General features: G+C 37.9%; 12 protein-coding genes and 1 long non-coding RNA gene across 40 annotated transcripts; 8 read left to right on the top strand and 5 right to left on the bottom strand.

The window, feature by feature from the left end:
- Window positions 1–8,376: 8,376 nt before the first annotated feature.
- prkd1 (protein kinase D1) lies at window positions 8,377–49,552 on the bottom strand. Its single transcript, XM_079854401.1, has 19 exons — window positions 49,143–49,552; window positions 31,289–31,427; window positions 26,101–26,232; window positions 25,842–26,002; window positions 25,522–25,545; window positions 22,867–23,074; window positions 20,828–20,905; window positions 20,091–20,289; window positions 19,199–19,322; window positions 19,004–19,081; window positions 18,508–18,778; window positions 17,216–17,268; window positions 16,739–16,811; window positions 16,344–16,450; window positions 13,869–14,030; window positions 13,612–13,710; window positions 12,657–12,924; window positions 10,498–10,583; window positions 8,377–9,407 (listed from the first exon to the last, which is right to left on the bottom strand). The coding sequence occupies exons 1-19, from the start codon at window positions 49,305–49,307 to the stop codon at window positions 9,189–9,191; spliced, it is 2,646 nt and encodes an 881-aa protein (XP_079710527.1). The 5' UTR covers window positions 49,308–49,552; the 3' UTR covers window positions 8,377–9,188.
- Window positions 49,553–66,183: 16,631 nt separating this feature from the next.
- LOC307148180 (uncharacterized protein) lies at window positions 66,184–79,422 on the top strand. Its single transcript, XM_079853534.1, has 7 exons — window positions 66,184–66,769; window positions 69,536–69,739; window positions 71,721–72,715; window positions 73,246–73,315; window positions 73,471–73,648; window positions 77,325–77,490; window positions 78,808–79,422. The coding sequence occupies exons 2-6, from the start codon at window positions 69,547–69,549 to the stop codon at window positions 77,482–77,484; spliced, it is 1,596 nt and encodes a 531-aa protein (XP_079709660.1). The 5' UTR covers window positions 66,184–66,769; window positions 69,536–69,546; the 3' UTR covers window positions 77,485–77,490; window positions 78,808–79,422.
- A 3,031-nt stretch (window positions 79,423–82,453) lies between these two features.
- LOC307148362 lies at window positions 82,454–87,868 on the top strand. The gene is made up of 3 exons (XR_013819442.1): window positions 82,454–82,511; window positions 86,799–87,113; window positions 87,780–87,868. It is a non-coding gene; the product is annotated as an uncharacterized lncRNA (long non-coding RNA).
- Window positions 87,869–105,723: 17,855 nt separating this feature from the next.
- g2e3 (G2/M-phase specific E3 ubiquitin protein ligase) lies at window positions 105,724–113,094 on the top strand. Its single transcript, XM_079852670.1, has 14 exons — window positions 105,724–106,104; window positions 106,250–106,347; window positions 106,894–106,995; window positions 107,599–107,723; window positions 108,785–108,947; window positions 109,034–109,140; window positions 109,372–109,488; window positions 109,598–109,722; window positions 109,838–109,946; window positions 110,538–110,842; window positions 110,969–111,150; window positions 111,264–111,436; window positions 112,141–112,352; window positions 112,838–113,094. Exons 1-14 carry the CDS (start codon window positions 106,044–106,046, stop codon window positions 113,083–113,085), a joined length of 2,127 nt encoding a protein of 708 aa, XP_079708796.1. The 5' UTR covers window positions 105,724–106,043; the 3' UTR covers window positions 113,086–113,094.
- Window positions 113,095–114,084: 990 nt separating this feature from the next.
- scfd1 (sec1 family domain containing 1) lies at window positions 114,085–132,119 on the top strand. Its single transcript, XM_079852671.1, has 25 exons — window positions 114,085–114,182; window positions 115,114–115,184; window positions 115,290–115,378; window positions 115,459–115,549; window positions 115,664–115,786; window positions 115,955–116,042; window positions 116,148–116,237; window positions 117,815–117,870; window positions 118,364–118,449; window positions 118,728–118,827; window positions 120,469–120,608; window positions 121,404–121,494; window positions 121,580–121,653; window positions 122,807–122,888; window positions 123,009–123,105; window positions 125,077–125,147; window positions 126,666–126,745; window positions 126,870–126,932; window positions 127,017–127,092; window positions 128,446–128,499; window positions 130,368–130,420; window positions 130,749–130,782; window positions 131,090–131,155; window positions 131,240–131,308; window positions 131,912–132,119. The coding sequence occupies exons 1-25, from the start codon at window positions 114,152–114,154 to the stop codon at window positions 131,933–131,935; spliced, it is 1,899 nt and encodes a 632-aa protein (XP_079708797.1). The 5' UTR covers window positions 114,085–114,151; the 3' UTR covers window positions 131,936–132,119.
- Window positions 132,120–132,320: 201 nt separating this feature from the next.
- On the top strand, window positions 132,321–135,550 carry opn6b (opsin 6, group member b). The gene is made up of 6 exons (XM_079852672.1): window positions 132,321–132,599; window positions 132,725–132,930; window positions 133,486–133,585; window positions 134,361–134,465; window positions 134,543–134,766; window positions 134,867–135,550. The coding sequence occupies exons 1-6, from the start codon at window positions 132,506–132,508 to the stop codon at window positions 135,314–135,316; spliced, it is 1,179 nt and encodes a 392-aa protein (XP_079708798.1). The 5' UTR covers window positions 132,321–132,505; the 3' UTR covers window positions 135,317–135,550.
- Window positions 135,551–141,615: 6,065 nt separating this feature from the next.
- On the top strand, window positions 141,616–147,852 carry coch (coagulation factor C homolog, cochlin (Limulus polyphemus)). Its single transcript, XM_079853316.1, has 12 exons — window positions 141,616–141,710; window positions 142,092–142,140; window positions 142,231–142,275; window positions 142,611–142,767; window positions 142,860–142,993; window positions 143,463–143,531; window positions 143,601–143,657; window positions 143,743–143,890; window positions 143,982–144,085; window positions 145,076–145,302; window positions 145,419–145,932; window positions 146,250–147,852. The coding sequence occupies exons 2-12, from the start codon at window positions 142,107–142,109 to the stop codon at window positions 146,420–146,422; spliced, it is 1,662 nt and encodes a 553-aa protein (XP_079709442.1). The 5' UTR covers window positions 141,616–141,710; window positions 142,092–142,106; the 3' UTR covers window positions 146,423–147,852.
- strn3 (striatin, calmodulin binding protein 3) lies at window positions 147,653–171,097 on the bottom strand. Of its 2 annotated transcripts, none has more exons than XM_079853314.1 (16): window positions 170,547–171,097; window positions 159,694–159,797; window positions 159,142–159,215; window positions 158,903–158,984; window positions 158,574–158,750; window positions 158,331–158,469; window positions 158,077–158,218; window positions 154,321–154,457; window positions 153,783–153,958; window positions 152,556–152,603; window positions 151,169–151,290; window positions 150,887–151,054; window positions 150,663–150,803; window positions 150,414–150,521; window positions 149,711–149,797; window positions 147,653–149,360 (listed from the first exon to the last, which is right to left on the bottom strand). In XM_079853314.1, the coding sequence occupies exons 1-16, from the start codon at window positions 171,087–171,089 to the stop codon at window positions 149,191–149,193; spliced, it is 2,418 nt and encodes an 805-aa protein (XP_079709440.1). In that variant the 5' UTR covers window positions 171,090–171,097; the 3' UTR covers window positions 147,653–149,190. The 2 variants fall into 2 exon arrangements, with proteins under 2 accessions (XP_079709440.1, XP_079709441.1); XM_079853315.1 differs by having other exon boundaries at window positions 158,903–158,981; window positions 170,547–171,094.
- ap4s1 (adaptor related protein complex 4 subunit sigma 1) lies at window positions 170,038–174,082 on the top strand. Of its 3 annotated transcripts, none has more exons than XM_079853318.1 (6): window positions 170,038–170,176; window positions 172,628–172,789; window positions 173,119–173,205; window positions 173,293–173,361; window positions 173,449–173,460; window positions 173,866–174,082. In XM_079853318.1, exons 2-6 carry the CDS (start codon window positions 172,652–172,654, stop codon window positions 173,992–173,994), a joined length of 435 nt encoding a protein of 144 aa, XP_079709444.1. In that variant the 5' UTR covers window positions 170,038–170,176; window positions 172,628–172,651; the 3' UTR covers window positions 173,995–174,082. The 3 variants fall into 3 exon arrangements, with proteins under 3 accessions (XP_079709444.1, XP_079709446.1, XP_079709445.1); XM_079853320.1 differs by lacking the exon at window positions 170,038–170,176 and adding an exon at window positions 172,397–172,522; XM_079853319.1 differs by lacking the exon at window positions 170,038–170,176 and adding an exon at window positions 172,405–172,479.
- A 32-nt stretch (window positions 174,083–174,114) lies between these two features.
- On the bottom strand, window positions 174,115–207,416 carry hectd1 (HECT domain containing 1). Of its 20 annotated transcripts, none has more exons than XM_079853285.1 (42): window positions 207,167–207,416; window positions 203,828–204,074; window positions 199,544–199,778; window positions 199,148–199,375; window positions 198,300–198,581; window positions 197,840–198,110; window positions 197,636–197,712; window positions 197,114–197,212; window positions 196,904–197,018; window positions 196,186–196,360; window positions 195,945–196,083; window positions 195,679–195,849; window positions 195,351–195,573; window positions 194,935–195,198; window positions 194,771–194,847; window positions 194,213–194,347; window positions 193,962–194,108; window positions 193,765–193,859; window positions 193,483–193,588; window positions 193,242–193,376; window positions 192,998–193,137; window positions 192,524–192,847; window positions 192,260–192,426; window positions 191,468–191,668; window positions 189,398–190,222; window positions 186,629–186,850; window positions 186,220–186,398; window positions 185,741–185,897; window positions 185,147–185,369; window positions 184,992–185,046; window positions 184,498–184,680; window positions 183,909–184,122; window positions 183,738–183,820; window positions 183,410–183,537; window positions 183,123–183,324; window positions 182,352–182,489; window positions 181,646–182,253; window positions 181,432–181,510; window positions 177,985–178,078; window positions 177,627–177,777; window positions 175,247–175,391; window positions 174,115–175,112 (listed from the first exon to the last, which is right to left on the bottom strand). In XM_079853285.1, the coding sequence occupies exons 2-42, from the start codon at window positions 203,965–203,967 to the stop codon at window positions 174,975–174,977; spliced, it is 7,770 nt and encodes a 2,589-aa protein (XP_079709411.1). In that variant the 5' UTR covers window positions 203,968–204,074; window positions 207,167–207,416; the 3' UTR covers window positions 174,115–174,974. The 20 variants fall into 20 exon arrangements, with proteins under 20 accessions (XP_079709411.1, XP_079709424.1, XP_079709426.1 ...); XM_079853298.1 differs by having other exon boundaries at window positions 186,265–186,398; XM_079853300.1 differs by having other exon boundaries at window positions 189,398–190,081.
- Window positions 207,417–207,734: 318 nt separating this feature from the next.
- heatr5a (HEAT repeat containing 5a) lies at window positions 207,735–242,734 on the bottom strand. Of its 3 annotated transcripts, none has more exons than XM_079853309.1 (37): window positions 242,572–242,734; window positions 240,330–240,529; window positions 239,847–240,058; window positions 239,621–239,729; window positions 237,997–238,146; window positions 236,999–237,170; window positions 236,606–236,763; window positions 236,077–236,326; window positions 235,837–235,992; window positions 234,466–234,716; window positions 231,944–232,055; window positions 231,664–231,816; window positions 231,340–231,439; window positions 231,084–231,193; window positions 230,505–230,668; window positions 230,231–230,394; window positions 228,617–228,722; window positions 228,337–228,527; window positions 228,091–228,250; window positions 227,773–227,962; window positions 227,502–227,671; window positions 227,024–227,050; window positions 225,882–226,026; window positions 224,474–224,653; window positions 224,082–224,318; window positions 223,739–223,917; window positions 217,027–217,095; window positions 216,502–216,681; window positions 216,082–216,304; window positions 214,989–215,228; window positions 214,624–214,751; window positions 213,102–213,249; window positions 212,747–213,019; window positions 212,381–212,605; window positions 212,126–212,277; window positions 209,539–209,749; window positions 207,735–209,337 (listed from the first exon to the last, which is right to left on the bottom strand). In XM_079853309.1, exons 2-37 carry the CDS (start codon window positions 240,453–240,455, stop codon window positions 209,036–209,038), a joined length of 6,123 nt encoding a protein of 2,040 aa, XP_079709435.1. In that variant the 5' UTR covers window positions 240,456–240,529; window positions 242,572–242,734; the 3' UTR covers window positions 207,735–209,035. The 3 variants fall into 3 exon arrangements, with proteins under 3 accessions (XP_079709435.1, XP_079709436.1, XP_079709437.1); XM_079853310.1 differs by having other exon boundaries at window positions 235,837–235,986; XM_079853311.1 differs by lacking the exon at window positions 227,024–227,050.
- A 4,044-nt stretch (window positions 242,735–246,778) lies between these two features.
- Window positions 246,779–254,195, bottom strand: mis18bp1 (MIS18 binding protein 1). 4 transcript variants are annotated; one of them, XM_079853635.1, is made up of 18 exons: window positions 254,116–254,195; window positions 253,063–253,726; window positions 252,877–252,972; window positions 252,537–252,626; window positions 251,904–252,181; window positions 251,735–251,808; window positions 251,362–251,483; window positions 251,193–251,283; window positions 250,983–251,095; window positions 250,512–250,678; window positions 250,310–250,385; window positions 249,184–250,225; window positions 248,880–249,049; window positions 248,617–248,756; window positions 248,320–248,462; window positions 248,070–248,148; window positions 247,920–247,971; window positions 246,779–247,333 (listed from the first exon to the last, which is right to left on the bottom strand). In XM_079853635.1, the coding sequence occupies exons 2-18, from the start codon at window positions 253,655–253,657 to the stop codon at window positions 247,227–247,229; spliced, it is 3,435 nt and encodes a 1,144-aa protein (XP_079709761.1). In that variant the 5' UTR covers window positions 253,658–253,726; window positions 254,116–254,195; the 3' UTR covers window positions 246,779–247,226. The 4 variants fall into 4 exon arrangements, with proteins under 4 accessions (XP_079709761.1, XP_079709760.1, XP_079709763.1 ...); XM_079853634.1 differs by having other exon boundaries at window positions 246,779–247,336; window positions 254,116–254,184; XM_079853637.1 differs by having other exon boundaries at window positions 248,070–248,114; window positions 254,116–254,184.
- Window positions 254,196–254,679: 484 nt separating this feature from the next.
- On the top strand, window positions 254,680–259,178 carry LOC307148616 (uncharacterized protein). The gene is made up of 4 exons (XM_079854278.1): window positions 254,680–255,467; window positions 255,536–255,742; window positions 258,320–258,536; window positions 258,653–259,178. The coding sequence occupies exons 1-4, from the start codon at window positions 254,810–254,812 to the stop codon at window positions 258,855–258,857; spliced, it is 1,287 nt and encodes a 428-aa protein (XP_079710404.1). The 5' UTR covers window positions 254,680–254,809; the 3' UTR covers window positions 258,858–259,178.
- The last annotated feature ends 29,180 nt before the right edge of the window (window positions 259,179–288,358 follow it).

The raw sequence follows: 288,358 nt of genomic DNA, 5'->3' as shown, positions 1-288,358 counted from the left end.
AATATTGTATAGTCCAAACGATTAATTTTTACGAATCTGTTCATTTACATGAACCTTCCAAACAAACCGATTCACTGGAATAAATCGAACTTTCCAAAACTAGAAATGTGAGAGAGGACCATTGAATGAATATGAATATGAGTTTTCGAGATTATTTAGGCCGAACTGATTTACTAGAATGAATCGGATTTTACAACGTTCTGTGTTTGCATTTGATCTTTACTTCAATGTTAAAAATAGGGTTTTAGAACCGTGTGGTCACGCTACACTACTACTCGTTGGATAAAGAAGGTAATTACTGGTAAGTATAAAAACTAACAAAATGTAGTTAATTTAGTGGCATTCTACTTTTAGCACGTCCTACGTACGTTGGATGGATGGATAGATTTTTACATTCCTTTAGCGGTTAAATGTATTTATTACAAATAAAATTGTCCCATTAAATCAAGCGTAGAACTGTATGCAGGCCTATGAAGAAGTCTATTCGTAGCAGAATCAGAGTTCAGTTTGTCCCACAAAGCAAATAGCACCTTTCATCTTCAGCCCTTTATAGAGCTACTGAAGTGGAAGGTAAACTTTGCTCTCTCCTCCCTCCTTTCGCTCCTCGCTCTCCTTTCTTGGCGAGCACTTGGCTTGTTCTTAATGCCACAGAGAGGATAAAGTTAGTGAATACATCACATGGGTGACAGTGGTGGTTGATTTTCAGAGGAGCTCCTCACACATTGACCTGCACAACCAAATGACAGTCTCATCAGCTGGAGAACAGTTGGAAAGACAATTAAAGAAAGAATGTATGGGCGCTGACAGCAATGGTATTTAGTAACCAAAAATAATTTCTTCATTTCAATTAACCTTTGCTGTCGTTGCACGGCTCCGTATCTGTATGCTGATGACCTTTGAAAAATATCAAAACAAGACACTCTTTCAGCATTACAGAGGTTACTTGTGGAGGGTGGGGGGGGGGACTCCTTAAAACACCTTTAAAGACATAATAGAGACAATGCCATTTTCTGCTGAAATAATGGCGTATAGAACTTCACCAGCCAACGTTAGCTTAAAATGTCTAATTTTCACATCTTTTTGAATATGGTGGTGAACACGGATATTCCCCCATCACGGTTCTGCCAGATTACTCTCCTCTGCTCGTCAGGTGTATTAATGAATGAAATCATCTTCTTTTGAATTAAAATTCAGCATACAATTGTTTACAGGAGGAACAGGCTACAACCAGAGAGAGGGAGGAAAACAATCAACAGACTCCTTATTTTCTTTTCCTATCAAATCTGAGCTATCCTTGGATCGCACTAATGGACAGTTATTGAATTTCTCGCACTACCATTGAAATGACGTTCATATCTGCAGAGAGATAGAGATAGAGAGAGAGAGAGAGAGGGGAAAAAATGTCCTCATTTTATACCTTAGAACATTGGTTTATCATAAGACCCCTTATTAAATCTTGGACTCTAATTTTCTCCTTCGCACTTAGGGGGGCTTTTATGATTATGGTTACCAAGGTGATGTAAGGCACAGCCTCAGCTAAACAAAGCCAGTGTCACTAGAGCGAATAACCAAGAGCAAGGTGAGCACCACCACGGGAAATTGCATGCCATTACTGTTAATATTTACTCATTAAAACAGCCAGTGGCTGGAGAGATGCTTGCACAATTACTAATTTTTCCAATCAACCACTGCACATACCCTTCATTATGACCTCCAAGTTCTTTGTCCTTTTGAGAAGATACGCTAAATGAAACTGAGTGCAGTCATGTTGTTTGTCGCAGGAAAGAAATGAGGCTTATGTGTTGTATATATTTGTACTTAAAGTATTAGGAGGCGGATTTGATAGCTGTTTACTGTTTGCATGCCGCCGCTACGTTCAGATTCTTGTGGGAAGTACTACATAATGGAACTTTGTTTGTTTACAGTGATAATGCAGAAAGACTTAGAAAACAGTTTTATATATACAATGTCAGACTATTTCTATGTGAGAGCAGCCTTCAAGCAAAGACTTTTGTGCTTTTTAGGCGGGGAAACACACCGACCAAATCGTCGAAAACTAAAAAATGAGGAGGACATTTTGAGCCTAGAAAGGCTTTTTTGTCTCTGTGAGAAATGTTGTCTAATTTGGTCCGAGTGGTTGGATTGCTTGTCAGGTGCGTTATTTTAACAGTGGACAGTGAATGACAAAACAGTAGGGCACTGAGAGGAAATTGTACATAGGGTGGAAAGGAAAACGAAATACTGCCTCAGACCCAACTCCTTTATGTGCCAAATTGATCAAATAAAGGTTTTAGAACTTTTAGACCACAGACAAAACTGGCAAAATAAAAAGGAAAAACAAGACGAGCTCTCAGTCGTCACAAAAAAAAGAGAAAAAAAATTCTGCACATATGCTAGTAGCATGATGTAAAATGGCAAATGGAATTGTCACATGATACCTGCAAAAATGATACCGTTAAGTTTTGCATAATACACCAGGTATTTAATCAATGCAAAGAACAAAAATTCTGTGATACAATTACATCACTAAAGACTTTCTGGACATAGTTGCTGGTTTTGCTGAAGATGCTTTGATTGTTCCGGAAGTCATTTGTTTTTTATTAACTTGTTTGCGCCTTCTGTTTTATTTACAAATTTAGTTACAAATGTTTAAAATAAAAATTGCACAACTGCTGAGTGTTATGAAGTGTATTAATTAGTGTCAAAATACAAGTTTTAGGAACGTAGTCGATTTTTTTAAAAATTATTATTTTATAAAGCCTAGCTTCACCGCAACCTACATTAACAGTAATTAGCTTACAAACTGAGCATATTAAGAGGCACAAGCTATTTAACAAGGTTTTTAAATCAGAATTGTTTCACTCAGTTTAAAAAGAATAATTTCATCTTCAAATAGTTGGTGATAATTTGTACTTTGTTTTTTGCAACCATTGAAAGCCTGTTGTTTTTGGGGGGTATAATAGGCCTATCTCAAAACTTTGTAGGGAATGTGTTATTATAACTCGGTTACACTTTATTTGAAAGTGTCCTTAGTGTAATTATACAAGAAAGTAATAGTAATTAACTACATGTACTGGTTCATGTTTGGTTTAGGGTTAGCTGCATGTAACCATGATTGACTGTATTACTATAGTAACAACATGTAAAATGTGTAACAGGGACACTGTGTTACCCATAACTCATGTCTACTTGTTTTCTTTTTTTTTCTTTTTCAAAATGTGCCTATATCAAGTATGAAATTTTGCTGATAAGTGTTGTCCTTTGCATTATTATCTTAAAACTGTTTACTTGTCAAGTTAGATTCTTTAGAATTTGCTGATAAAGTAGTGCTACTGACTAGTCTAGTGTCATACTTCCGCCTTATGTTAAGGAGTCTAAGTCTAGTCTAAGAAGCTTGTCGCTAATAAGAAAAGGGGTCAGGTGCAAATTTTTAAGTGAAGGGACGCATTCAAAGGTCTCTTAAAAAGTGCTCAGCTGTTAGAATCGGTTTAGAGTGAATGAACTTACGGCTGCATGTGCGAAAAAGAACACATCGAAATGATGTTATAATCATCAATGAATGACCTACACTGACTTACATGTTGTGATATAACTTTTAATGGTTTGTTGTTTAATGTCAAACGCAAGCTTTGCGTGAGATTTCTGTACAGTCAGGAGCAGAGCAATCATCTACACACCACAGATATTTCATGTTGCGGTTAAGACTGTCCAGTCTCGCCTGCTGAAGCCGTACTAAAATTGCCCTGCTGTGCAGAGGAAGGCCTTTAATCTCCCACCACCACCCTCTGCCAAGCCTGTAATCCCACTAATCCCCACCACATAGCACGCAAACACGTAGAGAATCCCTGTGCATCCATTCTGCCCAGTCCCTGCAGTGCCCTATCCTACAGCTTTGGTCTCTGTTAGTATGAAGGGGTGGTCATTTGTTTGGGGGGATGGGTTTCATTGGGCGGAAACGAACCTGACCATCGCTCCACTTCCGCTATGAGCCCTTTGCGTGCAAGGCAAGAGTATGCGAGCCAGTGCCAACTATTGAATTCCCATCACAGAGGGACTTCTCAGTGGCCCAGGCAGTGGGTTCTGTCAACCCATAATAACCTCATTTAGCAACACGTTGGGTGTGGTGGAATAACAGGGCTATTTTTGTTTCTTCGCTTCGCTAGAGAAAACGCTTTAGCCGATCTGCACGGAAATTTGCATGAGCCTCTGTTGCCCAAACAACTCTGAACTGATAAACAAACACATAAAAGCAGGGTTTAAATGAAATCTTAACTCGGTTCAGGATTTTTGAGTAGGTTGTCCGTGCAGACGTTGGTCGTGCAGCATTTCGGGCACTGTGAATGGTAAAATTCGGAGTTAACATTAAGGGTGTGCGGAAATGAATACTGACCCCTCGACTCCCGCCCCGAAAACCCCACGTTCCCCTTCACTGACTTCCTGACATTTCTCTGAACCGTGCACTTGAAATGTTGTACTGTAATTGATGTTGATCCTAGCATGTGTGCAGGCTGCACTACAAATTAGGATGGAAAAGGTTATCATAATATTTAGCTAGTCTAATTTGTCAGCTGAACAACTTCCCAATGGAGAAATCTTGAACAGGAGGATATATTTTAAGTGAAAAGGAAAGTTTTGAGGAGTACACTAATGTGGTTTCAACAAGCAGTCCATGGGAGCTATAGTTCTCTGACAAAAGTTTTATGAACTTATGTTTAGTCTTACCTTGTTTCTCAAATACCCAGTTCATATTGCTCCGTTCTGTAATGTACAGTAGATTAATAATTATGGAATATGGTCATACACTATAAAAAAAAATTCAACCCACTAAAATTGATAGCTTTCATTTAGTTGCCTTACATTTGAAGTCAAATTAAAGTGGTGTCAAAGTGGTAGTAGTGATGAGTTCATTGCACCTTTTAACCACTTTGAATTGAATTAATGAAAAAAAAATCAAGTTGAAACTCTGAAAACATGACACATGAAAATTAAATTATTGTGACAAGTTATGGATGGACACAAAAGTGTTTCTAAATAACAAAGAACGAAAACATTTTTGCAATATTCCAAAATATATGAATAATTGACTACAAGAAATGTATTATTATTATTGAACAGTTTTCTTTTCTTTTTTATTTGTTTACATATTTACATGAATGCCCTTTCTATATTTTCTCTTGGTTTGTCAAATCTGATCTTTATCAGTGTCTGTTTTGGCGTCCCCTAGCGCAGCATCTAAACACTGTAATCATTGTTATAAGACAAAAACCTGCATTAAAAATGTATTGAACTTAAAAGTTAATTGGCAACGTTACTTAACATTTTTTTTTTAAATATATTTTACATGATCAAAATGTGTTTTTTTTTTTGTTTTTTTTTTTTTTAAATTAGGCTAAAACCAAGCATTAGTTGTTTTGGTGTACAAGGCAGTTTAGCCTATCTCAGCATTTTATTTCATTTTACGTGTATTTTATTCTTATTTTTTAACTATGTACATTTTATTTTAGTATAAAATTTGGAGTGAGTTTTATAGCTATTCTTCGATCATTCTATGTTGAGACCAACATCTCAGTGCAACATCATTATGGTTTTCTAACTGGCAGAATTTGACATCACATTGACTATAAAAGCAAAAACATGTTTAATCTTTCTTTGAATATTCTCCGTTGCAGGAGCAGAGGATAACTGGGGGTTGATGAAGCTGTCGCGCGCGTAGCAGCACACAACTAAATGCACGTGCACATTTTGCAGATATAGCTGCCTGCCACGCGCAACTTGTTTTCACATTATCTAGATTTCAATTGATTACTCGTTTATGGCAGTCCAGTAGCGAGACATGTCTGATTCAAGGTACAAGCGATAAATGCCTACATTATGTCATGGATAACTAAAACATTGCTGAATAAATAGCCTAAGTCAATTATAAACAAATAAATAGGCCTAATATTAAATTGCCTACTTTTCACCAACGAATAACAACACATTGGCCGCTATTTATATTTAGACTTTAACATTTATTATTTAAAAACTATCGTTTGAAATGAATAGGCCTATCACACAAAGAGAAATCAACTTAACTGTTTGACTCGTGAACTGAAAAGTCATTATTTCTTTTTTTCTTCACCGTCTGGTTTCATGTTTGCTGCTCAACACGGAATCGGGGAAAATATTTGCGTGTTTTGTCTGACAGGATCAAATAATTCAGACGTGCGAAACTATTTGTTTTCCTTTTGGTGAAATTGTCTGTGCCAACGCAGCCAGGATGAAGAAAAACGGAGTTACTACGGCAACAATCCTTTCAGGATATATCTCTGTCTCTCCTTTTTTTCCTTCTTTTTTTTTTTTTTTTTTTTTTAATATGCAATTCCAGAACATATGGTTACTCACTGTCAAAGCTGTGATTCTTCATTTGCATACTAACTATTTTCCGAGTACACATTCCCTAGAAAACATGTGCAACTCCAGCAGATACATCGTATATGGGAGAAAAAAAGACAAATGTGTTAATAAGAAATCTTTTAAGGCATAATTTAATATATTTATTGCCGTTATATTACTTGATTACTGTCGCTTCTTGTTCTAGAAAACGCAGAGATATTAAATAGCTGTTTTAGCGCACTGTTAAGCCTTTCTTACTTTTTTTATTCTTGAGAAATTAATGCAATTAGGCTAATGGCGCGTGGTTAAAAGTTCTTGTAGGCTAGTTGTTTATTTTAAAGACAGCAATTCAATCTCTTCCGATTGTGGACATTCTGTTGAAAGATTTAAAGACTTAATATTCGTTTAATGTAATAGGCTACTCGCGTAAATTAATTTTCATTATCATTTTTTTTTTTAGCTTAATGACAGGCTTGAACTGCACTGTTAGATCAAAAGAATTTTTTAAATTATGCTATTTATAAATAATCTTGCCCATATAATTTTCTTACATTGTTTGATTTTACTTTTTTATATATTGTTGATGTAATTTATGCTTCACAATTAGTCGAATTTCTTGTTTTTTAATTATTATTTTTAATACAATTTAACAGTATTCAGTAGCATACATTTTGCTTTGGTTGTGTAACACCTGCACTATTGGCTCTATTCTCCATCTATTGTGGGGAGGAGTTTGGATGAGAAAGAGAAAAAACAGACTCAAATGATGCGTAACTCGATAGACAGCCCATCTGTAAGATTCTTCCCTTTCTTTCAGTCGCTACACGAGCTCGTCATCTCTTGTCCAGGAATAGGCTTCTGCTGGTGGGGTTGTGTAAATGATTCATAAACGCCGACTGCTGTTTCAGAATGGGATATTTTCTAATTAAACAGGAAAAAGTTAGAAAAAACACATTTTGCGTTTTCTTGACAAAATACATTTTGAGACGAGTTGATACCCTATAGGCCTATGTAGACTAGCTATATCCCACGCAGGATGGGGGAAACTAGAAATTAGTGGGAGAGCCTGTAGGCTATAGGATAACAGACAAATGTCGCTCAAAATAAGACTATTTAATGTTTACATTAGCCTACATGTATAACCAAACGTTTCTGTTCATAAATCTTAACAGAAAAAAACACACAAATGAATTAAAAAAAAAAAAAAATCCGTGTAGACCTCATTTAATTCATAATGGACTTTTAAAAACTGCCATATTTAATTTTTCGCGACCAGTTTTTTCAAGAGATAGCTAATAATTTTAACTTTGCTGACGATGATTAATGACAACAACAACAAAAACTCACCGTGTTGTTGAAAATCATGACATTTAAAATAGTCTACGGCTCGTCCCCTCACGGCCTCTTTTTCAAACGCGAATAAATAAATAAATAGGCTATATATGGCGTCTATCACGACTAAAGTCTTTTTAAAATCACCCTCAAACTTTCCGTACTTAGGCAATAAAACATTTGTTGAATAGCCTATGCCATGACAAATCCAGTTCATTCCTTGATTTGAGTTGTTTTTACTATTCTTACTATTGTTTTCAACGGTCTGTCCATCTAGTAAAATGTTGTATTGAGAGAGGTGTGTACTGTCCCACCGAGCCAACTTTTTTAGGCTTTCATGCTGCATAAGCATACAGCGCCATCTGTCGATTAGGAAGCACCTTTCCTGTGGGCAAATAACTCCTACTTGATTTGAAGATGATGCAGCAGCCTGCCAAAAACACTAGAACACAGTATATGATCTTTTTTAAGCACTATGGCTTTATCACTCACCTTTGGCCAGTTATCGTCCAAACTACCATTCTGTGACTTGCTCTCATTCCAACCCCATAATTATTAATTATTCTAGTTAACATTTAATCAGCCTTTTGGACAGAACAGCTGATGAGTACATTAGTGTTGCACTTCACTTAAACGGGGAACACTGAAAGAAACACACTGAAAATCTGTCATGAGCACATAATGCTTTATGCATACACAACCAGCTGCACTTTATTATCCCAACATATCCGAAGAAAGCAAAAGGAAAAACATCTCCAGTCCACAGGCAGTGTTGCTTTGCTCTTACACTTGCACAGAACACTAACATAACCAACCTCCAAAGTACCCCCCCCCCCACCACCGCACACACACACACACACACACACACACACACACACACACACACACACACACACACACACACACACACACACACACACACACACACACACACACACACACACACACACACACACACACACACACACACACACACACACACACACAAGCACATAAACACAAAACCACATAGCAGAATAATTTAATATTAATAAGTTAATAAAGGCTTTATAGGTTCATTTTATACTTCATTATTTTGTGAATTATACAAACAAATACTGTTGATAGTTTTTTTTTTCAACTGTGTCGTGCCAGTTAAAGGCAAAATAATAATAATAAATAATTTTATTCTCAGGTTAAGAACAAGATTTTTGATCGTAGTACTTTATGTGCAGTTGTTTTGTTGTTGTAGTGATGTGTTATTATATATTTGGGTATGATTTTTTTTGTCTATGTAATGTATGGCTAGGTTGGCTTTTGTGGTTTAGGCACTGTGTGTTTAATGAAATTTGTGCTTGATCTGTAGTGTACTGTTAAATGAAATTGTGCAGTACTTCTGTTAGGAATTGTCAAGTCATTTACTGTTGACTTGAAGTGTTGATTTCGCAGTATAGAATTGGCTTGAGTTCCGTTGTTGTGCCCTTAAAGGGGTAGGCAGCAATTTACAGAACACTGACTCTGTCGCTGAGCAGGCCCATCACAAGCTCGTCAGACTCCGCCTCTTCACGGACATCGGCGTGAGGGTTGATTAAGTGGGCTGGGTACTGAAGACCATTTTGTTCTGCAAAATGCTCCCAGCGCAAATCATCGCTTTCGTGGGTGATATATCGCTCCTGCATTTTACACTCCAGAGTCCGCAGGTCCAGCCACATTTGGTAGTCCTGACATAAAGATATATATTTTTAGGGATCAAAAACGTTCCACACTGCTAAAAAATAGGGAAAATAAAGAAATGATAATCCTTGTGAAAAAACGACTGCAGCTAATAAAACATTAATGAAATAAAAGGTCACTTTTTAGAGTACAATTTCATTACTGTTTAACTCACTTAAATACATTTTTTTAAAACGTGCACTTTATAATAATGTCAAATTAAATTTTTTTTTTTTTTTTGTACTAAAGCACAGGTACTTGATTATAATTTTAACTGTAGTGTGTTATTCATTATTACATTTAAAGTCAACATATCTGAAATGTACTAAATTGCAACTTCTCCATTATAATTATATTTCTATGCATTACATTCAAGTTTTAATAGAAATGTTATTAGTATATTTAATTTGACCATAAATGCTTGACAGCACATTCGCTAGTGCACTTTAATCAAATTTAGAAGACAATTCAAGTAATTAAGAAATTACATATATACTACTGAAGTAGGTCAAAAAGCACTCTAAAGTTCAGCTAATTGCATTTAATATTAATTGAAACTATCATGCACATTAAATTTAAATTTACATTATTAACATTAACAAATTATCATTTTGGACATTAACTGCAATTGCAATTAATGTCTGAAAACATTACATTCAGTTTGCTATTGTATATTTCTTTATATATTTAATGTCTTAGGTTCATTTTAACATGTAAAAATTACTAATTAAATGGAGTGGAAATGAGATATATATTAACATGATGAAAAAAAATGCATGCACTTGAACAATAACAGTATATATCTTTCTGATTATAAATAGATGTTGTAAACTTCTTTTGCAAGTTCCCTACTATGTGCGAATATCTATCACATGCTCATCTATGCATGTAAGAACTGATTACGACTCAATTAATCATTGGCACTGGAAGGGTTATTATCGCCTTGTTAAGATGTTAATATTCTCTATATGGGGTAACTCCACTCCTATTTCAGTTGCCTAATGTGTCTGAGAGGGGAAAAACAGAAAGTTTTTTTGTGTGTATATCATTTTTTTTTTTTTTTTTACACAGGGCATATCAAAGTCATTATCTACTAACCTGTAACCAGGGATGGCTGAGAGACTTGTCCACGCTGTAGCGCTTCCTCATTTTGACTTGCAGCAGGTTATTAATGAGGTCAATTGCTGTAACAACAAAACAGGTTGTCAGTGACCAGGCTTTGGTGGAAAACCTGAAGGATTTTGTGTCCAGAGGGATAATGAGCAAAACCAACATCACGTTAACATTATTTCAGGGGTCACAAATTTCCGAGACACTCCAAAGTTTCTTAACCTTGAGGCCTCTGCGCTTTAGTCTGAGGGATCGTTTGGCATTATACACATGAATGGGTCGTAACAAAAATTGAGCACGCTCACACCAGTCTCTTTCTTTAACCCTTGCCCTCTCTTCTCTTCATCTTTTCTTTCCCCCTTCTTTCTGTTCCAACTCTCTCTCTTACACATTTAGACAGTTTACCATCAGCTTGGAAGCAGGGTAGTCACGCAAAGTTACTACACATTAATTTAAAAAACAACAATTGATAGATTTAATACATTATGAAAATGATCTATATTTAAATGATTTATTATATTATAATTAGGGCTGTCAAACGATTAATCGCGATTAATCGCATCCAAAATAAAAGTTTGTTTTTACATAATATATGTGTGTGTACGGTGTATAATTATTTTCTATATATAAATACACACACATGCATGTATATATTTAAGAAATATTTGCATGTATATACTGTGTATATATATATTTATATTATATATAATTTATATTATATATAAATATTTTATATATAAATAACACATTTTTCTTAAATATATATGCATGTGTGTGTATTTATATATAGAAAATAATTATACTCCATACACACACATATATTATGTAAACACAAACTTTTATTTTGGATGCGATTAATCGCGATTAATCGTTTGACAGCCCTAATTATAATTTAAAAAAAAAAAATATATATATATATATATATATATATATTGAAAATTACAGAGAAAATGTACATGCTGTAAATCCATTGCAGTAAAACCAAATCTAACTTCTAATTTGTTCTGTAATTTCTCCCTTTGTTTTGCAACTTGTTTTATAAAGCGTTTTTGAGATGCTCTTTGTTATGCCACTTAATTATTTTCACTTCACAGTAAACAGGAACAAATTCAATTAAAACAGTTAAAAAACAGAACGTGATTGTTAAAATGGCCATACTTGATACCAGCCAAACTATATAAATAAATAAAAGTCTTTGTGAATAATTTGTTCCAATTGCCAGAGTTCTTAAGTAAGTAAAGTGTGGTCTCTGGTTCTCTTGCTATTTTAATGAGGAAGAAAGAGGGCATTAGTAAATAAACAGGGTCAAAGGTGAGGGCATCAAAAATCTAGTTAAGGTAATGAGATGAAGGTCAATTCTATTCATACAGATTTTGCACAGATTGCATATGACTTAAACGTAAATATTACCTATTCAAGACCTCAACTCTCTGTTTTTTTTCTCTGGTCTTTACTCTGAATTAATCCTGACCATATCTACCTAGATCATAAACCATGAGCCATGTAGGTGAGTTGAGGTCATCTATGCGTACAGTCAATTAGAACAACAGGAGCTTCAACAGGAACATAGTTTAACATCTGGGCGAATATCAGTAGCAGGCTGACTAGAAATAGCAGTTCATATTTGTACATTAGCAGGGATATTAGCTAATGGAAGTTAATTCACAATAACTATCCAAATAAGGTTCTTCGCATGTGAGATGGGATTCGAGAAAATAGCTCTGTGACTGGATTACCGCTTACATTTTTAAGGATTAACACACACATAACGGACTCTAAATCGCTTCCAGCTTAGAGAGGTTAATACAGCTAGCTTCTGACTTGTTTTAAATGGTTATCTCAGTATTTCAAAACCTTTCTAAATCTCTGTACTGCTTAATCTAATTTGGCGACTTTCTTCTGTGGAACACAAACTAAGATTTTTGGATTTTTTAAAACAGTTTTTGTCTATACAATGAAAGTCAACAGGGTCCAGAACAGCATCTCACCCTTTCATTGTTTTGACCAAAAAATGTTTTATTTTCGAATATATTCTTTTGTTTTCCTCACGGAGTAAATGATGACCGAATTGAAATTTTCGGGTGAACTATCCCTTTAAACTTTACTTTCATTGATGGTTTTGTTCCAAAGTTCACCCCAAAACTTACCCTCTGGGGTCACTGTTTTCCAGGGGTTGGGTGGGTACATGAAAGCAGCATTCTGGATTTGATCGTGAATGTCTTCATCCTCATTAAAGGGGAACGTTCCACTGAGACTGACGTAGACGATAACACCCACGGACCACATGTCCAGCGAGCGGTTGTAGCCCTTGTTCCGAAGCACCTCCGGGGCGAGGTACGCCGGGGTGCCTACCACCGAACGCCTAAAAGACTTCTCACCAATAATACGTGCAAAGCCGAAATCACACAGCTTCACCTGCAAGACAAACCAAGGAATAATGAGCTTTACAATAAGCAGACACCAGGAGGAACTGGCTATTTTACTCGACTAGGACTGAGATGCACAAAAGACCAAAAAAATAACATCCTTTTGTTCTGGAGCTAGCTTTTAACACCACAGACGTCGTAATGATCAGTTGTCACGGTTTGAACGAAAGTCAAGTGAAATTATCACCCAGTTGGATGTGGTTACAATGCATCTCCTGCTGATCTACACTTTCTACCTTTAAAACATTTGCTTAAGCACAGCAACAAGCGCCCCGAGGAAACAGGAACCGAGCTCAGATGTTGACAGCTCCAGTTCTGCTTCCACCTTTGCAAAATATTTGTAAATGACACGCAGTGATTTGTTTAGTATTCTTCCAAAATGTTTGCCTGCTCTCAAACAGTGAGTCATGTTTCTGCTTGAGAGCTTCCAGAGACAAGCTTGTGCAGTAGACAGAAGAAACAATGGGAGGATAATTTAGAAATCTTTCATTAGAATGTAGAGACACACACAACCCTGTGCCTCGAACACACCACGAGAACGCTATAATTACCATCTTTTATTCTTGCACATTTACAAAAACAGATCCATTTATGTTCATTTCGGTGTGGCCTCACTTCATTCAGATATTTCCTTTCTTTTTGTTGTCGCTTCTCGTTCTGTTCGGATTTTACTCACTTGTGGAAAAGAGTCAGCGGAGGCTAACAAAACATTCTCAGGTTTGAGATCACAGTGAACGATGTTTTTGAAGTGAAGGTGGCGGAGAGCGACGAGAATCTGGGAATAGAGCGGAACAGCATTGTAACTACAATACGGTGTGAAACAAAAGAAATTGTAAATGAAAAATGCAAACCTTTACAATTTTTTACTTCAAATATTTATATGGGATTGAGTGTATACAGACTGTTACATTGTGCGGTGCCTGTGAGATGTACCTGCGTAACGAGAAACTTGGTGATGCGTTCTGGCAGCCTTCCCTTCTCACTTGACAGTATCATCTCCAACATGTCGCCATGGAGCTTTTCCATGACAACAAAGACACGCTCTGGTGTCTCGAACATGCACTCGAGGTTGACAATGCCAGGATGGTGGAGGTTCTGCAGAAGACACATATGACATCTATATTTAATTATAAAATTACAAAATTGCCAATATTGTAATATAGATGTTTAATCTAAATAAATTTGTACAAATTTGGATTTAATATGATTTTAATAATAATTTTATGAATATGTTATATTCATTTGTTATTAGTAGTAGTAGTATTAAATGCACATTGCACATATTAAATACACACATTATATAAATAAATGTATACAGTATTTATATTGACTATTAACTAGTTGTTTATTAGCATGCATATTATTAGGATATTGGCTGTTTATTAGTACTTATAAAGAATATATTAATGCCTTATTCTGCATGACCATATTCTACATCCCTTAATCCTACCCAACACTAAAACCTAGCAACTACTTTACGAACTATTAATGAGCAGTAATTAGGAGCAGTAACGAGGCAAAAGTCGTAGTTAATACTATAGTTAGAATTAGACCCTAATCTAAAGTGTGGCCATACACACACACACACATACATACATACATACATACATACATACATACATACATACATACATACATATATATATATATATATATATATATATATATATATATATATATATATATATATATATATATATATATATATTTATACAGTGAGGAAAATAAGTATTTGAACACCCTGCTATTTTGCAAGTTCTCCCACTTGGAAATCATGGAGGGGTCTGAAATTGTCATCGTAGGTGCATGTCCACTGTGAGAGACATAATCTAAAAAAAAAAATCCAGAAATCACAATATATGATTTTTTAACTATTTATTTGTATGATACAGCTGCAAATAAGTATTTGAACACCTGTCTATCAGCTAGAATTCTGACCCTCAAAGACCTGTTAGTCTGCCTTTAAAATGTCCGCCTCCACTCCATTTATTATCCTAAATTAGATGCACCTGTTTGAGGTCGTTAGCTGCATAAAGACACCTGTCCACCCCATACAATCAGTAAGAATCCAACTACTAACATGGCCAAGACCAAAGAGCTGTCCAAAGACACTAGAGACAAAATTGTACACCTCCACAAGGCTGGAAAGGGCTACGGGGAAATTGCCAAGCAGCTTGGTGAAAAAAGGTCCACTGTTGGAGCAATCATTAGAAAATGGAAGAAGCTAAACATGACTGTCAATCTCCCTCGGACTGGGGCTCCATGCAAGATCTCACCTCGTGGGGTCTCAATGATCCTAAGAAAGGTGAGAAATCAGCCCAGAACTACACGGGAGGAGCTGGTCAATGACCTGAAAAGAGCTGGGACCACCGTTTCCAAAGTTACTGTTCGTAATACACTAAGACGTCATGGTTTGAAATCATGCATGGCACGGAAGGTTCCCCTGCTTAAACCAGCACATGTCAAGGCCCGTCTTAAGTTTGCCAATGACCATTTGGATGATCCAGAGGAGTCATGGGAGAAAGTCATGTGGTCAGATGAGACCAAAATAGAACTTTTTGGTCATAATTCCACTTAACGTGTTTGGAGGAAGAAGAATGATGAGTACCATCCCAAGAACACCATCCCTACTGTGAAGCATGGGGGTGGTAGCATCATGCTTTGGGGGTGTTTTTCTGCACATGGGACAGGGCGACTGCACTGTATTAAGGAGAGGATGACCAGGGCCATTTATTGCGAGATTTTGGGGAACAACCTCCTTCCCTCAGTTAGAGCATTGAAGATGGGTCGAGGCTGGGTCTTCCAACATGACAATGACCCGAAGCACACAGCCAGGATAACCAAGGAGTGGCTCTGTAAGAAGCATATCAAGGTTCTGGCGTGGCCTAGCCAGTCTCCAGACCTAAACCCAATAGAGAATCTTTGGAGGGAGCTCAAACTCCGTGTTTCTCAGCGACAGCCCAGAAACCTGACTGATCTAGAGAAGATCTGTGTGGAGGAGTGGGCCAAAATCCCTCCTGCAGTGTGTGCAAACCTGGTGAAAAACTACAGGAAACGTCTGACCTCTGTAATTGCAAACAAAGGCTACTGTACCAAATATTAACATTGATTTTCTCAGGTGTTCAAATACTTATTTGCAGCTGTATCATACAAATAAATAGTTAAAAAATCATACATTGTGATTTCTGGATTTTTTTTTTTTAGATTATGTCTCTCACAGTGGACATGCACCTACGATGACAATTTCAGACCCCTCCATGATTTCTAAGTGGGAGAACTTGCAAAATAGCAGGGTGTTCAAATACTTATTTTCCTCACTGTATATATATATATATATATAATATGCAAGCACGCATGCACACACACACACAGCAGTCTTTGTATTGTGTATTTTATTTCTGTGTTTACCTGAAGAATGGCAACTTCATTCCGCAGTTGACTTTCCTGTTTGGTGGGAAATCGCAGCTTATCTATGATCTTGATGGCAACATCTCTGCCCGTTTTCCTGTGTTTCCCTGCATTATATCAGAAAGGATGATGTGCATTTCTATCATTTATTTATAGGATGTGAAGTATGGCTTTATGTAAATGGCTATTTACTGTAAATATTCAAATAAAGTTTATCCACATTATACATTCATTGATCATTGAACTAGATTGTACCACATTTGTTCTGAAAATCTGTTTTGTATTTAAATACAGTAAAATATGCATTAAATATTCTCCTAGTATACAGATTCCAAAACATTTCCTCACTGGGTGCCCATGTCAAAGAACTCCCTGTAAATAGTCTGATACATTACCTCCATAGACAATGCCAAATTGCCCAGAGCCAAGTACTTCATCAGGGAAAATCTGATACACTGTGCTAATATCCTGTAAGAAAAACAGAAACAAAATGTAAACGTATGTGCCAAAATGGGCTGTTCCCAAAGCTCGGAAGCAATGCTTGATACATCAGATTTCTTTGGATCTACTATTTTTTTTGTACTGTAACAATGGCTGAATTCAAACCAGTAGCCTAAAGAGCTACAGTATTTCCACATCTCACTTGGACTCTGTTGGAAAGACTTGCGTAACCATGGCAACCCCATGGCCAAGCAGGTAATCAAAATAATCTCCAAGAGGCATTGTGTGTTTATATCACACTGGAACTCAAGGTTGCACTTATAGGCAAACCGACAAGAACGGTGAGCTCTTGCACACAGAAACAAAGCTTGAGAGAGAAAGAATATGAGATATTATATGTCTCCAAATATAAAAAAAGCATAAATGTTTACCACATTCTCCTGGATCTGGCAGTTGGATACAGAGATGCTAATGGAGACCTCTTCTGTTTGTGTGAGAAAAAAACAACAACAACATTATGTATCTCATGTATTGAATGCCATAGCCTCAGATTTACACCTTTACTAATTTATTCTACCTGAAAAAGAAACACTTGACAATAAATAATTCATTAAAATCATGACATTTAAAATACGGCTTGTCGCCTCACAGCCTTGTTTTTAAAATCATCTCAAAGAAAACTCGAAACAAATTAGAAATTAAACCTGCACGATACTGATGTGAGGGGGGGCCGTGTTTTTGTTAATTGAAATAAATAAAATATAAATATTCAATGAAAAAGTCAAACTTAAACGAAAATTAGAAATGATGATTTAGCAAATAACTGAAATCAAATAAGAACCAACATTACTACAACTGAATTAAAAATGAAATGAATTATATATATATATATATATATATATATATATATATATATATATATATATATATATATATATATATATATATATAACAAATAAATGACATAAAAAATTAACATAAAAATACTAAAAAATTTTACTAAAAATTAAAAGTGAAAATATACAAATAAAATCAAATTCAAAATATTAATGAATACTATAATACTATATAAATAATACTAAAATAACACTGGGAGAGGCAAGCACACTTTTCATTGTTAGAATACAATATATCGCTGCAAGTATTTAATTTTTGTGTAAAAAAAAAAACTACATTCAAGGTGCTCATTTTGCTGTATAATGCCATAAATGCCATAAAATAGTCAATTATCCTGAATGTCTGGATGTGATTTTATAGAAATCTTTTCCACAAAAAAAAAAAAAAGCCAGTGTCCAGATAGTATGTATTATGTTCATGAAAATACTGCCAGTGGACATTTTACTATCCCATGAGGCCATGAGAGAGGAGTTGTCATATTTTCAAATAGCTGAAAATTGCAGCGCAATTAATATTGCATGTCTCATGGCAATGCCAATATGCCATATGTAGTATGCATGGATTGTATTCATACTACACTCCTGCATTCTTATAGAATGTATTTTAATAATGAGCAAGAAGGTATTTTTCAAATGCACTACGACCTCGTACACAAATTTGGACACAGCTATAGTTGCCCTGCAGTTTTCTGGCAGAGGCAAAGTGTAAAATTTTACAAAGCCTAGAAAACTAGAAAGGGAATATTACAACTGCACTGCATTTCTGTATTCGTAGCGTTTTCCCCCTTGAGGACAAGCCCTTAAATGTTTCACCATGAAGTTCATACTGTGGTAGCTGTGATGGCCGACGTGAGATATGCCCTTGGCGATGACAGGCATAAGTGCATGCTGGATGGCCATCTCCCACATGCGGGCCACGTCCTGTCCCACGCCGCTAACAAGCACACTGCTTCCGTAGCCCGACGTAGCCAGGTTCTCTCCTACATAGTACACTAGAGTTGTTGTGGCAATCTCAAAGCAATGTGGGTTGGCACCCTCAGGGAGAAGGTTGAATGTTTTCGCTGGTTCCAGAGACAGCACCTCAGATAGAGGAATTTCCTGTTGAAGAGAGTCAAGACGTCTATCTGAAAGCTGAAACCTCAATGATATTGCAGAGACATGCCTGTGGATCTGATGTGTGCAGTGATCCATGAAACCTATCAAGACAAACTATCAATGTTCTCTAAAGAAATTATGAAAGCCCTCAAGATACTTCCTAGATTATTTTGTTAATGTGAGTTTCAAGTGTCAAACTTTATTTTTTGACCTAATAGTTGAAGTCACCTTATAGTATTTGCTCCCAGTGTCATTCTGGAACAGGGTAATGCACTTGCTGTCTAGTCGCCAGTAATGTCTCTTACGCTAGTGTGAAAAAACAAAACAACAGATACTAGAAATGATCAGGTACAGAATGGAAAGTTCACTTGGTAATTCACACATGAATTCATAAGGTGTATAATGGAAACCCAGAGCACTTACCAATGTGTCTTTGCTGGTGAAATGTACAAGCCAGCCTTCTTTCATAACACTGCTGCTTTTCCTCTTGGTGTGTTTGACAGACTGAACTACCCGCATAAGTGGGATGTTGTTGCTGGTGGAAGGGCTTACAAACACAGTGACATGTCAAAACCTTCTAGAAAATGTCAATTGCAGGTCATGATGCATAGCATTCAAATACCTTTGCTGTTTAGTTACTATTTTTATTTTCTACTTGACCTCAAAGAAACAACGACAACAACAATATGTTTTAACTCAAATTGTTACCCAGAACACAACAAGACTACTCGTAAGTTCAGTTTTTCCTGTTTTCCTGTTTGAGAATGTATTTTATGCATTTGTCCTTAATATTAGGTACTTTTATTTTATAAAACCTTTGTTATACTGTAATAGTTACCCTACCGTTTAAAAAAAAATAAGAAATTAATACTTTTATTCAGCAAGGATGCATTACATTAGTTTTTTTTTTTACTTTCAATTCATCAAACAATGCTGAATGTATCACAGTTTCCACATAAATATTAAGCAATGCAACTGTTTTCAATATTAATGATAAGAAATGATATTAGATGCATTAGAATGGTTTCTGAAAGATCATGTGACACTGAAGACTGAAAGAATGGCGGCTGAAAATTCAGTTTTACGATCACAGGAATATATTTCATTTTAAAATATATTAAATAGAAAACAATTTTACAGTATTTTTTATCAAATAAATGCAGCCTTGGTGAGCATAAGAGCATCTTACCAACCCTAGACTTTTGAACGGTATTTGCAGTCATTTGTTAATTTATTTTTACAAGTTTTGGACAAAAGTCAACTATTTGTGGCGTTTGTTTTGTTTATAGGGCTTCTAGAGGTGTCGAGGAGCTACCTGATGATTCTGTTGGATTCATCTGGGTCTTGGTCTTGGAAATCTCCAAGCTCACAATGTCCAGCTTCCAAAAGAGCAGCGGAGTCTGCCACCAGAGACTCTTCCATGTCATCGTTAAGTGGACTATGTCTGTCCCCGTCATGGTCATCACAACCCTCCTCCATGACCACATCTGATTCAGCACCAGGACTTAACAGATCTATGAGCAATAAGAAGAAGGAGTGAACAGGAAAGTAAAGCATGGCAAGACAACGTAAGTCACTTGATGTATGTGTGTAAAAAAGCTGTCAGTTTAATACCACCAACGCTAGAAAGTGAACTTGAAAATGAGCAGTTTTGAATTTCCATTCAGAAAAGTACAGAGTAATAATATTATATTATAATATAAATAAGGGATATTACAATAGAGTCCCTTTTGCAGTTATATCATTTTTCTTTCGCATTTACATAAAATGTTGTGCTTACTATAAATTTGCAGAAAGAAATTCCTTCTTTTGTTTTTGCTCTGGTATTATAACTATAATATAAATTAAATGTAAGGTTTATCGGTTTCAGTGATGTAAACAAACAGGTTCAGTCTTACAACATTGCCCTGTTTTTTTCATCTGAGCACACTGTTATGTATTGAGTATGATGTTCACATAGCATTTAATGTTTAGTGAGATAAATATTGTTGTTTTTGTCATGAAAATGCAGTGTTGATCATTGATTGGCATGAAGACTAAAGTTAGACTTGCCTCCGTTTCTTGACACCTCTCCGAGGCAGTTGTTTGGCACTTTGGGTGCACATCTTTTATGGCAGTTAAATTTGCAATCTGTGACGGTGTGAGGGGAAAAAAGAGTAGAGAAGAATGACAGAGCGACAGAGAGAGGGAGAAAGAGTTAAAGGGGGGGAGTGAGGGAGAGAGTTTACTACCAATCTGGCACATAAACATATGAGTTCCTGTTGTGCCGGTGGCTGACAGGCTGAGACCTCGCACATTGAACACATGAACATTAAAGCTGTTTGTAACAGCCCAGCCAACTGCACTCTTTACCGCTTGGCACATGGCATATATTCCCTTTACACAAACACATCGTATATAAAAGCAGCTGTTGTGTCACTGTATATTTATGTTCTGTTCTAGATGACACAAAAGGATCAACAAATTCTATGATCTGTTAAACTGTACGGTGTTATCAGAATGTAGGATCTGTAAAGCAAGCATAAATACATTAAATATTGGCGCCTAATAGACTAAGGATAGGCTATGTTTGGAATACTACACCTACTATTTTTGCAACATGTATTATGTACTACTGTGCCATATGCAAATTTTAATTATGCATGGAATGCTAAATTTTATTGACTACGTTTGCCAGAATGGCAAACACAACCATAGCGCACCCTTTTAACATCTCTATTGCTATTGACTATTTAATAGTATTGCCAAAGTTTAGAATTTATTTTTACGCTAAACTGGATTCAAATAAACTGAATTTATTTCCAGCATGCACTAAATTAAACATTCAACATGAAGTATTTTTGTATGCCGGAAATAGTAAGTTGTATGCTAATATGCTATTTTTAATTAGGCCAATATTTGCATAATAATACTGTTTCATATTTTATGTTGAAAAAATACTATGCACTAAATGAAACATTCAACATGAAGTATTTTATATGGCAGAAATAGTAAGTTTTATGCTATTTCAAATTAAGCTAGAGCTTCACAATTAATTGTTAAAAGAACGCGATCTCGATTCAAACACCCATGCGATCTTATTCCTAAATGACAACGATTCGGCTATGTCTATTAAACCTTTGACGAGTATGATCATAGCGATTCAAATCTGTGTGCCAGAGAACAGCTGACATGTTGCAGTATGAAGCAGTATTCAACCTCAAAAGTATTATTATTTCTGTGTTACAATAATTCAAATTATCACAGAAATACTGGGATTAAAGTTTTGAGTTGGGATATAAACACTGATGTCTACGGTAGTGATCCAAAGTAACTTGACGCTTCAAATAAGGATTATATGATAGGATAGAATATGGGATCATCATTAAACCAGTAGGTGGCGACAAGTGACTGTTAAAAACTGTATTTGTCATTGAATAATTCAAGAGATTCGTTCAGTTTTGTTCAACATTTTGTCAGAACCTCTAGTAAATTACATGTTTTGTTGTTGTTGTTTGTTTAGTGGTTTATTTAGTGGGAGAATCATGATCTCTATTTTAAACAAACAAAAAAAATTGATTCTCAATTTATCCAGAATCGTCCAGGTCTAAATTCAACCAGCATTTGCATAGTCAAATTGTTTCATATTATAGTTTAAAAAAAAAGAAAAATAGTAGTTAGTATACAGTATATTTTGTGCTGTATACAGTTAGCTAGTATTCCATTTTGAACACAGCCCTATACTGAGCTTCATTATCTGTCTAATGCAATGCAAAACGTCATATCTGCTGGAGATATTAAAGTGAATATTATATTAAACACATTTGTGTTCTTGTTGTAATTTGTGTAATTAGTTTTATGGATTTTGTGAATAAACTGCAATGTTAATTTGAGAAAGTAATGAGTCACAGCAATTAGTGACCATTATCCAATGTAAGCTCAGATGAGTTAATAAAATTTTGATTACAAAGAATTCAAATTACATGGAAACATCTGGATCAGAGGGGATTTAGTCGAGGCACATTAATATGCAAAGCAATAAGACACTAAAACAATTACTGTATGACAATAAAGACAATAATTTCACAGCCGTAGCTTAAAAATGCTCCTACCTTTGCACTGTAGACCCTGACGGAAGAGGCCCTTGAGGAGCTTCTTGCAGTGCTGGCAAACGGTGGGGCGTGTGTATGAATGGATGACTAATGTGTGTGGCACCTTCACTTTAGACAGCAGGATCTTGTCTAACTCTATTGGCCGACCTATATAGGACTGAGAGTTGGAGCGGCCTCTTCCAGGAAAGATGTCTGATGGTGTTTTTTGCTGTGGACAAATAATATAGATTGTAATGAAGAAATGCTATGTAAGAAATATAGGACATCCGCACAACACAAGGGCTATATGTCACCGGTTCGACTGTGATCTCGGTACATCAGTATTTTTCATAAATGTCAGGTCAGGGTAAGTGTCACACTTATATTGGGGCAAGTTGTCACATTGTGAATTTGTATGTTATGAAGGTAACACTTTAGTTTAGGGTCCAATTCTCACTATTAACTAGTTGCTTATTTGCATGCATATTACTAGAATACTGGCTGTTTATTATTACTTATAAAGCACATATTAATGCCTTATTCTGCATGACCATATCCTACATCCCTTAATTCTACCCAACACCTAAACTTAACAACTAAAAGTCATAGTTATTAGTGAGAATTGGACCCTAAACTAAAGTGTGACCGCAATGAATTATATAATTATTTACATTTTTGTTCATCAAACAAATTGTTTGATATTTTTGTGCAGTACCTTTTACATTTTTGCAAACAGTTTTAGGCTTTAGAATTGTTTTACTGTGTGCATTTTGCTGAAAAGCGTATAATACAGTATAACAGTAGCAGCTTCCACTGTGACAACTTACCCCCATATAACATGTCAATTGGGGCATGTTGTCACAAAAAACAACGGTATCTTTTTTTCTTGGGCAATATTTAAATGTTTAACAGATTTTAGCCAATATTTTAAGTTATGTATTCATACAGAAATTAACTTCCAAAAATAAACCATGTAGAAAATTGTCAAAAAAATTTTTTTTTAGATCAAACCTATGACTGCTTTTTAGTGATATATCATGCAAAGGTTAAATAACAAAGGTAAATAAAAAGCATTACTTTGTCACACAGGTTCTCTGGTATTATTAACACGAGCCAAGTCAGCACCACCCCGCTCTCGATTAGGTGAACAAAAACACGAAGGCCCTACGAGGTTCATGCTGAGGGAGATTGTTGTATATGCTGAGCTTTGATGAATTTGCATCAACTCAGAACAACAACTTTCTCATCAAGCTGATCTTTAATGTGCTGCTGATTGGCAAAGAGGCAGATGTCTTACCACCTGTTGTGAATAGATCTGACATCACGCAGGTGTGCATAATCAACTATTCAATGTGCTCTAAAGAAAGAAAATGATCAATAGCTTCCTGTTGCCATGTTGTACACTTCAACAAAGGCCTTAAGAAGATGCATGTGAAAGGTAAGGTAATCGTACAGATGCAGATCATTTGCTGTAACCTGTCTTAGGTGTAGGGAACAGATTAGAGAGCAGCTAACAGATGTTTGATTCTGCCGTCAACAGCCGATTAACAGTTTTCTTCAAACAAACTACATGTGTACCACAACATTTATGTTGTCAGGTTAAAATGTCTTAACCTCTTAGAGAAAAGAATGACATGTCTTGCTCACTAAATTTTAAAGGAGTAAACACTCAGAACTCAGGTTCACTGTAAATGGGGCAGCAAAAGATAATTAGACAGATAAATATAAAAACTGAATATATTTTTTAATATATATGTATATAAAACACTTTTTTTCAGCAAGGATGCATTTAATAGAGCAACAGTGACGGTACAAACATTTATATTGTCAAAAGATTTCTTTTTCAAATAAATGCTGTTCTTTTTAACTTTCTGCTCATCAGAGAGTCCTAAAAAATGTATCATGGTTTCCACAAAAATATTAAGCAGCACAACCGTCTTCAACATTGATAGTAGTTAAGAAATGTTTCTTGAGTATCAAATCAGCTTAATATAATGATTTCTGAAGAATCATGTCACCCTGAAGACTGGAGTAAAGGTTGCTGAAAATTCAGCTTTGCTATCACAGAAATAAATTACATTTTAAAACAGATTCAAATAGAAATTAAATTTTTTAATAACATTTAATAATTATTTCACAATATTACTGTTTTTACTGTGTTTTTGATTAAATGAATGCAGCCTTGGTGAGCATAAAAGATTTTCTTTAGATTTTGTGGTAGTGTGTATGGTGTGTGTTTTATATATATATATATATATATATATATATATATATATATATATATATATATATATAATGCATGTGTGTGTATTTATATATAGAAAATAATTATACACCGTACACACACATGTATTATGTAAAAACAAACTTTTATTTTGGATGCGATTAATCGTGATTAATCGTTTGACAGCCCTAAAAAAAAAAAAAAAAAAATTATATATATATATATATATATATATATATATAAAAAAAATATATATATATATATATATATATATATATATATAATAGTATAGTCAAAAATATTCAAACAGTAAATATTAATAGTAGATGCTTTTCTCTATCACCCCTTTATCAAACAGATTTAATTTTTTTCATGTTGCATTAAAACAGGGGGTGTATGACAGACACAATATCACAAGGAGGTTAGTCAAAGCTGAATTAGTTAGTGCCTACCTCCATGCTAGGACTGACAGGAGACTGGGCAGGAATGAAAGGATGTGTGGGGAGAGGTAGAGAGAGACAGACAGAGATTGAGTAGTGTTAATAAACAGGACACACATGCAGTGGTAGCATAGGGTCAACAAACGGGCCAAATCTATGATCTATATCAATAACATCGGAGATTATTAGGGAAAAACCTGTTGTATTTATAAGATTCATATGGTCTGTATTTTATATTTGGACACTTATATTTGAGTATTCTATATTTTGTGACTAAGGGAGGGAACATCTGATATAATGTGCTGTGGATCTGATTTTGACATCAAACTCACCAGTAAAGCTTCATCAGAGGTGCTGGGAGACCGTTCAGCAGACACAGAGCGAGTGTTGGTCAGGCCGGTGAGGGACACGTTAGATAGTCGACGTTTACGGATGCCACTGCAGTTGTTTGGGATTTTAAAGGCACACCGTTTGTGGTAGTTCAGCCCACAGCCTAACACAAAGATAGTGACAAAAGATGATCACACTGTGGTCTGTTTCTCCCTCTAATGTAATGCTGACACAAGTTTAGTGGAATGTTTAGACATTTACCTTCACACTTAAGCCCTTGCCTCACTAAACCCCACAGCATCTCTCCACAGTGATCACAGAACGCTGGAGCTCGATATGAGTGAACGAACAGAGCGTGAGGTCTGATCTGAAAATCCTCCACAGTAGCTGAAGCTGAAAGTTTAAAATAAAAAAATTAACAGCAAAATGCAAATTTCATACATAATTGGTTTTACATTTTCATTAGATTTTTTTGTGTCCCCAAAAATAATTTTGTGTCCACCCGTTAGTATTTTGTAATATCCCTTTAAAAAAGCCAGGTTCCGTAATGACATCATCCTCCAGGAAGTGACATCACTTCATCACATTAATAGTGGATTTGATTAATTCTGTGACGTTTTGTTCAGCTGGTTTGTCTCACTTTATTATCGTTAACTAAAACTAAAAGCATAAAAAGCACTACTTGAAATAAAAAAAAATTTCAAAATGTAAAAGTTGCCAAGGCAATATTTCTATAAACATAAAAATAATCATCATCAAAATGACTAAAACTTTAAAAGTAAAACGAATTCAAATTATATTAATGGATTCTAATTTAAAATATTAACAAAAACTATACTAAAATATTACAAAAATGATACTAAAATAACAACCTGTATATAAAATTACACAAAAGCAAAAGATGGTTAAATATACTGTATTAAAAGTGACTTAAGATTAAAATAGGTTGACATTCTCATAAATTCTAACTTTAGCTCTTTATTTTCACCCTGTAAGGCACACAGCTAATAAGCAAATAACCAAGCTGTAATTAATAAAGTGCCTGAGCTTGACCACAGCATATTTCTGTGCTGTAGACTTTCATTAAAATATGTCCTTAAATTACAACACAGGCTTTTAAAGGGTACTGAATAGCATGAATGGCCCCTGTGCCTTGCTCAAGAGCACAGTAATATTATTTAAAACTTTACCCCCAAAAATTATTTATGTCACTTTACCCCCAACAGCAAGCTTTTACCCCAAATACTATCCTTTCAGTTATTTCAACATTTACTATATACATGATTGACATTCAACCAAAGTGAAAATCATGAGTCTTTTGTCTGTAAATATGGGATAGTTTCAGGTATTCTCATTAGCTGCGTAAATCGGCAACATTTGAAGATCAATGATTCTCTTCACTTCAACAACCGCAATTGCACATCACAATTACGAAATTAAAATTGATTTGATCTTTTTCATTATGCTCCGCTAACATTCCTAATACTTGCAATTAAGATGATTTGTGCATTTTATTTGAAGTGGCTTTGATAAAACTGTATCTGCTAAAAACATCTATGTAAATCCTTGGTAATTCATTAAAGAATATGCAATACCTGATGAGAGACTTCAAGTTTTGACAACCTTAAACTCCGAGACATCTGTTATTTGTGTGTAATTGTGGTTGTTCAAGTGAAGTGAGTCATAGATCATCCCAAGTACTTACATTTCAATTTACATCTTAAAATCATAATTAAAGTTGTTTTCCCATAACAACTGACATAAATAACCACATTTTTTGTTTGCATTATTTGGACTTTCGACTTCATGAGGGAATTTGCTTCGCTCTTAATCCCAGCAGCACTGAGTAAACATGTCATGATTAAAAAGGCAAACAAATGTTGCAGAGGGAGTTATATCTTTATTTTATGAACCATCCTCTTTCGAGCTCCCACAAGGCATGTGTATCTTTGGGGTGCAGATGGAAGAGAGGGTGGGCCAAATCCAATCTATCAATGGCCAGTCTGGCATGCTCTGGCCGTCTCCACAAAACTGCCACAAGGCCTGGGCAGCAGGCTCTCTGGCCTTGCCGAATTCTAATCAGATGGGCAGACTGTGTGTCTGTCAGGGTTAATGGGCTAGAGATGGTGGTCCCTTTAGAGGGGGTCGTGGTCAAGCACTAATTAATTGAGGATCCAGTTTGGTTGAGCTTTAAAATACGACAAAGAAGCTGATTCAGAGCCACATGACATCTTTGTAACAGATATTTTCACTTTAAAGCATGAACTCGAAAAATAATTACTCACTCGAAAAACCTATGCACCACAGCATAATCTTACAGAACAGAGCAAAATCCAGAGATATGACAATTTTTAATTGCCATCCAAACTCTTCCAAACAAATCCAGCTTTATTTATATTTGCAAATTGTACTATGAAAGGGAAGCTTTTGGGGTGGTTGGAGTGTTTTGATTGGCTCTTGTTGGCTGCATGTTGACAGGACCAATAGCGGCTGAGTGGCGAGCGCAGCGGGAGAACTGCCTGACTCGACGCATGCATGTTGCCTCCTCTCCAACATGGCTTCCCCTAGTACGCTCAAGTAGAATACAATCTGATTAGCCATTCTGCAGCTAAATTACCTCAATTCATTCAAATTATTGTTTTGCCTTTTGTTTAAAGGCCAAGATATGTTTGCAAGTTGAACTACCTGTAAACTGTCATTAAATGCTTCAGGGAAATGAGTATGATGCTGAAAAGGCATCCTGAGTTGACTTAATGCAAATACTTGTTTTTCCTGTCGTTTTTTCCCCCTTGCTTCTGGTGGAAATTGGACGTTTTCTGGCCCTACATACTCTGGGCTCTGATTCCTCTTTGAGACATTAAAGGCAACAAGAAATGTACAATGATTAGGAATCACTATCACTTTGGCACACTTAAGTTTATGCATACTTCTTAATCAATATACACGTACGGTTATTAATCCCACACATTCTGTCTAGCGCCTGTATTTTCATGCACTTTCTATGTTGCAATTATGTTGATCTAGGCACAGCCAAACATCCTGTCAGCGCGCTTCACTGGAGCCAACCCGTGGTTACTCTAAATTTATCCAGCAGAAAATAGACTTCAAGCAGACTTTTAAGAACCGCAACAGACTGGGTAGAGACCCAGCAGAGAAAGCATAGGTCATATTTTCATGAAATGCTGCTCTTTTTAATTACCGTAGTAGATATTGTCAAAGTGATAATCCGAGAGATCAGCATTTATTGGCCCGCTCGTTGCACCTTTTTTCAGATTCAGGCCAATTACAAAGCATACAATTTGTGCTTTGAAAACCATATGGTGAGCAAAATCAGGTTTTACTCTAATACAATTGAAGAATTAATTTGGGCTTTAGAGTGCTGTTTAATTAGTTAAGGAAAACTATGAGCTTGACCATTACATCCACCTAATTTTATGCACATTTTGGTATATTGCAGAAAAACGCTGGATGGAAATGCCAAGATGCGCATAAATTCAAAAAATGTGCATAAAAAAACTAGGGCTGTCAAAAGATTAATCGCGATTAATCGCATCCAAAATAAAAGTTTGTGTTTACATAATATATGTGTGTGTACTGTGTATAATTATTTTGTATATATAAATAAATACACACACATGCATGTATATATTTAAGAAATATTTGCATACATATACTGTATATATATTTATATAGTTTATATTATATATAAATATATATTTTTTTATATATAAATAACACATTTTTCTTAAATATATACATGCATGTGTGTGTATTTATATATACAAATTTAATTATACACAGTACACACACATATATTATTAAAAACAAACTTTTATTTTGGATGCGGTTAATCGCGATTAATCTTTTGACAGCCCTAAAAAAAACGTATGCGTTCAATTGAGTCGGATCCATTTTTTTTTATTCGACAAGAAAACATGTACATAAACTACGATGGCAACCCATTTACCGAATAAATTCCTCGATTCGCATCAAAAAAAAAAGTCATGTGACTTTGCCATGACTGGACTAACCAGCAGATCGATCTTGTTGCAGAGCATCTGAAATGCTGTTTTTGTCATTCTGAAATGCCTGAAGTCTGTCAAAGTGGTTTGGTATCATTAGCTGCCAGAACTGTCTTACAGCAGGCATGCAGAAACAAGATAACATATTGTATTTCGTCTACACGCTCTGAGGTGCAAGTAATTTATTATATGCGAAAATTATATACAGTGGCTTCTCCTCCTGCAGCAACTTCCATTTTTCTTATTGATACTTAGCGCCAGTTTATCAGTATAAGTGACAATTTTGCTCTCTTCGGCTTACTGGATGGAAACGGTGCTTTACTCACAAATGTTTTATGCGATATTCCCATTTTGCGCACAAGTTAAATTCGCAACTTTGGATGGAAACATAGCTGTTGATTCACTAAGACGCAGTTTAATTTTGCGTCACACTGTAAAAAATTTGTAACCCTCCCAAATCAAAAATTTCAAGTGACCGATAACATCTAAATTTTTCAATTGGCCCAAGTGAAATTCTGTAAATTTCAATTGGCCCAAGTGAAAATCTGTAAATTTAATTTTATAATTTACAGAATTTCACTTGGGCCAATTGAAAAATTTAGATGTTATCGGTCACTTGAAATTTTTGATTTGGGAGGGTTACAAATTTTTTACAGTGCAGTAACTGGTGAAATTATAATAATCCTCTGAGAATAGTGACGAGACAATCGCACAGGGTCCCTCTAGGGGTGTCATAATTAATAAACGTTGACCTTACTTTTGTGACAGTTATAAAACTCTTCTATGTTACTTTACAGTGAAAGCAGCTTTCAAGTGTGTCATTGAGAAGTGTTACTCCAGGCTCCCAAAGGCTCGTCTATGAGAATTTGTGCATCTGGGTGTGTTAATCACCTGATTCATCTTGTCACAGACACGCACTTGTACAGAGAAACACACCAGACCTGGTAGAGAGGCTGGGGGGGTGGAGGAGGTGTCAGTCCCTGCTTTATCTCGTCAGAATAGACTTCACTCAATTACCTGACATAGCACAGGGAGGAGAGGGGGAGGAAGGAAGGGAGGGGAAGGCCTGCCAAGTGTTTGGAGAAACACTTTAGCAGTGTCAAATGCGATACCTCCATCGCTTCCTCAGCAAAGCAACTCCGGTTTTCACACCGGGTAAGGCATCAAAACTTGGATGCGCATCAACTTTTCCAGAGTGGGAAATGGAAGGACTAAGAGACAAAAACAGTCAGAAATGGCACAGGAATCGCACTACAGTGTGTGGCAGACTGCAAAAACTTTGCCGGCGTTGCAACAAAGTCACAGTGTCTTGTCTAACTGATCTATAAATCAATGCGTTACACCACAAATAAGAAGACGATGGATGTACATATGTGTCTAGGGGCATGACTACATGCTGAGCAAAAACTATTGAACACGACACTTACCTGACAGGACGACTTCCACCAGGTCTCCCTCCATAATTTCAGCCGCGCACCTCACCAACTGCAGAATGTTCTCAGAGTTTGGATCATGACGGAAAAGAAGAATCTTTTCATACATCCCATAGAAGCCACATTCTGGGAACTGTGATGGAAGAAAAATGATGTCTGTCAGGTTTTTTTACTGAGTAAGGACTCCATTGAGTGGGTGGTGTGTAGTTTATGATGGTTAGCTTACATGAAATGCTTGTCTACTGATGCCAGACATATAATGCATCTAAAAGCCCTCCCCACACATTCAAATTGCAGACACCATTTCTCATACCTGAAGCTTTTCATTCAGTTATAAAAAAAAGTACCAGTACTCAGAAAACACATTATGATCGCTCATGGGACAAACCTTAATGACAAAAACCGATTTATAGCATTAAATGCTTTTGGTTTTTTTCTCTTTTTTGACTGCTCCTAAACAGTTTTACAAACAGCAGCCTCGCAATCAATCCAATGTCAAAAGAAGAGAGCAACATATTGACTGACCCATGTAGACCGCTGGGGAAATGGCTCACTAGCCTCATTCCCTATTGATCCCTGCTGGGTTGAGTTGCAGCAACACTGCAGAGAAGGCCTGCAGGTAATGGCAATTCAAACCTACACAATTCACAAAGGGTACTCGCATCTAAGCTACTTGGGTTTTATTATACCACAAACAAAGAGATCACAAATCAAAACTTCTCTAGCTGTCACTATGAACTTGTTTGAACTTTACATCTGCATTGATATTATTCTGTAAGTTCATTCATCCAGAATATGCTGGTATTGAACTCTGTGTTGAGTATCGGTTACTGAAATACCACACATAAAGACACGGGACGTAATGTAGTGTAACGACGCCCAGTTCCAGGAATGCACTAATATTTTGTTGGTAGTACCAGTCTGCAACAATTATAGTTAACACTAAGCTGTCAACACTTCGGAAAAAATAATAATTCGTCGTTACACTACATCCTTATGCATCGCTTTCTGCCAGGACTTTTTCGTGCTTTTCCCAAATCAATGAAGTGACGTCGACGTCCGGGTTAGCAGTAGCATGAGCCGTCAGGCAAGTGTTATTTAAATAAACTCCTGATGTACTTACAAACTATCCAATGCCTTGTTTTATGAGTACAGAACCTATTTGTACTACTGTAGAAGTTTGGTACCATTCTGGGCATTATTAGTGGGGTAATTTACGAGATACATCCTAGGTTCCATTAGCCAAGCCATCCGGCTGATATTTCAAAATAAGCTCTAACTTTAATAATGTTCGACCAAGGGAAAAAAAGGCTTCTGGGGGGGGTGTTTGGCTGGAGGTCATGGTGCAAAGGACCCTAGGTTGATTTTACTCCGAACCATCCCTTTAAGTTTATGCAACTGGTCCCAGCTCTTAAATTGCTCAATTTTGCTTTAGTCTTTATAGCAGCTGAGAGTATGTATGTGCCTGATATTCCTGTATGCATTTAAATGTACAAAAATTCAGGAAGCTGCTTCAAATGAGATTTCTAAAGAGGCATCTACAGAAAGCAAAGTATGGCAGCTGAATAGGAAGTGAACGAATGTGGAAAAAATCCAATTTCTAAATAGAGACACCGAGCAGCAATGACTAACATTGAGAAAGCAACTGTGGGATTATAAAGCGTCTCCATCCAAGATATCTGGATGCTAACAGACTGTGAAAGCATATGATGATTATCAGACTACAGGTTAACAGATTGAACACTAATCGTTCGCCTTGTTCCCAATCCAGTTGAATAGCCGTGTCACAATTCCAAATGTGCCATTTTATAGTAAGATCCTCTAAAGAACATTTGATCAGAGCTAATGCTTCTAGTGCACTGGTTTGGAGAAAATAGAGATGACTCTATCATTTTTTAGCAACCCGGCAGAGGAGCTCACCTCCGAACGCCCACACAAGATGTACACACTGCACCAAAACGCGCTGTTAGCATATCATACGGTTACAGAGTAAGGCGGTAGACTCGCCTTTTAAAAGCATACCACCGCAAGCACACATTCCAAACCAAAGCATGGAAATTAGATTCGAGCACCACACACAGACTCACACAACATTACAGCGTTTATTAGATTCAATTCGACACCACTTGCGGGACGGACTATCTGTTGTCCTTTTCCTTCTTTTCGTGGTTTAATTGTGCAGATTCCTACCCTTCTTGTCTTGCTCTAATGAGTGCTACACAATGAAGATACACAGAGGCAAGTGTGCTTTTGAGGTCACCATGACAGCAGCCTCACTGTAACAGTGTGGGTTGTCATGGCAGCGGACACCCAAGGCTCTTTCCTGATTGAGCACTATTCATTTGTTTGGCACAAATGGATGCACATATATCTGCTGCATGTCTGAGCCATCAAAGCCAAAGACACACCGATCCTTGTCATTAACCCCTTGGGAGATGTCTGGCTCCGATCGGTGGAATCCTCTGACAATAACTCTGTTATTGCCTCTAAGAGAGCTGCCCAGACCCCCTCGCTTGATGGTCTTTCATGACTGTCATTTTCTGCCATCTCTCTGTATGTGTTTTATAGATGACAGGCTAGCGCAGCGAGAAGAGCATCAATTTGGATGTTGTCTTCCCTTTAAACAACTGGTTGCTGAAGCTGGTTGTCAGGGTGGAGCGAGCACTTGTGTGTGTCGAAAAAGGCAGGTATGTTGGGGAAAAAAAGGGTAGGAGAAAGATGGACGAGCAGAGAGAAAGAGCAAGCGAGCACTCTGAAAGCTCGTAAGGAGTGAATCATCTGTTCTAACTGTCAACCCCCTCTCGCCTACGCCATACCAGGCTCAATGCCCTGCTCTTAACGCTAAAGCGCAGTTCCTTCCTCTCAGCGAAGCTTTGACATCCTAAAGAACCTTAGCCCTTTAATTACTCAAACTAATGATATCAACCTGTTGTCATATTGTGATACGTGCATTATATTACATATAAAATACATAATGGATTACAGCTATTACAATTAAGCTTTAGCATGTATAAATACATTTTCATATCTTGGTGGATGTGCATATGGATATGTTAGATGATTTGCAATCAATTAAACTTTGCATTGATATATTAACCTACTGTTAGCTTAGCATGCACACAAAATGCCCGAAATCACATAAAGGCTTTTCACACTGCGCTTAACCCCGGGTTATCGTCGTTCTAAACACCGCTTTTAACCCTGGGTAGGAGAATTTCACACTTGTAATTTAGAATAGGGGTTAGCACCGCCTTTTATCCAGGGTTTTGAAACCCTGTTCTGGAGCTTTTGTGGTGTTAATTCTGCATTGCGGTGCCAAACGTGTACAGTGTGAAATTATATGGTGTTAGAACTAGATGCTTAGCAAACAACAACCAATCGCGTGCCTTATATTCACGTGCTTTGGGCAGTCATGGAAACAGTGGTTTCTGCGTATGATAGGAAAAATGTGATGGAAAACGTGACAATTGGAGTGAAGAAAATACCGTTTCATTCTTACCTTCTTACCTCAACAATGTGTAATATGAGGATGCGCGTTGCTAGAACCTTTATGTAAACAGGTCATGTGCTGTGTTCGTCCAGTCAGTAACAGTGACACATCAAATATGCAAATAAGGACGTTGGGAATGTGCAGTTGGGAATTTCACACTGCTCATATTATACCCGGGGTTAACAGTTAATCCTGTGTATTCATAAGCCGTTGTTTCATAACAGCTTATGAATACCCAGGATTAACTGTTAACCCCGGGTATAATATGAGCAGTGTGAAACATGAATAAAGATAACCCAGGATTCCTTTTACCCAGGGTTTAGAATGACCCAGGGTTAATTTTTTTTTATGATTTTAGTTTTAGTTAACTATAATAACCCTGATAAGAACTTGCTTGCCCACTGTTTAAATGTATGTTCTATATAGTATGAATGTAATGAAAATCCAGATGTACAGTGAAGTGTCCATTGGATGCGCACTTCAAAATCTCTGCAAAAGCAGTAGGTCATCCAAGTACGTTTTGCTTACTGGTTTATAAATACTATGAATTCGGAAATAATATGTTTTCCGCATATCCACCATATTTTGCAAAAAGTATTATTATAGGGTTATTATATTATAAACAGTTAAAGTGGTAGTAAGCTGTTTTTTGAGAATCTGTGAAGCGTTCGATTCACTGGCAAATAACTAGAAGTACAACAATGTGCACTAAACGTTAAAACTATTTGCACTACAAGCCAGTGTGTTTATAATTACAACAATACATTAAAGTAAAAGAAATAAACACTAATATAACAAGCTGTTTTGTATAGAAAAAAATAACTAGGAGTGGATGACAATGGAAGCCCATTTAGGTAAAAAATGGCCGTGCTCTCTCTTACGTTAAAAATAAAGTGGATGTTGGGAAGTAGACATGTTTGACACAGGGTATATATGGAGCTAAAGCAAACACTGGGATGTACGAGGGCGGCCCTTTGACATCAGAGCCATGCCTCACACATGTTCCATCATGGAAGACGTATGGGAAGTGAAGGGAAAACAACACAAAATATTAACTTGATGCAAAATCAGGGTGGTTTATGTGACACTTCACTTCAAAACAAGCACAAATTGCAGGGAGAATTGCAGGCTAAAGATGTGGGTTATCAACAACAAAGATGACAACAACCACAGTAGCGCATATGCGGTGATGATGTCTAACTATATTAGGCTACGAAATCCATGCCAGTAGAAGAACAGACACCCGTGACGCACAGACCTTCGTCTTGTAATCAGTTTTGAGGATAATAAATAACCAAGAGGCTATGAGCACAAGAGATTAAGCTGTGCACACTGTGCCAAAGTCAGTAGAACAGGGTGGTTTGTTTCCATGAAATATTGCAAGCCATTTTGTGCATTCAAAGCATGAGTGAGTCAAGCGTTGCACCTCAAGGAAAAGGGTGACATGCTCTCATATTTGGTACACATACGTATATAAATGGTAAGCAGATGCAATACCATGTAACATGTATATATATATATATAGGCTATTTATTTATTTATTTTCTTTACACAGTAAAACTGATTTCATCATTGGTGTTTTCATCCATTTGACTCGTCACAATAATTCCTGGCACTTCTAGAGGAGTTCTCAGAGTTTCATCTTGATTTATTCCATTAGTTTCACCATAAGTAAATTCAGAGTGGTTGGGTGAAGTGTAATGAACTTAACACTGTTGTAACTTTGGCAGTGCAGTTTGCTGTGAGAAACTGTATGAACGTGCCAGAAGGGAGAACGCTTTGTACTGAGAAATATCATTTGCAATATTATGCTTTCCAAAACATGTCTTAAAGATGTGGCTGAAGACTTGAAGCTATTTTATTTAAGAAGGCTGTAACTGAAGCACCAATAAAGGACTGTGCACACAGTTGTGTTGTTTAAGGGATAGTTGTATTTTCTTTTCTTTTTAAAATAATCTATAGATGCTTTATGTTATGACACAGTTAGCTCTTATAGTTCCTGTCATACTTCCACACATCACGCATGCTACCTTAAATGTAAAGCTTACATTAACTTAAATGTATTATTAAAAAAATATTTAAAATAATATTACACATATTTAGAGCAAAGAAACAAAAGTGTGCATTGAGTTAAAATCATGTATAGCAGCAATGTGAAAAAAGACTATATACATTAACATTACCATTCAGACTACTACACTGTTACAAAATAAATGCTGTTCTTTTGAAGAATCCTGAAAAAAAGATATCAGTGTTTCCACAAATAGATTAAGCAGCACACGTGTTTTCAACATTGATAATAAAAAGAAATGTTTCTTGAGCACAAAATCAACAGATTTCTGAAGGATTGTGTGTCACTGTATTTTATCAAATAAAATACATGGCTTTGTACATCTACCAGAACACCAAACATACTAGATTTCACAGAGAGCCAGTCAATGAGCCTAGACAGCATGAACCATAACCACCATCAGTCAATTGGTCTGCCCGAGCCATGTGTAGTCTGCAGGTTAGTAGCTGCTGGCTGTGCTGTAACAACCACTGATCAATACTATTGGAGCACTGCTCCTCTATTTATACACCCTATACACACACACACACGCGCGCGCACACACACACACAAGGAAACAACCAGGTGTTCTGCCAAAGACATGGCTGCTGGATCAAGATGTTATAACAAGGTTCATCATATGATGTATCATATAGTATTAAGATCTCAAGCAAGTTACACCCACAAAAGCTGTCACCGGGACGGTCATGGTACCCTTGAAAACATTCTATGTACCGTTTAGGTAATGTACACTTTTAGTACCACTATGTACCTTCGTGGTACCAATATCCGCTCTTTAGGTACAAAGGTGTACCTTCTGAAAGGGTACCACCCCAGTGAGCTTTTGTACCTTTTTTTCTGAGTGCAAAAATGAAATTCTGTCATTTATGTCATTCCAAACCTGTATTACTTTCTTTCTTCTGTGGAACATAAAAGGAACACATATGTATGTGTGTGTGTGTGTGTGTATATATGTGTATTAGTCAGTGTTCTTTTGGCTATACAATGAAAGTCAATATTTTGTTTTGGATTCAAGTGATTTCACTGTATATATCAGAAATATCTTCTTTTATGTTTCACAGAAGAAAGAAGAAATAGGTTTGTAACAACATTAGGGGGAGTAAGTAATTACAGTTTTCTTTTTGGGGGTCAACTATGCCTTTAATTGAATCTATAGTGATGATTTAAAATGACTAATTTTACTAGAATTTGCACGAGATGGGCCAAAAAGGAGTAGAGCATTGATTTTTTTAAAATCAAGCCCTAAACATTGAGATGGTAAAGATGTTTAGGTCTCAATTACTGTACATACACTCACATACTGTACATTTCCATGTGCATAATCCTGTGGAGAATCATCTGGATGAGCGACACTATAAGATGAGACTGCACACTGTATCTAATTACAGCTCTCTTTTAGGGCTGCTAAGATTCTCATTGTCACCCTAATAGCTGTATGTTCACACTTTATTAGTGAGTATTTTACAGCTCTCTTCCTCAGTGCAGACATGCCCACTAACTAACCCTTGGCAAAGTGCACTCGGCTGGAGACAGCACAAGTTCTGTTGGGCTTTGAGGTGCTACAGCAGATCATTAAAATAGCATGACAGGCTTAGCGGGTGGTACACCTCTAAATTGACTTTATAATTTCGATATTTTGCCTATGACAAGGTGAACTGGACTCCCTCACACAGCATGAGGTGCAACAATCATGAAACAATACGTAAGCCAAGCTTTCTTCTGCAATCACTGTACCACTTTCAGTAGTTTTATGAGATTAAAGAACAATTAAATTCTTAAGCAGTTAAAGTGACATTTTTATTGAAGTTGGCACTCATTTCAGTTTGTTTAAACATGTAGAGACCCCTAAGGGAGATTATCAAAGCTGTTTATATTTATAAATTGTTGCATGTGCCGCTCTCGTACATGTTTTATTAATCAATTACATATAAGGAAAAATATAAGAAAAAAATATTTTAAAAATGATCCTTCAGAAATCATTATGATACTGTATGCTGATTTGGTGCTCAAGAAACATTTCTTATTATCCATGTTAAAAACAGTAGAGCTGCTTAATATTTTTGTCAAAACTGTGATACTTTTTTTTTTTTTTTTGTCATTGATGAATAGAAAGTTTAAAAGAACAGCATTTATTTGAAATCTATCACTTTTGATCCTTGCTGAATAAAAGTATTAGTTTTAATGGGGTTGGTCATGTAACAATTACAGTAAAATGGACATTAAATAAAATAAAAATAAAATAAATTCCCAAATAGGAAATTTTTTATTTAAATTCAAAAAGATTACACTTTATTTTGATGTTCTTTTGACAATACGTTGCACCTACATGTCAACTAACTCGGAGTATTTGTTGAGTATAAGTAGACTAAGTGTGTTAGTAGATTAAGCTGACATATATTTGCAAATTTAGTTATAGTCAGTAGAATGTCTGTTGGGAGAGCATCAAAATAAAGTGTTAGCAGATATTAAGCAGACAGTCTACTAATATTCTACTAAAACTCTAATGAGAGTTAGTTAACATGTCGTGATTTTGTTCTTCATTTTATTTCAGTAAAAACATGCTCATCATTGAAGAGGTGTATTAAATGCATTATGAATTGCATTTTTTATATATACAGTGCAATGCATAAGTGAATACACCCATGCTAAAGTTGACTAAAAAGAGGAATAAAAAATCATATTTTGGAAATTGAACTTAATGCCTTAATTTAAAAAATTAGGAAAAATCCAACCTTTAAGGACACCAATTTTCTTTGTGAATGAATAATGTATCCTAAATAAATAAATGTTCTTCCTTAAAATACATGGTGCATAAGCGAGTACACCCCTATGTTAAATTCCCATAGAGGCAGGCAGATTTTCATTTTTAAGTATTTTTTTAAAAAAAATTTTAGGATACTATGCATCCTGATAAAGTTCCCTTGGCCTTTGGAATTAAAATAGCCCCACATCATCACATAGCCTTCACCATAGAGATTGGCATGGGGTACTTTCCATAAGATCATCACTCAATGCAAATCAAACTAGCTTTTAGGCTAACTGAAATAAAACCATGCCAATCTCTAGGTATGGTGAAGGCTATGTGATGATGTGGGGCTATTTTAATTCCAAAGGCCAAGGGAACTTTATCAGGATGCATAGTATCCTGAAAAAAAAATGAAAAAAAAATACTTAAAAATAAAAATCTGCCTGCCTCTATGGGAATTTAACATAGGGGTGTACTCACTTATGCACCATGTATTTTAAGGAAGAACATTTATTTATTTACGATACATTATTCATTCACAAAGAAAATTGGTGTCCTTAAAGGTTGGATTTTTCCTAATTTTTTAAATTAAGGCATTAAGTTCAATTTCCAAAATATGATTTTTTATTCCTCTTTTTAGTCAACTTTAGCATGGGTGTATTCACTTATGCATTGCACTGTATACTATCTATACTGATAGATTGGACAAAAACAAGCATCACATCACTGACCCAAAAATTTCAAAGATGCTAAATGCTTTAATAAATCAGACACTTGGTCTGTAAAGTACATGCTGATGCTTAAGGTTCAACATGAATGACTCGTGTATACCTTTTTGTAAGAGATTTTTTACAGTGACTGGATGTAAAAAATAAAACACTATACATGACCATGTTTGTGCTTGGTTATCCTGAAGAGATAATTGTGTTTTCCAATCCTGCCTGAACACCCATGAAAACAACGTAACCTCCCATTAAACTGCATTGACACTGAGACAAACACTACATATTTTTAGTCATTTCAATTACTGCAATATGTGATTACGTTATTACTGAAAGCAATTAACAAGTTTCTTTGTTAACTTTCCTTCTTATGTCCATGTTGGACAGCATGAGAATCCATTTCTCAATAATGCTATTAAATGAAAGAGCAAAACTGAAACTCCATCGGTCCACCTTACCCAGGAAACATTTCATGACTATTTCGCCAGAGCCACATCATTATATACGACAGCAAGAATCCATTCAGCCACCTGACTGGTTTAAAGACCAAAGAGTGTTTTGCAGCACCGCTACACATTGTTGAAACAAAAAAAACAAGATGAATGAGACGCTATGAAGCCACGGTCCTCAAAAACAGGCGTACACACATGCACACCGTCATGTATCTCATGATAATGAAAGCTCTTTGAATACTCTCCAAAACAGCTGCTTAACAATGGGCTATGTGCAGCTCTCATCTCTTACCCCAGTGTGGGAGTGTGTGTGTGAGTGTGTGTGTGTGTGTGTGTGTGTGTGTGTGTGTGTGTGTGTGTGTGTGTGTGTGTGAGTGCGTGACCCCACCACACATGGCTCTCGTCATCATAATGGCACTCAGATAAGTACTTCACAGGCAATCATAATCAGTTGCCAAGCAACTAGAAAGACTCACATAGAAAGAACAGTGCTGGTGAGATGACCATATAAGCTAATATCGATAATTCAAATATAATGTCTTAGGCAATGTAAATGTATAATTGCGTTAAAATCTACATTTTGGAGGCTATTTCATTGTTACAATGTGCAAAATACACTTCAGGTCTTTTATGCGCGTTTACAGAAAGACTCCATTAAACTTAGCTCCACGAATACAAGGATCTTTTTTTCACTTGTATTAGACCCGTGATGGATGCATTAGGATGACATGAAATCACTCGTCAAACACAAGTAGCTGTTCCACACAGCCGTCATCAGCTATGCTCATCTGCCAGCCGCGTCTATGCTATGGACTGAGCAATGGATCGGTTAGCGCTTAGCATGAAGAGTGCGGCAGCCCCGCTGATTAATAAGAACACTTTGAGGAGCGGTAATGCAAAAAGGTGCAAACTTCAAACAAAGGCGCTATCACTTTAATTAAGCCTGATAATCCAGAGCACTAATCGACTAATGGATTCACAGTCTATTAAGCAGGCCCTTGATAGCACTAAGGACTTTTGTCAATGTGAGAAAGAAGAGGAGATGGTAAAGAGAGTTTTTATTTCTGCCTAAGATCAGGTCATATTGCTGCCCTTTGTTGCTTTTTGTTGTATATTTCTTGGTAAAGGTATGGAGTGATTTTTTTTTTTTTTTCAAATATTGTTTTTTTATAAGTGTTTGTCTTTCCCATTCCAAGTTTGAACGACTGTCATTTCATCAAAGACAATTCTGAGTAATCATAGAAAATCATTTTCACTCAATCCTAAATAATTTCCCCCCATCCATCTGACTCTGCTGTGAAGAGTTTCATTGCAGCTAATATTCTCATGCTCTGCTCATAAAATGACAATATAAGCTATTACACTCTTTCAGTTGCTTCATGGTCAAGCAGTCTTGGTCCACCTTTCTTGACTTCTTGTGATCTGACCAAGGATGGTCCTTGATCCTTACAGCTCAAAAGACATTTGTTGTCCTCTGCTGTATTAAAGCACTGGCTCAGATAATAAATGAACATTATTTGTTTGTGGCCTTGATTTCCAAGGCCAACTTAAGTGTGGAACATCTTGTCCATTAAGGAAAAGTTATGCTAAATGATATAATTACTCTCCCTCATGTCGTTCAAAAGACGTTTGACTTTTTTATGGAACACAAAAGGTGATTTAAAAATATATTCAATGTAATGACAGTAAGTGAGAACTGAAAATTACCAAAAACAATATAAAAGTTAAAAATTAGCCATACTACTCATGCATTATATTCAAAGTCTTCTCAAGTTATATGAATAGTTTAGCATGAGGAACAGACCAGACCAGTCAATATGAACTGAAAACCCCAAAAAGGTGGTTTTCACAGCAGTGCCATAGAATAACCATTTTAGGTTCTCCAAATAACTTTTCAGTGAATAGTTCTTAAAGGGGTCCTATTATGCCATTTTAAGTCTTGGTTTTGTTATTGGGGAGTACTTGCTTGATTGTTCAAAAAACACATTATTTTTTACATATTTGATATTATTACAGCACATCTCTCCCCAGTCTGGCTCTAATACGTCTTTAGTTCCTGTTTCGATGAAGCCACTCCTTCCGAAATATGAAATGTGCTGTGATTGGTTAGCTGGCCCAGTGTGTTGTGATTTGCACGGCGTGTTCGGGAAATCTCACGCTCATTATAATAACCGCGAGTTTCATCTGCTCGGGTGTAAATATTAAGGATGGGGTAAATTTCAAACCAATTCAAGCCAGATTCAAACTTAAGAATGTTAACAAACAAGAGGATCGTGCAGAACAGATTTCAAGCACGGACTCTGCAAGCACGGATTTCACAGGACGTTTCAGAGTGGTATTTTTTTGTTGTTGTAATTTCTTATCAATTTTAGATACGTTATACACCATTTAATCATGATATTTGTAGGAAAACGGTAATATAAACAGTAATCAAACAGTAATCATGATTTAAGCCATGATTAATTCTCATCTGAGGTTCTGGAAGCTGTTCTCAGTAAAATGTGCATCACACAGATAAACGTTGGGGTTATAATGTTCAGGAACTGTTTAAAATCAGCCATAGGAAGGTCAAAATAATGAATTTTGGAAACGGGGTGGAAAAACAGTGTCTCTTTGCATAGAAACAACACTGTCTTCTCTAGTGCAGCTCAACCATGGCTCGTCCCCCTTTTTGCGTATTCTGTGGGCAGGGATTATTTAAATGAGTAACATTATGACTTCACAAACCACGGAAAAAACGCACTGTAGTCCAAATAAGTTGTTTGTTGTAGTTCTTGGAAAGTGTATTCTGTTAAATAAAATATCTCCCTTTGGAGTGGACTTTGAGCTTTGTAACCTTACAGATCTTTTTTTTTATGCTCAAACAGCAACATTACAGACTAACTAAAGTTGAAAAAATGAAAAAGCATAATAGGACCCCTTTAAAATATATATATTTTTTCATATAGTTTATCTACAATCTACAGAACCTTTTCCACTATAAAGAACATTATGTGCAATGGAAAGGTGTCAGGAATGTTAAAGGTACTTGATGGAACCAATAGCCACTTTTCCACTGTCGGGCCTAGCGGTTCTAAGAACAGTTAGGAAGGGTTCCCGTTATATTTCCACTAGAGCTTGATTCAGCACGTCATGATTATTCGTGCTGGAATTCTCAGTATGGTTTGCCAACCGTGCTGGTAGAATGCGTGTAGTGACGTCGCCACTCAGGATAGGTCACTTGTCTGTTGCCTAGCTACCAGTTTCTTGGTACCTGGCCAAGCGTGCTATTTAGCTAAATAAACACAAGACAATAATAAAATTAAAGGTGCCCTAGAATTTGAAATTGAATTTATCTTGGCATAGTTAAATAACAAGAGTTCAGTACATGGACATGACATACAGTGAGTCTCAAACACCATTGTTTTCTCCTTCTTATTTAAATCTCGTTTTTGAAAAACACCCCTGAAAAATAGGCGAATCTCCACATAACACCGACTGTGACGCAACAGTCGGGATCATTAATATGTACGCCTCCAAAAATTTGCATATGCCAGCCCATGTTCAAGGCCAGGCGGATCTGCGCAGCCGAATCATCGTCCGAATCATTTTTCTTCGAGAGACATCATGGCTTGTAAACGAGCGAAGCATGGCAGTTGCTCAGTGTTTGGATGTACAAATTAACACAAAGGTATTTTTTTTTTGTTCCTTCATCCGAGCCTCTGAAGAACCAGTGGGTTATGTGAATTTCTGATGTGTAATTGTTCAAGTTCAGACCCTATGGTTCAGACAGATAATCTTTCTCTCAAAGTCATTCAATACTGTTTATGCATCAGTAAATCAAGCCAGTGACTAAACGATCAACTTCACGTCGTTTCTCTTAGTAGCATGAAAATAATCTTACTTAAACTGTGATTAATATACAGATAGCGATCAAAGAACAATCCCTTTCCAGTCGCCCAAGCTGTCTACACAGTGCAAGTTTATCTGGACACTTGCCAAAACTCGTTATGAAATCAATGACGCTGTTACACTGCACAACGAAGCTCTTACTGTACGTACATCATGTTTGCATTGGTGAAATCATTAGTGAGAGTGCAGAAACTGCGTTGCAATCAGGTTGCAATGATAAGATCTTCATTCACGTGATCAACAGACTTACACTGAAGTCTCACAGCAGCCAATCACAGCAGTGGGCGTTTACACTGAAGTCTCACAGCAGACACGCCCCTTCAAACAGAGTGTTCAAATCAGAGGCTAAAATCAGGCTAGGAAAAATGCCTTTTATTTCTAAATTATAACACATTTTGATCTAAAATATCTGAATATCTGATCATCCTCCATAAAGCAGTCGCTATATACATCTCATACTGTCTGTAAACTCTTGCGTCGCCAACTGACACATTTGTATTACATTCTAAAGCGTTCTGTAATCAGCTTTAGAGTGGAAAAGGTAACCATATCTGTACCGGATCGCCACGGAATGGAACGGTTCAGCAACGAGAATGGTTTGGCCCGATGATGGAAAAGCAGCTAATGATGCCAATAAAGAAACTTTAATTCTAAGGGTGTAGCTTTTCTTGCTGCATAACAGTAAAGAGAGAAGCGGTGATGTAAGATTCATGAATGAATCTTTCCTTTGAGTCAGATCTCTTATCTCAATCATTTGATCCATTTCACAAAAACAATTTGACCAAGTACACTGAAAAAAATGATTCATTGACTAGTTGAATTTACTAAAAAAAATTATGTTAGTTGGATCCACATAATTGATTTTAGCTACATTTAAACAAATGCATTACGTTGAACTAAGTTCAGCTTAATGCATTTGTTTAAATGTAGCTAAAATCAATTGTGTGGAACCACTTACGATATTTTTTTTTAGTAAATTCAATGATTTCAGTAAATTCATTGAATTTACTAAATGTTTTTATCGTAAGTGGTTCCACACAATTGATTTTAGCTACATTTAAACAAATGCATTAAGCTGAACTTAGTTCAACGTAATGCATTTGTTTAAATGTAGCTAAAATGAATTATGTGGAACCAATTAACATAATTTTTTTTAGTAAATTCAACTAGTCAATGAATCATTTTTTTCAGTGTACTCATTGACTTCAAGTCATCTTAAGCTATCAAATGGAATATAGCACGCAAGTTGCATGGACCACATTTAGAATATTTTATGAAATTTTATGGTGCTTTTGTGTCCTTCTTGAAGCTTGAAAGCTTCATTCCCCATTTATTGTTATTACATGGAAAAGACATTTGAGTACATTATTAAAATGTCTCCTATCGTGTTCCACGGAAGAGAGAAAATCATGCCGGTATGGAAGAACATGAGGATGAGTAAATGGCGATGTCACTATTCCTTTAAAGACAAAATCTGCCTATAATATGACAGGGAATTGAACATATGAACAAACTTAACAGTTCTAGTGTTATAGGATTATATTGTCACACATGTGTTGTCACACATCAGACTTGCCCTAAATGTAACAATAAAAGATAAAAGAAAGAAGGGAAGTGTGACATCTCTGGGTTGTCTGAATTATTTTTAAGTGTTCTTTGCCATGTGAACACCTGTACAACAGCACAGTGCTGCAGGTGGATAAAAACGAAATAAACTCCCCACATCCCACTAACACATTCCAACACATACAACCAAACAATACAAGCACAGCATTGTTTGAGACTGTCTGCACAACAATGTCACCTTCACCTCATACACACTTATTCAACATCTCACATCGACTATTTAAAGTGTTAAATGCTTTGAGTGCTTATGCTCAAGAGAGCAAGAGAACGTGTACAAGGCGTTGAAGGCACCCAGGTTGCAGATCTGTTGTTCTCATTCATGTTTTTTTCTACTAAATATATTTAAACAAGTAATTCTATTTTCCTAAACTCATCCTGACAACGTCAGACCTAAAAAAAAAAAAAAAAGGTGTTTCTTGTTGAGCATCACATGATGCTTGTTGTTGTTGTGCTTATCAAAATACTACTCTGTATTTTAACACCTGTATGTCTTAAAACACAGACTGCAACCTCCACACTTTGTGTCACAGAATAAACTAGGAAGCCGTGAGGGAGAGAAAGAGATTTAGGAAGAAACCAATGTTTGATAGTGGTGGTAAATTATGTTGTTGTCAACACCTAGTGTCTCATCACAAACTTTGTAAGATGCACACAATGCGTAATATTTATGGAGCTAGTGTCATTCTGGTGATGTGTCACAGCACAGGTGCTTACAAAACAGAAAACACTTTTCGCCAAAAGATATTAATAACTGTGCAGATGTCATCGTATGTGCATTTTAAGGGGTGGTGACAATCTGACTGTTGTGTTATGCGATTTCTGAGAATGTGAATCAACACAGAAGACTTGAACTTTATTACTACTGTAAGCACTTCACATGCTCTTGTACTGCATAGAAAGGTAGTCAGGTGTGGCTTTCTCCTTCATGCCATTCCATGTCATTACACAAGAAACAATAACCACAAATCCTATTTATCAGAATGAAAAGCATTTAAGGTATTTATCAGAATGCTCATTTCCTTACAAGAGTGGATGGTAACAAATCAAAGTCCACATGACTTGTTCGCTATATTCTAAGTCTTCTAAAGCCACACAGTTAGTTCTGTGAGGAAAAAATGAAATCGTTATTCACTGAAAACCGTAGTTCAAACCCGATGCCTTCATGATACACAAGAGAACTACAGTCAGATGCAAAATACACTTGACACCATATAAGGCGGGTAATTAAACTGCACAGAAACTTCACTTCAGTTCTTCTTGTGTCAAAAATTAATTGTGTTTGACTGGGAGAAGGAAAGGATGGAAAAGAGCAACTTAGACATGGGTGTTGCTAAATAACTTTTTTCTCTTCCAGAAAAAAAAAAAAAAAAGGATTTGGAGAAAATTGAGGTAGGTAAACGATATTATTTTCACTCCTGTTACCTTAAGGCCCGGTTTCACAGAGAAGGCTTAGACTAAGCCAGGATTAGGCCTTAGTTCAATTAGGACATTTAAGTAGCTTTTATAAACTTTCCTTATAAAACAAAATATTGGTATGCATTTTAAGACAAGTTAAGTCAAGTCACCTTTAAATAAAGCGCTTTTTACAATACAGATTGCATCAAAGCAGCTTCACAGTGATAACATGAATATAATACAACAAAGTTTGTTTCTAGAAGAAAATTGCGTCATCGTCCACCTTAAGTAAGGCAGATCAATACTATTGTTGAATATTAAATGTCCCCAACTAAGCAAGCCAAAAGCCAAGGCAACAAAACAATGGAAAGTTGCTTTCAGTTAAAACAGCTCAAATATGCATTTTAGTCTGGGACTAGCTTAAGCCTGCCCTCTGTGAAACCGGGGATAAGAGCTCAAATTCATGTTAAAATTCACAGTTTACTGGAAGACCAATCGGCCAAAATTGACACACAACTATAAATATTTTTCTTACATGTATTCTTAAAGTCTCTGAATATGTTTTAATCTATTGTTAAATTTAATGCCATTTACACTTATAAAGTTATAGTGCCATTTTGTCAAAGCAGTATATCTATCTCATGGCAGAAAAGCATAGTACAACTCCATACCAACAATGCAGGTAGTGTGTTTTGTTTAGCAATTTCTATTCATTTAATCTGATAATTTCTGTTTAATTATGAAGTTCAAGGCCAATTTATACAACCATCTTGTCAGGTGAACCAAAATAATTCCTTACTTGCCCTGATGTTCACTCAAAATAACATTGAACGTTTGTACTGTGACAGGATATCCCAAATATCAACAAACAAAGGAAAAATCTCCTAGACATCTCCATAGTTTTGAAATAATGTATTTCAGTAGGAGAGACAGGCCTGCAGTACTCTGATGTGTGCTAGTACAAGCCCTTCACTGGTTCAATAAGTACCCAACGTCACCATGTCGTCATCACTGTCAATGGAAAATACAATGCAGAACAACCAGTGTGATTCTGCTGCTTCAGGTTATGAAGTAAACTCATAGTCTGACAAGAATTTTACTGCATCATTTTTTTCCTCATTGACTATTTTGAAAGTTATTTGTAAGCCTGTATGTTCTGCCTAACAGACTTTTAAATGACTAGATTCAGACTAAACCAAATGCAGATCATATTAATATCAACACAAAAGCCAATATTTAAATAAAGCTTTCAAGTTCGTCGTAACTTAAAATTCTGTGAGTTTGGAAAGAAAATAAGCGACAAACTCCCATTTCCAACAAACGTGCAAGTAACAAGTAAAAGTTATTTCTAAACTCCAGACAGTCATTTCTTCAAATAGTATTTAGGATGACATCTATGATGTTTGTACGGAAAGGGCAATGAATGAGACATGAGGGGAAAATGGAAAGTGTTACCTTCTGGTCTACGATGGAGCATGCCATCTCTCGGACCTGCGCCAGGCTGAACTCGCCGGAATCCAGCAGGACGGGTTCCCGGCTCAACCCGATCTGGATTTGGAAGGAAATGCCTTGCGACCCCGGGAGGGGGCTCGGCGGTCGGATCACCGGAGGCACGCTCATATGAATCCCCTGGTGTCTCCCCTGGACAGCGATCAAATAGGGCTGTTTGATCGAGTTCACACACCGGTTGCGCAAACTGAGGCAAACTTCAGATCCCCAAAGACGTTCAGAGGGTTAACAGACGGAAAACGCGAATTTGAAGGAAAATCTATAGCACAGAAATGCAAAGAGTTATTTTGACATTGAGAGGCGACGATGATGATGGAGATATAGACGTCAGATATGTTTAATGTTGGGCTCTGATCAGACACCGCCTCCTGGCTGGTTCCTTCATCACGGAGACTCAGATGATGCTGCAATGGCGAACGGGGATGTGAATGTCAAAGTTTCTGTGCTATGGATTAATTCTTTCCGCTCTAAAACATAGATGCGATTATTCTCGTTTACAGGTCATATGGAATAGAGTCGGTTCCCTGATAATAAAAAATTGCCATGGTAACCATATTTTCCTCCAAAATACTTCCGCAAAACCATATGGGGCATATCCAACAGTGTAAGAAGAATATTTCGCTTATTGTTTTATTTAACAGCTGTTGCTAATGCCACGTTACGAGTTGTAATATAAACAACCAGATACATTTTCTATAGAAAATCTCTTGTTATTCGGTTGCCAAAGTTTTTGATGTGTGTGTGTGGCCTGATAAATCCTACATTATGGGGACAAAATGGCACTATCTGAAATCCTTGTCCTTGGGACATATTTTGATCCCCATGAGGAAAACAGCTTATAAATCATACTAGTGGTGTTTTTTGCAAATCTAAAAATGCAGAAAGTTTTCTGTGATTTAGAGTTAGGGTTACAGGGGATAGAATTTACAGTTTGTCAGTATAAAAATTGTCTATAAAAAGTCCCCATAAAACATGAAAACACAACACGTGTGTGTGCGTGTTGCTAGTGTATATTACTGGCCCAGGTTAAACTCTCTCAAAGTTTTGTTTCAGCATCTTCTCAATAAGCCATACACATAGGAGCAGAATCTCGTGCTCTTCACGTGGCGATCAAAAAATGACTTTTTTTTTTTTCAATTAAATGAATGTACTATTTTATTATTAGTGGATTTTATGGTACTAAATTATATTTACGCTGTAGTTATAATCCATTTATTCACTTTTTGAGCAGACATGAAAATGAAATCGTAAATTTTGAATGCTTTAGAGCACAGACTTAAGTTTGATCTCTTTTGAGACTAAACTTGCCAAAGACTACACTTGGCAAATTATTGCTGAAGTCAAAAAAGTTTTACAGAATTTTATGTTTATTGTTTATTAAAATGCACAAAATACTATTTAACATTTTTACATGAAATTTATTTTTTTCTTCAAAAACACGTTTTACTCTAAAACTGCAAGAAAATCAAAGGCATAAATCTAAACAAGTTGTGTTCCAAATTTGAGCTTGATATCTCAAAAAAAAGAGCTTTCAGTAAGATTTTGTTTGGCTGCAATACCAAAAAATGTCACTAGATGAAATTCATCTCCCATTCATTTCCAATGCGGTCATTTTTGACTGCGAGGAGCACAAGTGTGACTACATTTTTCAGGACCATTTAACCTTTTTGAATCATGTCCATGATTTTTTTTTGTGTGTGTGTGTGTGTGTGTGTGTGTACTCGTACAACTATCTTTGTGAGGACCAGTTTGAGTTTTAGACCACTGGAGTGAGGACAAAGAGAGTAAAGTGAGGACATTTTGGCCGGTCTTCACTTTCTGAGACCCCTTTAAAGGCCTGTTTGAGGGTCAAGACTTTGTTTTAGGGTCAAGGTTATAGTTAGGTTAAGGGTAGGTTTAGGGTAAGGGTTCGGGATAGGCACTTAGTTGTGATGGGTATAGGCTAAGCGGCTAGAGATTGCATTGTGTCAATGAATGTCCTCATAAAGATAGATGTACAAGAATGGATGTGTGTGTGTATGTCTGTGTGTGTGTGTGTGTGTTCACATAGCAAGTGCCAAAACCCAAGAAAACACATTAGAAACCACAAAGCAACGTGCTAAACTGCTCGGAACACCTTAGCAATGCCATTGTAACCACAAACCAACCACGAAACTCTAGCTTTGCAGTGTACGTTTAAAACTTAAAGAATATAACAATATGTAAAAATCTAGAACAGAATAAAACAAAATTTAAAATACCCTCAAGCACCACTAAAAAATTATAAATGACAAAAAATAAATAAATAAATACTTTAAAGAATGTCATGTCGACTTTAAACCTGCCTTGATAATATTGTCCTATAAAGCAGTGGTTTTCAACCTTTTTGCCTCCAAGGCAAAGTGTCTGAGATAATATTCAAAGGCCCTCCTAGCTTAGCTGATGTATACCTCTGGTTCTTCTGTTGTAATAAAACAAATAAACTAAAGCATGTGATGTCAGTTTAATGTTGTACATCTTTATTGTTAGTGTGATTTAGCATTTTTAATTAAGATTTAGAGGATTTTAAGACTTACTTACGGAGCCCCTAAAGCAGGGGGCTGTGGGCCTCCAGGAACTGAGTTTTCCACTCCTGCACTAAAGGGACATGGGGATGGAAAAAATATGAGATGGGAGGAAAAAAAATACTTCAATGCTTTTGTGTTCTCTCGCAAAAGTTTTGCGTTCCCCCGAGAAACTTTATGTTTGCTCGCAAAACCTTTGCATTCCCTCACAAAAACTTTTGCGTTCCCCCAACCTGGGTTCACTCGCAAATAACTAAAAAATGGCTCTGCAAGCTAACGCAAAGTTTCTTTGGGAACGCAAACATTTTTGAGATATTTTTCCTTCCATCTCAAATGTTTTTTCCCACCACCATGTCCTTTAAGGGGCTCTGTTCATACTGGGGCCGCCCTGGATGTTTGCTGAGGCACCCAAGTGGGCTCCGGTTCCCTGGTGGAGAACCACTGCTATAAAGTGCATTAGAAAACTCCATTTTCAGCGGCACTGGTTCCGTAAGTATTTTTTTCCATTCATTTTTCCCATATGGGATTTAAAAAAGACTTTGTTAAAGAGTTATAAACCAGGAACCAATCATCTGTGAGGTGAATCACAACACTACAAACTTTGATTTGAAGCAAAACATTTTTTTGAAAATCAGACAAAAATATAAAGGTACAAGTTAATGAGAAATACAATCCCATGAAGCATTGCAAACAGCATCATGGGTAATGTAGTTTTTCACCAGGAATTTCGGTGTTAAACGGTTATTTTAAAAATAAGCTTAAATAATGCGGGCTGACGTCTTCAACAGAAGCAGATATCATCATTTATCAACCTCATAGTTCACAGTAGGTCTGTTTTTAAAGGTTTATAAGTTATCGTTCAAAATGAATTTCCCTATGGAGAAGTTGTATTTCAAGCTTCCATTGACATAGTATTATTTTTTTTCCCATACTATGGAAGTCATCGGGGCCCATCAACTGTTTGGTTTTCATATTCTTCAAAATATTTTTTTGTGTTCAGCATACAGGTTTGGAACAATAAAAATGTTTTGGGTGAACTATCCTTTTAAGTGTTTTTGAGTCTGTGCGTGTCTCTCAACAGTGTTTGGGAGCAACATCACTACTAATACCAAAACTGTAAGTTTAACTGCATCAAGAACAGCGCCGTTAGTAAGAAATGTCATGTAGGTTTTAAGTTGCTAAAATATTTTACTGATAAAATCGTCAAAGCAGTGCTGACAACACGTTTCTGTGAGAGTGCGTGTCTGTACGTGTGTGAGTTTGAGTGGTAGAGAGAGCTGAAGAAAGAGAGTATGCTTTCCGTACATAATAAAACGTAATTTTGTGGCAAAAAACATGGAAATAATTTGTCGTTTGTATCCTATTGTTTACTATATTTATTTGCCTGGTCAGTGTCATTGTGGGTTGGCAAAGTGATATGGACATGAAATGCAGTCAAGACCTGCCTGGAACTACTTTAGCCATGAGTTTTCCTGAAAATAATTGCACACCGTTCGTCAACCAATAAGATTCAAGCATTTACCTGCCAGGAAGTATAAATATAATATAATATTATTAAGTATATAGTATACAGTGTTCAAATTAGTAAGGGCACACAATTGTAGCTTTTTCCCAGACAGAGTTGAGTGGCTTATTAAATGCCTTTTATTTAGATAGAAACTTGTTAGGATCCAAATAACTCAGACCAGGCTTGAGTGGGCCAACTGTGTTCATGCACCTCCGTGTGTGCCGGCATTTTGTAAACAGAAGGGCTCAAGGACTTGTAGTTGCTAGGAGAGAGGCCAGCTGATGCTCGCCTCCCACGCATAGAGCAACTGTGTTCATCACTGATGTAGTACGATACAGAAGGCCACCAATATCACTCGATTCAATTAGAGAGATCACTAACAGGACTGCTTGTTTTAGGTCAAATTAGACCCACACAGATCTACCGCTTTTGTCAGAGAGCAGACAAATTTCCCCAAACAAATGATGTGTTGATTGTGGCAACATTTGTTTCACAACAGGAAGTGTTATTTGAAGCTATATTGTTGGCTGTTTGTCATAAGTAGTTTTTTATAGAAAAAAATGAATGACTACAGTGGAGTCCGGAGCATTTTTTGCCTAAGATATAATGTTTTGAATGGGTAACGCACTGTGAATCTAATTTCTAAGACAACTGTACTGTTCCACATTGACGGATTCATCATGATCACTTTGCAATAAAAAAAAATCCATGTCCTTTTTTAAATAGCTGTCTGAACGCCAACACTTGTGTAATTTAATGTAATTAAACAGATATGCCACATGCCATTCTAAACCTTTATGACTCTGTTTTGTCCATAAATTTAAAGTCAGTCAGGTCCAAAACAACATTGAACCCCATTAATGTTTAACGTATGGAAAAAAAAAAAAAATTTTGTCTTTTGTGTTCCACAGAAGAACGAATGTCATGCAGGTTTGGAATGATGACAGAATAATTTTTTTTTGTGTAAACCAAGTCATTTTTCTTCATTACCTCATGCATGTTTCTTTGTGGTTTTGTGGTTGGTTCTGTACTTGCGGCAAAGCATTTTGTTAAGGTGACGCAAACATCTCGTATGCTGCTTCTATTCCAGGTGGCTAACCTTTCCATGTGCATCGATTCTTGTTTGACTTCGTAAACTCTTCATGACACCGAATTTCTTATTTGACAAAAAGAACTCAAATTATTCCACTCATAAGCCTGTGAAATAATCTTCCTTAAATAAATCTAAATTACAGAAGACAGGAAGTCAAAAGATTATCGGAGCATGTCGCACAGAAAGAGCGAGAAAACGCTGGCATATGCCAAAGCACCTCTTGACAGATAATAAGGTTTCTCTGTGTTAGGAGCCATTACAGGTCAGGACCCCCAGCAGCATGTCATGATGACTTCTAATTGCAATTTATGTAATAAGTGGGAAAGAGATTTAGTAACATGGTCGAAAAGGAGAATAAATGATTAGGGGCTTGGCAGAAATGACAGTTTTCAGTTTAGTACCCCGCTCACTCTCTCTCTCTTTCTCTAGCTGTGGCTCACTCAGCAATTAACTCAACGCCCATTACATCCTCAGTGCTGATCTGACTGACAGGGAAAATGTCTATATTTATAATTATGGAGAGTGGAGTGACTGCTCCATCAAGCCTTTTTGTGACATGAAGGTATTGACTGATGCGGATGATGTCAGGTGTGGTACATTGGGGCAGTGCAGGTTGTGCTTTGGTTTGGTTAAAGATGCATTTCACGCAATCCAACTCTAAATAAGAGTCCATTTCCAGCTAATATATTTTCCATATAGTAGGGGGAAAAATATGGTCAATTAGTGGCAAAGAGGAAATCCAAGTTTCAAAGAACTACAATATTTTGATATTGATATTTTTTGTTATTTATTTCACATGAATATTGGGGGAAAGGAAATTTACCACTATTCAGAGCAGTTTGTGTGAATGTGATAAACAGGGTTATTATTGTTAACTAAAACTGAAATAAAAATAAATAATAGTCATATAAAAAAAACTAACAAAAATGCCAAAAATTTAACTAAAATTAAACTGAAAATATCAAATAAAATCTAATAAAAAAAAACCTATAATAGTTTGTAAATAATGCTAAAATATGCTGTAAAATTACTGTGCCTTAAAGGAATAGTTCACCCAAAAATGAAAATTCTGTCATCATTTACTCTCCCTCAAGTTGTTCCAAACCTGTATGACTTTCTTTCTTCTGCTGAAAACAAAAGAAGATATTTTGAAGAAAGTCGGTAACCAAACGACTGATGGACCCCATTGACTTCCATAGTAGAAAAAAAAAATACTATGGATGTCAATGGGGACCAGCAACTGTTTAATTACCAACCTTCTTTAAAATATCTTCTTTTGTGTTTAGCAGAAGAAAGGAAATCATACAGGTTTGGAACAACTTGAGGGAGAGTAAATGATGACAGAATTTTCATTTTTGGGTGAACTATCCCTTTAACACAATTCAAACAAAGATTGAGCCATCACATTATCATCTGGATATATGCTTTTATCATTCGGGAATACTTAGGTAATTTGATTTTAAAAACAAAGTTTTTTTTATTCTTTCTCAAATCTCAGAATGAAGTGTTTATCTATTACATACAATGTAAAATCACCAGTCATCAAATATAGGGTGCACACAGAACTGAAATAAACTAGTTATGGAAATCAAAGGGTTAAAGTGGATGCATGCATCAAAGTAAAATAAGCATGCCTGATGTGAAACCATTGTTTGACAAGAGCCACTCATCAATCTTTTGTGGGCCTCTTCAGCCACTGTGCCCTCTCTGCATGCTCAATCTCATTCAGTCCTTCATTCACTGACCTTTTGTTACCATTCATTATCTTTTCTGCAGACATCTTCAAAGCTAACAAAACTTACAATTCAAATGATTTGCAATTGGGCGCCTGCTTTCCCATGGAACCATGTGCACTATTTGCTAATGCTCAGGTTCATGATGTAGTGGGTAATGCAAAAGGTTCATTTCATATGATAAACTATATATATATATATGGTGAGTAAGACTGGCTCTGACAGCTCATCTTTCCAGCACAAACTTCATTGCGCAAGGCTTGTTTATTTAGTATGTGGTCAGCAGGGATGCATATTAAATATCTGGAGAGAAAAAGTCTTCGTTTTGTTGGCTAATTCTGTTTGTTTTATATTCATTGTGATTGTGACTTTGGCAGCGATTTAAATCCCCACAGCGAAGACGCCTTTTCTGTAATGACACTTCTGAGGACTCTGCAAAAAGGTCCTGTTTAGAATGTTGTAGTTTTGCTGGGTGAAATTCAAATAACAATAGGAAGCATATATAACAGGGTATGTAAATGCCAATACCCCGATAGAAGTGTGAAGTAAAGTGTTTTGGGTTGGGCCTGCACATCTATTCTGTTTGTGCAGCATTTAACTGCATCATATTGATTGGTGGAAAGGATATCGAGTGTGAAAGAAAATGGGCCTTAAATGCTGTTATTTTCTGTTTGATCAACCAAAATGCATTAGTTAAAGGCACTTATCATCTTATTTAGTAAAATAACAGTTAAAGTATTAGTTCACAGGTCCTTCTAAGCCTGTGTGATTTTCTTTAATGCGAAAGAAAAATGGTATTTTGAAAAATGCTTCAACTGTTTGTGTTCATACAATGAAAGTCATCGGGGTCCAAAACAACTTTGGATCTTATTGACTTTAATTTTTGGACAAAAAAGTACAATGACACCTTTCCCCCACAGAAGAAAGAAATGCAAATCAGATTTAGAATGACATGAGGGTGAGTAAATGATGACAGCATATCCATAACTATCCCTTTAAGGCCTTGTAAACGTGTTTGTGGGCTGGTGATAGATGCATAACTTCAATGATTCTTGATCATATTTGTTTTAGGCTGTTGAGGCCCATTTGAGGCCTTGGGAATCCTCTAGTGACAATGTGTTCACAAAACATGTAGAGTCACAGAGCCCTCTGCAGAGCATTTATAAATCTATAAGAATTGTAATTCATGCCTAGAACTTGCATTTGAAATAGAAGGATAGAAGGTAAATTCTGTGCCTTCAAACAAACAACATATGTTCTATTGACTTTCTATTACTATCTTCTCGTATTTATTACAAAATCATATATATATAAAGCTCTTTTTCTGTAAACATGTATGTGCAGATTAATCCACGGAGAGTAAAAATTTGTTTTAACAGTTGTATTTCACACCTTCTTGTATAAAACACTATACATATAGTACACACACACACACACACATATATATATATATATATATATATATATATATATATATAAAATACGCACACACACAATTAATGTATAATATATATACTGTATTTATATACGAATGTGTGAAATACAACTGTTAAAACAATTTTTTACTCTCCGTGGATTAATCTGCACATACATGTTTACAGAAAAAGTGCTTTAGACAGAAAACATTGCTACACCTCATTTTTGCATAGATGTTTATCAACAAGTGGCATGTTTAGTCTTTATAACAACATCATGACGAAGCACGATCATGGCAGTATGTAAATAACTGACATGATTACAACACCCTCGCATGAGAAATTGCTTCTTCGTTATGCCGGCCAGGGCTTATTTTTGATACTTAACTGGGAAATTGAAAAGCAAACATCAGAAAACATATTGCAACACTGCCAGGGGCGGTCCCTCAGCACCCCAAATAAAAAACAACAAAGTGCACCTTTAATTATTTTGTGTCTCCCAATAACAACTTTAATTGGCTTGTGGAGGCAGGCAGGGACTGTGGAAGCATAGCCTGCGTTCAGTTGGGACTTGATGAGGACGGATACTGTCCCCTAATGGCTCACATCACTAGTTCTACAGTCACAGGCCGCTAATGACTCGCTTGTCACCCGTCTCGTTAGCAAGGGGCAGACCTCGGCAAGCCCTCCCCTTGCCCAGTCGCCAGGGACAGGCCTAATTGGGTACTGGGTGTGGCTGGATTTAGGGCGGATGGTGGTCACTGTTGCGTACACTTGATAATAGATTCCCGGGAGACTACATTAATCTACAGTTTCAAACCTGTAAATTGAACACCCGTGGTCTGGCCTTTCTCTCGCCACCCCTAACAATTTGTACTCTTTTGTTCAAATGTATGGAGTTATTTGTTTTGGACACAAGTTGGTTAGTTCTTTCAGCTGGCATCACGCAACAACTCTGCTGACTGATGTTTAGGCGATAGATTTTATAAATCTTTTTATAAAATGTATTCAGTCCTCTACCCAATAACTTCCAGGCGTCCCTCATAAAAATGCATGAATATGAATTAAGCATATATTAAATGTGTTTCATTTGTACCTGCTCTCCAGAGGACTTTCCGTCACAATATTATGTCAAGGAATGTCTATAGGCCACCAAAGTATGCTAAGTACAATTCAAATCCTAGATTGAATTTTCTGACCCCTGAAATTTTTCTTTCAAAAATCACTATTGAAAAATCTGTTATTTTAATGTGACATTGACATTCTTGACAACGGAATGGAAATATGGTATAGGACCAACAATAGCTTTATTTTAATATTTTGTAAAACAAAATGTTCATGTAAAAATTCTTTTGGGAATATGTACCTGTCTCTTTACTTTTTTTTCTTTCTTTTTTTTTTTTGTGTGTGGCTCACTTACAGATTTGCCGCATATTAAAATCTGGACCATTTAGCTCTTGATCCATTTGATGTTAATTTGGCTCAGGTTTGTGACATCGTTCATTTGAAGGTATCGATTGTGTTGTGGCTACAAGATCTATCTTGGTCTCATCTTAAAAAAAAAATTCTTACAACATATATACACTCACCTAAAGGATTATTAGGAACACCATACTAATACTGTGTTTGACCCCCTTTCGCCTTCAGAACTGCCTTAATTCTACGTGGCATTGATTCAACAAGGTGCTGAAAGCATTCTTTAGAAATGTTGGCCCATATTGATAGGATAGCATCTTGCAGTTGATGGAGATTTGTGGGATGCACATCCAGGGCACGAAGCTCCCGTTCCACCACATCCCAAAGATGCTCTATTGGGTTGAGATCTGGTGACTGTGGGGGCCATTTTAGTACAGTGAACTCATTGTCATGTTCAAGAAACCAATTTGAAATGATTCGAGCTTTGTGACATGGTGCATTATCCTGCTGGAAGTAGCCATCAGAGGATGGGTACATGGTGGTCATAAAGGGATGGACATGGTCAGAAACAATGCTCAGGTAGGCCGTGGCATTTAAACGATGCCCAATTGGCACTAAGGGGCCTAAAGTGTGCCAAGAAAACATCCCCCACACCATTACACCACCACCACCAGCCTGCACAGTGGTAACAAGGCATGATGGATCCATGTTCTCATTCGGTTTACGCCAAATTCTGACTCTACCATCTGAATGTCTCAACAGAAATCGAGACTCATCAGACCAGGCAACATTTTTCCAGTCTTCAACTGTCCAATTTTGGTGAGCTCGTGCAAATTGTAGCCTCTTTTTCCTATTTGTAGTGGAGATGAGTGGTACCCGGTGGGGTCTTCTGCTGTTTTAGCCCATCCGCCTCAAGGTTGTGCGTGTTGTGGCTTCACAAATGCTTTGCTGCATACCTCGGTTGTAACGAGTGGTTATTTCAGTCAAAGTTGCTCTTCTATCAGCTTGAATCAGTCGGCCCATTCTCCTCTGACCTCTAGCATCAACAAGGCATTTTCGCCCACAGGACTGCCGCATACTGGATGTTTTTTCCTTTTCACACCATTCTTTGTAAACCCTAGAAATGGTTGTGCGTGAAAATCCCAGTAACTGAGCAGATTGTGAAATACTCAGACCGGCCCATCTGGCACCAACAACCATGCCACGCTCAAAATTGCTTAAATTTTCCCATTCTGACATTCAGTTTGGAGTTCAGGAGATTGTCTTGACCAGGACCACACCCCTAAATGCATTGAAGCAACTGCCATGTGATTGGTTGATTAGATAATTGCATTAATGAGAAATTGAACAGGTGTTCCTAATAATCCTTTAGGTGAGTGTAGGTCAACAACATGCATTTCTGTTTTCACATTTGTAGTAATGGTTACTACACTGCACTGCTTTACTCCATTCTTTGCTACTGAACATTTCCTCTTTGAAATGTGCAAAGCATTTTTATAGGTACAAAACCTTTTCTATTTAGTGTCTCTAGCTTCCTGATAATTAACCCAAATGTGTCTGGGACATCCAAAACACTTGTATACTTGCAAAGTATATTTATCTAATTTATGCATGTTTTCATGCAACTCTAACTTCTTTGGAATGACCATTGGTCTCTAAGGATCCCTTAATGATGGTATTTTTACCAAATAAAAATAATTTTCAGTTAGAATTGCTAAAAAATCGGAATACTTTAACAGGCCACTGTATGTGTGTGAGAGAAAATCCTCTGATGAACTGGGTCAAATGATACAGTTATACTATGAAGAAAATATTTCTTCCCTCTGTACTCATCGATGTCTCACAATTAGTGAAATGTTTGAATTTAAATTAAATACATTTTCTTTTGTTACGTACTGAACTGCTAGAATGAAACAGCTGATGTCACAGTCACACACTACAGACTATGTGTATGAGGGTTTCCATGACCTGTTTTTGGGCTGTGGCAGTGGTATTTTGGTGTGTGTTTTTGTGATATAAATGAGCTGTTTACGTGTGAGTTCTGTGAAACCTCTTAAAGGCCCAATTCATTATTTATTGCATTTCATGTTCTTATTGTGACAACATGCCCCTATTGAATGAACTGCTGTTAAATGAACAATTTCTTTTAGCACAATAATGCTGGAAGCGTTCAACATTTGTTTTTGTTGTTTTGTTTTTTTAGCCCAGAGTTAGTGGGGAAAAAAAATATACGCTTTATTCTCCATAGAAATTAACTGGAGAAAAAATGTGACTCGTCACAGTCTCCTCTACATTACAGCTCTTTAAAATCACATTTTGAAATATTTATTTGGCTCTTCATCATGGCTCTGCAGTACACATCTTTCAGTGTCATATTTGGTGGTCTAATTAATCTCCACAAGGGAGAAATTTGCCAAAGAGTCTGTCACCCGGTGGCCATTTTGACAGGTCCTGTCAGGGAGATACGAAGCCGTATCATAATCCACGAGTTTCAGTTTCTGCTTTCCTCTGCCCCAGCAGGCAAATAAACAGAGACATGTTTTCTATCAGAAACCAGAATAAAACCTGAAGCTTAGCCTTGAGAGACACACAATATACATACAAACATTGTCAGCATACATTTACTTAATAAACATAGGTATCTAAGTGAAAAGAAAAGTTATTTATGACCTTAATCACCTGACCTTCTCAGTGTCTCAGTTCGTTCCTGAGCTATATAGAAGACACCATGAAGTAAGTAAGAAAATAAATGCAGTGTTCAGAACAGATAACATTCAAGCTTATAAATGAAATTCATGAGGTCAGATCACAGCAGAACGTGGTCTAAACATGGAAACGACAATTCACTCCATGCCTCAATGATAGCTAGTGAAACTGAAACTGAAAATGTATGTTGTTACACACTTGCAGCAATTCCCATCCGGACAACCAAACCGGCTTCAGAGATGTCTGCTGGTATAGATAAATGCAAATGATTTTTAGTTGCTGTATTTTTCCTAATGCATTCATGTTTTAAGGTTTGAACTTTAGCAGCTAAAAGGTGTCAACGTTGCTGCTATCCTGGAGTGTAACAACAATGAAATAATCCACACACACACACACACACACACACACACACACACACACACACACACACACACACACAGCCATCTGGCGTGTCTGTCAGAGGACCTGACAGTCTTACCAGATATCACAGAGGGTGCTGTATGATGTCATGCAAGAAACAGCCTCCAAAGTGATTTCCCACCCCCTCCTATGCATGGCACTATTATAAACCATGAACACACTGGCTCTTTTGACATATACACTCCTTCTATAGGAGACTGAATACATCTCCATTTTTTATCACAGTACAAGTACGCAGGCTATGGATATAGATATTACTTTGTGCCTCTGAGGGCATTTTTCTTCTTTCCGAATGATTGCGATTATAATGGCCGAACTATAAGAGCAGCATTATTAGCATCTGATAACACATTTCCAGCATATGTGTGACACTATTATATCTCCCCTCGCTTCATAGGCCTCACATAGCAGCACAACTACAAACAATTTTTGTGTCTGGAACAGACCATTAAGCCAATTAACATAATGTAAAGCGGAATAAAGGGGGAGGGGCCTAATCCCTTCAAGCACAGGTCTCCCATGAGTAATAGGTGTGAATATTCGCTAGCATCTCCTCCTGTACCCCCTTCATCCCTGTATACAGCTTTCTCCCCTGCCAATCGATCCCCCCCTCCCCACCCCACACACACACACACACACACACACACACACACACACCTTCCAACAAACACACTCTAAAGCGCCTAGCGCACTCCTGGCATAGTGTATATAATATGTAGCTAGCTAATTGCAAATCATCTGTGATGTACACGACTGCTTCACTAATTGCCGCTGGAAGCTGTGCTCATTAACTGTTCTCATCTGGCTCGGTACACAAGCTAAACAACCTGCAAACGATCCAGCAATTACTGTTATTTTACATCCACGACGACGCCAGGCGCGCATGAAAATAGCTGCTGTAAATAACAAAAGACATTTGGCTGCAAATGTCTGAAAACGCGTCGCCGCCAAAAAAGAGGCTCATTAAAGACTAGTTATTTATTGAAGAATATTTTAACAATAGACGCAAAAGCAGCAGGGCGCTCCGGAGGGACTCGCCGAAGGCTTTCCTGAGTTCGGTGGCACGCCCACGGATCATTTATTGACCAAACTGAGTTTTGTTGTTTACAAATAAAATGGTGGTATGCTGACAATGTTTGTGTAACATATGCCTCACGCATACTGTATGTCACCAGAAAGCAGCCGTACAACTGAGTGAGATAGTGTTTGCGTGTGTGTGTGTGTGTGTGATGGAACCAGAGGGCTAAGGTGAGGGAGAGAGAATGTTTTTAGACGGTCTGTCTGGCCTCTTACATTCATGCATATATTCACAGCTCCTCCAGATGCCTTTACATAAATTCATGTATATAAATGCACAGGCACTCTGTCAGGGAGGAGTCTAATGGGTGTTCATTATTGGGAGAGATACATCGCAAGAAACGCAGATTGGACCGCTAGGTTGTACCAGGCTTCAAGCTACTAACGTCTCGGTTTTAGTTTTTTTTACAGAAAAAGACTAATACAGTAAAAACCTGTTAACTGTAAGTTACCTATCATATACGATGAAAACTGGTCAATGGTTTAACATCAAATAATTGTAATTTGACTGTAAAATACTGTCAAATTTATGCTTTTGCAAGTAGCAACTATGAATTAAATACCAAAAATAATTTTGTTCTTATTTTAGCAATCAGCAAAGTAGGGTGTTCTGGGTTACTTTTTGTTATTTATTGCTTCACTCTAAATAATAAAGGTTCCAAAAATAGTTTTTCACAGTGATGCCATAGAAGAACCATTTTTGGTTCCCAAAAGGACCTTTCAGGTAACAGAACCTTTTTTGTTGGTGTTGTCAAAGGTTCTTTATAGAACTATCAATGCAAATGAAGAACCTTTATTTTTAAGAGTGTTACACCCTGATGGTGTGTATGACCCTGCACCGTATACACAAGTATTGGCCATGATTTATGGACAAACCACTTACTCTGATTCATCTTGTGACTTTATTTTTGTACCACCTGTATTATTATGGAGGATATAAGTACGTTTTAAGGCAGAAAGCCTTAAAGATTTTGGTAGTTCAAGTTTTATATCACTTAATGAAATACGATTATAAGTTGTAAAATATATAGGCACCAATATGTAATCCTATAAAACCGTAAACATATTTACATAATTTTTTACTACACTACAGCTGATGGAGTTTTAGCAGAATATCTCTTAAAAATGCATTTATAGTCTAACAATACAGCCTCTAACTTAAAGAAAAGTAGAGCTATTGAGAGAAATTCTGGTGAAAAACTTTTATTTTGTGTTTCCCAGAATGAAATCATTCTCTAATATTGTCATTCATCAGTTCTTATTATGATGACATACAAAATTCTGAAGAATAATTGCTGTGCAGTGTATGTGATTGTGACATTACTCTTTCTGTTCTATTGCTTTATTTTTTCCCACATCATGACATATTATGAGTCCATTATGTGAATTGATTTTCAAGTTGTGAATATGAAAGCAAATACAAATATTGTCTCAGATGTGATTACCTGCATTGCCTCCATCCGCACTTCTAGAATTAGATTGTATTCAGAAACATTCAACAGCCACTCTCCATCTGGACATTAGCTCCGTTACTAAAAAGTTTCTAAGGTTTGATGTGGGTCAATTAAAGCAAAACCTATTAGTGGGAACTGATTCATTGTGGCCGTCACAGTCAATTATCTCATTAGCATGAGTTCCTGAGTTTAGCCCATTATTCTCTTGTTATTTTCCACTATTTAAGCTATAGATTATGCAATAATGATGTTTGAAAAGTCAACAAATTAAATGTGAGTTAATGAACTTGAATTTGAGTTTTACTACAAATCTTTGTATGAGAATTACTGAAAGTGCTGATATATATATATATATATATATATATATATATATATATATATATATATATATATATATATATATATATATATATATATATAAATGAAATTGCAGAATGACTTTCTAATTTTTCTTGACATAATAATAATTATGATCAGAAGCAGCAGTTTTATTTTGCCATGACATAAAATAAAGATTTATTTTCACTGTAAAAAATGGCTGTGAAATCTACAGTTATTTACTGTAGATTTCACAGTAACATTACTGTATAAGATTTTTACAGTAGAATATTGTAAAGTTTACAGTAAGACCGTAAAAATCACAGTAGTCCAAGCATTACAGTTGAAATCACAGTAGTCAAATCATTACTGTAAAAAAATCACAATTTAGCCACTATAGTACTGTAAATAGTAAAGTAAACTACTGTATTTTCCTTTTTTTTATCATATCTTTCTTTGTACCCCTTTCACATGGACCCAGATTATTGTTGTTCAGAATTCATTACCGGAATATGATATAAATACTCGATGGTGAGCTTTAAGTAAAAGTGTAATATTATTAAATTAAAATGTGTCATGTAACTTGTACTGATGCACCTGCTGCAGGAGCTTTCTATTCCATACAATATATTATTTTTTAAGAATTCACATAAGATTCTAAGAATATTTTTTGTTTGTTTGTTTTGTGACTGTAAATGGGTGTTTGGGTGTAAATGGGTGTTAACAGGGCAATAAAATATTTGATAAGCCTTATCTTAAACTTTTCCAAAGTCTCCCCTGACATGGTCTAACAATATAGGCTTCATAAACGCATATTTTTTTTTAGATATCATCCTTAGATTTGAAATTAAGCATGACCATTGGTTATAAGTTGCAATAGTATATTCACATAATTATGTATATTAATATTAAAATATTAATATAAATATTTTTATACATTGAATAAATATATTCTTAATATTTGTTGTTTTTATTTTTGAGCTTATTTATCTCAATATTAATAACATCTGATTAATTTTTAGTTTTGAACTTGAAACTAAAAATTAAATTGAAAACTCTCAAACTTTCTCTCATTATGTGTCTATTCAGAATGACTTTTATTTATGTGTCTATTCAGAATGACTTTTATTTTGGGTAGGCTATGTCATGTGCATTACTTGCCAAAATTGGGGCTGTCTGGTTAACTCATAAATACGTACCATGGGATTTTTATTTTACAAAAAAATCAGTGTTGTATATTTTTTTCTTTGGAAGCAGGAGAGATAAACGTGCAAGTTTCCAGAGCTGTTTCTGAGCTGCAGGGCGAATAAAGCGCCGGCAGAGTGGGCGGGGTTTACCCAGTCAGTCTAGAAAGTTCTAGAATCTGTGGGAAAAAAAGCGCGAAAGCAGCACTTGCATTTCTGACTCGTCGGACTCGTCAGTGACAGAAAAGCTCCGTTAATTCAAAAATTTACGTTTATTTACACACGCTTTGTCTTGTGGTTGTATTTATCTATTTTTGTTTTCGTCTTTTGTGTTGATTTCTTTCACTTTTTGCTTGAGAGGAATTCAGCGAAAACGTTTAATTCCGTGAGAGCTCCGACGGAGCTCCGACGGAGACGTTTTCACAGCCGTTAATAACAGACTATTATTACACAAATTTACGTTTCATTATACACGGCTTTGTCTTGTGGTTGTATTTATTTTGTTTTCGTCTTTGTGTTGATATCTTTCACTTTTGGCCTGAGAGGAATTCAGCGAAAACGTTTCCGTGAGAGCTCCGACGGAGACGTTTTCACAGCCTTTAACGTTAACGTTAATGTATTTTTCCCCACCCGTGGCCTCTGCCGGAATTTCCATCTTGGAATCGCGGATCCTTCACCAACTGCTTATCGGGACTTCCAGAAAATCAGTAAGTAAATGTACCATCACTAACGTAACTTACTAGGAGCAAAACAAAAATTTCTGTGTCTGTGCCACACCCTTGTAAGGCTGTGGAAAGCCACTTGTCATAAAAATGAATTACTCGTGCAAGCACTGTAATTTCACCACAGCTTCAATTACTGCATTTGTTCGTCATTTGAGCATACACAGAAATCTAGCTAACTTTAGATTTCCATGTGGCGTAGCAAAATGCTTTGCCACTTTTCTGACGCGTGGTGCCGCTCAAAGCCACATGTACCGCTTTCACAAGAAGACAGCTAAACCAGGACTTAAAAGGAAAATTGATGGAGTTGATTTGGCTTGCTCTGTTGAAGGTTGTAACTATGTGGCAGCAAATTTTCCAAGCTTACATGAACATCTTCATTGGCATATTAAAGATGGCACAAAAGTGTCATGCCCTTACATTAATTGTATAAAACATTTCCGTGTCCGTTCAACCTTTGCCTCGCACTTGAATCGGAAACACAAGAATATATCTAGTTCTCCACGTATTAGCCAAAGTTCTACCAGTGCTTGTACTAACATCACCTGTGCCTCCATGTCATCAGACAGTGAACTAGATCACACTTTTGAGACAACCTTTGACGATGATGATGACAACACAAATGATGAAGTGGACACAGATGATTTTATGAACAATCTGGCCATGTTTTATCTCCGAATGCAGGCTAAAATGCTGTTACCAGCCAGTACAATTCAGACCTTAATAGAGGAAATGCAAGAGGTTCACAACACTGGTTTGACTCATCTATTGTCTAGGATGCATGAAGAGTTAACAAATCTGAATGTGCCTGAAAGTGATATTAAGAGGCTCCTTGATAATCTCTCAAAAGATAACCTTCTGAAAATGTGCAACGAAGGAGTGTTTAGAACAGATCAAACCCGTAAAACCTTCTTTAAGAGCAGATTTAGCTATGTTGAGCCAGTCAAGACTTATTTGGGCATTGATGCTAAAGGCAAAGAGAGGTTCTACCAGTATGTGCCCATCAAAGATACAATAAAATCACTCCTCTCTCAGAACTCTGTTAAAGAGCAGTATGCCCAAGCTAAAGTTGACACAGAAACAAATCCTGATGTTCTGGAAGATGTGAGAGATGGTAGAAACTTTAAAGAGAATATACTTTTACGAGATTCACCATCTTCATTGTCTCTCATCTTGTATCAGGATTCTTTTGAAGTTGCGAACCCACTCGGCTCAGGCAGAAAAAAACACAAAATACTGGCCATGTACATGACACTTGCAGAGATTGCACCACACAACAGGTCTTCCATTGATCCAATGCAACTAGTTATGTTGTGCAGAGAGGAGGATTTCCAATTTTTTGGACAAGAAAAAGTGTTCTCCACTTTAGTCAGTGACTTAAAAGAAATGGAGGAAAATGGAATTGAAAATGGTGCTGGGGAGAAAATAAAAGGCTCTGTGATTGCCATTACTGGAGATAATCTGGGGTCACACAGTATTGGCGGGTTTACTGAAAACTTCAGTAAAAGCACACATTTTTGCCGGTACTGTGTCATCGACAGAGTGTCTTTTCAAACAGATCCCTGCAAATCTGGTCCTAAAAGAACCATAGAGAGTTACAGAAACAGTGTGGCAGACCTGGTAGACCAGAAAATGAACAGTGGAGTAAAGTTTGACTCAATTTTCAATCAGTTGAAATATTTTCATGTTTGCCAGCCAGGGCTCCCTCCATGCCTGGGTCATGACCTGTTTGAAGGGGTTGTTTCATTTGATCTTGCTATGTACATTAAGCACTTAGTGACAGTGGGCAAACACTTCACCTATGGTCAACTGAATCGGACTATATCACAGTTCACATACCTAGGCAGTGATGCAAATAACAAGCCATGTGAGGTTAAAACTAATGCGGAGAAGCTGGGTGGACATGCTGCTCAAAACTGGTGCCTCTTACGTCTCTTTCCTATTCTGGTTGGAGACAGAATCAAAAATCCACTTGATGATGAGGTGTGGCAGTTGTGTTTAAAGCTCAGAGAAATTGTGGATTTGATATGTGCACCCAAGATCCATACCAACCAAGTAGCATACCTTAAGATTCTCATTGAGGAATACATCCAACTAAGAACTGCCACATTCCCAGAAAAGACACTTAAACCCAAACACCACTATCTTGTCCATTACCCAGAACTCATTCTTCAGTTTGGTCCCCTCATTAGGTTGTGGACATTGCGCTTTGAAAGCAAGCACTCATATTTTAAGCAGTGTGCAAGGAAACTGCATAACTTTAAAAACCTCTGCAGTACCTTAGCAGAAAGACACCAGTTGCTACAAGCATATTTACATGCTGGTAACTTATTTCCTCCAACTCTGCAAATGGGCCAGCCAAGTAAATTTGATGACCAACTGTACCAGATTGGCATTCAGAGAGCTGTCAGTCTCAAGGGTCTCCACCCAGAACACACTATTGAAACACCCTCTGTCACTTTCAAAGGCACTCTGTACAAAAGAGGCATGACTGTTGTAGTGGACCAAAATGACACAGGGTATCTACTTGGGAAAATACTGTTGATACTGGTAAATGAGGCAAACGTGCATTTTGTTGTCCAGCAGTATCAGTCTGTGCCTGTTGTGGATCTTGGTGTTTATTGCTTACAAAGCAACTCAGAAGCACAGTATCAGTGTTTGACTGTAGAGAAGCTCGCAGATTATTACCCTCTTTCTGTATATAATCAATTTGGTCTTAATCTTGTTGCTCTGCATCATTCTGTGTTTCAGACAAATGAGTGATGGACTCCATTGAGAAGGCAATACAGGCCGTGCTACCACAGCTAGATGAAGCAAAGCTTGAAACTTTAGTCAATGAGTTGGTGAAAGTAGGTGTTGAAGGACCAGATGATCTGCAGTTTATTCAAGAAGATGACATCAAACATCTGCTCACAGCCATTCAGTGCAGAAAAATTATTCATTTCTTGAAAGGAGGTGAGATTATTTGTTTTAATTAACATATATTAGTTGATCCGCTACAATTAATAACTAAATAAATCAGCAATCATTCAATCATAATTTTGTAAATAAAAAAAAAAATAGTAAAAATTCTCTGATTTCAGCTTATTATATGTGGATGTTAGTGTATACCGGCTTGTCCAAGATTCTGTCCCCTTTGGTCAGGCAGGTGACATATTGATAAAACTTGAGGAGTACAGATTGAGGTTTCAGATTGAAATCCCCCGCAGCAATAAATGCCTTCCTGGGTGTGCAGTTTGCTGTTTGCTAATGGCAGCATATAAAGACAAAAAAAAGACAAAAAAAAGGGGAAAAAAGATGGTATATCCGGGAAAAATAAAAACTATTCATGCCTCTGCTATGCTGTATCTGTACTAGTAGAGTTATTCCACGCAAAACTACAGACCCACAGCTTTCCAAAGAGCCCAATCACTTGTTTATAGGCCCAAGTATGTAAGAACAGTGCAATACAGTATAGAAGGACAGTGGTCGCATAGCAATTGAAAATAGCATTTAAGATATTTCCCATATTCCCCCATGCAGATCACATAGTCATGCATTGCATTTGCTCTTTTTTTTTTAAACGCATTGATTTTAATATAGGCCTACACCTGCAATGCGGCTGAAAAAAGCACATCATCAAAAATATTTCAATGTTCACAAGTAAAATAATTTTCTTGTTTGTTCTGACCATCAGTTGACCTCAAATCATCCATCTAGGCCAATTAGTAATTGAGATAAAGCCATGGCAACCATTTTGGAAATTAGCTTTTCCCAAGGTCAGATTTAAATAGATTTTTAGTCTGGTATTTAGTATTTTTTTTATAGTTAGTATATTTGAACTGCACTAGAATCCATAAAAAAAACAAAAACATTTTGTATAAATTTTGTTGGTTTAACCCTATATTGACCCACCTATAAGGACCTGACGGCCACCATTTTTAGGGCCCTATGAAATCCGTTTTATTTTTTCGCAAATTCCGTTTTTTATTTTTTCTAATTCCGTTTTTTTTTTTTTTTTTTTTTTTAGCCCTTTTGGATTTTTAGGATTTGCTTGTTTTCTTTTCACTTCTAAGCAGTATTGACCTTTAGAAATTCACAAACTCACAATTCAGCTATTTTATTTAAACTGTTAATATATTCAGCAAAGCACATTCAAAATTCTCCAAAATTCAGCCAAACCTTCAACAAATCTCTGGCCAAAAATTAAAGATTAAATTAGCCTTTAAATCATTTTTCACTAAGAATGTTTTATAAAAAGATAAACCACATATTTAAGCCTTTTAAATCATTTTTATAAAAAGAATTAGTCAAAAAAGATAAATTACTGACATTTACAAATACAGTGCATATTAGCTTATCTTTTAATATTAAAGGTCCCGTATTATGCCCCTTTTCACAAGATGTAAAATAAGTCTCTGATGTCCCCAGAGTGTGCATGTGAAGTTTCAGCTCAAAATACCCAACAGATCATTTTTTACAGAATGTTTAAATTGTCATTTTTTGGGGCTCAGAAAAACGCTCTGTTTTAGTGTGTGCCCTTTAAATGCAAATGAGCTGCTGCTGGACGACCCAGGGGGCGGAGCTTCATGAGCTCACGCACAGTCTCTCAGGACAATTTCATCTCCCGGAATGATGATAATATCAGAAACTCAGAAGGAAGTAAAAAAAAAAAATCGTTTATTTAATGTCAACAAAATATATGCAAATTCCGTGAGATTCCGCGCGTATAAGAGAATTCCGTTTTCATGTGTAAATTCCGTGATTCCGTCCGCGTTTTCCGCATCACGGAAATCATAGGGCCCTACATTTAGAATTTTTTAAAAAGTTTTAGTTTAAGTACATCTGATACTATTGTAAACCACTAAGAAACCTTTTGTTAGAATTTTTTTTTTTAGGGTCAACCTTTATTTTCACCTGACTATTCTGTGCTTTCACTCATATGTGTGTAATGCAGGTCCTTCCAATCCCCAGCTGAGCCCTTCAACGTCTGAGCCACTGGCAGTTGCCCCTTCCAGCACATGCCCCATATCATCTATCAGTCCCATCTCTGCATGGGTGAACAGTTTTGAGGTGCCATGGAACAAAGTCAGGCCGACTCTTAGAAGAGCAGTAGATGCTGGTGAGAGGCCAGCTCCGGATGACCGCAGACACTTGATAAAAGTCACTGTTGATGCGATGAGAGAGCGTTCCTTGAACCCTACTCGCAGAGAGTGCGTGGTAGTGGCTAAAGCTATAACTCAAAAACATCCAAATAGCTTTTTAGACAAAAATGAAGAGGGGGAGCTAATTGGATGTGGGTATTTCAGCATTATAAATCAGCTCAAAACCAGAGTAGAGTATTTGAATCGAGGCAACACTCTTTCCCGTCTGAGGAAGCACAAACGCACCCAGAGAGATGATGAGGATGGTGATGATGACCAGCCAGCAGTAGCTACATGTGCAAGAATCGACAGTTATGGATGTGTTCGTTGGCAGCCAGAGGACTATCCAGATGGGGAAACATCAGCATCATTGGAGGAAAAGAAGCTTGAAATGATGGATATATTCAGCCGAGAGGGACTCAAGGGCGCTGAGAGAGGAAGGGTAGAAGACCTAATGGCAATCACTTATGCCAAACAGCGGGAATACATCAACACAAAGCCTTCCCCAAGCATTCTGGATGTGGGTAAAGAGTGGCCATTTCTCTTTTCACAGAAGTTTTTATTGACACATTTTACCACTCTCACCAATGTTGAACTATACACAAGACTAAATGAAGATATGGACAAAAAGGGTAAAAGACTCCTGGATTTCTTCAGTAGTCAGATTACAAAGTGGAGGAAAGAAGTAAGAGCTGTTCTGAAGGAAGCCATAAAGAAGGACCGAGAAGGATCTGATGGCCTAGCAGCGATGCTTGTGATGTTGGCACACTTCAAAGAGCAAGAGGAGTCACTTTTTCTCATTGCTGATGTAAGTTCCTTAATTATTTAAATCTTTTATTTGGAGTTTTCAGCAATTAATTGTCACATTTATTGCGGAAGAATCATTTTCCCTGATTAGAGTGAAATATCCCCCCCCCCCCCCTCCCCCAAATTGTTAATGCAGGTTGACAAACCTCCAATTGTTCAAGTAAATACAGGTTTGTGTCAGGTTTATGTTATTGGTGGTTGAGCACTTTTTCCTTGATAGACCTCACCTCACAATATAGCCCACGTGGTGCAAGCTTCTATCTCAATTCTTGGGTAAATACTGGGTAAAGTCACTGTTGTCCACTGTGTGCACAATATTTGAATTAAGAGAAAATTGATGTAGTGTTGTAATTGATAAAGTTATTGTGGTACTTAGTTAATTTTTTATGTGTAAACATGCACAAACCTTCGGAGAAAAACAAAAAAAAGGCTCATTGCTTCCTTATCAACAAATTTCAAAAAGCTTTTTCTATCCTAGAGGTAATATACCGTCTACCTTGTTTCAAGTAACTCTTATCTTTGCTGGCATAGGAGACTACCACTCCCGCAGACGCAGAGGCCCAGCTGTCTCTCCCAATCACTCCAAGGATCATCATGCTCGGTAAGTTTCACATTCAGTGTTAACGAATCCTTTGAATGCATACGTGATATGTATGCTCCCTGCCCTGTTTTTACAATAATTTATGTGGAGAAAATCTTTTATAGAATGTATTGCTATGAAATATAATTTTTGTGATGACTATTGTCTTTACTAAGGAGAGACAATCCTGACTGCCAAAAAATGGATGCTGTCGATCGAGGGGAGGGTCGTAATCCCACCTGGTGCTCACATGGCGGACTTCACCACTGCCTTGGCCGCTCTCTTCGCCTGTTACTATGTATTTAACCTAGAGTATCAGGTGGAAGCCAGCACAACACTGGAGTTTGTTCAGAGGTATTTTTTTATCTTAAATAGTTTGATTGCAGTGTAAAAGCAAATTGACAATTGAAAAGCTGTTCAAAATCATCTTCTCCCTTTAAAATTAGGGTTGTGAACCGACACTGGTCTCACGGTTCGGTTCGATTACGATTATCATGTCATCGATTCAGTTCAATTCGATATCACAATGCATCGCGATGCACTGCATTCTCAATTTAAAAATTTTCTTCAAAAGTGATGTGTGTGCTCGCCTGTTCAAACAGTGACATTCCAGTTGGGAGTAATGCTTGTTTATGCCATTGGATCCCATTGCGCCTGTTGTCAGTGGCTTGCCGCATGATCTAGTCGGCCGCATGATCTAGTCGCCCTTTGAAGAGGAATGGTAATCGAGAAAGTAGACAACCTTGACTAACCAGGGTTCCCGCGGGGTCTTAAAAAGTCTAAATGTCTTAAATTCTGAACTTTAAATTTAAGGCCTTAAAACGTCTTAAAAACAGCCAGATTTTCATCAGCGGTCTTAAATTTCATTTAGTCAGGTCTTAAAAAAGGTTTTACCGTCGTTCATTTCCAGAAACGCTGGCTGCATAAAGTTATTACAAAGTAGCAAAAAAGTATCGAAGTCGCTCGCCAAGAGGCACAGTTCACATATCGCGTCTTTTTCACGCTCAAGTTCATTCAAATGTAGGCGCGCGGTAAGCGCGCTTATAATAGAAGCGACGCACTCGTTTATTTCCAGGCGCAGCGACATGAAAAAAGACATGAAGGATGCGGGTGCACCCAAACACTACGGGTGTTTTTCTCTTATCCGTAAATAAATCTTGTAACAGAGCTACAGCAAGCGTTTTTCGGCGGTGGAAATCCATTAGCCACTAAAACTTTTTTGTCATTGTGGAGTTGCATAGCAACGACAGACGCCACGGGAAAATCGGACCGAATTTTACTATTAATAATAAAAGATAAGCTAAAGTGTATTGTAAATGTCACTAAATAATTTTTTTATAAAAAGAATGAGTCAAAAAAGATAAATTAAAGTCTGAAATATGTGAGGTTTATCTTTTTATAAAAACCTTTTTTGTCAACTTAATTTGAACTTGTACATGTTAGTATATAACATGTTGCAAGACACTTTTAAAATTTGGCTATCATTTTTAATCGTATTATTTTAATGTTTATGTTAGTGCGTATTGATGCTAATTTTATTTGTTATTTGCTGTTTTTCAACATAAAACTTGGTGAATTGATTTCATTGTGTACAGGGTACCCGCGGGGTCTTAAAAGCATTGAAAAAGTCTTAAATTTGATAATCTCAAATTAAGGCCTTAAAAGCCTTGAATTTTGTATACAAAGTCTTGGATTTCGTTACAAAGGTCTTACATTTTTTTTGCCTTTTCTATGATTAAGTTCATACTGTAACAAAATTAACTGTTACTAATGTAGCGTAACGTTGAGTAAACCTCGCGCTCCACATCATAGAAGAACGCGCGAAAGCGTGCGCACCCGTTACGATGGTTACTAATCAGAGCTTTTCTTTTAAAAGAACATGTTTTCTACCCGGTCTTTTCAGTAGTATCTGGCCACAACCATCCACGCGCGCGCTCTACATTGTTGAAGAAGCGCGGATGATCTGAAAACTCAGACATGCTGGAGTTCAGCGATCTTCATTTGAGAAGATCTGTCACGCGCCGCTTGTGTTCTGTCATGAGCCGCTTGCGCTGTTTGTGCGACTAAATCTGCGATCAAAATGCAGGCTGATATACAGCAGTGTTTTTAATGTTGATCATTATGCGAGCAAGAATGCAATGTTTCCCGACTATCCACACGATTTCAAATGTGACATTGATTTTATACAACCGTAAAAAAAAGAAAAAGAAAAAAAAAAAGGGTAACATTAAGTGATGTACTACATTTTAAACAGTATTGTCAGGCTTATTGCTCCATTTTGCAACAAAATCTGTGGCTTTGACAAAGACAGTGAGTTACCGCCACCTACTGGCGATTTTAATATCATATTTATTAATATTAAACGTTTTTTAACATTGCATATTTATTGAACATTGTTTTATTTAAAGCGTTATTTATTTTTTAAAGGTATTATAAAGGTGAAAAATGAAATGGAAAAATCGATTAAATGGGGCAAATATTGAGAGAAAAATTGGAGAACTAAGGAAAAGGGATATGTAGAATTGCACAAGTGCTACTGCTAAAGAGTGCAATGTCAATACAGCCTGTTAGCTTAATTTTAATTTCTCATAAGCTTAATTGAATTGGCCTAGAGAGAATAATTATGACATTTTCTGACTAAAGACTAGTAGTCAGATAAAATAGCTACCAAAATTAAAAACTGCAAGTAAAAGTAATGACTAAAAGTTTGACAGAATGACTCAAATGTGACTAAGACCAATAAGCATTTTCGTCTGAAGATGAAGACTAAAACTAAATCAAAAATGGCTGCCAAAATTAACATTGGCCTACACAGGTGCGCGCTACAATACTGCTGCGTATGTATTAAATATGACTGATAATTTAAATAAAATGTTTTATTTAATTCAAGTAGTCTACTTGTACATAATTATTTTTTAGGGTTTAAAATGTATACAGGTCAAGGTCAAGGTCAAGTTTATTTCTATAGCACCTTAAAACAACATGAATGTTGACCAAAGTGCTTCACAATCTCAACACAGATGCACATACAGTTAAAACATAGCATATCAAATAATTCAAACCAAAAACACATAAAAGATAAAAATAAGGGTAAGGACAAAAGCCTAGTAACGGCACAAAAAAGTGCAATTACATGACCATTTCAAAAATGCATACAGCTTTTCGACGCATTTTAATAAGCTTGTGCAAAGAGGTACGTTTTAATCGATGTTTTAAAAACTTTTAATGTAGGGGAAGCTCTAATTGATAGTGGAAGTGTATTCCATAGTTTTGGAGCGTAAACTGAGAAAGACCTATCACCCTTTGTTTTCAGACGGGTTTTTGGAACGTTTAATACAGATTTGACATTTTCCCCTCATACTTCTTTCGGAATTGGTACGAAGTTGGCATTGGATTTCATTTGAAATGGTATTAAAAAGGTCTTAAAAAGCCTTGAATTTAAGCTGGAGGATCCTGGGGGTACCCTGTGTGTAGTATTAGTACTTTTGAACAGGATTCTGTGATAACAGTGATAATTTTTGGCACTATAATAATTAAGTGAAATGTTCATGCCATTTCATCTCAAGTTATGATCAACTATGATCAACTAAAATCATCTAATTATGTGTTTTTTTACATTAGGCCTAGCCTATAATATGTAAAGTACAATTTTCTATAAAAAAAAATTATATCTGATTCTGTTCTTTTCTCTGACACGCGTTGTTGGGTCTGGAAGGTTACTAATGTGATAGCTTTATCTGTAAATTAAGTTAATGCTTTTTCAATTACTGAATTCATTGAAATAAAATGAATTCTTTGATTTTAATATTTTTTGGCAATGCGTCGTGTAGGTCTTAAATTTCAATCTTTATGGTCTTAAAATGTCTTAAAAAACTGAAACCTGCAGGAACCCTGCTAACTCCTGTTGAGATGTGAAATGCCTCTGTCTGCTAGTCTTTATGTATGATTCTACATTGCTCACTGCACTTACAGTTATTCATTAATGTGTACATATTGTCCTTTCCCCTAACTCCTATACTCATGTTCATAGGTTTTTAGTCAGGATTAATCCTGACTCCAACAAGTGCACTGCCAAGGAGCAGATGAGCAAGACAACTGGGAGAGTGGTGAAGCGGAAGACTTCATACATGAACCCCCATGTAATCTCCTTCATCAGGGACTTCACAGAGTTCTATTTGCTAACTGACTAGATACAGGTGAGGTTCTGATAATAGCTTTAATAATAATTATAATGTAATTAATAATATAGGTATATGTGGGTATGATATAATTAATCATAATTTGATAATAATAATAATTATTAGGGATGCACCGATACCGGTATCGATATCGGGCCGATACTGAGCTCAATGTACTTGTACTCGTAAAAATGATTTGTGTACTCCGATACCAACAACCGATACCAACAACTGATACCAGGCGTCATTTTTTGTCATAATCGTTCAGTCCTACTTATTAAAATAAAATGTGAATGCATTTGACATTAATTGTTGTTTACTTGTTTGTTTATATCCATAATTAATTGATACATGATTCCCTTACAATAATTTTTGGCTAAAAAGTCACTGAATCGATTTCAAGTCACTGAATCGTTTCGGATCGTATCGTTCTAAATGAACCAATATCGTCCTTGAATCGTATCGACAACCACGAATCGCAAATTGAATCGTTGTTAAAACGAATCGTTGCACCCCTAGTTAACATTAACTATTAATAAACTGCACTTCTGCAGCATTTATTAATCTTAACCCTCTGGGGTCTGAGGTGTTTTCTGGGCCTTGGAGGTGTTCTGACATGCTCTGACATTTGTGCTTATTTCTGTTACTTGTGACATTTTCATGGCTAAAGTCTAATTACACTGTATTCAGCACAAACTCTGCTACAATAATATATCTATAAACATAGATAGCATCGGTGGTGTTAGTACTTGCCATTGGTCTATCGGTCTGCCCTGTACTACAGCCTGAAAAGTTTAACATTGACGGAATGGCCTCAGGTTTAGCCTAACCCTCACCAGTGAACCGGTTGTATTGAAAGTACAACTCTCTAAATAGTCTGTCGCTAAAAAAATGCTCACTACGGACTCGAAATCCAGGGGCTGCATGCAATGGCTGCTCTGCTAGTGTTGGTTAGCAACGGAGTAGCTTACCATTCCAGTGACGTTGCCGAATGTTGAAATCCAACATGGCGGCGCCCGTGTAACAACAACAACATTTTCAACATACCATTTTATCCTTTTTAACAAATTCTGCCACTTTAAAAATTGTACCAATGAGAATAAATAAAATACATCTGTTATATCACCTTTACTCAAAATTCCAGTTCAGTTCAATTTAATGTTAATTTTACCATTTACTAGTAGTAGTTTTTAAATAAAAAGTTGTATTTGTTAAAAGAACACACCACTTTTTTTTGGAAATAGGCTCATTTTACAACTCCCCCAGAGTTAAACAGTTGAGTTTTACCGTTTTCGAAACCATTCAGCCGATCTAATGTGTTTTCTTTAATTTCAGGGCTCCAACTGGGATTCTAGGTCTCCAAGGTCAGGGCATGCAAGAGGTCATAGACCTTTGTCAAGTGGCAGGGGAAGTTTAATTTCCTTTCTGTTTCAAATGTTCATGCAAATGTTAAATATTTAATTTTTTAATGTTCAATGTTTTATTTTATTTCAATATTGCCATAGTGTTATTTATTGCTCTTTAGAATGTGGTAATAATCAGTTATTTGCACGGCTTCAAAGTAGTTACATGTTTTGACCGTATTGTATCAATTTGCATTATTGTTCTGTCATAGCAACCTGTCATGCGGAACTAATGAATAAACTAGTAACAGTTTGATCTGTAACTTTACAAAACTTGTAATGAAATACCTCGTTTTGTAAAAATTTTCTTCTGTCGTAACTTAAATTTAGCAACAGTAGAATAAGCGGGATAATAGACTTCACGCCATTAGACTATCCAAAGTTAACACACTCCGCTGGGCGTTGTGGCTGCATTACAAACATGGAATGTGTGTTAATTTTGGATGGTATAATGGCATGTTGTCCAATGTCCATTATCCCTTTATGTTGTACCTGTTTTGTCATTCCTGTTCACCAAATGTTTTTAAATAAATAACTATTAACAATTTTCTTATTGTCTGCAGTTGATTGCAATATAGAATATGGGTGATTCTTTTAATGATGGCTAATATTAAATCAGTGATACAGTATTTAAATTCTACAGTGAGAAACTGAATTTACAGTGATTAACTGTTATCTCCTGACCGCATACAGACGCATTTATTTTTTTCTTCTACAGTAAAACAATCAATACTGTAAATACAACTAAAATCACAGTGTTTAATTGTTTTTTATTTTACAGTGAATACACAAAATACTGTAAATGGAAGTACAGTACCCTTACTGTAAAACGTATTCACAGTAACTTACTGGCAACAATTAGCCAGTAAGTTACTGTAAAAACAACTAAAATCACAGTATTTAATTGTTTTTGATTTCACAGTGTATACATAAAATACTGTAAATGGAAGTACAGTACCCTTACTGTAAAAAGTATTCACAGTAACTTACTGGCTAATTGTTGCCAGTAAGTTACTGTAAATTTTACGGTAAATTTTTTACAGTGTTGAACAACACAAAAAAAAAAGAGGAAGATGTGATTGAAATTAGAGATATGACATGTATAAGGATGAAAGCCTGTCAGTTACATTCCGTTATATTTTGGGCTGAGAAAAATCACATTGGCAATATGTTGGAAATGTCTGAGTTCTCTTTTGAAAACACAAAGCTTAATAATACACTCAGACACAAAGTAGTGCTTCTTTCTTTCCCTCCCTCTTACCCTCTCTATTTTCTGTTTCACATACCCTTTTCGTCACATTTCCCCATACAGACGCGCGCATGCACATAATGAGAACTCGTTTTAATGTGTTTATGGAATGTAAAGCCTTTCATTTTCTAAATCCTGTCTCTTAACCATTATCTCTCATTGTAACACATAAGGGCGGAGACAGGAGATATTGTGTGTGGGCGTACAACAGGCTTCTATGCGCAATCCTCACACAGAAAAACGAGAAAGAATGGTGAAGTGAAATTAATCCAAAAAAGGTAGAGTCTCCAGCGGAAGGAAAGAGAGGACATTAATGCAGACATTGCTTGTAGACAGAAGGACACTCTCTACCACAGATCGTGATAATTATGAGAGAGAGGGAGTGCAGGAGGGAGGATGAAATTGCTTGATTAAGAAAGAGAGTGAGAAAAAGAGAGGGAATGGGGGGGAGGGGGGGTAAATATTCAACTAACCGTTTCATTTTCCTTCCTAGAAAATCGAACAGTATAAGATTTGTGCAGATGTGGTCAGACGCATGACTCCCTGTAATAACAAAAGAACAAATTCATCACTTTCTTTGTTCATCTTCATCCATATAATCTTTAGATTTGAAACTGAAATAAATCTGATCATATTTTTGCCCACCTGCTGACAGCAATCTCCAAAGGGAGGCACATTATATATGTAGATTAAGATTAGCATGCATTTTGGCTTTAACGGCAAAGGACAAAATAGAATTTGCTTTCATGAGGCCTGATTTAATACGCCGCTCTGCATGAAATTCATTATAGAATCTCATTGGATGGACACATATTGAATAGACGCATTATATCACTAGTGTAAACCTCTTAGGTTACACTTTGTGGGTATATATTTGTCCTGGAAAGCAAAAGCAATGGCCCCTAATCCAAATCACTTGACATCTCTTTTACCAAGACTTTACTATGCCACTTAATCCGTTCGGGAAAGCGCAGCTTGCTTTATGCTATCCAGCTCAAACATATATGTAAGCTACAGAGCTAAATGGGAGCAATGGCAGGCCGAGTGGGTTGTGAGCTGAATTAATGAAGCTCAGGTTGGAGCTTCATCGTCCTATGCTTTCCCACCTTTCACAGACGCTACCAGGGGAATCAATTTGAACAAATACAGAACATATTGTGGCTGGGTTCATTGCAGCGTTAATTAATGTAGCAGACGCTAAAGAAACTCTTGAGTACAGCGAGTCCCAATTATCCAGGGAGCAGCCAGGAGCTGATTTGCCATTTGTTATATTAAGTATTTGGAATTAGTGGAGTCCAGGTATAATTAAAAATTGTGGCACTTTCACCTGCAACATGAGGAAACTTGTTAATTCCCAACTTTTCTCCCCTTTCCCCCATGATTTAACAGATGGTGAGAAAGGAAAAAGGGTAAGCTACTGAGTGAGGGGGAAAAAACATGTTGCTGTCTAATGTAAAGCTTAAAAAAGCACATTTTGGCACCACTATTCGGATTGAAGTGAATGAAATGACAACGATTTTTTTTATGTTGTGTATTTTATCAAGGTTTATCGTGTCAGTTAGAATTAACCAATCACATATCTTGTTTCTCGCTCGAAGGTTTGTTGGCGCAATGAGCTTTTCCTCCCCACTTTCGCTGTTTGTTTGTTTGTTTGGAGTCCGCCTTCACTTTATGTACCAATACAACAAAACACGGAGGTGAAAAACAAAATAGTAATCATTTCGATCAACACGTCGCAGGACTTCTTCCTTAAACGTCTAGGGCGGAAACTGAATTGTATGCATTGAGGGAAATGCATGCAAGGCAAGCTACAACATCGAATCACAATATTTCTGATGTCTGCTCAGCCTGCGCTCGCGCGTAGGTGTGTGTGTGTGTGCACGCGCGCTTCCATTGGCCCGGGAATGGCGTCAGTAGGAAGCCGAATTCATTTGAGCAAGTGTGTGCACGGTGACGTGGGGGCTCACTGTGAATCATAGGGTTGACATGGAAGACTTCAGTCACAGGTCATTTAGCACAGTGGGATTTCTGTTCCAGCACAGCACACACACAAATGCTGCTGTAAATACACCGTGCTTCGCATCAAAATTTCTGTACATTTTTGCCTTCTCAAAAAGTGTGATTTTAAAGCATCTTACCAGAAGTAGAATCTTAATCTTACATTTAAACTACACGCAGGCAGCTGTTCAAAAAAAAAAAAAAAAAAAAAAATTTGTGGGATATCATGGAAAACAAGCAGTGTTGTTTTCTAATGTGGACAAACAAGTGTCCATCAAATCACACTTTGTTTCGGAGCGCTCAGACAACAGTTTAAAATCCGCAAATAGGGCGCGCGCACGGCAGCGACTGTTAGCGCGATGAAGACAACAAGCGAGACAAACAATGAGGTAAGATGTGCCACTGCCAAACAACACAGGATAGGATCAACAGCACATCTCGACAGAGACCAACCGTATGGTTGGTGTATGTGTGCGATCATCTTCACAGCTGTTACCTTGCAGTCCAGGATGTTTTATGATGTTGCTATGGTGATTGTTCCTTTGACATTCCCTGAAAGGTCTTTTCTATAACATAATTATGCTGGCTTGAGAATTGTGTTATTATTCTGAGACACTATACAATATCTCCTCCTAGATTTTTAAAGTTACACTAACATCGAGTCGCACCTTCAGACGATTCTCACGGGGTGTGCTATATCTTTTCTAACTGATTGAATTTACGGTTTTCATAAAAACAGCCGATAAAAACTCACAAAAAAAATCTCAGACTTATATTGATTAAATGTAAGTTACAAATGAGCCAAGACTGTTCAAGCTAACTAACGTTAGTGTCAAGATCTAAACAGACACACTAGGCCTTTTATCTGCTTAAGTTGCTCTCGCTGTCTTTTTCTATCCATCCATCTAACTTATAGTAACGTACTTTTTAAACTTTAATCAAAGTCTGTTTACAAACTTTACTCATCTAGTTACCTATAAATGTCAGTAAATCAACAAAATACACACTTGACAGCCGAGGACAGAGCTGTGATGCTTCAGGTAAGTTAACTTATCATGCGCTAACGTTAGGCCTGTTGTGATTGTTTTTTTAGGCCTGTTATGAAGTAACGTCACCTAGTAACGTTAAGCCTAGTACAAAATAATTGTCAATTTCTAATGAGTAATTTATCCTTAAATTAACCGGAGTGCGAAATCTAAGTTGCATGTCACGCTGTTTATACAAGACAAAAGTCAAGGTTATATTTTATATCTTTTAACAGCACGTTCACAAACCTTTTCCCATAGCGATCAAACTTAAATTAGCAATTCCCGTCCTTCTCTGCTCTTTTAAACTTATCTTTCATTTTCCACGTCTGTATTCGTTGCCCTCCGGCCACTGAGTTGCCATTTTGGTGATATAATAAGGGCTAAGAAAATAACAAAACCCCCGATAAGATGTTATGCTGAGTTGCTTTGAGGGCAGCACTAAAATTCCCCTCAGACGAAGTTTGTTCTGAATTAGCCTCGCACGCCACATCGGTGTGTTTAAGTTGTTTATTTGTCGAAAACTAGGCTACCTATGCAGTCACAGCCTAATTGACTAGTGAGTTTTGCCTTATGTAAAATCAGATTTAATCCAAATGCCTTTTCTAATAGGCATGTTAACAACACAAGATATTAGTAAGCAGTAGCACAAACAAGTCATATTAATGAGCGAAAAATATTTTGATGATACATTAATGTGTCAAGAGCTGTGGTTTCAAAAGGAATGTGTATAATTAGGTTTTTCCTGCAGAACAGACTGAAGTCAAGACTGAGCTCTTGTTAAAGGCTTTAACATGAAACTTTATGGAGCACTGCCATCTACAGGCCAGATGAGGCAAAGCATGATTTACTTAATACTGCCTCAAGGTTGTCTTAATAAATAAAAGGGCATTGAATAAAACTACATTATTCATTCAATTATTATTATTATATTGCGCCGATTTGACTCTGTTGATATTTGTGAAATTTTATGATGCTATATATATTTTTAATGAAACTTGTAGGTGTCGCATGGAGTAACTACATCACATTACATTTAGAATTATTATTTTTTAATGTATTTTGTTATTAAATTATACTTTAATTTAGTCAAAGTGCGCACATTTTGAACTGCATTTAAAAAAAAAAAATTGTGACATTTTGCGATACATTTTTTTATCGCAAAATAAAAATAAACTTAATTTGAATGGAGTAAAAAGAGCTCAAATTTGTTATCCACCTATTCAAAATGTGCTTATGAGTGGTATAATGTAAAGCTGTTGTGCATGCAGATCAGATATGAGGAAGGTAGCCACACTTACGACCACACTGTTTGCTAGGGGGCGCTGTGTACCTAATCTTGCTTTTTATATATATCTATTCTTTATTTCAGAGATGGATGCTTTGATTTGACATCTGATCTTGACTCTTTTGGACACTGAAAATGTATAATTATGATAGATTTAAAGTATTATGAATATGGTGCATTAGTGTTCAAACCCTCACATTTATAAGCATGCAATTTCTTTCTAAATTTCTAGACCTCTTTTATCCAGAGGTCTGATCCCCTGTTCACACTCATAGTTCACAGATGAAGAACAATCAATATCTGCAAATTCAAATGAGAACAGTAATTCGCACAAGGGCATGTATACATTGAAAAAAATCACAAGTGAAAATCATTACATCACAACAATTTACGGGTGGATATTCAAAAGTGCTGGATGAGAGGCGGGCGCTTCGATATGTATGCCTATAAGAGGAAAAACTATTTGTACGTGTGAACCGCCCTTGGGATCCCTTCCAGACACCAAATGAAATTGCGTGACTGAGGTGTGCAGGATGAATGGATGGGGATAAAGTGGTCATCAAAGAAGCAAATGCCCAGTAGTTATAGGATTTGCCCTCTTGGCTCAAGCTTTTGTGAGAAAGTAAATTAGCTTAATGGTCAGATATTACCTACTGGAAAGTGGACTGTGGTTTGCCACAGTTCACTGTGGTGGATCCAATTAGATGCTGATGACCTTTGACCTATATTTAGTCTTTAATTCGTGTTTGGATTGGTTGAACCTGTTTGTTTCTGTCTGACTCAAACAAATGATCAGGGATTACGGTAATGAGCGATGACCTGCTAACTCCATGCGATCAGCTTACATATAAATCTGTTCCAAGATAATCCATAAATCTTTCAAGTACACTAATTTATGACAAATGCTTAATTGAGTGCATTGGTATAAGCTAAGGAGTTCATGTTTGCAGCAATCATGAAGTAATCCACACTCTATTTGTAAATATTGTGGCCTTTGTATGTGATAGCCTGTTGACTTCAAAGTATTGGTGCAAACACAGCTACTGTAAGGATGTGTATTGTGGCATGTCACTACAGCACCTAATACAGCACTTGTGAGTGATAGAATGTGTCAAAGGCCGGTCCACCTTGGGACAGTGGTTTCCAGCCATTCCTGGGTATAGTAGCCAGACAGTGTCATTACATAAGAAATGGAAAAACGTGGTGTCAAAACCCCTCTAAAAGATTTTACATCCATGCCCATCTATAAAATCAAATGTATATGTTTAAATAAAGCAATGCGTATAATAAAATGTGCCCTTGCCCACACTGCAAAAACATTTTTTGTCATGTTTTCCAGTTAAAAATTATAATAAAATAAAATTGAATAAAAAACTAATAATATATATATTTTATTAAAACATCCTCTAAACAAACTAGGTACATGTTACATTTTCTGAGAAAAGGTAAGTAAATGCAAAATATATATATACTCTGAAAAAAGTCTTATGCAGTGTTGCTTCTCAACTTTTTTATTTATTTAGAAGAGGATTTTCACTGGAAAACAAACAAAAAAGATTTTTTAAGAAGATAAGTTACTTTTACTGGAATTTTTTACACTATAACAAAGTCCAATTTGTAGATTTTAAAACTGATATTTTGACTTAAAAAAATAAAATAATATATATAAATATATATTTAATCTCTGAAACAAGATGCATTTACTTGAGACGCAAAACTGCATAAGTTACTACTTATATTTGTTTTACTGTTTGTATTATAAGTGCATTTTGTCACTGGCATCATTTTTCATGTTTTGGGTATAAACAGTTTGCAGTAAGACAAGATACATCTTACATTTATAATACAATCTATGCAAACAAATCTTATACCTTGTGTAATTTTGCTTCTGTTTTTTTGTAGATTTTTTCTGAAAAAAATCTGGTAACTCTTTAGGGTCCAACTCTCACTATTAACTAGTTGCTTATTAGCATGCATATTACTAGAATATTGGCTTTTTATTAGTACTTATAAAGCACATATTAATGCCTTATTCTGCATGACCATATTCTACATCCCTTAATCCTACCCAATACCTAAATTTAACAACTATTAATAAATAGTAATGAGGAGTTTGAGGCAAAAGTCGTAGTTAATAGTGAGAATTGGAATTGATATATTATAATTATTTTTTTATTTATGCAGTTCATTTAATCTAATACTCTTTAGTCTGTAAATGTGGATTAAAGATTTGAAATGTATACACAAGTGACTATTATTGTTATCAAAGAAAGAAAAAAATCATATTATTGCTCATCAACTGCATAAAGTACATGTCTTCCAGCAGCACACTGTAATCATCTCTCTTCTCTAACTGCTTACAGGATTCACATATGACAAGGTACTGTGATTCAAGCCGACGATCTGAATGAAACATCGGGGTCTGGAGAATGGATGTCTCCTATCATAGGATATAATACATTATGAATCAGGAAACAGATAGTGTCTAATGTCCAATCACACAGACAGTGCCAACACGAGAAGGAAACTTGACTTAGCCAATTGATGTAATAGTGTTTGGATGGCTTATGGCATTGAGCTCTGCCACATGAACTTGAGGCCTAACACGTTGATTCCTCACAACCTGCCGTATGAATATCGTCTGAACGGCAACATAAAAAAACGGAGAGGCAGAGAGGGTGAGTGAAGTGGCAAACAAAAGTCCAGCTGTGAGCCTGTAGAACCAGCGTCTAAATGAAGACGGAAAAGATAGAAAACCAAATGTGTTAGAATACCATAATTTACATTTGAAATGCATCCACAGCATATTACATTCACAAAGCGTTTCATTGAGCCTTCAAATGAGTATTTCTATGGTTTTATTTGTCTGGGTTATTTATTTATTGATGTTTTCCGTCGTCACACTGAATGTCAAATTGTATGGGGCAGGAGCTTAAGCAGTCATGCAACAGCAGGTGGTGATGCTTCTAGGATAGACAAGCTGCGCATATAGACACAAACTGCCAATCAACTGGGGTTTGTATGGTACAGTGAGTGTTGAAACTCGGAGACAGAATCACTCGTTAGACGAGCTCCAAATGTCAAACAGGCCAGACCTAATCTTTTTAACTTTAGGGATGTTGCCCTGTAAGGTTGGATAGGCCTATAATCACAGTTAGAGCTAAATCTGATATTGCTAATCTGAATTTGATTCTTAATTTTCTCCTAATTTGTCTTTACAAAGAAAGGGGGAAAGTCTAGTTATGTTCTTTAAGTTATTTGAGAAATACAGAAATAGGTAGAATCACATGATGCACTGCAGTGTTCCATTCCTATGCTAAAACACATGGCGTTTTTCTTCACAGCACATGACTGGAGTGGGAGTAAAGGGATTACAGGAGTGATTGCTGGTTCCTCATCGCTATGAGGGTGATGTAAGGGGCATTTAACAACCAGATATGTGCAAGTACATACCATTATTACCTGACTGAGTGCACAAATGAAAGGTAAACTGGCTGTTTAGTTGCCTATTCTAGTGTTTTTTTTTCTGACTGATTTTTGTATTTCAGGCATGGTTGTGCAAAATTCAAAAGTCAAGAAATGACTCCCTTTCAGTTCACAAGTTGGAATTTCAATTATATTGGCCGCATCCACAGGAAGTCAAACTGGAATATGAAATGGAGTGTCAGGAAGAGGAATTTACTGAACTGTAGGCTAATTGACAGAAATTCAACACAGACAATGCATTCTGGTACAACATTTTTTTAGGTAAGTCTTTGTCAAGTCTTGGCAAACCTCACTTTTATATTTAAAAATTCATATGACTTTTACTTTATATATTACTTTTACTATGCTATTTAACTTTATGTAAAAGACATTTTTTATTCTACTTCCAAATTGAAATTTGCAGCCTGTTTGCTTCATCAAGTGAAATTCTATTCAAATTCAGGAATGGAATAAGAACTTAAAAGACAATTCCGAATGGCACACAACTTCACATGGCAATAATCTAGAATTTTGCGCTGAATATTTAGCATGCTCATTCGTCAGCATCTTTATTAACCAAGTATGAATGGAAGTGTCAATTAGTTGGTAAAACCTCAGCAAAATCCGCTCAACCCCTGAGGCCATCTATGAACACAGTGTACAAAAGACAATAGCGAAAGTGTGACAGCTTGGTTCTCCGACCAGGTGCACCTATGCTGATCAGCGTGGTTGAGACAACTCTATGTGAAAAATGTGGCCTGGGGGTGTTAAAAACTAAATGGAGACAGAACTGCTCTGTCAAATGAAATCACTAATTATGACTTCCACCAAATCCCTCAGTGCAGGGAACTGACGGCTCCTTTAATGGGACCATTGGCATAATGAGAAAGAGAGAGAGAGTGAGAGAAACTGTCTAAAAGGGGAGTCTAGCGTTGACTGACATCTTTGATGTCGAAACCAATTAGATTGGGCAGAACGGAGTGGACTCGCCGCTCCCCCTTTCCCGAGTTTATTATATTCTGTCACAGACGCAAGGCTCGATTTGTCAATTCGGTATCAGGTTGTGTGTGTGGCTGACGGGAAGGAGGATGTGGAGATTGACAGGGTTTGGAGGGCCTGGAGAACAAATGAGTGTGCCTGATAATGGGCATTCCACGCACCGTGTGACATTTTCTACCCAGCTGTCCGTGGGCCTGTCTAGCGTTTAAAGAATCGGGCCCTTTGTGCGGCCACTCTGAATGGAGGCCCTGAGCAGTTTCCCAGAGAGGAAACTGAGAGGCTAATAGAGCGGGTGAGATGTGTTGCCAGGTTCTTTCATTATGTCCATATTCCAAGGGTTGTGTTAACGAGGCGCCGCCTCAGGTTGAGGGTAACAAGCTGTCTATCACTCTACAATCACATACATGCACAGGCGCTCACACACACACAGAGAGAAACACAGAAAGGGGTGTAGACAGAAAGAGTCCCGGTGCTAACAAGGGCCACAAAAACCACTGATGTTAGGTCTAGAGTTCGGTGCCAGCTCAGTTAGTGCTTTTCGATGGGCTTCAGAACTATAATGTACATGTCAAGAGGAAGACACGGCCCACATGAAGCAGAAAGATTCACAGTAGCAGTGGCTTTGAGTAGCTGTGGTAAATTCAATGGAAAATTCTATTCAAGTTGTCAAGAGCTGACCTATTTTTGTATGAAAAAAAAGCTAACAAAATACTGTTAATAATGTAAAATGGTAGAAAGCTGAGAATGATACATTTAAAGCTGTTAGAATCCAATGGACACGAGGAAGCAGTGATTCACTTAAGTAGTAAAGACATTTAGCCTTAAAGGGATAGTTCACCCAAAAGTGAAAATTCTGTCATCATTTACTCATCTTCATGTCAATCTAAAGCTGTCTGACTTTATTTCCTCTGTGGAACATTAAGCTTTAAATCATACAGAAGGAGTTTTTTTGAAAATGTAAAAATGCTGAAAGTTTTCTGTGATGCGTATAGGTTTAGGGTGAGTGTAATAGGATAGAATATACAGTTTTTATAGCATAAAAAACATTTGGTCTATGGAGAAGTCCCCACAAAGATAGTGAACCAGACATAAGTGTGTGTGAGGTACACATTATGTGTGCGTGCATGCGTTCACAGATTTTCTTTTTTTAATATATATCTTTGTGAGAGGTATATCTCTCTGTTACTTCACATTATAATATTAAGTGCTGTGTTTTAAGCCTGGCCTATAATAATATGCATGTAGTTCCATATTAATGTATTAGCATACTTTAATCATTATTGTTATACAGAGTATATACTTGCACCTTACTTTACATTTTTTACCGCATTCACATGGGAATTCATAAATGTCTTTTGGCAAATTGTTTATTCATATGAATTTGTACAATGTAATTCCTTAGGTTTTTCTTACAATCTGCTTACGCCCCCGCTGACAAATTAGCACTGGGGTAGACCTTCATGCTTACATTATTTCTTTTCCCCCTAAAAATCATGATTCCGTCCTCACACTGTATGAATTCAATTAATCAAATAGCTGAATTTTACATTGAAACCGTAACTGGCGAATCTCCCGCAGCACCAGTTTATGCTGACCCCTGTTTGATTACCATCTGATGTAATCACTGTACCCCATGGTACCATCAATTTTTACCTTTGGAAATTTACCTTAATGTACTACGTCACTATATGCCAAAATTAGAGTTTGTTTTGGGAATATTCAGCTCAGCTCCATTACTTAACTCAATTTCTCCGTTAGTGTTGTCAGACAGTAGGCTACAACAGTGAGTGTACACACGTACATTGATTTTCAGGTCAGTTCATTCATGCATTCAGAAAAATATGCTTCCTGTGTTGTGAAGAAAAGCAACAGGAAAAGATGGTTTGGGAAATCCATTAACAAATATTTATTTAAATAAAATTGAACATTTACTTATGAAAATCATCAAAAGTCACTTTGTCAATTGAGTAAAAAAAATTCCGGTTTATCATTATAGAAATGCAATGAATAAATCACTATAATATCTTGTAGTTACAAGAAAACATTGCTACTTCAATGAGAGTCAATATTTTTGTTTTCTTTGCCGCCTTCACCTCTGAGTGCATTTGGGGGGCAACAGACATCCTCTTTTAGGGTGCATTAGGACCTATGAAACATGTACTTTGCCTTGTTTTCTGAGTGCTAAATGCAGAGCTATGCTTATCGCATGAAAGGGCAATAATCAAAATAAAGCTAAACAACTGTGTGTGTGCAAGCAGCCAAGCACCAGATATAGACCTTCAAGTTCTACAGTGTTACCGTGTCTAAACAGATACTCCACCTCTCTCATTTGCTGCCTGTACATTTTTCAAGTCATCTGTGGAATAACAAGGGGAGGGGGGATATATAGTGTTATTTAATTGAATATTGCCTTGTTAACCATAGGCAATTTTCTGATTCTTAGAACTTTCTTTAAAACGCTGTTTGTGCTTTTGAGAATTAGGTCACTCATCCTCAAGTCACACAACCAGCTGACACGTCTTGTTTTCTTCTAGTCGGGTGTGAAATTAAGATCCATTTTCAAGCTCAAATTAGAATGTGAACTAATACTCAAATATCCCGTTTTCTCATAACCAGTCTTCTGAGGCGGACCAATTATCCATCCATACCATCCAATAAAGAAACATCACAATTTTTGCCGAAAACGTACGTTTTGAACAAAGACTCTATTAGATCAAATAATGAGGTGAAGGGTTAATAAAGCTGTATCTGTTGATTTGGCAGTTTTTGGAGCTTGTTGAGTCGGGGGGAGCAGCGGGTGGGGTGCGCTCCCTTTCCTCTGACCTTTTACAACTTGCGTCCTTGTCACAACATATCTTCTCTCACCGATGACCTATTAAACTCCCCTAGCCTCAGTCATTCAGCTGCACTACTGTCAGTGTGCGTGCCTGCCTCTGCGGACACTAAATTACTCCATCCAAAGTAGGACACGAATAATCCTCCAATGATGTATCTCAACATGCCGGCCAGGATAAATAAATAAACGGAATCTCTGAAAATATTACCCAAACACTTAAATCTGAAGCTTTAGAGCATTTGCAGTGGGGAATCATGAAAAGACCTGTCAATCATAACTGAATAGCAGTAATACTTTTGATTAATTTAATCTGAAAGGGAAATTTACACCATGGGTTGCTGCTTTAAACAACAAATAATGAATATAGGCTACATACTATATAATATATTTATATTCATTAATAATACATATTTAACAGTTTTAAATATATTCATAAAACAGACTATATCATGTAATATTATTAATATAATACTACTAATAATAGTCTTTTATAAAAATGAATCAATAGTATTTCTATCCATAAAATAATATAACACATTATTAATGTATCAGTTTAAACATTCATATTTATAATAGACTATCATGTAATATTAATATAATAATAAAGATATTTTATAAATGCACATATAATTACTATATAATATTGTGAAATAGGCTAATATAATAGAATTAAATGTTGAGTAGACAGCCTCAACTTTTTTTTAATACATTTTCTTTTCCATTGAATGCACAATCCAAATATGGCCTACTAAAACTCTAATGCTAATACCTTATTCTTGGGGAAAAAACCCAAAAAAAAACCCAGTTTGTTTGCAATCAATGTGTGCACCATTTTAATTGTCTAACAAATATAAACAGACACAGATCGATTTCATAAGGATAAACACTCTGGGCAGTAACATTTATATCCTTTAGTATCCATTTCTTTACCTCATCTCCACCCTTTCTTTTTTTCCCCATCCCTTCTGAATGTGCGGTGACTCGCCCTTCACTGCACTTCTCTTTTTTTTTCCCCCGTCAGAGTTTGCGTGCCGTTTCATAATGTTTTCATTGATGTCAAGACCTTGGTATAAAACATGACTAGCACTGCACTAATTCTCCCTGCGGTCCCCCGTGTCTTCCCCGGGCTTCCTCCTTCAGCGAGTGACACAGCTGCAGGACTATTTACCCTACGCCTTATTTCCCCTTTATCTTAGATGTCCCAGGATGTCAAAGGCTGTGAATATAATATTGATTTTATAAAGTACTTTTACTGTAACATGTCAGCTTGGATTAGGCTCAAGCGCTCCACGGCTCATGCAGTGAGCCGGGTTTGCACGCAATGTGGCTTTGCTGGGCCTCTCACTGAGCAGCTAACTGGAGCGAGTGCTTTATTTATTAAAGCGACAGTGTGCTGTGAAAGCAAGGACAGCACACAGCTCCCAGCGATCAGGCCATCTTGTGTACACAGCATTGGTGCTTTGTGTATACACTGTGCTTGGCGACAGAAGCGAATCAGAGACATTTCCTTTGCTGATACGTAAACAGACTGATGAGTTAATAGATTGTATTAAGCCCCAGTGGCACGGTCCTGAAGCAGAGAGAGCAGAGCCCTTTACACCTTGTCCTTCCCCCAGCCTCGTACCCTGCTCGCTCCCCCCTCAAGGGTTGACGTGAGTGAGAGATAGCGAGGTTTTTCCACACCACTGATACTCAAAATGTCAGCTTGGTGATGTCTGCTTGTTACCACACTAACTGTATCAACACATTCCCATGATCCAACACAAACAGCAGATCCCGAGGGTGCGTGTACAAAAATATACTGGGGAGACTCTTACTTGCTCCTTATTACTCTTGAAGAAGTAGGCTACCCAAGAGCTTGCGGGCCAATTTAATTGATGCATCACTATAAACACACCTTTTATAAAATTTGGAAACTACATATTTTTTGAGGCCTCAATCTCTCTCATATGTAATGAATCACATGTATTTTTCAGAATCATTTAAGGCGATTTGGACAAGTGTGAAAAACTTAATACAGCGTGACTGGGTTTATTTTTTATGATTAAAGTGAGTTTTTCTGTAATGTTTTGTAATTGCCGTCCCATGTTTCTGACTGACTGTGTTAGCCCACCCATTATGTGAACTTCAGAGGTATTTTATATAGGCTATGTTGAGAAGTTGTAGTATGCATCAATGGGTAAATTGTGATCTGAAATCTACTCTATGTCTGTAAATCACTGTCTTTGTTGTATGACTCTGACTGCTGGTCGCTTCAGGAGAACTGTATCTACTTCAAAATTCATTTTTATACAAAAAATGTATTTAAATTTATACTAAAATTCAAATATTATTTGGGAAATATTTTTTGTGTCTATTAAGTTATTTATTATATTACATAAATATTATTTATGTTTATATTATTTATTTATATTATTTAAATATTATATTTAAATATATATATTTTTTAAATTTTAATCTTATTTTTATTATATAGCTCTAAGCACTCCATTGCAGCCCCCTAATTTAAATAAAAGAAAATGAAAACTTTGGCCTTGCAGATGAAAATAAGAGGTCTATTACAAATAAGATCAATGACATAAGGTTGTCTATGATTAAAAAAAAAGAATGTTGGTTTCATATGGTTTTGAATTTTTTTTATATAATTTTCAAGAAAGATTTAACTGATCCTTAAAATGAAATGTCATAACCATCAAGTAAACATTTATAACATTTTTCTTATACCTTGAACAGATGTACACATTATTTTCTAAAAACTTTAAAAATATATTTTATTGCAAAAAATATATATTTTACAAATATCATGAATTATTACATTTTACAATTTCGTAAAAAGTCAAATCACATGACAACCTAAATTAAACTTGCATTGCCATAAATGGTCAAATTGCCTTCTCAACATACAGCAAATTTCATTAATATAGGCCTGTATACATCTCTAAATGTGCAACATCTGAGTAGAATATAAAAACTATTTAATGTCATATTGTGTTTTGTTTCAAGCAAAAGTTTGGCGACAAATAAAAGGCACAATTTAACAGTAGATTTCGTAGATGATACCTAGTTTCACACTTGGCCAGATGTAAGCCATACACCTCCTTACGACGCCGCTGATGGAAACAGTGTTTGACAGACACCCTCGCATCAACAATGGAGCAGAGGAAAAAAGGAGAGAGGAGAGATGTCCCCATGCCCTCCACATTCTGTGTTTGTTCTCTGGAGCATGTTGTATTATAAACACGTCCAATTTGGGAAAGCAGAGGAGGAAAGGAGGGGTGCTGTTGGGAGCTAGGCCGCTCTTCGCTTACCCATGCTTCATTACTCCGCAGCCCAAACTGTTCACCGACCCGCTCACCCTGGATTGCTCCCATGGCATGGGGCGACCAACACTGCCTAATAAGGGCTTAAAGTAGGGAAGTCATTGGTTAATCCAGGCAGGAATTCCAGCAGGGCATCATAGGAGTTGGACAGCTCTCCATGGCATGAGCTCTGATCCGTATTCTTCCCTTCATTAGCATGGGGCCTGAGGAACCTGGCAGAACAAATTAATCCACCTGCAGGCCCCCCTACCATGTTAAGACTCTCCATCTTCACAGAGGCTGTCATGGAAGGCACATTAATGAGGAGATCTCGAAGAGTCCCGCATACCTTCAAAAATGAATCATGGAGAGAAAAAGAAGAAGAAGAAAAAAAAATCACCTAGTGAAACTTCTAAGATGGCAAACATATGAAGTCAATCTCCACCATTCACTCTACCAGAATGGGGGAAAAGACGTATCTAGTATCCAACAGAAGTAACCAGTGACCCCAGGGCCTCATCTAGCCCCCTCACAAGCCCTACCACCTGACAGGCCAGCTAAAACTCTCAATATTTCATTAAAGCAATTAAGCCTCCCTGGACATATGCTCCCGTTGACAGAATCACTCACTGTTGAAAATGTCTGCACTGTAATCTGTTGCATGATTGAAACCATTAAAAGAGCATGAAAACAATTGCCCTGTTTGCACCGAGTCTTCACCCAGCCCATAGCTCAAAGCCACCCATGTCATGTCGCATTAACAGAGCGGCTCACTTTTGACTGTTTTTGTAGGTGAATTTAACCACATCACACATCATGAAAAACATGTCTCTGTAATCCCCCGAAAGCTCTTTAATAATGTAGTGGAATTCAATTGAACGGCACGGAAGACAAGCCCTAAAATACAGCACAATGAGGGGAATGACCTATGGTTGCGAGGAGCAAAGGAAAAATATAATCCCATTAGAAGCCCGTTGATCCTGCTTTAACAGAGAATGGCATTTCTAACACTTGCTGATCTGGAGGTCTGGAGATTATGCACATCACTTTGTTTTCACAAATGTGCTGCGATGGAAGGGCTAAACAAAAGTTCAAAACCTGTACAACAATATATTGTGGTTGATTACCACAAAAATTTATTTCAACTCATCCCCCCAAAATTCTGGGTTAGAGTGAAGCACTCACAATGAAAGTGAATGCAAACTTTCTTAGCAGAACGCAAAAGTTTTCGTGACTGAATGCAAAGTTTATCAAGGGAAACAAAACATTTGCGAGAGAACGCAAAAGCATTGACAAATATATTTTCTTCCATCTCATGTTTTTCCTGCTGTTTATTACAAATCATTTTATGTTTAAAATGTGAACGGAACACTTCATGTTTTCAAGACAATATTTTTTTCTAGACACTTTTTATCTCATTGAAGTTTGGCTGTGTCAATCAACACCCAACACATTTTTTTTTTTTACTAATATAAACCAAATATTCATATTTCTGATAACAGAATTATTTTTTTTTAAATCAGTCCTTCTTATGCTAATATTCAACTCCTTAAATGTACACTTTTATGTACTGCATTTAAAAGATAGGCTCATAGTAACCTCGATTTTTGTAAAGAAATCAAGAGTAACTTTTTGTAATTTTTTTATAATCAACGTTATGCAACAAATGCTGTCAATTGGAACTGGTCTTGAACCTGTAATATTCCTTTAAGGGTGCATACTAGTATCTTTTGACCAGCTGTTAACACATACTGATTTTTCTGAGGCCATTATGTCAATAAAGTTCAGAAATTTCTTATTATACTATGCTACTTGACTGATAGTATTTAAAGACAATGTAAAACAATAATATTTTTTTCTAGGATTTATGTTGTGTCCAAGATGATGGTGGGCTCACAAATTCAAATGCGAATACTGTAAGCACGGCACCTAATTTTAAAAGCCAGATTATCCTGAGAAGTGCTTGCAGACTAGTGGAGCGAACTTAACATGACCTCGACCTCCCCCAGCAGCATGCGCCCCCATCACTCCCCAGCCATGCATGTGCAAAGGGAATGGTCTTAAGACCAGTCCCCATATATAATGCATAACTGTGTTGGGCCATATTTATGGAGCATTTACGAGTATGCAAGCACAGAGCAGAAATGTAGGTCCCCTCAGACAAGCTGCAGCTACATTTGACAGAGTTGTACAAACATGATTTGCAAAGAATCAAATGAAGCTGGGAGGGGAAAAATTTATGTGCACACATTCATTTGTGTCATGAATATACGTTTTAAGGAACAGCAAGAAGAAGTCTGTCTTTGCAGACAGCTATGGGTTTCAGAAAGAAATTGTTCAGTGCAAGAAAAACAGTTCTGGTATAAAAATGAATCATGCCTTCCACGTTCCAAAAACATTTGAGATACATTTCATGCATCAAATGTCTAGTTCCATGTCAGTGAAATTCTCATACTTAGTTTAAAAAAAGAAGAAAAGAAATATGGGTAGGTTAACATAAAAGACAAGAGATTTTGCTGTTGCCAATGGTTACCTATACTAGGACAAACACATTGGGATTGGGTTATTCACTCTATTAGTTTCTAGGCAACATGTTTCTGGACTGAATTTCAACCTGTCACACTAATGTTCTTGAAGCAGACAACAAACATATACATGTAGCGCTTCTCTGTCAGGGGTTAATAAAAACAGCATTAGCTGCATTGGATTTTTTAAAACAGTATATTATGAACATGAAGCAGAACAAATTATATATATATATATATATATATATATATATATATACACACACACTGTAGCCTATATTATAAAAGGTTCTTTGTTTTTCCAAAAACACATTATTTTTCACATATTTTACATTGCTGCAGCACCTCTCTTCCCAGTCTGTCAGTAATGCTCTGGACTGCATTTCTCAATGTACTGTTTGGTCGGCTGGACCAGTGTGTTGATTGGTCAAACACTTCGATTGCATTTCGAAAATGTCACGCCCCTTAATCGCGAGGTTTCAACACACTAACTCAACTCAACCAAGCACCGTCCTTTTCCATGTTCAAATAGCAACATTACAAGTGAAAGAAAATAAAAAAATTAGGGCTGTCAAACGATTAATCGCGATTAATCGCATCCAAAATAAAAGTTTGTTTTTACATAATACATGTGTGTGTACGGTGTATAATTAGTTTCTATATATAAATACACACACATGCATGTATATATTTAAGAAATATTTGCATATATATACTGTGTATATATATTTATATTATATATAATTTATATTATATATAAATATTTTATATATAAATAACACATTTTCTTAAATATATATATATGCATGTGTGTGTATTTATATATAGAAAATAATTATACTCCGTACACAGACATAAATTATGTAAACACAAACTTTTATTTTGGATGCGATTAATCGCGATTAATCATTTGACAGCCCTAAAAAAAAATATATATAAAAAAGCATAATAGGATCCCTTTAATATGCACATTCTTTGGCTTACTAATGTCTATCAAGTTAAAACAGGGTTTAAGGGGCCGTTCACACAGAATGCATTTTTCCATTCCACTGCGCTACTTTTCCATTATTTTTCAATGTAAACACGCAAGCCAGCCTGAAGGGATCAAGCAACATATAGTGCATCAAGACAAATCCTCCACTGTAAAGGACAAGGTTTCTGAACAGATCCTGAGCCATCTGGTGAGAGACGGATTGTTTAGAATGCAAGAATGTTTCTGACTAATCACAATGGTTGAAATAAAGAGTTGAGTCTGCCATGTTGAATCTTGGTTAAACACATAGAAAAACATATCTCCCTCATTCCTATTCACTTGCTCTGTCTGTGCCTTTCACTCATCTACAACTCCTATATGATCATTAAATATGACCAATTTTCCCTTTGCTTTTTGTGAGATGTACAGTGGCCCATATCCCAGATTCTCCGAAGAAATAGACGATTGAGGAGAGGGATGGATGGTTCACTGTTCTTCACGTGACTCCCTCATGGTACGGTTAATCCAGGTCTTGACATCCTTGAAATCCCACCTTGCCTGCTGGAGAGAGACACTACAGAGTCAACCACTTAATCTGAGGAAATCCACAGGAATTCTCAAATATGTTTTTACTAACATTATCTAATCTCTTTAATGATGAGTTAACCCTTGTCCTGCAGCTGCTGGGCCGTGCGGCTTTGTGATCTTTGCTGGGCCTGAACTGTTCTTTATACATGAATATTCACAGAGGCTCAATGCAGACAGACAGGGAATAGTTAGTCATATTAAAGCAAATATATGCATTTTATTCGGGAAAGCACTGGGATTGATCAGATTTTATCATTCATAATGATAAATAACATGGCTCAACATTATTTTGGGCAATGTGCTTTAGAATTTCTTTTTAAAAAGAAATGTCATTTTCGTTTATATTATTATATTTTAAATATGTATAACAAATAGATAAATAAAGAAATAATTAGTTTACAGTTTATTAGTATATTTACTGCTGAACATGTGATATTGATATGGATAACTGTTGTCATATTTTTGCAATTATTATAGTAATTTTATTGGACAAACAAGACTCTGAATACACTTTACTGTGTGTTAAGGATTTCTGAATCAGGATTTTTGATTTATTATATATTTTACATTTAAGAATCATCATTCCCTGTATATTTCATAAAGAACCCAGCACGGCCCTGACACTTCATGCTATTCCAATTAGTCTGGTCTTTTAATTTAGACATTTTGACAAAATATTAAAGCTCAAATTGTAACAAATTAAAGCTAAAATGAGTAAGCTAACATTGCCGTTGGAAAAAAAATCTCTCCTTTGTCTTCAGGGAATGTGCAGGTGCTAACATGCATGCCTAATTGACTAGATAAAGCAATTAATTATGGAGGAGATGAATGATCTCATTTTCTTTGGTCTGCTGCTTAAACCTCAATGGCGATGCAGTTGCATATTGAAAACCTTGAGTAAATGAGTTTTTCTTTAATTTTCTCAAATGCTTTGCAGTGAAATGTTACATATCTGGTCATTTAAACTGGTCATTGGTCTGACGTCTCTCTGATAGCGCACCGTAACCTTCATAGAACCACTCTACAGCAACAAAATACACCAACCCGACCTTCCTTCCGGAGACGGTTGCTATGAAACACATTTTTTCCCGTAGAATTCATTTACACGGCACACAAATATGTGGACAATTAACCCCTTTTGTTTTCATAATAAATTTGTAGATTTAATGGGAGCTCATCCACATGTGCTCCACATGCTCGAAGAACACAAAGCGGCCACATTGTGCAAAGCGCAACGCCCCATCCACTGCAATCATGCCCTGCTACCTGATTTCAGCACAGAGCCAGAGAAGGAGGATAAATTACCCCTAGCACAGCACAGAGCCTTAATTATAGCCTTGCAGACAAGAGAAAGGCTCATTGATGTGTAGATGAGGATGGACTATGCATGTTGCACTGAAAGAACCCATGTTTTGGTGATTCTCTATCAAAAGAACAGCTGGGTTGCCATTTTCTCTCAAATTAGATTTCACCAAAGCAATGCAATGTGAAACTAAGAGACGTGGTTTCAAAAGTTATTTTTCTTGTTTTGTTGAGTCATAAGAGCAACAGGAAAAGTCGATCTCGAATTATGTTAGTTGGCAGAAACGGGAAAGGAAGCAAACATCCTAATCATCTTCGCTAGGTTCAAAGGTTGAATTGAAATGCTCTTAAATGAGACCATTTTTCAGCTCAACCTTTTCAGACCCGGCAGCAGAATAATGTTCACAGAAAGATCCAGCTCTTGCATGCAACAACGTGAATTAATCATTTTGTACATTCAAACGACACAAGCGGTATTTAAAAAAAGAAACAAAGAAGTAAATCACGCCGACCCAGCAGTGGAGGAGTTTTTAGGTTAGTTGTTGCAGCTATAAAGTGAGGGAATGCTGGGTGAAAGGTGTTACCTGTGTCCAGAGACGTGGTGTAGTGTAGGTCCTGGTGATGGCGGTCCAGCCTCTGTTTGTTTTCAGAGCGATTGTGTGGTGAAACATTGAGGTTATTGATACCCCAGCATGCCTCTGAGAGAAAAAGGCTCCACCCAATAGTGAACCCTGTGACCTGAGGGTGATGAAAAAAAGAGACCCCCCCCCCCCCCCCATCCCATCTCCCTCACACACACACACATATGCATTGACTTATTTGTTTTTCCTCTATTCCCAAATGAAAGACTGTGCCTTACTGGTAAGACAGCATTTTACCTTTGCAGAGTGTCAAATTATATCACAAATAATGATTCATAACTTGTTTGGATGAACAATAATGCTCAAATAGACATTATTCAGCATGGTAAATAAATACAAGACTGGATAAATGGCATTAAAGTTAGTAAAATCATTAAATAACTCCTACAGAAAACAAAGCCATGCTAACAAGACTAATGAGCGTCTATGATATGAAATGGCGCATATTTCCAAAAGAATGTTTTCAAATGATTATATATGTTAGCAAAACTTTAGACAATCTGACAGACGGGAGGAAAGAAATATGCAATTCTCTCATGCCCTTAGTGCCACTCTCGCCCTGGATCTTTTCACATTTCTGATTAGCAGACACATTTTATCACTCTGCAGACAACTCAATTTTCATTTTGGGAGGGGAGACAGAAAGGGTGACAGCCCAGGGCCTTTAAGACGGCTCGGGGACCCCGGCGAGCCCAGCGCTGAAGCTGATAATTAGACTTTCCTGAACCACAGGTCAAAGAGACAGAATTATTTGGCCTGTGTAGACAGCAATTTCCTCAAGCCACACGAGATGAGATATCACAAGCTGTTATACATGTGCACCAGGAAGCCTCGAGAGTGGGGTCATAGTCAATCCTATTCCCTACAGAAATGTGTATATTGAAAGGGCAGCTAACTAGGGACCATGATCATTTAATTTGACTTCTTTCAAGGGACCGTGTTCCTCAGCCATCAATTTCAAGGACTAGTTTGCAGCTCTTATACCCTGATAATAATAGCGAGGGGTTTTTTTTGTCTGGAGGAGAGAGCTCTTCATCTGGGTTGGTGGTCATGTCGATTAAATGTATCAAAAGTGACAGAATATAATGAAAAGGTTGCTGTCCCCGGTGTAAGCTCTATCACTATCAAAAAAAGAGAGCCTGGGACTTTTCAGAGGTGTGTAGGAGTGTGGGATCAGGAATGCATTACACCTCTTTGGAAAGTCTTAGGATGCACATTTGCGACGAACATTTGAACGCTTGGGTTAAAACTCCCATCAAACATTGTTTTATAAATGGCCCTCCTCTCTAACTGTGAATTTAGAAGACACATTGAACTACTATTTACATATTCCTGTGCCTACGCTCTTAAAAATAAAGGTTCCAAAAGGGGTTTTTCACATTGATGCCATAGAAGAACCATTTTGGGTTCCATAAAAGGACCTTTCAGTGAATGTCTTAGGAACCATTTTTTTTTTCTTAGTGTGAAGAACATTTTAAGGTAACACTTTATTTTGATAGTCCACTTTAGACCAGTCAGTATTAGACTGTCTGCTTAATATCTACTAACACTTTATTTTGATGGTGCCCCAACAGACATTCTACTGACTATTGCTGCATCCCAATTCATTGGCTGCATCCTTCGAAGGGTGCATTCAAATGCCGATTGCATCATTGCTGAGTGACGAAGGCTCCTTCAAATTCGGCCTCTAAATGTGTCCTTCGTTTACCGTGAAATGAAGGATGCAATAGAGTAATCCTTCACAGCCTTGCCTACCCCGGAATTCATTGCGCTCCAGTGATTCCACTCCAGCCGAATTACACTTTTAAACGCAAGAATTGGGTTTCACCATACTCAAATATTTAATGACACAAATGTAAAAAAAAAATTCAAGTAATTCAAATGTTGACATACCTTGCTACGATTATGTATAGTTTATACTCTTTATTATAAACATAAATGGACCATGGTGGACATATTTAGACAGTTTGTGAACTCAGACAGTCTTTGTTTTCATACAGCTTAATATAACTTTCAAAAAAGTCAAGTACAAATGTTACTGTCACTCATCAACAGCAGCTGTCACAGTTGCTAGGCGACAAGAACAAATCCTCTGTAGGCCAGACCGTCCCATTAAACAACGCTCGTTCCAACCTTCGTGGTCTTCGAAGTCTGCGTCCTTTAAAGGATGCAGCCTCTGAATTGAAACGCAGCTATTAAGTAACTTTGCAAGTATGTTACCTTATTCTACTAACTCTAACCCAACAGTCTACTAATACTCTAATAAAATTTAGTTGACATGTTACAAATTAATGAGATAGTTGACATGTAGTTGCAAAGTTACTTATAGTTAGAATGTCTAAAGGAGACTATCGAGGTAAAGTGTAAGCCATTTTAATAATCTAAAGAAACTTTTCCAATGCCAATAAAAAAAACAATGTTACATTTCATATGGAGCGTGACAGAGTCTCACACCTGTTTCACAAAGATTAACGGTTGAGTTGAAAGGGGAGAAAGTCGTGGCCGATTCTTCAAGATAGCCTTTACTGAAACGCTGTATTTTGTGAGACAGAGGCTGTTGCAGTGGCTGGGAAGGAAAACACAGGGACAGCTGTATAATTATACTATTTTTACTGTTGGGAGCTCGGTATGTGAGAGGAGAATTAGCATCACACCTGTGCATAATTGGCTAAATTAGCTTGCATAATGCAAACTCTGAGAAGCATTGGACAGTGGGGGAGGAAGCACTGTGTCGAAAATTGAGGGAGTTGTTTGGTCTCCCTCTGGAATTTAGTGAAGGGAGGAAAAGCATTGCCTGTAATCTTATATCTCAAGTCAAAAGAGCATTCAAGAACCCCCTTGTAAGTGTTGTCAAACAATAAGCAAGTCAAGATCTTGATCTGGGTCTCCTGGCAGGACTGAAGCACTGCTCAGGCAGGAAAAACTGACATGCAGTCCAGCACTTATTTGTTTTAATCCACTCCAGTGAATCTATAAAGAAGTTGTGACTGCCAGCCAGGGCAACACAGGTTAGTTTACAGGTGCATCCAGTGACTGAATGGCGATTTAATGGGGGGAAATATGTGTACGCACTTGCTGGAGTAGGAGAAATCTCAGATGTATTAATCAGTTCTTATTACAGAAGCCAATGAGTTAGTAGACTCACCATACAAAACGAATGCAGTTTTCCATATTATACACAAGATGACATACTGATATAACACAGCAGCAGTTAGTGGTCAGATTTGCTCAAAATCTACCATATATATGACTGTAAACTGTAATATTTCACAAGTCCATACAAAATTAGTTCAGAAAAGTCTAAAAAATAATTGTAAAAAATTATTAATTTTTTTTTCCAGAAAGAGGTAGGTACTAGTAAATGATTGTAAAAGTACATATATTGACAGACATTGTTAATTAAAATGAATTATTAATGGCTACAAATCAATATTCTAAATATCCTATACATATAGTCTATGAAAAACGGGTACGCTATTAGAAAATGTGCTCAATTAATATTGAACCGTTTGACATTTAACTGAAAAGATGGTTCTCAAAACTATGCCTTGTTCTGGTGTAGATGTGTCAAAATATTGGACAAACATCATAAGACATGGATCTTCAGGAGATCAGATCCATGACAGATTCAGAAAAGGGAGCTAGTTCTCATGCGGACAGCACTTTGAACTGTTTTGATCTACTACCACCTACTGGTTAGTGATACTGATGAAGTATCAACTTCAAAATCAGGTGGTTTTCCACAGCAACCATTAGGTGAAAAACAGTGGTTACATACAACATATACTGGAAATTTCAAATGGCATGGCAAAAATGGTCATAAGAAACTAACACTAGTGACTTGATAAGCCCAATGGTCTTCTCACATACTTATTTGTAATGATATATGGAGCGCACTTGTTTTTTAAACCATTCTGTATGCCTCAAATTATGTAAGTAGTCTCTTGGAACTGAATATTAAAATATTTAAGCCAATCAGTGCACAAAAATATGCTTTGCACCAAATTAACAAAAAAAAAATTAAAGCCACTTTATGGAGTTGTCTAACCTTGCAAAGGTGGCACAAAAGCTGCATCTTAAGTTGCATATGACACACAAAAAGGTGCATTTACATAGGTGCATTTAATGCTGCACAGAGACAGAATAACTGCATTTACAGGGGGATTACAATAGCAGAAATAATGCTGAAGAACTAATGGAATAAATAGTGAAATTATTAATATATAAACAAAATTAATAAAATATTAAAATTTAAATAAAAATGGCAAAATTGCATGGCGACTGCAAAGTTTAAGGCAGCGCTAACGTTGCGTCTCATGTTAACAGAACATCATGTTGTTATAAATATTACCAAAGTTTGTGGTTACTGTGATCTATGACTATTAAAAAATATTACACAATACAGAAAGTTTTAAATAATTGATCTGAAATAGCCAACATAACGACACAATGTAGAACTATCACTTACTGTCAATGTGTGACTTGTACCTCATAAACCATATTTCCACAAAATCAAACTTCAAAAACTTCTCCTAAAAAAAAAAAAAAAAAAAATTCCTGTGCTCACTTTTATTTTGTAGAATAAACGGAAGTTGCGTAGTGCGTGTCTTCCGCACAGTTTCCGCAGCACAGAGACCCTCCCACAGGAAATCCCAGTTTTGATTTGAATTCAACCAACCAAACTCAAGCAGAGGCGGATTTTCACGGCCAGAGGGAATTTTGAATTTGTATAATGCTACTTACACTCTTACACACAAACAAATGACAAATATAATTATATTAAAACCCCGACTACATAGGAGCATGTGTTTTTATCTTAAGGAGTGAAAAAACTAGATGAAGGTCGTGAAAAGCGGGTCTAATGGCGGTTACTGAACTAGCCAAGCCAGTAGCAACAGAACGCTAATTAAAAAGCTCTTTAAATCGCCATTTTAAAATTTGCGTAGTTTTTACTTCATGGACGCTGCCTAATATACAATAATGAAAGCGATGAAAGAGGAGACTACTGAAATAAAACAGATTAAGGACGACAAAGACCTCAGTAAGTTGCTTTTCTTCCAAGTTTAACTGGCAACGAATTTCTTCATCATGATAATAACAATAATCAGATAACTTAAGTACCTAACGTTATATACCAGAATATTTCTTTACAATCTCGTCAACTGAATTTAGTGTCTGTCATTTAGTTTGTAGTCTTTGCAAGAGGTGCGACAACATTCCAGAGAAGTATGGGGAGAAGATCACCCTCCAACAGCACAACCTGACTGTCCACTATTTCTGTCTGGTGAGAATGAGAAATCACCAAATTACATTTAACGTTAGTCTTTGGATTTTACAGTGAAGTGTAAGTTATACTGACGGCTCTTATTGCAACCATGGCCATCGACGTCTGTTACCTTTTTCAGACGTTGAATATATATTTCATTTTGGAGTAGTTAAATAGTATCTATTTATTTTCCACAAAACTGTCTTTATCTTTAAAAAATAATATATATATGTTAAAAAATATATATATTTTTTTATCTAATAAATTTTACGCCTGCCACTATCCCAGTTTAATGATAAAAAAAAAAATCTACCCTAAATGATCACAGATTTACTTGGTTATTTTCTACTTCAGCCACGAATATATCTTATGCTAATGCAGAATATCACACCCTGCTTATTGTATTTAATTCACATTTGTTTTCAAACATGAAAGTTGTTAACTTCTAAATGTAGTTAACAGCTTTATTTTTGTATTATTATGTAGAGGAATTGTAGAAGGCATCACTAAAATCTTAATTCATGCATAAAAGTGAGTCAATTATTCTTCTATATAATTTTACAGCTGATGTCCAGTGGAATATGTCAGAGAGGGGAGGAGGATGAAGATGTCCATGGCTTTCTCGTGGATGACATAAAAAAGGAGATCCGCAGATCTTCGAGGCTGGTAAACACACATTTGACTGTTGACGTGTTCCGTTTAAAGGTGGTATCAGTGATTTCAGGCCCAAAAATATTTTATCACGTTCCTCTAATCTTTCCTAACGATCCGCTAGCTGCCCGCCCCATAAGCATGCCGTCAAAAAAACGCGTCTCTGTAGGCAGCCTAGGCTCTGAGATCTGCACACAAAAACAAATGGTTTAGCCAAACACTCAAAACCAAAACAAACAGTGTTCCAACCAATCACCGACAGGGGGTGGGTGTTGTGAGGTTTTGAGCCAGCTTTTTCTTCAGCTCTGACTTCGCGTGCAGCCGTGCACGAGCACAAAACCTCACAACACCTTCCCCCTGTTGGTGATTGGTTGGAACACTATTTGTTTTGGTTTTGAGTGTTTGGCTAAACCATTTGTTTTTGTGTGCAGATCTCAGAGCCTAGGCTGCCTACAGAGACGCGTTTTTTTTGACGGCATGCTTATGGGGCGGGCAGCTAGCGGATCGTTAGGAAAGATTAGATGAATGTGATAAAAATATTTTTGGGCCTGAAATCACTGATACCACCTTTAACACTGCAGAAATGTAACTGATTCTGTATCACTGTTTGACTTGCAGAGGTGCATGCACTGCAAAAAGGTTGGTGCCTCAGTGGGGTGTTCCATCAAAAGCTGTCGGCAAATGATCCACATGCCTTGTGGAGTAGAGCAGGAGTTTATTTTCCAGTTTACTGGCTTGTTTCCGTAAGTGTTTCTTGTGATATGCAAAATTTGAGTTAAAAAAAAAGTTCAAAAGTTTGGTAAAAAAAAAAAAAAAAAGATTTTTCAGCGTTTTGTTTTTTTAAAGACGTCTCTTTTGCTCAGCACAGCAGCCATAGAGTGGTGCAGGAATGGCGTATTTTTGTTGGCCAACTCGGAAGTTAGCGTCACACTGGTTCCCTTGACAAAAACCCAATACAATTTTTCCAATGACTTTTGAATTATATTGCAGAAAATAAGGTCTGTAACTAACAAAAGCTTATGATTCGTATGTTTTGTTCATTGTGAAAATCTTCACAAATTAACATAACTTTTATCATTTTTGAAACGTAAATACCATCGCTAGAAGTCAAAAGCTAAACATAGGCTGCACCTCGGTTGCATGACTTCAGCGTCACCATCACTAAGCTCTTTAAGAGCATTTTCCCTTAAAGTTCCAGTTATAATAGTTTTTAACTACTATAAACACAACAAGGCTGTGAAATCGGGCTAGTGAGTGTATGTTTATCTGTTTAATGTCCCTGACAACCTCTGTAGTCCCATGTAGCCATTTGTTAGCAACCACTTTTTTCAAGACAAGTAAAAGCTTGAAAAAAATCACAAGGTGGTATTACTGATGTATTTTATGTCGTCGAATTAAACATGAAAATATCTTAAGCTTGTTCATCACAGACCTTATTCTGTGCATGTAACCAAAAATGGACTTTGTGACGATGGAACCAGAAGTGGTAAAATGCTAACTCATTTTCTGCTTTTGGCCTAAAAAAATGTCACCCCTGCACCACTCTATTGATCCTTCAGAAATCATTCAAATATACTGATTTAGTGATCAAGTAACATTTCTTTTTTGTAGGACCTGTGATCTTTTATAACATTATAAATGTCTTTACTGTCACTTTTCTTGACTAAAACAAAATCAGTTTCTTTCAATATTTCACCTTTATGACCCCAAACTTTTGAATGGTAGTGTAATTTCCTTTAAATTTCCAATAATTTAATTTTTCAGGCTTCTCATCTTTGATATTGATGATGGCAATTATTTGCAGGTCTTTCTGTAAAAAACATGCACCTAGTCAGTCCTGCGTCTCCAGCCCCAGTCTGCCCCTCTCCTGCTCCGTCTGTCTTGAGCCCATTGAGTCTGTCCTCTCCTACAATGTCCTCAAGTGTCCTGCATGTCATGGAAGCTGGTTTCACAGGGATTGTGTACAGGTAATTGTGCCACAAATTCAAACATATTAAAAGATGAAGATCTGGAATTAGAAATTTAAGTCTGGTTCTTAACTATTTTGTTCCAGCATTATGCACACAGTGCTGCCATGTTTTTCTTCAAATGCACACTATGCAATAACAAGGACCAGTTTCAGCAGGAAATGCTCAGAATGGGAATATATATACCAGAGCGGTAAATACAATTTATTACCTTCTAATATTGATTTGAGTGATTTAATTTTGAGTGAAAAATATATTGTCATTGGCTTGGACTGCCAGCAGTGAAGTATGCATGTATATGTATATTAATTTGTGTGTGTGTGTGTGTGTTTTCCCACATAATTTTGGCATCACAAGACAATAAGTTATAAATATTTATTCATTTTCCATTACTATATATGTTAATATATTGTATATTTTTCAGGGATGCATCATGGGAACTAGAGGAAAATGCATTTGGAGAGTTGCTGCAAGTGTACCAGCACTGCGATGCTGTAAAGTGTCTAAGTCACAAAGGTCGTAAACACAGCTCACAGTCAGGGTAATTTCAGCATTTTATTCAGTCATTCTAAAATAATGAAATTGATTGTTGGGTTGTTTTTGAAAAGGATTCTAACTATCATTAAAATTACAAATACTTTACTTCACAGGTTGTTTGAAATTGTTCGTTGTAAGTTGTGTGGATCCAGGGGAACTCATCGAAAGTGCTCCAACCTTAGGCTTTACGACACCGACTGGGTTTGTGCTGACTGTAAAGCTGCTGTTGAGGAAAACAGTAAGCTCTCTAAACTATTGTTTAATATCTGCTTATTTTGTAGAATTATTCCATAGTTGCATACTTCACCTTTTGTAAACTGCCTTTTATTATATGTTTGTTTGTTTTTTGCCAGAGTCAGTGCAATTGCCAAACCATGTTGAATCACCACTGGCTATAAGGCAAGAGAGGAAGAGGCTGTTTAAAAACATCTCTGACTTTCACTCTTCACTCATCACTAAAAGGTACTTGCCTAATCAAAAGAATCTGGGTTGAGTCGGAAATATTCTGGGTTGTTTTATAAGTTCATGTCTCTGGAGTGTCTGGACTATTATACCTTATTACATGGCTTGGCTGAATTCCAATGTAGAATGCGGTCTGTTATTTCTTGATAACAGACCGCTGCGAAGTATAACAGACCGTTGCCATGAAAAACAGCGCTTGCATAGAGGTTGTGTGCTGTTGATTATCACAGAAATAATTTCAGGCTCATTCCATCCTCAGTTTGTCATTGTATAGTGATTGTAAAATGTAATGAAGAACTCTATATAAATAAAAGTATTATTAATTACTCTTTTTTTCTTTTTCTTTTTTTTTTTTTAGCAATAATAAATTATAATTATAGTTTTTATTGTTCCTTTAGATTATTGAATTCATTTTCTTCACCACCGTCAACATAACACCTAAACCCAACATCCATTAATTCCATGGGGTTGCAGAATCTGTTTCAACACACACACACACACACACACACACACTTAAGCTGATCCATTGAATCATAATTTTTGCTTTATTTTGAGCACCTTTCCTGAAAATGTGAAAAATTCCTTTTCTAGGCAGCGTGTGCCAGCCACTTCTCCAGAGGTCTTAATGGATCTGGCCTGTCAGATATCACTGCAGCAGTCCACAGAAGTGCTAGTGGGAGATGATGATGATGGGGTGATGGAAGCAGCTCTGCAGGTTCTGCGGCAAAGTGACTTTAATCCCTGCTGCACACTTTCTGTGAAATTCTCCAAAGACAAACTGAATAACAACATTAGGAATCAGCGTCGCTTTCTCAAGCGACTTGTTTCGAAGCTGCAGATGTCAGAAATCTTTGAGGGACCTGATGGAGTTAAAAACCTGGCTCTGAACTCAAAAGGTAGAACAGATTATTTAATTCAAGCTCGTTTTAATTTATTTTTCTTGAAAATGTACCATTCTTGATTAATACAGTGCCTGACAACTTAGGTGACCTTCAAAACTAACAATTGTTGTGTGTGAACAGCTCTGAGGGATGATCTCTACTTTGAAGTCGGCTGTCTGTTAGCCCTCTCTTTGATTCACGGAGGTCCTCCCTTGGGCTTCTTCTCTCCAGCCCTCTACCATAGCCTGTTCAAATACCCCACAAACTACAGGCCTACTTTACAAGACCTCGGAGACACTGCTTTTGCACACAAAATCAGACAGGTGAGTTATATTGTTCTTACATTGTGCTTTAAAACTGCTGTTGCATTGAGACACATGATTACAATGAACCGAACAGTTGTTGTACACCTGCTAAACTCTGAATGCACTTTTAGATTGCAGAAGCAAACTCAAAGAAGGAGCTTAGACATGCAATGCAGTCAGCGTCACAATACTTGGAAGCAGCAGGCTGCTGGCGAAAGATCAGCAAACTCTCTGAAAAGGACATGTTGGTGGAGGATGTACTAAATTTCTACCTGATCATCAGACTACAGCTGCCTCTGCAGAGGTTGGTACATTTTAACATTTATAAAACAATTATACATATACATATTTGATTTAATGTGGATGCATTAAATGTATTGAACAAGTGGCAGCAAAAACATTCAAAATGTTACAAAAGATTTCTATTTGTAATAAATGCTGTTCTTTTGTAACTTTAAATTCATCTTAGGATTCTAAAAAATGTTTTTACATCTATGAATTTAGCAGACGCTTTTATCCAAAGTGACTTAAAATAGAGTATAAAAAATGTGTCATAGAGCCAGCAATATTTGGCAGTATACAATACCACATTTATTAGAAAGCTAGATTTGGAAACAAGCTAGAGCAGAGGAGAGCAAAGCATTTTTTTCTTGTTCTTTTTTGCAAGTGCATTGCTTTAGTATCACTGTTTTTACGGAAATAAGCAGCAAAACTGTATTCATCATTGATAATAAGAAATGTTTCTTGAGCAGCGAATCAACATTAGAATGATTTCTGAAGGATCATTTTAAATCTAGTAAAACAGAAAACACTTATTTGAAAAGAATATTTCACAATATTACTGTTTTACTGTATTTTTGATCAAATAAATGCACCCTCGGTGAGCATAAATGACTTCTAGCATACAAACACCAAGCTTTTGTATGGTAGTGTATACACATTTACAATACCTGATTTTTTTCCACACTGTAAGTAAATGCTCACTTATTTGCTTGTTTATATTGCCAGATTTCGTGAAGGTTTGAGGACCCTAGGACTCTTTGAGCAGGTTCAGATGTGTGCAGAGTCTTTCTATTCAGTCTTCTGTGGGCCTGTGGAGAGGCTAACGGCTGAATCTGTCATGGAGCTCTTTACTGCCCGCTTTTCAGAGGAAAAAGAGCGACAAGCAAAAGAAAACACAACAATGAACTATTGGAAACAGTTTCTGCATGAGTGTGACGGTATGTTCCCTACAAAATATGTTATTGTATTGTATGTTGATAGAATTTAGATTCTTAGGTATATCATAAAATCTATGATAATAGAATATGACAAGTCCTCATGAAATCAAAATTGACCCTATTTACTTTAGCACACATTACTGGTCTTAAGGTGAACAATTAATCCGTGCAAGATAATACACAGAATTTTTTTTTTTTTTTTTTTTCATGGTTATCTTTAATCAAAATCTGAAAAGTTACTTCCGGTCTGGAATGGCATTCCATCAGTTTGGAACGCTTAAGCAATCCCCTCCAACCATTAGTCTGCTGTGAGCAAGAGAGATGGATAAAATAAAACCCTGCCCTCTATTCAATATCCGTTTCACTTGGAAATACGTCATAGCACTGAAGTAAAATTTGTTGCTTCTTCCAGTTCACGGGACTTTAAGATGTGTTATAAAACAAGCTGTTATTTGCATGATCTTAACCCTTTTCTTGTTTTCCAGAGGGTCGGTGTGCAGCATCACTTGAGGACATCCTAACATTCGCCACTGCTGCAGATTTGGTTCCGTCCATTGGATTCAAACCCACCCCGTCTATTTCATTCTTCAGCTCACCAGACCCTTCATGTGCCTTTCCCCAGAGCCACTGTGATGCCAATCATCTCATTCTGCCCATACTACCCTCTTATGAGCTCTTCAAGAAACATTTGGATTACACAGTGTGTCAATTCTCAGTTATGCAGGACATTTAAAAAAAACAACTAACTGGATATTTCAGTAGATTCATGGTGTTCATGATGATCTACAATGATGCTTAGTCTATTTATTGGGGTTAATGAGTATTATACATATACATATGGTATTTTTCAACCTAACTCACATTAGCATTAATTGATCATAGTTGCTCCTCATTTTATTTATCAGTAGTCCCAGGTGTTGCCAACTCTTCAGTTATGTAGCAGTACATTAGAATCACTCAACAGAGACGACAGACAATTTGACAGCTTTGCTTTGAGCCGTTCTATTGGGGCATCAACTACAAATCAATACATGTTCTACTACACAGTCTTAGAAGTCATAAGATTGTCTGTTCTTTGTATTTTCAAAACAATCGTGTAGGCTTATAAGCGCATGCATTAACTTGAATGTGTAGCTCATAAATGGAGTAGGGCCTGAATTTATCAGCCACAGTAGCTAGTAGCTAGTAGCATTTCCAAAGATTAAACTCTTAAGTAGATAATGTTTTGTGTTCTTCTGAAAAGCATTGTGATTTAGCAGTGATTTTGTTTTTTTCATACAAAAACAGTTCACAATAACAAGGTTGCAATTTCCCGGTAGCCACAAGATGGTGCAATTGCAAGTTCTTTTTGCCACACAATAGCTGGCTGCTCCCACCACAAATGAATTAGTTGTTAATGAGTTAAATGATCTTACTGTTTGTGCCAGAGAGCCATGTTAGAATCATAGAAAAGCAGGTTTGCATTTGTTCTTTAGTTTTTATTTCTCCTGATGTAGTTTGAGAGTACATGATAACTTGTCAGCTCTGTATATCATAACTTATTACACTTTTTACTTTTGTTACCCTCAGTGTTTCCTCCATTGTCTTTATTAAATGATTCTGGACCTTTAATTTATGGCATTTTTTTAATGAATCGTGTATTTTTTCAACCAGTCTTGAAACATTAGACTTAAAAAAAAAAAGCATTTCCCAATAACTCATGCCATTGATCATGTGTCACGGTGCGCGTTTCTGCATACGGACCGCGGTTCGCCGGTCGCCACGTCACCCTCGCAGTCGTCACTGCATAAACAGTAAAGATGGCGGCCTCCATCCGGGAAAAACAGACAGGTCTGTCCATAAGTTTGAATTTATATTGAAACACTCGGTACTGCTGATGTTGATGATTTTCAGGCGTTTTTTAAAAAAAATAGTATTTATTTCTAATACATACATTAGCACCGAATACATAACAGCTGCAATTGTACAGTCCTGTCAGTGTAGCTGTGGATGCTAACCGTGTTGTTCATCTAGCAGCTGGTTAACATCAGATGAAAGGATTTATACAGCATGAATAGTTAAATAAGCATTTGTGCTTTTATGACTACGTGCAGTCAACCAGCTCGTTTATGAAATCTACAGCTATTAATATCCCTTTTACCTCTCAGAAGGAACCCATCATTTGATTTGACAAGCTAGCTAAACTCACTCAGCGAAAACTATTAAGCTTAATATTTTGTGGTAGAGTATAATCATGGTTGAACTTAATGTTTCATGGGTACAGTTTGTATGCTGAGGTTATTATTTTTACGGTTGTCATTGTCATTTATGGATATTGACAGTCGCTGTGCAGGTGCTACTATGTAAAATGTTATTCGTCTTAATGAATATGCTGTAGATTATTTTTTTTTAATGGGCAGCGTGTGAACATTGCACAAGTGTTCGCTACAAAGATTGTATTGTGTGTCGGTAGAATTTAGATTCGTATGCATATCGAATCGTATGCATATCATAAAAAATATGATAATAGAATATGACTATGTAAAATGTTATTCGTCATAATGAATATGCAGTAGATCATTTGTTGTTTAAAATACATAGGCTAATTCTGAAAATGATGTGTTTCTGATATAATACTGCCAAAGTATGTTGGTATCAGAAATGTATCTTGTATTAAAATGATTTGTTTATGAACTGAGTCCTTTAAATCACAAACAAGTATATTTGTCTGTTCGTGATATTTTAAATAGTGATAGAAGTGATTTAAAAAATTTATTTTCAGCTGCTCTGAAGCGAATGCTTAACTTCAATGCGCCACCCCTGAAAAACACAGCAGCGGAGCCGGTATGGAAGGTAAGTCTACACAACAAACACCTTGCAGTGCTTTTTAAACATGACTCAATGATGCTTTTATAGTTATAATTTGCATGCACACTCACCCTTTGCAATTCTTGTTAGGTACTTATTTACGATCGCTTTGGCCAAGACATCATATCTCCTCTGCTGTCTGTGAAAGAGTTACGAGACATGGGCATCACTCTGCACCTGTGAGGACCCCTAAGACCTTTTCTTTTTAAATCAGTGATTTAATGAGATTGATTGTTTACATTTTGTTTGTTTCCTGTAGCTTGTTGCACTCAGATCGCGACCCCATTCCAGATGTTCCTGCCGTTTACTTTGTAATGCCCACAGAGGAGAACGTTGACAGGATATGTCAAGTAAATATGTTAACTTAACAGCTGAATTAGTGTTTTTGTCAGTCCCGTTCCAGGACAATTTGTGAAGATCACACTATTGCAAAACTAATGGTTTGGTTATTTTCACCATCACAGGACTTACGAAACCAATTATATGAGTCCTACTATTTGAACTTCATCTCCGCAATCTCCAGAAGCAAGTTGGAGGACATAGCAAGTGCTGCTCTAACAGCTAATGCTGTAAACCAGGTGACCAAAGTAAGTCAAACACATTTATTCATTGTGAATGTTAGTTGTATGTCCGATTCAGATTGCTAGAACTTTTAATTCCTGCTAGAGCTCTATAAATTCCTGAGGAAAGGCAAATAACATACTGTTCATTTTTATTATGCAGTTCAAGTATCAGACTGTTCTGTCCCTCCTCAGGTATTTGATCAATATTTGAACTTCATCACACTTGAAGATGATATGTTCATTCTCTGCAATCAAAACAAAGAACACATCTCCTATCATGGTAAGCTGCTAGACTGTTTTCAAATATTGACTTATTGACTTGTTTATTCATTTAATTTGTAATCTAAACAAAGTTATTAATAATGCTACTGTTCTGTCCCCTCAGCAATTAATAAGCCAGATATCATGGACACAGACATGGAGGGCATAATGGACACAATAGTGGATAGCCTCTTCTGCTTCTTTGTCACTCTTGGTAAATAATGACTTTTTTTTATCCTTTCATGCACATATACTGCCATGCCATGTTTGGGGTCAGTAATATGTTTTTAAATGTTTTTGAAAGAAGTCTCTTCTGCTCACAAATGCTGCATTTATTTGATCAAAATATAAAAGTTAAATCTTATTACAATTTAAAATAACTGTTTTTTATTTTAATGTATTTTAAAGTGTAACTTAATACTGTGATGACAAAGCGGATTTTTTTCAGTGTCACATGATCCTTCATAGATCATTATAATATGCTGATTTGCTGCTCTAGAAACATTTCTATTAATATCAATGTTGAAAGCAGTTATTTGATGAATAGGAAATTTAAAGAACAGCATTCATTTGAAACAGAAATCTTTTGTAACATTATAAATGTCTTAACCATCACTTTTGATCAATTTAATGCTTCTTTGCTGAATAAAAGTATTTTTTTAATTAAAAAAAATTCTTACTGACCCTAAACTTTTGAACAGTAGTGTATTGTAAATAATGACTTATGAGTTAGAAGCATTTATTTTTTTTAAAGATTTCTGTGCCACTATCAGCACCAAATGAAATAGCATAAAATAATGGTTAATGATTCCCAATCACTCCCTCTGTCTGCCATTGTTTGAACAAACATGAAATTCCCACTACTAACTCAGTGTCAGTGAGTGTTTGTTTACACTCTTGAGGTGAATCAGACAACAAATTACTTCTAGAAGTCTGCATATTAAGCTGGCCTAGGACAAAATATTTTAACATCCGAAAAAAAATAACACCCTTCACCTTTAAAGATGCTTTAGCACAGCAATGGAAAATACTCAATTTTTTCTTGCTCCCTAAATCTTATGTGCTAAGACACAATCCTTTCCTCATATGGGGATATTCGTTTCTTTATAATCCATCTGAACTCTAATAAGGCAGAGTTCTTTCGTGGTACATGAAGTATTCATGATTAAAGACCTAATATTTAATCATAATTAAAGAGCCGTTTTTATACTAATTCTCACATTACAGCCATTAGTTTAACTCTCAACTGTCATAAAGAGCCACTGGGTGGCAGAACCTTCCTAATGTTGTTCTGTATATTTCTCCAAAGACAAAAACATTTAGATACGTATTGAATATTTCATTCTCACATTACAGCCATTAGTTTAACTCTCAACTGTCTTAAAGAGCCACTGGGTGGCAGAACCTTCCTAATGTTGTTCTGTATATTTCTCCAAAGACAAAAACATTTAGATACGTATTGAATATTTCATTCTCACATTACAGCCATTAGTTTAACTCTCAACTGTCTTAAAGAGCCACTGGGTGGCAGAACCTTCCTAATGTTGTTCTGTATATTTCTCCAAAGACAAAAACATTTAGATACGTATTGAATATTTCATTTAGGTCTATTTACATACTACACGACTACTAGAAATGTATGTGGCAGAAACTTCACAATTCAAATTAAGTACATTGATCAAGCCTGTATTGTTGTTTTTGAAATGTGATTATGTGTGTCTTGGGAGCCTGTGAGCAGATATTTAATGCACCCTCCTATTGGCAGAACAGTGAGCTTTCCTGTTATCATAGGTGCTGTCCCAATAATCCGATGTCCAAGAGGGAATGCTGCCGAAATGGTAGCCGTGGTAAGAAACCCACTGCTCTGTTTTTTAATGTTCCTCAATTTCTTTTTAAACAGACCGAGACACCTTTGTTTACTCCTGCTCAGTAAAGAGGGGTTTACGAATTCAGAAATAGAGTATTATAGAATGGCTGTGGTCAAATGACCACCTCAACCCCTACATAATCTCTTTGTTGCAGTGCATTTGTACATTTTATACTCTAGTTTATGTGCACAGCGTGCAAACTGATACAGTCGCTTAATTCAGTTTCACTGATGGTACAGAATTCTTCTTTGTTCCGTATGTGGGACTCAGTCCAACCTTGGCTCGCTTTCACTAGAGTGCTGAACTTTTAGATGATTAGTTTCAGCGAAAGAATGTCGCACTGTAATATGAGACAAAATTAACACCTGTCGCTCAGGTTATTGGATTAATTTATTTTATACATATTGTACAACTCGTTTCTACTGGAAATATTAGTCATGTTGATTTAACACTTTTTTTTTTTTTATCACAGAAACTTGACAAGAAACTGAGAGAAAATCTGCGAGATGCTCGTAACAGCCTGTTCACCGGAGACACCATGGGCACTGGCCAGTTCAGGTGGAGCAAAAACACACTCGCAAACCCCCATGCAACTGATATGAACAGAATATGTATATTAGTTTTAGCCATAAATCTCTGTAAAGTATTTAGTCTATTTATTATTGTTATAAAAGCATAATCCAAGACACAAATCTTGATGGATGGATGGATGGATGGATGGACAGACAGATGGATAAATAGACTAACAGACTCTACTATACTAGGACATCTTAAGAAAGATGTAGAAGTTTTGGGCCATAAAAAATCTCCCATCTTTCCCTCCACCTCTCCCACAGCTTCCAGAGGCCGCTGTTTGTTCTTGCAGATCGTAACTTGGATCTAGCAACACCTCTCCACCACACATGGACGTATCAGGCTCTCATTCATGATGTGCTGGTGAGCAGAACCTAAAATATCCTTACACGACCCACAATTAATACTCCTTTTTTTTCTACTAGTGTTAATGTATTTTTTTTTCCCTAAATGGAAACTTCAGATAGTTTCAAGTTGTGGCATATGGAAAAATGAAGTTATTGCAGTTATCATATGTATGATAAAAGGGTTTCATGAAATGTGGAATGTACGTGCTGGGTTGCTTTTTGTGCCAGTGATCATTAATCAAGTTGGTATTTTGTTCCACCATCTCAAAAATGCTTTTCTCAACTCCCTGTATGGCAGCAGTGCTCTGCCATGCTAAAGGGAATTTTATTCTATGTACAGTGCTGCTCAAAAGTTTACACACCCCTTGCAGAATCTAAATAAGTTTAACAAAATAAGAGGGATCATACAAAATGCATGTTATTTTTACTGTCCTGAATATGATATTTTACATAATAGATGTTTACATATAGTCTACAACTACAAGACAGAAAAATAGCTGAATTATAAAAATGACCCGGTCAAAAGTTTTTTTTTTTTGTTTTTTTTTTTTTTTTTACAAATTTACAAAAGTTTACCATATTACTTGATTCTTAATATGGTGTGTCGTTACCGGGATGATCCATGACTGTTTTTTTTTTTGTGATGGTTGTTCATGAGTCCCTTGTTTGTCCTGAGCAGTTAAACTGCCAAATGTTCTTCAGAAAAATCATCCAGGTCCTAAAAACAGTTTTCCAGCATCTTTTGTATATTTAAACCCTTTCCAGCAATGGCTGTATGATTTTGAGATCCATTTTTTCACACTGATGACAGTTGAGGGACTCTCAAACACAACTATTAAAAAGGGTTCAATCATTCACTGATGTTCCAGAAGGAAACACAATGCATTAATAGCCGAGGGGTTAGAACTTTTGAACAGGTTGAAGATGTCCAATTCCTTTTCATTTAGTACTGCACTTTGGAAGCAACAGAAAATACTTGCATGTTTCCCGGAAGACAAAATAAGTACAATTTACCTTGATCTTCAAATTCAAAAAGTTTTCACCCCCTGGCTCTTAATGCAACGTGCTTCCTCCTGGAACATCAGTGAATGTTTGAATCTTTTTTAATAGTTGTCCCTCAATTGACCTCAGTGTGAAAAGATGGATCTCAAAATCATACAGTCCCCACTAGAAAGGGTTCAAATATGCTGGAAAACTGAAGAATTTTTCTGAAGAACATCAGGCAGTTAAATTGCTCAGGACAAACAAGGGACTCATGAACAACTAACACAAAACAAAAAAAACAGTCATGGATCATCCATAATGACACACAGTAATAAGAATCAAGGGTACGTAAACTTTTGAACAGGGTCATTTTTATAAATTCAGCCATTTATTTTTGGTCTTGTGGACTATATGTAAACATCTTTCATGTAAAATATTTTATTCAGGACAGTACTTAATAAAAAATAACATACATTTTGTATGATCCCTCTTATTTTGTTAAAATTATCCACATTTTCACAGATTCTGCAAGGGGTGTGTAAACTTTTGAGCAGCACTGTATATTTTTTATTCAGAGTAAAATGTTATTGGCGTGTATTGTGTTTTATGTCCTGTATTGTGTTTTTGATTCAGTTCTGTTGCCTTGCTTAACCAACATTATGCCCTATATCAGGACTTCCACCTGAACCGGGTCAGTGTGGAGGAGTCTCAAGGGTCAGAGGCCAGCCCAGCAGGAGCTCGACCCAAAAAGAAAAACAAGAAGAGCTATGATCTCACTGCTGCTGACAGATTTTGGCAAAAACACAAAGGAAGGTAAATATCTACTGCTGATAAAAAACATGTATCCAAATTAAGGTAATTATTGTTCATTTAATAAATGTTTTAATTGTTTTTTTTTAGTTTCATTTAGTATCTATTATAAATATAATTCATTCTGATTTGAAATCTATTAAACTGATGACTGTGTAAGAATGTGTCTGATGGAAGTGCGTTTGACTGTTACTTCTCTACATTTTGCTAATAAGTTTCCAGAGATCTTATTCTGTCCTAGTTTTTAAATAAGTGATAGTTCACCCAAAAAGGAAATTTGTCATAATTTACTCACCCTCATGTCATTCCAAACTTGTATTCTTTTTTCTTTTTTTTTGTCCATACAATGGAAGTCAGTTGGCAACAAAACAGTTTGCTTACCAACATTTTTCAAAATATCTTTTTTTTGTGTGTGTTTAACAGAGAAAGAAAGTCATACAGGTTTGTAATGACATGACAGAATTTTCTTGGGTGAACTATCCCTTTAAGGACATTTAATAAACCAACTGAACTGCAAACACGTAAATGCTTGATAGGAAAGCATTCCTAGTTGTCTTAATTCACTCATCTGGTTTGTCAGATGTCACAGTGTTCATTAATATTTAAGAATGTTTGCTAATGTTTAAAATTTTTGCAAAATTGCATCAGTTCGGTGTTTTGGAAACTGTTTTAGTGTCATTCCTGTTTTCAGGACTCTATCCAGCAGATTATACAGATTTATTTACAACAGCTTAATGACACTTATTTTTAGCCTCCTCTGCAGAAAAGCATTTAATTGATTTCTGTGCACCATTTCAGTCCGTTCCCTGAGGTTGCAGAAGCCGTGCAGGAGGAACTGGATACATATCGAGCCCAAGAGGATGAGGTTAAACGCCTCAAGAGCATCATGGTAGGTTGATAAGGCTGATGCTAAATTATATATGAAGGAATTGTTGCATGCTGGTTAACACGGATAAATGTGGTTTTCTTCAAAGGGCTTAGAAGGGGAGGATGATGGAGCCATTAGTATGTTGTCAGATAACACTGCCAAACTTACCTCAGCCGTCAGGTAAGTTCCTTGTACTATGAAGTAATCGTGTATTTTTGCGTAAAGTACCAATGATGTATTGAACGTTAATTATTAACATGTGCATATTAATTTGGATGGATTTTTTAAATGCCGGAAATATAATTGAAAATATTTATATAAATAATATTAATATAAATGTAAATTACAAGCATACTATTCAAATAATATTTATATAAATTATAATATATTTTGCTTATGATTTAAAATCTTTTAAGGGGTCATTAAATTTAACAAATCATGTAAAATTAAGCAACATTTTATTAAACTTTTATAATTACCTGAATCTTTTAAATAACTGAAGAGATAGTGGTCAAACTACATTTAATAAAAAATCACCTGTCAAGTTTATAATATATATTACACAGCATTTGAGGGTCAAAATGGATGTCTATAGGGACTCATCTCAAGATTGCTTATTTAAAGTTCATCTATTGCCAAAATAAGGGGAAATAAATTCAGTCACAAATAGAAAATTATTGAAAATATTAAAATCAGGAATGTCAGAATGAAAATCAGAATGCATAGTTCGTGGATAAAAAAATGTCTGTCAAATCCAACGCACTGAACAATGTCAAGTTTTTCACTCAGTTCCCTGATCATTCTGATTAAATTTTAACAAGTGATGAATACATTTATACTCATGTGCTTTATGTATTATGCACGTTATCGTCTCTAACAGACAGCATGTTGAAGCGTGTTCTCCCTCTTCTCGGAAAGCAATGATGCATTCAATTCTTCTGGTAGTGTGAGTTTTCCAAGAAACGCGTGTACTCGCTGGACCTTTGCTTCTCATAAATAATACTGTGTATTGTGCATGTTATTTTATGACATACATCGATGTCGTGATATTCAAATGATGTGGGTTTGAAAACAGATGAATAACATTTTAACATTTTAGTTTTTTTGAGTTTTGAGTTTTTTTGAGTTTTAAATTGAACATATTTTTATTCAATTATGCAAATGAAATATATCATTATATAATCTAATTACATCCCGTACTTGTCTCATATTGCATGAGAGATATTATACATATGTATTAGTCATTGCACTCACAAAGGGCCTACCGTTGAACCCCTGCCTGACCCTACGCGTATAGAGTAGGATAACAGCGTGCTCTTCTCTCTCTAAACAGTTCTCTTCCTGAGCTCCTGGAAAAGAAGAGACTGATTGACCTCCACACCAATGTTGCCACAGCAGTTTTGGACCACATCAAGGTCAGTGCTCAATGAGAAAAATGTTTTTCATCTCTTAGGTTACATTTTCTCAGCACATTATATTATTTCTGCGAGGTAGAGTTGCATATTTTTCTTCTAAATTTGCCTGTCTGTCTTTAGAGCCGTAAGCTTGATGTGTACTTCGAGTACGAAGAGAAGCTTATGAGCAAATCCACGCTTGATAAATCCCTGCTGGACATTATCAGTGATCCTGATGGTGAGTCTTCCTTGTGTTAAACATTCAAGGCTAATAGTCTCATCAGTTCCATCTCAGATCTGTGATAATGAACCTTAAGCCCTATTTGGACAGGATTAGTTTCATACAGGGAGGTGGGGTGATGAAAGATTTACTAAAGCTTGTCTGTGATTTTAATCTTGTCCGAATTGTCCATTTCAGTAATATTTCAGACCTTTTCTGCTCTGTGTATTCTCATGCTAGTAAAGATTACATTAGGGCTGCACAATTAAACAAAATAAAAACTGAAATAGCAATATGACTTATCCAATCGCAAAGGCTGTGATGTATTTATGAATATTTGAATAAATATATGCGTTGGGTGTTTCAGAGTGAAGTGCAGCACTGTGCTCCTTCACAATTGAGCAGCTCATGATCTTGTGTTTTTAGTTTCTCAGAGCGACTTGGTTGGCAGTAAATGCTGCTCCACATGAACTTCTCTCTGAGTTTGGGTCACTTATTAACATGCATTTGGGAAGGCAACATGCATCTTCCCAAACTTGTAAGTAGCGGTTCTTAAGCCGCTGTTGTCAACAAGAGAAGCTTTAAAGGTTCCCATCTTAAATATAATATTATTATTATTGTAATTTTTTGTTGATAATAGTCATTTTGGTCCCACTTTATATTAGGCGGTGTAGTAACATTTAAATTAATAATTTGTTACAATACACTTATTGTGTACATGCATGTTTTTACATTGTATTTGTTTAAAAATCCCTGCATATAATTACGTCCGAAATTAATTTCTGTAATGATATCTATAATTACACTGTTGACTCTTACCCTTACCCTTAAACCTACCCATACCACCAAACCTGTCCCATTTTACCCGTATCCCACCTCAATAGGAGCACAAGTGTTTTGCAAAACAACATGGACACAATAAGTACATTGTACTTATGTTTTTTATAATATAAGTAAATTGTAGTTAAAGACATTTAATATAAAGTGTGGCCATCATTTTTATCAGATTTTTTCCCCATATCATGCAGTCCTACATTAAAGTGTCTTTTAGTTATATACAATTCCCCGTAGAAATGCCCACAGGTAAAAACAATCCCATGTGAACTGTCACTCAAATAAATAACCTGACAGTACTCTAATATCTGATTGGAAGAGCCCTGCCCAAAGCCATTGTAAAATATGCGTATCGGTGACTGCACATTAATTGAATTGTATGCTACCAGCACAAGTTGCTACAAACCAATAATAATACTGCTAGGTAATAGTAATAATATTGATGATGACAATAATAAGATCTTTGATTAATATGTGGCTTGGCAACCATGGCAAACTACACATTCTGCCTGACTAAACCCCATAATTGTGGTAAAATCTCTGTAACGCTTGGCCTCAAGTGGCTTATTGCTTTAATAAGCCTTGATTTGTCAGATGCTCTTTGAGCTTGACCGTAATCCAAACACCACTATATCCCTCAAAGCATGGCATACTGCCTTACTGTCATAAAATTTTGTTTTACCAAGAGCAGCCCCATCCTGAGAGATCAAACAAAACTAATTGAATGAGTAACTCATACCCCCTTCCCCTAATGAGAGCCTATCCCACCCCCTCATCCTTATCCAGTCATTTTTCCAGCTTAGCGGACTGAAATGCATCACATCCCTAGGGGGATGCGGCCCACTTTAAAGGCTCTCTGTGATGCTACCACAGGACGGGATTTGTTTTCTCTCCTGCCAGCATTGTGAGGTTTCAAGAGGACACTGTTTCTTAATCTCCACAGGGTCCTCTGTTGGTTCATGGGTTTTCTTATGAGTACACAGGAATGGCCATCTACTATAATGATAGTGATCAGTTGTTTTTTTCAAGTGATACACAATGCTTTATTGTTCCGATGAGCGCAATGATTGTTTCAACAAACTCTACTAGTTCTTGAATTTAAAGTAACTGTATGCATTTGCATGATGACTGTATAAATGTTGTTCTTATTGGTAGCTGGAACAGCAGAGGATAAGATGAGGCTGTTTCTGATCTACTACATCACTTCCCAGCAGCCCCCATCTGAGGTAAGGCCCCACACCACCACGGTCATGATCAAGTAGTTATCATAATAAACTATATCCCATAAGAAACATCACAGATCATAGCAACCTTAAAGGAATAATCTGGGTTCAGTACAAGTTAAGTTTATTGACAGCATTTCCAGCATAATATTGATTACCACTCAACAAAAGCGAATTGTGTGGCTTACTTTTTTATGGAAGCACTGACATAACATTTTCTGTTAAAAATTGTGTATTAATTAAGCAGTGAAGTTGTCTTTGTCATTTTATGCGTAATGTTGTCATGACAACAAAAGTGTAAAATTGGATATAACGTTAAGCAATTTGTTCACAATAAAATCATGTATGCATATTGTTTACATCTTGTGGCTGTGCTATTGAAACAATAGGTATTTTAATATTTATGGGTTGGCACCTTTCATTTCCTTTGAGCATCACTGTTACCCAGATTTTTGCTTCTTTCTGTCCCCTTTTTTTTGCTTCTTTTTTTTTTAAGAAAATGCAGGACAAGTGGAAATAATTTTTTGTTATAATCAACATTATGCTACAAACGATGTTGAAAGAGCTTAACTTGTACTGAACCCAGGATACTCCTTTAAGAGTACTAGATAAATAATCCTAAAACGTAGGTTCAAGGATGACTGTGGTGGGCTACCCTGATGTGCACTTTCGGTAACACTACAGTTTATTATAATCAGTGGCAAATGCATGGATTTCATTGTTTGGGGACACATGGAGCCAAAAACATTCTGTCCATTTCCTATGAAGCTCAGCCCAGGTTCTTAAACTGTACTTTCAGAGTCTGTCTTCAAAAGCCTTGTTGTTCTTTGGGACACATGCAGCGCAGATTTGAGGAACACTGACACCCTTTGATGCCACAGCCAAGTGTTATTACTCTTGTACCTTGATAAAGCAGGATTGTTTAGCTAATGGCAAGATCTCTTCTGTGGGATGTTTCTTAAACGGCCATACAAATGAAAGTTTTGAGTTCTTGTGTACACTTCCGACGCGAGAGGACGGAACCGTGGGACCAAGCTGGGATGGACGATGTCCAAGTGGCCACATTTCAACCCTGGAGAAAGCACACTGACCTGTGCTGACTGTCACTCTCTATTATGTTTATCAATGCAGGCTGTAAAAGCTTTGACTTTCCAAAAACAGAATGGTGTGCTTAGAGTTTGAACTATTTTTCCATGTCTTTTGGTATCATTTCTTTCATCTGTGTCCTTGTGAACCAGCGTGGGTTATTGTTGGCTGAGTATTTGCTTAAACTTCAAAAACAGCCAATTTGGTGTTTGTTTTCTGAGGCTGTAATTAGGTTGTCTGACAAGAAAATGGCCCTATCACTCATGTGGTATGTCTCTAACAGGAATGAGATTTTCTCCTCACCCTGATGGATGCTTATGGCTTTTGAGCTATATGTCATCCTTCATTCTATAAAAACAGCTCCTCTTGAATGGTGGATTTTTGTTTTCATCTTTGAGAGTTGAGTGTTGAATAAAGACATTTGGTTCTTTTTAGGCTGATCTAGAACAGTACAAGAAAGCCATGGTTGATGCAAGCTGCGACCTATCCTCACTTAACTACATAAAGCAGTGGAAGTAAGTTCTGGCCATTGTCAACAAACACACCATAACACGCTGTCACATTTGCCTAGTTACTACATTAAATTCAGCAGAAAGATGAGAACAGTGGTGTTGCAAACTAATATGACCTATTTTCCAGAGCTTTCACCAAGATGGCTGCAACGCCAGCCAATTATGGGAGCACTGGAGTGAAACCAATGGGGTATGAGGCTACACCAAATTTAATTCTCAAAATGTGAATCCTTTTGTTGATGTGTTTTTAATGGAGTGGCGTGTCTTTTTTCAGACTGTTCTCAAGGGTGATGAACACTGGCTCCCAATTTGTGATGGAGGGGGTGAAAAATCTGGTCCTGAAACAACATGTGAGTATTATTACCACTTACACTTAAGGAAAAAAAGAATTAACAAGCCATCCATTTCTGCATTGACTACCATGAGCTAAATTTAACGATTTACACCTCAAATTGTGCCTCTTATTGAGGATGTGTGTGTTATTACCAGGGTAGAGAGTTCCTCAGAGACAGGGTCTCAAATGTAAAAAAGGGGCATCTCCTAGAAAGGCATCTCCATCTTTCACTATAAATCTTATATGATCATCTCATAAATACAGGCCATGTCACGTCACAATTTTGCACGTTTTAATAGCCTAACAGCCTACGTTTCACATAATAGGGCTGTAGGGCACTTGGACTTAATTTAACCAACTATGATAGTTTCATCAAATGGTAAATCAATATGCAGTACATAAATAAGAGTAAATTAAACTACTTACCATTAATGCAACTTCTGGTGCTGCATAGTTTTCAGAGTACTTTGGAGTCAATTCACATCTGATTTTTAAGTGACTGATTCAATTGTAAAATGAGACAACCCTCAGATCCAAATCGCTCCACAAATGCACATTCTTCTGTCCATTAGGACTATTTTAACCACTGTCTGGTTTCAGTTTTTAACGAAGGTGAATGGAAAAGAATACAGCTTTTAACCAATTTATGATGAATAAGACTGGGAAATTGCCACTCCACTTCAAATTGTCTAATGAAATTTTAGCTTGTGCCACATCATATTTGGTTGGGGTATTATACATGACACACTGGCATCGATAAATTATGTAATATTTTTAAATATTTAATTTAGTTTAATTGAATCAACTCCCTGAGAGAGACATATATGGTCGCTTTTGTAATTAGACTGTCTAGTCACAGTAATGAATGTGCTACTACTACTACTAACATATACACCTTGTATTTTATTTTTTACTGTGAGCAGAATAATTACAACAAATAGAAATTTGAATGAGTAGTTTATAGAATGAATGAAATGAATAGTGGTTAGCCAGCAAGTGGTGTCAGAATGCTACTTTGTCTGTCAAGTCTGAAGCAAGACGCAAACCCATAGCGACACATTATAGCAACGACATCTCGGACCTTCTGACAGCTGAGACGTAAAAATAAACAGGAATTTTCCGACTTTTGACAGATTTGTAACTGTTTTGTACACGTTGCCATATTGATTATATTTCAAGTGCATTTTGATTTATTGACCTCAATATTTTTGTTGATAATGATTGTTGAGAGAGGCACTTTTCCTTCAGAACTACTGATTTTGTGGTATTTGTGGCTCTTGTATGATAAATTGCTAAGCAAACATGGCTTGTTTTTTGGGGGGGGGGTATTTTGATTGTTTGATTTATTTATTTTTTTCCTCTCATATAGAACTTGCCAGTTACTCGCATCTTGGACAATTTGATGGAAATGAAGTCAAACCCGGTGAGCGCTCTTGTCTATTTCTCCCTTTCCCTACATTGTTTTAACTTTTCGTTTAACTTTAACATCGTTTAGCACAAATATTTAACATGTTTTGCTGCTATATTAGTATGAAATCTTGTAGTAATTAATATCTTCCCGATTGTTAACTAAAAGTCTAAATCCAAAAATCTTTAAAGACCATTGTGTCCAGTGTACACTTGTTATTGTGCATCACCAAGGCTGACTGCTTTACCTCCTACTGTGATTGAATGCATATTACACTGCAGCGCTATGGGACACTGAATTTGTTCTGAACGGGGCACTGAAGAGGCTCATTGAGTGTGCCGAGACTTCAATCCAGGCAATCTGAGCTGCACGGTTAATGCGAATGTCTCAGCCAGGGGAACACCTGCGGAGAGAGGGAGAGGGTTTCTAGTGAGCAAACCCGAAGCATGATATATTACGTTTCTAGGGCTAAGGGATTTGGAAGCAGTCCATTTGGGCTTTTCACCTCTGTGAGGCGAAACAGAGGTGCAAACCCCTCAGGTGCGCAGCACTAGGGGGCGTCTGTACAGAAGCCGAAGCTATTTCAGCAATAATTGGATTGTGTTCTGCTAAGGTTTAAGGATCTCATTGTCTGCATATAAAGCATCAGTTATTTGAACACACTGGTGGTTTTCAAGTTATTGTTGGATCACCTTAAAGGAAAAATCTGCTTTGAAAATTTCTCCTGATGCTTTGAAATCAACTAGCTGCCGGCACAGTGTGGGGGGAATGATTAATGCTGAATTTTTTGTATTATTTTTTTTATAAATGTGGAATTACCACAAAGGATATGATGTGGCAAATCTTTGACAGCACCCTCATAATAGGACTCTTCTCTATTTAGACATCTTGAATTCTCCCTAAGCACACTTCCAAGAACTATCCCGATGTGTTTTAAATATAAAACGCTGTAATTGAGACAGCTAGCTAACATATAAGCTCTTGCAATCATTCACTTGTGTAACAGTGGCCTTTTAGATTCCCTTTCTCGTACCTTGACATAAAGACCTTTTTTCCGTCTGAAACACCCTCAGGGTCCCTCTGATCTTCTCGGTCTTAAAAGCTGGGGTGGACAGATTGCCGTATCCCGTTACCGACTGGAAATGCTTCCCCTTCACTGCCCATAAACCTGAATTGAACATAACCGTATTATCATTTTCTCAGCTACTGGAATTTCAGTGCTCTGCACAATACGGCTGTTGTTGGGGACACTGGGCAGCTGAGTGCTTCAGAATCTCCTGCCTCCTCCACTCGTCAGATAGTCCTTGCAGATGGGCCTGTGCGACCAGGTTGCAATAGTGTGTTCGGCTCTCACTATTAATACTGAGCTTTGCTACCCAGTGAGGGTAAACCGATAGCAGAAAAATCTAGAGCATTTTAGCATTTGGATGTGGAGTGGGTCTCTTCTTTCAGTGAGTTGACGGCAAAGCATTTCTTCCCAGAATTAAGTATGCACCAGAGCGCCAGGCCTGCCAGGCCGGGCTGACTGAGGTCCCGTGGGGGAAGAGACAGGCTTGGCCCATCCGATACAGAGGATGAGGAAGTAGGAGGCCATTGGCCCCTGCCTCAGAGACAGTTCTCCTCAATTTGTGTCAGGACTCTTCAAAGCAGAGCGATGATAATCTTGCTTTTTAAATCAAACTGGAGGACATTTTACTGTTTGATGCTTCTGGTTCTCAGACGAATGGTTGCTGGGAAGCATTAGATCTTGATAAGCATTTAATATAGATAGATGAGGTGGTTTTTAGGGTGGTGATGTGGGGAGGGTGCGCTGAGTGTTATTTCATCCTTAATTTGCTTACGCGCTCTGTAATCCCTAATGTTATGTGTTGTGATTTTTGTAGGAGACGGATGACTACAGATACTTTGATCCCAAGATGCTTCGCGGAAGCGAGAGGTAGGACACTGAAGACGAAGACTAGGCTCCTTATATTTTCAAATGATACATCCCTGTGTTTAACTTGGTCCCACTGTATTTAAATATTATGTTAAAGGCATTTGATCCATGGAGGAATTCTAAATCGCTTGTGTCTTTATTGCATATACATAAGGCAGTATTGAAGTTAGGTAAATAACGGATCTGCACATCCTTGCCAGAGCTGGAACTTTCCACTGAAAATATTTAGAATATAAGAAGATCTGTAGTTTTTTTCCCCCACAACGATCAGCTATTTTCACTCTCTGCCTGTGATGATGAATTAATCCTAACTGTTTAACTCCCTCAGCTCCATTCCAAGGAACAAGAACCCTTTTCAAGAGGTGAGTATAAAAGGCAAAAGCATTTTGCACCATGAGGATGTTGATACGGTATCTTCACAGTTTGGCGCCCATGTGCTGTAACCTGGCTGGGTTAATGTTAGTCACAGATAGCCTTCTGTTCCTAGTGGAGATTAGGCCCTGCTGATGACAAAGTGAGTTGGAAGCCCAGAGTGTCTGAGCTCACGTCTGTAGGAGGGCCAATTGAAATATTACAGGGTTTTATTTAATACAAAGCGTTTGTACAGTTTGCGTTGAAATTCACACATGATTAAACTTGAACAACTGATGACAGATTTTCATTTCACAGGCCATCGTCTTTGTCGTTGGTGGAGGCAATTACATAGAGTATCAGAATCTTGTTGACTACACAAAGGTATGACTGTGCCCATTTTCAAATGTAAAATGTGCTACGAGAACTTGCTTATGAAGACGAGTGTAATGATTTTCTTCTCTTCAGGCCAAGCAAGGGAAGCGGGTTCTTTATGGCTGTAGTGAGCTTTTCAATGCTGCCCAGTTCATTAAACAGGTATGATCACTTCCTCTACACAGCATAAACTGATAGGAAATGCATGTTATAAAAACAGAACATTTACATGCAACATTCAAGATGTGTCACCCGATTTGCGTCACACTTCAGTTGAAAGTACAAATTCATCAAAATACGTTTTCACGTACAAGGACAGAATTGCGTGAAAAATCAACTGCTCCGCGATCCATTGCTCTAAAATCCAACCGATTATCCCAGAGTTGGAGAGAACAACACTGCTTTGAGTGTCTTGGAATGCTTTTTGCTGCTTGAAGCAAATCTACGTTGTACTTTGTCTTAACAAAGTTGACACCAAGTCATAACGTGCCTTTCCCTCTGTAAATATTTTTTAAACATTTTGCCCAGTTTTTTTTCCACATCAATTTCTTGTTAATATACTTTTACCGCTTTGCTCTGAGTGAAAATAAGGGGAGGGTTTCGCTTTTTCCCAATTCTTCCTGTAGTCGTGAACTTATATGACACTGACTGTATGCTGAAAAATGATTCAGTAGTTTTCATTATTCAGTCCTAGTTTTGTTTAAGTGTTAATGTGATTTTGTGGTATCAGAGCTTTTAAGACTAAACCCATTCATTTCTCCACAGCTCTCCCAGCTTGGTCAGAAATAGGAGGAGCGTAGAAGTCTAGTTATCCACCCTTCTAGAAACAAGTCAAGATCTCTTCAGTTGTACTTCATTAAAACCTCTCTAACTTCAGAATCACTCATATTCCATGTACTTTATACTGTTTTCCTATACTATTTAATTCAATACTAAAGGTAACCAACAATAAAATTTAACCATCTCATGCACCAATTGCGCTTTGTTTTCTTTGTTTGAATCCACTTTGGGTCATCAAAAGGAGACGTAGATATCTTCATTACGGGCTTATTGACATCGGGTGAGTTCAAGAGCTGAGGCAAATGCCTTAAGTGGTCTGGTGACTGACAAGAACTGTCCCAAAAACCTCAGTCTCTAAAGTCTTTAACAAGATTACACCCAGGAGATTACACCTAGTCTTGATCAACATAGGTCCTCTGTTACAGTTCAAATGTGTGCTCAAGTGTAGATCCAGGGCATTTGGTCTAGTCCGGGTGGCCTGTGTGTGTCTGCTGAATTTCCACCAATGAAGAGAGAAATACCGTGAACCATAGCAAACGTCACCCTGAGATGAGTCCAACCTAATGGTTTTCATGGAAGATGGACATCCACAATGTTCTTCCCTCAAATGTCACAGTCTACAGAGTGTCGAATGGAGGAGAAACCGCTATTGGTGTCTATTTGGTAATACTAGGTAATTGTCTAATTGTTTTATATTCTCTATACCTGAATATGGTTTGTTTCTTCTTGAGCTTCACTACATTTAAATGTCTTGTGAGAATAAACAATAGGTGATTTTTATATTTTTTTCTTTGATAGGATGGCTCTCTTGGATTGGAAATGGGGTTGTAATATTACTTTTAACTAAGCAAAGAAAGTCTCTCAAACCACAGGATATCTTAACTCTAAACCTTGCCATTTCTGACGCCAGCATTGCTATTTTTGGATATTCTCGAGGAATCCTTGAAGTTTTTGATGTGTTCAGAGATGAAGGCTATCTTATAAAGACATTTTGGACTTGCAAGGTAAGGGGTTGATTCTCACCCTCATGCCACTTAAAACTTGTATGACTTTCTTTATTCAGTAGAACATATTTTGAAAAAAGCCCGTGAAAGTTAAAGGGGTCCACTGTTGTTTTGAACCACACTGGCTATCATCGTATGGACAAAAACATTCTTCAAAATATCTTATGTTCTACAGAGAAAAGAAAGTCATAAATGTTTGGAACGACATAAGGGTGAGTAAATGATTTTATTTGAGATTCAGGTACAAAGTTCAAATGATCAAGTGCCTTTCAGCATGATTCCCTTCAGTTCACGTCACTGAATGCTCTTAGAGGACATCACACGATATCTGGTGTGAGAGCTGCAGTCTGGCAGGTGGTGTTATGAGGCAGGAGGGGCTGAAGAGAGGAATCATTTGTAGTTGTTCCAAGTACACAGGCATGTGTCCCTTTATCCCCTAATCTAGCTGGCTTGTTCCCCAGGGCCTGGTTAGTGGGTGATGAGACAAGTAAGAGCGATTACTGCCTCAGAATGCCAGACCTGCTTGCAATGTATAAGATATTGTGTCTTGGCCAGGTGGATGGATTCCTAATCCTGCTCTTCGGACTCATCAGCATCAACACACTGACAGCCATCAGTGTCATCCGCTACATCAAAGGTTGCCACCCTCAGCATGGTATGCTCTATCTTGGCCAAACCTACTGGGTTATTATACCTTTGTATGGCTGCTATCCAGTATTTAGTCCAGGTGCTCATGCAATTACGTTACAAAATCTGTGCTAAATCGATTTGCCGAATCGGTTATTTCACATTCTCATAGTATTATTGACTATTAGGCTACAAATAGCTGCATACATTACTCTTAGAGAGGTTAGGAAAGGAAGTGGTCTCGCATAAGTAAAAATTCTAGTTTTTAAACTGATGTTCAGGAGTTGCAAGTGGGTGCTAGGGGGTATGTGAAGAAATAAATTAGGGGGGAAATGTAGTTTTCTAATATATAAATTAAAAACATTAACCCAAATTTTAAAATGCCATTTATATTCAAGACATTTATAAATAATAATGTTTAGCAAATTTGAGGGTATTAGTTTAATTCTGCTTTCTAAAGACCATTTTAATAAATTATTATAATAATAATAAACATCAATCAAATAAAAATTTAACTTTTATTATAAATTATCAGAATAAATTGTATTATTTTTACAAGGGAATCATCCTGTTTGGGAGACAAAATGATCTACAGTAGGACACATTGAATACCAGCAAGTCCTGTTTGTTTCGTCTTTTATTAAACAATAAGTGGTTGAACCTAAAAACTTCTGAACTTGAATCTTTGATAAATCTAGGACTGTTATTTTTCCATTTGTAGAAGCGATTTATCCTTGGCTGCACAAATGCTAGATAAATCAGCACGATTACGCTGAGGGCTGTGCTGATCTGATGTTCTTCAGCTCATCAGGTCAACAAGTGTAATATCTGCTTGGTCATAACTGCGGTCTGGCTGTTCTCTCTGTTCTGGGCTGGAGCTCCGCTTCTGGGCTGGGGCAGTTACAGAGGTAGGACTGTAACAAGGATGTTTACCATCTTAAAAAATTTGAAATTGAGATTTCTTTGAATTTCATTTCTTCTGCAGCTCGCAGGTATGGGACGTGTGAAATCGACTGGACACGAGCGTTGTACTCCGTTCCGTTCAAGCTCTACGTCATCAGCATTTTCTTCTTCAACTTCTTCGTGCCGCTGTTCATTATAGTTTTCACGTATGTGTCCATCATCCGCACGGTCAACTCCAGCCACAAGTTCAGTAGGGGAGGAGATGTTAGCGAGAGGCAGAAAAAGATTGAACGCAGCATCACACGGGTAAAACAATTGGCCCATAAATTTCACTTATCATCTAACAAATAACTATTGCCCTCAGCTTCATACTCACGCATGTGTCGTACTGTGTTTCTCGCTCCAGGTTTCCCTCATTGTGTGTGCGGCCTTCCTGTTGGCCTGGTCCCCGTACGCAGTCATTTCCATGTGGTCTGCCTGGGGTTACCAAGTACCCCCACTCAACGGCATCCTGGCAAGCCTCTTCGCCAAGTCAGCAAGTTTCTACAATCCGTTTATCTACATTGGCATGAGCTCTAAGTTCCGGAAGGACTTGCAGGCTCTGTTTTACTGTCTCAGACCCACATCAGCGCACAGGCACACCCCTCCTGTGCCATTGGCCCGGCCTGGTGATGTGCAGCTCGATGTGGACTGCTTTGGGGAGGATGAGCCTGTAGAGATGGACCATAAGGCAAGTGAAAGCAGCCCAGAGAGCCCTCCTGAATCAGAACGCCAGCGTAGCCCTTTAACAGAGTCACATAGGAGTATCAGTCCTTATAGATTAATGAGGAAACCCAGCGACTCTGGAAGACTTTAGCTGTCTTTCTTATGTTAGTTTATGTGCTCTGAATGTTTATATAAGATGATGATGATAATAATATTATGATGATAAAGTACATTCACTTTATGTATTATCTTAATTTCACAACAAATACAAACAGATTAGGACACTCCAGGCTACTAGTGAGTCATTTGTACAGATGCTTCATGTTGAACGTGAGGTTATTGTGTGAATCCAATAAAATTGAGGTTAATGGGCCTATTTCGCTTCATCTCTGTCTCTGTGGTTTGTGAAGTGTTGACACACATTTAATGGTAAGTCTGTATTACATCCTCCCCAGTTTAGGGTTAGGGAGGAGTGAGAAATAGGTTGCTGGAGATCCCTTCTCTCGCCCAAGCACATCAAACACACACATATTAGGTAAGGAATAAAGTAAAAATATTAGGTAAGGTATAAAATATGTCTGGAAGAGGAAAGGCCAAAATAATAAAGAGGGAAAAGAATCAATTTTGATGAATAAGGAAATATCTCTCTCGCTAACCAAAAACAGGATAGGATAAAATAAAATAAAGACAATATGCAAATGCAAATAAAATGGCTCCAACCACCCTACAGCTTTCCTAATTTTAAATTCAGAATTATATAGCATATATATAATTATTTAAGTAATATTAAATTAATAATATTACATACATGAAAAATATATATATTTCACAAGCTAATCAAAGTTTGAAATTTTGGTTAATGGCACTGAAAGCCCATTAAAGATGAGCAACAAATCATGAATGTCTCATTGAGATGCTATTATAGCTAGGTTTTATTAACATATACTTTGTTAAAAATTTTAGTAAGTGATTTTGTCATTTTTGTTAGTTTTATAGTATATAGTTTTATTAATTTTATTTCAGTTTTAGTTTCAGATATGGTAGTACACAAAACTAAATGAAATCATGTTTCATTTTAGTTTTAGTTTAAGTTTATATAATAACCCAGGTCTCCACTTCTAATTTATCTCCATCTTCATTCTCCCATCCGGTCAAACATGATGGGTGGTAATCAGTGGTGAGGTTTAAACCTCATTATAATCAACAAAGTGTCCCCGGTCCTACCTGACCTGCTCCGAGCGGGATTCGAACCGGGGTCTCCGGCATGGGAGGCGGGCGCACTAAAAAGAGACGCTAAAGACTGCAGCCTATAGTGTGAGGTTTAGACTTGTAGCTTTTACTGGCCTACATCTGTTACACTCACCCCGCTAACCTCACTCCCATCTGGGTCACGGCACCAAATGTCACCGGTCCTACTCGACCCACTCCAAGCGGGATTCGAACTGGCGAATCCCGTTCGATGTGAGAGCGGGCGCACTAACAAGGATGCTAAAGACTGCAGCCTCTAGCGTCAGTCGCTAGTGCCTCTTCAGATCAGGAGAGTGAGGTTTACATACGCATCTCTTACTGGCCTAAGTCTGTTACAAAAGCACTAGAAGGAATCATGGTGAGAAGCTCTAGGATGATGGGCTGGATGATAAAGAGCAGGATTCACAAATTAAGCCTGGTGTTTGCCGAGTAAGACCTCCTGTCTCTGTCCTCAAATGAGTCCATGTTTGACCAGACTGTAATGTCAGGACTGAGTACGAATTACTCAAGCGCAGAATGAACAGAACAGTCAGGTAATGGTGCTTTATTTATATTATCCAGGCACATAATTCAAAAGCAGCAGGCATGCTCGTAGTCAGAGGAACAGCGAAAGCTTGAGTCCAAACAGAGCAGCGGGAAGAGTCAAACAATCCAGAGTCGTAATTCCAAGAACAGACAAGGTCAGTAACTGGTTTCAGAACAAATAGATTAAAAGCAAACAACTATGACCTATAGGTCACAAAGAAATTAGAACCTGGCAAAGAACAGAAAAATAGTACACAGATAATCAGTTTATAATTGTCAAGTGAGGGGTTGAACAGGATGAATAATATTCAATTTATGCAATAAATAACATGCTTTAATATGATTATAGGTAATACAGGTAAAAAGCAGACCAAAGTGTTTTGTACACCGTGTATGTGTTAAACGCTGTATCAGAGGTTTGGAGCGAGTGGTAATTTGGTATGAGCAAGGATTTTTCTCAAAGACATGACTAACACCTCAGTGGCCTGATCTTACGGTTGTGGGAAATGTCTCCCTCCTGCCCCGTTCACAGCACTCAAACTTTCTCTACTCATGCATGTCACCTCTTCAAATGATTGCAGAGAGAATTAGTCCCACATGGTGGTCACAAAATAAGAAGATCTTGGTGCGTATGGTGTTGTGGTGAATGTTCTCTCAAATTAGTGGTGCCGGGGGTTAAAGTAGGTCCGTTATGCAATGAGATTTTTTTGGCGCAGACCCATAGGCTTATGTTGGTGCAGGACTACTATACAGTTTGAAAAGATATTGAATTCTGGAAAATTTTATCAGTGTGGTGTATAATTGTAAGACTGGAAGGAAATTCGTGAAGAATTCAAAGAAAGTCATTAAGTCCTACACTAAGAGATGAGAAGATGTCAAATGTTCACTACCTACCTAAAAAAAGATTTTTTGTGTGAATAAGTCTCTTATGCACAAAAATCCCTACCCAAACTTTTGAATGATAGGCTAAAACATATTGCAAAAGCTACTGCCATTCACTGTCAAGCTTTTGACAATATACTGTATGACACATTGACATTTACTTGAACTAGATGTCCATTAGCTCTAATGGAGAGTGAAAAGTACATAAGGTATTAGTATAGGAGGTCTCCATAAATGACCCTACTAAGTGCAAAAACATAAAATCACTCAGATGAAATGTCTAACTCAATACTCAACAAACTCAAAACTCAAGCTATTTTTCTATCATTTTTTAACTGCTGCAAATCTTCATTCTGCCCACATTTGGAAACTATCACTTTTTCTGTGGTGTATTCACAATGTCCAAAATCTCCAAGAAACCTAATATAGCCTATATATTCTCTTATATTAATCGTGAAATTTCGTATTTTCTGGTTAATGTTTCCAACATAGAGAATGTTTTTTATTATTATTATTTATTTGGGGAAAATAAATTTCTCTTTTCAGCAGACAAATCTGGGCTCAAGTCTACACAGCATTAGCCAAGGCTAATATTTGTGTAGGTGAAGACGGTCGCCTAAATGAGACATCCATCGAAGTATTAGACGGCTACTACTATTTATAGGGAGTGGAGTGGTAGTCTATGCATTCTTGGACGAAGGCTGTGGATCTCCCATGAAGTCTCACATGGTGTGAAACGTGACAGCGCAATGCTGGCCTGGGAAGAAACATGTGTGTCACTTTGCTTTAATTCAGCGTTTTTCATCTGACTGCACAAAGCCAGAGGAGTCAAGCCAACTTTTCCATATGACCATCAGCTGCCCCAATGGGAACAAACTGTAATAACAAGTCACAGGAAATCATCACCTGCTTAACACTAAACCTGTTCTATTACATAAAGGAACACACTGTTTTCCCTTTGAGCCTGGCAAATTCTCCTAGAAAAATCAAGCAAAATCTAATATTAACATGGTAGCACTTTATTTTACAGTCCTCTTCTGCATGTACATACTATGTACTACTTATAGTAATTACAGTTATAACTAGGTATTAACCCTTAGCCTACCCCTAAACCTAACCTTAACCCATGTAGTTAACTTATGTTACCCAGTACTTTCTTAGGTAAGTTCACTGTAAGTACACCTACTGTAAAATAAAGTGTAACCATTAACATTTATATGCATTTATGTAAAGATATGGTAACACTTTTTTAAATCTCTTTATGAAATATAATGCCTTGTAGATCCTATAAACTCAAAGTTTAGGTTCAGTAAGATTTTTTAAAGGGGTGGTTGATTATGATTTCCCTTTTTTAAATTTAGTTAGTGTGTAATGTTGTTGTTTGAGCATAAACAACATCTGCAAAGCTACAATACTCAAAGTTCAAAGCAAAGGAAGATATTTGCTTTTACAGAAATCGCTTTTTAAGGACTACTACAAATGGCTGGTAGGGATTAAAATGAGCTTCATCACGGGTTAGTGACATCACTAACCCTAAAATTTCCATAAATCCCGCCCCCTGGACACGATTTATAGATTATCAAGACAGAATATGCTAATCAATGGCTAGAAGATAACTACACATAAGGTACATAAATTCATCAACTAACCATTCAGAAATGTCCTGTTGCATTCTACATGTTGTCACTTCTTCTTGAGTCTCGTCTCCATCATTATCTGAATCCGGTTTGAACATAAAAGGCTAAAAGTTTTTGAAATTTTCAGTGCATGTCTGTGTGAGTGCAAGCTGTTGAAGCTCCGCCCCCTATGCCGGGAGCAGTAGCTCATTTGCATTTAAAGGGACAAACACAAAACGGTGCGTTTTTGCTCACCCTCAAAAATTGACACTTTTAACATATTATATAAAAATATCTGTGGGGTATTTTGAGCTAAAACTTCACTAACACACTCTGGGGACATCAAAGACTTATTTTACATCTTGTGAAAAGGGCATTATACCACCCCTTTAAATGTTTTTGAAAAATGTCTCTTATGCTCAACAAATATAGTAAAAACAGTAATATTGTGAAATATTATTTCAATTTTAAATAAATTTTCTATTTGATATATTTAAAAATGTAATTGATTTCAAAGCTGAATTTTCAGCATCATTACTCCAGTCTTCAGTGTCACATAAAATCATTCTAATCCTTCAGAAATCATTCAAATATGCTGATTTGCTGCTCAAGAAACTGTGAAGGAATGGTTGAGAGGGAGCATGAAGAATAATTTTCACACATGATTTGGCACCTCTGAACCCAGAGCTCAAACTCATTGAAAGTCGTTGGGATGTGCTGGAGTAGACTTTACAGAGTGCTGGACTCGTGCATTGTCAATACAAGATCTTGACTGATAAATGTATGCACCTCTTGATGAACTGTTGCCAAACATGCTAGAAAAATAATAATCACTGCAATAATTATCTAATCATCGACTCTTAAGCATTTTCCTATTTAAATCCAAACAGCGACTTTATATATATTTTTTAATAATTAAAATACTACCATTTTTACATATTATGTTTTATTATTTAATAATACCACCCGATTGTGTCTTTGTTTACTATCCACAATCTAAAGTACCAGCCCACCCTGTCTTGTTTCATGTTGGCACACCATCAACAAGCGATTTAAACCGCTGGAATTTAATCATGAATGGTTTATCTAACCAAGCTTTACTTGATATGGAAGTTCACACTCTGGTTGAGAGACTTAATGTTTTCCACCATGACCTTCCCAAGAATGTTCTCCTGAAAGGCCGCTTGAATCTGACATGGACTTTGTGTTCTGTGAAATATTCATTAATTGAGCCATTGGGACAGTTCCCAGTTGTTACAATGAGCAGTTGTTCTAAGATGATTGAGTATCATTCCTTGAGAGGTTTTTTACCTGTCGCACTGAATAAGCACCTTGTCGCACACTACGTACTCCTACAAACTTCCACAGCACTTAATAAGTAAATGCCAATGAGTTGTGAGATGCCACAGTAAACATGGACCTATCATATTCCTGTTTGCTGCCAGGATTAACCTCGGAAATGGTCCACAGTAGAGCTGATGAAGGAGGATTACATAAAAGTTACTAGGAGAAGACAAAGACCTCTTTGAAAACAGGACAGTGTCATGCTAATGCACCCAATTGCCCTTTCACAGTAAGCACTCTCCGTATATTGCAAATAAAAACAATTAACAGTTTTTTCAGCATAAGCCATGTTCAAGATGCGTGTTCATTTTTAAAACCACAGTGAAGCAAATATATGTGTTCTGAAAGGGACTTGGGATAAAAGCATCTGTCACACGACTACTTGTGCTTTTATCTATTGGCTGATAAGTCTCCATTCTTTGGTCAGGTCTTCTTAATAGACTGCCATTCTTATCATTCGGACCATTTGGGGTGAGATTGTGAGTTTAGATAATATTTATAACTCTGAATCAAGGTTAATTACACCCCATTAGCCTCAATGTAAAGTTTTGGCTCCCAGTCAGGGCCTAATCATGACATGTGTTCATGTGTTTTTTTATTCTCCTCTTTTTAGCTCTCTGTTTCGTTACTCACCACCTCTGAATAAACTGAGTTATAGCATTTAGTTATTCTCTTGGTACATATATTTGATCTAAATGGCTGAAAAGTAGGAGAATTTAAAACAATGTCCTTTTCAGGTGGTTTGGATGTAAGGCCCGCCTCTTGTGATGTCAGCAGAGAATCATTGGGGTTTTCGGGGACATTATTTAAAGGACTAGCTCTTTCCTCAATATTCAGACACCTCTGGAATATCATCCATAACGGAATTACTTCATTTTTCTTTTCTATAAAGCTTTTAAGGCTGAAGAAACGTCATCCTACACAATATCTGTAAGTTGGATTTAATCTTCATATGTGTTTGATGATTTTTGGCTGTTTAATGCATTTTAATAGAGATAATTGTAATAATCCAGATATGCATCTTTTTTTTCTTCTCCATTCTGTCTCTCTCTCTCTTCTTCTACCTCATTCTGTGAGTGGATTAACTGAAGTATGCAGTTCCAAAGGAGCTGTTTGTGATGGATGTGTCTGGGGAGATTACATTTTTCCTGGATCATATCTGATTTCACTTCTGTGTGCCAAATAAATTTTACACACCCAGATAAAAGGAAAAATAAAGATTTAAAAGCCTTAGAAGGTTTAGTGATTTTTTTATAGAAAAAAAAAAGTTTATTCATTGTTGTCTGGTATAATGTTCTTTTGTCTTTACAGGTATCTTCATTAACCATGTCGACGTGGTTTGCTGTACTTCATGTATTAGGTAGGTGATTCATTTGTTTAAAGTGACTGATACTGAACGCTTCTTCTATGTAATTATGAATTATCATAATTTTTTTCCACGTTTTTACAGGTATTCTGTCTTTGAGCTGTTGCACTTTTGGATCTGAATTAAATGGTCAGTGACTTCCTTTTTCATATTCTCCCCCCCCCCCCCCCCCAACTCTTTTCATACTAAATGCAAAGAATGGAGTTAAAATTTGTAGAAACTGTTTCAAAGTAGAAGAATTTCAACTTTAAATTTGAAAATATCTTCTTTTTTTTTAAGTTCCACAATATTACTTTTGTATTGTTTTATTGTTTGTATTAATGAATTGATTTTTTTTTTTTATTAGTAGCTAATAGACCTTTTGAAATACATTTACTTTTTTGAGTTCAGAATGTTTAATATGTTTGTTTTATTTGACAAGAAAATAATCATTTTATGGATAATGTCTTGTTATACGTGGTTAGTTCCAAAACCAATTAGCTGTGGAACTCGCTCGGTGGATCTACCAGACACCCGTCAGCTAGTGCTCTGCCCAGCAAACTGCACTCTGTGGAGTCTGTCAGTCTTTGGTTCAGGAGTATATGCTTCTATTTCCAGCATATGTGGAGCAGCAATACACAGGTACAATCACAGAAGTAATGATAATGATACAAACTTGATAGACTCGTGTAAAAAACTCCGATAGCAAGGAAAAAAATGTCTGTGTCATCCAGAGGGATCATAAGTCTATCTGGTGGACCTGTGGAGGTTCACGGACTGCAAGGGAGGACAAACTACCTCAGCTCTTACGCTCATGGTGTCCAGTCTCAGTCGCTGTCCCAATGGAGTTCATCTTTCACCGTGGCCAGTGAGTGGAGACAATTACGATTTGCACCATTACAAATGCCTGTCTGTTTTGATTTCAAATGTATAGATTTGTTTACAGATGCAGACAATGTAGCACTTCATTGCACTCTGTGGAATAATGTAATATAATATAATACAATACTTGAATTATATTAATAACAATGGATTATAGTGTTAATATTATTATAATACTGAATTAAAACAATAATTCTGAATTAGTGTAATCATGATATCATAATACATTGTTCACGATGAACTTACTTTTTTAAACATACAACTTTGTTGTTTCAAAAAGACCTGCCTCCTATTCTCAGTAAGTATAACTAGGACAGAACTTTAGGAAAATTGAGATCAGTTAGAATATATAAATAATATAGTGAATAAAATTATCCAGAATATAAAAATGAACTCAAGTCATTTTAGACTTCATAAAGGTTTGTCTGGTTAAATGTTTTGTTATTTTGTCTCAGGAGCAATTAGCTTGCCTTTGGAAGTGTCCAGCCAAACCAGCAGTTCTGCCACAGTTGCGTCTGGAGCAGGTAACAAGTTTTTAACTAGATAGTTTACTTATGTAGTCTACACTGAGCATTCCTATTTCTCCCTTGCAGCCAAGAAACCAGTCAAAAAACCTGTGAAGAAGCCTCCTCCAACAACAGCAAACAGAGGTCTGTATGGCCTGATTTACTATTCTAACTTTAAATTGTCAAAGTACCATGACATGCAAGTACTGTAAATGTTCCCTTGTTTCAGATTGCCCAGTCGATATGGCTTTGCTGCTGGATAGCAGCTACAACATTGGACAGCGGCGGTTCATCTTGCAAAAGAACTTTGTCAGTAAGCTTGCAACCATGCTGAAGGTCGGAACACCAGGTCCTCATGTAGGAGTGGTGCAAACCAGGTGATCTGTGCACATCCAAGGTGTTTATCACATTTGATGTTTTTTCTTTCATTGTCAATAAGTAGCCTAAAATTTCACGTTTTTCTTTCAGCGAGACACCTCGAACTGAATTCTACTTGACAAACTATACGACAGCCAAAGATGTGACTTTTGCCATCAAAGAGATCCCGTACATTGGGGGCAATACAAATACAGGTTTTTAACTTGCCCTTCAACACACATTTCATACGAATGATTGGGTGGAATCTAGAGCAAATCAATACCACCCTTTTTGGAAAAATATAAGACAAACTAAAATTCCATTTAAACAACAGACCAGAGAGGGTGACGTATACCGGACTTCTCCAATCATGTAGTCCGATGTCGCTTTTATACAAAAGTTCAACGAACAAGAAGTTACTACTAAGTGGCTTATATTTTAGACCATGTTTTCAGTTACTTTGCCTAGTTTTGCTCTGTCAACTAAAATAATTCCAAACGAAGCTACAGCAGAGCCAACTCCAAGCCACACTCAGTTTTGTTCCTAAATGAATCGAGTGAATGATTCAATGACCACACAGTCGCTCATAAACACAGTCACTTGTTTCATTCCTGAAAAACGAGTCTGCATCCTAAATCGCATACTTCCTTACTATATAGTAGGTGAAGTATGTCTGAATTCATTCTACTTCCGTGAGATTCTGAAGTGTGCAGCCGATGGACACTTTACTATGCAATTAGGCCAAATTACTTATTCAAAACTAGTACCTACTCAAGAGAGTATGCGATTTAGGATACAGCCTGAGTGTTTTTAAATGAATCGGTTGACTGAATGATTCAGTTACTCAAAGACAGCCATTTGTTTTGTTCCTAAAGTGTTGTTGAAAGAATTAAACAATAACCCAATCAAAGAGACAGTCACTTGTCGCCACCTACTGGCATAGCAATGTAATGTGCTAAAATGTTCACATTTGGGCATTGAAACCCCTTGAAATCCAGAGTGCCTTGGCTCATAGTTATCAGGTGTAAGTACATTACTGTAAATGCATTATCCTTTGTTTTCACAGTCAATCTGATTTTGTTTTGACTCCTTCTTTTAAAATCTGGCACTTACATAATGGTTTTAGTTGGAATAATAAATAATTGATGATGCTTAAGCTGAAATGAGCAGAACTTGGCAGGCTTGAGTTATTGTCTTCTGCACAGGTAAGGCCATACTGCACACTGTGAGGAACTTTTTCAATCCGGATTTTGGTGTGCGGAGAGGTTACCCACGGGTCATTGTGGTTTTTGTTGATGGGTGGCCTTCTGATAATGTGGAGGAGGCGGCAATTTTAGCCAGAGAGTCTGGCATTAACGTCTTCTTTGTGTCTGTGGCCAAACCTTCTCCCGAGGAGATTGGCTTGGTCAACGATCAAGACTTCATGAGAAAGGTGAGATGTTTAACATATGAATTCATGAACCTCTCTCTCTCACACACATACAAAAATTCATCAATGGGAACATTTGAGTTTACTAAAATCCACTTATACTGACATGTATCTCACAGGCAGTGTGCAAGGACAATGAGTTCTTCACTTTCACCATGCCCAGCTGGTTCGGCACCAACAAGTTTGTGAAGCCACTAGCTCATAAACTTTGCTCCATCGATCAGATGCTCTGCAGCAAGACGTGCTATAACTCAGTAAACCTGGGCTTCCTGATCGATGGCTCCAGCAGTGTAGGTGATGGGAATTTCCGGCTTGTGCTGGACCTTCTTGTCTCCATCGCACGCAACTTTGACATCTCCGACATTGGATCTCGCATCGGTGCCATCCAGTTCACCTACGACCAAAGGATGGAGTTCAACTTCAATGACCACATCACGAAAGATAATGCTCTGAGGGCCCTGCAGAACATCCCATACATGAGCGGAGGAACGGCCACTGGAGACGCCATCAACTTTGCTGTGCGGAGTCTCTTTAAACCCCACACAAGCTCCAACAGGAAGTATCTCATCATCATCACCGATGGACAATCTTACGATGATGTGAGAGGGCCGGCAATGGCCGCCCAGAGAGATGGTACGCTTTTTACACTAACATTTCATCTTGACTTCAAGTCCCTGAAGGTCCAGGGGGTCCTTTGAGAAGATAATGTTCTTATTTAAAGTTAGTATAAAGTGTAATCAACAAAATGTAGCTTTATTTTTAATAGTGAAGGTCCCTGAGGTGGTGAGGGAGTGGGTGGGGGTCCCTGCATATGTAAAGGCTGAAAGCAGCTAATCTTGAACATTTAAGAGTTTTAAAAGTAGGCCTACTTAATCACAAAATATATAGTGCATTTAGAAAGTAAATAAGTGTGATGCCACCCTGACCATGCACTTCCTGTTTTGTCACAGGGGTCACTGTGTTCACGGTTGGAGTGGCTTGGGCTCCAATGGAAGATCTGAAGGCGATGGCATCCGAGCCCAAGGAGAGCCATGTGTTTTTCACTCGTGAGTTCACCGGCCTGGCGCAGTTCCAGCAGCCCATCGTACGGGGCATCTGCAGGGACTTCACAGAGTTCAATTAAACAGTGCAACTGCTTTAGTGCAAGAATAGGAAGTAAGAAATGGAGGATAGGAAGGAGAAAAAGGGCGGGCGTGAATAAGAAACAACGCTTTCGTCTTATGGCTTTTGATTTTTTTGTAAGAAAAGGGATTTGAACGGTTTTGTTATAAAGGAACTGGTATGTTTGATCCAAAGGTTTTTTCAGCTTTTTTGAGAATGTATCACAGTATTGTATGTCAACTTCTCTATAATGTGGAGAATGTAATTATTTGTGATTTGTAGTCTGTCTTTATATGTTCCTGGTGAAAAAAAACATTCTTTCACTGCTTCTGGCAAGTCTTTTTTCCTGTGGAGGAGTCACTGTAACAAAAGGCTCTTTTATATTAATTTCGGGACTTGAAGATTCAATTCCAGTTGAGCAAGGTTAGTACAAGTACAGAAGATGGTGAGCAAAAGCAGTCATGAAGAGAATTGTCAGTGAAACAGCGCCCTCTTATGCATTTTCATGGCAGTGCACGAATAGACAGCTTTCATTCTCACAATTACATAAATAGATCTGGGTTATATAAGACATGGTCCTTCCCAGGGGTACCAAACAATACACACGCAATACATTCACAACGTCACAATGAATCACGTATGTCTGGGTGTGAGAGGAGTATCACGGTTGAAAAGTTAGCGTTTTGATTATATGTAATTCCCTCCCGTTTACATTCATGTATTTATCGAACCTTTTTTCTGTGTACCTTTCCATATGCATGATTTACTGCCTCACGTAATGAACAGAGAGGGGAGGAGGGGCATCAAACTGCTTGTACATTTGTTTATAATTTATTAATTTCTTCTCAATAAAGGACAAAGTGTTTGTACAACTTAACCAGCTGAATATCCTCTTGTGAACAGGCTGAGCATAATCAGAAGCCGCAACATATTCAAGTTACATGTATTAATTTATGTAGCAGAGGGTCTGTTCAATCGGAGTCTCTCACAAGCTTTATTAAAATCGTGAATCTTGGCAATCATCATTCGTCATCATCTATGAACCGTCAATCAAATACGTGATAACGCACAGCTGCATTAATTATCGAGACAAGGGGCATGTTGCATATACAGATACACCATTTAATATTTATTATAGACATTTTATATACATTACTTTTCAACAGTTGTTTTGCTATGTGGTACAATCTTTAAAATCTGTTGATTCGTAGTAAATCAAAAACCTTACAAAACTCATCAAACTGATCGGAACTTTTGGAAGACTAGAAAAAATACTTTATTGTAGTATTAATCATGCATTACACAAACAAAAGGTCTTTTGTTACACCATAAACTGCATTGTTTTCTTTAAAATCGTTGAACAGATTGGGGAAGAACGACCAAACCAAAAATTTTGTATAAATGCAAGCTATTCCACTCCCAAAAAAATTAAAAATTGTGTCATTTTTTTTTTACTCATCCTCGTGTCTTTTCAAACACATTTGAAGTTTTCTTATGCGGAACAACAGGAGCTATCTGGACCTGTTTTAGCGATCATCGATTTATATTATGAGGGCGGGAAAAAAACGACAACACTGAGACATTTCTCAAAATAGCTTTTATGTCCACAGAAGAAACAAAGTCATACAGGTTTGTAAAGACATGAGGGTGAGATTATGACATTATTTTTTTTTTCTCCTGACTTTAAAAAGTTTGAGGTGAATTTAAACCCAGGTTCCAGCCAACTATGAAACTGTATGTTTAAAAAGCTTTTATATGAACCTATAAACGTTAATTACCTGTTCCGTTTGGTTAGCAACAGCCCAATCTTTTACTTACCATCGAAGGATAAGACTATCCACACAAACTGAAAATAAATAAGCCAATAACGTTCGGATCTCTAAACTGTGATACTTAAACTCATTTTACAGTAAGGTGTACAGAAACATCACATAGTGACAGGATGCTGCAGTTTATTTGTAGATTCCTAAAAGCTCTCGGGGCACCACGCGCTGTGCCTCTACTAGCGTACAGTCTCTCCGTTATGTGATGATAAAACAACGTTAAAGCAATGTAGTTTGCGTAAAGAGAGCACTCATCCAGGGCTTCCACCCCGAGACACAAGACCTTCATGAAGGACCACCGCGTAAAATGGAGGGCTTGAGTGGGATTATAGTCCCTTTAAAAAATGTGATTTTCAGCGGTTTTATGACAGTCTTTATTTATATAAAATTGATTATAAAAACTATACTTTTTTTACACAAAGAAATGAGACAAACGCTAAAGGTATGAAGGTTGACCGAGTTTAACTGTATTTGTTTGCACGCTACATTAGGGTGAGGAGGGCGACTGAGATTAGGGTCTGGTTTATGGCTCGGCAGGGCGGGAAGCAGTTCCTCTGGTGCCCGGATGATGGTCGGTGACAATCTACTGATGGATGAACATGATAACCACTCCATGGTCACTGAAACATACCTACAGGACACATTATCAGCTCAGTTCAAAACCAGTCGATAGGCTACAAACACTGGTTTCACTCCAGCTTTGACTTACAGTAAATTACAGTTACTTTTTTTCTTTTTTTGAGGAAACAAAAAGAAGATTAAAACTGATTGAGCACTCCACACTGGCATCGCAAAAAACGGCACGTCCCCCTCTTGGCACCTGGTATTTTGTGTATGGTGTGAGTCTGACAGCGAAGGTGGAAGCCACTTCAATGTAGTGTGAGAAATGCTACTCTTGTTACACAAGGCAGTGAAGCAGTCCTTTCTTTCACTCGGTCTTTACGTATGGGTTAATTCGGACGTGCTTTTATACAAACACTTTGGCCAGGGCATCGGCTCCAGCACTTCCTATGTATGCCTTAGATGGGTGGAAGGCAACGTCGTATATGGCCTCGTCCGACTTTTTCCTGTGAGCGGTAACCTCCTGTACACACGTCTTACTGTCCAGGTTCCACAAGCGGATGGAACTATCGTGACCTGTGTTAGATGAAGAAGAGGCATTAAGTTTATACTTAAAGAGATAGTTCAGCACAAAACTTAAATTCTGTCATTTTTGCTAGACCTCCATGACTTGTGTTCTTTCATATAATGAAAGTTTCATCGTATGGAAAAGAGCAGCTTGGACATTCTGCTAAAGATCTCCTTGTGGCAAGGGCTTGCAATGATGTGATATCTTTAAGAGTGACAAAATATTACCAACAAATATTATGATGTAGTCAAGACTAACTGTATAACTTACATAAATCGTAAAGTAGAAGGAAAAGTAAACAAGTGAAACGGCAGCGCTGAAACAGTGAGCTGAAGGAAAAAACAACAACAACACTTACTTCCTGACATCAAGTAGATGCCATTTGGATCAATAGCCAGACTAGTAACAGCATCCAAGTGAGCCACCATTGCATGGATGGCTTTACCTTAAAAAGACAGACAGAAGGAAGGTGATGAATAACAGACAGATTTTTAAATAACTAAATAAACTAAATAAGAATATAAAAAAAGCACATGGTTGCATCATTTATTAATATAATAATAGTAACAATAATAATTCAAACAAATATTTGAGGTAAGATTTTTTTTTTATCAAAGAAATTCATATTTTCATTTAGCCAAGATGCAATAAATTGATCAAAAGTCTATAATGTTACAAAAGCTTTCCATTTCAAATAAATGCTGTTCTTTTGAACATTCTATTCAAAGAATCCTGAAAAAAATGGATCATGGTTTCCACAAAAATATTACGCAATACTCTTTTTAACTGATAATATTAAGAAATGTTTCTAGAGCACCAAATCAGCAAATGACATGTGACACTGAAGACTGGAAGAATGATGCTGAAAATTCAGCTTTGCATCACAGGAATAAGTTACATATTAAAATTAATAAGTGAAACAGAAAAGTTATTATAAAAATCACGATTACATTTTTCACTGTATTTTTGATCAAATAATGCAGCCTTGCTGAGAACACAAACTTTTGAACAGTAGTGTACATATTAGGGTATTTTACAATAATACAAAACAACACACTGACCTGATTTATTATCAAAGAATTTGATGTGTCTATCCTCGTGAGCGGTGACTGTGATTGGCAGGGTGGGGTGGGTGACTACTTTATTGATGTGATTCCCAAAAGGAATAGCTACAACAAAGCAGAAGAAAGTAAACACCACAAATCCAGTTCTCACACTTAATTATTGGAATGACTGAACTATATATACACATTATATCATATCTACACAAGTGTACTTTGTTTTGTTAAGAACATATATGAAGAATGTACCACTCTCTCCCTGTGCGGCGAACACCATGACGGGCTGTGATGTCTCCAGATCGTAAACGACAGCATCTCCCGTGTTATAGGACGCCACCATATGAGCTGGATCACACCCATTAAAATCAATCGACGTGGGAACGCCATGATCTGAAAGACAGGAAACGAAGAAAATTAGTTGCCAACCCTTCAATCAATTATTAAACGCCACATAGAAGATGCATTGCGCTCACCTCTGTCAGAGTTAAAGGTGCTGAGACATGGGGACTTCTCCTGAGGGTTCCACAGCTTGATCGTCCCATCAGCTGAACAGGAGAGCAGCCGGTTTTTGATTCCACTGTAAGCCAATCCCCACACTCCGTCACTGTGACCCAACAACGTGCCAGCCAACACGCTGGGCTCTGAGTGAAAACAGAGTACATATCTGAGCCACACATAGAGAAGATACTGGCGATCAGGCAGGTTTCTTGCTTTTAAAGTTCTATCAAAAGGAAACCGTGGTTTTATCTTCTCACCATATGTGTCATAAGGGTCTACGTTAGAGCTGGGGATGTTCCACCACTGTATTGTTGAATCGATTCCACCACTAAAACACTGCTCACCACTCGAGGTCACAGCCAGTGAGAGCACAGGCCCACTGCAGAAACAGAAACAACAGGTTCAGAGGGTTTGATATCTAATGGGTGGATTCAGCTGTTTACATCATTGTTGAAACAGGGGGCCCTAAAAAGTGATTAGATGCAAAAGTTGTTGAAAGCGTATACACTCATGATGGGGGAGTAGAGAGAGTGAGCAAGAGGGAAATTTGTAGAAAGACTGTAGAAAGAGAGATGACTTAGAGACATTACAAAAGAGAAAAGGTCAGAGGAATGTCAAAAAGAAGGGTTATGATCAGACAAGAACTTTAAGACCCGTGTTAATATTTAAACACTGGAGAGAATTAAATGGGAAGGCCTGAAAACAGATGGCGAGGTTTCGTTGATTCTGTACCATACATGAGTAACATTGCTTTAACTGTGCTTCACAAAACCAAGATATGCTGTTATTGTAATGTTAGCTATATTAACAGGACAGTTTTGGTCTGGAGCTGGTGTGCTGCTCCCTGCTGGTGACTAAAAATGGACACTTGCTTGTATTAACTCTTGTGTACTGTATGTTCCTTTGTTTTCCTTCCTTGTCAGTTGTTAGTCATCTTTGCTTTATTTTTCGCGAAGCATTATTTTGCTTCACTTCAGCTATGATGAAGAGACATCCTCGCATTGCATGTTCGTGCACTTTGGGGGCGGAGCAATAAAGGGAGGGCTGTGATTGCTTTGATTGATTTCAAATATCAAGTTTCTCAGAAGTCACTTACTGTATCTTTTAAGGTGCACTCAGTCATTTTTTGTTTACATCACATTACCAGCCCTGTCATCCAACTGACCAACTACTAATATTACTAATCATAATGAGGACAAATGCTGGGACTTCAAGCACTCACTCAACCGCTGACAATAGACAACATAGTGTAATGCAGCAGCCAGCTGTGTTCTACCAACAACACATAAAAAATCATTGGGACTGAATCCAAAAATGTCCTTTTTATTGATGTGGTGGTATGACAGCAAAAAACACACAAATGTCAGAAATTAACAAGCATCCACACCAGTAGGTGTCAGTATAGAGTAGAAGAGCACTGGGACAAATAAGGGCAAGAGAAATGTAAACAAAATTGTACTGAATGCACCTTTGAATAGCTTACTTCACTATGCTCATGTTGTGGAGAATTAGTAATGAATCACGCCACCATCTCATGAATGGGCTTGGCAGAGGTCAGGGGAACACTAAATGCACAGAATCATCCATACTGTCACAAATCTTTGACCCTACAATTGAAGTCAATGTCATGAAATCAATACTTACACATGTCCTCTAAATGTGTATATGGGCTCCACATCAAAAGAGGCACTTCTGCAAAGCAAGATAAAACTTTGTTTAGCGGTTTGTTCGGAACATTAATGGGAAAAACACAACATGATAAAATCAACGTGCTCCTTGAGGAATCATTTTTAAGATCAAAACCAATCCCAAGTCGACATGTGCCAATATACGGTAATACGACATATCACGATAATAAGCATGCATGTTATTGTTATCGTAGGCACTTCAAAATGCTGTGAATAATTATTTATTACCAATAGATTTTTAGAACACTTTTTCATCAACCGGTTAAAATGTACAACAAGTGCGTGTGTGCTGCGTCAGAGACGTGCACACTCTGACGTAAACAACACTAACGCATGAGAAGCATGGCGGAAAGAGTGAAGGAGACACGCTGAATGAAAATGCACATTCACTCTCTAATCAGCAGATGGCGTTGACGGAACAGCCGAAATGCAGCAGATACACCAATAACCTGGCGTAAACAAAGCTGCTGCGCTACTTTCTGTTTCTGAACAGTATTTAAATGTTTCAAAAAGCCATTCAGATGTTTGTATTCTCAATGGTGTATCACAACACCAAATACTTAAATAAAGACTTAAACATTTTTACATTTTAATATGGACTACACAACATGCCCTAGATATATATCGAAAATGTTCTGATTCGTTACTATTGTTCGGTAACACTTTAAAATACGGTTCATTAGTTAATATGAGTTAAATTGACAATGAAAAATACTTCTAATGCATTTTATTAATCTTAGTTAATGTTTCAACAAAACCTGAGCTAACATGAACTAACAATTAGCAGTTGTAAATTCTTTAAACTAACGTTATCAAAGAATTATTACTTTGAAAAAGTTAGTTAAAAAATACACTTCTGTAACAAATATAGCTATTGCTTATTTAATGCATCAACTAACTTTAATAAGACCTTATTTTAAATTGTTACCTATTGGTCTTTATAATTCTTTTGCATCTATTTGAAACATTTGTTTGCTTTTTAATTTTGTGTATTGTTTTATTGTAGTTCTTTCTGTTATAAGAAAAAAAGTTTTTACTTTTCTTGCAACTTATTTTTAATATCGCGATAATACCGTATACCGTGATAAAAGCTTCAGCAATTATCGCAGCATGAAAATGTTATACTGTTGCATCCCTAATCCCAGGACATCCCTTTCCTTGAAAAGCCACAGTGAGAACTTACTTTTTGGCAGGAACGGTCTTCTGGAGATTCCACAGTTTGAGGGTGTGGTCTTCTGAGACTGTGACCAACACCGGTTCCACAGGATGGAAGGCCAGGGCCCGCACTCCATCAAAGTGGCTTCGCAGGGTATATTTGGGATTCCATGTCTTCCTGAATGCATCCTTATTGGCTGGCAACTAAAAATAGAGGGTGGGGGAGGGGCCGTTGCAGAGGCATTTTAACAACTGTGAAATGAAACCTGAAAATTGCAGGTCGACTGACTGCAAGGCATTAGGATAGTTGTCCTATTTGAGCACACAGCAAACCACACCAGCGTGGACAAGTAACCTTTATCCAGAATGAAACTAATATAGTACATGACATTTGAGTAAACATGACGGGCTGTTTTTATATAACTGTTAACTGACGGTTAACACAATACAGACTGCATTTAAAAATTGAGCAGGGAAAAGACCTTGGTTTTTTTTTTTTTTTTAAGTAGAGGCTATAATTGATTAATGCCAGAATAGAATAGAGGAGCAGTCTGTGACATACTTACATCATAGCTGTATTCAGCCTCATCATTGGACACAGTCAGATCTGCGAGGTCTCCCAGGCCCAGCACACTTTCCAACATGTCATCAGAGCCCATGATAAAGGACTTGCCCCCAGCAGGCGTGAATGGCAGAGGCTCAGCTAAGAATAGGAAAGAGAAGGGCCCAGTAAACAAGGTGCCACACCTTGGAGTAAAAAAACAGGGCTTAAGCTATAGACTGTTTTACAAACATACACCAGCAGTTCAACACCAGAACAACTCTGTGGTATATAACACAATATTAATGTATTATAACACAAAATTAAACAAAGTAGAGTGAATAATACGGGTTGGATCAATGAAAATTTTAGCTTTAATTTGACACCAGCCTCTGGTACCTTAGGACGGTATTCCAAAAAGCAGGTTATGTGACATATGGGTATGTTACGAATAAGTAAATGGATAACCTCAATATTCGCTTTCAAAAACTGAGGTAAGTTTCAGGGTAAACAAGTAAATAGCCAACATAACTTATTCTCTTCTTTGCACACACACACTTTATTTTACTCTCCTCTTACACTTGGTAGATCTGCATTCAAAAGGTTTTTTTTTTCTATACTGTATTTCTATAATAGAAATACATCTCACCTTGCAACAAATATGGAAGCAAAATGACTAAACTTATAAAGCCATAATGTCTTTGCAAGCACAGACTGTTTTTAGTTCAATAAAGCTTTCTTTTTTAACTTATGCATTTTGCATTAAACAAACAATATAATTCTTATAAATTTTTTTCATTGTCATATAAATAAATAAATAAATAAATAAACAAACAAACAAACAAACAAACAAACAAACAAATAAATAAATAAATAAATATATATATATATATATATATATATAAGTGCATTTGCATTTAAAAAAATATAATGTATTCTGATATTCTTTAAAAAACACAATAATATGTAAGTGCATACATATTGTGTATTTATTTATACAGGGCTCAAAAATAAATATTTTTAAGGCTACAGTTTGTCTAATTTTTATTTGCCCTTCCAAAGATTATCACCAGTCCAACCACAAATTTTTTTTTTTAATGCAATTCATTATACAAGTCAGAAATAATAAAAATAATAACGTACCACATTTATGGTAATAAATGTCTTCATTTCAGGGTGACACACACACTTATACTTCTTTACCAAAAATACATGTCCTATTTATGGTTTCATTTACATAATCTTTAGTTAAGAAGTGGGTCAGAAAAGACAGAAGAGAGTAAGACAGAAAGAGGCAGAGATAAAGAGAGCAGAAGGGTGTGGGACGGATGTAATGGGCTGATGTGTTTGACCCAGCTGGCTCTGGTCGGAGCAGTGAGAGAATCTCTTGTGTTGGAAGCTGTCAGGAATGCTGATGCAGCAACAGGCCTAATTAAGATTCCACCGCAGGGCCAGCGTGTGCCACAAAGCACATACAAAAGACACGCATGCACATGTTCACACAAAAAATGTAATCATTTATCATTACTTTGTATAAAAATAAAATAAAACTACATGCAGTATTTCAGAGCAGCTCATCTCCATATTTTAAAAGTGGATGGTGATTTTTACTAATGAAGTACCATCTCTCGTGCTCTACATTTCTAGTCTTCTGGACCCAGATTAGGGCTGTGTGATTAATTGTTTGGTTTTGGCTTCCAACGATTATGAAAACAAGTTAATCGAGGTAAAACGATTATTGTGCTGCTGCAGCATTCCATCCAGAGCACTTTCCTTTCCTTCACAGTGGTGCACTTTTGCTCCTCTCTAAATGCCCAAAATTAACATCCAAATCAGCCAAAAAAGTGAGTATTGTAAAATGCAGTCTATTGTTTCTAAACTGTGGGACGTGTTTGATATTAAAGGGGTCCTATAATTCCCTTTTCACAAGATTTAAAACAAGTCTCTTATGTCCCCAGAGTGTGTAAGTGAAGTTAGCTCAAAATACCCCACAGATATTTTTTATAGCATGTTAAAATTGAGCAAAAACACGCCGTTTTTGTGTGTCCCTTTAAATGCAAATGAGCTGCTGCTCCCGGCACAGAGGACGGAGCTTCAAGAGCTTGTGTGTGTTAGCAGCTCCGAATACCTCACACAGACACACACTGAATATTTCAAAAACTTGTAGCCTTTTATGTTCGAACCAGAGTCGGACAAAAATGTTAGTTATCTTCTAGTCATTGATTAGCATATTCTGCCATGACAATCTATAAAACGCGTTCCCAGGAGCGGGGTTTATGTAAATTTTAGGGCTGGTGATGTCACTAACCCGTGATGAAGCTCATTTTAATCCCTACCAGCCATTTGTAGTAGTCCTTAAAAAGCAATTTCTGTAAAAGCAAATATCTCCCTTTGCTTTGAACTTTGAGCGTTGTAACTTTGCAGATGTTGTTTATGCTCACACAGCAACATTACACACTAACTAAAGTTAAAGTGAAATCATAATCAACCACCCCTTTAAACAGTGTTATTAAAAGTGCATTAAGCCTACTGTTCCCCAGGTGTCTTTCTGTGTGTGCGCTCCAAGTCAGAGCCGAACGGCGATAAGCACTTGGGCTTCGGATACGTGCCTGAACGTGTACAGAGATGGCTGAGATATATCTAACTGCAGAACCACACGTCACAGCAGTCTGAGGACAACAGCACCAAGCCAACAGGATCAGACCTGAAGTTAGGGTGGTCCTGACGATCACGTACCCCGCCCCAACCACTAAACCTACCCTTAATGACGCTATAAGCTCCACCCCAACACCAATGTGAGACTGCTGGCCTGGCGCTGCTGTTCTCAGACTGCTGTGACGCATGGTTCTGTGGATTCTGCAGTTGGTTTTTATTGTGATGGCCCGGGCCCAACGTAAAAGTCACTCTGGACAGTTGACGCAACTGTCACTTGTCTGATCTGCTGCATCACGAAAGTTTATCATTTGCACATGTTTTTAAGCCTTGCCAATTTAAGTATTCAAATGCATGAAGATGCAAAAGAGAATTCAAATGAATAGTGTGAGAAGTTTTGTGCGTGCGCACATCCAAAGTGTCTCAGACAGTGTGCAAAAGCTGAATTGAGCTCTCTTTCACGTCTTCTTGCGCTTTAATGGACATGGAAAAAAAAAAATCATAATATGAAGTGAGTGTTTCTTCAGAAATTTTGGACTAACCTGATTAATTCATTAGGATTAGTTTTACGATCAGAAAAGTTGGGAGAACATTATGCATGGTACGTTTTTCATTTTTAGCCGACAAAGTTTAAATCCCATCTAGCTAACGCGTCCCATAATGTTTATGCATTAGTCAGTAGATGGAGAGCAGACAGACTTTTATGACTGTTTGAATGCATTTGACCACATGAATGTTCACACTACGAAAGCTATCCGGTCGAATGCATTTTCGACTACCTCTGGAAGTGGTCGAAAGTTTACACCTGTATTTAGACCAAAAATGCATCTTAATACCAGGTGTAAACAGGGCCTTTATGTCCGTTTTGTATTTGTATTTCATGAGATACAAAAAAAACAAACAGGGCTGGAACAACATGAGGGCGAGTAAATGACAACAAAATGTTCTTGTTTGGGTGAACTAGTCCTTTAGTTGCAGGCCTTATTTTAAGCCTACACAATAATAGACCTGAGGTCATTATTCAATCATCACACTCAAATCTTTTAAGAATCTCAAGCGACGTGCCCTATTTTCATCATGATTAATGATAATAAAATCGACTATTTGAGTTTGGTGAGTATTATTTTACCCCACTCTGTGCCGTCTCCTGAACTCCGAGCCTCCCCGGCACCTTCTCCATCCTCTGCATTCACCAAGAAGTCAAACTCCTTCAGTGCCTCCTCTGTGTCGGGGTCATCCGGCAAGTCAGAAGCCAAACCTTCATTTCCTACCTGGAAAAGTAGTCAAGTTATAGGCTATATTACATAGACAGTCTATACTGAGGAAGATTAGTTTGAGATCATTATATCATTCACGCCAATTAACACTAAAGCTGTTGCACACCTTAATTTTATGTTTTTTTATTCTGCGTTTATCGCTCCTGTCAGGCACGTCCTCCATTATGTCACCCTCTTCATATTCCTCTTCATCACTATCGTCAGCATTTTCTAAAAAATTAAATGTCTCCAGAACCTCTGGATTCCTGTTGAACCAAAAGCATCATGAGAAATGTTTTAATTTTTCTTTTAACTGTTTATATTAATCTTCCAGTTGAATCGGACCAAATAAATCAAGAAAAATCTGTACCTTTTCATATCTTGTCCCTTTCTTTTGGCTGGAGACTCTCCTCCATTGAGAATTTGCTCTAGGTTCTTGGTTTCCACTGAACCGTTTTGCTCTGAGCCGGACAGCCCCAGTAACGACCGAACTCTCTGCGACCGAACGTCCAGTATTGTGTCCGTATAACCTACTTCCTGAAGATATCTTGAAAAGACAGATGTGTAAAGAGATTCAGAACACAGCTCAGACATTCAGGTGATAGAAATAGTCCATGAACTTTCTTAGCAGGACTAATACTGTCACACCCACAGAGGAAGTGTCATTCACAAAAACATAATTACTCAAGGCTAACTTACTGTCTGAGGAGTTGCCTGCCCTGTTTCCACGTTAACTGGCTGTTCTGAGGTATAGCAGAGACCTCTGTTTCTTTGGTATCTTCTTTAAGAAACAAAGAAACAACAACAAAAAAACACATCAGTGAACCTTGAACAAAATCTATACACAGACATTCACAGTAGCATTCAAAAATTTAGGGGAAGTACTTTTGAAAAGTAGTGTATATACACATTTTCAAAAGTAGGTTGAATCCTCTTACCTGATTCAAAGCTAGGCATTTTTACTTCACCTTGATTTAGTTCTGTCCCATATTTTAATTTATGGTATTTTGCTCTGGTAATGGAAGAAATAATTTTTGTTAAAATACAAAAAAAATATATATATTTTATGAATACATTTACAAATGACATTACTTTTTTAAAGAAATACTACATTAAAATTATAAAAATAATGGTAACACTTTTTAATAAGGTTTCATTAGTTAACATGAACTAATAATGAAATGCTCTTCTACAGCATTTATTAATATTTGTTAATGTTAATTTCAACATTTACTAATACATTATTAAAATTAAAAGTTGTATTTGTTAACATTAGTTAATGCACTGTAAAGTAACATGAACAAACAAAGAACAGCTGGATTTTTATTAACTAACGTTAACAAAGATTACAGATAACAAATAAATTAACAAATGTTTTGCTCATGGTTAGTTCATGTTAGTTAAAACATTAATGTTAACAAATTAAACATTTTTGTAAAGTGTTAAAAAAAAAAAAAAATGCAATGTAAAAAAAAAAAAACATTACAAACCTTTCTTGCTTTAATGCATATTCTAACATTTTTATTCTTCTAACAAGGTCATTCTTTAAATTTTCTTGACCCTTTCTTTCTCCTTGGAGGAACGCTATTCGGGCCTGGAAGACAAAAGCAGGTCATGAAGACATGTGACAGGTTAAACCAGTGTTTATATATTTTAGCTGAGTTGTCAGCTTGTGAATTGTATGTAATGAGCAAGAAAGACTTGGCACTGAAACAATATACATATAGACTAATAAATAGCGATGTCTAAGAGACATCATACAAAAAGGAACATTTGGCAAAACATGTATTTGTGAGCAAATTATTTGAATGGTGCAGTTCTTTTCTGAAAACGATTGGCAAATCAGTCTGAATTGAACCCAGACTTATGTTTGATTGGATGTGAGATGCCCTGGGTAATCTCTGGTAATCTCCCCCCCGCCAATAAAAAGCACAGATCTCTTATTTTCTAAAGAGGAACCAACACATGGCCACTGGCAGGCGACTGCCCAGAGGAACAGACCTCTACGGAGCAGGTTAACATTAGCAAATGAGAGCAGCTGTGCAACTTGACCCCTGTTAAAGGCCAGGAAGTGAATGAGAGGAGGCAAAGGGAGGGGGTATTTATAGACAACCAAAACCCTCAACCTTCCTGGAGAAAAAGAGATCTTGCAGGTTCTCAGGACAACCTTGTTTGTTTGGCAGGTAAACTAGAGGAGGACATCCTGTGCAATTTTCATAGAAACAGGGAAAGTGAGGTGGGCTTGTCATTTACAATTTGATGAGAAATATTTTCCTAAACTGCATGATGACAGAAAGAAACCTAGCATTTAATAAGCGCTTGTTCAATTTCAGCCTGTCACAGCAGAAATAAACACAACAGCCAGTCAGTGCATGTCGCTAATAAGTGACTTCTGCGTGTGAAAGACACAAGGTTTCGTCTGATACACAAACTCACATACAGTTGTGGTCAGAATTATTGGCACCCCTGGTAAATATGATCAAAGATAGCTGTAAAAATTAATCTGCATTGTTAATCCTTTTGATCTTTCATTCAATTTTTTTTTGGTAAAACTCCAACCTTTAATTGAAGTAAATGACTTGAAAGTGTGTGTGTGTGAAATGTTTTTCTCCGAAACACGTTGGCCATAATTATTGGCACCCTTTTATTAATTATTGCCTTTTTGCAACCTCCTTTTGCCAAGATAACAGCTCTGAGTTTTCTCCTATGCCTGATAAGTTTGGAGAACACCTGACAAGAGAACAGAGACCATTCCTCCATACAGAATCTCTCCAGATCCTTCAGATTCCCAGATCCATGTTGGTGCTTCTCTTCAGTTCAGCTCACTCATCTTCTATAGGGTTTAGGTGAGGGACTGGGATGGTCACGGCTGAAGCTTCCTTTTGTGCTCAGTGAAACATTTTTGTGTTGATTTTGATGTTTGTTTTGGATCGTTGTCCTGATGGAAGATCCAACCACGGCCCATTATAAGATTTCTAGCAGAGGCCATCAGATTGATTTTTTATCTGTTGGTATTTGCTAGAATCCATGATACCATGTATCTGAACAAGAAGCAAGGACCTCCAGCAAAAAAATAGGCCCACAACATTAAGGATCCAGCAGGATACCGTGGGCATGGGGTACTTTTTATCCCTGTTATCCCATCTGGTGGGTTTGCTGCCAAAAAGCACTTTTTTTTTTAGTTTCATCTGACCATAGAACCTCACCCCATTTGAAGTTCCAGTCGTGTCTGACAACTGAATATGCTGGAGTTTGTTTTTGGATGAGCGAGGAGGATTTTTCTTGAAATCCTCCCAAACAACATGTAGTGATGTAGGGGTTGTTTGATTTTTTTTTTTTTTTTTTTACGGCTTTTTGACCCCAAGGCTCAACTAATCTCTGCAATTCTCCATCTGGGATCCTTGGAGAGTCTTTGGCCACTCAAACTTTCCTCCTCACCGTGCATTAAGACAATATAGACACACGTCCTCTTCCAGGCAGATTCGTAACATCTTTAGTTGATTGGACCTTCTTAATTATTGCCCTGATGGTCAAAATGGGGATTTTCAATTCTTTAGCTATTTTCTTACAGCCACTTTCTATTTTGTGATGCTCAACAATCTTTTGCTGCACATCAAAACTATATTCTTTGGATTTACTCATTGTGAGGGATGATTCAGGGAATTTGGCCTTTGAGTTTCCTCATATTTATAAGTCATAGCTAGACGATTTCATGTTTAGTCACCCTGGTGTGATAATTTTTTTTTTTTAAATATTCATGAAAATATACTTGCGGCCAACGTGTTTTGGAGAAAGACATTTATTTAATAATGTGATTTCCCCCCCACTTTCAATTCTTTTACTTCAATGAAAGGTTAGAGTTTTGTGAATTTTTTGAATGAAAGATCAAAAGGATTAACAATGCAGATTTATTTTTACAGCCATCTTTGATCATATTTACCAGGGGTGCCAATAATTCTGACCACAACTGTATGTGACGCTCGTGGTGTTTTCAGCACCTGTCGTCTCAATATATGAGGACATGAACACATGAACTTCATCTCTAGAGTTGCTTTGAGAGTCACTTCACAAGATTCAAGTTTCATTTGAGAAAAACTACTGTCAAATACAGACTGAAACAAAAAAATCTTCATGACAAACCGTCAAAATAAAAAAATTGTGACAGAAATATATCAGTACTATAACCTAAAATGTACTTCTCAAAGTAATAATAATAATATTATTTCTAAAGAAAATCACAAAACCAAGAAGATATTTTTTAACCCATGTATTAAATTTATACAGTTCTGTTGTGCAGCATCTTCTTTGACAAAAACATTGTTGTAAAGTAATTGTTATATTTTTATTTGTTTACATTTTAAAAGCTTGATTAAATTGTTAACGTTTATATAAATTTGTAATAAATCATTAAACAGAATCCAGAAAAAGCTCCAATCGTGATGTGACAAGAAATATAGGAACTTACATAACTAGGGCTGTCAATCAATTAAAAATGTAATTGAATTAAATGACTGGACAATTTCACTATGATGTCTAAATTAACTAAATTCAAGTGTAGAATTTAAATTCAGTTATTTTTTATTTAGACATTAGAATGTTAATATCAGAGATGTAGGCCTATCTGCTATTGGCTTGCTATAACATGAAAATAACTTGAATTGTTCCAATGACACTAACCTTCATTGTGGTGGAATTTAAATACAGTTTGGGGGCATAATTAAACATGTTAATTTTCACAAACACATTACTCAACCAATAAAACTCTCCCAAGAAAGATGTGAGAGAGAACAGGCTGGGCTGGGTGCTGAAATCTTTTACACTCTTGGATGGAGCTTTCACACAAGACAGCTGTCTGTACATGTCTTCAGACTATGGACATTTTGGAACGAGACTGACACACAGAGGCCTGCAAAAAACCCACGAGGCCTACTCAAAAGCACACCATGTGTACGACCCCACATCTCTGAACTACAGGCTCATACACAGATCAAAATACAACATGTATAACTCAGTAACTATGGTATTACTGCATGACTTAAGTTCTTAAGAAGAACAGTCCAAACGTCAGGCAGAAGTGTGCTTTCACAATCCACCCCCATGTTCACAGCGCTGGAATCAATGTGTGAGGTCACTCCATTGAGACGCCTCACAGGCAGTCCGGGGGAAACATAGTGAGATCACTAGCCAAAACTAGACCCTTACAAAGGAGCAAGCTGCAGCGCACGGGGCAAGAATAGCCCTCACCGACGCATGACACATTCCACCATACAGTTGCTAGATTAGATAGCTAACAGCAAAGAATATTACAAGCAAAAGAAGATTTTTCCCAAAGACAGGAATAATGTGTCATCTTTAATAGAATGGGGCAATAAAAACTGACGCTCTTATGAAAGCTGCTCGACTACTGTTTTTTTTTTATTATTACTCTGAAATAAACTGTACTGGAGGAAGACGTCACCTAAAAGGCCACTAAATAGCAAGTTGACCCAAAGAATGCAAACTATGCAGTGCTATGATGACAACATGGCTTTGAGCATCCCCACATGGCAACACTGTCTGATTGGTTTGTCCAACCAATGGCAGACATGGGAATAGTCAGGAAACCAATTCAAATTTGTGCTATTCTGTTGCAGTCTGATTTAACGCTATTTTCTATTTTAATAGATCTATTCCTGTGGTGGCGAAGTCGAATTTTCATTACTCCAGTCTTCAGTGTCATATGATCCTTCAGAAAACATTCTAATACGCTGATTTGCTGTTCAAGAAACACTGATGATAATAATAAAATGTTGAAAACAGTTCTGCTGCTCATTTTTATTTATTTTGTTTTCCAGGATTTTTTGATAAATAGAAAGTACAAAAGAACAGCATTTATTTGAAATATAAATCTTTTGTAACATTGTGTCAGTGACACTTCTGATCAATTTAATACATACTTACTGACTAAAAGTACAATCTCAGGAAGCCAGCTTGAATATATGAACACAACAAATAAAAAACTCTTTGAAAAAGTCTTTGCTCACACTGCTGTTTGTGCACATTTATTCACTTATTGCCTAATTCAAAATCCTCTGACAAGGGCAAGGCTCATTATTCAGTGTGTAAGCAAGTTATAGCCTAGTATAGTGAGAGCAATCTGAAGCATAGACATAATGGTAAAATTCAGGGACTAAGTAAATGGTCACTATTTGTACTCTTTGGTTCTTGCTTCCTCTTTTTGTTAATCAAGGACTGCAAAACGATTAAAATATCCAAAAATATATGACAAACATGGTCATAGCATTTCTCAGCAGGCCAACAGAGCTGACCGGGAAAGTCTTGATGTTGACACTGCAGCCGAAAAACCTGATAAACAATAGGGCTAGAACGATACTAGCGTGCCAATATTATTGTGACTTTTCAAGAATTGCGATTCTACAAGTACTGCGATTCGATACCGCTATGTATTGTGATTTTTGTTCGCATTTTTAACTCTAGACCATGGGGAAAAGTTGAATGATGTCGGGCCAGTGGTTACATTTTTTACTTGCCCTGACAAAATTCACTGGCCCCACCACAAAAAATAAAATAAAATAAAAAATACCAACAGGGCTACCAACAAGTAAATCGGTCATTCACTTGTCAGAGTAAAAAAGTTGCTTGTCCGAACTGTAACTTAACTGTATAATATGGCATAAATATAAAAACTCCAAATTTAGAATTTTTACCACAGTATGTTAACTGAGTTTATTTGTGTGCTGAGCTCATTTGTTTTGATTTCTGCTCGAGAAGCTGCACGAGCCTCGACAGCGCAACCTTGTCACTACTTAAACTAAATGAAATAAAATCAGAATCATTCTGACATTTTGTTTTTTTAGTTATTGACGTTTTAATCAGGCTACTTGTCCGGTTGGGCAAGTAAAATTCTCTTTCACTTGTCCCTGACAAACGTTAATGTGGAGCCCTGACCTAATGTTCATTGTTTTTGACCCATTGTGACATCAAAAACTACTAGCCGTCAGTTTTTGATTTCATTTTGCGTGAATATGTCTGTTCAAGTGCAAGAAGACCTGAAAGAGAGCTCAATTCAGCATTCACACGCCGTCTGAGAAGCGGCTTTCTGGACGCACGCTTCGGATGTGTGCACACAATACTTCTCACAATAATGAATCGAGTTCTCTTTCACGTCTTCTTGCGCTTGAATATTTAATTTGGCAAGGCTTAAAAACACATGCAAATGATAAAACTTTCTTGATACACCACTGGCCCGATCGGGCAAGTGACAGTTGCGTCAACTGTCGAGCGATGTTCATGCTGGCCCCGGGCCATCACAATAATAGCCAAATGCAGAATCCGCAGAACTATACGTCACAGCAGTCTTGTGGTTTGGGTGCGTTATGTGATCATAAGCACCACCTTAACTTCAGCTCCGACCCTGTTGGCCTGGTGCGGTTGTCCTCAGAATGCTGTGACGTGTGTTCTGCAGTTAGGTATATCTCGGCCATCGGCCAGTCCTTATTGTCGAGCCCTGCCCTCTGCTGAAATAAAAGACTCAAGGTAACTTTCCTCCGCCTTGTCTATAAGCAAGGACTAAAATAAAGCAATTTAATATGAAAAAAAAAAAAAACATCTTTCACATAACAGGACTGGTAAATGAGTGGATATTCATTTCAACTCTAAAATGGCTTCCTCAAAACTTCCCCATCCATCCCTCCAAAACAGCCCATATCATACACAATTTCTCTGAAAGTTAACATCTTAAAAGATTCCCACCGCATCTAGTTAATCAGTCTTCTGGTAAAGTGCAAGTTCCTCACACAAGAGTTCTCCAACAAACAAACAAGCAGCTTGAAGCGATCAGATTACTACCTTGGTTCATCTCTGAAATGGGATACATGCATTAAGATCTAAATATTAATGAGCTGAGTCTATATAAGTAGAACATTAGGTCATTAGAAATTCACCTTACTAAGTGTTTAAGTTACAAGGAAACATCAACAGCATGCACGCAATCTTTTACTCCTGAACTAACTTGACTAGACCTACATTTTTTGGTAAATCAGTTTCACTGTCACTTCTTAAGCAGTGTGAAGTGCTGGCAGGTAATACTAAGGAACACTGTTGTATTAAATCAGCGTTGCTCGTGTCAGCAGAGTGTGAGGATGGCTAGTACACATATGGTCATGAACAGCTGGCTGCTCACAGCTCTCTGATGCTTGCTGGAAATCTCTGTCACCTACCAGATTTAAGTTGGGCAGAACAGCATTTCAGCTGTGTGAACTCAACACAGACACTAAAAATACTCTGCCTGCTGTGGGAGAAAAACAGCTGAATGAGGGGACCCTATAGGTTTAATAATAGTACAATGGAAACATACTGGAAATGTAACGGTACAATGTTTATAGAAGTAAAATGTGCATATAAACCTGACTGAATAGCACATTTAAAGCAGAGCTTTATATTTAAATTAATAGACAGCATGAAAAGAGTTTTAAGAACGCATAATTATGTTTACAAAAATGCTTCATTAAAACTGGATGCCACTACAATATGCCAATTCCAAAAGTTAAAACATTCATCATAAACAATTACATAAAATTTAGCTATGGTTATCAAACCTGACTGCATGGTTAAAGTTAGGCTATGGGATGTCACACCTGACCTTATTTTTTTACGCCATTTGCCTGTGTTCATGAAATTTCATACCAGAGTGTGTGAGTGGTGATAAGTGAAAGCAGAGTGACTAGATTTTATTATATTTGTTGGTACAGAAGAAATATACAAACTAACTGGCTAATTTTTGACTAAAATGTAAGATATTTGATATTAATGACTTGTTTCTTCCAATGTTGTTATTGTAAACTGAAACTACAACTATTAGCTAAAAATCATTTTTCATTAATTGAAATAAGGCTGAAATGAAATATCAGATGAAAAACTTAGTTGTTTTGCTGATTTGTTTTACTAGAAATTTTGCTGGCTAACTCAAAATAAAATATGTTTAAACTACTAAAAAGTATTAAAATGACAAAAAAATATATATTAATGCTAAAAAAACAAAAGCTAATGGCAAAAGCACATAGCAAAATTCCAAAACAAACTAAAATGATAACAGAAAATATTAAATAAAAGCCAATTCAAAACATTATACTAAAGCATATAAATAATAATAAAACAACACTGGTTAATAATTAAACTGCGAATAAAATCTAAAATTGTGGTTGATTACCTGTAACTGAATAATTATGTTGTGACCAATGACTGTTTAGTAATCATAATGATTTCAGTTAGAACTTGAATCTCAATTCAATGATAAATATAAAACCTGCACTAACAATATCTGATGGCTGGAGAGTTGCAATGAGCCACAACTCTGAAGATGGTGCTACCATGACCTACAAACCCTGAGCTAACCCAGATAACTCTATTCAGGCCTATTCCTGATGTGACTGCTCAGGACATCTCTGCTAGCAGCTTTGCCTACGAGGCCCTGCAAACTGACAGGAGGAGTTTCACATCAATTAGATCCAGACAGTATCAAAGGAAGACTGAACCACTGTCCATTACGATGACATTAGCCAGATCTCCTATACATACACAAGATGCCAAATGCATGGAAGAGCAGCACCTGATAATGAAATCTGCATGCAAGGCTAGAGAATCAAAAAGTTCATAATTGGCAACATGATTTGATACGGTTTAACTTGCAGCATTATTTCGTTTGTGGTGTTTTCAATGACGATTAGGTGGCAAGTGAACATCTGAAACATGGAATGCAGAGCTGATAAACAAGACCAACCCCTTTTCTGAGAAGACCTGGATTGGTATGAGTGTGGGAGAGTACAAGCTGACTTCCTCTGAATAATGAAAAGTGCCCATTAGGTTTGAGGAGGGAGTCATGCTGAAAGTATGTCACTGAACAAGTCTGTACAGGGGTGGTGAAAACTCCTCAGCCTCCCAAGGGAAGACTGACTATGTTTACATAACGCAACGTCCTGCCACAGACCTTCCAACTCCTTTCCTCATTCACAAAAGCCAAACTGCCACCCTCATCTCTAGTAGGTTGAAAATATGGGTGGCTGGGAAATGTAGCAATCATGACACACTTAAGGTAAGAGATTAGTTCACCCAGAAATGAACTTTCTATCATCATTTACTCACCCTCATGTCATTTTAAACTTGTATGACTTACCGGTAGTATGCAGTCGCATTAACTAATTTTAAGTGAAATGTCGCAGGCAAAAAGGTCAATTGTCTATTGTCAAAGTGTAGTGATGTATGAAGCACAGCTCACTCACAATCACTTTCAAACCAAACAAAAAACAAACACTTATTTTATGTTCCATAGAAGAAAGCAAGCTATACAGGTTTGGAACGATAAGATGTTGAGTAAATTATGACAATTTTGCTTCTTGGGTGAACTATCCCTTTAAGAACAAAATCCTATATTGCAGATGTTAAAGGTTAGTTCACCCAAAAATGAAAATTCTCTTACTCACCCTCCTCATGTTGTTCCAAACCCGCAAGAATTTCGTTCATCTTCGGAACACAAATGAAGATATTTTTAATAAAATCTGAGCCAGTTCTGTACTCTCCATTGACAGCTACGCAACTACCACTTTGACGCTAGAAAAAATTTCATAAAGAGATCGTAAAACTAATCCATATGAATTGAGCGGTTTAGTCCAAATTTTCTGAAGAGACACAAACGCTTTATATGATGAACAGATTTAATTTAGGTTTTTATTCACATTTAACATTGATCAGTGAACATAAACAGAAGCTCAACCGAACCTGCTTGATGTGCGAGAACAAACCTCTTGCTGAAGCTCAAACGTGCTGCAAACATGCTTGAGCTAAACTGATGTGCATTGATAAATGTTTATATGTGAATAAAAGCTTAAATTAAATCTGTTCACAATATAAAGTGATTGTGTCTCTCCAGAAAATTTGGACTAAACTACTCAATTCAAATGGATTGGTTTTACAGTCTCTTTATGAACTTTTTGAAATGTCAAACAAAGTTTTAGTTGTAGCCGTCAATGGAGAGACAGAAATCTCTCAGATTTAATATTTTTTCAAATATTTTCATTTGTGTTCTGAAGATGAATGGAAGTCTTGCGGGTTTGGATTCAGAACGACATGAGGGTGAGAAATCAATGACAGAATTTTCATTTTTGGGTGAACTAAACATTTAAAGGTATGGCCGTCAAAAACAACTTGCAAACACAAAACTGGTCAAATGGTATGTGTTGTACACCCAAAACACTTGCAAAATAAAATCTTTTTTTCATACAGTGAAGGTGAATGGTAACTGGGCCTGTTATTTATGTGAACATCTGTTTTCGTGTTGCATGTCAAGTCAGTCATACAGGTTTGGATAAACACCAGAGTGAGTAAATGTGAATGATTCATCAGAAATAAGTTTGTTATAATCAGATGGGGCACAAAACTTGAAAGACTATCTGCTCATAGCATTCTTAAAGGGATAGTTCACCCAAAATTGAACATTATGTCATTATTTTACTCACCCTCGTGTTGTTCCAAACGTGTATAACTTACTTTATTTTATGTAATATAAATGGAGATGTTAGTCATAATGTAAGTAACTCGCAGTCTCGGTCACCATTCACTTCCAATGCACCTTTTTTTCATACAGTAAACGCAATAGGTGACTGTCGCTGTCATCCTGCCTAACATCTGAGGACTATTACGTGAATTCTCAGGAAGAATAAGAAATAAACGGCGACATTTACTTCTTATTGTTTCAAAAGAACAGATATGGTGTGTTAGAAAATCCAGCAGGGTGTGAATGTAAACGGTAGTAGGATGGATCAATAAAAGAAGCAACCCATACGGACGCCATATTGACCAAAACAAAATGGCAGAACAAGAGAATAGTTGACAAAGTCTGCTGGCTTTCACTGACAGATGCTTTCTCGTAACCAGATAAATCCACAACAACGACTTTTAAATCTGCTCCTGTGTTCTTGGGTAAGATAATCTGACTCGATTGTACCGGGTGCCAAGTAATATCGCTAATACAACGATGTCATGTTAGCTTAGCTTAGCCCATTCACACTACACAAGCGAGTGAGCGACGCGAAATACTAGATCACTGTATTAAAATACGAGCGTACTCAATTTTCCGTCTCGCATACTTAGAGTGCAAACAGATTTATGTATTGTAATGTAACTGTTCCCGTTTAGTGCAAATGGAGGCGGCCAGGAAGCTCGCGAGATCTGTAGTAAATTGCTTACTAAATCAACGTTAAGTCTTTAATTAAAGCAGCCGATTTGATGGCGATCAATGTCCCCACTTGGAGTTACAAACTAGTGTGTCAGCAAATCCACGGGTCTGTACCTGGAGTTCGGCCCTCTCCACTTCCCAATGCGCCCTTTCCATCTCGAAACGGGCCCATTCGTGCTGGATGTAGTGTAAAATCCCCGGGATAGTGTACTGCTGGGGCCTGGGCATCTCGTCTTGCTGTTGTTGAACCATAGGCGCTCCTCCAGCGCTGGCGATCTGGGGATTAATGCTGTTGTTGCCCTGCTGCGGTGCGGGCTGCTGCTGTCTCTGGGAGGCCATTCCTCCTCCTCCTCCTCCGCCGGGCTGTTCATCCATGTTTAAAAATAGGAAAGTCCTGCTAGAAGTCGCCGATTGTTTCCCCTCAACCCGCCCTTCTTTACCGTTCGTGTAGCGATGCGACGTCGCCCTGCCCCCCCACGAAATAGGCTGGCACCTGAGCGGCTGTTGTAGATTTCGTGTCAGCGCACGGATTTGCCGGCCGCCATTAGTCCGATCCCTGGATGTGAGTCTCCTACTGCGGGGTGAGTGAGTGGGAGGACTGGCGCGCGCGCTGCATGATGGGACGCGTTCACCCAACCCTGCGCTGTCTCGAGTCATTCGAATACAGACTGACGGGCGGATACTGCGCATGCGTAGACAGCGCTGTACAATGACAGGCTCTGTACCTGACTGACAGTATAAAAATAAATGTGGCGTTGAAAAATAGCTATACATATAGTCGGCCAGAGTTAAGTAAAATATCAAATAGCTTCAGTTGATATAATTCGTTTTTATTTTCACTTTTGAATTTTTGCACTTGGTTTGACTCATTTAAAAAAAAGAAAAAAATCCCTTTTAAAGATTTTTTTTTTTACCCACAAAAACAAACTGCAACTTATTAAAATGATGTACACTAACATGAAAACAAAACTTTTTTTCTACATGGAGCAGGTCGCCCCCTCATGGACGCTGCCATGTTGGCATCACATGACCAGTGTCATGACAAATCAGGTCCTTCCGCGAAATCGGGACATAAGTACATAAGAACGAACGATAATAATTTAAAATATGTATAGCTTACTAGATAGTGCATAATAAAACAAGTTGGACATATATTTTTTTACTTGATTAAACTGTTAATTCATAAACTATTATTAATAATAATAGCATATTAATTGAATAATTGAACATTACATTGTTCTTTTTCTAATTGAAATATTTTGACATTTAACACTTAACTGAAGAAGTAATTGATTGTGAATAGATGTATGTAGGGTAAGTGCAACTGCGTGTATAAACTAAGTTATCAGGCTAATCTGTATCTGTATGCTATGTTAGTACATAAGCTATCTAATACAGACATTAATGGGCATTATACCATATAGTTAAAACAGCTTTTTTATCATAACATTTTTTTGTAGGAATTGTAATCAGGCACTAAAGAGAGTACCTATTAAAAGTAATTTGAGCCAATGGGATCTTGGGGGTCCTCCTAACGGCTATGTCAAGCAATTTTATTTTACATTTATTAAAATAAAATAAAATAAAATATTTTTACATTTATTTTAAATTTTGTTTTACAGCAGTAACAACAGTTGTGCTAACTATGGTATTTTAGTGAAAACTGTTGGTTACCATAAATACATTTATGTAATTTATTTATCAGCTTACAGATAACATCTCTGATAATTTCTAAAAAAAAAATTCATATAAAATGTGGAAGTGAAAATAGCTATAAAGTCGGGAAGAGTGAAACAAAATATCAAATAGCTTCTCATGAGATTTTTTTTCCCATTTTATTTTCATAATATAAGGTGCCCACGATTTTACTCATTTAAAATATTTGACAGTCTTCGCAAAAATAATAATAAATAAGCAACTTTGAGAAATATTCAAATGATGGACAGCAGGTCACTCCCTCGTGACGTGTACGCTGCCATGTTGACGTACATCAGCAAAAGCAATCCGCCATCAATTTACAGTAGTAACAGTAATTCTGGCAACTGTGGTCTGTTGGTAAAAACGATCGGTTATACCGTAAATAATGTGATGTAATATATTTATCGTTTTACAAATAACTTATAATTAAAACGGCTAATTTGTTGCCCTCCCATGGCATGTTGTTTGCTAATGACGTAATGTCTCCTTCTTTCTAGAGGTGGCCACTCTTCTGAATTACTATGATCAAGTTCCTACTTATGGTCAACAAACAGGGGCAGACTCGTCTATCTAAGTATTATGAACAAGTGGAGCTTGGGAAGAGAGCAGCTCTTGAAGCTGACATGGTTAGGGGATGTCTCGCCCGGAGGAAGGAAGAGGTCAGTCATGCTTCCCTTTTACTCTTAATTTAATGGTAGACGACCACACAACATGGTTTAATAGCCACTATCTGCGGTGCAGCATTTTATGAATATCACTGACCCTCAGGATAATTCTAGTGATATAAAGGACAGAAACTTACTGTTTATGTTTTACAAATCATTACTATATGAAACATATCTTTGCATCTACACATATGATTTACATATATCAGGTGTTCAGTCTGTGGTCTTGAGTTTTATTTTACTTTTGTAAACTGGCAATTCAAATCTTCAAACTTGACCCTTGAATTAAAATTAGCTGTTGAAATAATTTTCTTTTTCCTCAGTGTTCATTTGTGGAGTATAAGGACTACAAACTGGTCTATCGTCAGTATGCAGCTCTTTTCATTGTTGTTGGCATCACTGAAAATGAGGTTAGTTATTCATGCTATTGGTAAAATACATTTCTTTCAAGCTTTTTAAAGTCTGTTATTTATAGTCCTTGGCCCTCTTTCCCACAGAATGAACTGTCAATCTATGAGCTTGTGCACAACTTTGTAGAGGTGTTAGACAAGTATTTCAGTCGTGTGGTAAGTACTGATATATTTGACATAGGCTTATTACTATTTTACTGAGAAAAGATTAACTGATTAACGGATGTTTTTTTCTCTTGACAGAGTGAGCTGGATGTATCCTTTACCGGTAAAAATTACATATTAGGTATTATTGACCAAACTTGACTATGACTGCTTTTTTTGCTGGCAATATATTATTTGTCATGGAGTCTTTTCACAGACTGTAATGCATAATTACCACGGTTATCATCCACACAGTTCTAGTAAAGTTTTTAATATTTTCATCAGTAGCTCCTGACTGCTGAATCACTGTTTTTCCTTCTTTTGGAAAGCCATCACTTGTGCTATTGGAGCAAATGGGAATACAAAAATGATATCTGATGTTGTCTCCCATTCACCACGATAGAACTTTAACCAACTATGACTTTCGCTTTTGAGAACCCCTGAAATGTGAAAAGGGTCCATTGTGTCTTTAGTGATGCATGTTTTTGAGTGTTCCATTCCTTAATGGAAAATCAGATCATGTTCAATTTAGATAAAGTACACATTATACTTGATGAAATGATCCTCAACGGACACATTGTGGAGACAAATAAGAACCGAATACTGGCACCACTACTGGCCCTGGACAAGATGGCTGAAAGCTAAACCAGCGCAACTGAGTTTATTAATTATCCGTTACAAATTTAAATAAAAGCTTTTCTAACCAATTTTAACTTAGTTCATTTTCCATTCTTCCACAAAAAAAAATTTAGTCAAAGAGATGAGTGTTGATACTTTGCAAACATTTTAATGATTATTTTTGGAGCATACACATTTGAAAATATTTGTTTACTTCAAACTGCAACTTGAGTTAAATAAATGTTTATAATATACAAAGAAAATACAAGGGAAAGCACAGCTTGCTTTTTGCTTTGTCTTTTTCTCTCTTTTTTAAATGTGCCTTGCACACAGAACCAGTGTTTCTGTATCTATAGCTTTATTGTAAAATTACACAAATGCACTCAGGGACTTTGATCCTTTAGCAGGGAAATGAACAGTTGAAAACATACTCAACACAGTAACGGAAGCAAAAAAGAAAGAAAAAGCATGTGCATGATTGTATGTAGACATTAAGTAAAACAAATGAAAGAAAAAAAATCCTAATATTTCAACAAATGCAGGCACTAGTAAAACTTAAAACCTGTTAAGGAAATGCCCAAACACACTATAGTTAGCTCTACAGAAGCAGGTGTGCTTGTGTCCAGGGTCTGATGCTGCAGCTGCAGGTGGTGATGTTTAAGTCTGAAAAAAGATGATCTATGCCAAAATTTACACTGGATCTGGAGTAATGACAGTAAACACAGTAGGTGAGGTGAGACTACCCTGGCTGCCAGTGGCTCAAGCCCTTAAAGCAGTAGAGTGACCTGGGAAAGGCCATGTGAAGCAGCCAGTTTAGGAGGAGACCCTAATCAGTTTCAGGAGCTAGTGGAGCTGCGATGGGACTGTTTTCCTGTGTATTTGGGTACATGTCGGGTGCTTGGGGGGGGGGTGGGGGAGGGATTTCAGAGCACAGCTTTATTTTCTGCAACAAAACACAACAGGCTTCACCAGTATGGGAGTTGGTCAATGATGTAGGGAGAGCATGCTCAGTTGAGGTGGAAGCCCTTCTCCATAGTGGCGGCAAGGAGGCGCTCTCTCATGATCTCTTCGGAAGAATATTCCGGCAACTTCAAGTAGTGCACACACGTGTTAACTGAAGGATAGCTGGCATCTGTCGCATCAACCTACAGGAGAAAAGACAACAGCGGGTATGAAGAGAGAATGTTAGTGGTTCTTAGTTAACTAATTGGCTGGGTTTTAGCATCATGGATCTTAGCAAATTGAAAAAAGAAAAGAAAAATAGTGAGCTTATATACACCTTTCGGACTATTGTGAGACGTGGATGGAGGTTGGCCAGTCCACCAGGGGGCAGGGTCGAGCAGCCTGTAGTGAACTGGAGGAAGGCCTTCCTTTCATCAGATGACATTCCACACAGGACTCGCACAAAGCGCAGGAAACCAGGACTGCAATACAATTAAATCATCAACATGATATATACTGTCTGAAATGTGCCCAAGTACATAATTTCATACATTTAAATTCACAAAACCTTTATTCCAAACATGAAAGCATGTGATTCCCACATTCATACATTACTACTACAATATTCTAATATGGCACATGTAAACGACTTTAAAATAAATGTTTTATGTTCAGTGTTCCAAAGTTTGGGTCAGTAAGGGTTTTAAAATGTTTTTTAAAAGTCTCTTTTGCTCACCAAGGCTGCATTTATTAGGGAGAGAAAAAAAAAATCCCAACCCTATTACAATAAAATGAAAACAATAAAATGAAAACGGTAATATTGTGAAATCATTTTAATTTAAAATAACTTGTATTTTAATACAATTTTTAATTTGTAATTTATTCCTGTAATGAAAGAGCTGAATCATCCTTCATGCTCAAGAAACATTTCTTAAATCACAGTTGAAAACAGTTGTGCTGCTATATTTGTGGAAACCATTCAAACATTTATTTGAAATAGAAAGTTTTCTAACATTGTAAATGTCTTTACTGACACTTGACTAATTTGATGCATCCTTGAATAAAAGTATTAATTTTTTTTGAAAATCTTGGACAATTTTTTTTAACAGTAGTGTAGTTTGTTTAGGATATGATTACTAGGAATGCACTATATCGGCATCGGCCGATATATGTTCGCTTTTAATGTTATCGTTATTGCCCAGTCAAGATAATTTGGCCAATATATTGAAGCCGATAAATAATGGATTTTTCCTTCCGACACTTCAGATGTACAAAACCATGATGGTTTTGAATTGCCTGAAATATGATTGGAATCACTTTGAAAAGGAAAATACAGTTAAGTGCAACATGTGCAGTGTAAATCTGTTATATAGACTACATAACAATGAAAACACTACTGTAAAAAAATGTTTTAGCATGTTACAGGAAGAGCGCATCCACAATGGATTTACACCTTCTTGACTAAGTTCGCTTGTGCATTCACAGCCTTTACCAGGGATTCATCTTAAGTTTCAGCGCATGCAGCTCAAATAGCAATGCATGACATTAACAACTAGGATTTGAACTGTCATATTACATAACATTATAGAGAGAACACTATTGTAATAAAACGTTGTGAACTCTGGGTTTAGCTGTCGTGTTTCAGCGCGTTGTTACAGGAAGAGCACATCCACAACAGGAGTAATAGATTCTGACTAGCACGTAACCAGTGTTTCCCATACATTGATTTATTTGTGGTGGCCCGCCACAATATCAACATTGACCACCACAAATAGATTTCAGTGCCCATTCATTAACTACACTGTGGCGGCACAAAAATATATTTTAACTTCTCATAACAACATAAAAGGTCTTTAAATGTTGCGTTTTGCACCATTGCGTTCTTGTCAAAAGACTGTCTGTTTGCGCTGCGCAAAGAGAAGTGAGAGCACTTTGCTCACACGATCAGCCCTGCAGGTTCTGCAGTTTAATATTACATTTATGTTATATAAATATCGAATTAATCTCATATAGGATGCGTTTGGTTGAGCTAACAAAACCCACTAAAAAAGCGCTTCAGTTTCCTGGTGTTCATTCAGCTCTTCAGCGCACGCAGCTTAAACAGCAATGCTGTTATTTAAAACAGTAATATTAATTTTAGATGTTTCTTTTTCAAAAACCCTGATGCATTATTAATATTAACTAGCACACATTTTTCTTGTATCTTTTTCATCAACAATATGGTTTATTAAAAATAATTGAATTATTGTCCACACATAGGCTATTCTACAAGTAATGTTGCACAGTGACTTGTTTATAAAATTAAAAGAAAAAATTTGGATAAAGAAAGTAGGAGTTTAAAATAATTTTAAAACTTACACTGGTTCAAACTAGGCTTCTATACATGTTTGATGTGCTTGGGACACGACTTTTAATGGTGAGACTTTTGTTTTTGTAATCAGGCTCTCAAAAATGATTTAAAATTTGGATTTAGATTTATCGGCTTTCAAATATAAAGAATTATCGTAATGGCCAACATTTTCATATCGGTGCATCCCTAATGATTACCAAGACATGCATGTTCTTTTTCCATTTAAAATGCTGCAATTTTGTAACGATAAATTCACATGCATTTCGGTCCCATATAAAAAACAAAAACAACAACAAATCACAGACCTACCCAAGAAGTGTATGCCATCATAAAATGTAGAGCAATAGAAATAATAGTAAATGTCTACCTGTCCCGTGTGTAGCCAAGTTTAGGTTCTGTGTAGTTAACAATGTCTTCAGCGGTCCAGGATGGAGATTGGTTGCCACACAAGATCATTTGCACCTCTTTATGACTAAATGAGCTGAGTTTCTCCATAGGGAACACTCTGTTAAAGCCCTCTGTATAGAGAAGAAAAAAAAAAGACATTACACACATAGCACCATATTTATAACTGACATGCATAATGTAGTAATGAGTGTCATTCATAATATACTGATATCTGAACAGCCAAGTTACACACACTTTTTGTACGCTTGGTACACACTGAGTGTAGCTTGAGTGGATTTAAAGTGCAAGGCATGAGAGTTTTGCCAATCTTGTCATACCTCTAAAGGCCTCCATTTGCTTCTGGATTCCTGTGTGCATGCAGAAGTCAAACATGAGCTCTACATAGTCCTCAGCATTGTCCATGGTGACCATCTGAAGAGAGGACAGCAGAATATTTAGCATTTATATCTTATTCTATACAAGATGACACCAGAAACAATGCATTACATAATTAGATACCAAGCAAGCAGTGTGCATTTCAAATTCTGCCACTTGGTCTACATACATATAAACTATTGTTCAAAAGTTTTGAAATGAGTTTCTTACGTTCACCAAGGCTGCATTAATTTGATCAAAAATACAATAAAAACAGTAACTATGAAGTATTACTACAATTTAAAAACGCATGTATCTTAATATATTTTAGAATGTAATTTATTCCTGATGGCAAATCTGAATTTTCAGCAGTCATTACCGCAGTCTTGACTCTTCAGCATCACATGAAATCATTCTAATAAAACCACGATTTTTTTCAGGATTCTATCAATACAACACAAAACAGCATTTATATAAAAATATTTGTTTTGTTTCCATTCAAAAAAGTCTATCACTTTTGATAAATTTAATGCTTCCTTGCTGAACGAAATACATTAGGGATTAGTGTTGTCACGATACTGGAATTTCTAAATTCAATACAATACCTTGAAATAAAATACCATGGGAAAAACTGCCATATAGATATTTTATTATCATCTCAATCTTTGGATAATTTTGTTGCAATATCTTGCACATCACAGGGAGGCTTTATTTGAAACTTTGAACTAAAGTAAACTGTCAGTAATAAAATAAGAACAAATTAATAAATTGCAGGGCTCCAGACTAACTAGGAGCGCTGTAGTCCCTGACTGAAAATTTTAGGGCACACCTTAAATCAGCTTATAAATGAATAAATCAATTATTAAAATTTTCCCCAAAATAACTGTAATACTGACAAATTCTCTAATAATAAATAGACAAAATAAAACATTGTGAACTTAATGTACAGATATTACAGGGCTCCAGACTAGCATTTGAGGGCAGCAGCACCGGAGCCACTGAGTTCTACAAAAAATATCTGGTAGCACTGGGGCTGACAATAAAGCACTAAGCTTAATTTGGGGTGTAGATGAAATTAACTTTAATTATAATCATTCATAATGCCTTTATGTTAATTAAAAAGCAAAACGAGTGAAAAAATGTATATTGGGGAGTGAAAATAGCCAATAAGCATCCTACTGTTTACAATGGTAATTCAATTTTTTATTATTTTTAAATAAGTGTTTAAATAAGAGTTTTCCTACATCTTAAAATGTTTAGTTTTATGACAATCTTTGAAGGATGAACAAAAAATGTGTTGGTCATCACATTAAAAATAACATTTAAATATGATATTATAGTTTTGAAGTGCTGGAAAAAGATGTGTAGTACTTGTAAGCGTTTGACTATTTCTGTCACAATACCATAGTTATGGTTAGAGTTACTACATTAGCCTAAATCCATGGTGAATATTGCTGATTTGTGGACTGAAAGCCTTCTATAAGTGTTTCTCCTGGTTTCCACGTCAGCGCTGTTTTATCATTGATATCTATGGTTTATAACAGAGAACTCTGCGCCTAATCGGAATGTTTCTCACTGGATCTCGCAGCGATGATGTTATTAATTCTGAGACTGGATCTCCTAGTAACAGTGTCATGTGATCGAGATCGGCCCGCGACTGGCAAGTTCGGGGCGCTGCGCGGTCTACTATTGGTCCAAACTAATAAATGGTCCGTGAAGCATAAATGAGTTTTCAGGTGGGTCTAACAGTAGTGTTTGGTGTTAACAGTAGAAATACTACAGAAATTAAGTAAAGTAACCAAATGTAAAATAACACTAAATAGTCTTGTAAAAAAAGTCATTGTAAAAATTAAATACAGATCAATGCTTACAATTATTTGCAATTGCTTTTCAATGATTTCCAAAACTGTGTTTACCCAAATACTCGCCAAGATGGGCATTTAGACAATTGTTTTGTATTTGACCATTTAAGCATTTAAGAGCTAAATGAGCTGTACTCACAAGCTGTTTGAGAAGTGGCTTTATTTACGTGCCACTTTTGGTTTGAACGTGAAACCTATGAGAATGAGTAAAATTATGCGAAATACTTGCAACCCTACACTGAAATTCAGGCCTTGTAACACCAACACTATTCAACTAGAGCAAATGAGACACGTGAATGAGAGGCGGGTGTGTGTCAATTTGCTGTCGGAGAGAAGAGAGCAAAAACGTGCAGCTGATATTGGTGTATCAATACTGCAGAAAAGGAGTATTGGAATAGTTTCATATATTCCAATAATACTGAAATATTGATATTTTTGACAACACTATTAGGGATGCACAGATCTATCGGCCAATAATCTGTATTGGCCAATAAAATAAATTATTTTCAATTATTAAAAACTGCCGATTATCAGGGCCAGGGTTGCCAGGGCCTGGGTTTTTCCCTACACCAAAAGTTATTTGTAGCTCCTCCCATCCAATAATCGCAAACCGTTTTGTGCTTCATGCTTGTATGTTTATGTTTGTACTTCTGATGATTCTCAGCTGTCAAATTGTCAATTTTATCATGTCTTCCACTTTAATTCAAGTTATAGTACAAAATAAACATGATTGCACATCAGAATGTATGTTGAAAGATACAGTACAACTTACTGAAATGAATCATGTCTCAAGTAATCGCTCAGTGTTTCAACAAGGGAAAGATGTCAAAAAAATGCTTGAGAAGAATGTCACTTAACTGCATTTACATTAGGAAAATTATCCAATGTTCACAGTTCTTTAGTTAGCTATAAAAACACTAGAGAGGAGCTTATATACTGTTAATTATATGTTTGTTTGAATAAATTTGTCATGAAGAAAAGCGTTTCTGAAAACTACCTTATGTACAACTGAGTTGAATACAAACATGAGCTCTTATTTGTGTAATTATTATACCTGAAAATAAATAGCAGATGAATATAATAGTTTGGGCTCTGTTGTTAATTTTAACTTATTGTAAATATTATTGTAATGTACCAAATGAGAAGGTTCCCTCTATAGTTTACAGCATTAGTTGGGAGAGATTTTGTTCCCTTAAGAAAATCAAACTATCAGTAGATATTATTCAGAATAATTGGCCATAGTTATCAGCAAATTTCTAATGTACTATCTTATTGACCCAAAACTGAACCTCATCTCATTCGAGCATCCTGCTGACTATCCCAAAAGGAAGTGTGATTTTATCAAGATGGCAGCAGGAAGCTCTGGTACTAAGGGTGATGCAGCCCTGCTACACAAATATATGTAAAAATAATGCATTGCCATAACTACAAATACACAAAATAATGGAAACCACAAAATAGGATTTCATTTTCACTGTAGAGAGGCAGACTGTATAACAGTACACACACAGGGCATTACATTGCATGTCTGAAAAACATGTGACGTACCTCATCTTCTCCATTGGGCTTCAAGTCTACCGATGAGAAGCCATGTACTTTGGATGATGGACAGAACTGGAAATTTAATCTAATAACAAATAAAACAAAGAAATTTAGATAAGCAACAAACATACATGTAAATAAAATACCCAGCAACAAGCAAGGAATTAACACACAATATTGATTTCCTTGATTAATATACAAAGTGACATTCATATCTCACCCAAGATCTTCTACACTAAGTGGAGGGCCAGACCCCATAGGATTCTTTAGCATGAGATCCTGTAGCCGTGTGTTCTTCTCATCCTCTGACAGACTCTTATTGCCCAGGATCTGCCTGCGCTTCACTGACAGTGCCTTCAGCTCTTTTAGGAATCGTGCTCTGTGAGGATTCACCAGTTCAAAGTCCTCCCATGTCAAGATGCCATGATACCAGGCTGGTGGCTTGGGCTTTGGTGGGTCAAGGATAAACTCGGACTTGGAGTCTTCATCAAAACTACCCACTGAGTATGTGTCCTGACCATCCTCAGTGGAAGCCTCAGACTGGATTTCAGAGAAGTGGCAGTCCGACTCAATATGGTTTTGATAAAGTAGCTTACTCATGTTGCTTTTGATGTCACCCATACACAGCAGTTTGAAGAAAGGCTGGGATATGGGCAGGTCAACGAGACGGTTGTCCTGGATGCATTTGGCCAGAAAGATGCCAAGGAACAGGAAAAGCTTGGTGATACGCTCCAGTTCATCGCTATCCTGAGGGAAGGGAGCAGGGAAAAGGCCGCAGGAACGCTGCACATAATAGCCAGGTGGTTTTAAGCCTCCGCCCAGATCCACCTGATGAACAATGGAAATGTCAATTTATCAATTGAGAACAGTTTCATACCTATGGATAGAGCCTGGTGGTTAACAGGTAAACGTGGTAAAGCACTTACTTGACGTGACTCATCATCTGGGAAGTCGTCGTCACAGAGCCAGATACCAAGGGAAGTCCTCTGGAACTCTGCAGCAACAAGGGCATAGAACTCCAGGGTGGGTCCAAGACCAGTGCCCTCCTCCCCCTGGAACTCCACCTGAGCAAGATAACCATCATTATCAGTCTTAATCAAACAGTCGGAGATGGATTTTCACTGCTCTAGAGCAGAGGTTCCCAACTATGGGCAGGGCCTCAGCAAACTGCCAAGGAGGCCACAAGATGACTTAATATATTAAAGAAAATTAATTACAACTGAACTATATATTAAAGAAAATTAATTACAACTGAACTAAAATGTAAAAACACATGTCATCATCACAGAAGAAATACTGATGAAAAATTGTGACATTGACCATGGACCTCCTTTGTACAGATGTTATTGCTTCCACTGAAGAACAAGATGCTCTTGTATCATGCTGTACAAAATATGACATGACAAAATTAACTATTTTAAGGTGTCCGTGTTACAGTGTAATTATACATTGAAGTACTGAGTAATAATGATTAACTACATGTACTTACTATAGGGTTAGGAATAGGGGTTGGTGTAGAGTTAGTTCTTGTAATAATGCATAATTTATAGTTATTACTACAGTAAATACATGTAACAAGGACACTGTAAAATAAAGTGTTACCATAATTTGTAATGAAAACAGAAGCACTTTCACAAGCTCTCTCAGACTTTTAGACCCCACTATTTTTTCCCCAAACATTATGTTGTGGTGTTTACCTCCAGTACAGACTTTCTGTCAGCATGTATCTGCATCACACTCTCAGCCCACTCCATCATACTCTCTCCACGAGGCACCTTGACACGCTCATGCTTGAGCCGACCAACACGGAACTCGCCGGGATCATCACGGCGAACTGTTGTGGATGGCCGGGAACGCTCCATAGTGGCTTCTCTTCGGTTTTGGAGCCAGACAATAGCCCTAGAGAGAGATGCAAATTCTCAAACGACCATTTCAGATTTGTATGAATGAAGTAAAGATCTCTTTGAAAACTGCAAGCACAGACCTGGAGGCTCCAAACGCAGTGCATGTAAAATAAAGCTGCCGGGTTTCAAAGGGTATGAGGAAAGGACACTTGCTGGTTAACTGCTCACACCAGTCTGGGAGAGCCCCGCTAGCCAGGGCCAGTGGCTCCTAAAAAGACAATGAAACCTTTTGTAACATTATAAACGTCTTTACTGTGGCATTTGATCAATTTTAATGCATCCTAGAAGAATACAAGTAATGATTTCTATAAAAAAAAAAAAAAATCATACAGACCTGACTCTTGACCTGTACTGCATCTACAATGTATAACATGCATAAATAAAACTACATCAAACACGTCAGATTACCTCGATCTGCTGCAGGATTTTGGTTGTAATTTTTTTGCTGGTGAATTCCTCAGGTGATGCATTGAACTGTAGCTCTTCCACATCTACACAAATAAATGTGACTTATAAATGCATAAAAATGTAAACAAAAACAACTGGTTCAAGACAATGCTCTGAGAAGGCACTCCTTACCTTCCTGTAGTGTGCGGCCGGATGAAGGTTCTCCTCCGATGGTGAAGAGGATGCGAAGGAGCTGCAGTACGTCCTCTACACTGCAGGCACTCTGGCCTGAACCCGCCTTGGCCTGAGCCTGCTCACGTGCAGCACTCAGGATGTCACAGCTCTGTGTGGCGGACAAAGTCCCTGAACTCAGGCCTGAAGATCTGCAGCCACGCTCACAGAAGTCCTGTAAACCCATGTAAGAACTGTTAACACAAACTACCCATAATTTTTCCTCCCAAACTTATCATCATCACAACATACCTATAACAACGCATTTACTAAATTCTTACAAAATTATATAGTTTATGGCCAAAGACGACAACAAAAATTTAAAAATCAAAGCAAATAGAGAACAAAGTCCACAATGACAGCTAAAAACTTTCATGTCACATTTACACCCATTTAGGCAATAGAATTTACAAAAGGACAGCAACAACTGTCTAACAGGTGGCTACACAAGTGACAGTCAAGCAAGAAAGAGAAAAAATACTTAAAGTATAAAAGGGAAAATAAAGATGGTATGTACAGATATATATGCACATCCGATGGCATTCTATACCTTGTATGCAGCTATGAGCTGCGAACAATTTCTGTTTTTCCTAATACTTTTATTAGAGCCGGTTAATTTCCAGTGGCGCAGGAAAGTTGAGTCTGCATTCTTCTGCATGTAGGTTATCAAGTCATTCTTTGGTAATTCATCTGTGCCAAGGTACTGTTCCACATGCTCTACAGACCAGCAACCCTACAACAGGAAGAACCAAATGTTGGTCTTTCCTGATTGTAAAGTCTCACGCAATACACATGCATTACAGTAGGTTTAACCACTAGAGAGGCCCGTGCATTTAACAATAGATACCACTGGGGTCATTTCACAGTCTTCTGGCTTTAAGGTTAGTGACGTCTGAGACAACTTACTGAGAAGGAGCATTTACACATTGGGGACAGCCACAGAAAAATCACAGCCAAGATTTTAATGAGCCAAAGAGAGTGAATGAAAGGAAGATAGGTAGAAAGAGATAGTGTGGAGGAGAAACATTAAAAACGTGTTATTACCATCTTTCCACTCTCTCTTTCTTTGTCAGAGTCCTTCAATTCTCTGTACATTATCCTACAAAAAAAACAATGTTTGTTAACAGACGTCTGGGGGAAAAGCACAACAAAAATGACAAAAGTTTGAATACTAAAAACAACTAAAACATTAGACTCACGTATATGTAGGTTCCCAGATGCGTCTAAGCTTGTCAGGTTTAATAGCACCATTGCATGAGAGTTGGAGAAGCTTTTGGACATAATAGAAAATGGTGGACTTGTAGTTGGTGAGAGGTAGCTCTACTTCTCGTGTAGTCCCTAGACCTGCTACTTTCAGGATGAGAGCCAGACGGGGTGAAGGCGTGCACTCCACCTCCTCTTGTACCTCTGAGCGAGGTGTACCTGTACACATTAAACATGAGATTTGCCATGAAAAATCACAATGGATTGCTGTGTTTAACTATTAAAGGGCAACCAGTGTTATTAAAGGGATAGTTCACCCAAAAATTAAAAATCTGTCATGTACTTTCTTTTCCCTCCATACAAATGTATTTTTTTGTAATTTTAGTACTTAAAGCTAAATATAAAAAGTAATAAAAATGGCAAAAGCAAATTAGAAAAATGACAAAGTAAAATAAAAAAATTAATATTTAGAATTGTTTTATTTTAAAATGATCCATTTGTAAACACTAGAATAGTATATAAATAATATTAAAATAACACTGCAGCCAACAGTGTGAGAATTTATCTCCTTTCTACAGTGTCACCAGTACCTGGTGGAGGGATATCCAGGTCAGTAGTTTGCTGGACGTTGGTACGGCCTGGTCTAGGGTCAAATGCAGGTACTAAAGCAGAAAACTGTCTCTTTAGCACAAAGTCGTCGTCCCATGTCCTGCGCCGACCCCCTTTGGTTTCATACTCCTCTTCCTCCTTTCAGGCCACCATTGAAAAAGCAAAGTGGTAAAGCTCTCTTACACATAATGCTCAAAAGCTTGCAAATGTGAAACACATATATCACCTAACCAAAGACATGCTACACAGAGGAAACATGCTGGAAAACAAAAACAAAACAAAAAAAACCTGGAACACCAAATACATTCTTAGCCAAAAGAAGAAAACAAACAAAAACACTGTTCACCAAATTAAAAAAATAAAAAACACGAAATTTCAAGTAACCAGAGAGGAGAACGCGAAGAAAACCAAAAATAAAGGATTTCCACTGTACTATTATTGAAACTACAACAGGTTTTACCCTATGAATATGAACGTGGTAACCAAGGTTGACCCTGGACCGTACCAGAACTTCCTCATACTCCTGTTCTTCCTGATTGTCATCCTCATTCTCATCATCGTCATCATCTGGCTCTGGCAAGTCTTCCTCGTCATCTAACTCGGCAAGCAATGTGTTGGCCCGACAACTGTCCAGGAAGTCTGAGTGGAAGAAAGGCAATGAAAATATATTAGCCTTCATATAAAAAAAAAATTAATCAAGGAGATGAATTTAGAGGACAAGACTGAGTAATTAGTTTAGCAATAAGCAAAAACATAAAATTAGAGATTAATCTTAAAAATAAAATAAAAAACGGGCTGAGGAAGGGGATGTACTAGAACAATTGAGGGTGAGGGAAAAGAGAGTGTATAATAAATGTAACATGGCCTACCATAGAGTGAAAACTCAGCCTCCTGACCTGTGTCACTCTCACTAGAAGTAGAGGTCAGGCTGGTCGTCAGCGTGTTACTGAGCAACTGGCCGACGGACAAACCTGTAGTTGCCGTGGCTACATTATTGCTGCTGGTTACTATGGAGGTGGACATTGTAACAGTTGAGGTGGTACCAGTGGTTGTAAGGTTAGGAAAGCTCTGCGCACCCATAAGAGGAGAAGCTGCAAACAAAACCCAAAAACTGTGATTAGTCTCCAAAAAAACAAAATAAGCAGGTAACTAAAAAAAAAAAAAAAAAAAGCTTGCTCTACAAACTAAACATGCTTCAAATGGCTGCAGTATGCAAATCATGGCCAATATTAGAGTCCTGTTAATATTCACAGAACAGTTAAATACTCAGGAGCAGGATGTTACTCAAAAATAAATTAAACAAAATGATTGCTATTACATAATAAGGACTAAAATATCCTGAAAAAGACTAGACAAGCTTACAGATTGAATAGTACTGCCTTGCAAATACTACTATCTCTCTTCTATACTTTCCGAGTGCAATTCTAAGGCAACAATGACTATAATTTTTCTGAGAACATTTGCCGTATGATTAACAAATATAATAAGCCTCCTTTAAATTTGTCATTAATAAAGCTAAAAGGACATCTAAACAGTGGTTCTCAAACAGGAAGGCCAGGGCCTCAAGATGACAAAATAATTTAAAGCATTAAAATAAGCTTAATCAAGATATTTATTCACCCTCTCAACGACTGTTTGTTTCTTAAAAAAAAAAAGTGTGATTTGTAGGGGTGTGTCCCCGAACTAAGGATTTTCATAGTCGAATCAGAATCGTCAAGTCTTGCCTATAGTCAACTAATAGTCGAATCTTGTGTGTGACACACAAAGATATACTGTAGAAGAAAATGTATAAAAACATGTTGGATCAATAAAACTAAGAAATAACAAATAACTGCAGAAAGGCCACACTGCAGACAGGATTTGCATTTCACATGTCGGCTAAATTGCCTGTGCGAGAAGGCTGCAAGTACAGCGCAACATCGATGCACCAAAAAATAATCAACAATTAAATTTACAGAATTAATTTAGAACAGAATATACCTTTCTAATAAATAAAAATACAAACTGAAATAAGTCAGAATCAAGTCACAAGGTGCAGAACAAATGTGTGCAAAAAGCCTAAAGTGCAGGGGAACATATTCAAAATACAAGCCACAAATAGTTAAATTAGATAACTACAAGTGATCAAAAAATAAAATAAAAATAAAGAAATTATTAAAATAACAAAAGTATAGCCAGAATTGTCAACTTTGTCTTTTTAACTGCAGAGACAACAATAAACGCTAAACTGGAGTGGCAGTCTTTTTAGCTAAACATGTTCACAGCATCCAAAAATCAAATTAGAACCGGTTGATATGTTTTGAAATCACTTGTGTACCTGATCGGAAAAAGAAAAATCCAGTGTCCACTCTGTGTCTGTTTGAGTCTTTTCAAATTGTATACGAAAAACGTTTAATGGCTAGATATCCTAAGACATATTAAAAGATCAAATTCTCTCCATACCTTATTAATAAAGCATACTACATAGCCTACAGAAAAGCAGATAAGCCCAGAATATGAACACGACGCATTTAATTACACGTTAAGCATTTTCCTTCCATAGAAAACCGTTATAATAAAGAAAACGCGTTGCGTTCATTTTCTGTGCTCATCTGCTTTTCTGTACATAGTATGCTTAGTATGTTCTTTACTGAGTTTGGTCTTTTATCACCACTGTCTTAATATACATTAAGCCACGTTAAAGTGCCCTTTTTCGCGTTAAGCGTTTTAGAATGTCCAGAGGAAAACCAACTTGTTAACGTTGGCCAGCAGAAGTGCGATCATGGTTTTCCTGATGCTAAATCCAGCCTTTGAGAATATCCTTTCTGATGGTGTGCATCCACACTTCAGATTTTCTTATCCCAGACATTTTTAAAGATTTAAATCCTTGCCGCCAATTTGTCACAGGGGTGGTTGGATTTATTCACGCACGTTAAAAATATTTATTAAAAGCTTCTTTCTTTTCACATTTTTATTTACAGCATTATCATAATAGGCTGTATATTAACTTATTGTCAGAAAACCGGTAGTTAGATGTGAAATCAGACGTTGAGCACCCCCATATAGCCAAAATGGCATGATCCCGTTTCATAACACCTCTGCGAAGATTCGATCGTGAGATTGGTAGTCGAATCAGGCTCCTTCTATCGAAGCATCGAATCTTCAACTATTCGGGGTCACCCCTAGTGATTTGTAGATCCGGAAAAGTGTAAATTTATATTAATTAATAAAATCTTAAGACACCATGGCCATTTTATAATGAATATACATTTTACTAGTTATGCCAAGCTCCAAAATATTTTATCGGGTAGAAATTGAGTAATAAATCCAGTAAATCACGACTGACTGGAAGAGTCATGTAAATTCATTTTTAAATTCACTTCAGAACATTCTGCTCCTAAAACTACTTAAGTCTGGAAATTTCATTTTATTTCAATTTATATGAGCTATTCAATTTATTATTTAATTATAACACTTAATTTACAGTAATTAGCAGGGCCCAAAGGTTAAATTAAGTTCTAATAACAAAACTGCTCTGCTCTAGGGGCCAACAAATAATGTTGTGAACATTGAAGGGCTATGGAGACTAAAAAGCTGAAAACCAGTGATCTAAACCCAAGCACTGGCTTCTAGAAGAATGGGCAGTTGAAGATACTCACTGGCAGTGCTCATGACATTGCGCCCCAGCGTGTTAGTGTTGTTATCGCTGCTGCTTCGGCTCAGGTTCATGTTGTTGGTGGCATTGGTGCGAGACATGTTGGGCGCCCTGCGGACGAACGACTCCATCAAGCTGGCCTCGCGGGAGGACAAGTTGGGGACACTGGCACTGGAGCTCATGGGTGCTCCAGCTGCCAATAGTGAGCTGACGGACAGCCGCGCGCTGGTGGCAGAGCACAAGGGCCTCTGGGATGCAGCGTCCTTACTAGATGACTCTGAAACCGAGCTGACGTCAGGAGAGCTCACGCTCACGATTCCCATAGAGATAGCGGTCGAAGTGCCATCGGGTGCTGGTGTTTTACGTTCGCCGCCTTCGCTTCCCGTGTCCGCCGTTAGTGTGCTGGTGCTGGAGACGGAGCCACCCTCTGCAGAGGAAAGCACAACTATCGGTTCTTGGCCCTCCGCCCCTGGGGGCCCTCCAACGATGCTTACTCCCTGCTCCAACAGGCTCTCGACCCTGCGCTCCACTCGGGTGGAACTGAGGCTTAAATCGCTGCTGCTGGCCACGCTACACACCGAACTGCTACTACCCTTGCGGCTGGAGGAACTGGCCCCCGCTGTGGAGGATGAGCCACCCTTGTCTGGGCAGTTATTTTTCACCAGGCTGCTCCAGGACTGCGGTGTGCCTGCAACAGTGGATGAGACAGGTTTGGGTGACGGCGCTGACTCAGGGTCGTACCCTGGCGCAAGCTTGAGGTCAAACTTCCCTTCCGCACCCATACGATACGAGTTTGAGCCACCGGCATCCCAGGTGACATCAATCCAGCCTGGAAAGTGGGGGAGGGAGGGGGGATATGAACGGGTGAGACCCAGCAAGAGAGCAGAGAGAGACAGCAGCAAGTCAAAGACAACAGCTTTTGCTTGACACTGGACCAGAAACAACAGAATAAACCAAGACCATTGGATGAGGTCAAATTTAGCTTTGCATCTCTGCCAAACCTATTCAATTCATATTCATACTACTGACGATCATCTTAGAGGACACCCAAATCACTCTGGTCCAGGTGAAGCAGTGAGGTAGAAACATGAAGCACAGAAAATGACAAATTAAAAAACAAAACAAAAAAGCAGTAGAATTTTGCAAATGCCAAGCTACGAAGCCACTTAAGAAAAAGAACAGAAGAATCATTTCGGTCAGTGTCAAATACATTTGCAATGGAGTTCTTTCGGAGCTTGCAAATTGTGACATCAACATGCACTTGGCTTGACTGATGGAGACAGGTTAAAGAGGCTGTTTTACACACTGAAACATGGCTGCCCAAAGAATCAATAGCAACAGAGTGGATGCTTAAGATAATACGAGTAGGATATGTAAAAATGTTACCTGTTAAGTTGGGGGGGAGGGATAAAGGTTGCACTTCAAAATAGCAAACTAACAAAAACAAAAAAGTATGGAATGACAGTTGCAGAGAGCAAAAAGTAGTAATCTAACACGTATCATTGAACTTCAGAGTGTGAAACAGATCGTTTTTTATCATTTCTTCATGCAGAATAGAAGCAAGAGGAAAGCACCATATAAGGAAGTAAACACAGGGGAAAAAAGACTAGTTTCAGATCAACCCCTTCACAGTTTAATTTTCTTTAAATACACAAAGCATTTGTGAAGTCACTTGAAAATAAAAAGGGCTGGTCTGAAAACAGTCGCTCTGAGGCAAGATGGGAAAACAAGTCCAAATGTGATTTAACTTTAGTTGTTTTATTGTGTGAACGTCAGTAATGGGTAACTCCATCTCCCCCCTCACTTTTGATGGATTTGCTGCAGAAAGCTCTAAAACATGCAAATGCACTTGATGTTCACAATTTGTTTCCCTTAAACACTGAAGTACCACTGAACTCCATTGTTGATTGGCCAGTAATGCACTTTTCATGTAGTGGTCCGATGCAGTGATGCCTTGAAAACCGCTGAACAGAAATCTGCTATGGCATAAGCATTACACATTGCGCTGTCCTACACAAGCTACCAACGTTTGGATGCACACACTAAGAGCCACAGAAGTGACTCCAATCCTCACCATTATGGGCCTCTCCGGTCACAGTGCCCTCTCCAGCAGGATTGCCATCCTGGTCCCTCCACTTCCAGTCAATGCCACGCACCACCCGTGCACCTGGAACGATGTACTTCATCACCTGCGAGCGAAAGAGACGGCGCTGTCGTCTTAAGTTGGCCTCTGCCTCCTTCACTGCTTTACCTGACAATGCAGAACAAACCTTGGCTGATTGGAAACATGAGCAGAGACAAAGCAACCTCAAATTAAAAAAAAAGCATGCAATTAAGGATGGTCATTCTTTTGTGATACTTTAGACAAATTAAATTATGTTTACTAAAGAGCTCTCTTTTAAAGACTTCCAGTTCATATGTTAATAATAATCCAATACTGTCATGATGAAAGATGTCTTTTTAAAGTTGGCATGAAATGTAAATTATTGTTGTCTTTGATCTAAAAAAAAAAAAAATTCTCTTTTCAATAATCGGTTTCACTCGGCTGTGCATCACAATATGAATAATCAGATCTTTAACTACTTCCTTCACATCGCAACTTTAAAGCCAAACTTAGTGTTTGGTGAAATATGTAGTAGCACATTACTGAATCTTCAAATGTTGCAATTATGGTCCTATGGGAACCAAATCCCAACAGGAAAAAAAACAAAACAAACAAAACAAACAATGGCGTTAGATTACTGCAATTAGGCCAACCACATGTCAAATATTCACATACGGACAAGAAACAGCTCTTGAGTAAGCATAAATATTATAATTAAATTACAATATGACAAAAGTAGTATTAGAAATGATTGGCACTTACCCAGCTGGTCCTCACACACACCAGTAACAGTGCCATAGATCTCTAGACCAGACAGGGAGAGGTAGTGTGTTTGTCCGCTGGCATTCTTCCCCATCTGTTTAATACGAATGTGTCTCCAGCCCTGCTTCTCATCTTTGGATGGATCCAGAGGCCAAGTGGCTGTCGACCTAATGCAGTAACACGAGTCATATAAGTAGGTGCACAAAAACAAAACAAAAAAAGCAATAATAGCATTCTCCAGAATACTGGTTATAACATACATACCCTGGCTCATTGAGAGAGCTGTCATCCACATGCGTGTAGAGTGTCATCCAGTTCTGACCATCTTTGGACACTTGAAATACCCAATTCCGGAGGGCGGATCGACCGTATCCACGAGCGTGGCGAAGTGTGTACGCAGAAGGGATGACCCATAAACCAAGGTCAATGGCAAACCATGCGTTTTTATCATCGTTGGTGTGACAGTTGAGGGCTGAGCTGTCTCTGCTCAGGATGTCTTCAAGTCGGCCATAAGGCAAGTTTCTGCCCTCGGAAGAGGTCACAACCACTAATCCATAAGCAGCAGGGTTCACCCATTCATATGCAGTCCTGTGGACAAACAGAAAAGGATTAACTTCCTTATACATAATTTTTTCTAAATGGGTCATATTGTGGTTCAGAATATGAGAATGATCTTTGTTGATCATTTAAATAGGTTTTAATTGAAATTGGTCGTGCAAAAAAGACAAATCTACTCACTTTGCGTTGGTGCCGATCCAGTACACAATTCCATTCTCGTCAAAGTCATGTTGGTGCCTGAAGATGAAGCTCTGGCCCTCTCTGAGCTTTCTAACAAAGATGAATGAAGACCTGTCAAAGTCATACCACTGCTTGGCCACCTGGGGAAAGGGAGGAGACAAAGTTATGATCTTTTCTCAGATACCTGTGGGGATACAGCTAAGTAAATATGGAACGGTAGAAATAAACAAAAAAGCTTTCCTACCATCTTGAGCAGATACTGCTCCAGTGACTCAACAGTGGCCAGCGGCTCCATCTTTAGCATTCTACCAGTACGATCAATCAGGGCCGTTTCACCTGGAGCACGCTCCAAGCGGAAGCGTAACCTCCTTGTCAGTATCTAACACGACAGAAAAAGATTTCAATGAATTGACAATTCATAATGAAAGATGTCAATGTTTCACATGCACCAAACTAAAAATACACATCCAAACATAGAGACTGACCTGTAAATTATACGTTGAGCCTGGTGTATCATATAAGTGTAGAGGTAGCCGCTCTATTGACTCCAACACTGCTATCAGTTTGCGGATTAAGGCAACTGCGGGTCGGCTGGAGGACAGAAACAATTAAAAAGATGACAAACAAAAACAAATTTGCTCAACATGTCCAAACCAGAAAAAATAACTTGCTGGTTGAGACTTAGATATATAGGGAAGATATCACTTTTACATGCAGTGCCTGGGTAGGACACAATGACCTTATGTCTAACGCAAGATATACTTTACCTTTCGTCATCTTCATTTTCAGTAAACGCAGTCTTGAACACATTTATTCTTTCCATCAGAGGCTTACAATCATGTTTCACGTCTAGTTCCACACTCTGTGACGCAAACATGTAAATAAAGTAAGAGTAATGAGTATTGGGAATAAAAGTTGACATGTTTACAACTGACAGTAATGTAGTCGTGTATGTGTGACTCACATTGCTGAGGACAGTAAAAAGTGCTTGCACGAGGCCACTGCTGCACATTTCATATGGAGAAATGGTGTTCTCGTCTTTGAGAACGACTATTAAATTCTCCAGAGCTGTTTTCATGAGGTCTCGCCATGTGTTTTCACCTTCAATACACTGAGGGGAAAAAAGCAACAAAATCTTACTCACCGTTGTTTTCTTTTTGACCTCAACTACATGGAAGCTAAAATAAACTGTGACAAAGTTTCGCATAATTATACCTGTCTGTTAGTATGCAACTCCCAAGCAGACTCTAGCTGGGTGGCTATGTTTCTCAGAGTGACCACTACCCCTCTCGGCATACTCTCCACAGCCTTAAAGTGATCGTCGTAAAGATCTCTGGCCATGGTTTTCACCTACAGACACAGAGGTGGAAAAAGAATGTTGAGTAATTTTGTGTAATACACTACCGTTTAAAAGTTTGGGGTCAGTGTAATTTTTTTAAGCAAGGGTGTATTCAATTGATCAAAGTGACAGTGAAGACATTTATAATGTTACAAAAGGTTTCTAATTCAAATAAATGCTATTCCTTTGAACTTTATGTTCATAAATAATTCTGATGTTATGCATCGTGGTTTCCATAAAGTGGTTTTTGTGTGAGGACAAATAAATTTCAATGTCTCTTGAGCACCAAATCAGCATAACAGAATGATTTTGGAAGGATCATGTGATACTGAAGACCTCAAACTTTGAACAGTTGTGCAACCATGGCTCAAATAGGCATGGTCAAAACTATGAGTCAAGCTCTAAAGGATAAAATGAATGTTCAGTAATCATACCTTCTGTTTAGTTTTTTCCAATTTGGATTTAAGCTTTCTTCCTCGCTTACCAGTCCAGCCAGTAACAAACTCGGACCCTGTTACAAACAGAGGCACCAATAATTGAGTGACTTAAGAAACATACTGACAAAACCGATGCTTTTAATCTATTATTCCAAACTTACCTAGAGAGGTTTCTGCTGTGAAAGAGTGCTTAGTGCCTCGGTTCGACTCAAACACAAAGCCTGGTAGGTCCTCTTTGAGGATGGTGGCCTGCTGGCCATCTGAGTTATGGATAGCAATCTCACCCTCTTTCAGACAAGTGAGAGACCAGTTCCCCACAGTGAGTTTGGTGGGACCTTGTGTGGACAGAATGGGCTGGCTTGATGTCACTGGTTTGACCTGACTCCTGGCACGCTGCAGCTTCTCCAGAAACTCACTTCTGCTCTCTACAGGAAGGAGGGAAAGCAAGCATCAGCTATTAGAGCGCATAGGAGTCAATCATAATTTAACAAAGAAATTTAACAAATTTATTCAACTGGTGTCAGGAACTAATTTTGTTTTTTCCACTGATCAAGGAGTCTGTGTGCAGGGGACCTACCCGAACTGTCAGAGCCACCCTCTGGGCTTCCACTGGAGTACATGGTGGCCAGTTTACCATCCAGGATGAAGCGGAACCAACCATTGCTTCCATTGGAGAGCTCCAAAGCAGCTGCATCACTCCAGATATAAAGGCAGTCCCTGCCTCTGATGATGGACCAGTCTCTCCAGTGGTAGGGCTTCCCCTGCTGGATCTCTTTGGCATCCTCTTGTGGTTCATCATCCTAGAAAATAGACAAAGATCAACTTCAGAGCAATTTCTAAATATGTTTTTTACAACATAATTGCACAACAATAAAGACATGAATCTGAACTGAGTTGATTCAGACCTTCTCAGGCTTGGCCTCTTCCTCATTTTCGTCATCTGATGTGGGTCCTGCCAGAGTGGACACCTTATTAATGACACCCAGTCTGGCCAGCTGATCTAAAAACACATCACCTCCCTTATCCACTAGATCCCTAATGATCTGAAGTGCCAGCAGGTGACCATCATCATCATCCTGTGAGAGAGGAGTAGAAAGGTCAGTAAGACTTAACTTTAGCCCTATTAAATTTAAAAAAAGATCATCAAGAGGGAAAGACTAAATTATCTGACCTCCTGATCCAGGACAGTCGCAGTGATCTCCACAAGTACAGTGGGCAAGTTGTGTCCAGCATCAGAGTCACACACTTCCTTAAGTAGAACTTCAGAGCTATAGTGCACCATCTTTCTGATCAGAGCTAAACTGGCTTTTCTGTGAAAGATGATGCAAACTGTTATCCAAAATGCAAAACATAGCACTAAACGTTTTTTTGAAAATGTACTTCAGCACTGATGGTCCACATGAACCCCTCACCTTATTGAAGGCAGCATGGTTTGCTGAAAGGTCTGTGCAAATACTGGGAGGAGCCTTTTCAGGTAGATAGGTGCCATCTCAGGGTCACCTTTCGGCTCACTGCCCTCTTCCTCTTCTTTATTAATATCCTTCTTTTTCTTGTCATCCCCCTTGTTGACGGGGCACATCCAGTCTCCTACATCACACATAACAAGAAACTCTTTATTTGAAAAATCCCATGGAAGTCACCATTATGAAATTAATGGTTAGTGACTGCATTAAAGGACAAGGGTGTAATTTCTATGCCACCAGTGTCACCACAAAGAAGTGCAAAAATATAGTTTTTAAACAGGGCTTTCCAAACACTCCCTCATCTGCCATTGGTTGTCCAAACAACCTACTCTGTCCCAAATTCACACTATTGGTTTAGCCAAGACTGCGGTGTCTGACTGATTTGTGATTCTTAAATGACAAAGGCAATGTTCTGATTGCACCGTATGGCCTCAGTGTTGACATTTTTCAGGTAAAATTAGCATACAAATAGTTTACAATAGCCTCTGCATACTAAGTATAAACATACTAATATAAAAAGTATTTTAACAAACACTTTAGCTTTATTCTCCTGAAGCATTTACTTTCAAATAGCAAAAGGGAAACAACCCTCATATTTTATTGATGTGACCGATACCAGTGGTTAACCGAAATGTCATGAAGTGAAGATAAAAGCTGATGGACTCACCAGGTGACTGGAGAATTGCTACAACCTCACTGTGTCCCCTTTCTCTAGCTTTGTCTAATGGAGTTTTTCCATCTTCATCTCTCAGGTCAGGGTTGGCCCCATGGCGCAGTAAAGTCTATTGAGAAAACATTTGCCATAAAATAAATAGAATGTGTTAAAAAACATGTATAATGAATATACAAAGACTAGGTCACATGACAAACACTTTACCTTGGCTACTTGTGGCCTGCCAAAACAGGCAGCATAGTGCAGAGAGGATGACCTCTGGCCTCTATTGACATCAGCACCTCTCTCGCAGAGGAACTCCACCTTAAGCAGGCCAGAATACAGTGAGATCTTGCAGTCACCAGAAAACAATTTTCATCTGTTGCACTGACCCTATTCTTCTAACTTGCACAAGCAATCACCAGACCAAGAGGGTCAAGAAATTAGGTTGTAGTTGCTTTCATTATGCACAGCATTTGTAATATTGCTGCTGGTGGCGAGTCAGCCAGAATTACAATCATGCCAATTCAGTCGTGTCTCAGCCAGAATTACAATCATGCCAATTCAGTCGTGTCTCCTCCACATAACCATATTGCACAACGTAAGAATAGTGTCGTCCTAAATTCAGCATGTAACCTTTATTCATAAGTATGTGGTTTGTTTGCTCATGCTATTGCACTGTCTAAAAGTAATTTCTTGCAACATGTGCATTGAAAACCCCCCCAGCTATAAATAAATAAAGCCTACCATCTCTTGTGTTCCAAATGCAGATGCCCAGTTCAAGAGAGTCTGTCCTACATCATCCATGAAATTCACTTCAAATGCTTTGAGGAGTAAGGAAAAAAAGTAAACAGTACAAGTCAGGTAGGATGTCACCTCAAAGCAACAAAAGCCTTCAAAGTCCATGCCCCCCTAATATATTGATCTTGCATGCACTACTCAAACACTAACCACCAGTGTCAATGGCATCAATGAGAGCATCGGTGTCTTTGCTGCGTATACAGTCAATAAGCTGTCGGTGGGAACGTTCCCCGGAGCTGTCAAGACGCCGCAGACCAGGGATACGGCCGGTAGAACCAGCTGTGGATTTGGGCAAAGCTTTGCGGCCCTCAAAGAGCAGCACCAGCAGCAAGTCCACCAGCCGCATGGTGTCCAGCACGCAGCGCTCATCCCCCTGCAGAGCACTCTCCATGGAGTCAGGCAGCTCTGAGCGCAGGAGATCCTGGAGGAGGAGAGGAAACACAAATGTCCATAAATGTAACCAGTAGAAACTGGGATTTCAAATACATTTCAGAAATGTCCACTCGCAATTTTCTGTCAAAAAAACAAAACAAAAAAACCCTGGAGGAAACACACCGTACTTGTGACATCTAGCAAATGGCTAGAATATTTCTGTGAATATACATCTTACATGTGTAACAAGTGGTGAGCCTCTGCAGAGTGTAGACAGCAGGCTGACAATGGTGGACACTTGGTTGCTCAGTTTAGAGTCTGCAGAAGATGGAGCGGCTCCACTAGAGGTCCTGCCAGGCTTGCAGGTGGAAGATGGTCCAGATGCAGTCCCTCCTGCTGCAGCCATACGGGATAGCAGCTCTTCTGTCAGTCCATGCTTAGCTAATGGGGCTGGGTCAACTCCACGCCGTGTAAACCGGTCCGCCAGTGAAGCAAAGCAGCGCAGAGCTCCATCAGACACCTGTGGATTTCACCAGGACAATTATCATTTAGTTCTTTCTTGTAATATTTGTGCGTCATTTTACCAACAATGTCAGTTCTCTATACCTATTAGGATGCATTAAATTGATTGAAAGTGAGAGTAAAAGCCATTTATAATGTTACAAAATGCTGTTCTTTTGAACTTTTTTTCATCCAAGAATCGTCTTTTTTTTTTATCAGTTTCCACAAAAATATTAAGCACCAAAACTGTTTGCAACAGAGAGAGAAATCTGCATATTAGAATGATTTCTAAAGGATCATGTGACAATGAAGACTGCAGTAAAAGCTGCTAAAATTGTCCATTATTACTGTTTTTACTGTATTTTTGATCAAATAAATGCAGTCTTGGAGAGCAGAAGAGCTTTTTTTTTTTAAACAAATTAAAAAAATGTAAACTACCTCAAACTTTTGAATGAAAGCTCAATTTTAAATTCTGAACAGCTTAAATTTCAGTCCATTCCTCACAAAAAGCTACAGAAGACTTATTTCACACAAAATATAGTACAATTTCTTTTGGGTGAACCATAAGTTTTAGTCATGTACTACCTGGTGGTCTTCATGTTTCAGCAGACTAGACAGGGACTCCACGCATGTCTCAAGGGAAGAGTCCTGTGGCTCCATCTTACTACAGAGGCGAGAAACTACTGCCATGGCAGAGTGCAATGTGTCTTTGTGCACAAGATGACCGCTGTCCCTAATGAAGCTCAACACACAGTTCAGTCCACCCGCTTCAAATACAGCTCCAGACTCCCGTGTGCAGATCAGCTCCAGAACCTGATGACAAGACCGTATATGGTATGACTATCATGCATAGTGGAATTTACTGCACCTTTATAAAAATCAAGTAGCTTCATAGAGCATCTTTGTTTAACCTCATATTAGCAAATTGATTGAAAAAAAAAAAGTCTGAAAAATCACACCAGCCAATAAAGCATTATTTACCTTTACACATTGTTCAGCCAGATCTCTGCTGGTCCTGTTGTTAAGCTCCACCACCACTAGACGGTTACACAGGGCTTTGATGGCTCCATCTACTCCCACAATCCTGCGGGTGCATTCAGCAGAAACGTCCAGGTAGTAGGTGATGGCCCTGGCTGTCACTTCCAGCACATTATCTGGTGCGCTCTCATCCAGGAAGATCTTACACAGAGCTGGGAGAAACGTTCGTGGAGGACACCTATGGTGGCGAGACAGCAGTGTCAGAGTGAAATGAAGGTACACATTAGGGCTGCACAATATGGAGGGACAACGGCGATACATGATTTACTTGTTGAATAGCACAATGGTGATATGCGATGCAACATATCTTGTGTCAAATCACTTATTATTTAAAGCCAGAAAAGAATTATCTAATATGCATGTCTCATGTTCTATGCAAACAAAGCATTATGCTCGTTTACACTGCATGTCTTGATGCCCAATTCTGATTTGTTGCCTATATCCGATATTTTTGACCGTCTGATTACACGTTCTTTCAATTGTGACCCATATCCGATTCATGAGTTTACACTTGCCATACTATCTGAAACATCGCGCATGCTTAAAGGGGGTTCTTGCACAGATGGACGAACGTGAAATATGCTTGATGCTAGCTTTGTGATATATGCAAAGTTCGCCAAACATCACCATGATTTTGAGGTGGAGGAGCGAGGAGGACGAAAAGGGCCATCATTGCAGCCTGCGCATATGCTTCAGTTATTGTGTGCGAGAGAGATCTCAGGACTGGTGGGAACATATTGTGGCGGGCTTTAACGATGAGCAGTGGATCTGAAATTTTAGGATGAGCAAGCCAACCTTTGATATGTTGTGTCAACGTTTGTCCACACTCCTCTCCTACGACCACATGATGTCAAATCGCTCGCAACCGTCAGTCTGGGCAACTAAATGTCTATCATTAGGCATTGGCTAATAAATTCTTAGATTTTATTCGCTTGTGTGTGTTAGAGACTAAGTATAAGTTTTGCATAGATATATTTTCACTTGCTGAACACTCTGACTTGGTACAAATCGCTTGACGGAGAGTGAAACTCAAGCGCTATTTCAATTCAGTTCAATGGATGCGCAGCATACCTGTATTTGACGTATCGTAAACTCTAGTGTCAAGGAGCACAACTTGCCGTCTCTTTGCTGAGAACGCTGTTTCTCTCACACACACACAAAAAGAGAGAGAGAGAGAGGGCGAAAGTCTTACATACCACGCAGAATCAACGGGCTACACGTAAATAATATTCTTTGTTGTATTTTCCTGTCAAAATAACAGTTCATTTGAAATTATTAAGCTTCTAAGAACAAGCAGAAGATATGCTGATTTCTCCGGTAGTTGGCAGAACTAATGCTGGCGCTCATGTATTACCATCCCTGTTTTGATTTCAGCAAATCAGTTCGAGCGAATGCTGAAAGCTTTGATTAATATTCATGAATCCAGAAGCTCATCAATCCTTAGTGCGTTTTATAATGTTATTAGTAGTAGAATTAGTAGTAGTATTATCTTTTAAATATTAAATAGTGCTTGATTATCATAATATAATGTTTGATTGTCTGATGTTAAGAGTGTACGTTCAGATAGGCTACTTAAGCTGTGCCTTTTTATGAAGATTATAGCTATATATAAAAAAATAGTATATCAGTCTGGCGAGTAAACTAAAGAATGTACTAGCCAATGGCGATTCTATTGCCAAGGTGTGCGTAGAGGGTTGCAGTATATCTTTTACTTAAGAAAAAGTAATATCCATCATTAATGACAATCAGTGGGGCTGGGGTAGTAGGCATTGACAAATTTCACAATTCGATTTCAATTCACAAGCTTGTGATTCGATTAAATTCATCAAGGTACAAAGAATATCGCAAAAAATGCAGTAAACTATACAGGGAACCCTAGGTGTTATATTACTATAATATTAAAGGTTAAAATTAACTGATTTGTATAGGTTACTTACATTTAAATTAAACTAGGAGGTTTTTATAATAATAATAATAATAATAAGTTATAATAATAACAATTATGTTTCTATTTGTTTTTTGAAATAAACATTTAAATGGACATTGAGTGGCTTTTCTGAAGTAAATGGAACATTAAGTTACATTGTTTACAAGTTGTTTTATTGATGTCTTTTCACAGTTCAAACACTGATTGAGCCAAGAGACATGACATGAGACATGATTAATTTCAGTAAGTCAATCTATATCTTTCGACATGCCTTTTGAAGTTGATGTTTATTTTGTGCTGTAATTATAGTACAGAGGAAAAGATAATCAGTTCGCAAGGGCTCCACATTGCTGCTTTGCTCAAACGACAGCGATCTGTCATGCCACATTAAAGAGTGCCAAAATGGTATTTAATGTTTGAATTTCTTAATAAAATTGACAGAATTCAAAAGCTGAGACTTTGTTTCATATCGCAAGTAACAAAGCACAAAAGTTATTGCGATATATTGAATGGGAGGCAAGCCACAGTTTTTTCTCATTCATCAACTGAAAATAGCATAGACCAAAAGATCGATTCTTAGGATTTAAAGTCCCCGTGAACTGGAAGTTGCAAACGACTTTTCTCCAGTGTTATGTCGTATTTCCAAGTGAAACGGAATATTGAACAGAGGGCAGGGTTTTACTCTAGCGCTCCTCCTCTCAATCTCTCGCTCATAGCAGACTAACGGTTTGAGGGGAGTGATTAAGCGTTTTCAAACCAAGCCGTCAAACCTACGTCATCAGAAAAAGACGCCATTCCAAACCGGAAGTAACTTTTCAGATTTTGATTAAAGATTACCATGGTAAAAAAATTTTTTTTATATTTACTTGCACGGATTAATTGTTCACCACAAGACTAGTAATGCGCTAACAAAGTAAATAGGGTCAATTTTGATTTCATGGGGACTTTAAGAATTGATTAAAATGGAGAAATCCATATATTTAACCCAGCCCTAACGATCAACTGTAAATATAAACAATTGGCAGGCTTCATTTACGTGTCAACTTTGTGCAAAAAACTGCTTATACAGTTTTTTGTACTTTGGTTTAAAAGGTCTGTCGTATTTCTCCTATGGGTAGCCACCCCCTGTGATCTACAGCTTTTATCAAACCACTAGTGACTGAATGTGGTCATCACGTTTAAAACCAAAATAAACCCACACGACTGAGGTGCTTCCTTGTTTGTCTTGACCTTCTTCAACAGCTATTGTGGCTTCCTTATTCTGACCTCCAGGCCTACTCAGTTTACAAAATTAGCAAAACACACTGCTGATCCAACCAATTTAATTATAGACTTTTTAAGACGTGTAAAAACATTTTAACAATCTTGTGCAAACCCTTTAATATTGTATGTTAGACTGAGTTGCTTTTGTATCTAGTGGTAGCAGACTTGTGTATACTCATTAAGTTCATAACTTAGTTCAAAATGTGAAATCTATAGATTTAGATACATCAGAAATGTTTATTTATTTTGTTTTAATCTCAGGGAATATGTTCACAGTTGTAGTATGAGCATTACAAGTGCTTTTTTCTCCCAATATATACACAACTCCTTTTTTAAAGGAGAATTACACCCATTTATAGGATATTTACTTTTAAGACTATACACACACAAATTATCATATAATATCTAACAAATTCAAATCCATTGGTTGCATCGTTGAGCTCTACTTACCAACGAAATTTGTTCCAAGGACAGTTTTACCAAAAGCCCCTCTTTTGACTTGATTTTTGTTGTTCATATTACATTTAAAAAAAATAATATTTAATAAAATGCTGTGATGTCTAAATTTATGCTAAAAAGTGATTCCTATGTTTTAAATGTATTTTCATTGGTTTTAGATAAAACATTATAGACTTGTCAGCCATAACATTAAAATAATTATTAGCTTGGTCTAAATTTTAATACCGGTGCATCACTAGTGTAAGCATACCTGGAGACATTTGTGTTTATGAATTAATGCTAGTGTTGCACCGATCAGATCATTTAAGGCCAATACAGTCACCAAAATTTTAACACTAAGATCAGACGACACCGTTAAACAATATTTATTTTATAAAAGGGTCATAATCCACGTCTGCAAACTCAAGTCTTTTTTTTTTTTTATCTCCGAGTGCCTTTGCCACACTTACACAAGTTGATATGCTATATTAAATTGTACCACACTTACATTTTGTAAAATACTAAATTAAAAACAGTTATGAATAGTTATTTTGTTATAATCAAAACCAATGAACCACAGAATCAGTATTCACACTTACGTTTCGAAGCAGCGGTCGACGTTGTCTGACATGAGCAACAGCATGCAGAGCTGCTCTAGGGCGATGAGCTGCATATCCCGCTCATCGCCCTGTCCCATCTGCAGCCATTCCAGCAATGTGTCTGGGTCCACGTCCGCCATGACGCCCCACTACCCTATCCACCCAACACCCAGTCACCCCGCCAGCAGCAGGAGAGAAATGAACAGGGGCAGTCACTGGTCCTCTTGATGTCTCATCAAGTCGTCACCTTCATAAGAAATAGAAACAAAATATGAGCATGGAAATGACATCTGGGATATAACAGGAGAAGAGAACTCCACATAAAATCCTCGGCAACGTTGCTTTGGGCCTTAACCTCCACCTTCTCCCATTTGTTTGGAGCTGAACTGAAAACACAACCCTTGAGTAATTGCATGGAAACTGTTGGTTAATAATGAAAAGGGTGGAGCAAATGACTCCTTGAAAACGTATGCACTTGAAAGGTAAACTAATAGGAGTAAATCAGACTATAAACATGATGAACTGCTGCCTGTAATCAAAGCACTGAAAGAAATTGCTGTGATTAGCGAATTAGTAAGCTTGGACAACAACAGTTCGCATGATGAATAGTTCATCAATGACTCACACTGTATGGCCCAAACAGCCCATCTCATCACCAACACACAGTAAGCAATTCAAACAGAAATCACTATACTTTTATTGTTCTGAGAAACAAACCATTAAAGTAAAGAGCAGCACTACTTTCCTGAGATAGGCAAGCTGAGCCAAGCATGAGGATAAAATCATTAGAATGGAAGATTTATGTAAAATAGCAAAAGTGTGTCCTCCATTACTGCCTGGGTGGCTACAGACAGGCTTCAGATAGATCCACCACCTTCTTAGAGACTAACAGAGCGATCCACTTATCAACAGATTAAGTGACTAACTTGATTCAGGAAGAATGTCCTGTTGAACTTGACATTCAAAGCAACTTGTCTGTGGCCTAATCCACACATTTGCTGGATGGAGAGAGGAAAGAAAACCTGATCACATGCACACCACATTACGTTGCTACTCTAAAAATTCAAGTATGAATAACAATCACCTGATTGTGATCAAATTAGACAAATATATGCCATGATGGCCAATGCATTCACCATAACTTTTTAATTCATGAGCTGACATTTCCAGAGTTACTTTTTTGGTTTCGTAACCAATTTTTAACAGTAACACTAGACCATTGTGAACGAAAACAAGTTCTGATGCCATTGCCCTGAGTTACAATTTCTCTTGGAAAGAAAGTGTTTACTATAATTATACCACCATTAAATGAATGGGATTGGTTCATTCCCAGTCTATTAGTCCACCAGACCAATAACATTCAACTTTATCTTCATATCGTTATTAAGGTTTTGTTTGTTGTTAATTAACGTAGAGATTGTATCATATTTCATACATTAATTTAAAGCCTCTAAACAACCAACATGATCAGAACTGAAAAAAATGTTGTACACAATCATACATGCCTTCTGCCCTCTGATTGATAGCTAATACTTTTTCAGTAAGTAAAAAAAATAGCATAATTCTAAAAAGTTCCACTTTCAGATTGTGGTAAACTTGCCTTTTTGCTGTGAAAACTTTAATGTTTTTTTATTTAGTAACGTAAGAATACATTTTAAATTGTTAAAAATATTTCAAGATAAACATATAGGCTACTGGAATGAATCAACTAAGGTTAACTTTATTCTTTTTTTTAGCATGTTAAAACGTATCAAATATATCATACAACAGGCTTTTAAAATTGTTTATTTGTACATCTCTCAATCATTGCATTATGTTTTGCTGTCCACAATTAAGAACTTTGATCATAAAACTAAGCATTAAATATCTTCTTACGAAGACATATTGGGAGACAAAGTGAAAGCTAATATGTATGCATTTTATGCAAGCGGTCTGATACACAGTTATAAAAATCTCACTGATTTACATTATAAGCTATCAGAATTTCATCTAATGCTTTGGCCATATAAATAACATCACCGAATTTTGCTCATTTCGGGGCTGTGAATAAAATCGACACGTAAATTTTTCTCCTTGAGTTGTGAGCACAATATTCTCACTAAATCATACTTTATGGGCCATAAAAGCATGATGTGTAAAATATTATACAAAATTAAATTAAACGCTTATGGCAACTTTAAGATTTTATTTTATAGTTTGTCTAAACTAAGGTTCAATAAAATGTTCCATAAAAGGAAATAGTTATTATAATAGTTTTTTTATGGCTATTATTTCATGTGTCAGGTTTTGCAGGCTCATTCCCACCTAAGCTAAATATAAGAAAAAGGAAGAAATTTAGTCTCGAATACAAAAGTAAGTTCCAGTCTAATTAAATTTAAGTAGTTCAGTATTTTTAGATTCTGTCTGCTGTTATTCTTACAGCATAGAGATCAATACAACTTCAAATAATCAAAGTACACTTTGACACTTGATGTTTCACGAACAAACATGATTCTAATGATGTTCTTTGACTTTCTGCCATTGCAGCTGACTAAGGAGTCAGAAAAACAACTTGATTGCAACCGATGTCATCATGACACCAGCCTATACAGCAGCACAATAAAACCTTACCTTCACAGTGAACAAACGGCACATATGAGCGTTAATAGTGTGTAATAGCAGTGTTTGATCTATAATATCATGTCGCGTTTAACTTCATGTTTGGCCATCTAACCTGATCCTGAGAGCCAAACAGATGAACAAACCTGAAAACCTGAACAATTAAACCTGAAAATCTTAAACAACGAACAATACGACGCTATCAAACATCATATCTTCGATTAAACGTTAGAGAATGGAAGTTAAGCAAAGAAATAGTCATAACGTTCAATGTAACGTTAGTCCTGATGGCCTCTTTCTTGAGTTCAGACAGCTTATGTTAGCTTAAACGCCATGACAGAGTCAAGAACCGTTTAATTTCCTCGTTAAAATCATATTAAATGTAATAATTCCACAGCAAATGAGTAAAAACACAAATAATCGGTTGAGAAAGTGAGGTTTAATTAGCTGGGATTAGCTAAGATGCGTCCTGTTAGCGTCACTTCGACAGACCTAATTAATCCCAAACTTAATTTACTTCATTCGTATTAGGTATTAATACGGTTCCCATCCACATATATAACCGGTCAGAAAACAATTTTAAGATAAAATACAAAACAAAACAAAAAAAAACCAAGTAACACTAATGCGGCCTTGTGTTTACCAGTAAATCTGCGAGCTAAAGTTGAGTGGGATGCCGAGGCCTGATCGCGTCTGTCAGGCAGAGAAACGAACCCTTTGCCGAGCGATACAAACACTCACCGTTTATCGCCGAACGACGAGAAGAGAAGAAAAAACACACAGGGTGGACAAAATGCGTCTCGGGGTGAAGTTGTCAGACGGCAAGATGTGAATATTGCTTCATTCCCCGCTTCTGCTGGTTGTAAGGTAGAGGTCAAAGTAAACGGGAAGGCGACGGGTGAAATATTGAGTGAAATGGAGAGCCGTCGAAAGAACTAGTCGAGGCTCCGCATATCACGAGGCTCCGCAGTAGCGGTCAGGAACAAACAGCGAAGCGGCTCAGCGACAGGGGGCGCTAAAACACCTCGACATTTACAGTCAACGAGGTTGCTACAAAAATTACAAATCATTCACATGGATTGCACAATTGTAGAAAGTGACCAGTGACACTGACTTCTGAAATCAAGCCATGAGTGGTTCAGTGGGTTAATGTTCATCCTGAAACTTGCATTATGCATGAAATGCATTATGCAATTAATCCAGTGATCCTAATAGACTAAACATATCCAAATTAAGACACACTATGCAGTGAGGAAAAAACTGCAAATGTCCCTCAGGTTGTACTCTAAAGTAAAGCCAATGCAACTCTTGAAGCAAAACTAGATTTTATTCTTTCAGTATAATCAGAAAATAATGGTTAATTTTGCCCTATTTCATCTGTACAATTTACAGCATACAAAATGGTATGGTTACAAATGCATAATTGTAATTGATCATCAATGTTTCTAGCAGAAAACAGCACCTGAAGTCTATACAAACTGGCAAAAAACAATGGTCCTATATTTGCTGAAACTCTTCCATTTGCATTGTAAACATGTTTGTAGTGCGTTTTAGTAGTAAATATTATTTTGCTGCATGTTTATTATTTTTTGCTCACTTAAGACCAAGCTATTACTTATACTGCCTGTCAGACAGGCAAAATAATTAAGTGTTGAGATAAAGCGACACCAACACAGATTTGCATGCATAATTAGAATATAGAAAAAAAACTAAAGGTAAGTACCATCTTGAACATGAAACCCATTTCCATCACATATGATAAAAAACAAGCTTTGGTAAATTAATTATGAGATAAAAAAGTCATTTTGAGATACTAAGCCAAAATTATGGGATCATTTTCATTACATTGTCAATTACGCAATATAAAGTCAACATTGACATAAAAAGTAAAAAAAATATGAGGTAAAAACCCAGTGACAGTCAAAACTATGACAGTCGATACTGAGATAAGCCATAATAGTCAATTATTCTTAACATAGTAAGTCATAATGATAACTTTGTCAAAATTATGACTTGGTATGCCATAGTTTTGAATTTTAATCTCATAATTATGACTTTTTATGTCATAAAAAAAAAGCATGAGTTTATTTCTTATGTGGCAGAAATGATGCAAGGATCGGTTTGTAATGCTTTATCATTAGTACATTCATACATCTCTATATTTAAAACAATTGACAATGCGCTAAAATTGTATATGTAGAGTTAGCAGATAACTTATCACCAGCACTGCAGTTGGTCTTGCAACAGGTTTAGTTGCAACTTTTTGTGAGAAATTTGTGAGAAATTAAGGATTTGCATTCTTTGTACAGACACAATAATAAAAGACTTCTCACAAAATATCATGCTATGCATAACGGAGTTAAAGAAAATAATTCAGGCTTGTTGGCAAGCTAACCATTAAAACTAAAAAAAAACCTGTGAAACACACTTTCCCTTGCATTAAGTAATATGTATTAAGTTCCTCACAGAGGTTAATGCAGTTTTAAAACTGATTACAATTAATAACCAACACATTTTCATCTGATTTATCTTTAAAAACACTATTGATTAAAAGATTCACTCAGTCATTCAAATCATAATACAGTCATAATCATAACCATTAAGGAGGATTCACAGGAAATTGATCTTCAGTTGAATGCTGGGTGTGTTTTTGCTAATGACCCGAGGTGCTTGTGCCTTAGTGTTCACGCTCTCCTGGTTGCCCTTGACGGCTGCCTCGAGCCTGGCTTTCATGTGTGGGGCAGAGGCCATCAGCGCTTTGAAGACAGCCGAGTTCTGGGGGCCGATGCGCATGAGGTCTCTTAAGGCGGACTCGTGCAGTGAGCGAGAGGCCGCCGGAGCCGATGCCAAAGCATTTTCATCTAGCAGAAGAGAGATGAGGATGGGCAACAGCACAGCCACCAGCTGTGGACCTGCATGGATAAAACAAATACTGACTTGATTATCTTGGTAATCCTAATAACAGCAAGTCACATTTTAAACAACACTATAGCATTTTGCTAACAGTAACATTAAAAACAAATTTACAGCCAATGAATTCTCATTGTTTGTTGATGATATCATAACTTACTGTTCGTGATCAGAAGTTCATAAATATTTTTTCAGTCACTTACGGTTAGTTTCGTCAGCAGCAAACACTAGTGCTTCCAGGGCTCGGACTGCGTCTTGTACGGCCTGTAGCTCTGCTGGGCCTTGAGGACGACTCTTTTCAACTTCCTCCAGCTGTGACACCAGACAGCCACCCAAAGCCAGAATAAACGGCCTGGCTATCGGCTCTGGGCCTTGAAATAAAGATACTAGCAACTGATAACTCCTGCTCAGCACCTAAAGTAGAAATAAGACATAGAAGAGAAGGTTAATAAATAGTTTTTTTCCCCTACGGGAATTCTACACAAATTGTAGCAAAGCTCCTTATTTAAGAGGCCGGATGTAAAACCTAGGTTTTTTTAAAAAATTGTTTTTCAAGTCTCTTCTGCTCACCAAGGCTGCATTTATTTGATCAAAAATACAGTAAAAACAGCAATATTGTGAAATATTACAATTACAATTTAAATAACTGTTTTCTATTTAAATATATTTTAAAATGTAGTTTCTTTGTGTGATTTCAAAGCTGAATTTTCAGCAGCCATTACTCCAGTCTTCAGAAATCATTCTAATATGCTGATTTATTATATTAAAAAACATTTCTTATTATTGTCAATGTTGAAATCAGAAGTGCTGCTTAATACAGGGTTCATACACATTTTAACCAATACTTTTCCATGACTTTTCCATGACTTTTCCAAGACTTTTTGGCACATTTCCATGACGCCTATGTATTCCTGAAAATGTCAGTCGACATTATAAGAATAAAAATTTGTGTTAAAATTTACCCTCAAAATTAATACCGTACATTAGGGGTGCGCAATATTGACAAAAATATGTCTCGATATTTTCAAAATTTTTCTTGATAATAATTAGATGATATTTTACTGATTGTGTTTTTGTACTGGTATCCTGGCCGGTTTAGGCCTGTTGTTGACAGCAGACTCACGAAGATATTCATATTTTTTATATTCTATGCAGTGGTCAGTTCACAGCAGTGACCGAAATCAACATTTTTATTAAGGGGCAAAATTTGCCACATTCATAGAATTTTGCCAAATTCTAACATTCAAATTAAATTATATTAGAATAACACAGTACGAATGTCAAATTAAATCATTGAATTAAAATCCATCCTTGCAGTGCAGAGGTGACACAGAAGTGGCATCAAAACTGGCATTAGCCTACTATATTTATACTTCATTTACAATTGCATAAATAAAGCTATTCAATATTTAAATGATTTATAATTTTAACTTTTTAATTAAAGGATACTTTAAACATTAAACTAAAACCACCAGTAGGTGGCGGCAAGTCACTGTCTTAATAAGCGAGTTATTGGAGTCATTTATTCAACCGATTCGTTCAAACGGCTGATTCATTCAGAAAAACAAGTGATTGTTCATTGAATCGTTAAAATGATTCATTCAAAACGCGGATTTCATTAAATAAATAAATAAATAATCGATGTCTGTTGGACTACAACTTTATTATGAAATTCTCGTCGGCGATATAAAGTGAAAATTGACAATATTGTGTCCAAAAAGTAACTCGCAATGTTAACTTTATTGTTAATTTAACTGTTGTATAAAATAAATAGCACATTTGCAATTGTGCAAAGGAAAACGGCACTCTTGCTCATGTGATATTCTAATATAACAACATAATATGATATAAATATAAGACAAAAACTCATTTGGGGGCATAACTGCACTGACACATCACGCAGTGAAAGCAAGCATGAGAGACAAACGCGATGTCAGCTCGCACTCGCAGTGCCTCGTACATAGTTAAAACAATGATTACAATATCATCATAGTTCATAGACAACATCGCACACACTCCTAAGAACATATAGAATGAACTCACAATTGAACTGACTTTTACTCATTTTCTTCTCTCCTCTCGCGTGCAGGAGACAGACGTAGGCTAATATTCTGCGTATCGTTTCACATGCGGCCAGAGCAGCAATCCTCTTTCCGCTACATTCTCGACCCACCGGTGCTTGCAAAACTTTAGCATGCTCGTGCCACTTTCCTGCCATTTCAATTAAATTTCTGTCAGCACCGACTTCGCCTCAGCAACATCGCAACAAGTGAATCGGAAGTGAACTGAACGTTATGCCGCCCGAAATAAGGACGTTAAGACAACGCGAAATATTTTTTTTATTAAACAGTTTTTGTATTAATCACATATTATGCTGTGTTAAAAAAAAAAAAAAATCCATGACTTTTCCAAAACTTTCTGGGTCTTTTTATTTTTCCAAAACCTTTCCAGGCCTGGAATTTGCATTTTTCAAATTCCATAACTTTTCCAGGTTTTTTCAAAACGTACGAACCCTGTTAATATATTTGTAGAAATCTTGTGGAACATTTTTTTCAGGATTCTTTGAATTGATGAATAGAAAGTTCAAAAGAACAGCATTTAAAATAGAATTCTTTTAACAATGTAAAAGTCATCACTGTTACTTTTGATCAATTTAATGTATCCTTGGTGAGTAAAAGTTCTCCTTTAAAAAAAGAAAAGAAAAAAAGGACAGTGTAGAAATTTTGTACAAACATTATATGTTTGGTTCTATACTGAATAAGCTTTTTAATCAGCCCTCTTTTCACTCACTATAGGGTCCTTAGACTCCAGACCGGCTCTGAATGTCTGGATGCAGCATGTCTGCAGTGGTTCCACAGTGGTCACCTCAGCACTGGAGTACAGCAGGAAGATGGTGAGGGATGTCAACATGGTAACCTCATCTACTCCAGGCTCCATTTTATCTGTCAAAAACAATCCATTAACATGAATGTTCTTCAAATTTTATCTCAAACATGCTTAAAACATGCAGTGACAGAGTGTGATGGATGAGACAGAGAGAATTACCTGTACTCCAAGACTCCAAGAGTGTGTGCAGTGCACTTTGCAGCAGTTCAGTCCAGGCCCCACGACTCTTCTCAGCTTTGCTCATGGGAGAGGTGAGAACAGTGCGCAAAGCCTGTAGGATGCCTGGTACCAGCTGTCCACTCTCAGCTCCAACAGAGCCCTTCACCGCCTCTCTCAACACCCCAAGCAGCAGATAGAGCACTGTGGGCAGCACTGACACACTGCCTGTAGAGGGAAGAAAAAACACTATGTCAGATATTTTATCATTTATGGAATCAAATCTAATTTCTGTGCAAGTGGGCAGGAAGATTTTTTTCTCATAATCTGAAAGCTCTTATGGCCGCAGTAATTCCCTGGATCACTTACCCTCTGGTGAACAGATGGAGGGCAGTTCTGAGAGGATGGCCACAGCAGATGTGACGAGTCTACAGTCAGTGTTGCTGAGAGAGCAGGTCTGTCCTCCCCGCCCCGTGGGGCTGCCAGCCAGCTTAGGGCTGAGCTGCGGAAGCTTTCTCACAAGCGTGCAGAGACACAGCTCCAGTGCTCCAAACACAAGAGACTGTCCCGGCACCAGGCCACCAGTGTCCCGCCCCTCACCAAACTCAGGAACAGTTTCCTTCTCTGCTGCACCATCATCGACTGACCAAATGCAGTAAAGAAAGATGAATTCAGAGGGTTATTTACGTACTACACACTTTTTTTGTGTTTGTTTTAGGCTTACCCTCCGCACTGTGGCGTTTCTCTTTGACATGCTCCTGAGCAGCACAAACGATCTGGCCCACCAATTCCAGCACAGCCAACTGAATGCTGGGAGATTCCCGAGTGACTATGAGCCTATGCAGAACGCTGAGCAGCTCCACACTCAAAGCCTATAGAGAGAACACCATAGACATGTCAGGAGCACAGAGTGACAAACATCAAAGACTAAAATATACCTGATATGAACTACATGCAAAGACAAATACCAAACCACAAATCTCAATGCATCACAATATCGTAATCAGGGTTTGAAATTAACTTTTTCACTCACCGCCCAATTTGGCAACTAAATTAGTTACTGGCTATTCAGAACTTCAACAAATTTTTTTTTTTTTAATACAATTTGAATTTCATACATTAATTTCTTATTCAACCAAAATCCTGTCTAGCCTTCTCTTCCCTTCCTTTCTCATCCTCATCACCAAAAAATTATTTTTGGTGAAACATCAAACACCATGCGGAACAAAACAAGCCTGTGGTCTCTGGATAAGCCAGGGTCTGTTAAAATTGTAGGATGTTGGAAAATTACAATGTCCTTTCTGTTAACCAAATGCTCAAATGTCCTCAGAGCTCTCATCTTCAGCTGTATCAGTAAGGAAGTGCTGTTTTTCAGCTCGGTCTTTGCGTGTGAACTGTGTGAACTCTGGTCTGCGGGAAGTATTGCCACATTATTGTTGTTTTTTTAAATCTTCACTTCAGTGCAAATGAATCGCGCACTGTTATTTGTTGCATGACGGGTATGTTCAAGTAAGCCAGATATGCACAGAGTCTGCTCAATACGCTGTATTTAATATATCACGATGACTCACGAGTTGACTATTTGTGCAAAATCTACGCAGATTTGGCTTACACCAACTTCCCCAGCAAAGTGAGTAAACATAATAAATAACACGCCAAATTGGCTAGTGATTTGACAGCGTTGCCCGCCACAGTTGATTTTTACCCACATTTGGCGGGTTGGCAGGTGTTAATTTCAAACCCTGATCGTAATATTGTGCGGTTCACTTCAGTCCAGTGCCTTGTCTCATAGAAGTGTCTCTGAGAAATGCCACCTTATTTAGGCAAATATGCAAAATCTTTCTTTGTTAATTGATATGGAATTACTGAAGCAATACTATAGGAAAAATAACTAAACACAAAGAAACAATTATGGGAAAAACAAGTTAATTCTTTGTCTCATATAGTGCAAAAGGGTAAAACATACACTGTGCTTGCCAAGGCTGCATTCATATAATATAAAGTAAAAACAGTAATATTGTGAAATTTTTAAAAGCAATTTATTCCTGTAATGGAAAAGCTGAATTGTCAGCAGTCATTACTTCAGTCTTCAGTGTCACGTGATCAATGATTCATTATTTCAGAGTTTTTTAATAAATAGATAAAGCATTTATTTGAAATATGAACTTTTTGCAACATTATTAATGTATTTACTGTCCTTGCTGAATAAAAGTGTTGATTTATATATATATTCAATTGTAGAATACCTGATCATTGCCCACTTTGGAACGGGGCCAAGGCACCTCCAATAAGGCTTGCAGAGCCTGAAGACATGAATTGATGGTTTCCAATTGTTCTCCAGAGTGAGGAGAGCACAAAAACTCCACGCTGATTCCTAAAGGAAAGATTTCAGTAAATGGAACAACATTAAACAAGACTAAAATAAATATGTTGAATCTTTCAGAATCAAGTGAAATCCTAAAATATTGCAAGTATGGTCCTCGAAATCAGCACATGTCGAATGACTAAAGCAGAATTCAAAGCTCTGAATGACTATAATTTAGCAATGCATGCCCTATACACTGAACTACATCCAATTAATGAAACAGGAAATATTAACTGAGCTCTGTACCCAAGATGAGGTGGAGGCGATCAGTGTTGACGTCCTCTGGGGATTTGACACTGCTCATAGAGGCGGACTGACCCATGGAGGTGGGTGTGACTGGCCTGGAGAGGTTGGCAGGCCCCTCGTCCACTATGATGAATCCGGTGCTGTTGAGCCAGAGTGCAGTAGCGTGGAGAATGGTAGCCCAGGCACTGTAATAATGTGGACGGGCCTGTTCCACCGTCTCTGCAGTGTAAAATGAGCCACCTGACAAAAAAAAGATGCATGTTAGAACTCACATACAGTAGCTGTAAACAAGATGATAACAGAAATGAATAAATCAAATTACAATCACTCCACTACTATTTTTTTCCAATAGTAATAAAATAATCTTCAGATTATTTTGAATACACTGAATTAAATAAACTTTTTTTCCACATCAATAAGAAATGTTTACTGAGAACCAAATCAGCATATTAGAATGATTTCTGAAGGATCATGAGAAACTGCAGACTGGAGTAATGGCTGATGAAAATTCATTGTTGCCATCACAGGAATAAACTACATTTTAAAATATATTAAAAAAAGAACATTCTCTTTCATTCATTCTTTTACATTCTAAGAATATTTCACAATATTAATGTTTTGTTCAAATAATTGCAGCCTAGGTGAACATAAGGGACTACTTTCTAAAATTTTACCAACCCTAAACTTTTTAACGGTAGTGTAAGCACTGTAAAAAGAGTAAACAAGTAATTGTGACTGGAAATAGCTATTTAAAGCAGTTTTCAATGTTAAAACACCTTTACCTATACCTTTCTGCACAGAGATAAATTACAAGCAAAAAATCTGTTGATCAATTTCCTGATGCACTTTAAATAATTTTTGAGTGACCGACATAGCAACATTGGTGTGAGTTTAGGACAGGACTACTTGCTTGGCTATGCAATGGCCGACAGGTTGAGTGTTTGGGAAATCTGTTTGCAAGTAGTCATTATTTTTTAGATTTATTTGGTTCCACTAGAGGCACATCATTTTGGACACTGTAAAGAAAATGACTAAATCTGCTTATTTTCCATCAGGTGGGTGTGTAATTGAGAATCAGAGCATGAGAAGTGACCTGTGGAGGGGAGTTGACTGGAGTATTGTGGGGGCAGGGTGAGCAGGGCATGGTCCTGAAGGGCAGCCAGCCACAGGCGGCTCAGGGTTGCCAAATCAGTCTGAACCAGTTTGAGCAAACCAGCCCCCGCTGGACCTGCAGTCCCACCCTCCTCGCTCTGCTGCTGAAGATGGCTGCCCGGACTCTCCCTCTGCCTGGAGCCCTGCACCGCTGTGATATACACCTTAGAGACACATAGATTTATTCAGATACAGGTTAGATTATATTTTTCTGCTTTTTACAATTACAGATACACTAAGGAATAAAAAGTGTAGAAGAACCTCTCTTTATATGCCATCATACCGCCCATCCCTAGAGTCAAATATTGGCTAGACGTAGAGGTGCAACTGCTTTAATAGTTGTTAAGATAGTGTTCAGTACCTCCGCCCAGGCTTTGAGTACAGCCAGCGTCTCCATGGTGAAGGTGCTCTCGTTATAGAGCTGACTGGGAACATCTCTCCCCACCTGAACTTTGGCGAGAGAGGAAGCCAGAAGCTGATGTACCCTTCTCAGGTCACGCAGGTCGCTGATGACCCCACTGGCGATCCATGCACTGCAAACCTGAACAGCAACAAAGGTTCATGTCAGAACTCAACACTTCTGAAGCAGCTTTCAGCAGCAGCAGTGAACTGCCAGACTCAGGGAAGAAATTAGGTCAAGCGAATCCACGTGAACTGGAAAAGCGGGTTCAAAAGGTTGAAAACAGTTTAAAGGATTGTTTTGGGAACTTTTGACACTACAAAATGAACATACTCGGGATGCTCGATTTGACAATGACAACATTCTTTAATTAAGACTTTAAACAATGTGTTACATGGTATTTGGATCAACAAGTGTGCCAGTAAAAGCAAAGGAAAACAGAAAAAGCTTTATTATAGATATGCTGAAGTTCTTTAAGCAGCACACCTGGCAGGCTTTGGCAGTCACATTCGGAGGGGCATCCACATGGAAGGCAGGTCTGAGTGCAGCTCCAACCTACAACACCAAACATTGTTTAGTCCATTATACCAACAGAAACAAAAGTTTGGGAGGTTTCTCATAACCCCAAAGATCCTTTGATCTAAATGTTTATGCTTGAATTAGTTCCCTTTCAAGGGAACTCCCGTTGCGTCGAAAATGACGCTATGGGGAACGCTTTGCGTGATGACGTCTTGAAGCACATGTAAAATCAGTCCAATGGTGTGGCGGAACGTCAGAGGCGGGTGACGTCACGTACCAGGAAGCTATAAAAGCCGGCCCGAAACAGAAAACGAAAGCTTTCTGAGTCTTCAGTTGCGCTCTGTGTGAATCTGTCCGTGTTATTTGGTGTTGTCTGTCTATATATTTATATATTATTCAGTATGGCGAGCAAGCAGCAGTTTAGAGTGTGTGTCCATCCCTGCCCGCGTTATATAACGGGAGGTGACACACACACTCTTTGTGTTGTTTGTTTGGGAGAGGAGCATGCCCAGTCAGCACTCGAGGGTGGTGACTGTGTGCATTGCTGTGCGCTTCCATTGCGTACGCTCCGATCCCGGTTGACACGGTTCAATCCCGATCACGTTCCCCAGGGCTCTGGTCCCGCTGCTGCCGAGGCACAGCGTCGATCTCAGACCTGGGGTTCGCAAATGGATCTATCAGTGGATGTTGAGACGGGCTCTGCCTTATCTCAGCAACCTTCTGATAGATCCAGTGCCTCTCATCAGGGTGTGGAAGCACGCGCTGCGGTTTCTTCCCCCCCGAGAGAGGCACCAGTACTACAATTATCCAGCTCCGAGGAGGTGGATGTTGTTAGTATTGACGCTGGGTCTGAGGATTCGCCACCTCAGTCTCATGCGTTTGAAGAGCTTCTCGATGTTGTTACTAGAGCAGTGGAAAGATTATCTATTGAGTGGCCAGAGGATAGGCAGGACGTTCGCTCGAAAAGTAAGCTCGACGAACGCTTCCTGCCATCTCGTGCACAGCCTCAGAGAAGAAGCCTTCCGTTTTTCCCCGATCTCCACACCGAGGTGTCGAGATCGTGGGGGAAACCTATGTCATACAGAGTTTACACAACACAAACTTCTCACTACTCTTCCATTCACAATTATAAAGAGTATGGTTATGGGGAGATGCCGAAAGTGGAAGAGACGCTCGCGAGCTATCTCTCTCCAGCGACGGCGTCTTCCTTGAAGGCTCCCTCTCTTCCCTCTAAACCAGTGAAATTTACATCATCGCTGGTTCATAAATCGTATGCAGCCGCTGGTCAAGCTGCAGCGTGTCTGCATACGATGTCTATTATGCAGGCCTATCAGGCTGAATTATTGGGGGATTTAGAGGAGGGCGGGGGTATTGGTCCAGACACAGTGGCTGAACTACGCAGAGCCACGGATCTGTCTCTCAGGGCCACCAAGGAGACCGCTAAATCAATCGGGCGGTCTATGGCAGCCCTGGTGGCCACTGAGAGGCATCTGTGGCTCAATCTGAGCGACATAAAAGAAAAGGAAAAACATGTTCTCTTAGATGCTCCGGTCTCCACTGTTGGTCTATTTGGTGATGTTGTGAACAGTGCGATAGCTAAATCACAAGAGGCCTCTAAACAGGCAGTTGCACTCCAAAAACTTCTCCCCCGCCGTTCATTCTATGAGGCTGCTGAGCGGGAGCAGCCTCACTCCTCTAAAAAGAGCGCTGACCATCGTGCCACTCAAAAACAGAGTGTGTCCTCTCGTGCTCCCCCACAAAAATCTCGGGGACACGGAGGGCGCTCTCAAACCCAGCAGCACTCGAGGGGTAAAACGGATCTGCGGACCGTTATTACCGCCAAGAAGGCTGCTGGGAAGAAATCCTGACGTCCGAGGGCTCAGGACAAATGAGGGTAGTCCCCCCCGAAGCAGAGCGGTTAACACCTCTTTTTACGGTGCCCGTCTCTCTTCGGTACCCTCAGGGGACCGTTCTGCCAACCCTGCCGCCTCAGGTGTTACAGGGCGCAGCGGTCTCCGGCGAGCACATATCTCAAGGACCACCCGGAAACGTAGTGGCCTCGGGATGCCCGCCCCCTCCGAGGAGGGTGTTAGAGCAGTCTGTTCGGTCGTTCCCTGCCGGTGCGCCGTTACAGGGCGACGAATTGACTACTCAACAACAACGAAATCCAGAAACCAGTCTCGAGAGGCTGGTACCTCTAGTAGAATCTTTGACAGCGTGGAAGCTACTGTCGAATGTTTCTCGTTGGGTCCTGCAGACCGTGGAAAAAGGGTATCAGATACAATTCAAAAAACGCCCACCTCGGTTTATGGGGGTCCTGCCCACAGTGGTGGGCCCCGAGCAGGTTCTGGTTATGGAACAGGAAGTAAACACTCTGTTAGAGAAAGGGGCCATAGAATATGTACCTCCCTCCAACAGGGAAACCGGGTTTTACAGCCGGTATTTCATAGTTCCGAAAAAGGACGGGGGATTGCGTCCCATTTTAGATCTTCGAGTTCTGAACGAGTCAGTCATGCAGCTCAAGTTCAAAATGTTAACATTGAGACAGATCGTGCCACAGATCAGGTCCGAGGACTGGTTTGTCACGATAGACCTCAAGGACGCGTATTTCCATATTTCCATCCGTCCGTGTCATTGGAAGTTCCTGAGGTTTGCTTTCGGGGGCAAAGCATACCAATATCGTGTTCTTCCATTCGGCCTAGCTTTATCTCCCCGCACTTTCACCAATGCATGGATGCAGCTCTGGCGCCGCTGCGCCTCCAGGGTATTCGCATCATGAACTACATCGACGATTGGTTGATTTTAGCTCAGTCGCATCAGTTGGCGGTTCAACATCGAGATGTTGTTCTCGCCCACATGAAAGAGTTGGGGTTACGGCTGAACGCCAAGAAGAGTGTGCTTTCTCCACTCCAGAGGACCACTTTTTTAGGCGTAGTTTGGGATTCAGTGTCGATGCAGGCGCGCCTGTCACCGCCACGTATAGAGTCCATCCTTGCAGCTGTGAAAAGTGTAAAGCTAGGCCAGCTACTCACTGTCAAACAGTTCCAGAGACTGTTGGGTCTCATGGCAGCAGCTTCCAACGTGATACCTTTTGGACTGCTACACATGAGGCCCCTGCAGTGGTGGCTCAGGACCAGGGGGTTTTCCCCGAGGGGCAACCCATTTCGCACAATCAGGGTCACGCGGCGATGCTTACGTGCCCTGGTTATGTGGAAGAAACCTTGGTTCCTGTCCCAGGGCCCAGTGTTGGGAGCTCCTTGTCGTCGCAAACTGCTAACGACGGATGCTTCCCTCACGGGTTGGGGAGCGATCCTGGAGGGTCGCTCAGCTCAAGGTCTGTGGGAAGACCATCATCGTTCCTGGCATATCAATCGCCTAGAGATGTTAGCTGTCTTCCGGGCTCTGAGGAGCTTTATCACAGATCTCAGGGGACACCATGTGCTAGTACATACGGACAACACGTCGGTAGTCGCCTATATCAACCACCAAGGGGGTTTGCGCTCGCGCCCGTTATCCAACTTGGCACGCCATATCCTCTTGTGGTCCCAGGGGAAGTTACTGTCACTCAGGGCAGCTTACATCCCCGGGGTCCAGAATATAGGAGCAGACACTCTGTCGAGGCAGGGGCCGAGGCCCGGGGAATGGAGGCTCCACCCCGAGGTGGTGGAGCTTATATGGAGGGAGTTCGGCCAAGCACAAGTGGATCTGTTTGCGTCTCGAGAGACGTCTCACTGTCCACTTTGGTTCTCCCTCACGCATCCAGCTCCTCTGGGACTGGATGCTATGGTTCAGACGTGGCCGAGGCTACGTCTGTACGCCTTTCCCCCAGTTGCTCTGCTCCCGGGAGTTCTGGAGAGAGTTCGCAGGGACCGGGTTTGCCTGCTTCTTATAGCCCCGCGTTGGCCGGGCAGAGTATGGTTTCCCGATCTGGTCTCCCTCCTCGACGGGCATCCTCTGGAGTTACCCGTCAGGAGAGACCTTCTGTCCCAGGCAGGGGGCTCAATATTTCACCCCCGCCCAGAACTGTGGAACCTGTGGGCTTGGCCTCTGAGGGGGCCCAGCTCATAGAGTCAGGTCTCTCAACTGAGGTTGTTGAGACCATTCTACAGTCCAGAGCTCCCTCCACAAGGAAACTTTATGCCCTGAAGTGGAGAGTCTTCACTTCTTGGTGTAGTGACCGTCGGTTGGACCCAGTTAACTGCCCAATTGGTACAGTGCTGGAGTTCCTGCAGGACCGGTTCACAGCAGGTCTAACCCCGTCCACTTTAAAGGTTTATGTGGCGGCCATAGGTGCTTACCACATTCCTTTGGGTGGAATGTCTGTGGGGAAAGACCCTTTGATATCTCGTTTCCTTCGTGGCACTTGGAGGCTGAGGCCTGCAGTTCGCTCTAGGGTGCCACCTTGGGACTTGTCCATTGCGTTACAAGGCTTGTCCCTGGCCCCCTTTGAGCCAATTGAGGAGGTTCCTGAGAAATTTTTAACGCTGAAAGCTCTTTTTCTTCTTGCTATTTCCTCTCTCAAGAGAATAGGGGATCTCCAAGCGTTGTCGGTTGCTCCGTCATGCTTGGAGTTTGCTCCGGGTATGATCAAAGCATTTCTTCATCCGAGACCGGGCTATATCCCCAAGGTCCCCACTAATGTGGTCAGACCTATTGTTCTGCAGGCCTTCTGTCCTCCTCCCTATCAAAATGCTGACCAGGAGGCTAATAATTTGCTTTGCCCTGTGCGGGCGTTAGACGCATATGTCCACAGAGCTGCCCTGTGGCGAAAAAGTGATCAATTATTTGTGTGCTTTGGGTCCCCTAATAAAGGAGGTCCAGTGTCTAAGCAAAGGATGAGTAAGTGGGTGGTCGAGGCTATCTCACTTGCTTATGAGGCGGCTGGGCAGCCTTCTCCTTTGGCTGTCCGGTCGCACTCGACGAGGAGTATGGCGGCCTCTAAGGCCCTTATTTCAGGAGTTTCTTTACAGGACGTTTGTGATGCGGCAGGCTGGTCCTCACCGCACACTTTCGTCAGGTTTTACTCTCTGGATCTGGACTCTGCTCCAGGGTCTCATGTTTTGTCTTCCTAGTGCTGCTCATCAGATTTCACACAGGACAGACATTCGTAGCTATGGAGGCGTTGGTATAGACGTTCCCCATAGCGTCATTTTCGACGCAACGGGAGTTCCCTTGAAAGGGAACGCCTCGGTTACGACTGTAACCTCGGTTCCCTGAAGAGGGAACGAGCGTTGCGTCGCCTTGCCATATCTCCTTCATGCCTGTCAGCTCGACTTCAGACTTTTACGAAGCTTTCGTTTTCTGTTTCGGGCCGGCTTTTATAGCTTCCTGGTACGTGACGTCACCCGCCTCTGACGTTCCGCCACACCATTGGACTGATTTTACATGTGCTTCAAGACGTCATCACGCAAAGCGTTCCCCATAGCGTCATTTTCGACGCAACGCTCGTTCCCTCTTCAGGGAACCGAGGTTACAGTCGTAACCGAGGCGTTTTGTAGATAAGTTGAGTGCCTATATGTATAGATGTATTTAATCCCAGACCTGCATTTGTGTTATTTCATAGTTTTGATGGAAAACTGTGGAAGATAATAATAAAGAGTCCAAAACTTTTACTTACATAATATATAAACATTAATTACCGTAAATGTAATATCAATACAAATTTAGTTTAAAACTATTATCCACTCTGTTTGGAAATACGTTAGCAACTGTTAAAACGTTTGGAGTCAATAATTAAGTAATACTTTTATTCCACATGGATGCATTCAATTTGTCAACAATTTTTTTTTAAATAACTGCTGTTCTCTTTTTTTTTTTAACTGAAAAATATTTTGAAAAACCTGAAAATACAAACATGGTTTTCATGAAACTATTAAGCAGCACGACAATTGTACATAATTGATGTCCTACACCCTGAGCAAACGAATTAAACTTAAACAGAGAATATTGTAGCACAAGGTACTGAAGAGGTTTCACGTCACTGTTTGAAACTAAGGCCTCCCGCTAAGCCCACAGATAACCTAATTTAGTGTAAGCGATACAGGCCCTCACATGCGTACACACACACACACGTGCAAATGCACTTAGTAACAAGAGACTGATGAATGAGCTCAGGTAGGTCTTGGGGGGGGGGGGGGTTCAAAGAATAACAGCTGAGAGCTTTACTGTACAACTCTTAACATGTATTTCGCATGACTAAGCATCCTGTAGTCTAGCACAGTCTTCAAAAATTATAAACAACTAGTGGATGCAAAAGCCAAAAGTTTTCAAAACTAATAATTTAAATGAGCCTTAGTTTGAAATAACTACATTTAATAAAAATAATAATAATTTAATTAATTTAATTCTATTAAATATTATGGTTTTTTTTAAATGTGAAGGTTTCTGTTGACATTTTCTGTCCACTTTCTCCTACAGAAATTGAATTTTTTAGCAATTTCAGCCAAAAGAAATAGGTGCACACTTAAATATAAATACATAATATACTGTACATAAGCATAAACTGCTCCCTACAACTACCTTTGCAATAAGGATCATTTACTTGAATGCATTTAGGAAATTAAAGTTCATCACTGTTATTGTTCCAGAAAAGTAAAGTTTCTTTCAACACCTTTCTGGGCATATAATAGTATGCAAAGTTGATTTTAAGAGTGAGGCTGGATAGTAAGTTAGTGCTCACATTGGCTTGATACTGTTCCAGAATTACATGCCCAGGAAACTCAGGCTCTGGCACATTAGAGAATTTACGGATAACGACCAGCAGTGTTTGTAAACCAGCCAGTCGAAGCTGATCGCTGTGGTCTGTGGCTGCCATGAAAGCCATGCGGATGAGGTCTGCCAAGTGGAGAACTAGGAAATCTACGAGACAGAAAGGGGTGCATATAAAAACAGAATTAACAAAAGTATATAAAATCACCCCAGAAGGTGGCACTAACATCCAGTTAACTCACTGAACACATCAAGAAAAACAATCACAGTACACAGTTAACTGCAAATACACTAAAGCAATTCTAGCATCTAACCTGTGGACTCATGTAAACGCTGCTCTTGAGCGAGTGCCATGTTGAAGTGAGCCGAGTCTCCGTTCTCACACTGCGATATTATACGACACACACACTCCATGGAAAATACACGAGTGGACCAGCGCAGGTTATTGAAGGGGCCGCTGGACTCAGACTTTGCATGGAATGCAGAGGAATCATCATATCGATCTCCATCCTCCTCCTGCTGTGTTTCTACAGAGGCAGCTGCAGCGGAGTCTAAGGAGTGACAAGACCATTAAAAACTATATTCTCAATGACGCATCTTTGTAAAACTAACAAAAACAAGGATACAAACAATGGGAATTGTACACAAAATTAAGATCATCTTATTCTCATCTTATTATGCTCGTGAGGCCGAGATTGCAGCCCACCTGCAGAGGCAGAGAGTACGTCTTTGCAGAGTTTCAGCCAGTGGGCCAGGTTACTCTCAGCAGCCGAGCTCATCATGTGGACTAGCGTCTCCTGAATGTCTCGGCACAATTGTGGGTCAGACTCCCTGTCCAGCAGACTGAACAAAGCCCCCTCCAATCCCACCTCCTTAATAGTGACATCTGCAGGACAGACAATAATCATTTCATATACAGACCACCTTATGACATATATATTTACATTATTATGTTTTGCTTGAATTTATATATATATATATATATATATATATATATATATATATATATATATATATATATATATATATATATATATATATATATATAATAAAATACACACACACAACCGGTCAAAAGTTTGGAATCATACTATTTTTTATGTTTTTGAAAGAAATCTCTTATGCTCATCAAGCCTGCATTTATTTCATAAAAACAAAACAAAACAAAAAAACAGTAATATTGTGAAATATTATTATAATTTAAAATAATGGTTTTCTACAATCCTTCAGAAAGCATTCTAATATGCTGTTTATTATCAATGTTGGAAACAGTTGTGCTACTCAATATTTTTTTGAACCTGTGATACTTTTTTCAGGATTCATTGATGAAAAAAAAAGTTAAAAAAGAACAGCATTCATTCAAAATAGACATATTTTCAAACAATATAAATCCTTACCATCACTTTTTATCAATTTAACACATCCTCGCTGAATAAACAAGTATAAATTTCAATAAAAAAAATAAAAAAATGAATGAATCTAAACTTTTGAACTTTTCTAAACTTTATTTTAAATAAATGCTGTTCTTTTTTTTTTACTTTTTACTAATCTAAGAATCCTGAAGTATCACAGGTTATAAAAAATATTAAGCAGCACTGTCTCCAACATTGATAAGTCAGCACAAGTCAGAAAAAGTAATATTGTAAAAACAGTAATAATGTGAAACATTATTTTCCCAGTCTTCAGTGTCACATGATCCTTCAGAAAAAAAAAGAAGGTATTATCAATGTTAAAAACAGTTTTGATGCTATATATTTTTGTGGAAACTGTGATGATTTTTTTCAAGATTCTTTAATGAATAGAAAGTTCAAAAGAACAGCATTTATTTAAAATAGAAATCTTTAACAACATTATAAATGTATTTACTGTTACTTTTGATCAATTTAACACATCCTTGATGAATAAAAGTATAAGATTCTTACTGACACCAAACTTTTGAGCAGGATTACATTCAGATGATCAAATCACAGTTGCATTCAAGGATCAAGACAAAATTCCAGGCCCTAACTCACTGCAGTCAAAGCCACCTCAATGCAGAGTACAGTAAAATCAACAGCAGAGATGTGCTGAGATGATACTATGTTGTGCAGCGGGGGCGATGCTTGCTGACTCACCCAATTGTGAGTTGTCTCTGCGTGGCAGCTCTTTAACCAGAGCAACTGCATGCTCCGATACCTCCACTGCCTCCCTCTGAGCCAACTGCCTCAGGCAGGCCACAACCACCCGCCTCAGAGACAGGTACGAGCTGCACAGGTTTATCTGTACGTGCACAAGAGGCACGCATGAGATATAATGAAAGATCTTATCATTAGTATGGTCACAATAATGATCACTAGTGAATCTAGTGAGATCTTAAAAAATAGAAGAACAAAACTGAGACATTAGAGCTGACAAAGTATAACAAAAAATAACATAAAATAAAGTTAATGGTTTAAATCATTTAGTCATATGGCACACCTCTATAAGATATAGATAGATAGATAGATATAAATAGAGCACAATTTAAATGTGATGAACACATCACATTTTGCACAACATAATCCAGACAAAAGTGCAAAAAACACATCAAAGTTAGTCCCGTTATGTCAAAATGATCCCACAGAAATGCTGTTTTAGTGTAGAGAAGGCCAGAGGGAGAGGAGAAAGGGACAGCAGGGCTACTGTCAAGGCTTGTTTTGAGCTTTAAATGATGTGACAAGTGAGCTATTTGCAAAGAATAAGACCATAAATCAAACCATGTAAAAATAGAGCATGTAGAACAAAGCATGTTTTTCCCAATTACTGTCTAATATTGTCTGTGGTTGTGTGAAGGGGGGGGGGGGGAGAGAGAGAGAGAGAGAGAGAGAGAGAGAGAGAGAGAGAGAGAGAGAGAGAGAGAGAGAGAGAGAGAGAGAGAGAGAGAGAGAGAGAGAGAGAGAGCTCTCACAGTAATAAAGCTAATAGCTTGAATTGGCATAAGGCCACAGCTGTGGATGTGAATGTCATGTGCACTGTGTGGGTGGTCAGTGTTAGAAGCCTTTACTGAAAGGACCAAGCCAAGCAAATCTAATCCTTGGCATTAACCCTGCAGTTAGTGGCATTGACACTGTCTGCTCATGCTCAAAACCAGATCCTGCTTGAGTTAGTTTCACACTGGGAAATGAGAGGAGGACAACAGAGCACAATTATAGGGAAAGACACAAGTAAAGGAATATGAGGTGCAAACAAAGGAAAGAGCATAAAGTGGCCTGACAGCAGAGAGCTAGACAAAACCTACCAACACAGAATAATCCAATAAGATCTCCTGTACGAGGGAACAGAAAACAGTACTGTCACTACAGATGAGGGCAAAGCCAGGCCCGTGTACACTCACCTTTATTTCAATGACATTCATTTTTTATTCTACGTAATGTAAAATACATGAATGTGAAGAATCTATGAGGAGAATAAGACAACTTTTTTTGGAGCATGTAAGCCACTGGTCATATAAGACTTTTGTGACTTATTTAATAATAACAATGATAATATATTGGTTTTCCTTGTACTTTAACCCTATATAAACAATGTAATAACTAAACATGACAACATGAAACATATGACTATAAGTCCTTGGTTGTGTGCATAATTCATTGTTAGTCTCATAACAAAACATCTTTCATAATCTTGAATAAAAATGTCAATTTATCTGAAACTGAAAGCAGTGAGATGTCAGTTGTTCAGTATGACTGTGTGTGTTAAGTGCATTGTTCACGTACGCAGAGGCTGGGCACCAGGCTGGCCAGATTGACGAAGCGTGGCGCAAACATGTGAAGCTGCTGGAGGCAGGAAATGGCCTGAGCCTGGACCAGACAGTCCTGACTGTCCTGCATCACAGCACAGCCCACCAAACAGGAGGTCCTCACCGCACACACACCTGCACCCTCACCTGGGGACAGTTTGCATTAAATAACCTGTAAAGGTCTGTAAAGGTCTCACCTACATGATGACTATGTGTGAGAGAGTTTATGGGAAAATAAGTGAGTGCACCTTGCAGATCCGGCCCCATGGAGGTGATGAGGGCATTAAGGCAGCGGCCCAGGCTTTGCTGCACCTCCGCGTGTGTGTGTGGAGTTGAGAGGAGCAATCGTAGCACCAGAGTGAAGCTGGCCTCCAGATGGCTGTGGTACAGAGGCCCTGCAAGATCCACCACCATGGACAGAGCGTGGAGAGCCCACATCTGCACATATAATTCACTGAGAGATCAATGCATGAACTTCACCAAGAAAGCACACCTTCGCAGTCCTGGTTAGACTTCCTATATTAATAAACGGAGTATAAACAGTCATGTGGTCAGGTGACGTGTACCTGCACTTCAGGTGAGGTGCTGTCTTGGGACAGGGTGAAGAGGACCCCAACGCAGGCACTGATGTATTGAGGGGAACTAATCCCACTCAGGTAACGGTACACAGTCCCAAGGGCCAAAGCATGACCTGTGCGCGTGATGGCATCCCTCGCAGTCTTCAGTCTGAAAACCATTTACATTCATTTCAGATAGTATATATATATATATATTGTATATATTTTTCCTCCATGATCTTGGCATAAACTCACTTGTCAAAGCTCATGAGAGTGATGGAAACGGTGATGCTGGGGTCATTAAGAACTTGCACCAGCCTCGCTAAACCCTCCGCAGCCATGCAGCGCAACAGAGGATTTGAGCCCTCTAGTGCTCCCAATAGGAGAGACAGCGCTGGTCTTTGAACCTCTTCTGGACCCAATTCCCTCCTACTTGATGCCAAACACTACACGGCAAAAACGGAAGGAGGCGGAGAGAAAAACAAAGCTGCTTTATATGGTATGAATGCACAGGTTTCAAACTGTCTTTTCTTACCTTCAAAGTGCAGCAAACAGCAGCAGCTACATGGATTTGAACTGTCTGTTGCCGGGCTCCTTTAAGTTGTCGCACAAACTCACAGAACTGCTCCAGGATCTGAGCCCTGAGATAGGGAAAACAGCAAATATTGTACCGTATGGCTACTGTAATATCTTATTTTCACAAGGGATGTATGACGTGTCGTGTACCATATCGGTTATCAGCCAATATTATTAATTTTATATGGGCCAACATATTCAGTATTGAATTGTTAATGCTTATTTTCCACCATTATTTCATTCAGTTTAAGAGAAGATGGCAAATGTAAAGTTAACCTCTAAAAACACTAATAATACTGTTAATAACATTGTTAAACAATCTCAAATTAAATATCCATACTGTGCATTATAATGTTGTGATGCCTAAACTTTGCACTGATGTGAGTGAGGCTTATTCATTTGTATGCATAATCATCCACAAAGGCCAAAATTAAAAGAAAATAATCAAGTGAAAATAAAAATGGGTTTATATTTTACAAACCATATGGAAATGCCTTTTTTTAAATAATCAAGTGAATTCAATACTTAAATCAAGTGAATTAAGCATTTAATTGACGTGACTGTCCAAAAAAGGATACCACGTGGTTTATAAAATATAAACCAATTTTTTCCCCACTGAAAATCCATCAACATAATATTGTGAAGTTGTGATACTGATGTTGTTACTATGATAAAATCATACTGTGATATAATATTTTAGTCAAACATCTATCCACTGTATTTCAAAATATTATTAGTTAAGTAAAGTTTATATTTCACAGCTTAAATGCCAATAGTTAAGAACCAAAGGCTGTTGTTTTCTAAAAATGCTCTTGAACACTTAAATAGATCTTCTGGGAAAACTGTAGACATCCCAATTCTAAAGATGTGTTGTCTTTGTTCTGCTTCTAAAGAAAACAAAAAAACAACAACAACAACAACACCCCCCCCCCCCCATAAAACCATTAAATAAATAATCTAGAGACAAGCTGCTAGTAGGATGAAAGATGCACTGCAGGAGAACTGATGGCCCCTTATGATCAGTATCATTTTCTCTCCACTGCCATGTTTAATGCATTGCACATGGCCAGAACAGCCCCCAATTATGCAAATACATGCAGATGTCTGGATGTAAATTTGGCTATGCTGCTTCAAAAAGCCTCTGAATCTCATTAAAGCCACTTCCCACAATTTGCTATCAGTAACAGTATCAGTTACTTCTAACAATCTGAATAACTTTAAATGGTAACGCTGTATATCCACATTCAAGTGAATGTAACATAAAACAAACTATTTCAATAATTTACATAGTGGGATGTGCAATTAGAAAAGGAGTTGAGCAAATAAATTGAGTAAATATCCAATTTTATCTAAAGATTTGCTGTTCTATTCTTCAGCATTACCTGTTCATTTGCACACGTGAAGCATTACATGTATTGCTAGCATTAAGGTCCTATATAAAGTAACTGAATTAACTGATGTGTTGAAGTGTCAATGCAACATAGAGACCCTTTCAAATCAACTAAACTAAAAGTACTCAAACCAAACAGCAACAGCATACAAAAAGCAGCATCTGTGGTGATGGTGGACGTACCTCTGCTGGATGCTCAGGTGAGGGAAAATCACACCAAACAGCTGGACAGCTGCTGCCGTTAGAGCGGAGGCTGGAGGGAGGGGGGTAGGAACCTCCTGGGCTTTCTCAAAGATGGTAAATGGGTCGTGTTCTAACGTCCCACCTCCTGAACCACCTCCACGGAGCTTTAAACAGACAGACAATACAATGCAATGTGCCGTTCTAGGAAATCAATTAATTACATTGATTGCACGTTAACAAGGCTATTTCCTAGATGATTAGACTGTGCTCTGACCTGTTCCTCTATGTAGTGCTGATCCACATCCTGCAGTCCAGGGCCCAGCAATGCCAGGTCTTGGCTGCAGCACAGCGAGGGCAGCAGGTTCAACTCGGCACATGCTGTAATTTCTGGCCCGGTCAGATCAGTCAGCAGCTGCTTCAGCAATATGCCAAAGCTCTCTGAGCCAACACAATCAAACCATAATAAACAAATAAATACATATTTGGGCAATCAAATCGTCCAATTTCAGTCATGGGGGGATGGGGGGATGGGGGGTGGGGGGGGGGGGGTGGAAGAATCATGATCTTAACTGAGAACTTTTTTCTTTGTGCTTTTAGCAAAAAATCTAACTTCATTATTTTAATTAAGCTCATTGTTTTAGTTGTTTAAGGTTTTTTTTTCAGATTACTGTACATTATCATAATTAACCAAATAAATAAATAAATAGACACGAGTTCAAATTTTTTTATTTTGTGAGGAGAAGACTACATGTTATGAGAGACATAGGACAAGAACTTAAACAATCAGAATCAAGTATACCAGAATAAAAATATAATTTATAAAACATCAGCACATGATCAAGATTGTGCTTACCTTCGAATGTTTTAGGTTGTAGCAATGTGAGGATCTCATACACTCTCAATCTAAAGACAGTGGCTGCATTTTTGATCTGGTTTCCATAGGATTTAACGATAGAAGGCAGGCTAAAAAGAGAGGATGGGGACTAAAATGTTATTAGATGTTATTTAACATCCTGTCCACATTACATCTGCATTTTACAGTCTTCTTTAAAAAGGTATTTATAACTTCATGGTGCTGTTTTCATTTTAAGAAACCAAGATCCACTCACTGAGTGAGCAGGGTCACCGCACAGGACAAGAGAGGAAGCAAACGACTGATAACATCATCGGTGAGAAGGTCTTTGCAGTGCACCACCAGACTCTTCATTGCTACAGGAGAGATGACAAGCTATGAAGACCAAATTTCCTGACAAATGTTTATTTCTATCTGCAGTTAATGGCAAAGAACTTAATATATAAATAAATAAATAAAAATAAATGTTAAGGGAACAGATCAGCAGATGGATTGGTGCATGAGAAAAAGAGCTTATTTTCACTGAGAGAAAGGGAAAGACATGAGTGAGTAGCCTTTGAGATTCATAAAAGACCCTCACCGCACAGTACTCCTGCACGTCCCTCCAAGGTCACCTGCCAGGTGAAGGAGTCTCCACGCCGCAGCTCGTTCTCCATGTCCTTCACAGACAGCGGAAAGGCACATTTCCATAGCAACAGCAATCGAGGCAAGTGATGCTCCATCACAGTGGGACCTTGAATGAAAATATCAGAAATAACAAAAAGGATGTTAAAAACTCAATCACATCAGCTGTTACAATATAGGCACATCTTGTAAATGTGGGCATATTGAAGATCATAAAGCAGTATATTGATTCATACCCAGTGTCGAGAGGGCACTGAGCAGCAGCCAGCCTCCTTGAGTGCGTTGGATGGAGATTCTGCTGTTCTGAGCTGCAGAGCGCAGCAGATCTTCTGCCAAGTTCATCACCACCTGCAACCAGTCCATCAGAATCAGTAAATCTTGATCATAAATGAACAATAATATCCAGATATGATACCAATAACATGTACAGTGAATTTGAAAAATACATGTACAGTGAATTAGTGTGAAAAAAAAGAAAAAGACTTGAAAAACAAAATCTTTACAAGCCTCATTATTTCTCTTTTTTTGTGTGTGTGTGTGTGTGTGTGTGTGTGTGTGTGTGTGTGTGAATTTCAAGTGAGGGAATAAAGCTCTTTTTTTCTTAACCCTCTCTGGTACTCCTCATTTGGGAGTCACACTTGTTATCTTCGCGGTCAGAAGTGACTGGACACCTGAAAATGAAACTTCCTCCACCCCAGTAAAACTAATGTAATATATTTTATGATCAATAATATATATTTTTTCTTTTTTATTTTATATTGAGAGGATTTGATGGTACTTGTTAATATTTATGCAATAATTATGGTTAATTTTTGCCATTGAAAATAAATATTTTTTCAATTAATGCAGTATTTCAGATTAATATAGAGACTAAGTCTTTTAAATAAAATTTTTGAAGTCAGATTAGCACCATCTGTTGAGAGAAAATAAAATAAAACATGTAATTTCATGGTGTTACCACTAGATGCCTATATAGCTCTCTATGGAGAGGCTTATGAATTCTCTAGTTGTTTATGGACAAAATTACTTACTTTTAAGATGTGGATTTGTTTTTTAGATGTGGAAGTGTACACGTTTTTGCATTGTTACTACAGTCAAACCTGAATACAGAGAAAGCATTTTGTTACACGTATCAAAATGGGTCTGTTTTGACAGTGCGTCTTGTTTTGCACTATTAATGTTTTAGGGTTTCACCCCTTCATTGCTGAGCACTTTTTTTTCTGCATCATGGCCGATTTGTAGAGAATTTTTGTGTTTTTTTCGATTTCCCATTAATTTCCTATGGTCGGTCATTTTTGACCAAAGAGCACAAGTGTGACTATTTTTTAGCTATAGCAGCGATTTTTGTGTGAGCATATCAGTGAACACCCCTGACCACTCGGTGAGTTTCACGTCTTTGTAAACGAAAGTTTAATGCGTTTTAGGAAGGATTGTTCCAGTGCACATATGCAGCCATTCTGGAGGTGGGGGGGAAAGCGAAAGAAACCTAAAATTCTCGGGACAGCAGCATGTGTCCAAATTTTAATCTTACCCGTACTATTTCATCAGAAACGATCTGTAAACAGGGCTTTAAGTGTAAAATACCAAACTTGTCCTTTAAGGTTGAAATACGTTTCTGGGCCTTGAAAGTGGTCGTTGCGTTGCTGTCTATGGAGGGGTCAGAAAGCTCTCGGATTTAATCAAAAACATCTTCATTTTTGTGCCGAAGATGAACGAAGGTCTTACGGGTTTGGAACGACATGAGGGTAATTAATGACAAAATTTTTATTTTGGGATGAACTAACCCTTTCAATTAGTATACACGGAACCATGAATATGCCAATTAGCCTCGTCTCCACTCACGCCAGCTCACAGATTCACTTGGCCAACTTACTGAGGTAAACGCTGCACAATGGTATCACTTGTCGGACGCATAACGGTAATTCATATGATTAGCCTTTTGCTTGACTATGTTGAAATAATGTGTGGCTAACGTTACACAAACCATGTTCCCGTTCGCCATCTCAGAGCCAGACACCTGTCTTCTAAAAATCAGCATATTTAGAAATGCTTTGAACAACTCAGAACGTCAGTGGAGAAAGGCATATAGCTCATCATAACATCGAAATATACATCATACACCTGCTATATTGATAAATCTACCAGATTTTTCATATCAACAGAAAAATACCAGGATAACCTGGTTTCTCTTGAGACTTCCCAACTTCAGAGCATAGTAATGATATGCTAAAGCCCACCAGCACGTTGATGTGATTGGTTACAAGGTGGTTTGTGACATAAGAAACACCAGCGATTTCAAACCGTGTTTTTGAGACTGCAGTTTTAAAGAGAAAATCCTCAGCAATGGTGTTGACTTGAATTTGCACATGGTTTGTCTTAAAGCATGTTTAAAACACCACATAAACACATAAACAACATTAAAAACTTGATTTTCACCACAGGGGGACTTTAATTTCTTAATGTTTAGACAGCAACTTCATGAGCTCAGCTTCATTAAAGTGAGCAGTGATGCAGTGTGGAAACTACCAAAGGGAGTCTACTCTCGACAGTGATCCGGCGCCTAACTGAAAACTGCTTTTTCGCCGAAATGCCTTCTAGCAGGCAACAGTAGAGACTCAGTGACTACAGTGATCCAAAACACAGTCAGTATGAACAACCCTTAAGCAAATCTTGTGACATAGCACAGACAGAACCAAACACATTTAAAACTCTCTGTGTGCTTTAAAAAGGAGGCATAGGACACAAATCATACTCATACCTTGCCCTTAGAGTGTGATATTCCTAGCGGACAAAGCTGTACCGCTCCCAGCAGAGCTGCGATGGCAGCACTGTACCCTGCCACAGACTCAGGGCATGACTTCAGGGCATTCAGCCTCTCTGCGCAGCGATCTAGCAACACCGCCACTAGAGCAGGCATCCCTACGGCAACACACCGCAGGCACCAGGCGGCGGCCAGACGAGCAGATGCGCTGGGGTGAAGAAGAATAGAGATCACGGTGTCCAACATTCCTGTCACAAAAAACAACAACAAAGAAACTATTGAACTCACAGTTTTACTAATATTCCAGCCATCACAGATGCCACTCTGAGCTCTTTCTGGAATTCTTATAAAAAGCTAGTGTCTCTGAAGCAGGATGAATGTGTTAAATCTGCTGCAGGCACTTTTTCGGCTCACTGCAGGCACTTTTTCGGCTCACTCCTTCATCCTGGCCTATGACATATTCATTAAAGAGCAAACACACTCACACACAATCTAGAAATGCAGCTCTACACACTATCTTGAAAAACATATTCCTTTTAGACAGTTTGATCCTTAGTACGGTGACTCAAACTCCAGTATATGATCCACAAAGCATCACAACATTAGGAGCAGGATAATGCGCATACCTGCTTAATTGACAAAAATATTATATCTATTTGAAATTAATTTAATTTCCGAGCAATATCATGTCCCCTGGAATTGATTTGAGTTTTTTTTTTCTTCATAAGGCCAGTTTTTCAAGCCATATAAAGCACAAAACATCCTGTCCATTTACATCCAATACTTTAAACTCATAGGCTTGAACAGAATAAAAAAATAGCAATATAATAAAACATGCTCACCAAGGCTTTATTTGAAATTATTTATATCAAACATGCAGTAAAAACGCTCATATCATTATTATTATTAAAATTAATTCATTTCAGTAATAGCAAAGCTCAGCAGCCAGTCTTCAGTGTCGCATGATTCTTCCGAAATCATTATAAAATGCTGATTTGGAGCTCAAGTAATATTTCAAGTAATAATAATGTTGAAAACAGCAGTTGTTAATATTTTTGTGGAAACATTGTTTTTAAGGATTCTTTGATGGGTAGAAGGTTCAAAAGAACAGCAATTTTTTTTTTAAATAATAAAATGTCTTTACTGTTTGAGCAATTTAATGCATCCTTGCTGAATATAATTAATAATCTCTTAAAAAAAAACTATTACCCAAAACTTTTAAACAGTAGTGTAAATAATAAATTTATTTAGGGATTTTTATCTTTATAACATTTTAAATATTTGGAGCATTTTTATCACATTCTCCCATAGAAAGGTTTTGATGGGGTTTGTTGACCAGAGTTTGTTGGTCAATTATGCGTGACAAACCTATGCTGGTGTCCTGCAGCAGTGGGGCGGCAGTAGAGCTCAGGTCCTGTAGCAGACTGCCCAGCTCCAGGAGGGTGCACACCAGGATATGCTGACTAGCTGCAACATCCGCAGGGCTCACACGTGTCTCCATGTTCCCCTCATGAAGAGCTGCATCTCATAGTAGCACAGGGTATATTTAAGACATTACAACTCAATATCCATTCCAATGTGACCTATATATTTGGCCTAGTCTCTTACCCATAACCCTCTTCTGTTTGCTGATAATTTGACAGATCTCCTTGGCAGCTGCGATTTGGGCCTTCTCCCCCAGCAAAGTGCCAAGAGTGGCCCGCAGTATGAAGGAGACACAGCAGCGGCAGGAGACAGCATCCGTTGGGTATTGTGTCGCCCTTGTGTGAGATACCCACTCCATGAGAAGAGAAAGAAGACAGGAGAAGTTTGCCTCCAGCCACGCACCACCCAGAATAGACACAAACACCACGCATGTCTGTTTAAGAGAGAGAATGTAGTATTCATGTAAAAAAAGCAAAAGCAAAATAATTCAATAAAAAAAGAAACCTGTATTTGATTATTTCTTCTATGTAGATTAGCTTTTTGTGAACTTGTGAATAATTGACACATAAATAAATGGAGAACATTTCTGTTTTTATGATGTTATTTAACCTTCATTTGTTCTTTTTGTACCCTAGACATAAAGCAAGTCATGCTGTGACTCAAAGCACAAACATTCTGATTACAAGGGAAGAGCTGTAGGAGTGTGAGCGACCTGTGTGATGCCCACGCGCACGTCTCTGCTGACTGAGCTGGTTCCCTTCAACATGTCTCCACTGGCCCGCAGGAAGCCGGCTCCACCCCGCAGGAAACCAGAACTCAGCAGCTCCATCACCTCCTGCAGGGAGTTGCGCTTGGAGCCTGGCCTCGGCGCTGAGAGCAGAGCCATGGGAACAGAGGAGGAAGAATGAACCAAAGAGAAGTGTGAGAGAGAGTGTTAGGGGATAAATGATAGAAAGATGAGTGTTACATTTAGAAAAAAGTTAAGCAGTATGTGGGAGACAGAGAACAGGATGGAAGGTAAGGGTTTTCACAAACTCCATTGGCAAATGCTCAGTTAAGTGTCCTCTGAGGATCTCACTGACATAACTGAATAAAATCCACCCACCTATGACCTGTCTGGGCTCCAGTGCCGATGCTAATAAAGTGCCAAGCAGTTTTGAGATACTGACTCGGACATCATAGTTTGAGCCCTCGAAGGCTCGGTAACAAAGAGTGGCCACATTCTCCAGCTCTGAGGACCACATGAAGACAGCCTCTCGCTGGAGCTCCAGAAGACACTACAAAAATAAATAAATAAATAAATATAAATATATATATATAAATATATATATATATATAAATATATATATATATTTATATATATAAATAAAAGCAATTCTGGGCAAACTGGGACAAAAACTGAAACCAAAACATAAACTGCCAAAAACATGAAAGCTATTATTATAGAAATTAATATTAGTGCAGAGAAATTGATTTCCGAGTGTTTTTTTTTTTTTCATGATGCAATTTTTTCTAACCATAGGCCTATAAAACGCACAACATCCATTTACAGTAAAAGTAAAATGTAAAACCCATAGGCCTAGAACAGACTATAAAATAGCAATATAATGAAATATATCAGACGTTAAGATGAGAACAAAAGTGAAGAACCATCATCACTACCAAGACACACCACACTCCAGAAGACAAATACCAAAACAAAAAAAAGATAATAATTATGATAATAATAATGCACTTCATAACTTGATAGTGATTCTGGGCAGACAAGGATAAAAACAATACAACTTTTTCAAATTTGCCCTTGTTTGGAATAACTGATTGAATAAATTATATTAATATGATCATAATTAAATAAATGGAAATTGGAATTACTACAATAGCATAATAGGAATCACATTTTTTTCAAATATTTTATAGATATTGAGCAGTAAAAATAATATTATAAACTGAATTATGTCTGAAACAAACATCTTCTCAAAAAGAACACAATGTACATTTTCCTTCAGTCAGCTATGACCGTGACTCTTTTTCTGTCAATAAGTAATGTGTGTTTGTCAAACAGACATGATTAGTAACTGAGGCATGTGGCTGAGTGTTCAGTACCTTTGCGGCCGCACAGCGCACAGCCATGGAGCGATCAGTGAGACATGTGCGGGCAGTTTTATAGATGTCTCTGTGACAAGATACAGCACTCACACCTAAACCCCTCAGGATCCTCTCAATACACAACATGATCTCACAGCGGCCCTGAGACTGGACACATTAACACACAAACACTCAACATTACACAAACACAATACCATAAATAATATCTCCATCATATTTTCTATATATAACACCCACAGAACCATCACAGAAATTAAATTAGGTTTCTAGGTGGTTTCTTACAGGTCCAAGTCAAAAGAGCCCACATCTAGGTTCTCTGTGATATTCTGGACCCAAATATGACTCAATGTAAGTCTGAGATTTTTTTGGCCGGTTTATAATCTGGCAGGAAGTCTGTTGCTTAGAAATAAGCAAAAGAAATTCGACATAACCGTGCACACTTAAGTTTAATGCTTAAGATAAGGGGTTTATTCAAATTTGAACCTTGAGTGTGAGCAATAATAATGATTGCCTTTGAAAACACCATTAAATATACACTACCGTTCAAACATTTGGGGTCAGTAAGATATTTTAACTGAAATTAATTAATACTTTTATTCAGCTTGCCTTGGATGCATTAAATTGATCAAAAGTAACAGTAAAGATTTTTATATTGTTACAAATAATTGTCTTTTAAATAAATGCTGTTTTTTTTTTTTACTTTCTATTCATCAAAGAATCCTGAAAAAAAGTATCACAGTTTCCACTAAATTATTAAGAAAAACAAGTTTTTAACATTGACAATAATTAGAAATGTTTCTTGAGCAGCAAATAAGTATATTAGAATGATTTCTGCAGGATCATGTGACACTGAAGACTGGAGGAATGATGCTAAAAATTCAGCTTTGCAATCACATGAATAAATTACATTTTAATATAGATTAAACTAGAAAACTTATTTTAAATTGTAATATTATTTTATGATATTACAGTTATTACTGTATTTTTGATCAGAAAATGCAGCCTTGGTGAGACTTCTTTCAAAAGCATTAAAATCGACATGAAATGGAAGTTGTGATTGTCTTTTCTTCGATCATCTTTTCTTTAGCTAAAATAAAATAAAATAAAAAATTTTTAAAAAGGCATTTTAGTTAGTTGCCAAAGCAACAGTCTCTTAATATTATTTATTATTTTTTATCTTTTTTTCTTATGTATTTCTTATTTAATTAATTATTATCCTCCAATTTCACAGACAAGGCATGAATCAATTTTGTTCATCAGGAATTGATTTGACGGTTGTGGTTTGCTATTGCTGTGATCTCATAGGTTGACCCGCCCTCTCGGGTCAGATAAATCAGTTATAATAAACAATGCAATATTACATGAAAAATAAGAATCGCCTTTTTTTTCCAAGGTGACTAAAAAATTCTTACCAACCCCAAACTTTTGAATGGTAGTGAAGTTCAACTCACTGACAAGTCTTAAGCATTTTGTGATGATCAAAATAAAAAGAATGTGTCTGTGATGATTCAAAACACCCAAAATAACTAGTTTGGTCTTCAAACTATTGGTCACAGGAAAGCTTTATCTTTTGCAGTCAAGCTGAACAGTAAATCACATACTGTTGTGCAGCCACACGTACCTCTGCGCTCTTCATGGCTTTCAGAAGGTTTGCCACGGTCTCTTTAAACGAGTTGATGAGCAGTCGGCCCAGCTGCTCATACAGCGCACCCAAACAGGCCACAGCTGCCCTATAGGGGAGAAATAAGTAAGCGCACTGGCAGGGAATCAAGCGGAGGCCCATCTGCAGTGCAGGCGGTTGGGTGTGCGTGATGCGCACATGTAGGGTCCAGATTTATTACACTCACAGTCGTGTAGGCAGGAAGCTGGGCGAGTCATCCTTGCTGCGGATGATGTCATTGCAGCGGTCCACAGTGAGGCTGGACATCAGGGAGTCGCCCACTCGGTAGACCAGCGCCAGACACTGTCCCAGCAGCAAGCGTGTCGGAGGACCCGGGGAACTCGTCAGTACCGTCGTCAGCTGCTCCACCAGGCGCTTCTGGGTCTGTTTTACATCGGCCTGCCACACAAATAGACACCAACATATTGTTTAGTTGAGCGCAGCTCTTTAATTGCATTTCCTTGGCACTTCACCAGTAAGAAACAGACAGACACATCACTAGTCCATTCCAGGCTAAGAGACAGCCAGTGGAAAGGCAGACAAATAATCAGAGAGTCTGTTCAGAGAGGCTTGCTTGTGTTTCTGTTTGAGAGGGAGAGAGAGAGAGAGAGAGAGAGACAGAAGCGTTTCTTCTCAAACAGAGAGCTTATTGTCAGCGCCCTCAACTCACCCGGTCTGTAGCAGGGAGTAGTTTCTTGAGGAAACGCAGCCACTCAAAGACAAACTCGGCCCTCTGGGGCTCCTGTAGCTGACTGCAGGCTTCCTCGTTCAGCAGTAAACTATGAGCCTGCTCCATCTTTCTGTCTCTCAGACTTTTCAGCTGAGACCCCGAATGCAGTGCCCCTCAACTTCGGGACACCTCCATCCACCCTGAAATAAACCAGACGTTTACACAAGGGGGTTTCAAACTGGGGGGAGTTCTAAGGGGTACGTGGAAAAGTTTACAGAAAAAGTGTGTAAAAATGTAAGAAATAAATAAATAAAGATAAAACAAAACATATAGGCCTGGTTTCACAGACAGGGCTTAGATTAAGCCAGGATTAGGCCTTCGTTTAAATAGGACATCTATGTAGCTTTTCATAAAATAGCCTTACAAAAAAACATCACTGATGTGCATCTTGAGACAAAACACTGGCACTGACATTCGTCCAGGAGTCCATTAGTCCAGGAATAGGCTTAAAGCTAAGTCCGTGAAACCGGGGGATAACAATTAATTAAATAAGAAATAAATAAGAAAAAAATTATAAAACAAAATATTTAAATAATATTAAGATACTGTTGCTTTGGCAACTAACTAAAATGCTTTTTTATTTTTATTTAACGTTTATTTTATGTCAAGTAAAAAAAAAAAAAAAAAAAAAAAAATGTTTAAACTAACAATGAGCAATACATTTGTTATAATATTTATTAATCTTTGTTAATGTTAGTTAATAAAACTCATTGTTGTACATTGACAAAACTCAGCTGTACATTGTTTGTTCATGTTAGTTCACAATGTATTAACTAATGTTAACAGATATAACATTTGATTTCCACAATGAAGCCTATTAGTAAATGTTGAAATGAACATTAACCAAGGTCAATAAATGATGACATTCATTCTTAGTAATGTGCTTAACATTATAGTAGGTTGACCGTAGTGTTACCGTTTTAGTTACATATAATAACCCAGTACAGTATGGTGAGTAGAAACTAAATACTTTCCAATATTTTTTTTTTACACATAGTTATAATATTAATTACAGTATAGATTAGGTCTTTATAAATAACAATATATGGCTGACTTTTACATTTTAATGGGGGTCCCTCGCATGGGGATGGTCATATTTAGGAGTTCGTGGCATTTAAAAGTTAGTTACAACAGATTCAGAAAAGGTGTTGTAATTAGAAACTGATGCAACTAATATGACTCTGCATGTCTGTTTTACTGATAAAGACTTTTCTACATGTCCTGTTTCATAACTTCTACATGTCCTGTTTCATAACTTCTACATTTAATTTCAATGCAGAAAAGTCTGTAAACATTGCAGTTTATAAAAGGGTTTATTATACTTGGCACTTCCCTTCTTCCGGTACCTTGTAAACTTATATGTTAGCTATGAATTATGCATTATGTCCACTGCGTCTGCGCAGTCTGAAGAGAAACCAGCAGACCATGCAACTAAAATGACAGCTAAAATGCAACTAAATGAAGAAAGAAAACCTTAAATTAATTGTAACTTTTAAACCAGATTAGCAAGGGTGGGATGCAGACATCAAAAAGCCTGTCAGGGGAACAAAAAGGAAGGGGTGGTGAAATTATTTGAGGTTTGCTGGGTTCGTCCATGATGAGTCAGGCTGGAGGGAGACCCCATTCTTTTCTTACATTTTCTTATTAAGCTGCAAGGCAGTAGCATTTAACTTATGTGAATTTGGTTCGTTATATTCAGTTTCAATGTGCATCATAAGAAATCTGATGATTATGAAAGTGTTTAATGTTATATGCTACTGTATCAACCAGTAGCTTTTTGGTAAAAATCCAACTATCTGTTTAAGCGCTGGATAAATAAATAAATAAAAACATACATTTTCAAAAATAAGTCTTTATGGTGTGTGTGTGTGTGTGTGTGTGATACAGAACAGATAATGACTCCAGGCTAAATAAACAGGACCCCTGGCTAACCCGATTTGCTGCCAACTTCACACAAAGATAGTTAACCTCTAAGTTAACATTTATTTTTAGCTAAACATAAAACACAAACTAAAACGGACATTTGGTTGTCAGTGGTTTTAGGTATTGTTTAGGTATTTTTAGCCTAACGCTAGCTATATCCAATGCTAACCAATTCTCTGACATGCTAGCGGGATAAATCTTCAAAAGCAGCGATTTACTGTCTTTAAAATGAAAATATCACAAGGAAATTGTGTATTACCTGCTAAACCCATCAACTGTATTGTCAGGGGGACGACAGTGAGAGAGGTATATCCCTGTTGAAGTCGACTGTATGTGTGTAATTCCTCAAAGACATCTGCTTGCATGAAAGTGCGAGTCAAACTGTGAAGCGCAGCCACGTTAAAGAGAACATGAACGTGACTAACCGCTAGAGGGACAAATACACTACTGCTGTTATTCAAACCAGCTGTCTAAAACCTTCATTGCGGTCATCCTAGACTACATTTTGGCTTTAATAGCTGCCTACCTAGAATATACTTATACTGTGCACTATTATACCTGCCTACCTGTACAGTTTGTATGCATTACACAATACCTGTTTAGCATTTTGGCCATATAGCCGCCTATCAACAGCATTTATGGACATTACAGTAGGCTATACCTAAACAGGAACATGCGATACATTCACTTTGTATGCAAGATTTGCCGATTACAAGAGGTCATTTACATGGAGACCTTAAGTACAGTAGCATGAACAGCTTTTTTACATTTATTCTAGGCTACAGGTCAGAGAGAGGATGGTACAAGATTATGTAAACCTTTTTGGTGCGAGGAAACTTAAATTGAAATAAGTGTAATTCAAGGAGAAGGAGAAAAAAAACTATAAATGAGTTGATTGTCAATATCCTTTTACATAGCATTTCTAAAGCAGCAGTAGCAGGAACATGCAGAGAGTTCCTCAGGGGCAGGGGCTCAAAAGTAAAAAAGGGGCATAGCCTATATATATATATTACCGGCCAAAAGTTTGGACACTACTATTTTTAATGTTTTTGAAAGAAGCCCTTTATGCTCATCAAGGCTGCATTTATTTGATCTATAATACAGGAAAAAAACTGTAATATTGTGAAATATTACTACAATTTGAAATAGTTTTCTATTATAATATACTTCTTTGATACTTTTTTCAGGATTCGGAGTTAAAGAACAATTTATTTAAAATTTTGTACCAATATAGGCTACACTACCGTTCAAAAGTTTGGAGTCAGTAATATTCTTTCTTTTTTTTTTTAAGTAGCAGTTGCCACCGTTCAACCTGAAGAGGGCATGCCATATATTGTAGAATTAAAACACTTTATACCCAAATGTCAAAAAAATTACTCGAATCAATGAACAGCACTAATAAAGCCCCATTCTACAGATCATTAACTAAAAAAAGTTGGTTTAGTTACCCTTTAATAGGCTACTTTTATTCAGCAAGGATGTGCTAAATTGATCAAAAGTGATAGTAAACGACTTATAAAAGAATTTCTATTTTAATTAATACTGTTCTTTTTAACTTCATCAATGAATCCTGAAAAAAAAGTAATCAGGTTAAAAAAAACCTGTTTCTAACACTGATAATAAATCAGGATATTAGAATGATTTCTGAAAAATCATGTGACACTGAAGACTGAGTTATGGCTGTTGAAAATCCATATTTGTTTGCATCACAGAAATAAACGATATTAAAATAGAAAAACATTATTTTAAATTGTAATATATTTTTCTGTATTTTTGATCAAATAAATGCAGGCTTGATGCGCATAAGAGACTTCTTTTTTTTTTTTTTTTTTTTTTAAACATAAAAATAGTAAAGTGTCCAAATTTTTACCAGTAGTAGGTTACTGTACTAAATACCATTGCTGCATAAATATAAAAAATGTTAAAGTCCTTTCACGTCACCATTTCGCCTGTTGTTGTCCGCCTACACTTCACATAATAGGCCTGGGCTTCATTTCACAAACTGTAGCCGCGTTTCCATTACAGATTTGCGCAAAAGTTTTGCGCTATTATCTAAATATCGATAAAAAACTATTGCGAAATGACGGCGTTTCCATTAACCGATGTTATGCGACTAAAACGTCCTTTTTTCTCTCGCGATAAGTCATTCCAAAAATCACGGCAACTGACGTTGGTTTATAAAATATCACAGCCAACGCATTAGACATTATTATTATTAATGGAAGGAGTACGTGGCGTGTTATCCAAGCATCAGGGAAAGACCCTTATAATGCGAACGACACATGGAGTTTCTGGGTGTTTCGCCCTCATTTCTGCTCCGAGGTTTTGATTGTGGCATTTCTTTGAGATTTAGAATCCAGTATTCCTATAGTCTAATTATTATTATTTTTTTAATGAATTTAATAAAGAACTCTGTCTCGTATTCTGTCCAAACGATCCATGTATTTTGTGTCCATTCGTTTTTCCTTTTTTAACCCGTAGTTGAAAAACGAAAAATGAACGGTTGTTGTCTTTTTAAACGCAAAGTTGAACACCAAAATTTTAATTTGAACTGGCTACACCAACTGCTGCGCAAAAAAAAGTAAATATCGAAGAATTTTCAGATTTTTGTTTATGACTTTTTGCCCCTTTATTAAACATTTAAAATAGTCACAAATTAATATGGAAAACATCTCGATTTTACTGGTTTTCTAAGGCCAAATTAGAACCTGGAATTGATGTTTTCCCGCAGTGCTGAATGAGAAGAGCCATTAATATTATTAATAAACTATTGTTTTGGCTAAAATCACATCTCCATCTCCGCTGTTAAGCAGATGCGCTTTTAGAGAGAAATGCACCTTTCATACGAATTACAAAATCAGAAGGTATTAGCTTTCGATTCGAATTTGTTCGTTTTAAAGTGGACATTTCAAGCTTTAGCCTATATTTTGTTTCAGTTCTCGCGCTCCAGTTTACGGAGATCATGAAAGTGCGTCTGATTGTTTTCTTTTACTTTACAAAAGCACAACGTTTTATTTTGTTATTGTGAGTTTACACAAATAAAAGTAGTTGAGAATAATGTATTATTATTTTCTGTATGGCCAGAAATGATAGAGTATTTTTAAGTTGTTTCCACTGTTGATAGGAAAATGCAAGTGTTCACGCCCGCGCCTCCGTGCCATGCAGTGCGCGCTCCTCACGCTTTGTTCTTTTTTTGCATAAAAGCGTCTTCTAAATATAGCCTATTAAATGTTAAAATAAAATAATATAAAATAATTATTAGGCCTATTTGCGTAGCTATACATGGACCTCAAACACACCGCGTCTTCTAAGTCAGGTGACTGTAAATGCGCAAAAACTGTTTCCATTGCAGTTTTGCGAAATATTCCTTTTTCGAATTGCCTGAAAAACCACCTCATGAGAGCGTAAAAACTTTTTTGCGATAAACGGGAGTTTTTGCGAAATTGACGTGTTTCCATTGAGCGTATTTTTAATTCGCAATTTCAATTTGCGCAATTTGAAGGGTAATGGAAACGCGGCTTATGATAGTTTGATCAAATGGTAAACGGTGTATCAATATACATAGTAGACTAAATAAAGTGACTTTAATACTACTTACCATTAATGCGACTTTTGGTGCTGGTTTTGTGCGGTGCTTTGTAGTCAATTAGCATCCATTGTTTAAACGATGCAGATTCAGATCGCTTCATAAATGTAAATTCATCTGTCCATCTAATTTTCAAACTATTTATTATTAATGACTGGTAAATTACCGCTCCACTTCACATTGTCCAATGACATTTTAACTTGTTGTGCCAGATAACGATTGGTCGGTGTATTATATGACAAACGGGCTTCAGTGAATTATGTAATATTTTAAAATATGTGATATGTGGATTTTTAATTGAATCGACAAACTACTTTTTATTATTGGAAAAAAAAAAAAAGTTTAAAAATTGTTTAGTTTATTCCTTCCTGCCGTCGAGCCATATATTCACTGAAATAACGGTTCCCGAGCAGACTGTGGAATACATACGTTTACACTAGTGCATTTTCATTTTAAAACGCCTAACTTTTGCTAAGGTTACGTCTGCCGTCCACACACACTACTGGTCCGAAGCAAGACACACGCAACTTGACGCAACGACACCGACCTCAGATTGACAGAAACATAAAAATAAACGTGAATTTAGGCTACTTTAGTTTTGTACACATTGTCATGTTAATTATAATCAAATGCATTTTGTGTTATTGACCACAATATTATCATTGATATTTGTTTGAGAAGGACACTTTTGATTAATTTTGCAAAAAGGGCAGGGGCTAAACCAAAAGACCAATAAAAGGATTTGCCCAAAAATGTAGCCTATAAAGACAGGAACAAGATAAAGAAAAAAGACAAGACACACAGCTGAGACTTCACTGCTAGTCCAGCATTTCTGCCCTTTCCCCCCAAAGAATACTTATGTAAAACGTGTGAACAAAAATTAAATTGTAACCGTTTTATTAGTTTATATTTATTTACAATACAATTCGATCAAATAAAATCATTTAAAATGTTGCATTTTCAGTGAGGAATAATTAGAACTTTTTTCTTTTGCACTTCTTTATACTGAATTGTTTAACTTCTTTAATTAGAATTTGATTGTATAACATCCACAGATGATGAACTCCAAATTAAAAACATACAATCCATTGATAAACTCTGAACTGGCCAAAAACAAAGCACTTCTCTTTTTCTTTTAAAAAAAAATTGTTTTGTAAGCTATGAAGAGCTAGCAAACATGAGCCTTGGTATCTGCCAAAGCAAAACGCACTTAAAAAACATCCGGATGCCAAATAGAAGATAAAACATTGTAAAATAATGTGATTAACGGCATTGAAACTAGCTGATTTAAGATGATTTTTACAAATGCTAAACAATGATATTGAAACTCAGCAGTATTCCATAAAATAATCATCCTCTTCATCACTGTCATCAGCTCTGGATGGGTTATCCTTTTCTGAGAGCATATTCCACACCACAAAGTCATCATCTTCAGCTGCTGAAAACATGGGGGATGAATGGAAAAAAACAACATGGATAAACAACAGTATATTTTTCAACTTTTTCAATGCTCTGTATCTGACCATGTTCAGATTGCAAGTCTTAAACCGACACGCAACGATTACATCAAACCGGTGACGGAATAGAAATGTCGGAAGTATTCATATGGTAGTTTAAACGGTTTGTCCAAAGATTTCAGCTGTGACTACAGCATGAGATGATAGATAGATTTGATTGATTGATAGATAGATAGAGCACCACAACGCAAGCATACATGTGACAAGGCTTTCAAAAAAGAAACAAGAAAAATGGAGGTGCATCATCTCGCTCTCCAAATAAGCGCCCTGTCAAGTCGCGGTGCAGAATTCCTCCGTCACACAAGTTCAGCACAGTTGGAGAGTGAGACTACGTCATTACCAAAGCAACCCATCCATGCAGATAGGTTGGTTATGTTTGGACACACAAATCTTATTTGATCACTCGGAATTAACAGTGCAGACAGTCTGCCTGAAAAGATTTGATTTGCCTGCAATCTGAACAAAGCCATAGAGTTACCATTACCAAAAATGTAATGTGCATACCAACACATCTCTTTAGGGTCTTCTTGACTGCTGGAATTGGTGTAAGCTTGTCCTACACAAGAAATATATTGCATCACCATCATATTGATTGAAAAAAAGGAACACTTATGCAAACAATGTTAAAAACAAGCAGGATTTTAATATTGTCACCATTGGTGCAGCCTTTTTGCCCCGTTTCTGTCCTTTTTGTTTCTTCTGAAGATGAAAAATGTACTTGTCCATGTTATTCCTAAGATAAACAAAGAATTTAACTGATTTATACAAAGATGCAAATTAGACATCTGCTATTTGAATATTTCCATTTTCAAATGAGGCAATAAGCCTGATGAGTACACTCAGCATCCGCCCACTAAACACTCCACAAGCATAAAAAGCTTTGGCAGTAGAGATAAAAACGTACTTATTGATGGATCCCAGCATTCCTGGGCTAATATGCAGACACTGAGGGGTCTTAGCAGTAGCAGAGTTGCTAGAACTTGGCGTCTGAGGGTTCTGGAGCTGGCTGAAATCCTCATCATCTCCATTTGCAGCAAATACAGGCAACTACAGAAGACAAAGGTCAAGTTAGATTATTCTTTTTTTTTTTACAGTATCTGTATTTTTTTAACAAGATATCTGATTTAGGCTTTATCAGGTCTCTGTGTGCATTTTTTATTAAATCTAGTTCAGTATATCAAATCAACCAACATAAAAGCACCTTGATTTGTTTATTGTGCATTGGTGAGCTGGTAAACACATCATCATGGTCATCTTTAGGCAAGTGGTCCAAGAAATGCCTCATCTGCTGTCTCCTTTTAAGAGTTCCAGCTTTAGCAGTTATTTCAACTACTTCCTTTCCTGTGAGCAAAACATAAGCTCAGGCATTTTCAATTGTATGGATTTACAAACAAAAAAAATCGATAATATGTAAAAACTGTCATACTCATAACTCATCAAGCTATACTGTAAAGGATAGGTTACCTGGTTCCTCTGTTGCTGCTGGTTTCTTTGATGCTTTTTTACTGGGTCTTTTGTTGGTCTTCTGATGGGCATTATACTGTTCCTGACACTCTTCAGCTGAACGAGTTCCAACAACATAAGCAACGTTTGGCCAGTATCCGCTCTTATGCTTGGGTAATGAGTTGACAGCCCTTTCCAAAGAGATACACAGTGAAATCATTTCTAAATTGCATCCAATTAAAACTATGTGAATTTGTTAAATCATGACCAGAAAACATTTAAAATCAAAACCAATTTTAGGTTGGCTTTCAAGATAAAAGCTTACTCGTGTAGTTTTTGTAGTTCTTCTTCAGTCCATTTTCCATCCAATAGCTCATCTTGTTCATTCGTATTGCCTTTTTCTGTTTGTGGCTTTTTGCTTTTAGTGTTTGCTTTTCCCGTTTCAGATTTCTTTGATCTTCTGTTATTTGAAACAGCACGCTGAACACTTTCCTCATCCTCCGAGTACTCAGAATGTATGTCCTCTGAGGAAACCAGGTGTCCATTAATTTTAAGTTCAGATTTGCCTTTCCTTTGTCTTGTCCTCTTCAACAATAACGTGGCCTTTTTGTCGTCTTGTCGTCTCTCTTCATCATCATCTGTGGGAAAATCAATAGAATCTCCTGGCAAAACATCATCTGAGTTTCTCAGCGAGACCTTTTTTGGTCTACGTGAACCTTGTTCATTTTGTTCCTTATAACTGGTAGAGTCTTGGGGCACAGAGGGCTCAATCTTATGAGGTTTTGTTAGCTGTTTACAGTCTGTGGACCGTTTCCCTCTTTGTCTTTTTGGAGGGTCTGGAGATGCAAATGAGCTGTTTGAGTCAGTAGAGTATTGGGCTCTGGAGCTTAGGCGAGAGCTTCGGCGCAAGGAACTGTTATTGCGTAGTATGGAGTGCGGTTCATCTTGAAATTGTTTTTGGGAAGGCTTTCTGTTGTGGTTTGTCTTCGAATCACTCTCAATGCCAGTTTCCTGTTCATCATATGACATTCCTCCATCTCCAAGTGAGAAATTAGAATTCACTGCATCAACTTTTGTGTTCTCTGTCATTTCTTCTCCAGAACCTACAGTGGCTTCCTCTCCTCCAAACTGTTGTTTTCTCAGAGAGGCTCTTTGAGGTCGACTAGCTGTTTGTTCCACCGCATGACCCGATTTCAAGCTGGGGGCCACAACCGGGGGTCCTTTCTGAGCTCTTGTAGGTTTATTCAGTGAAGTGCTCTCTATTTGGTTGCTTTGAGATGGGACATTCCTTTGGGGCTTGGAATGCTGTTTGATCCTCCTCATTGGCACTGACAGGTCATCTTCACTGCTAGATGTGTTACGTTTCCCTTTTGTAAAACAAATAAATGTGAGAATTTGCGATAAAAAAAGCAAATGCACTTTATAAATACAAGCGTGTTATCAATACACACCTCTTCCCCGAGTTTCAGGCCTGAATGATTGTTCCTCTGTGATTTGTGATGTTGCCAGAGTTACTGGCTTCTTTGGCTGGAAAGAAAAATAACATAATATTTAAGAAATGGCCCACTTGCACCATAACAATATATAAAGTCCCTGTGAATGTCACTAGAGATCAAAAGACATTGACACTGCTAAATAAAATGATAAGAGTACCGTGGACAGCAGTGAGGTAGAATAGTCTTCATGGATAGTGACATTCATGTCAGAGTCCATAACAATCCTCCCTCCTTTCCAGTATTCCAATGGCTGTTTGATGAGTCGGCCACTGCGAGAAACTTTTGCACTGCCCGGCTGAATGCTGTCAGTGGGCGTGATGGGAGCTGAATAACACAAAAAATTGTGACCTTTACAAACCTATGAGGATGCCCAGAGTTTAAACTAAATTATTTGAATTGGGATTACAAACATTCTTGATCCAGACGCTAATAAAATATAAATGCAGCTAGATATTAAATGAATCAATTATTTTTGATCGATTCAGTAACAAATGATTCAGATTGATTTGTGAACCCATTTTACCTGATTCTTCAAAAAGAAGTCACTCAATAGAACAATACGCACTCACATTAGACATCACTATACAGGCCATTCTTTGCTCATATATATGATATATGATATACTCACAGGTTGTAAGGCCTTGAATCTTGGGATGTTTGGATGTTAAGTTTTTAGAAGCCTGTTGATTTCTTGCTTTGGAAGGTTTTGCACTGCTGTCATCCTTCTGACCTTTCTGTGATCTAAATCAAAATTAGGTAAAATCGTTTAATGAAATGTATGGTATCTTTTTTGTTATTTGATGATACATAACGTAATAACAGAGTTGAGGCAACATACCCCATATGACCACTCAAAAACTGATCCAGGTACTCTTTCCACATATTTGGAAACCCAAACAGAAACTTCTTCAAAAACCATGATGGAAATGCTGTAATGGTAAAAACAAAAATGTTAAATGAAGTAAACACAAAGTAAGGCAATCTCATTTAAAAATCATTTTTCTTACATGAATTGGGATGTTTGGCCATTTTCCCAATGAGCACATAGGTTCTGCCAGATGAGGTCTTGAGCACATTACTCGAGACTCTTTCAATGATTAAACTGCTGTGCCAAGGTATCATAGTGTCTCTGTATTTATCAAACAAACCACATTAGAGCTACATGATATCTGAAATCATTCAGCTAATCTTTGCAATGGGTTTGTAAAGTAAACATTTCTGTGTATTAAAGAAAAGTATAATGCTGTAGTATAATAAAATTTACATTCATGTATAATGTAGCACACAGACGATATGACAAGTCATCAAGATTTACCAAAAGCACAATCAAACAAAATGAATAAGGAAAAAAAAAAAAAATTTAAAAAGCAAATATCTTACACTCGAATACCATCAACCACAAGGTCTTTGTTGAGCAGTTTCAAAACCCATTCTCGTAAATGAATCCCCCTCACCTAAAAGACAAGTACAAGTAAAACATTTTTTTGCATTTCATTTACTCAATAATCTTAAAACCCACTAAGAAACAATGATAATTTCCTTAACTTACATTGGTTCCTTCATCCAGTGCTATGGCCGCTTGTCTAGCTTGTTGTTTTGACTGAAACACAGACACTTGCTTTCGTGGGATCAAGACGCGAGGAGAAAGCTGCAGGAGAGGATCTTCCAGAAGATTATGAGAGGGCTGAGGGGGTCCAGGGACAACTTCTGTGCACTCCGACTGATCAAACGGACCAGATTCAGGACTACTGGACATGTCATTTTGGAGGTCTTCCTCGTTGTCTTTTTCTACACAAATGCTCTTCTCACGAAATACAACACAACCACCTGCAATCAAATTTCAGAGCAAATCTATTATGATCAGTGTCATATTGCTCTTTGCATGAGTTACTTTTGCATTCTTAATCAGATTACAGTAGGTCTATGTCTATAACCCAGTGTTCTGTAAAAATCTGAATCAGATCTATTATCAAGTAGGTTTACACACACAAGGAATTTGTCTTGTGCACACAAAATAACAACAATGAAAAATAAAGATTAATAAACACACTCACAACTGGTCACTGGTCAAGCTTTATATCAGTTTATGTTTATGAAAAAGGAGATTCATATCCAAAACACATACACCATTCTAAACAACTGTAGTTTTATGAGTAATGCAGGATAAAATTAAACATTATACCTCTATTTCCACTTAGATAATTGATGGGTTTCTGCTGAAGCTGGGCTAATGTCTCATCAGGAACCACCTTGTTCAACAGCACACAAGGCTCTTGAGTAAACAAAAACAGATTTTATAAATTAATTGAGTCCCAGTGAATACAACTGTGCTGAAATGTCAGAGAACAGCAATTGTAAAAAGCTTTTTTTTTTAAATAAATATTAGCCTCATAGCATAATTGCCTAAGTCCTTTTTTCTTTAAATAGGACGTAGGCAATTCTGCTATGAGGCTAACGATATCTATATCTATATCTATATATACACATACATACACACACACACACGTATATAAAAATCATACGTCTGTTTCTGTTCAGATTCTCTGGCATTTGCTTAAGCCTTGCTTTCATCTCTGAGAACATCTCCCGAGGCATCTTCTCCAGTAAAACACATGGCTCTAGACACACAAATAAAAAAAATGAAAAGAATTCAATTACAGCAATATGTACGACATCTGAAAAAAAAATGAAAAAAGAATAAAACTAACCAATAAATGACCGCGACTCAGTATTAAAAGTTTCATTTTTTCTTCCAGGAACTTTATGAACATTGATGGAATGACTTTCCTGTGGCAAGTCCATTTCTCCAGCCTGTGCATCTCCTCTTGGCGACTGTGGAGGTGAGAGGGCTAACACATATGTCTCCTGGTTGGCGTTACTCTTTTGTGAGTGCTGGATGACAGGGTTTGAAGGCATATCACCACAGATCTCCTGGTTTCTCACATGATCAGAGGCTGCCCCATGCCCAGCAGAATTTTGTCTCTGAACTTTTGCCTTCATTCTCGCAAAAATCTTTGCTGGCGTCTCAGTGCACCTCTTCAGCATCAGGTTAGCTTTGTCTTGAGGGGTTACAAACTCTGCCGTGGCATTGATACTGCTGAGCTCGCAGGGGATATTTGGGCTGTTTTCTTCAGCACTCTGTGCAGTGGAGTTCATCACCAACACATCTCTGTTTGAATTCTTTCTGCTTGAACCAGCGGCCCAATTGTGAGCAGTTTTAGGTATGGTTTTGACAGGTGTGATCATGTCACCACGCTTAGGGACTTCAGGAGGTATGAAATAGTCTTGTAGTTGATGATACATTGTTGAGTAAGAGGAAAGATAGTCTAACTGTTTACATACCTGTTGTGGTCCATGTTTTCAGCAAAAATCCTATAAGATGCAAAGAAAATTAAATTAGCAAAAAAACAAACAAAACAAAAAATCCAAATCCAGTGTCTATCAAATTGGACACTTCCATGAAGAATTAGTAACATATCTTTAATATGACACGCAACATCAGTTATAAAATAACATTAAAAATGAATAAACATCTTAATGGAATTATACTATAAACACTTCTCTAAACCCAATGATTTTCATTGGCTGTACAATACTAAAGCTAGAACGAAAACAAAAAACCGTGCACACTTATCAGTCGACAAAATATGCAAAACGATCGATTACATATCAGTGAGCGAAATAAATATCTAACTTAATATATAGTTGAGTGAATAACATTATGGACTCCCTTTAGAAGTTACAACCACAAAAACACTCACCATAAAAACTCATTTGAATTTTCCCGGATAAGCGCGGCTAACGTCTCGCGTCGCGCAGGCACTGCGTCACTTCCGTTAATGCTGCTAGGAAGTGAGTGATTCATTTAAGCGAGTCGGTTCTTTCAAAAAGTTAGTTTAAAAAAAAAAATGGTCAAAAACAGTTATGTGATTATTTTACCTCAAAACGCATGGCATTGCATCTTGCTGTTCGTTACGTTTTCAGATTAGGGTTGATTAATTATGGCGTTCATTGTAATGTTTACCAGTTAAGTTTGAGCCATCCGGCTTATAAAACGAAATCCTTGAACCTACATAAATTGCATTAGAATTAAACCGTATTACAATTAAAATGGGTGGCTTTTTTATTTAAAGACCATAATGTAACAAAATGTAACAGTGAGTGTAATGCCAAAAAGGCTTAAGATGTCAGACATAGGGTGTCAGACATAGGGTGTCACATTATACACTTTTTGAATTTATTTGAACCAATTTTGCAAATACGGACACCTTCCGGAGTCGTGAACGAATCGTTCAGACTGGTTTTGTGAACCGGTTCAATTGATTAATCAAAAAGATCCGAATCAAAATAACTACGCATTATGAACCACGTGTCGGAGTGAAAACAAAATGATTCGTGTATAAGAATGAACATTTAGGAAATACATGTGATGTGAGGATAACGTTAAAGGAGACGATGTCCGCTTTTCATCTAACGGATGAGATCTGGATCCACGTTTTTGGATTTCTCTCTGTTCGTGACAAATTGAGTGTTCGTTTAAGCTGCACGTGCTTTAAAAGACTGGTCGACTATTGGACCTTATGGAAAGACAGCGTTGTTGTCCTCAAAAAGTTCGAACTCTACGACTCACATTTTTGGAAAACTCTGCGCCAAAGAAAAACCAAGTCCATTGTTGTTCAAAAGGCAAATGCAAAAGGATTGCGACATATTGTGACTGAGCTTCCGTGGATCAGTTCCGTGACTCTGGCTCAGTGCAGTGATGGCAAAGCTCTGGCAGAGTTGGGTGCTTTAAAACACCTCGAAAAGCTTGTCATCCGTCAATGTTGCTGTCGGAGTCTGACCAGCTCACTTTTATCTTTGAGACAACTGACTCATCTCTGCTTGTGTGAGGTGCAGAAAGCTTCAGTATCGGAGATAAGTGCTGCTACTTCGCAACTTGTCAAGCTTACCTCACTACACTACCACGAAGATAAAAATCCCATCTTTAAACCTGTCCTTCATGGCATGTTGAGGCGTCTGCCCAAATTGAAACACCTTTCCTTGAGATTGGGACCAAAGTATGGGATTCTTCCTGATGATTATTTTTGTCCAACTACAGCATGTGGGCGTCCTGGTATGTATGCTTCATAAAGAAAACAAAATGAAGGAAAGAGTGTATTTTCACACTTGTGTTTCACACAGGAGTTGGTCCGGATTCAGAGTTCGGGCTGAGCAGTCTGGAGCTGCTGAACTGTTATGACCCCTGCCTCTCCCCTGTTGCCTTTGACGCCCTGTCCTCCCTTACTAAACTGACGGTGCATTATAAACAATGGTGTGATGATCCAACCCTTTGCCGTCTCACAAAATGGTTGCAAGGGCTTCGTGTACTCTCAGAACTCAAAATTTCTTGTAAGTATGAAATAATGCATAAACACGGCTTATATATCTTTCATTTTTACCTCGCAGATTCGATAGAAAATGGGCTTCAACCGGAAGTTACAAATGAGACAAACTTGTAAAATAATGTAACGATGTAAATGCAAGCAGAAACTTGCAGCATATTGCTTACTTGACAGAAAACTACAAAGTTAATACAGACAAGTTTTCATTTTCATTGGCACCCATAGGTTCATGAACAAAAATATAACAATAATGATTAGCATTAATAATAATTATTGCTATTATTAGTAGTAGTAGTAATAAATGTAGTTACAATTGTTATAATTTGTCACAATATATTTTACTACTAATAATTACATTTTTATTATTATTTTATATTGATTTGAATCTATTGACATTGACAGCCCTAGTTCATGTTTCAGAAAATGTGGATCATTAACCCTCTACTGCAGGGTTCACCAATCTCGGTCCTGGAGGGCCGCTGTCCTGCAGAGTTTAGCTCCAACCAGCTCTAACACACCTGTTTGAAAGTTTCTAGTATGCCTTGTGAGACCTTGATTAGCTGGTTCAGGTGTGTTTAATTGGGGTTGGAGCTAAACTCTGCAGGACATCGGCCCTCCAGGACCGAGATTGGTGAACCCTGCTCTACTGCATAGCGTTGCCCCTAGGCAACCAACGGAAAGTTTTCTTAAGCCCTATGTTCAGTACATTTTTCTTTAAATGATTGCAACCAATTAGAATGTTTGAAAAAGTATCAAAAACCAGTCCAATAAGGTTTGGGAGTCACTATCAAGCACCATTTGAAAGCGGGATGTCCTTTTCTGACACATGGTCACTGGAGCACATGGTGTGAGATGAAAGCAAGAGTATTTGCTTTAGTAATCTTATTTAAAATGACATGAACTGCACATAAAAAATATGTGTGTGTGTATGAAGGTGTAGAGAAGCCTTTTGGCAGGTTTTGTAAAGTTTTTTTTATTTTGCATGTTCACAAATTCAGTTTTTCTTTTTGTTGCCTCAGGGCAACATTGTGCGATAAGGAGTACTTTTCAAGGATGTCTTGGACAATACCTCACAATGGCAAATAATGTGTTACAAGTAGGGAAGATGTAGGGTTCCTGGGTGCACAGGAACACCCAAAGTCACCTAAGTGACACCAATGTGCAGCATCCACCTGGATGATGCGAAGGCAGCCATATTGCGCCAGAACGCCCACAACACACCAGCTTATTGGTGGAGAGGAGACAGAGTGATAGATGGCTCGCAGTCTCTGCTCTAATTCATCCCAAAGGTGTTCTATCAGGTTATGGTCAGGACTGGTGCACAGTCATGTTATAACAGAAAGGGGCCATCTACAAACTGTTCCCACAAAGTTGGGAGCATGAAATTGCTAAAGCATTAGGAGTTCCTTTCACTGGACCTAAGGGGCAAAGCCCAACCCCTGAAAAACAACCCCACACACTAATCCCCCCTCCACCAAAAAAACCCACACCATAATCCCCCCTCTACAAAACTTTACACTTGGCACAATGCAGTCAGGCAAGTACTGTTTTCCTGGCAACCACCAAACCCAGACTCGTCCATTGGATTGCCAGTCAGAGAAGCGTGATTGGTCACTCCAGAGTCCAGTGGCGGCGTGTTTTACACCACTGCATCCCACGCTTTGCATTGCATTTGGTGATGTAAGGCTTGGAAGCAGCTGCTCAGCCATGGAAACCCATTCCATGAAGCTCTCTACAAAGTTTGGAGGTCTGTAGCTATTGACTGAAAGTTGGCGACTTCTGTGTGCCTCAGCATGTACTGACCCCACTCTGTGGCCTAGTTGCTGTTGTTCCCAATTGCTTCCACTTTGTTATAATACTACTAACAGTTGACCGTGGAATATTTTGTAGTGAGGAAATTTCACAAATGGACTTATTGCACAGGTGGCAACCTATCACCGCGCTTGAATTCACTGAGCTCCTGAGAGTGTTTGTTGAAGCGTCTATATGCCTAGGTTCTTGATTTTATACAACTGTGGCCATGGAAGTGATTGGAACACTTGAATTCAATGATTTGGAGGGGTGTCCCAATAATTTTGTCAATACACAGTATTGTATATGGGGATGATTATGATACATGAAGTACATGATATGACATGACACACTACATGATACAAACCTATGTCTGTATCAAATCAAATATATTGATGTGTTTCAAGTGTTTTTCCCTTTTTACTTAAATGATTTCTTGACATTTTTTTGTTTATTTTCTTATTTTTGTATTGCTCTCTGAGAATTGTATAATGATAATTTTCTCTATGATTCTTTACCATTGTTGCACAACGTTGCCCTCAGGCAACAAAAAAAATATTTTGGGGTGAGGGGGTTGAGGGAGGGACAATTTTTCAATAAATTAAATGTTCCCAAATGAGCCAAGAAATGATGTGGAATAATTTTTATCATGTGCCATCAAAATGCATGCAGTAGAGGGTTAAGCAAGTATGTTAGGGAAGAACATAAGAGTAACAATTCAGATCTTGATTTTGCAGTTTGATTATACAGTAAATCCCTCTACATTTTTGCTCTTTCTTTTGTATTTTTTTAGTAGGATACCCGCTCGGACTCTATGCTAAATCAATACCCAGGACTGTGCAGCATTTGTCTCTCATGGGAGTGAAGGCAGATTTGAAGGCAGTCAGGATCATGGCAGAGCAGGTGCCAGATCTCCTTCACCTCCACTTGGACTTGTGTTGTCACGACATCTGTAATATAATCAAAGAAATTCCTCAGATGTTTCCAAAGCTGGAGATCCTAAAAGTGAGGTGAGAGTTCTTAGTATAATAATCGCACTAAATAATGTCAGAATAAGTAATCATGCTGCTTTTTGTTCATATCTGACCTCGGTTAACTTTCATTCTAAATAAATTCTCTCTTTCAGACACCAAAATGTTCCAGCATCAGTGTTTCTTCAGCTTCAGCATCTGCCTCGGCTTCAGAAGTTAGTGATTTTGGATGCACCCCAAGGTCCCAGTCCTACTGTCCAAGATCTGAAACAAAAACTTGATGACCAAACAAACAATAAAATCCATGTGCTTCATTCCATTTCAAAGGACCAAACCACTTGTTCTTGTGGTTTTAATTGATGCACTTCATTGTTTCTTATGTGCAACTTGTGCATTTGATGATTTCAGACATGTACAGATACTCTTGCCTTTCACACAATTGTTTTTGTAATATAGAGGAACATGTATGTGGAAGAGGGAGAATGGACATAAATTGTAAATAGTGGATTAGTGGACCTTTTTTACATTTGTTACATTGTCAATGACATTGTATGCCATCAGCATTCACTTGAATCTTTACAAAGTGGAAAATATTTAGAAAATGGTATAATCTCTCATAGTCTCTTTGTAAATCGTCTCAAATAAAGTAATGAAAGGAAATAAAGACTACAGTAAGAAGTCTTGTTTTCAATCCTTAACATCCAAACCTTTCCACTAGGTGGCAATCCATTCCCATTTGAGTATTTAAAAAAAGAAAATATACTTCTTTTTTTTTTTTTTCCTCTTCATCTTTCCAGTTAAAACACAAAGTATATAACAAATATGTTCAAGTTCTTTTTTACAAGTAGATATACCAAATATTTTCACTTTGGAAATACAAATAAGTTTAATATTAAAATATTTATACATTTATGTAGGCTATTATACAGACTGCCTCAAATACATTTAAAATGAAAGCTTTTATTTATTAGGAGCCAGGCACCTATTGTAATTGTTGGCATTCCTATTATTATTATTATTTTTCCGTTTCTTCTTCCGCTCTGGAAGTCTATGGCTGCCCATAGAACCGCTTGTAGGAAAGTTATGAAATTTGGTACACAGATAGAAGACAGTCTGAACTGTAACCATAGCAAACTTGGAGTCTCTAACTCAATCCCTCTAGCGCCACCAACTGTCCAAAGTTGCACTCACGTTTATGCTAATAACTTTTGTACAGTAAGGGATAGAAACAAAATAATTTTTCCCTCTGATTCTGTGGCTCAAGATGAATCATTAACCTGAGGCTACCTGCACAGTTTCGGCGCAGTGCCACCTAGTGGTAATTTACTTTTTTTGCTTGTAACATAACTTCTGAATGGTTAGGCCAAAAATCACAAAACTAGTCTCTTGATTCGAACGATGATGGCCATTTTGAATTTTGGCAAAAATTTTATATTTCACAAACGCATTGGCGTATCATTTGGGGCAGTGCAACCTTGTGGTCAAAAGTTATAATGAATTGTCACAAATGCTAATAACGTTTGATTAAGTTAGCCTATTTTAATGAAGCTGGTCTTAATAGATTCATTGGTTCATGCCTAGAACATAAATACTGATTTTGCCATATTTGGCCAAACTTCCTGTGAATTATTTGATAGTTAATTCAGTTAATTTTCGAAGTTAATTGAGACACTGATGAACACCTGCTCTTAACAATCAGAATCACTTAAGGAAAGAGGAACTAGAAGAACAGAAAAAAAGATGAAATCAAGTTAAAAGACATTAAATCTTAGCAAAATATCTTAGCTGAGGGGGATTAAACACCTCCACAAACAGCATTACCAGCTTCACTTATTACTGACCAGTTTGACTATTTCTGTCAGACGTCTACAGAAGTTATTATTAAAAGGTAGCAGAGATTTAGATGTAATTTTATTTTCATTTGTAATTTTATTTTCACCATGATGGTGATCAGTGATTGCTTTAGTTGGGCTCTTGACCCTTGACTTTTAAACATTAGATTTTCTTTGGCTGCGATAGCTGTGTTTTTAAAATACATTTGCTATGGCAAAAAAGCTAAAAGAAAACAGGGTCAGATAACAATAACTGTTTGTTAATGGTCACAATCATCATATAGTGGCCCAATTTATTTTGAACTTCTAGATCAGCTAGACATACACAGGCATCAAGAATCGGCATATGAACCTCAACAATGGTGACAGTCATAAGTTTCATGCTGCATTGCATGTTGGGTACCAGTGTAGTACAAAAAAAAAAAAAAAAATTCAGCCATGACTCCCAGCATGCATTGCAGCATGAATAAATTATGCAGCTGAATTGTCTGGTTCTTTTCTTTCATTTGTACGATTTGCTTTTATTTTTGCTGTTGGTTTTGTGTTGACTTTTATTAGCATATTTTATGATGTTCAGATTTGATGTTATCTTTTTTGTTGATTGTCACCATTGTTGAGATTCATTGGCTGATTCTTGATGTCTGTGTGTGTCGAACTGAAGCAATAATTCAATTTTTTTTAGTGAATGATGAGTTTAAAGAATTCTTCATGACTGATTACGCAGCACTGCTTGAACTTTTGCAGTATTTTCACAGTGTAGTAATATAAAATTAAGCTGTATTAAAACAACACATTTTTGATAAGGGGTTAGACAGGGGATGTCAACAGTGATCCAAATATTATGTAATGACAACATAATCAGCAAAACCTGATCTCATTTTTGTTGGCTTTGTTTCTGCCACAATTGTGTCTTAAAAACACAGTTACAGCAGCCGAAGAAAAACAAATGTTAAAGTCAAGGGTCAAGAGCTCAACTAAAGCAAACACTGATCTCCATTATGGTAACGTCAAATGAAACAAAACAACATCTAAACCTCTGTTAATTCTCAATAGGAATTTCTGTAGACATATGAAAAACAAATAAAGTCAATCTGGTTAATAAGCGAAGCTGGTAATGCTATTTTTGGAGTTGTTTAATCCTCCTCTGCTGAGATCTTGAGAGACTGAATGTCTTCTGTGGCTGAAGTCAGTTGTAGTTACTGTGTTTCACTTTTTTATCTTCTTGTTGTTCCTCTGTCCTTCAGTGATTCTGCTTGTTAACATCAGGTGTTCATCACTAATGCTCAATCATCAGTTAATTAATCACTGAATTATATCATTAACTTCAACACTGCTTCAGTGTTACTCCAACACTCTTTAGTGTGAACACACAAGTTCATTTAAAACTGAAGATGGAGTGGGGATTGCAGTGGGGTTAAAAGGGTTAAATGTGTCAAATAAAAAAAAAAAAAAAAAGAGTGAAGCAACTTACCCGTAAATTAATTTATGGCATAAAACTGTAGAAAATCAGCAATTTACTGGCAACCCAGCTGCCAGATTACCGTAAAATCAAGGGAAAACAGTAATAGCCTATACTGTAAAATGTACAGTCAGATTTATTAAACAAAAGAATTTCACTGAAATATTAGTGAAAGTTCATAGAAAAAAGGTATGCAAAGTCAATAACTGATAAGGAGAGTAAATATTAAACTGAAGTTTTTTATGTGTTTTGCACAAAATGATACAGATGATACAGATACCATTGTGCTGCCTGGAGAGTAGAGCCTGTGCTTCAGTCAAAGATGAGCAGAGAAACACTGATGTTATGCTGCCTGTTGCTTTATTTAAAGGCAGTATCTGTAGTTACTGATGCAGTGACAATCTCCTTGCTAAGTACTTTAGCACATACATGCGTGCAGCACGTGCTATTGTTCGCTATACGAACTGCAAAGACTTACGTTAAAATCATGTTTTTAATTAATTCACTATTACACATTAGATGTTTGCAGTTTTATATAAAGATATATTAATTTTCAGTGGACTCAAATGAAGTCAGTTCACAGTACTATCAGTATAAATACTAGTTTTTGAACTCGAACTGTTAAAAGCAATCTGTTTCCCAAATGGTATGAGTTACCTTCCATGACATTTTTACGGTATCAAACTGTAAAAAAGGAGAGCTGTAAATTAACGGTAAAGGGCTGTAAATTAACATTGCTGGCAACCACAGCTGCCAGTATAGATTACCGTTATTTTACAGGACAGTGTCTTTTACAGTGTAGACCGTTTGTCCAATTTCACCAAATTTGTGGGTATCCAAAAACTGTACTTAAGTAAAAGTACAAGTACTTATAGAAATATTTACTCTAAGTAAAAGTAAAAGTAATAATCTTAATATTTACTTGAGTAAGAGATAAAAGGCCAATGAAAAAACTACTCAAGTAGCTAGTTAGTTACTTCGGATCATTATATAACATATATATATAACATGATATTATTTAGATTTTTTATTTATTTAAATTACTATTATTATCATAATTTGATAGGCTATCTTTGCAACAAAAACAGAAGAGACAAGCATTATTTCTGTCATCTGTAGCTCGAAGATTATTGTCTGCCATTTGGTTTGAATAATAGTAACTTATACAATTTGGATTATTAGACAATGTCGAAATAAAGTGAATCTGCAGAGTTTTGCATTCAAAGGAATTTAAAGGCAGGGAACCATTAGCACAGCCAAAGAGAAGAAAGAGTTAAAACTCTTCACATCGGGCTCATGGCCGCTACTGAACATCTTAACACAAACAACGATCAAATGCACATCGACGGATCTTCCTCTGTCTGTTCTCCAAAATGTAATCAAATGTATATTTCTGCAAGCATATTTAAACTGGTTAACTGTGTCTAAGGCAGGCAAAGGCATTCGTTTTCTTACGAGAGGTTCTCTCGTATTGCGTAATAAGCTTACGCTACGGGTAAAGTCATCTTTTCTCGAGATATGAAGCCAAAAAATTATCCTTAATTTAATATCTTGTCAACGCAGTGCGGCAGCAAGCAGACCTAGAGCAAGCGAAGTCGCATGCTCATTGGCTGCTCTGCGGCAACTGCAGCAGCCTATCGCTGAAACCTTAGCGTGACGTCACGCCCAATGAGCGCGCTGGGCGCGCTCACGCGTCACAGCCCATGTGAGGAGGCGTGGCTTAGCTTATAAAAGAAGGTTCAGAGGCTGCTATTCTCTGATTTTTGTCTCTTCAGCGACGCACTACGCATCGCTGGACTCTGAGGAAGCCGCCGTTGAAACAAGCGCCTTGCAAGCCGAGGATTACCTGAGGAAGCCGGTCGTCTTCGCCGCCTTCAGCTATCCCTGCCTGCTTCGCTATCCGGCGATTATATCCTTTTTCATTGCATCATGCCTAACTGCATTTCCTGCAAAGCTCCGCTCAGCGAAAGAGACCGCCATGTGATCTGCGTTCTCTGCCTGGGTCGTGACCACGCAGCCCTCGCTCTCTCCGCGGGCGGCTGTGAATTATGCGAAGAACTGCCGATGTCGACCCTGCGGGCTCGACTCGCCTCGTTCGACGCTCTCGCTGTCTCACCGTCTGCCTCCACCGGGCCGCGCAAGAAGAAGCGCCGCTCTCAGAGGCCACCGGAACCCGCGGCAGCTGCTGAGTGCTCGCCGGAGCCCCTCCCTCGAGCCTCGCTATCTCCCTCTCCCCTTCCCAACGCGCAGCGGCCGGCCTTCGCCCGCACTGCCGTCGCCCTAGGGGATGAAGCGGACGACGCCGCTTTATCAGACAGCTGTTCTCTTATGGCTTCGGACAGCGAGGCATGGTCGGGGTCTCGCCGCTCCGCCTCCTCGACACAGGAGTCTAGCAAGTCCCGCGCCAGTGTCGACGCGGAACTCCTCCGCCTCCTCACCAAAGCGGTTGACCAGCTGGGACTGGACTGGTCCCCACCCAAGGCCCCCGCGCCTAACAGGCTCGACGGGTGTTTTCTGCCTAGCCGCCGCCAAGCGCCCGCCTCTAGGTCAGCACCCTTCCTGCCTGAGCTCCACTCTGAGCTCGCTAAGTCGTGGAACGCCCCATTCTCCGCGAGACTCCGCTCACCGGCCTCCGCGACCCTCTCCCAAGTGGACGGGGCCGCCGAGAAGGGATATACACAGATCCCTCCGGTCGAAGAAGCCGTGGCAACGCACCTTTGCCCGCCATCCGCTAGATGGCGCTCAAAGTCTGCCCTGCCGTCAAAAGCCTGCAGGACCACCTCAGCCCTCGTCGGCCGCGCTTTCGCTGCCGCCGGCCAGGCCGCTTCCGCCCTGCACTCCATGGCTGTGCTCCAGATCCTCCAAGCCGATCTCCTCCGTGATCTGGACGAGAGAGGCCCGGATCAGGACACTCTGACTGACCTGCGCAGCGCGACGGACCTCTCGCTTCGCGCCACCAAGTCAGCGGCACAAGCCATCGGAAGGTCCATGGCTTCGCTCACCGTCACCGAAAGGCACCTTTGGTTGACGCTGGCGGATATGAGCGAAAGGGAGCGCGCAGTTTTCCTCAACGCCCCGCTTTCCCCCACCGGCCTGTTCGGCCCAGCGGTCAGCGGGATTGTGGATCGCTTCTCAGAGGTGCAGAAAGCCTCACAGGCTATGAACCTCTTTCTGCCCCGCCGCTCGAGCTCCGCTGCAGGCCGCTCTCAGGATCAGCCTCCTGCACGCAGCTCGACACAGCGCTCTGCTCAGCCTCCATCTTCGCGACGCCAGGGCGGCCGCCCTAGACAGCGCTCAGTCAGCCGTCGCAGACCGCCTCCCCCCCGGGGACCCCGGCCTAGGATAGCGCTGAAACCTGAGCCCGCGAAGTCCTCCTAGCAGCCGCAGGGAGGAAAAGATGGCTGAGTCCCGCTGCGGCCGGACCGCCATCAAAGCGCTCAGCCCTGTCAGTCCCCTTAAAAAAGGCTACTGCAGTGGTTCACATCGCAGCCAACGAGCCAGTAACACAACTCGCTCGCCTGCACACAAACGCCATTTTTACGGCGACCCAGAGATATCTCATAAAGAGTTTGGTTTCGGGTTTTCCGGCTCACGCCGAAGGTGTCATGAGTGTAGAAAATGTGCCCACACCCACGTGCTCACCACTACACACAAACACAGTTTCCCCGGTAACGCTCACAGAGCGCACTCTCATAAAGCGGGCAAGCGCCGCTCGAGTGCTAAGTGTAGAAAATGTGCCCACGAATCTGTGCCCACACCTACACGCTGCACGCTCTGTCACTCAGTTATCCCGGGATGCAGATCTTCTAAAGCTCCCCAGCACTGGCCGTGTTGTGTATGTAAGCCCCGCGCCCGCTCACGAGCGCGCGCACTTACAATCAGACACGTTTATCCCCATGCCGCTCTCGCGCCACGGGCTCCCAGCTTCAAAATGTGCCCCGTCCACAGTGATCGAGCCATTGAATGCTGCACAGCCAGTCTCCGCTGTCTGCAAGCCCCCGTATTCGAGCACCGGCGACGCGCGCAATGCGCGCGTCCCCCTATCTTCTCTGATACAGGTTCCCCATCCCGCACAGCGCGGCGATCTGAACCCAGAGACCATTCGACCCCTAGCGAGATGTGCTGAATACCATAAAGCACGGCTATTCGCTTCAATTCGCTCGCCGTCCGCCTCGCTTTCTAGCGCGAACCGAGACGAGTGTGAACACAGAAGTGGCTCATCTGCTTCGGGCAGAAATAGCAAAGCTGTTGCACAAGGGGGCTATAGAACAAGTGCATCCTTCTCTGAGCGAGTCGGGCTTCTACAGCCGTTATTTCCTCGTACCCAAGAAGGACGGGACGCTGAAACCCATTTTAGATCTGAGACACTTGAACAAAGCCCTCATGAGACGGCCGTTCAAAATGATTACAACCAGACAAATCCTCGCGCAAATTCGCCAGGGAGACTGGTTCATCTCTCTCGATCTGAAGGATGCATACTTCCAGATCCAGATAATTCCCCGTCACAGGCCATTCTTGAGATTCGCCTTCGACGGCCGGGTATATCAGTACACCGTCCTGCCGTTCGGTCTATCTTTGGCACCCCGTACATTCACGAAGTGCATGGACGCGGCTCTCGTTCCCCTGAGAACTCAGGGGATACGGGTACTGAACTATCTGGACGACTGGCTAATTCTAGCGCATTCAGAGTCAGAGCTTTTGTCTCACAGGACAGCGCTTCTCGGCCATCTGGAAAATTTGGGTCTCTCGGTCAATTGGGCCAAGAGCTCATTACTGCCCCGCCAGTTTATCTCGTTCCTCGGAATAGAACTGGATTCGGTGGCTATGACGGCCAGACTGTCAGAGCAGCGCGCGCGCCGCATTCGACACCTAGCCGCATCTTTCCAGACGGGCAACCAGACTCCGCTGAGAACATTCCAGCGAGTTTTGGGGCACATGGCCTCAGCGGCTGCAGTGCTTCAGCTGGGCTTACTGCGCATGCGCCCGCTTCAACGCTGGCTAAGAGCGCGAGTGCCTCACCGAGCCTGGACGGCCGGCAGCTTACGAGTCAGAGTGAGTCAGGGCTGTGTCTCAGCCCTTCGACCCTGGCTGGCAGCCGAATGGTATCGCACTGGGGTGACGATGGGAGTTGTCTCACGCCGGAAAGTTATCTCGACAGACGCGTCCAACGGAGGTTGGGGAGCGCTTTTCGAGGGCAGACCGGTCTATGGCCGCTGGTCAGACCAGGAGTGTCGCCTTCATATAAACTGTCTAGAGATGCTGGCGGTCGAGAATGCGCTCAAGCACTTCCTCCCATACCTGCAAGGCCACCATGTACTGGTCCGCACAGACAACATGTCAGTGGTAGCCTATGTGAACCGCCAGGGCGGTCTCAGATCCAAAATGCTCTGCACCCTGGCGGAACGCCTCCTAGTGTGGGCTCAGCACTCACTGCGCTCACTGAGAGCAGCGCACGTGCCGGGTCGCCTGAACGATGGTCCAGACAGACTGTCCAGGGACAATGTTCCCCCGGGAGAGTGGTCCTTGCATCCCCAAACAGTCCAGTTACTGTGGCGCCGTTTCGGCAGAGCGAAAGTCGACCTCTTTGCGTCACAAGACAACGCGCAATGCCCAAAGTTCTTTTCAAAGAACGAGGACGCGCTGGCCCAGAACTGGCCCAGCGGCCCGCTTTACGCTTTTCCCCCGGTCTCCCTGCTGCCGCAGGTTATCGAGAGATTCAGGGAAGCGCGCCACACGGTGCTCAAGTATTGGGAGAATCAAACATGGTTCCCGGATCTAATACGGCTGGCGGACACAGCCCCCTGGCCGTTACCGGTGAGGAGAGACCTTCTCTCTCAAGCCCACGGCTCGATTTTGCACCCCCATCCAGAGCGCTGGTCTCTGCATGCGTGGGTCATCAACGGTTACCCGTTGACTTGCCAACAGGGGTTGTGAACACGATCACACAGTCTAGAGCCCCCTCTACGAGGCGGCTCTATGCTTCAAAATGGTCTGTGTTTAGTAAATGGTGCACCGCCAAAGGGCTGGATCCACTAACATGTGGGGTATCGCAGGTGCTGTGCTTCCTCCAAGAGCTGTTGGACGCGGGCAGGTCCCCCTCCACGCTCAAAGTTTATGTTGCGGCCATCTCAGCTTTTGCCGACTCGGCGCTGGGCCGCGCATTAGGGAGGAACGAGTTCATCATCCGCTTCCTCAGGGGAGCGAGGAGATTGAACCCGCCGCGACCCCCGTCGGTTCCTATTTGGGATCTTTCCCTGGTCTTAGAGGCCATGAAAGCGCATCCCTTTGAACCCATGGAAACAGTGGATATGAAATATCTCACGCTAAAAACCGTTTTTCTGATAGCACTGTCGTCAGTTAAACGCGTGGGTGACCTTCACGCGCTGTCAGTTAACGCTGCATGCCTCGAGTTTGGACCTAATGACTCTAAAGTCATCCTCAAACCGAGACACGGTTATGTCCCCAAAAGTCTGGGCACACCGTTCAGAGCGCAGGTCATTTCTCTCTCCGCTTTGCCGTCATCCGGCAGCGAGATCGACGGTAAACTCCTTTGCCCTGTCAGAGCGCTTAGGAATTATACTACACGCTCCGCCGCTGTCAGGCGCTCGGAGCAGCTTTTCGTTTCGTTTGGTGGGCGCACCAAAGGTCTCGCCGCCTCGAAACACAGCCTGTCCAGGTGGATAGTGGACGCGATTGCAGCCGCTTATGCGTCTAAAAATCTGCAGTGCCCGCTGGGTATCAGAGCCCACTCCACCAGAGGCATGGCCTCTTCATGGGCTTGGTCTAGCGGAATTTCCATTCATGACATTTGTACAGCGGCAGGCTGGGCCTCCCCCTCTACATTTGTGAGATTTTACAATCTGGAAGTTCCTGCCCTGCAGGCTAAACTCTTATCTGTCTAAGTCCCGCGTAGCCAGCCCACTCTGTGTGCAGACTACTGCTGTGTGATTTAGCTCTCCTGGTTGAGCTCAATTCTGGGGCTGTTAGTCAGACCGGCCACGCCGCTCTGAGCCCCTTATGTGTGTGCTTATGTACTGCGCTAGCCATTCTTGGCCGCCCGGTTCCCTGTTATAGTGTTCCCCGGGTTTCTCCCTGGGACTCATTCAGTGGATGCGGGGCGCGCACGGCGTTGACAAGGGAAGTTCCCGTAGCGTAAGCTTATTACGCAATACGAGAGAACCTCTCGTAAGAGAACGTACTCGGTTACTTAACGTAACCTCTGTTCTCTCTAGAGAGGGAACGAGTATTGCGTAACCCGCCGTGCTCGCGCCACGAGCTCACTCGCTTCAGCGACAAAAACCAGAGAATAGCAGCCTCTGAACCTTCTTTTATAAGCTAAGCCACGCCTCCTCACATGGGCTGTGACACGTGAGCGCGCCCAGCGCGCTCATTGGGCGTGACGTCACGCTAAGGTTTCAGCGATAGGCTGCTGCAGTTGCCGCAGAGCAGCCAATGAGCATGCGACTTCGCTTGCTCTAGGTCTGCTTGCTGCCGCACTGCGTTGACAAGATATTAAATTAAGGATAATTTTTTGGCTTCATATCTCGAGAAAAGATGACTTTACCCGTAGCGTAAGCTTCTTACGCAATACTCGTTCCCTCTCTAGAGAGAACAGAGGTTACGTTAGGTAACCGAGTACGTTTTCAAGACGATTTCGCACGCCACTGCGCAATAGCCCACACACATTACCGCGGGATGGCGGGTGTTCAATTCAAACTATGAAAAATGGTAGCATTAATAAAAATGGTAGCAAAATTAAGGGTATATGTCCAAAAAACTGGTAATGTCATACTTTGTAGTAGTGCTATCGTGGCGTAATAATCTGTTTGGTTGTAATTTTGTAAAATTACCTGAATGAAATGAAATTGAATGTATCATACTGTGGAATCATTCATTCACAGACAGCATACGAAGATGTTCAACTAATAATAAAGATCTTAATCTCTGGCAAACAATATGATGCATTTAAAGATTTTCTTTCACTTGACTGTAGGTCCACGGCCACTTCATCCAACGCTCTTGACGTTAAACCTTCCTGTTACAAACTCAGAGTGTGAAACCGCTTCAGACAATTCGGTGCGTGAAGGAAACTGAACAAATCATTCAAATTGATTTGCGAACCAATTTAGACAGTTCTGCCAACTTGTTCGATGAAGTCTTTGAACAGAATCGACTCAAAAGAGTGATTAATTTGTGAATTGAGCATCGCTCATGCCCCAGAAAAAAGATAAAGCGCGCTTGGAATAAACTAGGCTACATTTAACAACATGTAGGCTATTGCATTAAAATAAAGTAACGACGCGACACGTCGCCCAACGTAACGACGAAGTAAAACTACAGTTTTTTCATTAGAAATGTAGGCTATACTCGAGTTAAAGTAAAAGTACCCACGTTTAAATCTACTTTTAAAAGTAGGCCTACAATTTCCCCCCCAAAATACTCAATGTAACGAAGTACTTTTCTGCCGACAAAAAATTAAGGATTTCGAGTCAATAGACGAAACCATTTTCGTAAACCACATCAACAAAGTTGAGGCATAATGTCAAAAAGGATTCGGAGGCTGTACCTCTGCAATGCTTTGGCACATTGACATCATTGTCACCTTACTCTGACCACACCACATCAGATTTGTAACAGTGCCATCTATTGGTCGAAAGTGATATACCATTATTTGCTTTTTTTAGGCATTTTGCCTAAAATAATCTTAATAGGCTTTTAATTGCTCATTGTTGCAGTTGGTCTGATGCCCACCCTTGTTTGCATGACTTACTGTGCCTTCTTTGTGCTTGGCCCCTTAATTGCTGCTTGCAGCTATATAATTTTTTTTTTTTTTTTTTTTTTTTTTTTTACCACATTGTGATTTCACACATTTTAAGTTGTATGAAAGACAAATATGTGAAATGTTAATTTTTTAAAAATGTTTACCACTCGGAACAGGATTATCATATTTAGTTTTATAGTTAATTGCTGATGAAACAGTTATGTTTTTTATTTTTCATTTTATTTTTTACCACACTTCATTTTCCAATTTAGACGTTTAAGGATTTATGATATGAAAATTAATTTTAAAGGCTTTCTATCAGGTTTTACTAATCAAGGCCCAGTCAAACTGATGAGGCATTCATATAATTTAGAAGCAATTGTGCTAGCAATTAGCAATTAGCTGCAGTAAAGCTGATCCATCATTGCATATAATACTGAAGGGTGAATGTTTGGATGTTTTAATCCCACTCAAGGTTATACAGTTGTAAGAGCTTCCCAGAAGTTTTATGGTGTATTGAAGCTGTGAGAAATCTTCCATTAGCCGAGGATGGAGCATTCATCAAATGAGAGACGACAAGGACAACATATCATTCCACATTATATCCCACTGAGGGAGAAATAATATGCTCATAAGTAACAGTGGAGACTGAGTGAAAACACTTCTGGAGTAGCATGCAATGCTGCCTGACTTAAACAGTGTCCATTGAGAAGCCTGCAATGCTTCAACATCCAGTTCTATCTGCAATTTGAAAAGTGTTGTAGTAGCTTAGCATGCGTTTGATGTGAAAGTTGCGGTTCAGTCTCCTTAAAATATTTTACATACATTTTTTGACATTATGTTTCATTTCAGGCTGTGTAAATATTCTACATTTCTACATGTTCCAGAAATGTCAATATTTCACCTCAGTGAGAGAACTATATGTTCTAATGCTTCAGTCATACACTCTGAGATGAGTAGCAAAGGAGAAAATGGAAGGAGATTGGTGTATTCTCTTTGAATTTTCATTCTGAGACAGACATTCCAACATCTTTCAGAATGCTAAGTGTTCTGTACTGGATCTCTTGGGGGGAAAAAATGTTTTCAAAAGCCAAGACCAAAAATACCATGATGAGTCTGCTATTGCAATTACGAATTATGTTGCATGGTTTTCTCGGAACATTGTATTGCCTCTAAATGAACAAAAATCCCCTTGTGTTTTATTTCTTTTCCAGATACAAGTACTGTCAGAAGGAGTTCACTCAGTCATTATAGAATTAGGCTATCGTGACAGAATTTCACTTGGTTCATTCAAATAGCATTTGATTTGAAAATGGGGCAAAATGTCCCTAATTAAAGGATCTTTTGAATTTTCCTTGAAAGTGTTTTGAGCCATAATACGAGTTTGGAACACTCTGCAGCTTTTGACTGCTGTTGGGCTCTGGATGGGAATTTCGGATTTCTTTTTATTGATATGACCCTAAATTATCTGAATGGCAGGCCTGCTGGAGCTGAATTCAAGGTAGCTCGTATGAAGCAATAAAACGCCAGCCCTATTAGTTTTGATTGAGATGAAAACGGCAATGGAGGAATGATACAATAATGGCTATGGAGGATGGCGTGCACCTCCCCACATGATCACACATAATCAATGCCATTTAGTGGATGGTATCATCTTGTTGGTTTCTTCCATTTCAGTCTATGGAGGGATTTTGCATTCTCTTCCACACACAATCATTTCTCATTTTGAGTATGTGAATGGCGAAGCCCCCACTCTACTGTGAGTAAACGACTTCTCAATTCTTATCAGAAAGCAATTTGCTCGTGCGAGACAGTACAGTCCAAGCTCTCCATCATTATGAAATGGCTGTCCATGCCGTCTGATCTACGAGAAAGGAGATGCCGTATGAACAGACTGACTATCTGGGAGATAGCTTGCCAGCTCATCCGGATGCAAACGCTGTATCATGCCGGGACAATGAAACCTGTGTCGCAAAGGGAGCTATGAAAATGTCGAAAACTGGCGAAAATAATGTCTGTGCATGCAGGAAGATGCCATTCTATGTAATCTATATATATATATATATATATATATATATATATATATATATATATATATATATATATATATATAGGTTATGGTGGTTTTATGATGTAATAAAAAAAAAAATTCCCTCTGTTTTATCATTTTAGGCCTACATTTTGCCAAAAATCAAAACAGGTTCTATTGTGACAACTTATCCCAACGTGTTCAGTTATGTTAGAATTGTGTTGTGTTTTTTTTCGAAAAGAAACCTATACTTTGAGAAATATCAAGTGTGATAGCTTTCCCCGGATATAAATAGAGGTCTTTAGAAACAACACAAACTCAAGCAAATATGTTTTCTTTGCACATGATTTATATCCCTTTCTCTCCCTGTTCAGAGGTTTTGAGGACACTAGGAGTTGTAAATGGCATAGTGAAGAACCTGATGAGTTCTGAAGTGAAAAGCGGGATGTGGGTCAGTGTGAATGTGTGAGAGTGAGGCTGTTATTCCCGTAAAAGTAAAATCAGTAGCTGCCACTAGTAGTGAGGAAGTAATACCAGAAAAAAACTGATCAAGGAAAGAAAAAAATCCCCAGAAAAAGTCTATGCAAAGATCTCTCAATGGAACACATTATAACCAAAACCCTAATCCTGCTAACTGTATCCTGCATCAGATTTTTTTTCTTTTTCAAAAAGGTTCTCTAAAAGCTCAAGGTTTCTGTCAAACTAAATACAATAGATGTGTTTACCTCCCAATGACAGTCGTGTATCTTTGACAGTCTTAAATCTCATAATCCAAATCTTTAAAATTTACTTTAATCTTTGCTATATTTAAAATTTTCCTTTCTAGAAAAGCCTACTGCTTGTATACATTCAGAAGGTCTTCTGAATCATTTCACTTTTAAGAAGTGTTTTATCAACATTGCAACACTGCATATCTAATCAGCTCCTGACAAACACATTCATTATTATTTGAATTATCGCTCAGTGAGTCATTTAGTATTACTCTGGAAGGTTTTTGTCTTTCAAACATATTAAAATATGCAAATTCACGTCATTTCATATTTATATGCAAGGATTCCCCAACTTATTTTGTCAGCTAAACCACTTTGCCCTAAAAGTAAGCCTTGGAAGTTAATAAGTTAGGTCAATAATAAAATTAAGCCAATAATAATAAAAAGTTCACGGTTCTCTGATGTCGGTTAATGGTCACATGACAGGTAAACGATTTTTTTCTAATCTTTTTAGTAAATGTTTATTATTATTATTATTATTATTGATTGATTATATTGATTATTTATTAATTATGATTTAATTACTTAATAGCTTTTCGTTAAACTTACAAACCCCTGCAGTTCCTTCACGAACCTGTCTGGGAAACCCTGACGTAGGCCTAATGTAAAATTGAATGCACTTCATGTTGTTGACAACAAGGAATGGAATATATTTTCTTTGTTTTCGTATTTCTGTATTAATATGGTACAATATTATCCTATTCAAATCAATGTGATAAATGAGTCAGGTCAAAGTAATCTAGAAAATAGTCAAAATGTAGTCAGAATACATTACTTAAAATGAGTAATCTTACATTACTAACTAAAATTTTTGTCATGTAATTTGGAATCAGTAACTGACTACAATTTGCAAGTAGGCCTCTTCTACCCAGCACTGTCCACAACTTAATAGATTTCAGGCATTATAAGTATATTTCGAAAATTATGTTCCTAAAACTTTCTAATAAAAAATATCCAATATTTCTAATGTGTTCATACCCCATTAAATATAGCCAGAGAACGAAAGAGAATTATGAAGTGGCTGAGCAAAATAATGAAAGAGAGAGATGGTCAAACATGTGGACGAGTGCCATAAGAACATTTCTATTTCATAAGCTGCTCAAAGTGCTGATGTACAAACAATGAATAAATAATTCCATTCTTTGAACTACAGTTTGAACTGTGTGTTACATAGGGAGTTGACAAAAAATAGACCTAATGATGACTTTTTCATAAATAAAATGATTTGCTTCAAGACAAATACTTTAACTAGTATTTGGTAGTGCATGAAAATATACATTATTGATACATAATCTGAAAAAGATCAATATGTGGAGTCGATTACATTTAATGAGAGAGTAAAAAAAGGCAATATAGCATTAATAAATCAAGAGTTGGGAGACAAACAAATCTTTTTTTTTTTAATCTGTTTGTGTTAGATCAGCTGGACAGAAGAGACACTCATATATGAGCAACATTACATTACATAAACCAACATGAAAGAGAAAGAATAGTGCTAAGGTGCTGGATGTGATCATTTCTCACAATTAGTTTAATCATACCCGTGGGTTATGCTCTCTTTAAACCCCGGACGGGTTATGAAACCCTGTTGTGCTCTAAACTGCCTTGCCAAAAATGAACAGCATGGAATGATGCAGTGCATGAAGAAGACAACCAATCATAAACTAAGCAGCGCTTACAGCATTAAATATTCATGCATTTTGTAGTCGCATAAACTTCTAAAAGTTTAAGCTCTAAAAGAAAGATAAAAAAAGTGGCTGCAAATGACTTAACCAGGGTAAAAAAGTTATTTGTTATTACTGTTGCACATTTCAGGAGAGGTAAGAGTGGACTTTACATAGCGACATTTCCCCACATCGACAAACAATTATTCAAAAATAATGAGTACGTGTGCCGATAATCATCCAATAAGTGTCACTGATCTCATAAATATGCATAAAAGAAAGTAAACCCAGGGTTTAAAAATGTACAGTGTGAAAGCGTCTCAGGTTGCGACTGTAACAATGGTTCCCTGAGAAGGGGAACGAGACACTGCTGATACTACGACGACAGTCCATGACGTCGTGGAGCGCCTGTGATTATAAGGACTGCGCGCTACTTTCCAGTTCCCGCTGGATTTCGTCCTTTGCATTGTTGATTCGAATAGCAAACAACTCTTACTGCACGCACCACAACAGACTTTTAAAAATGGTGGTTGAAATAAAAAGCTGCGTGGTCAACCAATCAAAATGCTGCGTGAACTCAACCAATCAGCATGTTCAGGGCCCAAGTCCCATCTCCGAAAGTTCGTGAACTTTCATCAATTTCCTCGCCAGCAGGGACTTTCTGAGGGGATTTTTAAGACCCTGGTTCCTGCAGTTAAAACACACCGAGTACCACCCTAAAGTCCCTAGTTTCTGGGGAAAGTTCCTGCGGTGGAAACGCAGCTTTAGCCGGAGTCAGAGCACATCCAAAAGTCTCATAAGTGACTTTCGCACCAGGTAGTTCTAGGAACTAGCCACCAGGGTGGTTCCTCGAGAACTAATGGTTCCCTTAGGAACATTTTCCTTGTTGCATTCGCACCGCTAGTAGGAACTCTGAAGTACATGACATAAGCCGCGCTTGTTGTTGGGACCTTTATTTTGACGCCGCTGAGAACGCCAGAGCCTTCTACTTCATTAGTTTACGATCTGTCTAAAAGTCCTGTCTAATATGTCTAATAATCATGTTTGGCTTAGTCCCCTCAAAGTTGCGTTGGATTTTATCCTTAGCGTAAATGTTAAGAGGCCCATCTATCACTGTTTTCTATGTTCATAGAGTTAGTTTGTGGAATAAATATATAGGCTATAATATGTACGTTTACACAGCTTTTTTTTTTTAAATGGCGGCGGCTGGTGTTTCGCGTGCGTTAAGCTAATCAGTTATGTCACTGGTAGTTTATAGTGTTGGTTTAGACCCTACTCTGAAGGAGCTAAATTAGTTCCTCCAAAAGGAGTTCCTAGAACTAAAATCATTCCTGCGGTGCGAACACGCCAAAAACTGGGTATTTCCGGCAATAGTTCTAGGAACTATGAAAAGGTTCCTCCGGTGTGAAAGCCCTTATAGAGACTGTCCTTACTACTGCATAATCTACTACCCAAGCTCCTATTCTCTATGACAAGGAAAGTCTTGGCCTTTACAACTTTCCTCCCCTTAAATTAGTCATATGGATCACTATCATTTTTTTAGGCTTGAAATCGCTATATTTTGTATTATCTTTTCAGCTTGTATTTGGAATGTTGGTTTAATCTCCAACACAAAGCAAATCAAGGCAACAGTAAAGAACATTTAAACAAACTCTTTAAATCTTTAGATAAGTTATACTGTGCTATAAAGGAGTCCTCAACAGGTTAGTTTTTAGTATCAGTAAATGAGTTCTACCAGCAAATGCTGGTAGATGCTTTTTTTTCCCCATGAGGAATACTAATAGATTAAAAGCGGCAAGCTGATGGCTCCCTTTGTCATATAGTTGGAGACAGAGATAAAGAAGCAATTCCGAAGGAGTTTGATAGAGGATTGGAATTTGGTTTTCATACACGGCATCCACTGGTATGTAGCCGAGGATGCCGTGGGAGTGGTCATCACTCACGGACGCTTGGTTCCCGGGGTGTAGACTCCTGCTGCTACTAAGTCACCATAGACTGATGATAGTGTCAGCCACAGAACAATCTGCATTCATCATTTCTTATCTGCTGGGCCGCTGTGCTGATCCAAGAGATGCATCCTCTTGCTGCTGCAGGGTCAAGGACTGCATGATTGAGTTGAGTGTGTGTGTTGCTTTTTGACCCATACAGCATACTCCCAGTCCTGGAATCACTTGAGATCAAAATGACATGGAGTGTTAATGCACCACGGAAGCAAACCAAGCACCCAAGTGCAGACGTGTAAGAGGATTGTCCCAGTTACTGTCACTATACAGTACTGGTGTCTACATGATAGGAATCTGTAAGCAGTGCTTGTTTTATGGATGTAAGGGTGTTTGTGGTCAAGCAATAACCCAATGCTATCATTGTCTAAGGGACAGGTCTTTTCCGAGCATCGTCCTCTAATACCAAACTCAGAACTCAATCAGAGAAATGGGAGGCCTGACCTTCACTGTGTCCATACCTTCTCCAACAGCAGGGTTTAAGAGATGTTCTGGATCATATTGATGTTGATGCTGGCAATAAGTGCCAATACCTAGTCAAGTAGTTGTTTAAAATAGCATGGCATATAAACGAATGTCACCTTATTTTTTTCATAACTTGAATGCTGAAAATCGTCCAGCAGAAACACAAATTTTTTTTTGAAGCATCATTATGCAGCTTTTGCTATGCAATGACAGTTAATTGTGACTATGGATTGTTAAATTCGTGATGAAACAGACGTACAGACGTTATCCAATACTGTTTTGACGTTAAAAGTTGGCATGAAACGGATGTTGCTATAGTCTTTTCTTCTTAATGTGACGTACAGGGTGGGATGTGATTTTTCCCATTAATTGAAATTGATTGGATGGTTGTTGTTTGCTATTTGCTGTGATCTCATGTGAGTGACAAGTTGTCCCGCCCTCGCTCCAGTAAACACGTCATCAGAGAAGAGATGTCACTGCAAGAGGGAGGGGAAATTACTTTGATTAAAGATTATGAGAGCACATGAATAAGAAATAAATAATAATAAAGATGTGCACTGATATGTCATTCATAATGAATACTGCAATATTCCATAAAAAGCAATAATTGTCAATTTTGATTTCATGGTGACTTTTTATGAATGGTGACTTAATTATGAACACATTGTTTATTCCTAGCAGGTTGCATAGGGGATTTACTTATCGTGGTGTGGATTATAAAGGATATTATTCACCTATAAGCCTATGTATTTTATTAATGAAATAGTCTGTCTAAAGGAGTAATGGGTTTCAAAGTGAGGGAAGAATAAGAGACATCATGAGTTGTCTACATGCAGAAGGACGTTATCGTAAATATAGCCACTAACCAAAAGCAGCTGAGCAGAGCGGATTCAATCTGCCTCCTTTATGACAGCTGATTATCAATATGAATGAACCTCCGTCTTTTTCCCTTCCCTGATATCCAAGTCATCATCTCCATGGTGACATCCAAGGCTTTTCGTGGCCACTCCTTAAAACAAAATTAAGCAGAACAAAAATACATTTCCAGTAGGCCTAGCTCAATTTGGAGAGGCACATTCGGGATTCATTTACTCTTGTAGCAGAACGCAATTTAGTTATAGTAAACATAAAGATGAAAACATTTGAATTCAAGTGAAGAAACACCATTGAAATCTTGCTATGTTGTTTTGCAAATGCCTCAAGGAAAGTCTTTTGTGAAAATAGGCAGCTATACATTTTTAAGCACGCAATCTTTTCACATCCCTCTCCAGCAGTATGTGCCTTCTGAATCATTACAGAGACCTCCATAAAGAGTAAATCAAAAGTGTTTACTTAAAGACAGAAACACATTCCACATCATTTACACTTTCTCAGAATCCAGTAAACTCTGATTTTCACTGCCAGCTTCTGGAGAAGAGGGGCTGCAGGTTCTGTGGTTGAAGGTGCAACTCAGCACAACTAAACTGCATGCTCGACAACACACTATTTCAACATGCTTGGCCTGGATTCATAATTTACAAGTATGACCCTAGCTACTTGCAGCCGGTGGAAACTTCTCCTTCCTGTCTAATTAGGATAGAGCTTGTGCGAATCTTTAGATAACACAAGCTCATACAGCGGCCCCAAAACGTATTTGGACACTTAAGCCACACTTAAAAAAAGTTATACATTTGTAAAATTCCAAACCAAGTGGCATCTGCAAGCAACTTATGGTGATTTTCTTTTCTTTTTTTAAATTCTATTATTATTAAATTTAGCTATCTTAAAGGTGCAATGCGCAACATTTCATGTTAAAAATACCCGTTTTTCTAACCCATACATGCTTAAACAATTGCCTGATGGGCTGAATGAGCCCTTCTCTGATCACTGCGATTGCCTCTATAATCCTGTACAGTAAAATAAATAAGAGGGATTCGGGACGGAATTTGAGACTGGGCGTGATGTCATGAGCGTGCACACACCTCTGGTTGCAGTTTCGCTTGTCGCCAGAGGGGGCATAGTTCTGCAAAAACTCAGAGACTTGCGCAATGCACCTTTAAGGAAACAGCAAAATAAAGAACAATTACAACTTTCCGGTAACACTTTAGATTAGGGAACACATATTCACAATTAACTAGGAGTTTTCCCTCAATAAACTCCTAATTACTGCTTGTTGACAGTAAGTAAGGTAGGTGTTGTAGTGGTTATGTTTAGGTATTGAGTTGGGTTAAGTGATGTAGAATATGGTCATGCAGAATAAGGCATTAATATGTGCTTTATTACTAATACACAGCCAATATTCTAGTGATATGCATGCTAATAAACTGTTTCCTTATCTAAAGCGTTACCAACTTTCAAACTCCAAAATATTGAATTACATTAATAATAATAAATAAAAAATATATTTGCATAAGAAAACTACTTAAATTATAGTTACAGCTATCAGTACTTAAATATTTCTCACATAAATTTAGTCTTCACTATTATTCACAGCCATGTTGATAAGTTGAATAAGGGGGTCCATATCTTATTAAATATCTATTTTATTCAATATCTACTTTTCTCAAAGTGACTGTTTGTGGTTGTAAAACACATAAAGTGTGGCAACCAGAAATAACACTAAATACCTTTTCCAGATATGTCTTGTCTTCATTTTAATCTATGTAATTTAAAACCAAATAAACTGCATTTTTTTTAATGTTATATTATATGATATTATATTATATTATGATATTTTGTTATTTCAATTTTTTTTTCATTTTGGCCAATGCGTGTTCAAATTATTTATGGAGCCACTGTATGTAATAACAAGTGATCAAACTCAATGTGCTGCATTCTGATCACATGGTATTTTCTTTCCCATCACCCATTGAGTGACTATCCGCTGTGATGGCATCTGTTCTGATAGGCACCTGACAGAGTCGGGATCCATTACTCAACAGTGACAGCTACAACCTGTCTGACAAATGGACCAGCGTCAGCTGACATACAGAACAGACTTCAGACACTGAATGCAATATTAGGAGCACCCTGAGTTTGGCATGGGAAGCAGCTCCTGTTCATTCATGCACCCCTCATTCTTCTCATGCAGCTCATTTAGATTCCATCACCTTATGTTAATGTTCGGGCTGTCAAACAAAGTCCTTTTCCTTTAAAATTTCAGACACATTTTGAAGACAGACAATATTTTACGAGATGAAATCACTGTTGGAATAACTACAGGTTCTCAGCAGAATATTTTCCCTGACTCATTCCTTCAGTGGGAATACAATGAGTTTTCAGAAAGATTTAAACACCAGTTGTCTAATTTTAAAAGCACTAAAATAAAGAAATAAAAGAAAGAGGAGGCATACTTCAGTTCTGATTTAATTCGGTCAGTTTGCAGAGGTTACCAAAATGAAACAACCTAAAAAAGATCATTTTAATAAATAAAATATATTATCGGAAGGCAAATATATGTGATTTATATGCTAAGAACAGCACTAACCTGGTTTCCCCAAAGTTTCCTGTACCGGCCTGCCAGCAGCTATAGCCTACACTCAAAATTTCCCAAAAGTTTTTTCAGTGAATTTTTTTTTCTTAGTGTAAAACATATTTTAAAAACCTGAATAACCTTTTGAGGGAATCAACTGACAAATTACTTATAGCTGCCTTTGCACATGGACCTGGCATAGAAGAAACTATTTTAACACAACAAAATGTCACACTCCACCTTTAAACTAAACTAAACTAAACTAAACTAAACTAAACTAAACTAAACTAAACTAAACTAAACTAAACTAAACTAAACTGAACTGAACTGAACTGAACTAAACTAAAGCTCATTTTAATGCTAAGAACTTGAAACTTTAGTCAAAGCGCCTGGCTGCCTGTAAGGCTGTTTGTATTCCAAGTATAAAAATTGTATAAGGGAATCAAACATCGCATGTAAGAGTATTTAAAGAATCAGCCGGGGAAATCGCATTTGAACATTATATGTGTTCTATCAAACTCTACATAAAATGTTTGTTTGATTCTCTTCCATGTCGCTTGCATTTATAGTCAAAATGACATATTGTGTGAAATAACCCACAAGAGTGTGTAAGAAAAGCAGAGGCTCAGGTTTGTTCTCAGAGAGAAATTGTGTGTGTGTGTGTGTGTGTGTGTGTGTGTGTGTGTGTGTGTGTATGTGTGTGTGTGTGTGTGTGTGTGTGTGTGTGTGTGTGTGTGTGTGTGTGTGTGTGTGTGTGTGTGTGTGTGTGAGTGAGTGTGAAGAAGACGTTAGCCTGTTGAAGTGTAAAGCAAAGACTTCACAGAGAAATCTCTGGTGGATGGAATCTCAGGCCCTACAATGTTTCAGACTTCACTGAACGCGCACATCACAGGATTTAAGTCTAATTGAACCGCAGAATCTACCAGGCACAGAGGGTGAAAGCTTTTCTTGTATTATATAATGCAATCTTAAATTTTTGATTAGAGAGCTGTCAAATATACGCTTTGTAGTGCAGGAACTAAAGCATAATTCAAACAAAAACAGCCATATTATAACTATTGTTATTAAACGTATTATTAATTATAAGAATATCCCCTAAAACAAACACATTCATATTAATGTTTTTACAAATAGCTTCATTAAAGGAGAACTCCGGTCAATTTTAACATTGAGCTCATTTTTTTTGTCAATTTGGAGTGCTGTCAATACAGAGAACAACGACAAAAATCGGTGTTGCCTACACCGTGTTATCCTCTTTTTAAAATTTGCACCCTGTTGACTTCAATGGGGCAATATTTAAACCTGCTTTTAGCCTCTTAACATCCTTGATGTGTCATTACAAGTGCACAGGTCATGTGAGTGATTCCTTCAGAGTGAACACGAGTGAATCTGACTGCAGTAGATGTGAAAGAAATGGATAAAAATGATGTTATTTAAGCCAGCGCAAATACCTGTATTTACATCCTGTAACTAAACCTATGCGCGTGAACTCGACAATCGACTACTTTGGACTTCAACCGAAAACAGGATGTAAATACAGGTATTTGCGCTGGCTTAAATAACATCATTTTTATCCATTTCTTTCACATCTACTGCAGTCAGATTCACTCGTGTTCACTCTGAAGGGATCACTCACATGACCTGTGCACTTGTAATGACACATCAAGGATGTTAAGAGGCTAAAAGCAGGTTTAAATATTGCCCCATTGAAGTCAACAGGGTGCAAATTTTAAAAAGAGGATAACACGGTGTAGGCAACACCGATTTTTGTCGTTGTTCTCTGTATTGACAGCACTCCAAATTGACAAAAAAATGAACTCAATGTTAAAATTGACCGGAGTTCTCCTTTAATGCTATTTATGGTGAACAAAAAAGTGGCCAAAAAACGGTTAAAATTATGATTATTTATTAATATTATTAAGCTATTTGAAAAAAAAAATTAAAATAGCTTCCTTAGCTTCAAAAAAAGCTATAATATTAATAATAATACATTTCACTAATGACAAGCATTAATAATTGTTCAATAATTTATGTTTTTCAAATAGTTAAAATAGCTATTCATAAAACAAGTCAACATAAAACAATGGTCAAAATGGTTAAAGTTATCTTTATGAAGCTATTTGTAGCTACTTTTATGATAATCATTGTTTTCAGATAGCCTTTATAAAGCAAATAATAATAATCAACATCATTTCACTATTATGTGTCTTTCAAATTGCTTCATAAAAGCCATTCATAAAACAAATGAACCAATCAATCCTGTCAATAATACATATGATGCTGATAATTATTATTATGAAGTTATTTGAAAAACTGTATTATTATTGTATTCCTTTTAAAGGGGGGGGGGGGGGGGGGGGGGGGGGTGAAATGCTATTTCATGCATACTGAGTTTTTTACACTGGTAAAGAGTTGGATTCCCATGCTAAACATGGACAAAGTTTCAAAAACTAAGTTGTACGTTTGAAGGAGTATTTTTGTTCCAAAAATACTCCTTCCGGTTTGTCACAAGTTTCGGAAAGTTTTTTTCGAGTATGGGTATGTGTGACGTCAGATGTAACGGAATTTCCTTATATGGGTCCTAAGGGCACTTCTCCGGTAAGATCGCCGCCGCGCGCGCACTCTTAGACCAGAGCAAGAGAGTGAAAGCAGTTCGCCATCAAAGCGCCCTGCCCGGCTTTTGGGAAGTCAATGTCACCAAAGAAGTGTGTTTTTGGTTGCCAGGGCAAGACAACCCTGCACAGATTCCCAAAGAACCCGGCGTTAAGGAACCCGTGGATGGAGTTTGTTTTCCTGAGCATAAACGGAGTTGTGTAGACTGTTTGTTCCCTGCATTTCGACGATGATTGTTTTATAAACAAAGCCCAGATCTACGGATTTGCAGATCGTCTAATGCTTAGGATCGAGCAGTCGCAATGATAAAGATTCGCGGTCGTGCGTTGGAACCGGACGGTGAGTAAAACTGTTGAACTGAATAAATGTCTCTGTGTGTTGTCACTAGCTCGGCGCGTTAGCACAGCTAAGCTTCGCCCACAGGGCCCGCCTCCAGCCGCTCGTTTTTTTCCGGAAAGACTCGGTACAGTCTATCTTTCTGTTATTAATATAATAAAACAAAATACTTTTTGGAGATATGAAGGATGCAATATTACTCTATAGGTACTCAAGATTAACAGGAGATTGAGTGAAAATGAGCATTTCACCCCCCCTTTAATAGTTTTTCAAGTAGCTTCATAAAAGCTATATTAATAATAGTTCATTTTAATATTTCACTATCATGTGTTTTTCACAAAGCTTTATAAAAGCCATTCATAAAAACAAACGAATCATTAGCACTTTATATTGTTTTATTAACATTACTGCAGTCTGTAGTTTTTCCTCTTTGTCGCCATCTCTGTTCGAAATCTGCAATTGCAGTTATTCGCGGAATTATCAACTTTGAGTGAGTTGTGCCACGGCACAGCGTGGATGAATCCAATGTTTTGAGGAGAATGTGCGGCTGTCAGTCACCGCGCCGGTGTGGATACTGTCATTCGCAATCACAGATTCTACTTTTTGGAAGTTTGACCAACATAAGTATTTTCACCGGAAAATGTCATCTGAACAAGTAAGTAACATCCACTTTTGTTCTGACCAACTAGGAAAAAAAGCATTGCAGTAAACCACGCTGGTTAAATCTAACGATCGCTTTTCATATCACGTCAAACCGTGAAAATTATACTTTTGTTCTCAAATTGTTAATGTTAACAACATTAGCATTAAGTGACTACATTTAATGGCCTTATGATATTTATCCTTGTTTTCACATGGGCCCGGTTGCAGTCTCTTTTTTAGCCACTCCGAAGTCTGAAGTCTTTTGCATTTTACAACGGGTGAATCTCCAGTTGTCACTGGTGATTGTCGTTTGAACCTTTCTGGAACCGCCATCAAATTGATCATTTTAATTATATAAGTGCTGTGAGAAAAGGCTATAACTCTCCACCTCCAACATCCTCACAGGCAATATAGCCAACTAGCCGGGACACCTTCTTTTTGTGTACAGATGTGACGTAATGATGCAAAGATGCTCGAATTTCCCGCGGAAATCCACCAGTACCACTGGAATTAAAAAACATTACTACAAGCTTACCGTTTTGAATCGAGCTAAGGCAAGCAGATAGTTTTGAACACTGGCTGGTTATGTACTTGCTCAAACATTTATTGTGGATAATATTTAACCCAAAAAAGTTAACATGAACTAAGAATGAACAATACGTCTACAGCATTATTAATCTTAGCTAATGTTAATCATATAATAATGCATCCATAGCAAAAACTGCATTTGCAGGACAAGTAATGCTATACAGACTGATTATAAATGTGGAAGTCATTAAAAAGTCATTGGCATACTTGACCAGCTCTCTATAAGGATAAGAGAATATCCCTGCAGTACTACCGCAAGTCCAGTGTTTTCAGCATGCTCAGGATATTTTCTAAAATCTGTCCAGCTAGTCTCAATAATCCGCTCAAACAATATGCTTTTCCGTTGGTTTGCATCACTGGTCTGGCAACGTTTTCTCATTTGTATGTTAAGTTAATATTTTCACATGAGTGAAAGTGGGGCAAGGAGAGAGAAGGATAGAGATGAAAATGTACAGCATGGAAACAGATGGTACTTGCTTTGTTTGGAGCATTTCGCCATTGAAATAATGGATTATGGGAAAATATTTTATAAGCACAGACAAAACAGCCAGACCAACCCCCAACCCCCCCCAAAAAATTAAATAATCATTTACATTTGATGTATGATAGCTATTAACTAGCACCTCATACAATAATTTTAATGACATAAATATAGAAGGGTGTCCAACCTGTTCAGCTATAATCTCATTTCACATGACAGCACTGGAAGGCAGAGGCAAAGTTGCCTTTAGCTTTATACATTACGGTGTGTGTTTTCTCAGTGGCTTGTCACTGGTGACAAATGGGCCTGCTTGTAGGGACTTTCAGACCATAAATTACAGATAATCATATGGGTACTTATAAAATAACCTAATGGAGGGTTTTTAACCATCCCTAACATCATAAGCTCCAGGGCATTATATGCAAAAATCCTCCACGCTTGATAGAAGTTAATCTTTTTCTTTTTAAACAAAGGGTCAGAAGTTGCAAAAAGTTTGCACTGCAGATAAACAAATATCTGTCATTAGGAAAAACTGTAGCTCTTATTTTTTGGCTTATAAGGATCTGTGGATTTATTTGGCCACCCAGCTGAACAGATAAACCAACAAAAACGTATGATATATCTGATGCAGGAGGTTTCAGTGAAAATGTATTCAAAGGCGATAAAACTGATGAAATTTCTGTCGAGATTAGTAAATAAGCCTGAACTGAACACATTTCAGTAAGAGCCAATGCCATTTTACATGCATTCTTACAATTTCAGCTTTGTGTTTCGCATATACAGACCGAAGATCAAATGAGGCCCAAAACTGAATCTGTAATCTATTTTTGATGAAACTACCAGACACCCTGTGGTGAGACCCCTCAAACTACAAAATAAGACGGGTATTTGTAGGATTAGTGGCAGTCTCTGCAACTTCATTTAGCTGGCACTTTTTAGGGCTTAAAGTGGGTTTGCAGCCCAAGGCGCAACCACACACGGGTTTTATCATAATTAAGACAGCAAATGTTCTGTTAAGTGATGGTTAGTGGAACTGTAACTGCACATCCTCTTTTCAAAATTTCAAAGCTTTCATTTCATGGAATGACAAAATATATCTCCCCAGTCCCACACACACGCAGTGCTGCTTGAATGTTTGAATCCGGCTTGAGCCAAAAAAAAGAAAAAAAAGAAAAACAATACAGAACTGATGTATTTTAAGTGAGCAGCTCTACATAGCTTTATTTACCAAATGGACAAATCTATTGTTGATAATTTTGCTACAGTTGCCAAAATAGGTGAGATTTAAGTCAGATCTATCTGTCCGTCCATCCATCCATCCATCCAGAAACTTTTCCATTGATCAATCAGTACTCGATTCAGAGGATAAAAACTGATAATTTGCTCTAAGCTTTTGTTTGGCCATATAGCATTTTTTTTTCTCAAGATGTCCAAGCAACTGAAAAAAAAAGTATAATTAATGAAAACATCTATACTAAGGAAAAAACCCACACACAATACCATGAAAGCCTTTTATTGAACCGAGATGTAAAATATCTTTTTTTTTTTATGTAAAGAATTCGATAGTTTATTCCTGTTGATTGTAACTTTAATAAAATCGAGAAAAACAACTTATTGTGTGTTGAAGGTATTGTGTTTCTGAATATTGACATTAATATTTCACATTGTGCTTTTTCTGAATAAGTGTGAAACCGTTTCCATAGACCTCCCTACCAGGTGTATTTGCATATAATCTCATATATTTGATATTATTTTATAATGTCATACTATAGATTCAAATTATGTCATAATATAGTAATGCAAAGGGATTTTAGAAATGAATAAATGTTGAAGACAAAAAAAAAAAAAAAAAAAAAAAATATATATATATATATATATATATTTGTTGTCCGAAGCAACATTTTTGGGCTGAAAAAACTAAGAGAGCAACGTAATTCTTCCTCGGAAATGAATAAGATGAATGAGAAAAGTGATTTTACAATACATGTCCAAAAACCAGCTGGTTAAGGTAACGGATGGTCTCAGGTAGTTCATAGTTTGTAGTACAGTTTTTGTAAAAGCAGTCATTTTCATTAGAGTAATAAAATATCATTTGTACGAATCCAACCGGATGGATCCAGATCAAGGCTGATCATCTTGTCCAGCTTGAGCATCAGTCCTCTAAAAGGTCCTCATTTTTTCAAACCTCTCAGTCCTCGGGATGTCAGAAAAAAATGCCTTTTTTCGGCGGCACAGAAGTCTCATCAGATTTCTCAGGAGGATTTCATAGTGACCCTCCCGGCTGTTTTTCACCTGGTGATAATAGCTCCCAGATGTCCTACTGAGGAATCAATGGTGCTTTTAGTCCAGTCCCACCACCATTGTTTTCCTTATATCAGTCCGGATGTGGAGCAGGTGGGATGTATGCTGTCGAAATAAAAATAAGTCATCATCTATCAACAGTATGTGGAACGCAAGACATCAGTGGTGGGCTGCAACTCTCAAAATGGGCACCCGTCTCTCATCGTGGCTCTCTGATTTTCACCTTTCACCTCACGTGTGTATGTACGCTATAAACCGTGCCAGAAGGAAATGCTATAGATGATACAGTAGCACAGTAAAATGATTTTACAGAGGCTCTGAAGGCACTTGATTTCATAACAGACAGCAACTCCATGTCCCTTAGCGAACAGGTGACGGCTATCTTTACGCACCTAGAGAAAACAACTGCAAGCGGACACAGTGGGGAGATTTACATCCACACCAGCAGCAGGTACATCGTGATGTTCAA

Source organism: Squalius cephalus (genome assembly GCF_949319135.1).
Source record: "Squalius cephalus genome assembly, chromosome: 20".
NCBI classification, from domain to species: Eukaryota; Metazoa; Chordata; class Actinopteri; order Cypriniformes; family Leuciscidae; genus Squalius; species Squalius cephalus.
Note: the sequence above shows the minus strand (reverse complement) of the source record. Positions and strands in the feature narration are given on the sequence as shown.

What these genes read in the sequence shown, in the direction of transcription:
- prkd1 (XM_079854401.1), bottom strand. Translation starts at nt 49,307, where the DNA reads ATGAGCGTGCCTCCGGTGATCCGACCGCCGAGCCCCCTCCCGGGGTCG. An exon ending in CTGGGAGCAAATACTATAAG is followed by an intron (nt 18,779 to 19,003) that starts GTGACTTCAACT and finishes TCTCTTCAACAG; the next exon opens with GAAATTCCTCTATCTGAGGT. An exon ending in CCAAGTTTCTCGTTACGCAG is followed by an intron (nt 13,711 to 13,868) that starts GTACATCTCACA and finishes CTCTATTCCCAG; the next exon opens with ATTCTCGTCGCTCTCCGCCA.
- LOC307148180 (XM_079853534.1), top strand. Translation starts at nt 69,547, where the DNA reads ATGGACTCCATTGAGAAGGCAATACAGGCCGTGCTACCACAGCTAGAT. An exon ending in TCCAAGGATCATCATGCTCG is followed by an intron (nt 73,316 to 73,470) that starts GTAAGTTTCACA and finishes GTCTTTACTAAG; the next exon opens with GAGAGACAATCCTGACTGCC. An exon ending in ACACTGGAGTTTGTTCAGAG is followed by an intron (nt 73,649 to 77,324) that starts GTATTTTTTTAT and finishes TCATGTTCATAG; the next exon opens with GTTTTTAGTCAGGATTAATC.
- g2e3 (XM_079852670.1), top strand. Translation starts at nt 106,044, where the DNA reads ATGAAAGCGATGAAAGAGGAGACTACTGAAATAAAACAGATTAAGGAC. An exon ending in TTCACAGGGATTGTGTACAG is followed by an intron (nt 108,948 to 109,033) that starts GTAATTGTGCCA and finishes ATTTTGTTCCAG; the next exon opens with CATTATGCACACAGTGCTGC. An exon ending in AAACACAGCTCACAGTCAGG is followed by an intron (nt 109,489 to 109,597) that starts GTAATTTCAGCA and finishes TTTACTTCACAG; the next exon opens with GTTGTTTGAAATTGTTCGTT.
- scfd1 (XM_079852671.1), top strand. Translation starts at nt 114,152, where the DNA reads ATGGCGGCCTCCATCCGGGAAAAACAGACAG. An exon ending in CTGTAAACCAGGTGACCAAA is followed by an intron (nt 115,787 to 115,954) that starts GTAAGTCAAACA and finishes GTCCCTCCTCAG; the next exon opens with GTATTTGATCAATATTTGAA. An exon ending in CAGTTTTGGACCACATCAAG is followed by an intron (nt 122,889 to 123,008) that starts GTCAGTGCTCAA and finishes GTCTGTCTTTAG; the next exon opens with AGCCGTAAGCTTGATGTGTA.
- opn6b (XM_079852672.1), top strand. Translation starts at nt 132,506, where the DNA reads ATGGACATCCACAATGTTCTTCCCTCAAATGTCACAGTCTACAGAGTG. An exon ending in TGTCTATTTGGTAATACTAG is followed by an intron (nt 132,600 to 132,724) that starts GTAATTGTCTAA and finishes TTTCTTTGATAG; the next exon opens with GATGGCTCTCTTGGATTGGA. An exon ending in GGGCTGGGGCAGTTACAGAG is followed by an intron (nt 134,466 to 134,542) that starts GTAGGACTGTAA and finishes TTTCTTCTGCAG; the next exon opens with CTCGCAGGTATGGGACGTGT.
- coch (XM_079853316.1), top strand. Translation starts at nt 142,107, where the DNA reads ATGTCGACGTGGTTTGCTGTACTTCATGTATTAG. An exon ending in TTCATCTTTCACCGTGGCCA is followed by an intron (nt 142,994 to 143,462) that starts GTGAGTGGAGAC and finishes ATTTTGTCTCAG; the next exon opens with GAGCAATTAGCTTGCCTTTG. An exon ending in TCCAACAACAGCAAACAGAG is followed by an intron (nt 143,658 to 143,742) that starts GTCTGTATGGCC and finishes CCCTTGTTTCAG; the next exon opens with ATTGCCCAGTCGATATGGCT.
- strn3 (XM_079853314.1), bottom strand. Translation starts at nt 171,089, where the DNA reads ATGACTCGAGACAGCGCAGGGTTGGGTGAACGCGTCCCATCATGCAGC. An exon ending in AAGACCGTTCCTGCCAAAAA is followed by an intron (nt 152,604 to 153,782) that starts GTAAGTTCTCAC and finishes CTTGCTTTGCAG; the next exon opens with AAGTGCCTCTTTTGATGTGG. An exon ending in ATTCTTTGATAATAAATCAG is followed by an intron (nt 149,798 to 150,413) that starts GTCAGTGTGTTG and finishes TGTCTTTTTAAG; the next exon opens with GTAAAGCCATCCATGCAATG.
- ap4s1 (XM_079853318.1), top strand. Translation starts at nt 172,652, where the DNA reads ATGATCAAGTTCCTACTTATGGTCAACAAACAGGGGCAGACTCGTCTA. An exon ending in TCGCCCGGAGGAAGGAAGAG is followed by an intron (nt 172,790 to 173,118) that starts GTCAGTCATGCT and finishes CTTTTTCCTCAG; the next exon opens with TGTTCATTTGTGGAGTATAA. An exon ending in TTGGCATCACTGAAAATGAG is followed by an intron (nt 173,206 to 173,292) that starts GTTAGTTATTCA and finishes TCTTTCCCACAG; the next exon opens with AATGAACTGTCAATCTATGA.
- hectd1 (XM_079853285.1), bottom strand. Translation starts at nt 203,967, where the DNA reads ATGGCGGACGTGGACCCAGACACATTGCTGGAATGGCTGCAGATGGGA. An exon ending in GTCGACCGCTGCTTCGAAAC is followed by an intron (nt 199,779 to 203,827) that starts GTAAGTGTGAAT and finishes TCGCCACCATAG; the next exon opens with GTGTCCTCCACGAACGTTTC. An exon ending in CAGATGATGAGTCACGTCAA is followed by an intron (nt 182,254 to 182,351) that starts GTAAGTGCTTTA and finishes ATTGTTCATCAG; the next exon opens with GTGGATCTGGGCGGAGGCTT.
- heatr5a (XM_079853309.1), bottom strand. Translation starts at nt 240,455, where the DNA reads ATGGAGCAGGCTCATAGTTTACTGCTGAACGAGGAAGCCTGCAGTCAG. An exon ending in CAGTGCCCTCTCGACACTGG is followed by an intron (nt 231,817 to 231,943) that starts GTATGAATCAAT and finishes TTTTCATTCAAG; the next exon opens with GTCCCACTGTGATGGAGCAT. An exon ending in ACGTGCAGGAGTACTGTGCG is followed by an intron (nt 231,440 to 231,663) that starts GTGAGGGTCTTT and finishes TCTCTCCTGTAG; the next exon opens with CAATGAAGAGTCTGGTGGTG.
- mis18bp1 (XM_079853634.1), bottom strand. Translation starts at nt 253,657, where the DNA reads ATGTATCATCAACTACAAGACTATTTCATACCTCCTGAAGTCCCTAAG. An exon ending in TTATCTAAGTGGAAATAGAG is followed by an intron (nt 252,182 to 252,536) that starts GTATAATGTTTA and finishes ATTTGATTGCAG; the next exon opens with GTGGTTGTGTTGTATTTCGT. An exon ending in GACCCTAAAGAGATGTGTTG is followed by an intron (nt 247,337 to 247,919) that starts GTATGCACATTA and finishes CCATGTTTTCAG; the next exon opens with CAGCTGAAGATGATGACTTT.
- LOC307148616 (XM_079854278.1), top strand. Translation starts at nt 254,810, where the DNA reads ATGTCCGCTTTTCATCTAACGGATGAGATCTGGATCCACGTTTTTGGA. An exon ending in TACAGCATGTGGGCGTCCTG is followed by an intron (nt 255,468 to 255,535) that starts GTATGTATGCTT and finishes TGTTTCACACAG; the next exon opens with GAGTTGGTCCGGATTCAGAG. An exon ending in CTGGAGATCCTAAAAGTGAG is followed by an intron (nt 258,537 to 258,652) that starts GTGAGAGTTCTT and finishes TCTCTCTTTCAG; the next exon opens with ACACCAAAATGTTCCAGCAT.